Source organism: Rattus norvegicus, chromosome 1 (assembly GCF_021556685.1).
Source record: "Rattus norvegicus strain SHRSP/BbbUtx chromosome 1, alternate assembly SHRSP_T2T, whole genome shotgun sequence".
NCBI lineage: Eukaryota > Metazoa > Chordata > Mammalia > Rodentia > Muridae > Rattus > Rattus norvegicus.
The window spans coordinates 236,927,900-237,216,257 of record NC_141534.1 but is presented as its reverse complement, the minus strand read 5'-3'; the positions used below and the strand labels follow the sequence as shown (position 1 = coordinate 237,216,257).

The window sequence follows — 288,358 nt, the reverse complement described above, 5'->3', positions numbered from 1 at the left end:
TATATTATTAGAATAATTGCTATTAGAAGAGACAATAGGAACTTTAGGGGTGAAAGAGCCAAGATGGGAGAGAGGGCCACAGGGAAATAAATTCCTTTGAAGGTTAGATCTGGTCCCTGCACTGTGCTCTCTCATGTTTCCTGGCTGCCATGGGCAGCTTTGTTCTACCATGCTCTCATCAGAGCTGGGTGATGTCTCTGAAGCTGTGAGCTAAAATAAGTCTTTAACTCCCTAAATTGTTTATAATTAAAAAAAAAAAAAAACACTAACGCAAAACCCCAACACATCCCAGTCTTCCTAAACTAGTTTTCTGTGTTGTAAGAGGCAGTCTAACTACGTTGCTAAGGTTGGACTGGAACTCACTGTGTAACTCAGGTTGAACTTGAACACCTAATTCTCCTGCCTCATCCTCCCAAGTGCTGGGATTACAGGCACATGCCATCAAAGCCCCTCTAAGCAGTCTCTTCCTTTTCTTGGAGCCTATAGTCACTTCCACTAGATCAGCACTAGGTGGTGCCCAGGTCCAGATTTGCCAGGTCTATGCTGTCACTCCCTCCATACTAAAGTGCAGTCCACACCCAGGATTGTCCCTAATAATCTGTTAGTAAATTGTTTGTGAAGCAGAGGAAATGTCTGAGGAGGGTAGCATGTCTCCACAAACCTCTCCCATCCGAGATAATCCCAGATGGCTCATCTATGATCACTGACCTGTGCTGGTCAGACAATCCAGGGCTTTGTCTGGAGTCTCCATAAAAAGATCACCTTTATCTTCTACTTCGCACATGCGCTCGTGAAGATCCTAAGCTCTCTCACGTCCTGGGCCCACAGCTCACAAAGGCGAGCACAACACTAACAGTAGGTTAGGCTCAAGGTCCACATCTCTATGAGCTGTTTGTTGCTTAGGTGGATCTATGGTTTAAGGACACTGCAACCAGTCATCTTTGATGCTGGCTGGGAGAGAAGTGTGATGGCCTGTTGCCACACATCTTCCTGTGACATTAGAATTATTCCAGAGGTTACTTGGGATTAACTCTCCCAGGTCCAGTTCTAAATCCCAGGATGAAGTCAGTTTTAGGACTACTATCCTACTGGTAATCCTGAAACAGGTCTCCCACCACACCATGCTGTCTGAAGTTGGGGTAGTAATAATAATAAAGGCAGAACCTAGGCCACCTAGGCTGACGTTAATCTTGGCCATACCTGCATTTCTCAGCTGCAAAATCCTGCAACATTTCAGGAGGGCATCAAGTCTTACAGTGCAGTTAGCAGTGATGCAGACTCAAACATGGCTCTGTTTCATTGGAGGACAGGTGAGAGCACTGGCCTTACAGTGCAGTTAGAGTTCAGGGGATGGATAATAGAAGGCACCTCTGGACCACCAAATCTGGTGGGAAACTAGGTCATAGCTGATGAGTCTTTCAGCCTGTAGAGTCCGGAAGAGAGTGAACATTCCTCAAGGCCCTTACAGCAGTAAAATCTGGGTTATTCCCACATACATACATACATGTCTCTGCCTGATGCCAGAGATAGTCTAGAAGCTCTGTCTGCAAATGTGGCTTTTGGGTACTACTGCGTGCTTGATCTCAGTACAGTGAGCATGACATTGGACTCTGAGACAAAACTATGTGCCAGCTCACATGTCCTGCTCCCCGGTGGCTTAAGTCTTGCATCCTGGGGTTGAAGGAATGGTGGAAGCAGGTGTGTCTTTGCACCTGACCTAATGCACTTGCAGTAGCTCAGTCTCTAGGTTAGCTTTACGGTAAAGCTTTGGTCAACACTACTTTTCATTATAGTGGGCACTGGGTTTTCAAGTCTAGGGCCTGGACTGAATTCTCTCATCCTCTCATAATTGAGTGTGATTTCCCCCACCCACCCCTATCCCTGGACCGGGTATACCGCCTGAAGTTAGAATAGAGGTTTAACATCCTCCTTTCCACCCTCTTCAGCATCTTTTTCATTTTGTTATACTGAAGTCCAGCACACAGGGATCACTTGATTTCTTCAGTTCTGAGGCTGGTATTCTGGTGTATGAATGGTGGTACAAGTTGATTTTTTTTTACAGAGAAATGATCACCAGAGTGAGTTGAGCAACGGCTCTGGAATCCTTATTTCTAAATGATCCCAAAGAAATCCCACAGTGTAACCAGGTTTGATCAGAATAGGTGGCTGGCAGTGGTTTTTAAACCCAGTCTTATTTTTCTCCCACCAGTACTTCTCATAACCTCTTTAAATATGGTTTTTACTGAATAGTCTCACACCACATGAAGTTTTCAATACTGTACAGTATAACTGGCTGGTTTTGTGCATCACCTTGACACAAGCTGGAGTTATCACAGAGAAAGGAGCCTCCCTTGAGGAAATGCCTCCATGAGACCCAGCTGTAAGGCATTTTTCTCAATTAGTGATCAAGGGCGGGAGGGCCCATTGTGGGTGGTGCCATCCCTGGGCTGGTGGTCTTGGGTTCTATAAGAGAGCAAGCTGAGCAAGCCAGGGAAGCAAGCCAGTAAGTAACATCCCTCCATGGCCTCTGCATCAGCTCCTGCTTCCTGACCTGTGTGAGATCCAGTCCTGACTTCCTTTGGTGATGAACAGCAATGTGGAAGTGTAAGCTGAATAAACCCTTTCCTCCCCAACTTGCTTCTTGGTCATGATATTTGTGCAGGCATAGAAACCCATGTGCAGACATATGGTCATCTCTTGAGATCTGTGGGTTCCATATGTTTAATGTAATGAGAGATTGGAAATATTTTTAAATGTATTTGTATCAAATATATATATATACTCTTCTTGTCATTATTCCCTAAACAAGACACTATAAGAACCATTTTATCTACAATGGATTAGATATTATAAGCAATAGAAATGTATGTAGGTTCGTTGTAAATAGTATGCCACTTGATGTGAGGAACTTGGGTATCTTCATATCTTGGTATTATTCAAGAGTCCTACAGCCAATTTTCTACACATACCAGGGGACCACTCGTTTGTATTTTTAAGACCAGTATATAATCTATGTGTATCATATATATGTATGTGTGTATACACACACACACACACACACACACACACACACACACACACACACACTATTATCCTGACTTCATGGGGTACAACGTTGGCTATATTAAGGTTATATAACTGATAGAATAAGAGACAGATTTTTGAGAATTACTCATTGTGGAGTTAATCTTGATTTCCAGTCTGATTAACTGAGAAACAGGTAGGAGGTTAGTGTGCATCTGCTCTATAAAGCTGTTGCCAGAGAAGAATGAGTAAGGAGAAAAGGAGAAATCAGGTATCCTCTTTCTGTTTCTTGACCTCCATGGGGTGCAGTGCTCTGCTCTACCATGAACCAAAAATCAGTCTGTCTCACTATAAGTTCTTTTTTCAGTTGTTTTCCCATTATGATGAGAAACTTAACATGGAAATTTGGTAGTGGCGAAGTGGGGCCATTGCTATGACTACCTGGCAGTACAGATGTGGGAGGAATCTAGAAGTTTGAAAATATTGGCTGGAAGAAACTAAAAATAGTCCAGGATGTGCTTAATGCATGATTCTATTGAGAGCTCAGAAGACCAGGATGCTGAGAGCAACGTTGGCAATGAAAGCTGTGCTTCTGTGTTCTGGATGGGGTCAAGGACACAACTTGAGAATTAAACCACAGGCTATTTGTGTCATACTGTGGCAAACTGTTTGTCTACATTTTTTTTATGCCTTGAGACTTTCAAGCTGAGTTTAAAGAAAATGGATCAATTGATACAATGAAAAGAATTCAGTATGCACTCATTGATAAGTGGCTATTAGCCCAAATGCTTGAATTACCCTAGATACACAGAACACATGAAACTCAAGATGGATGATCAAAATGTGAAGGCTTCACTCCTTCTTTAAAAGGGGAACAAGAATACCCTTGGCAGGGAATAAGGAGGCAAAGATTAAAACAGAGGCAGAAGGAACACCCATTCAGAGCCTGCCCCACATGTGGCCCATACATATACAGCCACCCAATTAGACAAGATGGATGAAGCAAAGAAGTGCAGGCCGACAGGAACTGGATGTAGATCTCTCCTGAGAGACACAGCCAGAATACAGCAAATACATAGGCGAATGCCAGCAGCAAACCACTGAACTGAGAATGGGACCCCCGTTGAAGGAATCAGAGAAAGGACTGAAAGAGTTTGAAGGGGCTTGAGACCCCATATGAACAACAATGCCAAGCAACCAGAGCTTCCAGGGACTAAGCCACTACCCAAAGACTATACATGGACTGACCCTCGGCTCCAACCTCATAGGTAGCAATGAATAGCCTAGTAAGAGCAATGAATAGCCTAGTGGAAGGGGAAGCCCTTGGTCCTGCTAAGACTGAACCCCCAGTGAACATGATTGTTGTGGGGAGGGCGGTAATGGGGGGAGGATGGGGAGGGGAACACCCATATAGAAGGGGAGGGAGAGGGGTTAGAGGGATGCTGGCCCGGAAACCAGGAAAGGGAATAACATTCGAAATGCAAATAAGAAATACTCAAGTTAATAAAGAAAAAAAGAAAAAAACATTAGAAAAAATAAGAAAAGTGAGAAGAAAAAAAAAGAAAAGAATTCAGGGTCATCTGGTGTTCAGGCTGTAGCACCGTGGTTGCTAGACACCTTTAGACATGTGTCCAAAGGAAATTATGAACGAAGTGTATGGTAGAAAGGTTCTATTTTCTTTTTCACTTTACCCTAAGAAGAAGGGAGCTTAAAGCTAGGGCTGTGAAAGCATGACTGCTAAAGAGGTCAGGGACATAAAAAAAAAATGTTTTCATTAGGACAATAGGAAAATGTCCTGATGAAATCTTGGATCCTTTTCACAGTAGGCTCAAGGGTGTAAAGATTTTAACTTTGATTGGAAAAGAGAACTCTGGGGCACACTGCTGGTCCAAAGATTCCGTAGCTATATGGTTTTCTGAGTTTAGCCATACTCAGAAGCCACTGCAGCCATGGGTCTAAAAGAGACAGCCATGGCTCAAGCTGGTTGCAGACTTTGGTGTCATCTATGTAATACAGGCATGTAGAATGCAATAATTATAGGGTTATTATAAAAGCGTCTACCCAAGTGTTAAAGGAGAACACAGGAGACCTGACAATATATAGCAGGGTCAGAATCCCCATAAAGGGCTTCTGAGAAGGTTACATGTGAAACTTGAGGGAGAAACCTAAGCTTCGGTGTAGACCCTACGGTGTCATCGATATCAGGAATGTGGAACATCTGCCAAGGAAGGCTAGTATGCATGAAACTAGTAGAACCCATCCAAGGGAGAGACCACATAGCTGCTCACTTCCCACCACCATGTATCAGGATGCTAACCATGAACCGACAGTGCCAGGAACCAAGTACGCTGAGTCTCTGGCATTCTTCTCAAGAATGCTCTGCTTATTATATGGCCCCTATCTCCAGGAAAATTAAGCCAGTTACAGCCTCCAACCTTGGGACACCTAGCCAGTTGTCTGTTCTTATCACTTTTACAGCCTTTGTCTCCAGCCCTCTGTTCTTATCAGTTTATACCTGCAATTTATGGTTTAAGGCTATAGGGAGTGTGGTGGCAGTGATGAATTGTCCTGAGTAGCCTTCTCGCCTGCTTGTCTTTATAAGCCACTGTTTTGTTTTGTTTTTTAATTAAAGTCTGGGAACTTGATCAGAATATAGACTTGCTCTCCTTCTTTGTGCCTCCTGTCCCCCATTCTTTCACCCCCTCCCAGGTCTCCTCTGAACCCCCACAGGCTGGGGCACAACAGGTCTAAACATTTTCCCTGCTGGCTTTCAGTCTTACTTTGACATGTTTCTTCCTTTCTTTTTTGGAAATGGGAATGCCATTGTATAGTATAAGTAGTTAATTTTCTTTTTGGTTTTACAAGGACTCGTGGATAAGAATTTTCTTTGAGTCTTAGAGGACACTTTAAACTTGGACTTTTCAACAGTGTTGGAGCTCTTAAGACTATGGAGTCTTTTGGAGATGAACATAACTCACTTTGCATTAGGAGATGAACATGAGCCCTTTGAAGGCCAAGGGTAGAATGTCAAGATTGAAGAGGTATGTTTGTGGTCAGCTCTTAAAAAAACAGACTTGTGCTAGAAAGTTTTATCACCAGGGTTAAATGAAGAAGCACGCAAAAGATTAGTAAAGCAAACTTCTGGGTAAACCTATCAGGGGTAGAGGACCAACTAAGGGAAGAAAGAAAAACAATCCACCATAGGCCTTCTTTCTCTCTGTCTCCTGGGTACCATGGGTGAGCTGCTCTGCTCTCTCACCCACCAATCCCCCACTAAATGGGTTGAAACCTTTGAACTGTGAGCCAAAATAAGTCCTACCTTCCTTAAGTGGTTATAACAGATACTGTTTCATAGCAGAAAGAGTTGCTAAGTTGCCATAGCAACAAGAGGCTTCTTAGAGTGATGGAAGTACTAATGGGCACGGTTTGAGATGAGACAGTGCTAATACTCTGAAGTAAGACAATGACACTGTGGACTTAACAGGGGAAAAGTATACAGTATAGCCACTGACCCACTGGGTTATGCTGTTAACAGTTTGCAGAAATAGTTATTAGGAAAAAAATTTAGTTTACTAGGAAAAAAATTGCTTCCAAGTAAATAATGCATACTTCTTATGCAGTCCTTATTTCTACTTTCCATTATCAACAAATTACTAGTGTGTGTGTGTGTGTGTGTGTGTGTGTGTGTGTGTGTGTGTGTGCACTTTCCCTTCTATTTTTTTTTTTTTTTGCCTTATGGTGGGGTCCAATCACTCTGCTATTTCTCCCCTGCTTCTTAAAAAGCTTGGCTTGTGTTTTAACCTAGAGGAAGGCATTCATTCACCCATAATGTACATTGGCTTTTATCATGATATGGTCACATTTTTACTTTACAACTGGAAAGAATCAATAATCTGTAAAATATCTCAAATAGATACAAGCATGAAGTTTTTTAACTGAGTCAAGGGGCATAGATTTGAGCTGTAGGAGTTCTCATTATTTTCTTTCAAAACCTTAAGTGTCCCTTCTGCCCAGAGGCTAGCCCCCCTCTGCCACCCTGTACTCACTTGTCCCATCTTGGGTGAGCCACTTAGTTCATCCATTCCTTGCTTTGACCTCCATTTTCAAAATTGAGGAAAGCCACTGTACAGAAAAGGCTTCATGTTGAATAAATGTACAAAGCTAGTTTGGAAAAGCAAACAGTACTGCACAGATGAGGTAAAGGTGGCCCTGGGCCATCAGTGAGCCCTTATCAGTCACCCCTACTCCAGTTCTGCACTTTAACACACAGAGCCTCAAAAGGAAGGAGATAGTCATTGTGCTCTTATGAGATCACTTGCTGCTTTCTCGCCAACAAGCCTTATTGGGGTTCCTGTCCCTCAAAAGAAAAGAGATGGACTGTCCAAATGGGAGCCTAGAAAGAAGTGGTCAGGCCTCCTGGGAACTGTACTTAGTGAGGAAAGGTGTTGGGGTGCACTGTAAGATTCAAACTTAAGGACAAAAGCTGCCTTAGGCAAACACCAGGCAGAATTTAGGATAACACCCTGTTCCAGGAAATGAGCTAACTGCCCTTAGCAGGCAGGGGTCCTTCACCACCCCCTCTGTGTGCCAAAGATATTTCCCCACCAAGGGCCTCCAATGACTTCAAAGGATGATAGGTGGCCATCAATGAATTCAAAAGATAATAGGCCCACCAATGAGAAATAACGAACTCATGCTGTAACCTAAAGCCTATACCCTGAAACAGTATAAAGAGTGTGGGCCTTTGTTCTTCAGGGTCGCCTGTGTCCCGATTACAGGGCCACCCCAGTGTACTGGATCATTAAATCTCTTGCTTATTGCATCGATCTCCATCTCCGTGTTTTCGTGAATGGGACCTCCTGGACGTAGGGCTGATCAGGTCCTACAACAGAAGTGAGTATTTCTGAATCTCTCTTCTCATTCAGTGATAGGTGACATCTGATCACACAGCTGCCTCACGGTCTCAGTGTGGTCACAGCACACTGCTCTGCACATCTGTCCATTAACACCAGTTGATCAGCACTGGAATGTGGCACTTTTAAGAGCAGGGTCCGAGGGGCTCCATGATTTTCCCCACCCGAAAGTTCCAAGATCTCTGATTTAAATTACAAGCTGCCTGGCAGAAAGGGGAACTGAAGGAAAAGAGGTGCTGGAGACAAGAGAGTCAGGCTCTGGGCTCAGCAGAGCTGGTCTCAATGTCACCAGTTACCAACTACATCAGAAGCCTCCTTTGAAATGACCAGCTTTCACTCATCCTCCGCTTTGGCTCTGATGAATCCCGCTGACAGCCAGCAGGGAGCAAGGCTGGTCCTTTCCTCTTATCCTAGAGTCTATTTGCTCTCTGGCCTTCACAGTCCTCTTCTCTCAGAAGCCCCAGGGCAGCAGCTTTTAGGACTTTCATTTGCAATGCACTAAAAGCAAGTGTTGGAGCTGAACTGGCTGCCAGAATGGGTGGACCTGAGAGAGCTAGAGGCTTCCCTATCTGTTTAGCAAAGCCTACTGCACACATCCCATTACCAATAGTCAGTCTACTGCGGGATGGCAGAAAGTTGATCAGTGCCCACTGGGGTCCTGTAGTCACAGGCCTGTGAATGCCTCTGGCAACCCCAGAGAGAACAGCCAGAGCTAGGGAGGGGCTTGGCTGAGAGAGTGGCTTAGTTAAAAAGCCTCACACCTAAGCCTCAGGGTAAAAGAAATGCGATGTAGGAAACTCCCTTAGCACCTTCCCCCTGAAGCCTGACAGCTTTAAAAAAGAAAACAAACAGACAAATGAACAAAACAAAAAACACTTTCTGGTCTTGGCAATTAAAAGCCACATCCTTGTCACATTCCTGTGTATTGCTCTCCTAAAACTGCAAGTGATGCACTTCTGCAAATAGATGTGGCCAATCCCCCAATCTCAAGTCCATCTGCGCTGGAAGCTTTCAAATCTTCAGCTAATGAAGACATGACATAGACCAGCTGGTGAGAAGCAGAGTCTGGAAGTCACAGTCTCAGCTCGCTGATGGCCTGAGAGGAACATTTACTCCCAACTGGTAAGCACGTCTCCCTGCCCAGCCAGTTTGCAAGGCTTGGGGCCTCCTTCAAAGTTCAACAGCTCTTAAGTGGGCAGGAGAATACATTATGTGAAGCTGGTTGTGGCGCTGTTTCAGCGTTTTGTTTCATTTTATGTTCTTGAAAGAGTTCAACAAGTTACATAAAAATCTGAGAAAAATATGCTGACCTTGAAGTTTCACCCAGCCAGCCCAAAGACATCAGACAAAGGCAAGAGGCCCAATCGGTTCCACATTTCATCTTTCTGAGATCCCACTTGCATCTGGCATTGGTTTGAAAAGCACGGCTATTTCCTTTCCAGTCAACAGAACCACATGTGTATAATATAAATAAATATGGTATCAACCACACTTGAGATGGTTCTTTACCTACAACACTCTAGTAACCTTTTGAAGAGCTAACCACCTCCTGGCAAGGCTGTACATGCTAATGGCAGATGCAGATATGGTATTCGTGCCCTAGCCTGGGTCTATTTAAGTCACCATTGTCCCCTCCCTACTTTCACAAAGAGGAACCTGTGCCCATTCACTTCCTTCTACATCAGAACTCCCACATCTCCACTCATTGAGAATAAGGCCATCCACACATGGCTTGACTAGCCCCATAGTCTCCTTAACTACTGAATTTCATTCACTCCCTATCTCCAGTGAAAGATCCTAGGCCAGAAACTCAGAGCAGTCTGTCTTGAGTCCAGTCATGGGCTTATAATGCCTTTCCCATCCTGGGAGGCTCTAGGTTAAGTGTCACAACAAGCCCTTGTAATTGATGAAAGCATTACAGTGTGTGAGGGAACTGAGACACCATCCAGGTCAGCAGATCTGCACCATCAGCATCAGCTGGACACTTGACAGACAGCTAAACCCTTGGGCAGCATCCCAGACCTACTGAACCGGAATCCCTGGCAGTGGGGCCTTCCTAGATCCCCTAACATGGGAGATGCCCTTTCTAATTGGTCCAAAGGTAGATGGGAAGATCAGATGAGTTATCCATAGCCTTTCGGGTATACAATGGTGGAACTAGATGGGCTATTAGAACTTCTATTTGTCTAATGCCCATCTGTGTGTGTGTGTGTGTGTGTGTGTGTGTGTGTGTGTGTGTGCAGCATGCATGTGTGTGAGCGAGAGACAGAGAGAGACAGAGAGACGAAGAGAGAGAAACAGAGAGAGAGAGAGAGAGAGAGAGAGAGAGAGAGAGAGAGAGAGAGAATACCTAGCCTTTCCTTGCCACTCCCTTCTTCTAATTTTGTTCATAAGGTTTGCATGGCACTAACCTAATGTTCCAAAATGTAAGGGCTGCATCACGAGTCAGTCTGGCCAAATGGCATAATTTATCACAGCTCTAATGCCAACCTGGCCATGAACACTGCTAGGGAACAAACACATGACTAAGCCAGGCCAATAAAACTGGCTTATGAGAATTTTTTTGGAATCCTAAGAAAGAAACCTCTTTTTATGAGGTTGATAGCTATCAGGATGCTGTTGAAATGCTCTGTGTAGCATGAAGCCCACCCACAAAGAAGCTCTGCCCTGCTAGAGGTTGTGTTTTCACCTTGTTTGCCCTCCTGTGAGCTGGAGAACTTTGATTTGTCTTCTCAGCTCAACTGTCCTGAGTTCAAACATCTGTTTTATACCCAAGGAGACCGCCAACTCATTTTGTCATGGTATGCTTCCTGACCATGTGACACCCCTACCCCACGCCACCCCCGCCAATTCAGGCTTGAGATTTGCATAGAACTTATATAGTGGTTTGTTAGGCACTAAAAGCCAAAATGTAAGTTGGTATCAGAGTCATTAAGTCTCTCTTGAAGGATGTCATGGTTCCGATCTTGTATCTACGAGTTCAAGTTTCATGAGAGATGGAAACATAGGAAGAAATGGCCTTAGCTGAAGGGTTACTTCATCTGTGACCTGAATACTGGTGTATTGAAACCCTGCCCCCTTTCTCCCTCTCCCTCTCCCTCTCCCTCACCCTATCCCTCTCTCCTCCCCTCCCCCTCTCTCTCCCTCTCCCTCAACCTCTCCCCCTCTCCTCCCCTGATAGCATAAAGAAAATACTTTTGTTCTGCCACATGCTCCTGCCTTGTTTTTTTGCTTTGGCAGAGTCCCCAATGTGAGGATCCAAATAGCCATCCATGATCTGAAACCACTACAGCTGTGAACCTATAAAATGTTTCTTCCTTATAAGTTTGAATCTGTGGTATTTTGCCATAGCAACAGAAAACTAAAGCAAATGGTGATGATAACTAAGAAGGCCAAAGCATTAGTGCTGCTCTGGCCCCTCCTTCTAAAGAGAAACATGGCTGTCATTCTAGGATGCCCTGCAATCCCTTCAGAGAGGAAGCAATAGCTCAGAGGCTTAAGTAACAGCCCTTCAGTGTTCACCGTATGTAACGTATCAGAATACTTCTAAGTGTCCATTTCCTTTCTAATTAGTTAAGCAATCAGGGGAAAAAGTAGTTGAGGAAGCAGCCTCCAACCCTTGCTGTCCAATCGGAAGAGCACATTTCCTGAGCATGGTTTTTTCCAGGTACTGTGATAACCCTCAGTACCTCTCACCTCATGATCCTGGAGCTCATCCTATGAAGTGCTGACTATGTTCGCTATCGTTCTGTACAAGTCTGCTGTATGTCAGGCACTGTTTCCAATACTCACAGCCATGTATGAACACACTGACACATTTTGCCCTTCCTTGCTATGACTACAAACGACCAGAAAGGTACTATGTGACTCATAGTTCTCACCTAACCACTCTATACTACAGCTTGCAAGGTGTCATTAGAGTAGACAAGTCCCACTGGCTAAAGACAACTGGTCTACCTCCTTCTATTCGTCACCCACTTTCCAGATTGGAGCCTCTGCATTGAAAGCTGGGACTGAAATCAGTGCTGTCTAAAAGTTTCTTTTGCTTTTGACTCTGTTTTAAAAACACCGTAGTTGTTTTCACTCCCCACAAAGCAGTGAGATCTCTTAAACCTTCTACACCACACAGAGTCAGAAATGGAAGCCGGCTGCAGATATGAAATTAGGAAACCTGACACTCAGATTGTGTGAGCAACACGTGGTATGAATTTGGGGCTTGTGCTTACTCAGAGCAGACCACAGAAACCAAAGGGTGAGAGCCAAGATGGCCATGTTCTGGACTTCCAAAAGCCCCGCCCCCCTCATTGTTTACAGATACACCCACTTGTTTCAAGAAGGTAAGAAGAGGGGGCCTCTGGTGTTAGAAAACCTACTTTGGGTATGGTCTAATGTTGAGGGGGGTTTTCTCCTCCTTAAGAGAAGTGTCCAAGTGGCTGACAGTTAAAGTATACTTTATAAAGTACTCTTGCTTTAGTTATGGATTCAATTGTGTCCCCTAAGACCATCTTAGCTTGTAGTAAGGTTCTGTATTTCATTCAGTAAGATAAGAGCTTTTCTATGTGAACCAAACAGAACACAAGAATGGGAGGTGCTGGAGAGATGGCTCAGTGGGTAAGAGTACTTGGCTTTCCTTCCAGAGGACTCAGGTTTAGTGCCTAGCACCTATAGCCAGTGTTTCACTACTACCTGCTAGGACTCCAGCTCCAGGGGATCTGACATCCTCTGCCTTCTGGATGTGGTCCACATAAACAAACTCAGGTATATACAAATAAAGAAAAGCAAATAAAGAATGGAAAATGTGTGTTTTCCTCAATTTGGGTGGTGTAGGTGTGTCCAGTCCAAAGCCTGCAGGCCTCATGTAGCCCAATCTAAAAATCAGAAACTTAATTAAAACATGACGAGATTTTATATACATAATATATATTATATGTAATATAATAATATTAATGTATATGTAACTTGATTGTCTGCTTCTTGATCAAGAATGTTGCAGATATCAAAATCGTGTCGCAGTGTCAAAAAGTTGGGCACATCTAGAAGCCAAATTGACTACACCCTTCTAGTTTGACGGTGATCTCTACAAAGCCCACAATATATGGGTAGAATAATCACTAACGCTTCTACCCTTTGCTTCGAAAACCATTTCCAAGCTGTTTACAGCAGCGCCTTGCTCAGAATCCAGTTCCTCATTGAAACTCCAGCTCTGCCCAGATCACCCTTGTTGCCTATTGGTTTCGTTTTTAAAAATTCTAATTATTAAAAAAAAACATTTTTAAAGTGTATGTACTGTATCGTGTGTGTTCCTAGTGTTTACGAAGGCCAGATTTTCATTTTTCCAGGAACTAGAGCTACAGATGGCCGTGAACCATCACATGAGTGCTGGGAATCAAATCTGAGTCCTCTGCACAGGCGGAAAGTGGTTCTCGATTGCTTGTAACTCAGGCAATCTGACGCCCTCTGGCCTCAGTATGTGGCAGACATAAACACACATACACACATACATTAGAAATGAATACAGAATGGGAAGTGTAGGCCATGGCACTGCTGAGCCATCTCTCCAACCCTGTTATTATTTTATGTAGGAGACAGCAAAAGCAGTTTCTTACAAGTTACTCTTTAATTGACAAAATAGGTAAGTGTATTTTTTGGTATAGACTTACCATTATTATGTTTTTAAAACATCTTGGGTTGGCTAAATCAAATTAACATGATTTGTTTCCTCATGACATATGCGTCTTCATTTATAGTGAAGGTATTTGAAATCTACTCTTGCTAGTTTTCAATGTGTTTATTATTGCGTGTATATTTATATTTATATGTGTGTGGGGGTACGGACACACTCAGGTATGTATGGCGCATAGGTGGAAGTCAGGACACAGATTTCAGGAGTCAGTTCTCTCCTACAGTGGGTGACAAAACTCTAGACATGAGCTTCGCCTGGCAAGCACTTTTACTCTCTGAGCCATCTCGTCAGATCCAGAAATCTGTCATCTATACGGTCACCACGTTCTACAATAGATATGAATCCTTTAGTGTCACTGCAGTTTCATATCCTTTGTCCACCACCCTTCTGATCCCTTCCAGATATGCCCAGGCCCTGGTATTTACCATTTTAATCGGTTTCTGCAAGTTCAACTTTAATATTGTGTATATAACTGATACAGTGTGGTACTTATTTCTTCAATTCCCAAAATCTTTCTTATGACCTAAGATCCTTTAGGGTTTTCTAGTCAAATGATATTCTATTGTGTACACATACCATACTTTCTCTAGCTGTTTACCCATGCATAGTTACTTTGGTTAATTCTACATCCTGGCTCTTGTGAGTAAGGTATCAATAAACATAGGAACGCACATGCTCCTTTGATAGCTTGATTTCATTTCCTTTGAGTGTAGTTACAGTGTGTTTGCATACTGAGTCGTTACACCTGGTATTTGAACTGATTGGTTGTGTGGCATTTCAGTTGGAATTAGTCTATGATTAATTTCATTCTGGTTTTCATAGCGACTCTACTGCCTTATATTCCCCCCACCAGTGAACAAGGGTTTCCCCTTACTGTACACGCTCACCAATATTTCTCATTTATTTTCAAGGGTGTAGAATAGCTGCCCTAACAGGCATGAGGTGACAGTTCATTGTGGGTCTGATTTTCATTTAGATAGTAATATTAGCAAAGACGAGCTTTCTTTCATATATCTTTGGGTATTTGTGCGTCTTCTTTTGAGAAATAAATTTTCATTTCCTTTAATTGCTTGTAATTATTTTGAGTCTAGTTCCTCATATATTGTTTCTATATAGCCAGAGACATGGATATATACACCGGGCACTTAGTGGGATGATTGTTTCATTTGCTATACGTAAGCTGTTTAGTTGACATTTCCTCGAGGTTGTCTTTGAAACTGTGAACTGTGTCATGGGTACATGACAGACAGGAACCAACAAGAGAAGAGTGAGACTGGAAATTCAGCTATCATTAAGATTGATGTCATTTGCAGAGTTCAGTGCCGAAAATGTTGGTTTGAAGGCCCATGACACCGGTCATCACTAGCTTTTTTGGCTTTCGTGTGCTTCTATAAAATGCAAAGCTTAACTTGCCAGATGCCCCGTGAAGAAATGGTGGAAGGAAGATCACAACATTTTGAACACGCTGAGCTGCTGCCATTTACTTCAAAGTTTGTGAAGAGATAGTGTCATTCTCTACTCTGGCCTAACCTTGTGGGGTCTGGTTTGTATGCTTGCGAGTAATAGTGTCTTCCTGTAGAGATCAAGCTGAAATGAGAAGCCATGGAGGAACTGGAATCTGAGGTACAAGATGTCACTGTGAGACATGATTGATGCCCCCCAAAAGTCTATGATTACTACAATATGTTCTAAATCCTAATCTAGACCAGCTTTATGTCAACATTCTAATATAAACATACCCTAACTGTTCCTTCCCTTATTTCTCTAGTCATGGTTCTCAGGGCTTCAACTGCTTCCATTATCCCCCCTCCCCTTCCCATTTCCCCCTCCATACATCCAGATGAGCCTCTCATGCTCACCTCCACTAAATCCCAGTCTTTGCAGCCATCACTTTCTTTGTTCTAGTGTCTGAGGACAGCTTTTGCAGCCTGTGCCCTGCTTGGGTACAGTCTGTAGGAGCCTGATGATTTGTCGCCCTCCAGGGGCACCTTGTCAGCCTGTCTTGGTTAAGGGGAAATGAATCCACTGCCTGGGAGAAATGACAGGCTTTCTAATGTGACCTGGGGTTTCATTTGCTTATTTTTCTTAAATTTCTGTCCCTCTCCCTTTCCTTCCTCCCGCTTTCCTGTTCTATCCTTCTTCCTCAAGTTGGTAGTTTCTTTTCCTTTGATTTCTGTTACATATGTGTATGTGTATTCGCAAATATATTTTAAAGCAACCCACTGGGTCTGGTTTTTGTTGTTGTTTTTTCTATATGATTTCAGAGCGGACCATTCTTTATCAGACAATAAATAAGAGTGTTCATCCCTGAGAGAGGGACCCTCTCCTTTGCCCAGTAATCATTGGTTGCCTGTTGTTCTTGGTCTAGGGATGGACCCCATGAAACGTCCCCCTTTCCATGTTAATATGTTTACTGATATTATCATTGTTCCAATATTGTTTGTGAGCCATTTCCAAGACAGACAATCTCACAGCAGACTCCGTGGTTCTCTGACTCCCACAAACTTTCCACCTCCTCTTCTGCACTGTTCCTGAGTCATGGGTATAAGAACTGTGCCTTAGTTAGGGTTTCTATGACTGTGAAGGAGATACCATGATCATGGCAACTCTTACAAGGAAAGGATTTAATTGCGAATGGCTTATAATTCAGAGGTTTAGTCTATTATTGTCATGGCAGGGAGCATGGTAGCATGCAGGTAGACATGGTGCTGGAGAGGTAGCTGAGAGCTCTACATGCAAATTGGCAGGCAGCAAGAAGAGTGACATTGGGCTGAGTTTGAGCATCGGAAACCTCAAAGCCCACCCCACATCCTCGAATAAGGCCACACCTCCTAATAGAGCTACTCCTTATGGGTCATTTTTATTCAAACCACCACAAGCTGTGTTACAAATATAACCACTGGGGCTAAGTTGTACATAGCCTGCTTGTCTTTGTATTGTGTCCAATGAGAGAAGATCAGTTTCCATGGGCCTGAGACCTATATTTGCTTTAAAGAGAGGCTTCTTTGATGGGGAGTGGTGGCCATACTTATCTGTGCTGCTTTCTAAAAGGTCAGAAGGAGGAGAGGTGAAGCCATTGGTAGTTCTTGGTATAACTGACAACACGAGGCGTGGCATCTTGAGATATAAGTGAAACCTAATTCTGTTCTCCCATAATCCTTTGATATCAAGGAAGTACTTAGGCTTTTTTTTTTAACCTGAAAAATATGGTTGAAAATATATAATTTGAATACTTGGTATAGAATGAAATTGGATAATGATTTAGAAATTAGTGTCAAAATGGTGCAGAGGAGCTCATATTTCTAGTCCCCAAACCTTGGAGGTAAGCGTCTTTGGCGGAGATGGGAGGGTGGGATGGGAGGAGGGGGCCTGTTCTTGGTGAGGAGAGTGAAGACCAAGGCATTTCCACTCCGAGGAAGTCATTCCCTATCTTGAGAGTTGGAGCGGATCCAGATAGATTGGCACATCTGTGAATCTGAAGAACTTGGATGCCTGGATCTGGTGGTCTGTGTATGAAGCTGGGCATCTCCACGGTCCGCTGGTCCCCAGTACATGATGCTGGCTGGCGAGCTTGTTCTCTACATGGGTTTTAAAACTGTATGGTCCAGCCAGATAAAGATGAGAAACTTTAATCATTACCAAGTCATTGCCTTGGCAAAAAACATAGACTTTATCACTGCTCCTTCCCTGAAAATAAGGTCATGTTGCTTCCAAAGACAGTTTTCTGAAGGAAGTGGTTTATGAAGGGAAAACTCCCAAACTTGCTGGCGTTCTCACAGAGATGCTATCCACCGTCCACGTCAGTGCTGCTGCCTCCCACTCTTGCTATTTGCAGCGATGGAAGAGCATGAGAGGGCTCAGCTACAGCTGACCTGTGTAATGAAATCCCAAACAGAGCTCCAGAATGGTTAACCTTCCCTTGGCGAAGTTAAATCATCACTAGGACTTGAGGCATCTGCAGAAAGACAGGATGTCTGCTCTTAGGCGTCGGTGCCTTCCATTATAAAAATTGCAGACTGTTGGAACTAAAAGGAAACCTAGAGCTTTCGTCAGTCCAGCCCTTTCACATGACACACGGGAAAACTCAGGACCAGACAAGCGGGAAGTTCGGTGGTCACTAGAAAGTGAGAACATTAGAACTTGAACCCATAACCTGTGACTCCCATGCACAAAACTGTGTGTCTCATTAGTTTGATGTGCTAAGCTGTGTGGGATGAAGACAGAATGATGGCCTCATCCACACAGAGGGGCCAAGCTAGGGAAGGTGGGGAGGAAGTAGGGGAGGGGTTCATGGAGGCTCCTTTACAGTCTGGGACAGATGTTTTGACCAGTCGGGAAACCTCTCTGAGGGTGGGTTGTCCTGGGAGGAAAAGAAAATACTGTGGCTCTGGAACAACACTTGTGATAGGCTCGAAGTCACTTTAGAAACCACTAAAGTGCTGGGGATTTAGCTCAGTGGTAGAGCGCTTACCTAGGAAGTGCAAGGCCCTGGGTTCGGTCCCCAGCTCCGAAAAAAAGAACCAAAAAAAAAAAAAAAAGAAGAAAAGAAACCACTAAAGTATGTGCATATGCAGGTGGGTGACCATAGAACATGAAAGTGTGTGTGTGTGTGTGTGTGTGTGTGTGTGTGTGTGTGTGTGTGTGTGGTAGGGGATGAGCATTTGTCTCCTTCACTCCAGTGGTCTCAGTGCCAGACACACTCGTTCACTTCCACATTAATATACACTACAGTGTTAGAAGAATATGTGCTGGGTTTTGAGAGAAACATCCTGTTCCATTTCTTGTGTGCAGATGAGATGTGATCTGTCTGTTTCCTAACTATCAGGCTGGTTTCTCCCTTCTGCGCCGAAGTCTTCCCTACCACAATAGACTGATTCTCCTCTGGGGCTATAAACTAAGATAAGCCTCTTCCTCATCTCAGTTGTTTATGGTCCTGGCATTTTGTCACAGTATCAGAAGAATAACTAATGCAGGGCTAAGTTCTCTCTGGCATCTCAAGGAGGAAGGAAGTCCTGTGTGGAGAGGGACCATGAAGAGGATCATGGGGCAGGAGGGGACATGGCACAAGTGAGAAACTAAAGCAATGTGGATCAGACAGGACCTTAGTGACTAAGAGGCACGGTAGATCAGAAAAAGCAGTGGACATGGGCAGGGCATACATCACGGACCTGCTGCCTGCTTTAGATGTGTACAGGAAATACTTCACAGAGCTGCTGTATACTTTAAGGATTTTGGAGTGAGCCCTGGCAATCATGGCTAGCCACTGGAATGCTTTTAGTGGGAAGTACAATCACCAATCTTGCTTTCAAAATGCTCTTTCTCACTTCTGTCTGGGAGATGAATCAGGGTCGGGGTATCAGTAGGAGTAGGAGAAAACTACGGAGATGCTAGAGGCGTATAGATTAGGGTATTGGTAGCTGAGAAGGTAAAGTGATTTCAAGGGAAGAAACTTAGGAAGTAAACAGGAGTTAATGTAGGAACATGAAGAAGAGAAATGGCAGCCATCAAGAAAGACTCTCAGTGATCCCTGGCAAGGACAACCTGGAGCTGACAAGCAACAGATGCACACCGCATGTGGTGGTTGAAATTGGTGAATGTCCCTGGCCTAAGCTGCTGTAGTTCCCTTGTATATCAATTACTCCTCTTGTTGTCACCAAATGCCTTAGAAAAATACTATCAGGGGAGGGATTGTTTATTTTGGCTCCTGATTTCAGAGGTGTCAGTTCATACTCTATGGGAGGGAATAGCAGAGAAGAGCAAACTTTCACTGTGGCTAGGAAGCAGAGAAAGAATCCAAGGAGAAGCCTGGGCAAGATATCACTTCCAAGGACACAGCCCGTGATGGGATCCTATTGTACACCATCCCTGCCAGTACAGTCAGGATGCTATGAATCGATCAAGGGATTAAACGTCGGATGCAGCAGAGCCCCCGTGATCTCACCTTCTCTGGAGCCATCATCATAAACACACGCAAAGGAGTATGTTATTATCCTAGGCTTCTCTCCCTCAATCAGATTGACAATCAAGACTAACTGCCATCACATGATGCTTTGGATCTAGGACCAGACTTCCTCAATTTATTTACTGGCTCGTCCCAACTCCTTTAGGGAACTGCTTTCATTCTAGATAATTCTGTCAGACAGATCAAGTTGTAGTTTGTAGTCCAAGCCCTTAAACTTGTATTAAATTAGAAAACAAGGTTGCAGAGAGAATTGTGTTTTATTTCTTTTTCTGTCAATCGCCTTTAACTTCCACATGTATAGGATGAGCAAAACACTGTGGTTAATGGAATTCTTGGAAAGAGAAGAATATATAGTGAATTGTTCTGAGTTTTCCCTGGGAAAGTAGTATCCTAGCAAGGTAAAATGAGAGGCCACCAGGCAGTAGGGGTGTGGAGAAGGGACTGTAATAAGAGGAACATCCCAGTGGGGTGGTTGAGGAGTGTGGCCAGCATGACCTAGATGTCACCAATTTCTCCATCGCTTGAGATATTGTTTCCCTTTCCATTCCCAATGGCATGAATCGGGAACCTCATCTTAGCCTCCACTTCTTGTCTGAAGTCTTTCTGGAACTTTCCTATCACTTATCACACTTGTACAACGTATCCTGGTCACCGATCATCTCCAATCCTGTGCTCCCTTTCATGGCTGATGTTACAAGTTCACCTTTGCAAGCTTACCAGCTGCCTCCCTGTTTTGGTATGTGGGGACAGAGGCCACTGTCAAAGTCTGAGTAGCCCACAGCTCTATAACCATATACAGTGCTCATTTCCCGGGCCTGGCTACTGGCTCATTCTGAGAATAGTGAATAACGGTATTTAAGAAAATTTAGTGGTGGCTTAGAAATAGTATCGAAATCACAAGTATAAAGAAAAAAACCCTTGAAATTAGATACAGGATGTACTGTGTCCCAGATCTCACCACAGGATTCTCTGTTAAGCATCTCTCTGCCTAGAGCTGGGCAGACTGCCAAGTAGAGGCCATCCCACCTACTTTCAGCAGTGGATCCATCCTTAGAATACTTTCGTGCAGGGTCCAAACCTTTGAGCTCTGCCCAGAGAGGTGCCCCAAAGGAAAGAGATTTCCAGTTTCTCATCTAGTGTGCAAGGAACTTGTAAGGCACCACTGTGTTTTAACTACAAGTAAAAAGTTGAACAAGGGGTTGGGGATTTAGCTCAGTGGTAGAGCGCTTGCCTAACATGCGAAAGGCCCTGGGTTCAGTCCTCAGCTCTGAAAAAAAAAATTAAAAGTTGAACAAACAGATAACTAGCAACCCATCTTATTTCTGCCATAGATATGAGGTCATGGAAGGGGCTTTTTGATTGGAAAAGAAACGTCAAAAGGAACAAAAGCGAAGTATAAATTACCGATTTAGAAGCGGTGAGCAAAGGCCTTCATGGGAACCTGTACTGGGACAGGAGAATTCACAAGCGTCAAAGGCTTAGGGTAGACAAACTAAGTGTTAAAAACCCCAGGGGACCTAATCACAGGGAGTGCTGCACCAGTTTTATGAGCTTTTACCCTTAGGTGTCACTCACAGTGAGTGTCAGAGAATGCAGGAGAAAACCATTTTGAAATATCTTACAAGTCAATGATTCTTAGCAAGACCAGGATCCAAATACAAGGGAGTTTTCTAGAGTATAAACTAATGAGGATATTTTGGAACTTATTAGACCTGAGAGAGAAAGAAAAACGACCAGTTCCGGCCAATCACAGCTGCCTTGTCCCCTCTCCAAAGAGAAAGGATGCTGGGACACACTGCTGGAGTTCGCTGGAAGTGCAAGTTCAAAGAAAGGATCAGGCCTACTTGTAAACCATCGCTGCTATGAGACAGTTTCACTCCTACATCTTGCCACCGCACCACTAATGGCTGGCCTGTTGGCCATGGTCCACCATATCCAGTGCATCACATCTGTGTGTCAGGAAAAAAAATTACAGGGCATATTAATAAGCCAAAGAAAAGAAGCTGTAGTTTTATGAGAGAAAGCATCAGAAGCTTTAGTTCCAGGCTTGGAACTGAAAACAACTGTGTTTCATTTGGGAAGGATTCTAATGGGTAAAGGAGACTGGGGAGAGACAGACGGATGTGCAAATGGATGGAAGCTACAACCCAAAAGGAAATGCTAGACATAAAGAGCACTGATGGGGATGGAGAATGTCTTTGCTGGGCAGGGCGTGGCTGGGGATTTGCAGCATAAAGGATAGCTCAGTAGACTCTGGCAAAGCTGAGACATGGGAGAGAATGGCCGGAAAAGAGTCTCTAGAATATACAATAACTGGGAAACAATTACACAGAAACCTTCACAGTTGGGACTATCAGAAGGAAAGGAAAGAGGAAGGGCAGAAGCAATGGATGAACCCACGGGGACAGAGAATCCCTGTAAATTAATGCCAGACGCCAGACTCCCTCCCCAAGGGCATATTAGTTTGAAAAGGTACACATTAAAATTTTAAAACCTTGAAAGGAGCCCAAGGACAAAGAGGTCCTGCAGAGGAACAAAGTTAAAAACCATATCCAGCTTCTCAGTTATATGTTTTGTAAGCCAAAAGGGGGGTGGGTACCAATTTAGAATTCTGAACAAGTTGCTAGGGTTTGTATATGGTTCGCTATGGACTTCCATGGGTTGGTGTACTGGAGATGTGGTCCTCCATTGGGACAATGGTAAGAGATGATGGGGTGAATTGGAAAGTCTGTGGGTCACTGGAGACACTGCCTTATAATGGTCAAAACTGTTCTCAAGAAACACTTGAGTTCACTCTCATGAGAGGGTTGAAAAGAGCAAGCCCAGCCACCCCAGCCCCTCTGGCTGCCAATGGTCACTCTCTGCTAGGTACTCTCTTGGTTATGATAACACAGACCATGAGATCCTTACCAGAGCCAGGACAATACTACGGATATGCCCTTCAAAGCTCAAGAACTGTGAGCTAAATGAACCTTTTCTATTTGTAAAATAATCAGTCTTAGGCATCACATTATAAAACACCAAACAAAAAGCAAAATAAACAAAGCCAGAATAATAGACCTGTTAAACTAACCTTCAAAAAGAAGACTTCCTCAAATGAACAAAAATCCAGAATTTGTTACTATTTTACAAGAAACATGCAAAGCCTATCTTACTAGAAACACTGGTTTGGTTTTGCTTTGCTTTTCAAAGTTCTTTAACAGAAGAAAAATTAAATAGATCAGACACTCAGTTCTACATTAAAGAGAAGAATGCTGGGATTATAAGTATATGCCTCTATGCCTTCCCCCAACCCCCACCCCCAGTACTGAGAATCGAACCTAGGACCTTACACATGTAGGCAAGTATTCTACCACTGAGCTGTATCCTCAGCCTTCTTAATTTTTTTTTTATTGCTTCGACATACAACACTTTCTTCAAAATTACAACAGCAATGCATTCTATTGCTTGTATTTTTTTTTTTTTGGTTCTTTTTTTCGGAGCTGGGGACCGAACCCAGGGCCTTGCGCTTCCTAGGTAAGCGCTCTACCACTGAGCTAAATCCCCAGCCCCTATTGCTTGTATTTTTACTCATGCATATGTTCATGTGTGGATACTTTTGTGTGCACCTGCATAACTTAATGATGATGACACAGAAACAGAAGGTCAATTTAGAGTATTTGATTTGTATAAGCAACTTACCCATCGAGTGGTATAGTGTCCTTTGAATGGGACACTGAATTTGTTAATGATGTACACTGCAACCTCTAGGACAACAACCAAAATCTAAAAATTATATAATATACAAAATGAAGAAGAAATAATACAGTAAGCAATTAGGGGAGCAGTTTTTAAAATGCTCAGTTATAACTATCAAGAAGAAGAAAAAAGATGGGAAGATAGGAATCAGGGCAAATTCAGTTGATAGAAAACATTAACAATATGTAGGTATCTATTCAACTGTACCAGTAAAAGTCTTTAGTGGCACTGGTCTAGTTACAGTAATCAAAAGACATTCTTGCATGGAATCAATAGTTATATGTTGTCTAAACAAATCCACTTAAAGAGTAAGCTGCATACGAATCAGAAGCTAATGGGCAGAGATCAATTCGCCGTGCTAACTCTAAAAAGCAAAGCAGACCAGAGCAGGCTTTATCGGAGACAAAGATGGGCACCATGTCAAGATAGAACGGTTGATTTTTCAAGGAAATATAATCCATAATGTACACATGTAACAAGACAGTCAAATTATATGAAGCAAGAGTTCACCCACCCCTGCTGTTGGAAGCTTTGACATCCTATATCAGAAAAGGATGCACCAAGATGGCAGAAACTCAGCGAGGCCAGAGTGGTGGTCAACGGCACCATTCATCAGCTACCAAAACGTGTCTTTCAGCACAACAGAGAACACATTCTTTTCAACCTTAAAAGGAGCAGGCATTCTGACAGACCATATTCCCGGCCATCAAACACATTTTAACAGATTTGTGAGAACACTAACCATGCAGTGTTTTCTCTCAGACCCCAATGCAATTAAACCAGAAATCAATTAACAAAAGGAAGAAGATGTCATAATATTTGGATACTAAACATACTTCTAAATGACCTATAAATGAAAGACTATATCTCAAGCTAAATTTGAAAATTAGAAATGAAGAAGTAAAAACACAATTTATTAGAATTGGCCCAATTCACTCAAAACAGTGTATCATTTTGAACACATTTATTAGAAAGTGAGAGAGCTAGGATTAGTAGTCAACTTCTGCTGTGGGCAACCAGAAAAGACGAGCAAATGACATCCAATATAAATGTGGGAAAATAAATAAAAATTGGAAGAGGGATCAAAAATTAGAAAATTGGAAGTCAAGAGAGAAAAACAACAAAATTAATTGAAAAGATCAATGAAATCAGATTATATGTGGTGGTGATTGATCCTGATTATCAAATTGGTTCGATTAAGAGATAATTCAGGGGTATAGGAAAGCTTGCTTCTGGTTGTGTCTGTAAAGGAGTTTCTGAAAATTATTAACTAAGAGGAAAGACTTGTTCTCAAAATGGTCTATAGAGAAAGAAGGAGGAGGAGGGAAAAGAGAAGAAGAACATGAAAGAATTGTCTATCATCTATCCATCTATCTACTATCTATCATCTATTTATCTATCTATCTATCTATCTATCTATCTATCTATCTATCTATCTATCTATCTATCGTCTCTGCTCCCAGGCTACTATGATATGAACTGACTGCTTGATATATCATCTTTCTTATGATGCACCGAACCCTCTGGAACTTCGAGCCAAAATAGATACTTACTACATCAAAGAAAAACCAGAAGTAAAACAAAATGACTACAAATGATCCTTGAAAGGACCATTGAAGGATACCCTGATAAGCTAAAAGAAATCAACGAAGTCATTAAAAGATGCAATCAGCCAATATCCCCTACCCACCCACATAGGAAATTATGACTTGCATAGTTCTACTCCACTTGAGAAATTTAATAAAAAAAAAAGTAAGAACTTTCCAAACTAGAAAGAATTATGCCCACAATGTCTCACTGGTAAACTCTACTGCAGACTAAAGGTAAAAAATATTAATTCTATAAAATTTCTTTCAAAAGAAAAAAAGGAAGGAAAGGCAACGGTTCCTTATTTATTCCATGAGAGCTAGGGAGAAATACAGGTGGAACACCCCTGGTCCTAAAATCCCGAATGTTCTGAAAACAGAAACATTTTTGAGTACTAACATGTCCCTCAGGAAGTATGAGATTATAGGCTATTCTGGATTTGGGGGTTTGGGGTTAGGAATGTTTTGTTTAAATCCATGTAAGTATTCTACAAAGTGACATACTCTGACATCCGAAAAACTAATTGTTGCAAACATTTCTGATAAAGAATACTCAGTCTCTATGGCAAAAGAAGACTCTGAAATCTCCTAAGAACAGAGAAACATACAGGGCTCCAGAGAAACATACACACATGGTGACTGACAGGTTTATGCAAAAGTTTAACATTCAAAATTCAATGTAATCCCCTGTATCGTAGCAGAGTCGTACAATCATAAATAGATACAGAAGAAAATGAAAACATCTAACACCTACTCATGATGTTTTACAACTTGGTATAGCAGGAATAGAAGGGGAATATCTTCAACTCACAAAAGGGAATCTTCAAGAACGAGGAACAAACCCGTAGCAAACATCATCATGTTAATGGTTAAGACCCTCAGAGCTTCCTTACATGAGCAAGAACAAGGTTAGGTCGTTCCCTTTACCCAGGTCTTCCGACTGTCAGCAGGTCCTAAGCAAGACAGTGGAAGAAATAGAAGAATCTAGAGCAGAAAGAAAGGGAGGAAATTGGGTTCATAGTCGCTGTGATTGTCTATATAGAAAACCAGAAATGACGAAAAGATCCTGGCAAGTGATCATACCGAGTGAGCAGAATTTAAGATTAACAGCAAGAGCTGCCACTCACGGACATAATAAAAAATGCACAGCATTTGAGAGCACGAGAAAGTACTGTTTACATTGCCATTCTGCATTCTGGAAAGTGTAATATCTAGGAGCAGACCTAAGACAATATATACACAATCTATATGCAGAAAATTCAAAACCTAAAATACCAAGGAGCAAAAACAAATGGAGAGAAGCCCACGTTTGAGGATGAGAACTGAAATTCCTTCAGGGTCAGGTCTACACTTGCTCTAGGTAGTATATTCCCAAACAGCAGCAAGCAGATCCTTCTTCGGTGGCTGTAAATAAGAAACTATATCAATTTTATACAGCGAGGACAAAGACTCGGGGGAGCCAAGACAGAAGAACAGAAAGCATGCTGTCTAATGAAAAGGCTTAGTGTGTAGCTGAAGTAATGAAGGTGATGTGGTACTAGGGGAGAAAAGACAAATCGATTGCTGGAGCAGAGCAGAAAGGTCAGAAACACACCCCAGCGATCCTGTCTACTGCAAAGAAGCAACAGTAATGCAGCGCAATGCAGAACCATCCCACCCAAGACACTGGGGCAACTGCACAGCCACCCACAGTACTGCACATGACTTAGATGACAAACGAGCAGTACACATCACACACAAGTATATCACATACACCCTAACCACACCACACACACACACACACACACACACACACACACAGAGAGAGAAACATACACCACACACACACATAGAAACACATACCACACACACACACATAGAAACACATACCACACACACACACAGAGAAACACACACCACACACACACACACAGAGAAACACAACCACAGAGAGAGAGAGAGAGAGAGAAACACACACCCCACACACAGAGAAACACACACCACACACACACACAGAGAAACACACACCACACACACACACACACACACAGAAACACACACCCACACACACACAGAGAAACACCCACACACACACACACACAGAGAAAGAGAGAGAGAGAGAGAGAAAGAGAAACACAAACACACATCACACACAAGTGTGTAAGTACATACTACACATATGCAGCCATACAAGCATACGTCACATACATAGACATCCATGGCTCACCCTGCTGGGCTGAGTTTTCTGAGTGTCTCTATGGTGGTGTTTTCTCTACAGTTTAAAAATTGCCTTTCTTGAAATATGCAAGTACATTACAAAAAAAGAAAGAAGGAAAGAAAAAAGAAAGAAGGTAAAGAAAGGAAGGAAGGAAGGAAGGAAGGAAGGAAGGAAGGAAGGAAGGAAGGAAAGAGGGAAGGAAGAAAAAGAAAAGATAGTCCATGTCTTCCAGAAAACAATGTCTGATTTTCTAGGCCTTTTGTCTACTTTTAAGGAAAGCGTGACAGCACTCCCTTCAGCTTTGTTTAAATTCTGTCATGTGTCTTGCGTCTCAAGTCTCGCCTTTAGAAACATGTGGAGTATAAAAATGAATAAGAAATATAACTGCTTCCAACCAGAGAAATGCTTGAAAATCATTATAGGTAATTTGGTAAGGAAGGTATAATTAAATATTACTGATTTAATACTATTTTTGGCCCAGTTTAAGACATATTTAGTGATGTAGAAACTGAAGAGGAAAGTTTTTCTATAAAAAAAAAAACACTCTTTAAATGACCCTAATCACTTCAGAGTAACCATGTACGCATAGGAATACATATTGTAGTTAACGAGTATTATGATTTCTGTATTTGCTGTATACACCCAACCCTCTCAACTTGGGGCTTACTTACCACCACCCTGCCCATCCACACTAGCGAGTGAACATCCTTTTTGCTACAGCCAGTTTGAATAATACACAAGCTCCTTTGAGGTAATTCTCATTCCCCTTTGTAATTAAAGACGCAAGAAACACATTTAAGTATTACTGGGTTCAAACAGATGACAGAATAGTAAGAAAAAGTAATAAAGCAGAAACTGTAAAATAAGAGAAACGAGTAGAAAGAGGCCCTTGAAAAGGTCCATGGATGAGAAAGACAATTTTGGAAACACTTATGAGGTCTTAATCTTCTGATCCACATTCCTGTGGAACTTGTTTGAGGAAATAAATTCAGAATTGGGACCTAAGATAATACTTAGTTATGAGTGACAGGCACTGCCCCAAGAGATAATCCTTGTATCACCTTGTGACTGGCAGGGACTATGTGGTCCTGGAGACTCCACTGCAAGGATTGCTAACATTCAACACATCTGTCCGATGTAGACTTCATATGACAGAGATGACACTCAGGTGGGCTCCGTTAAGAAGATCTCCATATACGCATATACGTAAACGCTGAGGTCTCACAGGCAGGCCCACAAGGGCCTCTGCTGTACCCACTTATGTCCCCCAACCTCGCCTGGAGTGAGTCCCCCCTGGTAGCCAAGCAACCTCTTTCTAAAGAAACCTCACTGGAAATGATCTTAGATGCAGAGTTGGGATTCATGGCAGTTCTTTGCAGCCATCAATCTCTCTCTTGTCACCATTGTTTTTCCATTTATTCTTACTGGCCTCCACACTCTTGAACTCCTACTGTCTGAATTAGTGCCACTGTATTGCCTTACCAGAGGTTGACTCTACATTGTAAAAAAAATTTTTCCCATAAGAAGTTATACGAAGGAATCTGAAAGAGAACTTAAATCTAGTGGACACGGCAGTTTCCTTCTCTGCAAAAGTCCCCTTCTGTCAATTATTTATAGGCTAGTGACAGTAGTGTATTATGAATTAGGAGAGTGACACAGGCCATCCATCTTCTGTGTGTACAGATAATGTCAAGACACCACTGGGTAGAAATGACGAGATGTTCAACAAATAAAGTCTCTTCGTGTTACAATAAAAAATAGCAAGGGGAACCGAAGTCCATGAGAAAAAAGTTTATTTTCCTCTACTGAAAAATGGAACTGACCGAGCGAGCCAGGACCCGGATAATTTTTATACCCTGCAGCCAATACTGGATGGGGAAGCATATGAACCCAACAATTAAGCCAAGAGACAGATGTTACGTGTTACAGAATAATGACCCAATTCAAAACCGTGCAGACAGAAGTCTAGGACCTGCCAGTCAGAGTAGAAAGAACTGAAAGTCCATCTTCATTGACCTTGGGTTATTCTCTCTGTGTCTGAAAGTAACAGGATCTGAGAAAATTTGCCATGCAGTGACCTAGGAAGAAACATCCCATGCCTCCCCTTGCATAAGAGATACTTCACAAAAGAAATAGTGTCTTTACCAACGTCTGATTGTTCAGGGCTACCTTCTCCCGGCTTTAAGCTTCTAGACCTTGTTTATGCTCCCTGTCACTGTGTCCTAGGTCTGGCTTGGACTTTGGAACTAAGGGTGAAGCAATGCATTTGTTGAATGTATCAGAGATGACAAATGCAAGTCTTCTAATGTAGTGGAAAGTGAAGGAGGAGGAGGAGGAGGAGGAAGAGGAGGAGGAGAAGGATGAGGAGGAGGAGGAGGAGGATGAGGAGAAGGAAGAAGAGGAGGAGGAGGAGGAGGAGAAGGATGAGGAGGAGGATGAGGAGAAGGAAGAAGAGGAGGAGGAGGAGGAGAAGGAAGAAGAGGAGGAGGAGGAGGAGAAGGAAGAGGAGGAGGAGGAGGAGGAGGAGGAGGAGGAGGAGGAGGAGGAGGAGGAGGAGGAGGAGGACCTGGCAGCTAAAACAGTAGTCTTCTATAACATACTGTCATACCCTTCATTTACTTAGGTAAGACTCCCAAGCATGTGAGAAACGTGGAAAATTCCAGGAGCATAGTAGTCTGTGCTGGGTGATATGTGTGGCAAAAGCCTAGATGGGTAGTTTGTGAATAAACTGCCTCTGATTACCAGTAATGTTAGGTGTCTCGTTTCTTCTCTGGGTGCTAAGTGACCTTTTGGGATCCTACAAGCTTCATTATACCAAGGATATATAGGTCACTGAATCCACACCTCAGCCTTCGAAATGAGTCAGTCATGAATCAAAGCAATGATCAAGATGTGGAAACCCGAGTGCTTAAAAGTCTCGCTGAGCTCAGAACTAGTGAGCCGCCGGGCCTCAGGACCATGCAGCTGCAGCCGTTCTGTTAAATCATCGTCTGCAAGGAGCATCCTCAGACAGCGAAGAGCCAAGGAGCCTGCAAGGATTCTGGAGGCAGGGGCTCAGTGCCACTTCGTGCTACCGAGTCACAAGTCTGCAATCTCAGTTAAGGAGCTGGGGAAGGCGGCGCCCCGGCTGAGTTGGTACCCTGATGGCTTTCTAACAGCCCGGAGGTTGACGTGGGCGAGAAACAACCTTTTCAAACTTCAGGCGTGCTATTTTTCTTTCCTGGAAGCTGTTTGGGCTTCACTTCTGGGGGCCTGTGGTGACTTTGGAGGGAGAATGGAAGGGGCTGGGCCCATTGCTTGGTGTCTTTGAGTCTTGCAAGGCAAGAACTCTTAGCGCACAGTGTGAGCCTGGCAAGAATAACTGTTCTCTGGCATCACAATAGAAAATTCCGTCTGTGGGCAGAGCTTCGACTGTGCAGTGTGCTTCCGTGGCCCTATTAAAAAACGGGGAAATTTTAGAGCAATTTTAGGCTTGCTGTTAAATTGAAAGGAAGGCTCGGAGGCACTCACCTCCTCCTACTCCCTCTACACCTGAATTCCCGCCCTTGTCAACACTTCCCCAGAGGGTAAATCTGTTCCAAATTATTAGCCTACATTCCATTATTTCATTATTGCCCCAAACCCACCATTTGAATTCAGACTCATTCTTGATGTACAGCTTATGGTTCTAACCAATACACAACAGCCTGCATCTGCCATTACAGCAACATGCAGACTGGCTCGGCTGCCCTGAACGTGCTCCCCTGCTCCTCCCTCCTGTTCCCACCATACTGATGTCTTCCGTTGAAGGTCCCGTGTGTGACAGGTTACGGCAGTGACAGGCTAGCTTCTTTTCCTTAGTTATACACTCTTGTTTTCCTCCATGTCTGTTCAATTGTTCCCTTTTGGACACTGAGTAATATTCCATTGTCCGAACCATAGTTTTTCTATTTACCTGCAAAGGGACATCTTGGTTGGCTCCTTCCAAGTTTTGGAAGTGATAATAAAGCTGCTGTGAATATCCACATGTAGGTTTCTGTGTGCACATTTTTACTTTCCCTCCCTCCCTCCCTCCCTCCCTCCCTCCCTCCCTCCCTTCCTTCCTTCCTTCTCGCCTGCCTGCCTGCTTACCTTCCTTCCTTTTTTCCCTTTTAACTTTCTCAGAGTCCAGGCTAGCCTCAAACAATGTGCCATCTATCTACCTACCTATCTATTTATCTTATTTATTTATCTTATTTATTTATTTATTTATTTATTTATTTATTTATTTATTTATTTTTAGTCAACTTGACACAGACAAGTGTCTTCTGGAAAGAGGGAAACCTCCTTTGAGAAAATACCTCCATCAGGTCGGCCTGCAGACAGGACTATCGGGCATTTTCCTGATGGGTGTGAAAGGGCCCATCTCATTGCCTCGTGTCAGTGTCAACCCCGGGCATCTAGTCCTAGGTCACATAAGAACAGTAGCTGAGCATACTGTGAAGCGCAAGCCAGTAAGCAGCATTCTTCCATGGTTTCTGCTTCAGTCTCTGCCTCTAGCTTCCTGCCCTGGCTTCCTCTGTGATGGAATATGATATGGGAAGGTAAGCCAGATCAAACTGCTCCTCCCAAAGTCAGTTTCGGTCAGTCTTCTTGTTACAGAATGGAAAGCAAACCGAGATGCTCTGGACCACTAAGCAAGCATCCCCACGCCTGGCTTACCTGTTTGCAGCTCCTTCGATAAGTAGCCAGCAGTGCGCCTGCTGGACCGTGTTGCGCTTATCTGCATACTTTCAAAGCAGCCACACATCAGAGAAGCCGAGGAGGAGGCTTCCTGCTACCAACCGTCCTCCCCAGCTGCTGGTGGCAGTGCTCAGGACTGGGCCAAAGGCAACAACAGTTCTCTTTGAACTCACATTTCTCCAGTCAGAGCAGGTAGAGAGTATTTTTCTTATGTGCCATCTTTGATGTATCCCTGCTGGGTCCTCGATCCATTTTTAAACTCGGTTGTTTCTTACCCTCGCTGTTTAAGAGGGTTCCGTGTGGTGTAGGTAGCACTACCTCGTCAGACACAGCTGCGCATAAACTTTCTGTCAGTGACATCTTCTCCTTCACTTGGCTGTGTCTTTTACAGAACAGATATTTTCTATTTTAACGGAAGCTACTCTAATATTGTTCATATCACTGTTCCAAGAATTGTGCCTTGGTTGTATCTACAAAATCACTACTAGACCCAAGGTTACCTAGATAGATATTATCTTTGGGGACAGGTTTGTATTGTATACATCAGTCTATAAGCTACTTCACTTACATTTTGCAAAGGGTAGATCATCTTATTTTTTTAGGTTTTTCCATGCTGTGTATGTGTGTAATATGTGGTATGTATGGTTGTGTGTGTGTGTGTGTGTGTGTGTGTGTGTGGTTTATGTCTGTGTTTGTGTGTCTGTGTGTTTGTGTGTATGTGGTGCATTTGTGTGTGCTGTGTGTCTATGTATAGTTCCTTTGTGCTTATGCAGGTGGGTATGCTGTGTGTATGTATTATATCTACATGTGATGTGTATGTGTGTGTAGTTGCATGTATATGGGATGTCCTGTGTGGTGTGCCTGTGGTCTGTGTATTATTTATTGTGTGTGTTTCTATACATCATATTTATGTATGTGAGGTATGTGTGTATGTGATCTGGTACGTGTTGTGTGCATATTGTCAGAGGTGCATTGGTATACTGTTTGGGTGAAGTTCAGCTGTTTGTGATTGGACGAACTCAGGCTGTTTTTCACACACATACAAAGCCACACTGTTGTTAGGGTTTGGTTTGTTTATTTATAGGGTCAGGTTGCAGTTTGTTATACGAAAGTTCAAATATAGAGGTAGACTCAGGCTGGCAGCCTCCTGCCTACTGAAACAAGCACGACTCTCTATCTTGCTGCTTCTCCTGAAGCTTAGTAGTGGAAACAAGTATAAGAAACTGGTATGTATACACTGTTCTTTGCACACGTGTGCACACAGTCATGGAAGATCATTCAGAAACTGTTAACATCAGAAGCTGTTTACAGCCAGTATCTAAATCCAACGATGATGTCATCCCTAGGCGATAAGGACCCTCCTGCATCTGTTGCCATGGCAACTGCCACATACTCCCTGGGAATGTGTTACCAGGGTTACCTGCATTACCTGCAACACCTGCATCACCACCTGGTTTACTTACATCACAGCAAGGATAAAAGACATGGACCCCGACCCAAAGCTAGCTCGCGCTCTCTCTCTCTCTCTCTCTCTCTCTCTCTCTCTCTCTCTCTCTCTCTCTTGCTGCTTCCCTTCTGTCAATAAAGACCTCCCAAAATGAGCACTGTGCTGTCTTGGCATGATCTGTCTAGGAATACACTGGTTTTGACTAATGTTGGTGCCAAAACCCAGGACTCACACACAGCCACTGGCTTTCACGTGATGACCCGGCAAGTCTAGACCTGGCTGTTTGTTTATTTGTTATTAATTTTGTTCTCAGGATGCTGGTAGGAACATTTTAATAATAACTTCCACACTCAAAGAGTTGGTCTTCGCCATTTTGTCCCTATCTACTGGGACATCTCCAGGTCTAATTCACAGCACCTAGCAAACAATATTTCCACATGGCCACTTAACTGGCACTTTATTTTTTATTTTTATTTTTTTAAAGATTTATTTATTATATACAAGTACACTGTAGCTGTCTTCAGACACAGCAGAAGAGGGCATCAGATCTCATTACAGATGGTTGTGAGCCACCATGTGGTTGCTGGGACCCGAACTCAGGACCTCTGGAAAGAGCAGTCAATGCTCTTAACCGCTGAGCCATCTCTCCAGCCCCTTAACTGGCACTTTAAAACAGCTCTCTTCTCTTCTCCTCTTGCTCCTTGCTCCTTTACCCTCTTCCTCTCTTTCCCCATTCCCTTCCTCCCTCTCTCTCCATGTGCTCATGGTAGGCCTCTACTCCTCTACTCCTTTCCTTTCTTTTCCTTCCTTTCCCCCCTCCCACCTCCCTCTGCTTTTCTCTGTTTCTACTACTTCCTCAACTCCCATCCCCATGCCCTAAATAAACTCTGTTCTTATACTATACCATCGTATGGCTGACACCTCAGGGGGAGAGGATTCCTTCCTTCTCTGTCTTTTTATAAAACAAAACAGAAACAGTTTAGTGAAAGTGGTAAATTAATGGATGGGCAGGGTAGCTCATGCGTTTCACCCCAGCATTAAGGAGGTCGTTTGAGACCAGCTTGGTCTACATGGCCAGTTCTAGGCCAGCTAGGGCTCCATAGTGAGATAGTGAGTCCCTGCCTCAATAGGAAAAAACGAAAAACAAAACAAAGTGATGCTGTAAGGTTTACCACTGACATGGGCAGGTTGGGATGAGGCTGTACTAAGAGAAAGCAAACGCAGAGTACCATCCACATGACAGCAACTTCCTGCCCATGCCCTCAGTACCTCAGTTCATGGCAACTCAGCCCAGAGCTCCGTGGTTCCAAATGCACCATGCCACTCACTCTCCTGAGTAAAATTAACTCCTTGCTCATCTTCAGCCAGTGAGCTACTGTAAGAACAGAACGGTGGCTGTGAGTCCATCTTCAGCCTTGGTGATTTTTTTAAATTTTATTTTATTTTTATTTTATTTATTATTTATTATTTATTTTATTTATTGTTTTGTTATTACTCATTTTATTTGCTCATTTTATTTTTCAGTTGCTTATTTTTCATCTTCGCGATAGTGTCTTACTATGTAAGCTGGACTAACCTTGAACTCAGAGATCTGCCTGCCTTTGCCTCCCAAGAGCTAGGATTACAGTTGGCAGCCACCACATCAGGCTAGACAAATATTTTATTACTGAGCTATATCATTAGACCGCTTAGGCTTTGTTTTGAGGCTAGGTCTTGCTAAATTGCCAAAGCAGTTCACCTAAATTGAGCTTCAAGGTACCCAAGCCTTTCAGCATCCTAGTTCCCCTTCCCTCATGTCCCCAGCCTTTTGCTTTGTGGTGGGTTAAATAAGAAAGGATCCCATAAGCTTATACATTTCAATGCTTAGTCATTGGTGAGTGGCAGTACTTCAGAAGGATTAGGAGGTGTGGCTTTGCTGGAGCTGGAGGAAATGTGTCACTGGGTGTGGGGCTTTGAGGTTTCGAAAGCCCAAGCCAGACTCTCTTCTTGCTGCCTGTAGAATCTTGGCTATTTCTCCAGTTACCATGTCTACCCATGTGCTTCCCACCATGACAATAATGGAGCAAATCTGTGAAACTATAAGGAAGCCCCAGTTAAATGCTTTCGTTTTGTAACAGTTGCCGTGTTCATGTTGTCTCTTTGCAGCCATAGTACACTGACTAAGACAGGCCTGATACTCTTAGCTGGAGTTGCTCAGAATTCTAAAGCTATTGTGAAACAATAACCCAGTATATGAAGCTACACGAAGGAGTGAGCTCGGGCCCAGGGTGAACCTTGGGCCCTAGGCTTCCTTTGGTCTTTGGTTTCTTTACACCTCATGAAACAGAAAGACTGTATTTTACTATAGTGTCCCACTGTTTGGGACTCTTTGGTTTGTTCAAATTTCAGTGAAACAACTGACTTTTAAACATATCAGAATAATTTGGGGTTTCTTAAATTCATAGGCTTCTGTCTTTGCCCATGAGTGTCACTGAGCACTCCCTGCTCCGGCTGCCATTAGACCACTGGTAAGTGGTGTAGTGTACGGGTGTTCCTGTGGGTGGGTATCTCCGACTGTCTCCTGGCCTACTCCATTCCATTTGTTTGTGCATGGTTGACATACAGATATCCTTGTTGGTTTGAGTAGGTATAAAAACAAGGAAGTATGAAAATCACGGTCATGCTCATTACCAAAGGCTTTCCCTGAAATATATTAGATCTTAGGATCTAATGCATTTAACAGAATCTATCAGCCTGTCCTCCTTCCCCCAGCCCTTACCTATTAAGGACTAATGAAATGCCGTTTATTTAATGACACATACATCGGCTATTTCCACTGCCTTTGGGAACTTACTCATGCAATCATCTGTCTCTAATTATCTGACTCCAAAGAATATTTCAAAGTCTTTCCAGGACCTTCTGAAGTTATTATTTCACTTTTGAATAAGATTTGCTCTTCCCCCTCTAGACACGTAATCTCTAATCATTTCCCTCGGAATAAAGTTGACACTTCATTTGTCTCCTAAGCAATAAGACACGACCACCTCTGCACATAATGAAGGACTCCAAAGCCCGAATTTATTGTGAAGCACACAGCAAAACTAATTGCATGAACCACAGAAGTCTAATCGGTATAAAAATTAGAATATAGACACTCATTTGAATCATAATACCAGAAAGGACTTGAGAGATCATTTGTTATCAGCTCAGCTTGCAGATGAGAAAAGTCGGGTCTAGAAAAACTAAGAAACCTCTGAAGGTCACAGCCTAGCCCCTGGCAAAAACTGCCTCCCCAATTCTGCTGCGAAGGGACTTCATGTTGTGAAGCTTTGGTCCAAAGCTGGGTTACTTTCTCAAACACTTCTCACTTTACACAAGGATTGATAAGACCCTCCATTTCATGTACTAAAAATAATTTTTAATTTCTTGTAGAATATCATATTTTTCAATTTTGTTGTATCACCAGATCGGATGCCCTCTGGGTATACTAGAAAGGACTTGTGCTTTCTCTGAACTCTCACATAGCCTCTTTACCTACAATGTGGACAGACCTGTCTTCCTATCTTACTTTTCACTCACATAAGTCCATATCTTCTCTTAGGTCAAGAAACTCCTTCCCGAGGGACTTCTGTGAGATCTGTGTCAACGTGAACATGGGATCTCCCTCCATCTTCTCCCTCTTCCTAAACAATTTAAAAAGTGTTCATATCAAGTTCTGACTGTCTCTAGAATAGCATTGTGGGGAAACAACTGTCTACGAGGTTTAACCAAGAACATGATAGTTACGGATGATCTCCAGGAATGTGTGGCTGGATAACGGCATGGAATGAACCTCATGTGTTTGGATTTCGGTAAATTCCAGCCAAGTGCAATAAGGCTTGAGTTACAGCCCAAGCTAGTAGGTTATTTTAAATAATTAAGGAGTTCAAATTTACTTCTCTCCCTAAATGGCAGGTTTAAGGGAGGTTTAATTAAAATTTACATTTTTCATTATTGTTACTCCTAAAATTAGAAATAAAACTTAAGATTCCAAGGCAGTAACCTGGGATGGAAAGCAAAGATTATATAGTATTATTTATTACTATTCTAGCTGTCTCGTATCTTCATTCACTCATTTGGTCAGGAGATAATATAGTGGGCTATGATGGCTTTGATGGAGAAGTTCAGGACCACTGTGGGAGCACATGCAGAAATATTTACCCTACATCACAAGGTCAGCAGACCAAGCCCGTGGGAGAGAGTGGCTTCTCAGCTGAAGGCAGAGGGACGAGGGAAAACCAGGCTGCAGTAGTAGTAACAATGGGGATAATATACCAGACAATAGAAGTTCATATGCAGAGCCCCAGAGCAAGAGAGAATTTGATGTAACTACCAGGAGGACTGCTGGAGAACCAGGGCATCGAATGGCAGATGAATTTCAAAGAGGAATAATAATACGGTTAAATGTCTGGCTCTCTTAGTCTTTCGAGAAACAGCAAACTTGGTTTTGGTTAGATATTGCCAGGCAGAGACATAGTCCCAGTTTTCCAGCAGATGCTTCGAGTCTGGAGTTTTAGGAGAAATACCCATTTCTAAATGTTTTTTGACAATGCATAACGCAATGGAAAAGTTATGCTGGCCGAATACAACTAAAGAGTGCTAGTTTGTCGTCTCTGGTCAGGAACAGTCATTCTCAAGGTGTGGCCCAGAAGTCAACAAAAGGTCATTGCTGACTTCTCAGAGTTGGAAACTCTCAGGCCTGGCTCCATGCCTTAAATGGCTAACTCTCTGTGGAAGTTGGGGGATCTGATTTCACAAGCCCTTCAGTTGGTTCTGACGCAGCTTCTTGGAAGGCAGTTCTCATTGATTACTTGGAACGGTAACATGCTCACGCCATTTTGCCAGTGGCACTTGGAAAGGGTATTTTCACGGTCCAACCACACTAAGATGTCAACAACGGCTCCGCCCATCTCGTGTCTTCCTCTTCCCTCAACCTTAAACCATGTTTTGTATTCTCCACTTAACATCCGAATTCCCTTTTTCAACCCCAAAGAAACCCTCTCAAGCCCTTCTTACACCCACAGCACATGGCTGTCACCCCATCCAGGCCATCTGTTGTCATCAGCAGTGATAAACATGGGCGAGAAGCAACCAGAATATCCATATGGAACGGATTTGGGAACTTCAATGACACAATGGAATAGTCACCAACTACAAAGAATGGCACAGCTCTTCATTGGCTGATGGCATTTCTCTCCAGAACACGCGTGCTACTGTGTACAATAGACTTGAAGGAAAAGTATTTTATGGACTCGGTAGCACCATCAATAGAACTCAGTTAGGATTTGATTACTAAGGGGAAAAAAATCTTGCGGGTTGAAACTACGGCATCATAGATTGAAGGAAATTAATGTCATTTAAAGATGTAAGAAAATCCTACAGGTTTAGCGTGTATTAAGTGCATCTGTCTCGCTTCCAACCCGGACCAGCAGGAAAGGAGCGACACCATGACGTTCTTCTCAAAGCAGTTTATTCAGGAACCCGTTTGTCTGCAAACAGCAACAATGTATCTCCCTTGCCCCGGAGCGCACTCCCTTATAACCTCTCTCAACCGCATCAACCGTCGGCGTAACCTCCGTTCATAGGTCCACGTCACATGGCCTGATCGATCGTCATGGTGCGCCTGCGCAGCTCTCACAATGGGGCGTGGCTTACTTTCAGGTGCTAATTGTAAGACTCGGCAGCAGTCCCGGGCGCCATCTTGGGATTGCCGCTGCACCCGCTCCCCACACATCTGCACTGATATATATATGCATGGAATATCTTGTTATTGTCATTTTCTAGAACCTCTGGGGACTGAACTGTTCTAACCCAGTGGGGCTCTCTCACTTTGGACCACAAAACGTCAGACACCACTCTTCCTCCCAAGTGTACATTGCTTGCTTTGTGGTTTGGAAATGAAACAACTTTGCAGTAAAACCAGGCTGTGGTTCTCGTCCACTGTCGAACCCAAACCACTACTTGGCTTAGCCCTTGCCCAGCCTTGTAAAGCAAGCAAAGAGCATAGCGCCAACTAGATGACAAGAAACACTGCCGATATCTTAATCTGGCTGGGTACCCCATCAGATCATCTATTGAGAAAGCCTCTTGATGCATCGTGATGGGGAGACTAGCGGAGTGTAATACAGGAGGGCTCCATAACGTCAGAAGATACAACTTTGAACGTAGGGCTTAGTATAGGAACTCATCAATGTGTTTTAAAAGAGACACACAAACTGCAAAGCCACTTCAGAAACATAGCAAGCAGTGAAGGCTGGTACTGACTCTAAGGAAACTCTCCGGGTCTACGGTGTTTATTAAGGATCTCAGCTCCCGTTCCTGGTTGCTGCCGCTGCAGAGAGCCCGTGGGCAGCACCCCACGAGCGAACCTGAGCCCCGGGACCACAGGTAAGACCAAATTTTCTGCTGCAAGAAAGCTGCCTGGTGAGCTTGGGACACACGGAAGCAGAATTTCTCTAGGACCGGGCACTTCCTGTGTTTACCGGAAGTCCCACACCCGCGGATCCTGGCCTGCAGCAGCTCTCTGCTCCCAGACCCGGTGAGAGAGAGACCCAACCGCCTGGTCAGGTGGGCACTCCTGAGGCTGCAGAGCAGAAGAGACCAACAACACTGCTCACCCCTGCCCACATCCCTGGCCCAAGAGGAAACTGTATAAGGCCTCTGGGCTCCCGTGGGGGAGGGCCCAGGAGCGGCAGGACACCTGCCTGAGACACCGCCGGAACCTGAAGGAAACAGACCGGATAAACAGTTCTCTGCACCCAAATCCCGTGGGAGGGAGAGCTAAACCTTCAGAGAGGCAGACAAGCCTGGGAAACCAGAAGAGACTGCTCCCTGCACACACATCTCGGACGCCAGAGGAAAAAGCCAAAGACCATCTGGAACCCTGGTGCACTGAAGCTCCCGGAAGGGGCGGCACAGGTCTTCCTGGTTGCTGCCGCTGCAGAGAGCCCGTGGGCAGCACCCCACGAGCGAACTTGAGCCTCAGGACCACAGGTAAGACCAAATTTTCTGCTGCAAGAAAGCTGCCTGGTGAACTCAAGACACAGGCCCACAGGAACAGCTGAAGACCTGTAGAGAGGAAAAACTACACGCCCGAAAGCAGAACACTCTGTCCCCATAACTGACTGAAAGAGAGGAAAACAGGTCTACAGCACTCCTGACACACAGGCTTATAGGACAGTCTAGCCACTGTCAGAAATAGCAGAACAAAGTAACACTAGAGATAATCTGATGGCGAGAGGCAAGCGCAGGAACCCAAGCAACAGAAACCAAGACTACATGGCATCATCGGAGCCCAATTCTCCCACCAAAGCAAACACGGAATATCCAAACACACCAGAAAAGCAAGATCTAGTTTCAAAATCATATTTGATCATGATGCTGGAGGACTTCAAGAAAGACATGAACAACTCCCTTAGAGAACAAGTAGAAGCCTACAGAGAGGAATCGCAAAAATGCCTGAAAGAATCGCAAAAATCCCTGAAAGAATTCCAGGAAAACATAAATAAAAAAGTAGAAGCCCATAGAGAGGAGACACAAAAATCCCTGAAAGAATTCCAGGAAAACACAATCAAACAGTTGAAGGAATTAAAAATGGAAATAGAAGCAATCAAGAAAGAACATATGGAAACAACCCTGGATATAGAAAACCAAAAGAAGAGACAAGGAGCTGTAGATACAAGCTTCACCAACAGAATACAAGAGATGGAAGAGAGAATCTCAGGAGCAGAAGATTCCATAGAAATCATTGACTCAACTGTCAAAGATAATGTAAAGCGGAAAAAGCTACTGGTCCAAAACATACAGGAAATCCAGGACTCAATGAGAAGATCAAACCTAAGGATAATAGGTATAGAAGAGAGTGAAGACTCCCAGCTCAAAGGACCAGTAAATATCTTCAACAAAATCATAGAAGAAAACTTCCCTAACCTAAAAAAAGAGATACCCATAGGCATACAAGAAGCCTACAGAACTCCAAATCGATTGGACCAGAAGAGAAACACCTCCCGTCACATAATTGTCAAAACACCAAACGCACAAAATAAAGAAAGAATATTAAAAGCAGTAAGGGAAAAAGGTCAAGTAACATATAAAGGGAGACCTATCAGAATCACACCAGACTTCTCGCCAGAAACTATGAAGGCCAGAAGATCCTGGACTGATGTCATACAGACCCTAAGAGAACACAAATGCCAGCCCAGGTTACTGTATCCAGCAAAACTCTCAATTAACATTGATGGAGAAACCAAGATATTCCATGACAAAACCAAATTTACACAATATCTTTCTACAAATCCAGCACTACAAAGGATAATAAATGGTAAAGCCCAACATAAGGAGGCAAGCTATACCCTAGAAGAAGCAAGAAACTAATCGTCTTGGCAACAAAACAAAGAGAATGAAAGCACACAAACATAACCTCACATCCAAATATGAATATAAAGGGAAACAATAATCACTATTCCTTAATATCTCTCAATATCAATGGCCTCAACTCCCCAATAAAAAGACATAGATTAACAAACTGGATATGCAACGAGGACCCTGCATTCTGCTGCCTACAGGAAACACACCTCAGAGACAAAGACAGACACTACCTCAGAGTGAAAGGCTGGAAAACAACTTTCCAAGCAAATGGTCAGAAGAAGCAAGCTGGAGTAGCCATTCTAATATCAAATAAAATCAATTTCCAACTAAAAGTCATCAAAAAAGATAAGGAAGGACACTTCATATTCATCAAAGGAAAAATCCACCAAGATGAACTCTCAATCCTAAATATCTATGCCCCAAATACAAGGGCACCTACATACGTAAAAGAAACCTTACTAAAGCTCAAAACACACATTGCACCTCACACAATGATAGTGGGAGATTTCAACACCCCACTCTCATCAATGGACAGATCATGGAAACAGAAATTAAACAGTGATGTCGACAGACTAAGAGAAGTCATGAGCCAAATGGACTTAACGGATATTTATAGAACATTCTATCCTAAAGCAAAAGGATATACCTTCTTCTCAGCTCCTCATGGTACTTTCTCCAAAATTGACCATATAATTGGTCAAAAAACGGGCCTCAATAGGTACAGAAAGATAGAAATAATCCCATGCGTACTATCGGACCACCACGGCCTAAAACTGGTCTCAATAACAATAAGGGAAGAATGCCCACATATACGTGGAAATTGAACAATGCTCTACTCAATGATAACCTGGTCAAGGAAGAAATAAAGAAAGAAATTAAAAACTTTTTAGAATTTAATGAAAATGAAGATACAACATACTCAAACTTATGGGACACAATGAAGGCTGTGCTAAGAGGAAAACTCATAGCGCTGAGTGCCTGCAGAAAGAAACAGGAAAGAGCATATGTCAGCAGCTTGACAGCACACCTAAAAGCTCTAGAACAAAAAGAAGCAAATACACCCAGGAGGAGTAGAAGGCAGGAAATAATCAAACTCAGAGCTGAAATCAACCAAGTAGAAACAAAAAGGACCATAGAAAGAATCAACAGAACCAAAAGTTGGTTCTTTGAGAAAATCAACAAGATAGATAAACCCTTAGCCAGACTAACGAGAGGACACAGAGAGTGCGTCCAAATTAACAAAATCAGAAATGAAAAGGGAGACATAACTACAGATTCAGAGGAAATTCAAAAAATCATCAGATCTTAGTATAAAAACCTATATTCAACAAAATTTGAAAATCTTCAGGAAATGGACAATTTCCTAGACAGATACCAGGTATCGAAGTTAAATCAGGAACAGATAAACCAGTTAAACAACCCCATAACTCCTACGGAAATAGAAGCAGTCATTAAAGGTCTCCCAACCAAAAAGAGCCCAGGTCCAGACGGGTTTAGTGCAGAATTCTATCAAACTTTCATAGAAGACCTCATACCAATATTATCCAAACTATTCCACAAAATTGAAACAGATGGAGCCCTACCGAATTCCTTCTACGAAGCCACAATTACTCTTATACCTAAACCACACAAAGACACAACAAAGAAAGAGAACTTCAGACCAATTTCCCTTATGAATATCGACGCAAAAATACTCAATAAAATTCTGGCAAACCGAATTCAAGAGCACATCAAAACAATCATCCACCATGATCAAGTAGGCTTCATCCCAGGCATGCAGGGATGGTTTAATATACGGAAAACCATCAACGTGATCCATTATATAAACAAACTGAAAGAACAGAACCACATGATCATTTCATTAGATGCTGAGAAAGCATTTGACAAAATTCAACACCCCTTCATGATAAAAGTCCTGGAAAGAATAGGAATTCAAGGCCCATACCTAAACATAGTAAAAGCCATATACAGCAAACCAGTTGCTAACATTAAACTAAATGGAGAGAAACTTGAAGCAATCCCACTAAAATCAGGGACTAGACAAGGCTGCCCACTCTCTCCCTACTTATTCAATATAGTTCTTGAAGTTCTAGCCAGAGCAATCAGACAACAAAAGGAGATCAAGGGGATACAGATCGGAAAAGAAGAGGTCAAAATATCACTATTTGCAGATGACATGATAGTATATTTAAGTGATCCCAAAAGTTCCACCAGAGAACTACTAAAGCTGATAAACAACTTCAGCAAAGTGGCTGGGTATAAAATTAACTCAAATAAATCAGTTGCCTTCCTCTATACAAAAGAGAAACAAGCCAAGAAAGAAATTAGGGAAACGACACCCTTCATAATAGACCCAAATAATATAAAGTACCTCGGTGTGACTTTAACCAAGCAAGTAAAAGATCTGTACAATAAGAACTTCAAGACACTGAGGAAAGAAATTGAAGAAGACCTCAGAAGATGGAAAGATCTCCCATGCTCATGGATTGGCAGGATTAATATAGTAAAAATGGCCATTTTACCAAAAGCAATCTACAGATTCAATGCAATCCCCATCAAAATACCAATCCAATTCTTCAAAGAGTTAGACAGAACAATTTGCAAATTCATCTGGAATAACAAAAAAACCAGGATAGCTAAAGCTATCCTCAACAATAAAAGGACTTCAGGGGGAATCACTATCCCTGAACTCAAGCAGTATTACAGAGCAATAGTGATAAAAACTGCATGGTATTGGTACAGAGACAGACAGATAGACCAATGGAATAGAATTGAAGACCCAGAAATGAACCCACACACCTATGGTCACTTGATTTTTGACAAAGGAGCCAAAACCATCCAATGGAAAAAAGATAGCATTTTCAGCAAATGGTGCTGGTTCAACTGGAGGTCAACATGTAGAAGAATGCAGATCGATCCATGCTTATCACCCTGTACAAAGCTTAAGTCCAAGTGGATCAAGGACCTCCACATCAAAGCAGACACACTCAAACTAATAGAAGGAAAACTAGGGAAGCATCTGGAACACATGGGCACTGGAAAAAAATTTCCTGAACAAAACACCAATGGCTTACACTCTAAGATCAAGAATCGACAAATGGGATCTCATAAAACTGCAAAGCTTCTGTAAGGCAAAGGACACTGTGGTTAGGACAAAACGGCAACCAACAGATTGGGAAAAGATCTTTACCAATCCTACAACAGATAGAGGCCTTATATCCAAAATATACAAAGAACTCAAGAAGTTAGACCGCAGGGAAACAAATAACCCTATTAAAAAATGGGGTTCAGAGCTAAACAAAGAATTCACAGCTGAGGAATGCCGAATGGCTGAGAAACACCTAAAGAAATGTTCAACATCTTTAGTCATAAGGGAAATGCAAATCAAAACAACCCTGAGATTTCACCTCACACCAGTGAGAATGGCTAAGATCAAAAACTCAGGTGACAGCAGATGCTGGCGAGGATGTGGAGAAAGAGGAACACTCCTCCATTGTTGGTGGGATTGCAGACTGGTAAAACCATTCTGGAAATCAGTCTGGAGGTTCCTCAGAAAATTGGACATTGAACTGCCTGAGGATCCAGCCATACCTCTCTTGGGCATATACCCAAAAGATGCCTCAACATATAAAAGAGACACGTGCTCCACTATGTTCATCGCAGCCTTATTTATAATAGCCAGAAACTGGAAAGAACCCAGATGCCCTTCAACAGAGGAATGGATACAGAAAATGTGGTACATCTACACAATGGAATATTACTCAGCTATCAAAAACAACGAGTTTATGAAATTCGTAGGCAAATGGTTGGAACTGGAAAATATCATCCTGAGTGAGCTAACCCAATCACAGAAAGACATACATGGTATGCACTCATTGATAAGTGGCTATTAGCCCAAATGCTTGAATTAGCCTAGATGCCTAGAACAAATGAAACTCAAGACGGATGATCAAAATGTGAATGCTTCACTCCTTCTTTAAATGAGGAAAAAGAATACCCTTGGCAGGGAAGGGAGAGGCAAAGATTAAAACAGAGACTGAAGGAACACCCATTCAGAGCCTGCCCTACATGTGGCCCATACATATACAGCCACCCAATTAGACAAGATGGATGAAGCAAAGAAGTGCAGACCGACAGGAGCCGGATGTAGATCGCTCCTGAGAGACACAGCCAGAATACAGCAAATACAGAGGCGAATGCCAGCAGCAAACCACTGAACTGAGAATAGGTCCCCTATTGAAGGAATCAGAGAAAGAACTGGAAGAGCTTGAAGGGGCTCGAGACCCCAAAAGTACAACAATGTCAAGCAACCAGAGCTTCCAGGGACTAAGCCACTACCTAAAGACTATACATGGACTGACCCTGGACTCTGACCTCATAGGTAGCAATGAATATCCTAGTAAGAGCACCAGTGGAAGGGGAAGCCCTTGGTCCTGCTAAGACTGAACCCCCAGTGAACTAGACTGGTGGGGGGAGGGCGGCAATGGGGGGAGGGTTGGGAGGGGAACACCCATAAGGAAGGGGAGGGGGGAGGGGGATGTTTGCCCGGAAACCGGGAAAGGGAATAACACTCGAAATGTATATAAGAAATACTCAAGTTAATAAAAAAAATAATAATAACAACAACAACAACAAAAAAAAAGGATCTCAGCTCCCATACATGTTTCCAGAAAAATCTGAAAAGCTACCTGGGCTGATTCAAGTGCCACTGCCAGGAAGTGTGGGGTAACAGGACACCCTGAGCACACTGAGCCTTCGAGGACTGTGCAGTCCCTTCATAACACTATTTTCAAATATCATGTCTTATGACAGTGCGGAGAGAATTTTCTAGAAGCAATATTTATGTATATAGCAAGTGCATGCTTGGATTTGTGTAGTACTGGGTAGTCTTGGAGTTCTGTTTCTCCAATTTAACTACCTTAAAAATTCATTTATAAATCCAGGAACCTCTAGAAGTTCTTCATGTACATTATTGTCATAGACTCCTTCTCTAGACTTTTCCCTGGGGTCACACTCATTGCAAACACTACATTTGCAGCCCACTAAAAGGACAAATAGCGGTATTTCTATCAAACCACAGGAAACAACAAACTTTGAACCTCACCACAAATGCACTAGTGTCTCATCCTAGGGTCACTCCCCTACCCCCCAAGAGCTGCTACTGTGAGCAAGTTCCTTGAGAAGACCAAGGAAAGAGAGAGGAAGCCTGAGCTGAGTTCTGCCACTCTCAGGGAATCAAGCAATTACATGGTAAATCCCTAGTATTTCCTGCCCATGCCTTCCTGGGACACATAAAGTAGCTTTAGCCACATGACAAAGTTCATGGGGGAACAAGTGCAAACAGACTTTCTAAAGAAGCTTTGTCTATGCACAGCTCATCAATATGCTACCACAGGCTGTGTGGTTCACTTTACCATCTTTATAATTAATATCGTCATCTATTTTAACTTTGAGGAAATCTATTTTGTCCTCTTACTCTTGTATGGCCCCTTATTTTTGTTGCCTGCTGGAAAAATAGTTTTCTAACTCAATAGCACACTCTTCTATGCTTCCTCTTAGAGATGTAATATTTTATCCATTAAATCTAATGTCCAGGGGCTGGAGGGATGGCTTAGTGGTTAAGAGCACTGACTGCTCTTCCAGAGGTCCTGAGTTTAATTCCCAGCAACCACATGGTGGCTCACAACCATCTGTAGTGGGATCCGATGCCCTTTCCTGGTGTATCTAAAGAGAGCAGCAGAGTCCTCACATACATAAAAATAATCCTTCAAATAATAAAGTAAATTAAAGTCTAGTTATGGCATGAGAATTTCCTTTTGGAGATGAGGTTATCAGTTGGAATACATTTTCCCCAAACTCTCATCCATTTTTCTCATCAACTGTATATTTGCCATATAACATAGCAATCTAATTCTTCAGATTCTTCTGGATCAAAAACGTGGCCATACAAAAGCCTGCATAGCAGTGTTCAGAGACGCCTTATCTATTAAACCATCAACTGGGGAGCAGATGCACAGGTCGGGGAATACTCCCTATGAAATACTACTTGGTAATAATAAGGCCTAGAAATAGTGTAACACAAAGGAGTCTCAAAAACAGGAAAAGGAAAAAACACCCATAGCAGACTCCACCATGTGATTCTCTTCATATGTGAAGCCCAGAAAGGCAAAATTAGGGTGATAAGAAGTGGGTGAGTAGTTGCCTGAGGATGATGGTCAGAAAGTAAAGGCTGCTGGCAAGTGACTCCAAGAGCTTTTGTCAGTGAGGAAAAAGCTCTGAACAGCTTCTGCTGTTTTGCTTTATAAGACAGAACCTCACGGAGCCCAACTGGGTCTCAAGTTGGGTAGCAGAGACAGGCCTTGAACACCTGATCTTCACGCCTCCCTTGACATTACAGCTCCATGTTACCTTGTCAAGCCTTAATGCCCAGATTATTGGAGCATTCACACTGTGGTATGTAGCCCCAAAGATTTCCTGTTAAAACGGGCACATGTGGTGTATGTGTGTGTGTGTGTGTGTGTGTGTGTGTGTGTGTGTGTGTGTGTTTATAAATGAGTAAGCCTGGGAGAAAGGTGTATGAACAACAGTGAATAGAAAGGAAATGAATTTGAATTTAAATCACAATTTCCCTTTTCTTCACTAGGCACTAACTCTCTTTATCTGGAGGGGTTTTCTCCGATATTAAATTGGTGCCTGCAGGGAAGTCACCCTCTCCTTTTAACTTTAAGTCTTCCTGTTTAAAACGAATTTCTTGTAGATGGCCTTGTTTCTTGGCCCACTCTGTCTCTACCATTTCATTTGGTATATTTAGCATATTGCCCTTCAAAGTGAGGGATGGCATAATTGAATTACTAATTAATTAATAATCTTATTTTATAGCCTTGTCTTTTTTTTTTTAACTGTCTTCCATACTTCCTGCCTTCTAGCGTTAATGGTTTTTGTAGTTTTGTTTTTTCCCTTGGCAAACTAATTACATTTTTGTTTCAGCATCTGGGCTATGGACTCCAAGGCCTTACGCATGTTAAACAAGCACTCTGCCACTCAAATACATCTTGTTCCTTATACTTCCCAAAGCTTCTTTAGGAATTACCCTAGAGATGGCAATACCCAGTTCCAGTTGAAGGCAGGTCTACTTAGTGACGGTGCCCTACCACAAGGACCTCATGACGAGGTCTTCCCAGTTCGCCCCTTCCAGACTGTAATGTTTGTCCACGTGCTATGACCGTCAGATACACAAGTCATTTTAGTAGCTTAATTAAGAATAAGAAAAGTCAAGTATGTCATCCCGTGTTCTTCGAATCCCTTTAGAGTGACACATAATAATCAAGCATATGTTGAGGGGTAAAATGTGGTGTTTTGATATACTTCTGCATGCGTACTAAGCCAGGGTAGCACAGACACACCTCATTTTTTTCTTCAATAATTTTAATCCTCTTCACATCCCAATCACACCCTCCTTCCTCCATGCCTCATTTTTTCAAGAACATTTAGTCTATTTTGCCCATCAACTCTTTACTGTTAACTACTGATAGATACCCTGATTGTATAACAAAATTGATCCTTAGCCCTATCTCTCCTTTCCCCTTCTTCTTTAACCTCTGTTTAGCCTTCTTTAACCTCTACTTAAATCCCAACCATGTAAGATGATCTTTATCCACTCACCTTGAACATAGTTAGATTTAAGTATTGATGTTCATAAGCAGTGCAGATGTCTCTTCTGCATACTAATATCATTGCCTTTAGCTACATAAATACATTGGATAATTATTTGAACTTTTGGAAGGGCCATGTACCATATTTGTTTTCCTGTACTAACTTGGGTCCTGGGCAATACTGGGTAAGTGACCCTTTGCTTGTAACTGGTGAGAGGCAGTAGCTCACAGTGTGTTTCTCTGATCACATAAGTGATGTCGGATACTTCTTGGGCCTCTTGGCTGTTTCCAGATCTTCTTCCGAGAGATTATCTGTCCAGATCTCTAGCCTGTTTTCAAATAAGGTGGAGGTTGGGCGTGTCTGAGTCTGTCATATATTTTGGGTATCAGTTCTTCGCAGATACAAGTTTTACACACACAGCTCTGTCCTCTAGGCTCCCTCTGTGATATTTATTTTGCTCTGCAGACACCTCGCACTTTGCAATTGTCAACTTGTCTCCTTTGCTTAACGTATCTGTTTTACAAGGATCAAATTTTTTTTTTCTGGTTCAACGTCACTTCTCTCCATCGTACTTCGGTAAGCAGTTCATAGTTCCAGCTGACCTCCGCTGTGTGTGAGAGAGGGGGCTGTTCCATTTCTTTGCATGTAGACACCACCATTTATTCCATTTTTAAATCATAAACTTTAAGTTGGCTTACAAAGTAATTGGTTTCCCTACAGGGTTTCCATCCACACCTCCTTTGGTTTGATTCTCCCGTCCCCTCGCCTGTCCCTGCTGCCTCCTCGTCCCTGCCACATTCTCCAGCTCCCAGTACTCCCTCTTCTGCTTGGTTCTCTTGTTGAATCTGCTCTCCCTCAGAGTCTCTCCTTTCTTTAGTTTTCTGACTTTCCCCCTCTCTTCCCCTACCTGACTACACATCTTGAACAGAGGCTGAGGTCTGTGGATGAGAGAGAACACTACAGCCTGGGCTGACTCACTTAATGTTTTCCAGACTCATGCATTTCCCTGTAAAGTTTTTTTTTCCTGTATAGATGAATAAAATCCCATTGTATATATGACCCACATTTTGATCATACATTCTTCAGTTGATGGATATCTAGGCTGACTTCATTTCTTGCCACTGTGAAAAGACCAGTTGAAAACATAAATGTCTATGTCATAAGAAGTAGCATTCTTTGGGCAGTGCCAACAGTTTTCATTAAAGAGATTTTACCCCACTGCATGCTTTTGGAATCTTTGTTGTGTATCTACTCACAGAAATATGAAATTTTTGTCTTTTTTTAAAAGACTTTCAGTTTGATAGGTCATGTTATGGCAGTACCATACTGTTTTGCTTATTATAGCTCTTTAGTAGATTTTGAAGCCAGGAAGTTCTGCCTCCAGTTTCTTGTTTGTTTGTTTTGGCTATTCTTTTGTGGCCTCATATGAATCTTAAAATTTATTTTTCCATGTTCTATAAAAATGTCATTGGTATTTGGTGGTGACCGGGTCCAGAATATCTTTGGGAATCTTTATTTATACAGATCAGTCTTTTATTTTCTTTCTCCCTGAAGGATCTTTAACATTTCTTGCAAGATAGGCCCACTCATGATTTAAAAAAAAAAAAAAAGAACCCTCAATTTTTATGTGAAACTACAGAAAATCAAAGATAAAGAAGAAAAAAAAACCTCCAAGACACTAGAAATATAGTTAAGAGTCAGTATACTTTATTTTCTCCATTTCTCTCGTTTTGACACAGAATCTCACTATGTAGCCCAGGCTGGCCTTGAGCGCCAACTCCTTCTGTTTAGGCTTCCAAACCTGTCTTTGTTTTTGAGTAACAGTTTTTTCTGGGTTTAGAATAGCATGTTGCTAGGGGCTTTGTGTATATAAAATAGTCTCATAACATAGCCTCCGCTGGTGGTAGCAATCCTTCTGCCTTTACCTCCCTAACGCTGAACCTCAAACACTATGTGACTATGTATTCAAACAAGCAAAAACCCATACCTTATCTTGATGCACCACTAGCAAATTTCAAAGAAACAGATTGGTTCTTTCCTCTGAGGTATCTAGATATGTAGCAAGATTGAGTGTTCATATGAAATTCTTGTTGCAGGGGAAAAAGGGTTATATCTGCAAACTGGAGTCTGTCAGTACCTTTCTGCTAAGCAAACCAAAGATATTTCCCCTAAGTATTGACCATATTAGCCCGAATGAGGCTGAACTCAAGCACAAATGAAGACTGCTGCCTGTCACGGAGATGGCAGGAGAGCTGGGTGAGAGAGGGAAACCACTGGCTTTTCATTCATTCTTACTTTCTTTTCATGTGATTGAGTGGGCTGGGCATGCACACGGGAAGCAGCCGTAGAAACCATTTCTAGGGAGCCACACACTGCTCTCCAGAAATGAATTGCAGACATGTGCCTGCCCTCTGATAGGTTTAGATTTTCGGTTTTCACATGTTAGGGAAGGCATGTTAGGTTCCAGGGCTTACTAGGACTCTCTGCTTGACTGGATCTTGGAGGACCCTGAGTCTCCTGCGCCCAAGTGATGCTGATTTTGTGGGTCTAGGGAACAACATCTCGGGAAACGTTGATTTGAAACTGTCAGTGAGGGCTGAGATTTTATGACAGCAGTTCTCAACCTACGGGTCCTGACCCTTCTGAGGGTCACGTGTTAGATATCCCGCATATCAGATATTTCCATTGAAATTCATAACAGTGGCAAAGTTACAGCTGTGAAATAATTTTATGGTTGGGGTCACCACAACGTGAGCGGGTCTATTAAAGGGTCACAGCATTAGGAAGGTTGAGAACCACTGCTCTACAAACCACTTCGTAATCCTGTGAATCTTCCTGGTATTCTTTAATGACATTTCCAAGTCATTTTTTTCCCTAAATAAAACCTTTAATAACAAAGCTGTATGTGAAGTACAATATTGGACTTATAGACATCTCACTCTACGCTTTGCAGAGGACGCCGAAACTCAAGAATGTCTGCGGCAAAGCCAGGCACAACCCATACATTTGATATGTGTGTGTGTGTGTGTATACATATATATATATACATATATACACACACATATATATTATATATTATATATATTTAATAACAAGAAAGAAGTATCTTTAAAACAGAGATCTTAGTAACCTTCCTGGCATGCCTGCTACAATTTACACACTGCCTAGTGACTTTCCGGATACAACAGTGGTCCCCTAGAAGGAGCTGGCAAATGTCATCTGCTTTCATAAGCATAATCTATAATATTCACACAGCAATATACTATGTGACAGTGTTTCCCCCAAAGCATTGTGCTGTTGAAGGATACGTGGCCATATCTGGCACACTGTGATGTATACCAGACTATCTCATCCTAAAAGGCAGATCTATGGAAAGAACCTCATTTGGGACCACGAAGCTCATGCTCTGAGCTCAGGTCTTACTTACCTCAGGTTGAGATAGCCAAGGTGTATGCCAAGCCAGGAGCACTGAAAGCCACTCTCTAGGGGACTTGCTTAAAGGGCAAGCTGTGGCAAGGCCCCCAGGATCTGTTGCTGGAAGGGTACTGTTACTGTTTCCATGGGGGAAGTGCTTAGCGATGTCTTCTACGCAATGTGCACTTGGAGAACTTGACAGAAGATATATGGTAATCCTCCTTTCCCACAGGGACCCTTCCGAAGACCCCCTGGAACCATCAACAGTACTGTTCTTGCTATAAAAGATCCACTTTATAAATGCATATAAAGTCCAATGTATAAAGCAGGCAGAGAAAGGCTTAACTATCAGGAAATGGTACAGTTTGGACATTATTTTGATGTAGTTTGGATCTTGAATATCCCCCCACAGGCTCATGTCTTAAAGGCTTACATTTGTCCAAGAGGTCCTTCTGGGCAGAAGCCATGGCTTGAGCAGGTGGCACCTAGCATGAGGTCTTGTGGTCACTGGTGGCATAATTCTAAAGGGAACTATGGGGTCCTGATTCCTCTTTCTTGGTCTCAGGCATTTCATTGTCCTGTAGAGCCTTAGCCAGAACAAGAGGGTGAACTGATTGTGGACTGGAAGCTCCAAAAGTGTGAACTGACGAAGCCTTTCCTCTTTGTGAGTTCATTGTCTCAAGCATTTGTTACACACACATACACACACACACACACACAAATACCGTATTATACTGACCCTTTTAGTGATCTCGAGATGACACAGTACCTACAAAAGAGGCTAAAGTGGTGAACAATGTGGACTTATGGTAACCTTGGTCTTGCTAATTGAAGAAGCACAGCAGTAGTGTGAGTTGATGACTAGCAGGTGGGAAGCACACACAGCAGGGAGACAATGGACAACGGGATGCTTCCTGTTCCAGGCAGGACCAATGTGCCCGTTTGGGGAGAACAATACAGCAGGAGTAGGAGCAGTGCACAACCAGACAGAGGAGGCTTGACCCATAAAAGCAGGGGTTTGGGTAGCTTTTGCAAGGTCTCCAAAGCCAAGGAGAGCCCAGAAAACACAGAAAGGAAAGCAGAGGGGGAGGCGCTGTTTCCTTTGAACTGATACTAAGTGGTCCCAGAAAGGAAACTTAATATGGCTTCTTCTCTGAAGTGTCCATTCCTACTGCGGTAAGTAAATCCCATCAGCAAATCAAGAAAAGAAATACAATATTCCGGACTGCTCAGGGTAACCGGAAAGTCAGAGCAGAGTTGACAGGAAGATGAAGCTTCCTAGGACTGTGATCTGATACAGCACTGGACAGCTCACCTAGCACAATCTCACAGACTTTCAACTTCTCCTCGGGAAAATGCTAACCCTCCTTAGTGGCGTAGGAAACTTCCATTTGGCTTTGCTGGCAGATCCTTGGGAAAGGATGCCCCAGTCTCTGGGCTGGCTTTCTGAGGACTTTAAAAAGGCAGCAGGACATAAGATACAAAACCCAAATGCAAAGCTAGGGCAACTGGTAGATATGAGTGACTGGTCTACTATTAATCCCTTCTGCTGTGACAGTGGCACTGTGGCTGCCCGCTCTTGGATTTGTGATGTGGGTGCCGATATGACTTACACCCCTCGTGGCTTATTCAAACAGGATGCGCTGCACAAAATGTCGTTAGATCACGTGGGTAGTGACTGAGTCAGTCTCCACACTGCCTACCTGTATAGATCCTTCTGACTAACGAATGAATTTTAAGCCAGGAGACCAAGCTTGACTGGAAGCAACCCCTTCTTTTAGTCAGAAAAGCAAATGGTCTCTTGCCTTTAATATTACACCTAGCTCATTTCTGGAGATGCTCCCCGCCCCCCCGGTGTGATCTGTATAACATGATTGTTCTCCTCTATCTGCAGAGAGCTCCCACATCACGTCCAAAGGTTTAGTGCCCTAGACCTCATAAAAGAAGAGGCGACAGAGTCAACGTAAACCATCGGTTTATTAAGGAAAGTACCAACACCACATCCTTGGAAATTACTGGAATTTTATTTGCCTCAGGCTCTTATGACTTGCAACCAAAGACATTGTGCAAAGAAAGCAAAGATTAAGTACACTTTAGGGAGAAGGAGACCATACACATCGGTAACACAGGAGATCGGGTGGACAAAAGAAGCCATCCGGGACACTCTAGACACTGTAATATTCAATAGCGTTGTCAATAAAACGAGAACCAAAAAAAAAAAAAAGTTTCAGCAATGTTTACAGTAGACATAAATCTTATACAAGTCAAAAAGCTTTTTTTTGTTGTTGTTGTTGTTCTTCAGATCATAGAGCATAAAATGGAAAAATGTATATGTAGGTGATATCTAACTACTGTACAATTGTCACTAGTAAAGTCGCTTATATGTACCACAGTGTAAAAAAAAAAACAAAAAACAAACAAACAAACAAAAAACCCCAAAAACCCAACAATACTGAAACAAATGAAAATCTTGAAAATCGCCTGATGAAAAATAAAATAACCAGTGGCTTTGAACGGTTCCCCCTGGCCATCGGCGCTGCAGAAGATGAAAATCTTCCCATCAGAACAGATGGCAGAACCGAGCCCACCAAACTGCGACCAGACTCGACCCACCTGTAGAAATATACTATCCACCCACATCTTTCCCATCAAAAGCTTTTTGTTTTTAATCTTTGAATCTTTGAGGCCCATTTGGTCACAATATGTTACAAATATCCGTGTGTGTGTGTGTGTGTGTGTGTGTGTGTGTGTGTGTGTGTGTGTGTGTACACGCGCGCGTCTCTTTTTTTTTTTTTTTACACCATGATATCATATGTTTGTCTGGCACTACCCTAAAGCTAGTTCTAGATGACAGTGAGGACGGAGAAATAACCCAGTGTGCCCAAATGGCAAGTGAACTCACTGGGGAGGAAGGAGAGGGGGAAGAAAGCATTCGGTTTGGCTGCCTGCCGCAGCCGCTGCCGCAGGAAGCTCATGTCCAGGCTGTTCACTCGTCGTCAGTCCCACTTGCTTCTGACTGTTCCTAAAAGAAAGAGGCAGACAGACTGAATGCACCACACCCCATGTCTTTCTGTGGAAAGACAGACACTGCAGAGGCATGGGTACCCTCTATGTCCCAGTGTGGAGTGCTGCGCTGGCAAGCCCAAGGCGGTGCCTGTCGGCTGCACTTGCTGTGTGCCCCTGAGATTTCTGAAGTCTGCTGCTAACCATCTCTACCTTTATCTGAGCTTAAAAACCTGTCCCACTGCAGGAAAAAGGCCATGCATTGAATATCTGCTCATTGGCAAGTCATCTCAAGAAAACAAGGTGTTTTAAATGTAACCGAAATATAGTAAGCCCGGTTCTAGAACTTTCCAAACACGCTGGAATAGCAAAGTGTTAAGGGGAACTCAAATTCACTTATGTACTAAAATGGAAAATTGTCTTTCCAGAATGAAAGCTATGTGGGGGTTGTTGTGCTGGGGAAACTGAGCTGCTGTGGGAAGTCAGTTAAGGATGGGACTGGCCAAGTGTCTGTCTGTCTGTCCTCCCAACAGTACTGGGCTGGGGAAGCTCCCAGGGTCTGAACTCAGCCCCTGCTCTTCACTCCCTCGGGACCTGCAGAGTACCCTGGACCCGAGTGATATCCATGTGACGATGCTAATATAAACGTTAAGCGTTCCTCAGATCTGAAGGTGCTGGCTTGATAAAATACTCCTTAAAATTTCCCTGATAAGAATAAAGCCTCTAGGTATTTAATCTCAGGCACCACAGCTAAAAACTCTGCCATCTCAATACTTTCCTTTTCCCCTCTAACCATTATTTTATCTGAACTGCTATGTACTCACAGCAAGCTGGGTACGAGAGATATAAAATATTAACCAGCCATGAAGAAAACTGTATTTGCACGTACATGCCCTAGAAGATTGAAAAGGGGAATTGAAACGGAGGGCTTTTCATTTCCACAGCCACACGCACGGTTTTAGATTCTTTGTTCTAAGTTTCTCTCTGTTCCTGTCTTCGACATGACCGCCTCACCAGGCTTCCTCCTCCATGGCCTAAGCAAGGATTGTGTACCCCATGAGGGGCTGTGGGCTGGAGCGTGCAGCCGCCCCTGTCCAGGCCTGTACACTCACGTTCTCATCCTGCTCCTCATCGCTGTCAAAATCGCTCACAACAGGTTTGGCTTTGCCTCGGTTTGGCCTTTTCTTGCCCTTCCCTGTATCCCGGCCTTTCTCTTCCTTTTTATTCAGTTTGATTTTCACCTTCACAGATTTTGCTAAAACGGAAACAAAAGAGTCCCCAGGGAGGACTCAAAGTCAGTCAAATTATTATTATCCCACATACAGATAACAAGTCTAACCTCCCCCAGTGCTGGAGAGCCTCGATGGCAGGCCAGTTCACTGTGCTGGTCTAGTTAGCTCCCCTCCAAGTGCAAGCAGGTCTCTGGGAGGGGAGTGACAGTCACAGGACCCCAGAGTGGGGGTGGATCCTTTTCCTGGTTCCTGGTGGCTGAGCAGGGGGATTATCAGATAAAAAATTTATATTAACTATTACCAATTCTTATAAAGGGCAAAAAGGAAGGATGACTTCACTGTGTACACTATTTGATTTAAAAATTCAAGTAGTGGGATGTGGGAGGGACGGGTGCGGGGAGGGCAGCATTTGGGATGTAATTAAACTAATAAAGTGAAAAAATAAAAATTCAAGTCGTTTAAGTAGCATTTTTAATATATAGAGACAAACTGGCAAGCAGAGAGACGACACGTGTCTTATATGCCATCTCATGCCTCTCTGCTGATTATTTCCAGGAAAAAAAAGCACAGTTTATACCTATACATGTTCTATATTCTATCCTACCAAGAATTCAAATATGTATAGACACGCAAACATGCAGAGACACCTGCAGCTTTATTTAGTTGCTACATACATGTGCAGGCATGCCCACTGTCCATGGCTTTCTTTTTACTTACACATGGGAGACAGTCGCATGTATCAGTTCACAGGTGTAGTGTAGCTTTTTTTCAACCCCTGAAGAGTTCCCATGCACAATCTACTCTATAATTGATTTAACCAGTGATGGGCGCTACAACAGAGAAAGCCACTGTAAAGCCATGCTAGCAGACTTTGGTGGGGGACCAAAGCAACCACATGGGACAGTCTAACGATATCTGTCAAGTGCATTGTCAGGAAGACTGTAGCCAGTTCTGCTCTCACTCAGAAGAGGGCAAAGTGCTGTGCCTCCTAAGGAACTTCTGGAAGAGGCAGCCCACTGTTTTGACTCCAAGTATCTAAGGATAAGTCATGAGAAGGTGGGTCTACAACATAAGCTGATTTCCCCACTATTTGTAGATCTCAAGACTGGCTGTATCTATTTCAATGGAGGTGGGGGGATTTGATCACTCCAGAGAGAATACATGAGCTGAGACTTTCAACCTCTTGGGGAAATGTAAGGAAATGGCCTCACTGAAACAGCAAAATTAAGACATTTTGATGCATCTGTTGATGTTTTTGGATCTGTTAAATGTGGAATTATATACTCCAAAATATCAGAAAACTGGAACACACTTCTCCAAATCCTATAGATTATGAGACTATACCTTATTCCACCTTCCAAGTCACCTACACTAAGCAAATAATTAACAATAAAAAAAAAAAAAACGATGTTTGTGAAATCACGTCTCTGTGCAGAGCAAAATTAGTGGGCGTAGTAAGATCAGTTTGACAATTATTTTTGAAAATCAATGCCTGTCTACGTGAGGCCTGGGCCCAGCAGCGCCTTGTGGGAACTTGTTGACTATGTAGGGGGTGGGGCCTCACGGATCCAGAAACACTGGGATGGAGCCCAGCAGTCTACAGTCTTCAAGCGCTGCAGATGTCATTACAGTGCTATGGAGTGACCGGTGGTGTGCATGCAAGTGTCATCCTGACATCCAAAGGCAGCGCCGTCCTGGGCTCCACGACTGGTACATTTCATTTTAACAGCTGAGAGAACTGGGCGAAAGCAGGGCAGGTGTATGGCCTTTAGTGTGTGTGGAAACAGGCCTGCAAGTGGGAAGGGCAAGGAGCAGGAGACTCACCCTCTGCCTCTGACTCCTCTTCATCCTCTTCCTCCTCCTCCTCATTGCTTTCCTCCTCACTCTCTTCTTCTTTGGCAATTTTCTGCCGAGCACTCTTAAACACTGACTGGAGGACAATGGAGTCTTCGTAGATCTAGATGGCCAAAGTGTCAGCTGTTAAAACCCAGAGGCTGAGTCTGACAGACCCACACCTGCTGTGTGCACTAGTCAACACACACACACACACACACACACACACACACACACACACGCTTTAGTTTAAGAGATGCCACTATTGGTTTTCTTTCCCCATGTGTATAGTATGTGTTCATATGTGTGTGGCCATGTATATAGATGGCAGGAGTGTTCCTCGATCACTCTTTATATTAGCTGTCCAGGCAGGATCTCTTATAGAATTATCATCAGCTGGACCCCTAAACCCATCCTAGATCCTGGGCATCTGAACTGGTCCTCAAACTTGTGTGGCAAGTGCTTTAAAGGCTGAGCCAACTCGCCAGGCTACCATTCACTTTTTATGAAAACCCAGAGGCAAAACAATGACTCCAGACACAGGCACAAAGATACTCAATGGAAAACCAAAGACACTGAAATGAAGTTCAAGAATGTGTTGAGGCTGGGTGTAGTGGCACAGCCTTTTAGTCCTAGAACTCAGGAGGGAGAGGCAGGCAGATCTCTGTGAGTTTGAGACCAGCCTGATTGATCTACAGAGTGAATCCAGGATAGCCATGGCTCTGTTACACAGTAAAACCCTGTCTTAAAAACTATATATATATATATATATATATATATATATATATATATATATATATGCACACACACACCTCACACACCTTTTTTTTTTTTTTTTTTGAGACATCGTTTCTGTGAGTAACAGCCCTTGCTATCATAGAACTCACTCCGTAGACCAAGCTGGCCCCAAACTCAAGAGAGCTACCTGCCTCTGCCTCCTGAGTGCTGGGATTAAAAGTGAGCGCCACCATATCCCAGCCAAAATTCAGTATTTTAAAACACACCTATTTAAGCTGTTCTCTTAAATACCATGGCAACACAGTGGCAAAGGAACTTTTCCATAGCTGTTCCCCGTCGCTGACCTTCAGTGCAGCCAACAGCCACTTAACACATGCACAGCTTGTGCACCTACCCTGCGCAGCCCCATGCTGCAGGGAGAGGAACAGGAAGTCTAACCACAGTCCTTTCACTCACGGAATTAAAATGGAACCGCTGTATCCATTACATATCTCACTTCTGGATATGTAATCAAAATAATTAGAAGCAGAGGGTTGAGGAAATAAATATCCTCCACACACCCATGTTCCTAAGATGCACCTCAGCCAAGAGCCAAGGAACCCAAAGGTCTATAGACAGATGAGTGACTGAGGAAAATATGGCCTAGGATTCAGCCTTTGGGAGGAAGGGCCTCCCCCATCGCCTGCTATAACACAGAAGAACCCTAGGAAGCCCGTGGCCAAGAGACAGACACTAAGTGGTCCCATTTTTGTAGGCAAACTCACAGAAAGTCCAAGGGTGGCTCTAGGAACTGGGGTCGGGGAAAGAATGTGACAGGCCTACGAGTCATCGTTTGCTGTAGACCTATTAAATACCCACAGGAGCTGCCTTAGCACTACTGAACTGCGCCCTTCAAAAAGAGGCAAGAGAGTAAAGCTTATGTTGTCTTTTGGCCACAATTCAAAAGCAGAGTACAAATGAATGGCCGTTGCTCTCTGGAATTGACTCCCTTTGCTGTAAAGGAGTCCCACACCAGGTAGGCGCTGGTGGCACACACCTTTAATCCCATTATTCGGGAGGCAGATCTCTGTGAATTCAAGGTTGGAGTGGTCTACAGAGCAAGTTCTAGGACATCCAGGACTATACACAGAGGGACACGGTCTCAAAAAATAAATAAATAAAAGAATGAGTTGGCCAACACATTCAGGGAAGTGGTAGGGTAGCCTATGGCAGACTATGAGGACACTGGGACAAAATGTGCCAGAGATATGAGTTAACAAGTTAAGGTGAGGACGAGCCAGCCAGGGGTAAGCCAAGAGTGAAAGGGAGAAAGGCAGGAGGCCCAGGTGGGGATATGGAGGCGTCACTGTCAATCCTGGCTGTGGAAGTGGACTCTGCCGGGCTACGTGCCACGTAGCGTCTCTGTGTAACCTGCCCTGCCCTGTTTCTTCTCTTTTGCTGGATCTGGCAGCTGCAGGCCAGAAAGACAGGTAGGAAAACAGAAATCAATTCCCACCGTAGGTAAGTGGTACTGAGCTGGTATTAAAGAGGAAGTGTCTGCCTCCTGACATTCATAAGTTCACGGTTATTTACAATGACTTCCTGACTATGGAGGAGGGAACCAAGAATTTTTAAAAACCCCCTTCCATCCCATTTTCAATCACTGAACTTTGACCTCCTGGTGGAAGGTAACTGCCATCACGGAGTCTCTGTCAATGCAGAGAAGCTACCTAGTCTCTAGTATCACCTTCAGAGGCTTGCTTGAGTTCCTCCTCTAATGGAGAGACAAGCCTCGGAGGAAGCACAGGCTTCCCAGCTGTGGCACCAATCTCTCCCTCTATTCCCACAGGCTGCAGAGAACACGACCTTTTTACTTCTCACTGTTCTGCTGGGGAGGAAGCAACTATACAAAAAAAAAAAAGTAGAGATGAAATACTTCACTTCCAAGAGCCTAAGCACGGTTAAGGTTAGACACTTCTCAGACAGCTTGACACATACCTGGGATCCTTCCAAGTTGAATGTCTGTGCATTGTGACAGAGAAGCATGACATCTTTCTCCAGGTCTCCCAGGCTTCGGTACTTATGATTACGGATTCTTTCCTGATGACAGAAGAGGGATATGTGACTGTCCTTCCTTGTCTAAGGAAGCCCACACTTCCCTTTGTCTTCATAACCTTCAGCCTTATCAGGTGGGTGGGACTGCACAGTCCAAGGGCGGGGCATCACTGACCAGGACCCCCCCTCCCACCAGTGACCTTTAGGACGGGGAGGAAGGTGCACAGAACAGGAAATGAATGGCATTGGAGGGACAGAAGGTTCTCTACAACATGCAGTGTGTGTGATCTGAGCTTGCAATGATCAAATAACATGCATGGAAGGGATCGGTGCCGTCCCGGGTCCCCGCCTTTCCTGGGCAAGCCTTGTGTAGGTCAGTGGTTAGCAACCAGGAGGCCGCTACCCCAGCCCCACTTAGAAATCACTCCAGAGCATCCATGCATCCTCCTTTGTGTACTTGAAGAATAACAGTGAACGGGTATCTACCTTTATCTTTTTGAAATCCACTGGCTTCCTAATTAATTCATAGTATTCTGGTAACTCTTTTCTGGAAGGTAACTGAATGAAGACTTCACTGAGCTGTCGCCCTGAACTGCAGGATGGGGAAGACAAACAGAAACAAAGCAGATGAGGCACTCCTCAGCGAGGGGGTCATTTCAGAGACTGTCGACAAAGCAAAGGAGGTCCCACGCACACAGGCATGGGGGCTATGGGAGTGGAGGAAAAGCCCACCACCGCTCTGGAGGCCAATGCCCCGTGTGCCGGCTTCAATCACATGAGAGCACAATTATGTCCCCTGCGTCTGTCTCTCTCTCTCTCTCTCTCTCTCTCTCTCTCTCTCTCTCTCTCTCTCTCTCACACACACACACACACACACACACACACGTGGCACATACCCTGTGGATTCCCCTGTCAGGAGCTAATCTCTTTTCATTGTGACAGAAATATTTAAAATAACTTATTGAAGCCCCAGGTCCCATTTGAAATGAAAAAACAGAGTTGGTTAAAAGAAATCACACAGACACCACTCCCATGTTGCTTTTGTCTTCAAAATTCACTGTGTATTTGGAAAATATGTTAAAATATACAGAGCAATGCTAACGTGATGCTGCTGTGTGCTCACACAATCCCTCCCGTGTTCCTACATGCCACAGAGCCCCTCCCATCATCCCTTGCCCGAGAAGCCCCTTCCCATCCATCCCCCAAATGCACTTAAATGTGTGTAGAGCAATTTGGGCAAAAGGGAACAATTGCTAATAATGTGCATGTTTCTCAGATCCGAGCTGTGCCCTCCCCCAATGCATGGTGGGTTTATTGAAAGCAGGTTTAGTAGAGAGATGTTTTAGCCTTTTGTCATTTGGGAGAGCCGACTGCAGAGCAACAAGCTTTCCACATCAACTTAATGCTGGAAGCAGGCACGGTTAAAGGTACAAAGGATAATTGAGGTTCACGATCCCAATACCTGAGCTGGCCTTGCTAAAGCAATAACAGCTTGTGATTTATGGTCTAGTCGCTTTCCACAGAATGGTTACTGCCCTTATGATGGCATCTCCAGTTCCTTTGTGCAGCCAGAAACATCAAAAGATAATCATAAGTCCCCCCCCCCCCCGGCATGTAAATTTTGGAAGGTGGCTGCACCAGCGTTAGGGAATGCTCAGAGGCAGCAGCAAGGCGTGAGTGACAATGTGCCGTTTTAATCCACAGTCCCAGTTGTATAATTAAAAAATAATCATAATGACAGTTATCATAAAAGAGGCATGCGCACTAACTCAAGTGGTTGCCTAGCAACCAGTGGGGGAAAAGCTGAAGTGCAAAGGGGCTCGCATAAATTAACCGACAATCCCCAGTCAAAGGATGGGCAAGCTTTCCCCCTATGGTGGGTCACTGTTTTGTTTTATTTTTAATGCTTAGATGAGCCTCATGAATACTAAAATCAGGAACAGACACAAGAGGTTTAAAAAGCAAGGCTACCAAATGCTAGGAAATTAGACTCTGGGATTACTGTGGCGAGAACCAAGGTGTTCTCTTACCCCTCCAACCCCTGCAGACTTGATATGTTTGTACGTCCATAATTTGCGTCACACAGTGTACGGCATGTTTCCTTGTTTACAATCAGTTCCAGCACAGGGCCACAACTGCTGATGTGCACCTCTACCACTTTGAAATTTATACACTTGTATTTTACCCTTTTTGAAAAAAAGAACATCTTAATGGCACCAAAATGAAGTCTCTGTGTGTTAATTTTTCTATTTCTGTAAGTGTTTTCTTTGAGTGTTTTCGTAAGCTGGCATCAGTCCTCATGCCAAGCCTTTCCTGTAGCCACGGCTTCAACACCTGACCCTCAGTGACATCTTCAGTGTCATTTCCTGTAGTCCCAACAGATGGTGTCATTTTTCTATTGACAGATTACAAGCACAACTTTGCTCTGGACACCTGTGGTGGACGGACTCTCAATTTCACCTATGCTCCTGGAGAAGTAAGAGTTAGACACTATGGACTAGACCTATGAATACACCAGAACTTCAAGAGAGTGCAGAGCCACGAGGGTCACCCATGCCTGCCTCCTCTCTCCAGGCAAACCTGCAGGCCCTAGGTCCCCTGAAGAGACAAGTCCGGAGTCACCTATGCTCACAAGCAAAGAGTTCAGTGTTCTGAGACTCAGGGTCAGTATATAAAATGCAAACAAATATATCTTATTCTATTTAAAAAAACTGGTCTAAACACTCCTTCCTGTTTTCTCTACCCCCTGCAGCCCTCTGCCCCCTTATAAAAAGAGAAGGATGCCTAAGGGTGACCTAGAAACCTCGAAGTTGTCTTCCAGCCCCTTCCACTTTTCCATCCATACCTTGGGCTAGCCACCAAGCGTTCTAGGGTGTGGCCTTACACCCTAGTTGTTCTACCGTTACTTTGTCAGCTCCACAGAATCTCTTTTCCTTTGAAGCATCCTCACATGTATGACTGAATATTTCTTATATCTGGGGCTGGAGGTAGCGAGCTAGGGTCCGTCTACTCTATAATCCCCAGATGGCCAAACCCATTACATCCTCTCTCCTCAGGATGTGGAAGGCTAGGATTACAGGTATGAACTAGTCCTGGTTGAAATCCACCCCACTTCAAACACTATACGATCCTCCCATAATCCAGACCCATTCCCTATAAAAATGGAGGGCAGTCTCCTTAATATTAACTGCATTTAACTTAATGTGTCTCACTCCTCAGAATTTTTTCTCTTCTTCCCACAAGGACTTGATGGAGTGAGGGAGAGCGAGCTTGGCTCACCGGTACAGCTAGCTGTGCAACGCTTGTGGGTCTCGCATCCTCACTGATCTTTACTTCCCTGAGAGAGGCACGGTTGAGCACTCCTCCTGGTGTCCCTCTGGGTCCCTCCTGTTGATTCAAATCTAGGCTAAGGCCTGGCTGTTTCTGCTAGGTCACCACTGTTGCTGACCTGACTCGACTGAACTGGACTGCTGGTGTATCTGTGAAGTGTTTGCGAGTGGACTGAGCTGCTGCTGCCTGCTAACCTGTGAACTGAACTGCCCATTTCCAGACAACACAGATGGGAGTTACTCCAAGGAACCTCTCTAAACAGGTCCACTTCCCCCATATCCTTTCTTTCCCACTACCTCTGGTGGGTGGTAGGCTACAAGGGAGGGTAAAGCAGTTAAGAACCATCGTTAAAAATATAGATTGAAAAAAGTTAAAGTTACATTTAAGGACCTATAGAATTCACCAGGGTAGCTGAACACTTGCTAAAGGACTGCAATAGTTAATTAACCTCACCTCCACCAAGAAAAAAGTATAAATTTAAAGAAACAGATTAAAAAATAAAAGGAAGTCATTTGAATGATAGATAATTATAGAATTGTTTGGAGAAGGTGGTCTGGCTCTGTTGGAGGCTTTATCCTATCCTACGTATTTTTTTCACTATGTTTTTTAATACATTGTAAGACCTAAGTATAAGTTATTGGAGTGCACTACTTCCTGTGGCAAAAGCAGCACCCCTCCCCGCATCCCTGAGTCCACAGCTTTTATACCTGTTTTTATATCATACATACTATGATGTGCGACTACGAAGATGCAGGGCTTACAGGAGCAGGTGGCAAGCCCTTTTCTGTCCACCAAGGTGAAGGGACACAGGGATATGAGGGCTGTGTTACGTGCATGAGGAGAAGCACTATGCTCCACCCAGCAATGGAAACTTGCAAACCCTGCCTATAAAGATGTCCACGCACACATCACTGAGATTTAGTTTGTTATCACTCATCTGGAAACCAGTTTCTCCCTGTAACCTCTACAGTCTACGAGGCGAGGTTCCCCCATCTATCATACCGACTCGAGATGGAGGCTGTGTACAGTGCATCAATACCAGCTTCATCTCGGTTAGGTACCACAGGAAGCACGCTGTGGACTAACGCTTAGAAATGCCATCCTTTAAAGTAGCCAAGGCTGACCTTGAACTTTGTATCCTCTGAAACACAAGGATCTGTGTACCTACATGATTCATGCACCTACATGGTTCCTGCAGTTCTGGGGGGGTCAAACCGTGGGATATGAGCTTGCAAGGCAAATGCTCTAACAGCTGTGTTTTCTTTATCACCCAATGAAGTTGATCAGTTGACTATAATAGTTGTGGAAAAGATATGGTAAAAAAAAAAAAAAACAAGGAAAGTAAAACTATGGCTTACTTTATAGGAAAATGAAGTTAGGAGTTAGAACACTCACTTAGGATTGAAGGGATAGAATAGGAAAGTTACCACAGTCCGGAAGGTATCCTATACAGGAAGAAAACTTCCTATTTGGGAAGAAAACTTAGAAACTAGAATGGCATCTGAGCGGGTAAGGCAATGCCACTTTCTCCCCAGATCAGGTTCCTGAAGAAGCTTCATACACCCTACTGATAAATTTCTTCATGGTCACACCCAGTTATCTAAGAAACCCTGGGATTCGGAGTCAGGTATGAAACAGAAGCCACGGTCACTAACTAGAGAGATCTGTTGTCTGGGCGTTGCAATCCCCAGCAGTGGCTGATACGTGACTCTGACTCCGTAGGCTCCCGTGGCTTGGAGTAAGGTTAATTTTGTTTATGGTGGTTGGGTGGGTAGCCTTTAGAACGACTCTGCATTTCAAGAAAGAACACAGATATCTACGCCATGCCCCTCAGTTATCAGGAAACAGATGGCTACCATGATAGAGAAGCCGAGCCCTCACTCAGGACCGCCACCTGACCTCACGCACAGTTCAGGGACAGTGGCATCTGAACCACTGCTCTAATCATTCTTGTCTCTTCTGGGTAAAAACAAAGATAAAGACGAAACGGGTGCCTGAGAGATGGGGCAGCACTAGAGGGCTATACCACCAGGCCTGATGACCTAAACTTCACAGCCAGAACCCACAGGGTAGAAGGAAAGAACCAATTCCCACAAGTTGCCCTCTGAACTCTACGTGCATGCCAGAGCATGTATAGACACGTGAACACACAAGATATATAAAATGTAAAACAAACAAAAAAAAGACATATCAAGATGGTCATCGGAGGATAACTTGCGATAATTTAAATCAAAGAGCCACGATGTTTACCATCACAGAAAGACCGGTGATGGGATGCGAGGGACTCTAAAGCTGGACCCGGGAGGAGGAGGCTGTTATGGAATTAAAAAAGAAAACAAACCACCCGGGATATAAGCTGCTAAGTGTGGCCCATCTCAAAAGATTTGAAATAAGCAAAGGAAAGGGATCAGAAGGAGCTACGGGAGCGCTGGAGAGATGGCTCAGTGGTTTAGAACACTGCACTTCCAGAGGTCCTGGGTTCAATTTCCAGCGACACACAGTGGCTCGCAACCATCTGCAGTGGGATCCGATACCCTCTTCTGGTGCGTCTGAGGACAGTTACAGTGTACTCACATACATAAAATAAGTAAATCTTCAAAGCAAAACAAAACAGAGGAACTCTGGGACAACTTTACATTCACAGGATCACGCTCTGCACCAAGATTTATAATCCAGTGCAACGCTGAACCGGGTCACCCACAAAGTGGGTCTCAGCGCTTTGACTGGGCTACCTTGTTTGAGGACGTGCTGTAGGTCAAGAATCACATTTTGCTTTCTCTTTTAAAAACTGACATGTGTCACATGGCTAGCTCTGATTCCTATCGAAGGAACAGCATTTGTCACTACCCCCTCCTTTAAGTTTGACCAGTAGCAAGAGCACAAAAGGAACATGCAGAATAACTACGGGAAAAAATTCCCTAAGACACTGCAGCCTTAAGAAGCAAGTGCACGTTTTAGACAGTTCTTTAGAATAGCCTGATAGCACCTCCCACTGTCAGAGACACTTGGGACAAAAGGATATTTGCTTCCAAGAATTTTCTTTCTTCATTTTATACTGTCTATGGCCATCAGCTCCCAATCCTCCTGCATCAGCCTCCCAGTCAGCCAATTACAGGCTGGGAACCAGCACATCTGGCTCTTTTATTTTCTTGAGACATTTTTCCTAGACTTACTTCCTATCACTTGACTTTTAGAAACGTCGACAGAGGCCATCTAGTTCCTTACACTTCTTTTTATTCCTTATGTGACATTTCATAATAGCAAGAAAAGGTATGAATTCTCACCTACCTCTGCCAGGCACGACAGCTAAATGGCCTGCCCCTCCCCGGCCTGCCACCTCCTGGGCTTTCATCACATCCTCCTGGAAACCAGAGATGCTGTCCTTTCACAGTATACGGATGGACTGACCCTCCCCCACCACAGTATTCTGTCCTTTGATCCTAGACAGTGTCTTGTCTTCTATATGGTAAAAGTGCTTCAAGGCTCTTGGCTGATTTGTGACACAAACCTTCTAGAAGGAAATGAAGCTTAGTGCTTCTCTGCCTGAGAGTCTGAGGCCCAGAGATGCTGATTTGCTTAATGGTGGGTCGTGGTATGTTCCTGAGGGCCCTTTCCTGCAGTAGCCAGTTTGGTAAGCTCTGGAGTGAGACAGATTCCTCTCACGAACACAAAGGATTTATGCATGTACAAATCTATGTAATATCTACCATTTTTCAATACCAATCCATTTTTGACCAAAACATTCATGGACCTGAGGGGTCATTCATGTAGACTTGGAGCCTGACAGGAAGAGAAGGGCTATAGGGCCAGAGTAATACTGGAAGCTAGGGGAGGCTGTCTGTTATAGTTGCCTTTCTATTGCTGTGACAGAACACCATGGCCAAAGCAACTTGAGAGGGGAACAGTTTACTTCATCTTACCATTTTACACCTCTCGGGCCTCACTGAAGGAAGCCAGGGCAGGAACCTGGAGGCAGGAACTGAAGCAGAGGCCATGGAAAAATGCTACTTACTGGCTTGCTCAGCTTGCTTTCTTGAACTATCCATAGCTGGATAGACCCACCCACATAAGTCATCCACCCTGCAAGCCTGCCTACAAGCCAGTTTTATGGAGTCATTTTCTCAATCAAGGTTTCCTCTTCTCAGGCGACAGTAGCTTGTCTCGGGTTACAGATAGCAAAACAAAAGCCAAGCAGATGGGCTTTCCTTGCCCACCCATCCTGTATGTGGGTATGGCTGGGAGAGTAGTATCACACCAGTCAAGTCACCTGGAGTCCCAGCAGCCTGGCCCAGCAGTGCTCACATCACAGGTATCTGTAATGAGGGTGAAGAAAGACACCACAGCCCACATTAACCTACACACGTTCTAAGTGCAACATCGAGCTCTAACTTGGCATTGCTCAAAGAGTGTGCCACAGCACACCAATTTATGGGGCTATAAACAGCGTTTTCTGGAAAGGTGGTTGACCAAACACATGCATTTGGGGAACACTGGGTTAAGAAAAATTATAGGCTGTTGACTTCACAGCCATTACCCTCCACCCCCACCCCCAGCCCCCAGCTCTCTCTCTGGACTGGGTATGTCTAAGAGAGTTAGAAGATGAGTGTGGGAAGTCCTTCTACAGGAACCTTTTCTCAGACAAAACACCAGGCTAGGACCTCACCAGCCTGCTAGTCCATGAGACCAACTTGGCAGCACTTGTGAGGTCCAAAGTATCAGACAGAGAATGAAGAACTTCTCAGATATCTAGCAGTTGAATTCTGTCTAAATGTCTCCACAAAGTCACAATACTCCTCCTTGGTAAATCTTCTGGAATCCATGAAGCCTTTAAATGCAAAGGGGCCTGGGCATGAGAGCCATTCTAGCAACCTTCCCCCTCCATTTACAGAAATACAGAATGCCTAATGCCAGAGGTGCTAAAAATAGGCTTTGTCTAAAACAATTCCTTGGCTGGTACTGAAAGAGCAGTCAATACTAATGATATGATCATGACATCAGGGCTGTTAACAGCCACAGAGAGAGTTTAAGTGTCCTGGTGTGGAGTCTGCAGGGCTGGGCTACTCCATACACATGTGCACAGAAATGTATACACGTGCTACCCCACGCATACCTCACCGCCCTTTCACCCGAGTTCCTATCAATGGCACTGAGCCTTCACTCACCAAGCAGAAAACAGCCAAGAGCTCTGAGAATCCCACCTCAGATTCGTCTGCCCAAATCTATGAGACATTCTGAGTGTGCATTCTGCCGCCTTCCTCCTCACTGCCGCTGCCTTATCAGAAGGATGTTTCCCCCTTCATCTCCAGCACCCCTCATTCTATATCTCCACACCTCTTTACTCCCAACATGAACCTGTGACACGGCCTATAAATCCTCTCTTGGCTCTCCTTTCCTCGCAGCACAGCAAGGTGAGGGGAGCAGCCATTCAGCCACCCCTAGCAGACACCACACACTGGGCACTGCACCCTCTCAGCAGGAACTCGGGTGTATGGTCAACACTGGAAAGCAATGGGAGGGACAGTCGACTGCCAGGACATGGAGATCGGAGTTCTTAAAGGGCACGCTTCGGTTCCTTACTTTGCAGCTCCCAGCTTTCTGGGTCTGTCCTCTGCTTCACCTGGGGATGGCTCCCCTTTCTTTAGAGAGGGCAGCCTAGAAATACAAGGTCTCCAGAGGCCTCTATTTAACTCCACTTCCTTACGTAGAGCTCATGGTCACTCTACTGAGGACTCTAACCGGTCATGCTCACCCCGCCACAACCTCTCTGTCACCCGCAAGCCTGGGATTTCCTGCTCTTCCTCCCTACACCATGACTGCTCATGCTACTCACATCAGGTATCTGTACTATTTAGCTCCTTCCAACAGTGTGTAAGGCAATCTATTTTACGTTTTCTGTTTTTCCCCCTCTCTCTCTTTCCATTTTCAATACTTACACAGAGACAGGCACAGAAAATCCCTGGGCTTTTGAACGGCAAGGAAGGATTTTTTGAATTTGCTCTGAAGGAAGGGTTAATTTATCAAAATGCAGCTCTGGAATTGTCACCCAGCTCAGGCTTCTGGGGAAAAGGCAACAAGGGGGACTCTAATACAGATGACACCAGCTCCAAAGAGCCCCCAAGGAAGTAAGCACCAAGCCTCTACTAACCTCTGGAAATGACCGTTTAAATTGTATTTAGTGAAAATGGATTTATCTAGGTCCTAACTGCATCTAGTTATATTCTCTACCCTCAGAAAGCCTGGGCATGACATAGGGGGTTGACAGTAGCCTTTAAAGTCATTAATCCACTTTTTCATGGTCATGTGGCCGCTTTGAAGGAGGAGAGGGGGAAGAGCAAAGAGAACAGGAACTCAGACCCACGCCTGCTTTGGGGGCTGGGTGACTTTTAGACCCTGGGGCTTCTTTTCTAGGTCCACACAAGTCACTGTGTTATGTAAACAGCCTAATCTAACAGAGTCAGAGAGTTTCAAGACCACCTAAATCCTTTCTCCTGAGGAAAGAAACAAACAGAGCATAATTGGCAGTGTTCGGCAGGCTCTGTGTGGTATGTGCTTTCCAGGATTGGACAAGGACACGGGGACACCGTCTTGGAGGTCGGAGTTCTTAAAGATCACACTCAGGTTCCTCCACTTTGGAGCTCACAGCTTTCTGGGTCTGTCCTCTGCTTCACCCCGGGGTGGCTCCCCTTTCTTTGGACAGGGCAGCCCAGATGTACAAAGAACACATGGTTTCTAGAAGCAGTCTATTTACCCACACTTCCTCCCATAGCCTGCTCACGCCCGTGTGGTTACTGAGAACCAACAATCTTGCCTGGGTTTTATTTCTACAGACATGTATTTAAGGCCTCATGTTTAAAAAAACAAAAAAAAAAAAAAAGAAGGCCACACAAGTTGAGATCTGTTCATTTTAAAATAGGGGAACAACCTATATTCTTTTCCTTCTGGCCTTGGATTAGATCCTGCACTGATTGGGTTAGGGTTAGGGTTAGGGTTAGGGTTAAGGTACAGACAATATTACTGGATCATCGGATAAAACTGGAGGCAAAGCACCACAGTGATAATTTCAACATCTGAGCTTGATCAAAAGGGAGGAAAGGACCACACTCCATACACAGGTAACTTTTGTCTTGACGCCATATCCATCCATCTCCAATCAAGCAACGCCATCCAAGTCTAGCATCTCTAGGGGAAGAGCGAGTCTGAAGAGCGCTCCTGATACCCACCCAGCCGAGGCAGAAGCACATGAAAGTCAGACGGACAGTTGGTGGAGGAAGCTCAGGACTCACCATGATGGGAGGCTCAGAGGTCACACCCTGAAATCCAGTCCAGCACACATGGGAGCAAATGCAGGAAGTGCCTGCCCTCCTCCCCAGCCCATGCCAACCGCAATCAAGTCCAGGAAGCACAGCGGTACGCACATGCCCTACCCTCATGTCACACACATCGGGTCTCCTGGAGTTTTCGACATTAAGCTCTAACGCCTAGGTAGCACAGAGTCACAAGGTCCGTAGGACACATACCAGGATGACAATCAGAAGGGACAGAGGTGGCAGGGACCTACCTCTGAGGTGCTGAGGACTGGGCAGGCTTCGGCTCCTGCCACCTTTGAAAGACATGCATGTAAAGGCGGGCTCTTCCGGGGGAGCACACTGCACAAACAACCTCAAACGCGTGGCAGGGTAATTTAAGAGGATGTGTACCTGCAACCCCATTCCCAGTAGAGGTGACTCGGGGCAGGGGAGTGGTGACTAGGTAAGTTTGTTCCCAAAGACCGAGTCTATGCATCAGCTTGCTTTGTGTACCAAAGGATACCTGTGTTTAGAGACATGGGAATACAAGGCAGATCCTGACCTGTTTCCTTCTATTTCCAACTGAGAATTACAGGGCACCTTCTCCACGTTACACCTGCAGCAGAGTAGAAAGAACACTGGAGTCAGAAGACCTGTGTCCTCCTCCCAGCCCAGCTCCTCCCTCTCGGGCTGGGTGGCCAGGAGATCACACAAGGTATCATTCTACAGTGATACACATTTCTCCAAAATGGCGGCGGTGGTGGGCTTGGGGCATGGCTTCTTAACACCTCTGGGCCCTTCCTGTGGTCTCCCTGCTCTCCTGTCCCATTTCCCTCCAGAAATGTCCCATTTGTGGTTCTAGAAGCAGTGAAGAATGAAAAGCCATGCTAGATCTTCGGAAGGATGGCGATGTGACTTGAGTCCATGCTGGCCGCTCGTTTGTACAGTAGGGATGATACTTACCCAGACAGCTCCTAACTATGAGCTAGAGAAGGGAGGTTTTGCTCTCAGCACCTGCCACATGCAGGGTTTCTGTGTGGCAGCAGCTCTGGTTTCTGGTCACCAGCTGAGCTCTCCTTCCCTGACCTCTCCTTTTCAGCAGAGCACTGAATAAGTGCTCTTGACTGGGAATGAATTTGAGCCACCATCTGAGGGTTACAATGACAGTTCTGGACATTGACACCTAGGTGACCTTTTATGTGGTAGCCAGGGAAGGGCAATAAGGTTGGCAGCACTCTGGGAAGCTCTCCCTCCCATCCAGATTATGCCCTGGACCAAACCAGCAGTCTCCCTTGGCAAACTCAGATTAGCCGACCTCTGGGCCTCTGCATTGCCCCTGCCTGCTTGGCCCAGAGTAGGAGGCAACTGGACAGGATCAGCGTATACCACACAGCGGAGATATGAATGTGAATGCAAAACTCTAAATATACAGCGTTAACCAGAATGTCTGAAATCCATGTGAGAACTCGGAGGGCCATGCTAAGAAAACAAAACTCTAAAGTTGCTAGGTTCAGAGCACGGAAACCTACTCTTCCTAAACCAGGGGTCTGGAATCTTTTAAGAAACAGGAAGACAGGATCAGATATGTACTTCAGAACGAAGGCAAGGCAGGAAGGGACGAGAGACTAGACTCCCACACAACTGGCAGCTACTCTAGACCACGGTTCCAGAGTCTCATGGAGGCAGTGGGTGAGAACTTGCCGTGGAGACCCCTGTGTGGGGAGGGGCTTTAGAAGTGAGGTGTGGACTGGAAGACTTTGTGGCTGATGGTGTTGATACAGAAGCCAAAACCAACCGTGGTCCCCTCAGAAGAAGAAGAACCCCGGAAGGACCAACAACACCCTGAGCGTTTTATAAAATACACTGTAACTAGTTCAGAGAGAGTCAGTCACAGTTCTATGATCTGACAGCAGCAAAGGCTACAATCTAACAGAGGAGCCAGGTACTAAACAAAGGAGATTCTAAAAGATCTCCTTTGTTAACAGATAAATTCCAGTCGTTCTGACAGAGGTTAGGAATCTGACTGGCTTGGGGAAACGACACAAAAGCACAGACCACAGTGGATGTTAAGTTATGCCAAAGACTTGGGTTTGCATATGTACTTTACAGATCTGTTTCAAAAGGCAGTAGGCATGATGGTGTGAGCAATCCCCTGGATGGAAGCCTTGAAAGCTGTTAAGAGCAGGCTCTGACCTAGGAGGACAGCTCAGTGAATTTTGAGGAAGAGCAACCGGACAGAAAATCTTAAAAGGAAACAATGTCTCTGAGCAAGAGTCCAGCCCTTCTGGGAACGGGCCAGTTAAAAGTGGGTCTTCAAAAATTAGGGGTTGGGGATTTAGCTCAGTGGTAGAGCGCTTGCCTAGGAAGCGCAAGGCCCTGGGTTCAGTCCCCAGCTCCGGAAAAAAGAACCAAAAAAAAAAAAAAAAAAAAAAATTGTGGCTTGGCCCAACATGAAATAAGGAATGCTACAAATTACTTTCTAGTTTATGTAGGGATTAAACAAGGATGATTGCGATTGGGTTTAGAAGTTGCCATTTCCTTGAAAAGGGGCAATAATGTAGTGGTTCTCTCTTCCCTCCACGCCCCCAGAAAAGTGTCACTATGATGAGTTTTCTTCAAAAATCAAAAACTAACATCATGGATGCATCCTGGCATAGTAAAGCTCTCAGGACCCGCCTTCTCCACCTCCCCCTAGTCTGTGTCAGCAGCACATGCTAACATGTCTTCCCTGCATGGTGCAGAGCAGAGGAGGCTGGAGAGAGAGAGCTGGAGTGAGGACCCTGTGGCTAGATGTAGCACTGAATCCCCTGAACTGGAAACCGCACAGAGAGTTTTTGCAGGATGAGTAAATGATTTCCCCAACACCCAAAGCACTAAATTCAGATCAAGTGCAGGTCTGAACCATCCGTCAAGGTATCGCTAAGGACTCACTAAAATTATAAAGTTGGGAGCGATATAGTGCAGGGAGGTAGGAGTTACATAGCCACCATTCCTGCCACGCCTCCTGCACTGTATGGTAGCCCCCTAGCCACCAATCAGACTACCCAAGCAGAACTTCCCTCCTTCCCAACTGCTTCATGTCATCGTAGGTCCAACTGAGACAGGATCTCGTCACGTTGCCCAGCCTGGCCTTAACCTGGATATCCTTGTGCCTTAATTTCCTACTGCAGGTTAACATTTGTGTATGTCATATGCCAAAGCTTTCCAAATTCTTTAGGAAGGAGAACACAGCCTTGAAAAGTGAGGTATAATAAACACAGCAGAAGCTCCTCGCTGGAGAGTTCACTTTTTTTTTTTTTTTTTTTTTTAAGGAACATATCAAGGTGCTTCAAATGAGTTCAAGTGACCAGCGGTAAACTAATTACATCCTGAAAGAGTGTAGATTGCTTCTGCCAACACTGCGTAGGAAATCAGACAGTAGAAACGGAGGCAGAGGCTAGAGAGCAGCAAATATCCCTGTTTTGAAATGAGAAATGAAACCCAATATTGTTAGGCTTTGTGTTGACCCTTGTTGAGAACTTAAGACTAAATTACCCAGAGGCTGGGGGGCTACTTAGCAAAGATAAATAACATCATTAAGGACTGGCAGGGGGTGTCCCTGAAAAAGCCACGGCAGGCAGGCAGGCCAACCTCATTTCATCAGGGTTTCTAGGTTGATAGATGGGAAAGGGCTACAGACATGGTGTCGTTGGTTTTAGTCTTTCTTGATAACCTTGAGAAGGGACAGATGAACATAGGTGACATGAGGGCCTGGCCCCGTGAGTTCAACAACACGGAACCAACCTCAAGGACTACTGGCCCACGGGTTCATGTCAACCTGCGCCGATGCTCAGGATGTGTCACAGAGCCCCTTCCTGGTTCCTTTACAAACATTTCAGCACTAGTTTCTGACACATCTTGGGCTTTGAAAAACCCCAGGAAGATGAGCAAATACTTGTTTAAAGAGTAAGACACAAGTAAGATCAATGAGAATGGACACTGTGAGGTGGGGCTGCACGGAGCTAGGGGACCTTCAGTAGATGATGCTTGAACACTAATGCTTACTTAGCTCCAGTCTGAACTTAGCAGTTTTTGTGAAAAGATACATATGGTGTATGCCATGTGTCCGACATCAGCCAGCTCTGTGTCAAGGATTCCTGAGAAAGCAAAGTGACCCTTGAGCCACATACACAAAGCTCTGGTGTCCAGAATAAACAACTCTACCACCACATAGCCTCGGAGCACATCAGGAATTTTTGGAGGCATGGTTCAAATGGGCAGTACAAGAGTGGAACGTGCCTATGGAGAGTCTAAGTGTCACTCAGAGAACAAAGGCCTGAAGAAGATTGCCCTGGGCTCGAGATGCCAGTTTATAACTATGTTCAAAGGGCATCTCTTGAAAGGAGACTGGATTCATTCTCTGACTAGTTTATAGAGTAGCTAAAAGTCAGTGGGAAGGATTCAACCATAGTGAAGACGGTCATGCAGTGTCAAGAAGTTCCAGAACCCCTGCCCTGATGTGAGGTCCACATCTGTAGGCTGGAGGCCTTTCTGTCACCAGGGCTGCTACTGCAACCTGAATCATAGGACACTAGACCAGGCAGAGCCAAAGCCCAGAACCTCTGCCTTTAAGACTGTATCTAGGCACCTTTTCCTAAGACCTGGAAGAGCTCATCTGGGTCAGTCTCTACCTGTTCTCTATGGCATCTCGTGGTGATTTTAAAGAGTACAGGTGCAACAGAGTAGCAATCCTTTACAAAGAAAGAGTGCCTCGGGTTAAATCCTATAGAAGGTGAGCGGGTAGTTGGAAGTCTTCCAAACAAGTAGAAGACAAAGCACTTTCACGAAGTCAAAACAAAGTGCGGCTTGAGATAAAGTTTTCTATTTGGGACAAATAACATGGTAGGAACTAGTAGTAGCCGTGTACTAACTACCTAACAGCCCTCAGGTTCTTCATTCACACAGGCATTGGCTCTTTGGGGTCACATCTTAAAACCGTCATGCTTTAAAATATAAAGCAATAAATAGACACAAATTATCCTAAGTCTTTATGGAAAGACCAAGCCACATCTGTCCCCGAATCTTGCAAGGACTTTTCAATGACTGCTCCTGAGAGCTAATTAATTCTTATGTAACTGTTAAATACAGGTGGAGGTCTCCCTTAATAAACTGCACGGCTACGCAGCCATCGGAACCCTACTAGCACGGGATGGGCGCGTTAGATGGAGTTCTGTACAGGTGCCACCTCTTCTTGCAGCAGGCTGCGCTACTGTATTAGTAACTGCCTCTAATGCAAGAGAAACCAACCCAGCAAGATGTGCATTTTTCCAGTAGCATTTTTTTTTCCAAAGTGAACCAAAAATACCGCACTGTATCTAATTAAGGCCCTCCTAATTTTGGGCGCCTCCTACTTGAGAACCAAGTTGGGTAAGAGAAACACAAAATAGAAACAGAGTCCCATTGCTTCTTCTCGAGGATCACTAACATGAAATATACACGAGACATGCAGCGGTAGGAGATTTAGCATGTGATCTCCAGAAAGTACCCAAAAACGCAGGAACATAATGCGTCTTAGGAGGGTGCTTTTGAAGGAGAACCCAATACGCAAACAAATGAGTAAAGCCAGGAAGAGGAAGAACCACTCAATACCTGTGTGCTGTAATATTTAAAAATCCCTTGCCTGCAGTACCACTAAAGACATGCTCACTAGCCAGTTCCGGTGAAACTGCACTTTCTGTTTCTGGAACTAAAACCATGGAAACCAGTATCTGGCAAGGACACTTTCTTCTTTGTGCTCAGAGGTCCCTTCACCTGCTTGATTAACTGTAAACAGTCTCCAAGTTTGATTATTAATCATTAAACTATTTAAAGAATCCGGGGTTATACTTACTGCCTGGGACAACAATTCCACAGGCTGGGGCAGGAATTATTTCACGGTGTGTGCAGGGAACCTGGGGGTCAGTCAGGTAAGTGGACACCAGATTCAAATGTAAGCAGCTGAGGCTCGGCAAGGAAGGCCTTTGTACAGTGAGCCCCTGGGCTCTGCTTCCCCTGGATAAAGGAGTCCCGTTCGCAGGGCTCTGTTTTTGGGAATGGGCTCTGAAGAGGTCTGTTGTAGTTATGTACACCAGGTTGACACAAATGCAGCCAGCAGGCAAAGTAAACAAGCTGCCGGAAGCCTATCAACAACCAGCAACTCATACTCCACATTGCTGGTAGGGATGGCAACAGCTGAGACCACCTGTGAGGTGTCAGGTAAAGAGCTCCCCTGGGGGAGCGTCTGGCAGAATGCTGCCAGCTTTTTAAGTTTTTCCAAAGGGGGAGTGGAGAAATAGAAACATTACAACCCCCCCCCAACACTATAAAGGCAAATAAAGCAATCTATTGGCAACATGAGACCCACTAGGTGTTGACCCTTCGCTGATTAAGGAAACTGAAATGCAAGCCACTCTTCAAAGGACCTGCTTTTAAATTCCCACAGGCTCGCCTCAGCCCCACTCAGTTTTCCAACAGACCCAGATGGACTCAGCAAGCCAAGCCGTCATCAAAGGCCTGCACCTGGTCAGAGAGACAGACGTTATGCTCTCCTGACACAAAGGCAAAAAATAAAAAAGTCGGAGGCAGCGCAGAGTGACACTGTCTACTTAGTTGCAATTTCCTCCCGCCAGAGGCTGATAGGCGGTGTAATGATTCAGCTTCCCCCTGTGGGCAAGCAACTGGTGGAACGGGGTAAGTAGAAACTGCAGTTACACACACACACACACACACACACACACACACACACACACACACATCTCATGCTTACTCCAGACCAAGAGTGGACTTGGGGTCCAGTTTCCCCTCTGTGGATTGTCAGTGAGAGCAGATCCACACTCAGGAGGAGGGGGATGCTCTTGGTGGCCACTTTACAGTATTTAAAAGGATGTATCTTTTCTTTTCTCTCTCTTTCTCTCCTTCTCTCCCTCTCCCTTCTTTCCTTCCTTTTTTTTTTTTCCCCAAAAAGAAAATAACAAAGTTACTAAGTACCAGGAGTTACAAGTCCTGATGAGTCAAGAGACAGGAGTAATCCTGACCCCTCAATGAACCTTTCTCCTCCTGTCCCCATCTCTGCTTTGGAAACTATCACATGGGTTAGAAAGGCTTAAGAGCAGAATTCCTGGTGGAAAGTTTCTATTCTTCCTGCCACTTAATCTTTCGAACAATTTCTTCCTCCCTGTCATGGAATATGTCAAGCTATGAGGAGACACCCTGACAGGAGGTTGAAATGTAGCTGCCCACTTTCAGTTCAGGGGGTGTCTGGGACAACAGGAGTGAAAACTCATGGCCTCTAACAGCTGATTTCTAGGATCACGCCATTCAGAGAGCAGAAATATCCGCTTTCCACGGAAACAAGAGATGGCTTCGGAAGGAAAACAACATTGCAACAAATCCACATATCATTACAGCAAATGGAAACCAAGGCAAGAAACTCAAAATCAACTAACTCCACTGCGACCAGACTAGTTCACTAGTGTAGGGTTGACTGACGAACGCAAGTGTCTTGGCCTCAGTTTCCAAATAATTATTTGTCTGTTTAAAGTGGTCTTGCTTGTGTTCAGCACCGCCTTCCTATTGGTCACACCCCGAAAGTCCATGAGAAAGGGGTGAATTTGCCAAAATAATCACTCTGAGTACATAGAGCAGTAATCACAGCTGACAGAAATGCTCAACACTCCAAGTATTAGAAGGAGGGAAGCCCAATAATTTTGTTGACGTCTGGTTTTGAACCTCAAATAATAATAATAATAATAATAATAATAATAACAACAACAATAATAATATTGTTATTATTATTGTTATTATTATTATTATTATTATTATTATTATTATTATTATTATTATTATTTCATTCCCTCATCCCAATGCCTTTCTTCGCAGAGCTCCTGAAGAATCCTTTTCTGGACTAGGATTCTTTAAAAAGTTGTCTAATCTCATTTCCCACCATCTTAAGCAACACACCGAGAACCATCATACAAAATACCAATCGCGGCCGTTTCACAAGGTACAAGGCAGCTTGCACCTTCCAAGACAAGGGTATAAAATGCAAAGGAGAAAGGACCCCCATAACCCACAGCCTCTCAAGTCCTACCACTCAGGACTTGGTGGGAAGGAGGAGCCAGGCGCTCACCTGTCCTTGTAGTTTATCACAGTATCAATGATGGCGTTCATCTGCTTCGTCAGTTTGGGGGGATTTGGTGACAACTTCTCAGCTGGGGGGCGGCCTCTTCTTTTCTTTGCTTTTTCCACATCTTCCTTCACGGGATCTTTATCCACGTTTCTTCGTCTTTTCCTCTTCTTCAGCCGTACCTCCTCTTCCATTTCTTCCAAATTTCCGTCTTCGATGGCCTGTAAGCGGGAAACAAAGGAGAGATAAAAAAAATACAAGTAAGGGAAATAACCGAGGCAAACATAGGCAGACCTTTACAATAAGGGGCAGAGCTACATATATCTTGAATAATTAGGATCAAATGGAACTAACAAAGTAAAACTAAAAGTTAACAGTCATCAACGAAGGAGAATGAAAAAGGCGCCACCATATTGGCTAAAATTCACCTTTAACCTCTGTCTATTCTGTAAGGCCAAAAGCACCGATAACTGGTGACGGACGTTAAAGCATCGACACATTCAAGTGCTTGAAAATGACTGAATGCACATAAAATGTATCTCAACGTAAGCAAAGCACTCTTAAAGATGTCATTACTGTAAGGACGATAAGGATAAACAAAATCCAGGGGCGTGTGAAGAAAACAGAAAAATCCCCTAAGAAGACATCTATGCAGTCCCACATGCTCTGACCTTTACAGTTTTCCATCAGTTTACTCATGATTCACAACATAAATCAACAATTCCATCCAGGCTTTCCGTTCTAACATAGAAATTAGTAAACAAGGGAGCAGAGGGGAGTAAGAAACCACAGTCCCTGGTAGACGTAATGAAATCACCCGATAAAGAACACACACACACACACACACACACACACACACACACACACTCACAAACAGCAAAACACTTTTTTTCCAATTACCTGCGAACGCTTGCTTTAAACCAGAGCCAGCCGCACTAATGCAGAAAGATAATAAAGTAGCTATAAAAACAGACAGGTATGAAAGAGACCTGTTCCGAAAAGACTGAGAGATCCATGTGACAGGGACCCACAAGTTCAAACTTTTCTTTTTTCCTGGTTAAGTCTCCGAACTTATAAGGAAAAATTAAGAGAGGAACAAAAGAGGGGGGAAAAAAGAAAAAAAAAAAGGAAAAAAACAAAACAGACAAAAGAAAATCTGACCACGGAAAAGAAATTTTCTTTGAGAAGAAAAAAAAAATCTAAAAATTACATTTTTTTTTTTTGAGATTGCTTTCTCACACAGATGACTGGTGTTGCTGTTTGTTCCTTGGGCTCTCGATATTGCCTCCAGTATGTGAATGCTAATCAATCCTCTCCTAGCTGAAAGAGCTCTAATCATAAGGCAATTACCTTCATTTCTCCACAGCACCAAACATGGCTAATATTTATGATCATGTGAATATAACAATCAATACAAGGAGTGATTACAGCTCAGACATAATTTCTTTCACTTATGCACAATGCCTCCTGAAAGAGAAAGGTTGTTTTTTTTTTTTTTTTTTTTTTTTTTTTTTTTGTGAAGAAAACCTGGTACAGAAAACAAAACAACCTGGCATGTTTTAAAAAAAAAAAATGCCAGTGGGATTTAAGAAAAAAAACTGTTTCCAATGCACTCTCCAATGTGCTAATCCATAGAAGCAACACGCACACAGACAGAATCCTGAGGGACAGCCTGAGCCCAGGCCTTAATAATCAACAGACAATTCCCATCACCACGATCCTACAGTGTTCGGATAACCACTATGAAAGAGGCGAGACCTGATGAGTTATGAAGGAAAAGGAGAAAGGAAGAAGAAGAAGAAGAAAAAAAAGCTCCCCATTATTTCATTAATATTCATTTGCCTAAAAGCAGGACACCCGCTATACAGCTAAACACAGTGCGGCTAAGCAGAGATAAGAGAAAGAAAATTGTCCCGCATATCTGGGGAGGCTGAACATGCTAATCATAAATACAGCATGCAAGCCTGTCGACAGTTAATGGTCCTGCTCTCCTCCAGCACCCAGTTGCACACAGAACGACGGAGAACAGCGGCTTGTGATGTGTTACACACCTACACATGCCTGGGATGTAGTTCTACTGAATCTTCAAGACGGCAACGAAAAAGGATATTTACCTTACCACTATCAGCAGACCGGCTATCGGAAATCACAGTTAGTGGGGATAAAATTAACAAGCCGGCAAAGCAGCGAGCTGCTAGTCTCTTCATCAGCTGATCAGGAAAAAAAAGAGAGCTGGGAAAGGCTATGTTTTCATATACAAGTAATTTTATTTTACTGAAAATTTAATACTGGAAGGATTGTGGATACTCAAATCTGCTGTTTCATTCTACCTACGACCAGGCCCCAAGCCTTCCTCCTCCAGCCTGTTTTAATATTGACAACTACTTATCATATTGTTTCTCTCCCCCCCCCCCAACCCCCCTTATTATTCCAGGCAGCAGAATTAGAGATTTTAGCTCAGGTGGTTTCTCATTCTTGCTTGCATTTTAACAATTAAGCCAATAAGGAAAACACATGAATATTCAAATGTATTTTAAAAGATTAAAGCAAGACATGCTTTTGATTGTATTTTATGCTTCATCTTAGTCGGTTTTTTTTTTTCTCTGAAAAGATATACTGCATGGGTTTGGAGCAGTCTAAAACGATTTTTAACACAGAAGAAAAACAGCCCCCGTCCCGCCCCCAGCACACACACACACTAGAGGCATGTAAGTAAAAGCAACGTGCATGTTCTCAGGTTCCTGTATTTTAATACAGTGTTATTTTTCTCTGTAAAGAAAACCCCGAATAACTGTGACACTTCACTTTCGGTTTTCATACTGCAAAATCTTTTTCATTGTTTTTTTTTTTTTTTTTTTTCCTTTTCAGTGGGATCCGTGAGGAGGGGGAAGTTGTGAAAAGAGTATTTCTGCTCTGACCCCCACCCCCTTAATTCTGGAAAAGGGGGGCGGGAAACAAACATAAGCCTGTGATATTGGGACTTTTAAATCTCTACGCCTGGGAGTACCTAAGAAGGAAAAACAAATTAAATTGCAAACGGAACTAGTCAAACCGATTTTTATTACAACTGTTAATACTGCAGATTCCTATTAAATCTAGGTCCTGGAGTTACAGGAAAACACACAGAGTACTGACCGTTATCCCCCCCCTTAAGTTAAGGTTTTTATGCAGGAATGCAGAGAGCTACAAAAATCTTCCCTCCTCCCCAAAGACCCGAAACACATCTATATGCAGGGATTCATGTCCTGTGGTTTCTAAGGGGCTTTTTCTAATGGAAATCAATTCCCTCCATATTTCCCAATGCTTTTCGCACTTCAAGAGTTAGACTTAAGATTTCTCTTGCTTGTAAGGGAAATTATGGGGACTTCTCTGATTTAAAATATTATTTGTTAAGATAGCTCAGCGGATAACTTAGCTGGGGTGGGGGGGGGCGGTACAAAAAGAAGAAGAAAAGAAACCAAACAAAAACAAAAACAAAAACAAAAAAAACTTGCTACACAATGCTAAAAGTACTACCCCCAGAAAGAATTCCCTTCCAAACCTTTTACCAGCACAATAATGAAATAAATCACAGAAGCAAACCCCCAGTTTCCGACTGGTGACGTGTTGCGCAAGAGAACGAGCCCTAATTCAACATACAGACGGCTCCCATGCTGAACTGCCTCTAGATTTAATGAAGTGAATAGGAAGGAAGTCGGGGGAAAAAAAGTGTACAAATAAGAAATTAACACTTTCCTTCCCTACCTAAATGGTGAAGCACAACTACAGGGAAGTTTGGTGAGGTACCTCTTTCCTTAAAGGCACACTGCACTCTTTTGGCTCCGGACGTCACGAAAGAACCCATATGGTGCTAAAACGCCCCAGCCAAGTTAAAAGAGTTAAGCATACTTCAGCCTGCGTGTGTGTGTGTGTGTGTGTGTGTGTGTGTGTGTGTGTGTGTGTGTGTGTGCATTTTTTTTTTCTTTCTTGAATGAAGCTAGAAATTACTCCTTCCTCCACTGGATGGCAACCTTCTTCCCCCCACCCTCTTCCTTTCTCGCTCTCCTTTCTTTCAATTTTGCTTAAAAGAAAAATACGTTTTCACGAAACAGGATGTGCACGCACAAGGGAGGGAGGGACAGGCTTGCTCTCCAATGATTCTTAAGAAAGCAGCGGCGCTGACAAGGATGGACAGGAGGCGGCCATGCAGGGAGCAGCTCCCGAGCAGACACCGGAGGCTTGCAAAGCACATGGCAGCCCCGGTAATCAGCCACACGTGCTGGCTTCCACCGTGCCCCTCTGTCGTCCCGACACACGACAACTACATCTTTCACTGAATGAGGGAAGGTCTGGAAAGCAGGCATTATGCTCCTTCTCAGCCGGGGGGGGGGGGGGGGGACGGGGGCGGGGGGGGGTGGAGTTACACGTGACATCCCCCATCACAGCCGAGCCGCTTCAGGATTGTGAATAGGTAAACAGGGGCGGGAGAACAAAAAGCCACTCTGCCCATTGTTCCCACCCTTGCTTCTCTGAATGCGCCAGGCAGTGTGGTAGGGCCTTCTGGCCGTGGCCTGAACCATTTCTAGAAACATGTAAAGCAGGGGGTTCTGGAGGTCACTAGACTATATAGATGGTAAATGGAAACAAACAAATAAAGCTTATTCTGATAGTACATCTGGTATTTGTTGTATGTCTTCCCTGACATTTCTTTTTTCCCTCTGGGTGGTGATGGGGAAGGCTCCTCCCTTAGGAACTCTAATTAGGAGAGAGAGAGAGAGAGAGAGAGAGAGAGAGAGAGAGAGAGAGAGAGAGAGAGAGAGAGAGAGAGAGAGAGACACACAGACACAGACACAGACACATACATACTGTGTGTGTGTGTGTGTGTGTGTGTGTAGTGTGTTCGTGTAAACAAGGATTAAGTTAAAGAATGTAAAAATAAAAAATAAAAAAAGCCTACAAAAACACCTGGTGCTTTCTGGGGACACTCAAATCTCCAAAGGGTAAAGTCATAAAAGCCTAGGTCTCCTGCTGAGACCCTAAACACTAAGAACACAGACATGATCCCCAAACCTGAAGGGTAACACTAACAATCAAATCACAGCAGTTTGTGGTTCCACTGTGAGGTGTGTTCTTATAACAGCAGTCTCAAAGAGCAACAACAAAACAACAATAAAACTTTCGCTGGACCCTTCAGTCCCAGAGTGGAAAGGGCAGGTGACAGAACTCCAGACCAGGGCTTGGGGCAATGGCTATGGTACCAATTATTACAGTCTCTAAAAGCAAAGTGTTAAGAAAGGTGTACATAAACGCAGTACCCTCCAGGGAAATCCTCCAGGCACAGGGGTACCAAAACACTACAAGCTGCTGTTCACTGGACAGGAGCTCAGTAGTCAAATAGGTTGCAGATCAAGGCGCTCTGGTGTGACAGCTGCACTTCAGTTTACTGATATGTGCACCTTAAATGATGAGAACCAGACATTCTGTATCTATCCTTACTAAAAGAAGTGTCTTTAAAAAGCCAGATCCCGAATCCTCTACATACCGAGGAGAAGAATCCCAACACCTTCAGGTCCATGCATGTTGCCACAGCTCCAGCACCAGGACATTTTTGGCAACTTGCCTTTCAGTATGCCAACAGGTGGCATGTTCAGTCTTGTCCTTTCCCAATGACTATAAGCTCGCTCAAGAATCCTGCAAACCCTCCCCCACAATCCACAGCTATTAAGGAAATGCCCATAGTGTAAGAAATTACCCACATAGAGAGCATACCTGTTCTCAAATGGTCTATTTGCTAACAAATGCCTCACATACTTAATGGAACAGCAGAATAATGATACGTTCACTCAATAGACAGATCCCCATTTACATCAGTTGGAGATGGGGTCTGGAACATGTAGCCCGAGCTGGCCTTGAACTAGCAATCCTCCTGCCTCAGGCTCCAGAGTGCTGTGATTGCAGGCATAAAACCATCCATTATTTCTCTTCATTTTGTTTTGTTATTTTGTCTTTGTTTTTTTGAGACAGGGTTTCTCAGTATAACCAGCCCTGGCTGTTCTGAATTTGTTCGGGATCTGGCCTCAAACTCACAGAGATCTGCCTTCCTCTGCCTCCCAAGCACTGGGATTAAAGGCGTGTGTGCCACCACGCCCAGCTTCATTCACTTATTTCAAGTATTTGCTGTCAGGAAACTTGAAAGTCAAGTGCATGTGCAGTTCTCCCTGAACTAAGCATACAGTGCTGGTCTAGACCTAGATGGGAAGGGAGCAACCTTGGCTTAATGCATGACTGGCAAAGTAAGTTTTTCAGTTTTTGTTCAATAGCCTGGGGTCACTATTAAAGCAAAATGAATCAAGGCGCTTCCTAGGCTCTGGTGGCCTTGGGAGACATTTAAAGAGCCTGGGTGGGGGGTTGGGGATTTAGCTCAGTGGTAGAGTGTTTGCCTAGCAAGCGCAAGGCCCTGGGTTCGGTCCCCAGCTCCGGGAAAAAAAAAAGAGCCTGGGTGGGAGTTGAGGGGCAGAGGGCAGGGGACAAACAGAACTGAAGTATATTAAGTACATCGTTTCAATGTGGAATTTAAAACAGGAAAACTAATATAGGGAGAGGCAAAGTTATTTCAAGCCTCTAAGAACTATTCACAGGCCAGGTATGGTGGCACACACTTCTATTCTCAGAATCTAGGAGGCTGATCCCAAATTCAAGGCCACCCTGAGCTACACACCCCAAACCCTGCTTCAAATTCCCACCCTCCACCCCACCTTTGAAGCTTGTCTTGGGGTTTCCTGCGCACACATCACGACCAAGAAGCAAGTTGGGAGAAAAGGGTTTATTCAGCTTACACTTCTACATTGCTGTTCATCACCAAAGGAAGTCAGGACTGGAACTCAAGCAGGTGGGGAAGCAGGAGCTGATGCAGAGGCCATGGAGGGATGTTACTTACTGCCTTGCTTCCCCCTGGCTTGCTCAGCTTGCTTTCTCACATACAGAACCCAAAGACTACCAGTCCAGGGATGGCACCACCCACAATGGGCTAGGCCTTTCCCGCCCTTGATCACTAGTTGAGAAAAATGCCTTACAGCTGGATCTCATGGAGACATTTCCTCAAAGAGACTCCTTTGTGATAACTCCAGTTTGTGTCAAGTTGACACACAAAACCAGCCAGTACAAGGTTCAACAATCTACTTAGAGAATAACATTTCGTAGATAGGAGCTTTCAAACATCTAGCCCAGAGGACCCCACCAAGCGCACACACACACCATTACCACCACCACCACCAACAACAACCTTTGTACTTACAGCTGCTCACATGCTCACATGTGCACAACTAAAGGGAGAATCCATTACTCTGAGAGAGCCTTAGAGAAGCAGTGGGCAATAATAAGAAATAAAATTCAACTATCAACTCAGACATTGCCAAGACCTCTAGTTATTTTTCCTTTGGGCAAATCCCTGTGGGAGGGCCTAGGACATCTGTACTTGGAGGAAATACCAAGATGGAGTAATATATTTTTTGGTACAAAGTCATTGTCAACACCGTCAGGAAAAGTACAAGATTAAGACCCTGAGCACACGTGGAGATCACCTCAAGAAAGGTACACCAAGCCACCTTCATGAGTGCAAGGCTTGAGCCAAACCATCTCTTCCAGGCTTCTCTGGGTTGGGCTGGACCATGAGTTACGGAGCCCTGATCCAGGCTCACATGTCATGACTCTCTAGTGTATGTATTCACCCACTGAGGATGAAGGCACTAAAACATGGAGTCCGTGCTAAGAACGGAGCACTTGCTCTACTTGCAGTGGATGTGAACAATGCCCATGAGTAGCCACGGGGAGGGAGGAGGGAGAGTTGCCAGTTCAAATCTCCTAACACAGCCACTTTAAGTTTTGGAATAACTTCTTGTTTCTATACTGTATGTTCATCTTTCGTGCCCAACCCTCTCTTCTGTTGATCTATACTGGTAAAATATCACACAGGTTTATGGCTGGGAGACAAGGAGGAGGCAAAATAATTTCATGCCTAGCCATGTGCTGATACACAGCTAGATACTCACAAATAGATCAGCAGCAGTGTTTGAAAGGAAAGAGTCACAGCTGAAAGGCTAACACCACCACCTGAGCTTTATGCACAATAATTCATATGTGCTACAACCATGGTGTATGGTCTAAAAGTCACCCACTGGGGTCCTAATCCCCAACACCTCAGACTGGGGCTGCACTAGGAGATGGCACCTTTAGAGGGGTAATAAAGTCAAAAATCAGAAAATGAAGTCATGTAAATGGGCTCTGATTTAATAAGACTGTTGTACCCAAGCACACACAAGGACAGCCCTGGGAAAGCAGATAAGCATCTCTAAGACAGAGAGGGGCTCAGGAGAAGCCAAAGATGCTGTACCTTAGTATGACCTGGTCAGTCCCCAGAGCTGTGAAAACTCCCTGTGGTGGCTTCAACTATAGTGTATGGTATGTTGTCATTAATAACTAATGCAGTGTGGCATCTGAAATGTGTGGCTGGGAAGTAGTGCTCAATGGTACCCTAGTGATGGAAATATACCTACGGGGCACCTTATGTGTGTGCGCATCCTTTTGAATACCCGATGAAAGCTTTGTCCTTCAGGCTATCCTTTAATGGAAGGGAAACTGGTCCATACTCTACACCAGTTGCCTGGGCAGCCATGTCCTAAGTCAGGCAACTTCTCCTTGTCCTGGTCTCACCTAAAGATCTCTGGTTTTCAAGGTGTCCTAAGAGTTTCTAAAGAACATAAGTAAGAGAGACTGGATATTCAGCTGCCATGGGAGGAGAAGCTGAATGGGATTACACCTAGGCCAGAGAAATGGACACATAGAAAACATAAATAAGTAGAGAAAAACAGGGTTCAAAGTACATAGAGAATTAGGGGGAGGAGCTGGTCCCAGGGAGACTGAATTCCTCACATAAAAGACATGCATTATAGTTAACTATGTTACTATATGTTCATATACATGCAAATGTGTGTATATATACATACATACATACATACATACATACATACATACCTATTTATATATTACTGGAGGAACAGGGCAAGAAAGACTATGAGATCACACACTTTTTACTCAGGATATGGAGTAATATTGCCTTAATAAAGCAATACATTTTGGGTCTTGGTGAACTGAGAGCCGTACATACATTGCAGACAATACCTGCTCCCTAGTAAACTTTCAAGTCAGTGTGTAATTCTGAAGCACAAAGAAATAAGAGGCAGCGTTAAATATGGCTAGGTCTTGCAAAGAACCCCATGACCCCGAAGGAGCCTGCTGGTACTCTAACCCTGGGCAGGGCTGCCGGGCAGGTTTGCTAGGAATCTGTACCTGAAGTCAAGGTGGGAAGAAGGAGGTACCAGACACTCAAGGACAAAGTCAACTACGTCACAGAAGACAGACAAACCTGGGGACAGGCTTGGCAGGGACACATGTATAGAACAGTTGCCTCGTCTCTGAGCTTCAGTGATTCTGACATCAAGAGCCTTAGCACTGACTCTGAGGATGCTGTCCCAGCAGAGTCTTCCTGCCAGAGTCTCTCTGACTTGGTTCACAGACACTTTCTGTGCTCCCAAAAGCGCTGGCACAAAACAGCGGGATTCTTTTGGGTGTTATATAAATTAATGAAATATGACTGAGGAAGGAAATAAGGTTTGGAGCGTGGCTGGCAAGAGAGCTAGGCAGGTAAAACTGTTTGCCTCCAGGTCTGGTGACCTACGTTCTACTCGGGATCCCACATGAAGGCAGGAGGAGAGAGCCGACTCCACAAAGTTGTTCTCCAGCCCCCTGCACACATACCAGGGCACACAGGCACCCTTCCCCATATATCATAAAACATGTAACGCTAACGAGTAAAAAGATTCTTACTTCTAAACAGGTGAACATCAAAGATTCCAAAAGAGGTATATCTCTTTCAAAACAATACCGCCACTGGATCGGGAGAGGTGTGGCTGCTTGAATTTGAGAGGAGTCTGTACTCAGCATGCTTTTTTTAAAAAAAAAGACTTATTTATATATAAGTCCACTGCAGCTGTCTTCAGACACACCAGAAGAAGGCATCAGATCCCATTACAGATGGTTGTGAGCCACCATGTGGTTGTTGGGATTTGAACTTAGGACCTCTAGAGGAACAGTCAGCACTCTTAACCGCTGAGCCATCTCTCCAGCCTCCCAGTATGCTGTTGTACGGTCAGTTTCTCACTTGCTTTGAGAACACCCAAGCCGGGAATCCTAAGTAACACACAGTGGCTGTTACTTCTACAGGGAAGACTGCAGAGTGTGCTGGTCAGGGGACCGGAGTGGGACCGCAACCTCCGTCAGAACATGGCAACTGGATGCACCTGAGTCCCCCGCCAAAGCCTTTACCACATCAGTCGGTCTGTGATGTCCTGTGGGGCCTCACTTGTCTCTCTTCTCACCTCCCTAGTGGCTTGCTCCGGCCAGTGTACACTGGTTCTTGCTGAACAGCTATGAGATGCCTTTGTGCTTTTGAGAACAAGGGGTCACCTTACCCTGCCTGCTCTTGTTGCTGTTTAGTTCCTTTTCCTTTTTAAATATGTTACTGTAAAAGACGTAATACCCAGATGCTACAGCACCGACCCCCAAGGCTAAGGGTTAAATTTAGGGCTTAATACACACTAAGTGGCTACCACTGAGCGATATCCCACTCTGTCTTGTCCCCTCTAAACAGGTATGGGGCACATTCTATTTGATGGGCCCTCGGTCTTTTTCACCCTCTTCTTCTGTCCTGCTTCTGGTCCTCTCCTCTGGTTAGCTTATCCAGCTCGAGCCCATGTGCCTCCAACCCAGAGCCTTGAGCTTACCCAATCTCAGAAGTCATAAGCTGGAACCCTACCCCCCAACCCCACGCCAATATATAAGGTGTGACAACTGGGGGCCTGATAGTTCATGAAGGCAGAGACTCTGGCTAGACTGGTGTCCTTACAAACAGGCTCTACTGTGCTCCCTGGTCCTGTGCACCACAAGAGACCACCACAAGGAGCCGCCTGTGAACAGGAGGCAGAACCACCCAGTAGTGTCTGCTGGGACCTTAAGAGGATTCTTTTAGCCTCCAGAGCTATGAAAAATAGACTGCTCTCATTTATAACATGCACGGCTTGAGGCATTTGGGACAGGGGTCTGCAGTAAGACATCAGCAGTGTGAATGTTCTTCAAGCAACAGAAACCCAAAGCCAGTGTGTTCCCACTGCAGCCTGTATTCCCTCCTACCTTTGAGAGCCCTACTCTGACCTAAGGTGCCGGGTCTAAACTCCCGTAACTCCCGTAACTGTACACAGGTATGCAGTGTGTTTGCTGTAGCTCTTCCAAACGCTAAGTCAGAAACACAAGGTTTTCCGTCTCCTCACCACATGGCTGGTTGCTGACCACATTCCCTCCCTTCACTGTTACACTTTCAGCCCAGTTACTGACCAGTTGACTTTCAGAAACCACAGTATACTTGGAAGGCCACAGGGTTTTTTTTTTTTTTTTTTTTTTTTTTTTTTGGTTTTTTTTTTTGTTATTGTTGTTGTTGTTTTGTTTTCCCCAAGAGTTGCTCAAAGGCTCGTGTTTCCCACATCTGTCTCCTCTAATCCTTTCTTACTTTGCTTTCCCCGACACTGTTCCTTCCCCTCTCTGCTTCCTGCACTGCCGGTCTTTCTGACCCACCCAAGGGAGCATCATGCCCTCTGTTATCCAGAGGTCGTCTCTGAAATGACCCATGGACCTTTGCTCTGGAAAATGGCTGCCATTTTGAGCAGGTGAGCCACTCTCAACTCCCTACTTTTAATACGTTTACCTTGACATTGCAAACAGTTCTGTCTCCACCTAAGACGGTGGGAGCATCCATTCATTCTCCCGTCTAAAACATGCTCTTCCTGCAGACCAGGAGAAAAACCCACATTCTTCCGTGGAGCAGAGCTTCCAGGGCTGATCCCACCCCATCTTGCCCTCTCTACTTGTCCTCATAAAAACCCTGCTTCCAACACACGGGACCACAGCCAAGGAGTCACATCTTTCCAAGCCTTCATAGGCTTCTGTGAGCCTAGAATTCGACTCCGATTCCTTCTTTGCTGTCCAAATCATACACACCTCTTAAGGGTTAAAATACCATTGTCCTATGCAACCTGGCCCCTCCTCCCACAATGTTTTCAGACATCAGCGAGCTCATTATGTTGGTTTAATTTTGTTGGTAGATAGTTTATTTTGGTTTGAAATCCTGGCTGAATCTCTTATCAGGAAAAACTTTTTTTTAAAAAAAGATTTATTTGTGTATTGTATGTGTATGAGTGCCCCATTTGCATGAAAGAAGAGGGGGGGGATCGGACAGAAGAGGGCATCAAATCCCATTACAGATGGCTTGTGAGCCACCATGTGGTTATTGGGAATTGGACTCGGGACCTCTGGAAAGAGCAGCCAGTGCTCTTAACCGCTGAGCCATCTCTCCAGCTGCAAGGAAAAACTTTTTGGAGAGTCATTTTAACCCAATTAGCTTCCACCAGCACTCGGATCAACAACTTGCTCACCGTCTCGCTGACTTAAAGTATTTACTCTGCTTGCTGTCTCACTGAAGTAAAATAAGTCTTTATTTACTCCTCTGCTTCCTCTACAACAAGGACTTCCCAAGGAACCCAACTTTAACACCAGGCTTCAGTGATTAATTCAGAGGCCATGCACTGTGGGATGAACTAAAACAAGTCAGATAAATAAGGTGAGCCAGATAGAGAGGGCTGGGTGGTTTTTGTTTACCTTACTGCGATATCCCATTGCAACCTACCCCATTTTACTCCAGTTATTTTAACAGGTACTCATACACCCTTCTGACTTGTTTTAGCTTTAAGAATGGAACAACACTAAAAAATAAATAAATAAATAAAAATAAAAAATAAAAAAATCTGTGCCTACAGGTGACATTGCCCTCTCTGAGCTGAGAAGTAATGAAGCCCTCAGCTCAAAGGCAGAGTAGTGTCTGTGTCATGACTGAGCAAGGTACAGTGGAAGGCAGGCAAGGAAGGGCTCAGCTTCCCCAGAAACAAAACAAACTAGGGTGGAGACACTGACCTACAGGCATAAAAAGCCCAGTGCCCTAGCAGTAAAAAAAAAAAATCTACAAAGAAGCTTCTCAGTAGTAGTGACCAAACTAACAGTCTGGAGAGGTCTCAGGTTCACCTCAGGAGGCTATCTTGATCTCCAGGACGATCCCTCCAAGGTTTTCACAACCTCCTGTGTCTCGTCTGCTTCCAGCTCTGTCTCCCAAGACAGAACACATAGGCCATGTGACCATCAACAGAGGTAGGAATCACTTATCTTTTACAAACTCAGACATTCGTTATCGAAATAGAAAAGGCAGCAGATTCAACACTGAAACAGTCAACTCAACAGACAACACCGGTCATGAACAAAAGGCTCCCAGTTCTAGGCCTGTGGGGTGAGTCCTCATCTGTAAAATGGGAGAAATCGTATCGATTCCAAGCCTTTTGGTGATTAAATGGTGGCATGTATTTACAGCATCTAGCCTGGCATTGTCTGACACAGAGAAGGGCGGGAAGGAGAAGATCCCAGAGAATGGGCCTGATTCATGCCCAAACCGGTCCTGTGGGATAGGGGTAGCTCACCAATGGATCACTTAAAAAAATGCTACTAGATACGGTGACATATACACCTCTAATCTCAGCACGCTGGTGGCAGAGGCGAGTGGATCTCTGTGAGTTCGAGGCCACCCTGCTGTATATGGGGAGCTCCCAGATAGTCACGACTACATAGAGAGACTCTGTTGCAACAAGCAAGCAAGCAAATAAACAAAACAATAACAACAAAAGCTAAAAATGCTACGGGGGTGAATTTTTGTTAAGAAGTTAGTCTTGGGGAAAAGAGATTATGTTTTGCACCCTTTCCTAACAACTAAAAACAGACAAGCCAAAACAACACCCCCAACTGTATAACGTAAGAAAGGCAAATGGTACTCTGAAAGGAGGACAGACACCCTGTGAGACACCAAAGCTCTGTTCAGGGGCATGAAGGCATGCTTCAGTGCCCCTAAATACAGACGGCAGTCTGCTAGACCTCGGGTCTGGAAAGCAGGCTTCTCTAGGTAAATGCCACCAACAAGCTGAGGCTTGATGGGCATCTCAGGTGGGGCTGGCTAGAGCTACGGCCAAGTGTGGAGCTTTACAAGAGGTTGATAATAACCTGGAATGCAAAATGCCGCCCAAATGGCCTTTTTATAGGATTTTTTTTTCCCTTGGCTCTTTCTCCAACATACACAAAGGTCAAGGGTCAGCTAGATTCTAGGTCACTCCGTTCTCTTTCTTCTACTCTTCTGTACTTTCCTTTTTGTTTTGTTTTCAAGTCTCTTACAGAAAGCAGCATAGTATTCATACGTAACCTAGGCAAAACCTCTCAGAGCCTAGAATCATCACTACCTGTGGATTTTCTTATATTCCCTAATATGATACAAATGCTATTCAACATTATTTAGGACTAATGACACACATCTAGTTTAGTATATGTTCAATACAGACATGTTTTAAAAAACATTTTGATTTTTGATTGGTTGATTCTGTGGATGTGAGATCTGTGAATAACATGGCCGTCTGTAACATGTCACTAAGGTACTGTTTGTTTTTTTTTTGTTGTTGTTGTTTGTTTGTTTTTTTAAAGTGAACGCAAGTGGATTTGATCTTGGTAATCTGGGGGACACCTTGATGTTTTTGATGAACATGATATATCTATTTAAAAATCTGGTATTCTCTACTAGGCAACAGTGAGCAGGAAATTGTAAAAAGGACCGGGGGGCTGTTTCTTGACAATCCCTAATCTTGGTCTGTGCAAAATTGACGAAGTCTCAACTCCCTATAAGGAGCAGGTCTGTGCCAGCAGCTGCTACCTTCATTATTCTATCATGTTGGCACCTCACCTGCCATGATCCATCATAACACAGGACTGGTCTCATCTTTGTGAATGCCATGCATATCATAACCAGGGTGTCCCTGAAGCCTGCTCAAGGGATCAGTTACAAAGTCCACAGTCACAACAGAGCACCCTTGTCAACTCTATATGATCAAGAAGAAGAACAAAGAAACATCTCTGGGTACTAAGTCCCCAAGAACTGAGTGTCATAGAATTGGATGGGGCCCAGGACAAGCCTGAATCACCCTCTGTGGTCACCAAAGGCAATGCTGACGAATCACAAGGCAGGATGGAGGGGCTCTGTCTACCCTTAACCCCATTTTATGACTCCAGTGTGCAGACAGGGAAACTGAGTCACCAGGAAGTGAAGAGATGTGTCTGTCACGTGGCGATCTAGCTGCCTGACCCACATTCTCTTAATATGCCATCAGGAGCAGCGGTAGAATAGAGGAAGTGTCGAAATCCGTCCCCACGAGGCTCAATTTAAAAAAAAAAAGTCTGTGAAAAGATTCAAGATTCATCTGCAAGATAATCTTAAAAAAACAAAAACCAGTGTCATATGTTAGGAATGTGATTTCTGTGATGGGCTCTGAGCACGATGACCTTCAATATTATGTTTCAGCAGGAAGGTCAGGACAAGAATCAAGCTTTGCCTAAAGCAAAATGTCATGGTCTGGGTCCACAGATTTCCTTGATTCTGACCATTCTTTTGTTAATGAGAAGGAGGGAGGAAGCCATATATACAGTAAGCGTCATGGTGTCACACTTAAAAATCTGCACGTTCATTGATGACACTTTCACTGAAGGAAAAGAGGAACAGCTGGTCCATTTAGCACTTCGTGTTTCCCACTTTAAGGTAGTTGAGATTAACCCAGCTTTTGCTGGGGAGGACATAGGAGTTCAGGCTGGAGGGCAGCTGGTGGAGAACCTGGCAGGAATTCTGAGCCATAGCTGGGTGGTAGCAGCAGTTGTACTTTCCATGCATTGTAAAACAGTCCTCACCCATGCTTCTGGAAGGACTTGGAACAGTCCTCACCCATGCTTCTGGAAGGACGCTGGAGCAGACCTCACCCATGCTTCTGGAAGGACCTGGAGCAGTCCTCACCCATGCTTCTGGAAGGACGCTGGAGCAGTCCTCACCCATGCTTCTGGAAGGACGCTGGAGCAGTCCTCACCCATCCTTCTGGAAAGACCTGGAATAGTTCTCACCCATGCTTCTGGAAGGATCTAGAACAGTCCTCACCCATGCTTCTGGAAGGACCTGGAGCCTTCACATTTGCGATGAGAAAAGAGCAAGGGCACTTGTGTGTCAAAGGATTCTTTTAGGGAGCAAATCTTTATGAAGGCATGGGTCACTAGAATATCGCTGGAAAAATGCCAGCAATGGCTACCCTGATGTGCATTAGTAAAAAGAAAACACATCATTCTACCGGCTTTGTCGAAAGGATAAGGGGGGCTGCAGTCAAACCTCCCACCCTAGCTCCACCTGCAACCACATTCACTTATTCACACACCTAGTAAGTCTTTCCTACGATGGTGGTGCTACTCTAGTCCCTGAGGTACACTAGTCGAGACCCTGGCTGTCCCCGGAGCTCAGGACTGATGGGAGAGACCAGTAAGGTATCCTTTTGGCAGTGGCAGCGCCACTGAAAACAGTGTACCTCAAATAACAGTAACAAGCACCATTTAACAAGGGTCTCTAAGGAGCTCATCTGGACAAGGAGAAGTAGAGACCTGGGACAGAGGATATGAAGAACCAGGACAGTCCTGTGGGTCAGCCAAGAGCAAGGGAGCAGAAGGCCATGGCCTTTAAGATCAGGTAGAAGTTTGGGTTCTACTCTCCAATGGCAGAGTGTGTATGTAGGGGAGGCTGGGGGGGAAGGTGTAGGCAGGGCGGTCAGAGCATCCTTTTCTTCTAAAAGGTTCCTTCTGTATCCTCTGGGCAACCTGAACAAAGAGAGTCACCCTCTACAGTGCCAGGAAATCTGAACATGTCACATGCCCAATCCTTATTACTCGGCACTCGAGCTCCTGTTTGTCAGTGAACGTGTAGGCTGTATTTTTCCTTCTCTCAAGGCCAAACAGGGGCTGACAGGTAACACACATGCCCAGCTGTTGCTGTCTGTCGGGAAGGATGGAGTCTCCCAACAGCAGTAGGAAGACAAACGCAGCCTGTGGAGGCAGCAGCCCTTCCCTCCCCTAGCAGTCGGAAGGCAGAGACACTTATGTATCATCCCCGGCGGGTTGATGCCAACATGGTGGCATTATGCAGAATCCATGTTGCTCAACACCTGCTCCTTTCCCGAACAGTTAGAGACCTTACAAAGGTTGGAGTGTGTCACAGTGTCTTCTCATCTCTGCTAATTCTCACGTCTCGTGTGCTTGGAGATCCACTCTTTACCAGTCCTCGCAAGTAGCTGACTGCAATATCATCGCTGAGAGCGCCTCTCGAGCCTGCCTCTTAATTGCCATTAATAAATGTGGCCAGCTGTGGCTGTGCGGAGTAACAACTTAACACTCTTCCCATATGCAAACACGTCTACAAAACGTAATCAGTCTTCAATACACAATCACTGCATCAGCGCTTAGACAGTTCCTGCTCATGTCCTCGTAGATGACAAAGCAGGAGGGGATCATGATTGAAAAGTCACAATAAACAGGAAGGCAAATGCACCTTCCTGGGACTTGGGAGGTTCCCTCTAGACAGTGGATGGAAAAGGCTCCTCCAATCAAAGCTGCAGATGACCCACATTTTCCTTTGGGCTTCGATAGCAAAGTACCAGGGATAGGGATGGGGTAGCCTAGGGGAGACTGGGTAGAGTGGGGGTGAGGGGGGACCACACTAATGTGATGGTATGTCAACTTGACAGATCTAAGGGATTTTCACATGGCTGGGAATACACCATTCAAAAATATGTTTGTGAGTGTTTCTGAAACAAGACAAGTTTTTAATCAGCGAAACCAGCCATGTGACTATCTGTCCAATCCACTGAGGGCTGGGGTAGAAAAAGAGAGACGAGGGAAGAGGGATTCTCCTTTTCCAGCCATTCAGTTCATGAATATTGGATACTGGGTACCAGACTTCTGATTCTCAGGCCTCTGGGGTTCAGGACTTATGACAATGTGTTCCTACCCTCATGCATGGGGTATTAGATTTGGACTAAAGCCACATCCCTAGCTTCCCTGTGTCCTAGCAGATAGCTGGCACCTCTTGGAAGTCAAACTCCCAGAATCACAAACCAGTGCCTATAATCAGAGGCTTTCTCTGTATTGGCCCTGCTTTCTTTTGGAGACCCCAAACAAGAGCTTACAAACAGTACATATGTACTTGCAGGGTTCTGTGTGCTAGAAGTCCGAAAACTATCTGGAATACAGGCAGGTTCTGGTCCTTCTGCCCTTTCCTGCCTGCATGAAGCCAGCTTCCACATGCCCTCCTCACACTGGAGCAAAGCCTTTCAAAGACCACTTAGGTAGCAGCAGGCCCAGGCTCGCACTCCATGGCTGCCAGCTCTCACATTCTTTCTGTAGGCATGGTCTAACCTGAAAACCGAAGTAAAGGTCATCATTGGCTGGGTGAGGGTAAGTTGGCAAGCAGTTCAATGAGAACTAGCCAGAGCCAGTTAACTGCTGGGTGAACTCAGGTTGGCTGGCATGAGTGGAGACGCTTGTGGCCAGATGCTGGGACATCATCAGTAAGTAAGCACACCCTCCTGTTTAAGCTCCTCACTCTAACCTTTCTCCTGTTACCCCAAAACATCTCCTCAAGACACACAACAGAACTTTTTTTCTTCTTCTATTACCCATTTGGATTTTCTTAGAAACTTTTGAGTCTTTTTTTTTAAATCGGGTATTTTATTTATTTACATTTCAAATGTTATCCCCTTTCCCCTCTGGAAACCCCCATCCCATCCTCCCTCCCCCTGCTTCTATAAGGGTGCTCCCCATCCACCCACCCACTCCCTTCTTTCTTAAAAGTCTATTCTCATATTTTAGGATCCTGGTTCTTGTGTAAGGCACATTCAAACACAGAATGCCTCCTCATGGAACATTTTATAAAATTAAGTTAAATTAAATTACAACAAAACAAAACAAAGAAAGCTCCCAGAAGTTCAAATGGTAGCGGGGGGGGGGGGGGGGGGGGCATGAGGTGGAGTTGAACCCCTGCTGATCCCAAGGCTTACTTTCTCGGAGCTTGGAGAGCAAGTGGCCTTACATTGTGCCTTTCTCCAGAAAAAATGGAGTTGCCCTGCCTTGATTGATTCTCCCCAAACAGTGCTTGCCCCAATCCTTACCGACTATTTACTGGGTTGTTTGTGTTTGTGTTTTGTTTTGTTTTGTGAGACAGTCTTTCTATGTTGCCTTGACTGGCTTGGAACTTGCTATATGGACCAGGCTGGCACCAAACTCTGCCATCTGCCTGTCTATAAGAAGGACGACTTCAGTCATCTCACCTCATTGATTTTAAATGAATAAATATATAAATAAACTCACAGGATTAAACACCAAATCTCGATTAAAAAAAATAAGCAAAAACACATTTCCAAACTTTTCCTTTCTCCACAGAAACAAATGAATTTTTTTTTCCTTCTCTAGAGAATATGAACTTTCTGGATCTCTTTGTATCTGTGAGGTCAGGGCAATTTTCCACAGTTCTTTTTGATGACTGGGTTTGATTTGGGAACTAAATCCTGATTTCTAACAATGAAATTCAAGACCAGAAATTCTAGGCATTAAGGTTTAAAAAACAAAGAAAGAGAGAAAGAAAGAAAGAAAGAAAGAAAGAAAGAAAGAAAGAGAGAAGGAAAGAAGAAAAATCAATCATTTGCCCCGTCTGTCTGCCTCTGAACCTCTGCTGTTTATTTTTGCCAGCCCTCTGAGGGCTACTCCTGTTCAATGTACCCTGTTGAATTCTAACAAAGGGAAACACACTGGGGCTGAGTGGCTGTTAAAGCTATCTGGCCAGTGCACATAAAATAAAAGCTGTTGGAAGTTATTAAAATTCCTTTACTACTGTCAAATATTTCCCCCGAATAATTCACAACTCTTAGCACCATTAATTAGTTCAGTCAGTCCACCCCGAGATGGAATGTGGTGAGACCTACATCTATTTTCTAGGGCCTTAGCTCTCCCTTGTGTATAAAAACGGAAATGCAGCTTGCTAGAAAATTCTGCCCCAGTAAATCAGATGACCTAACTTTAAAACCCAAATGCCGTTAATAAAATAAAAGGTCAATTGTTTTTAAGTCGTCGTGTTAGTTTAAAAAAAAAATTAAGGAGATGATTTAAGGTAACAAACAAAACCTAAAATATAAAAAAAAAGCATTATGTGTGTTATGCTTTAGATGAAGACTCCAAGAAACCCTACCAGCATAAAATAAATTATTTTTAGAGAAAACTGCATTTCCCAGAATCACAGATGTTCTCAGCCAAAATAGAGCTAAGAGATTCCAGCCTGTCTCTGATCTGGGCTGGATCAGACTTTGTCCAACCCAAACAGAGATGTTACCATGTTTCAAACCCTTCCAAAGGGTCCACAGCCTACCTCTTCATACACGTGAGATCTTATTACTTCTGAAGTATTTCGGCAGAATTCCAAATATGGTATTTGAAATCACAACCCCTTGGCTTTTTCCTGGGTATGCATTTTCTTCTGGAACTTTATGATCAAAATCTTCAGGGAACCGCCTGCCTTCTATATCCCAGAGTTTGGCACCTGGGCTGCTTGTACCGAGTAGCCAAGAACAGGGATCCATCCCGTCCGTATGAGCGTGCTGGCATCAGGGCACCTTCAAAATGCCAAAGTGAATTCCACAGGGAGGTTTACATCTGATTTACCGACTATTCCCCTGTTGTATCTAGCTGAAGAGTCCTTCACTTCCTTTAATTTATATCAGGCTTTGTGGAAAAGAACACTCCCAATGTCCACCCCATGGAGGGCAGATGTGATCATGGGGACCCCATTCAGGCACAAAGATCCCGAGAAATGCATACTTTTATCTGGTAGCAGATTTATGGAGGAAAAGGAAAAAAAAATCTGGGTGTTCTGTCTTTCCTCCTGAGAGGCTGATTTTGAAACGTCATGGCCTCTGACAATACCTGTGTTGTCGACTGGCCTCCTCTCCATCTCACCATAAACTGATTAGGGTTCAACTACACAGGAAAAAAAAAGAAAAGAAAAGAAAAGAAAAGCATTTCCCTTTAACGCCAGGCGCCTCTGTCCTCACCTTTACCCACACGGTGTTTAAAGACCACACAGAGGACAGGTGATGCCCCATGGAGGCTCACGGTACTAAACGAGTTAAGTGGGACTTTTCACAACCGTGTTTTCACGCACCAGATCCGCTGCGTGACAAAGCCTTGCTCTCCAAAATCCGTCGTCTCCACCCATCTGTAATTACACATTATACAGAGCATACACAATCTACATCGTGTTCTAATTATCTCCAAGTGCTGGGGGGCGAAATCTCTCCACTCAGCAATTAAACAAATTCCAGGTTGTCGCTGAGCATTCTCCGAAAAGGAAGCATTCTGAAGTTGGCAGAGACCAAAGGAGCCCAGCAAAGCCCTCCAGAAACCACCATTCGGCTCACCCTCTACCTGGGCAGTAAAGTCCCTGTCCTCAAGGCAGTGCCAGCATTGCAATGCTAGAGTCGTCTCAGGTAGAACACACACGGCAGAAGTCAGATGACAGGCCCTGGTCTATCCCTGGTCTCATTATGGCTCTGCCAGTGTTAGTAGATGGAAGGCCTGCTCTCAAACATGAGATACAGGATTTTTTTTTTTAAAGAAGTTAGCAAGACACCAATCACATCATGAGCACAAACGGACTCATACAAGTTTAAAGTTTAACATGACACTGTTAACACCTTGGGTATATCCTGAAGAAGCTACCAAATACTCACTGTAGAAGAAGCCTTTTAAGTCATGGTAATATGTTTTCCCACACCTTCAGATGGGCTATATACCCTGCGTGAGGACGAGAACCATTGTCTCATTCAAAACGAGGATAGGGTCAGTTCACAGAGACAAAGAATGCCTCCGCTTCCCAAACCAGTAAGAGCAGTTATGAGCCCATCAGGGGACAGAAACGTTAACCAGGCTTCTCCAGCAGGCAGAAGCTGTTAGCATTACGGGAGGCAAGCGCTTTCAAGGGTTATGACATAGCACAGTGTAAGCCGCTGGTCTTTTAAAAGACATTAACTTCAAAGAGGGAACTTTGTTTCTTACTTCGGCCAAGACTGTCTGATATAGCCTGAATGTGAAATGGGGGCTGTGTTTGAACCCTTGGTCCCCAAGCTGGTAGGGAATTTGGAAACCTTGAAACACAGGGACTAGTTGGCTGATGTGGGCTGCCAGAGCCTCGAGTTTCAAAGGCTATCCCCACCTCTGTTCTGCTGAAGCTCTCTGCTTCCCCTTTGCCACATGATGGACCAGCTGCAAGCCCGAGATGTTACAGCTGGGTTCAATCCAGTAGTCTTCTTCTCCACCAGGATGGATTATGAGCCTAAATAACCCTTTCCTCACCCTTAAGTTGCTCCTGTCAGGTATTTTGTTACATTATCAACAACAAAAAAGTTACTAATATAGGTTCAAACCATCAAGTTAATTATTTCGGGTGACCTGGGGAGAACTACGCTCACAGTAACACTAAGTCTTCTATTTTCACGCATCGTCTTTTATTTTAAACATGTGGTAATGGCTCTGAACTGAGCATGCTCCAGAAAGTGCTCACCACTTATCTTATACTTAAACATTGTAAATGGCATGGCATGGCATGCTTGGGTGATGTCTACCTATATGCAGAGCTTGGCCCCCTCGTCCCCCAAAGCCATCGCTTTCTCTTTGTTCAGAAGATACTAATTTGCAAATTAACTCCTGTGGTCTCCTCACTGGGTTAGTACTGAGCCCCTCACCCCTCCTCTGTCTCTTGGTTAGTTTATACTCATCGAGAAGCAAACCATCACAGATTTTCTCCAGTTCCAAAGGCCTGCCCCAATCCAGAGATGGCCGGGGAGATGGGGGTCTACTGAGAATGGCACTGGAGAAGCATGGAACATTCTTCCCAGGAAGTCACTCTATGAAAGGAAGGCAAGGTGGAGACGCTCCTTCCATGTAAGGAAAGCTAGGTCAGGCCTACGATAGGGCTTTCGGCTGGATAATAACTCTTGCTTGTCTACTCCTAGGTTCTTAGCACGGAGTGTCTACACCCTTGGCATTTTCCAAGTGGTAGGAATATCTTTGACATACTTAGTGACGCGACTTCTAGTGAACTCTGGCTAGAGTTGGTCACAGAAGACCAACAATGTAGTGAGAGTTCCTTAAAAACCCAGTTTATAGAGTGTGTTTTGGTTTTAATCCCAGGTGTGGACTAGGAGGCTGCTTCAGTTTGCCCACAGCCACTAATTGTCTCCTGCTCTAGGAGGGGCGTGATTTTTGCCAGCTGCAGATAATTTAGTTCTGGGGTCTCTGGAGAGGAAATAAATGTCAGAGCCCCGAGAATGGTAGTGGTGGAGGTGGAGGTGGAGGTGGGGGTGGGGGTGGGGGGGCTGGGGCTGGGGCTGGGGCTGGGGCTGGGGCTGGGGGTGCCAGGGAAAGAAGGTTGCTGCTTCCCTTGCTGCTCCTGGCTGCTGTTGCTGCAGTTTGACAAGAAGACGTTGGAGATATCCTGATGCTGATGACTGGACTGGTCCCAGGAAATATGATGTCCCTAATCAGCAGGAAGTAGTCTAAAGAGGTCTATGCGCCTTCTCCCTCTAACCTTCTTTCTTTCCTACCTGGTGTTGGGGGCTTGGAAGAGATCCGGGCGGAATAAGGGTTTGAAGGGAGGTGGAGGTATAAGGACTTATTAAAATAACTCAAAACAAATACAGCATCAACACAACAGTGTGACTAGAGTGTTAGAAGCTTGTCCTGTACGTTAGCTGTCTTCTCAGTGATGAGGAAAACACCAGAAATAAATAGCTTAAGGAAGAAAGGCTTATTCCGACTCATAGTGTCAAGCATTTCGGATCATGGACAGCTGGCTGTTCCTTCTGGGCCTGTTCTCTGGTGAAAGGGTATGTGGCACAGGACAGTTGCTTGCCTCATGGTAACCAGGAAGCAGAGGGTGAGACAGAAAGATGGTGAGCACAAGATACCCTTTATACTCTCAACTGACAGTCTTTCTCTGGTAATGCCTTAGGTACCACCAGCTCCCAATAATGTCACTCTATGGACCCACCCATGGGTTAATACACGGTTGAAGTAAAAGCCAGAATGATACAATGGCCTCTCAATGGACTACATTTACCAGCTAGGGACCATGTCTTCAAAGGCTTTTGGAGAAACATACTCAAACCACAATATCCAGACTGATTCCTAGAGAGGCCAAAGTGCTTGGAGACTGAGGGCCATCAACTGGTCAATGGTTTCATCGATCATATCCGGTTAATGAGTACCTCTAATGAATACCCTGGTCACTAAAGGTCAGTGCACTTCCTGTTTGGAGTTCCTACTGATGTGGTAGGAGATTCAGATGCCCGAATCTACAAGGAAAGGTGAGGGTTAGCGCGCCTCTTGTTCGACTCACATACATGATCAGGAAACTAGAGCTGCAGGGGTATTTTCCTGAGTTCTGTGAGCCACTCTAGTAAAGGATGAATCCAAAGAGCTCATGGAAACATCTAAGCCAGTCAGGAAAAGGCATGGGGCCCCTTGACCCTCCTCAAATGTGGCTGGCCTCTGAAGTTACAGGCAATGTTGTTAGGATTGTCTCCCTGATCTTGTCAGGTCTTGGGCAGCACTGAACTGCTATTGAGGCTGAAGTGAACTATTGTCCCTTCTGGGTCAAAACTTTAGGTAGGGACTGGAGAGATGGCTCAATGGCTAAGAGAGCTTGCTGTATAATCCTGAGGACTGGAGTTCACATCCTAGACCAGTGTAACCAGGGTGCATCCCTATCGTGTCATTTTCATCCCAAGGGATCTGATCTCCTTTTCTAGGCTCCACATATACATGGGGATACCCATCCACACGCATGTGTGCACAGACTTTCACACAGGCATGGACACACATAAATAGATAAAATAAGCCTTCGGACAACGACAAACCCCTCAAGGTGTGGGAGGTGGGAGGCATGCTCAGAGCAATGTTCACCAGGAAGCTAATGAGGCTTGGCCTTCAGGCCCCACATAGCTTCTTCTGGATTAGCCTCTCACTATGTCTTCCCTATGGTCACAAACTTCTAGAAAAATCTGTAAGCATCAGACATTCCACTCCATGCAGGTTGTCTTTTAAAAGGCTCCTGGATCTGTCCAACCATCAGATTCTAGAAATTGTAGACATCACAACCCCTTGGTGGTAAGGAAGGGGCTGGTTTGGATGTATCTATCCCACATATTCCAAAGCAGTGTTCAGGAAGCAACCAAGACACAGAAAAGCTGAGTCCTTTAGACTAGAAAAAACAAACAAAAAAAGCAAAAACAAAACAAAACAAAAAACCATAGACTTAATGAAATATAAGAACACAGAACTGTTTCTGGCTGGAGCTGGTGGCCAGGATCCCTGATGTCAAAAGTACCAGTCATCAAAGTCTTCAAGATCACAAAAAGGGACCAGGCGTATGTGCATATGGGCGTATGTTCTGCGCCCATCAACCTTGTGCCAACTCTCATAGTGACTCATGGGGTGGGAAGAACTCAGTTGTATGCCCTCAAGGTCATGCTTCAACAATAGCTTCTATCTTTATCCAGACACAATCTTGGGAAAACAATATAATATCCCCAGAATGTCCCCATTGGGTAAGGGGGCATTCAACAACAACAACAACAACAAAAAACAACAACAACAAAAAAACGAAAAACAAAAAACCAAACTTACTCCAAGACTGGGGAACTGCCTGCTACCAAAAACATTAAGTTTCAATGGAAATGGATTTTCAATCAACTTAAAGTACTTTATTAAATAACAACAACAACAACACAAGGTGTGTTTGAAATAAATTATGATTCTCCTCATTTAAAACATTATGAATCAAGGGGGAAAATGCTTTTAAAAAATCCCTTGCAGCTAAAGAGACTCTCTCCAGGATTCTATGAGAAATTTTTAGCGTATTCCAATTCTAGAATAAAACCTGTTTGTGGGGAAGCTGTATTTGTCGGGAAAGCAGCAACATCACCATCGACACTTGTCCTGACTATGCTGAGATGCTAGGTGAGAAGGCTAGGTGGTCATCCACACTTTTCTTGCTCTCCTGGCCTCTCAGCCACATGGTTCTCTGTCTTCTAGGGAGCTGAGGTGGCCACACAGAGGAGGCCTGCACAGCAGGACATAAGGAAAAGCTTGTGGAACAGATGAGGCACAACCAGATGGGCTCCTGCACCCCTGCCCCGTGCCATTTCCCCTCTTAGAGCGCATGTGGACAGAGACGGACCAATCTGTCAAATGCTCACCCAGCCTGGCTACATGACAAATGCCATGAAGAACAAGATGTGCTCACCCAGGACCCATCACCGTGGGCTTTTCATGCCTGAGGAACAACCCCGACTTACGGTTTTGGTTCACAGACGGGTGTAGTTAGGGACTTCTGCTATAGCAGGGGTTAGAGCCATCTGTGCATTCTACGGTACGGTCTGTTTTGCTGTGGCACCCAGTGGCGCATAATAGCTGCACGTGGAAGACTGAAATTCTAATAAGGTACAGCTCCAGATCCAGCTTACCAACTAGCCAGGAAGTCAGACAAAGCCTGAGAATGCTGGGAACCCAGAATGGTGCTGTGAGAGAGGGGCAGACAAGGAAACGCAAGACAACACCGGGATGTGCAATCGGTGTTTATCTTCCAAGACAACCAATGAACTGACTGAGCCTTGAAGGATGAGGAAAAGTTCAAAAGAGGAGGGTTGGGAAGTCCATGCCAGACTAAACCTGTGTATATTTTACCCACGAGGCTGTGTTGTGAAGACAGGAAATGCATTGTTCTGTTCTCTCCAGGGCATAGATTCAAGGTCAGGGAGGAACTATAGGGAAAGAGAATTCTGGTCAGCGGGAGGAAGAACCAATCTTCAAGGCTGATACTGAACTTCAGGGCTCAGAAGACAAAAGGATAGTGTACTGCCTTCGAGGGCCAGCCAGCCTCTTGGCATGGACTCTATAGAGTGTGGGCTGGGCACGGGATGGCCACAGCCCCATTCAGCCGCTTTCCAACTCTGCCTTCCAACTCTGGGACTCTATGCATCATCCAAGCCTTAGCCAAGCAGGCTTTATACAGTGCTGCCAGGAGGAAGAATAATTTCAGCCTCAATGGAGCGTATCTTACCCTGTCGTACTTGCCAGTCTCCCTCTCAAGGCCACATTGGCTGTGACTACGAGAGACGCCAATCACTAGCAGAACTGGGCATCTCCTCTACACACCCAGCCTAAGAGCCCCTTCGATTTCACTTTACTGCAGCAAATACTTAATTGCCGTATATTCAGATTGCTTCTGGGTCAACAACAACACAGGATTGTAACTCTCAAGAGTTGAGATCCGGGTGTCAGTTGTCTTCCGGAAGGAACAGCAAGTAGACATCCAGACCATGAAATACAGTGTTTGAAAAGAATGCCAACAAGGTACATCCCACTAAAGCTGTGCTGAGAACGGCTTCTGCCCTCCTGGATGACTTGACACACTGCTAGGGCACCTTAAGGGATAAAATCAAAACACATGAGTTTCCTCCATAGAGGAGTTAGTTCTGTAAAACTAACTGGTTTTCTGTTCTGAATGAGCCTGCTGCATTCACTTAGAAAGTTCTCCAAGCGCTGCTGGGAAGCCAGTAACTTCCACTTTCCTAGGATTAAGGTTTGTTTCTGCAGTCACTCACTAAGTCTCTGTACATGTTGGGTACTGTGAAGGATAAAATGAGTTACGGTAAGCTAGCCTAACACGGAGGCCTCCGAGATTAATGTTGTCATCCTTCCTAGGAGTAATTTTCTACGATTATAAAGCACAAGATAAGTTCGACTACAACCTTGACCAATAAACAGGGTTAATATGCCTATCGCATCTAGAGATTACTCATATCAAAAAATCGATTTTGAAGTTGTGGGCCTACGTTATGTTTATTTCCTCTCTGGTAATAACACTTCAGGTGATTAATATATTGCTTTAATAAAGAGAAAGGAAATCCAATTTTTCCAAGCTCTGAAATGAATATTCAACGAAATCTCCTTACACTCTAGGATGAGTCTTAATTACCCAACCAAACTACAATCATAACAGTCAAACAGAGGGAATTCGCAGAGGTGCATTCTGAGGCCATTGGAACCCTTGCCTGGGTCTGACAGGGAAACAATCACACACAAGTTACATTTCATATGCAATTGTTCAACCATAAACATGAGTGATGCCTTCTTGGATTTTCTTTGCAGAATCCCACAGACACCCTCTTTTCGAAATTCAGGTCACATCCCTGTCATTACATAGCGCCCTGAGAGAAGCATCCCTCCAGCGGTACGGAGGCCATCTGCCTCAGATATCCAGCCACAAAACCCTCCCCAGTTCCCCTCTCCCCACCTACCCTCTTACGACCCAGGCCTTGAAATCCTTGGCTCACAAGGCTTGGGAATTTTATTCCCTTTGAGAAAATGGACGGTGCCCAACACTAGCTTCTGTTTAGTTTGGTTTTTACCCAACTGCACATACTATTTCCAGCACTTGCTTTGCTGGCCCTGTCTGGGAAGCATGTCCCCGGCTGTTCTGCCCATTAGGTACCAAGTCTGTTCAAAAGAATAGAAAGGACGGCTGAACCCCACTGGCCCTGATATTCCCACACATGACTGGTAGGAGCATGCTGATATTTCTGGGGTCCCAGAGGAATATCGTGCGATTTCAGTCCCGGTCAAAATGAGAAATTACCACTTTCTGAAGAGGGAATAAAAAAAATATCCCCACAAACTTTAAAATAACATTTTCTTTTCTCCCTACCACCATTGACTTTAGTCTGGGTATCATCGCTATTTAAAACAGATCAATCGCGCCGAGCCGACGTTGACATGCAAACACACCAGTAGCCACTGACTCTGTATTTCTATCCGGCTGTGCGCCCCAAACAGTCACACGCACTTTTTTGGGCTTCAATTTCTTCATCAAAACCAAATAGTACAAAGGACCATCCAAATCTAAATGCGCTCTAACCATGAAATCACAGAGCCAGAAATCACACAGAAAACAACGTTGCCTCTGAACTCTCTGGGCAGGCCACGCAGAATTAAATCCATGATTAAAGACCGTGAAATAAGGGTGAACAATTAAAACAATCTCTAAGGACCCCTCGTGCATTCTGAGAAAGTGAGGCATGGCCAGACAATTGACCATAAAACATTCATGTGTCTCACAGCCCTAATAATCTTCACTTCTTACAGCCAATTCTCCTCTCCCCTAAAAACCGCCTGGAAACACAGAATGACTGCTGCACAAGGAAGACTCCCTCAATGTTCAGGAGCCCAGGCTACGCCATCAGCAACTCTGCCACCAGGGCAGAGAATTCCAGCCAAGTCACTGAAAACACTCCAGCCACCAGGTAAGTTTGAAAAGCCACACCTACCCTGAGCCACTGCTTCTCGGTGAGGGCATCGCTGTAGTCCACATCCCGGCGCTGGCGAGAGCCCCTCCCAAATATCTTCTCCTCCTCCTCTTCGCAGGTGAGCCTTTCCACTTCAGCATCATCCTTAATTATCCAGGAGGGCAGCTCATCTTCCTCCATCAAGCGAGGCTTGCGCTTCGGGTTTCTGGCGTCCTCTCTCCGCCGGTCCATGTCCATGCGCTGGAAAACAGGGACGATAGTGTCACTGAGGGAAGAGGATTCTGTATGGCAGAACTTACAGTCTCCAGAAGTTGTCTTCTACTGCTGAAGTATCCACGTCAGCCCCTCATCCTAGTCGGCTTGTTCTAGGTCATCCTTAAGCACAGGTGTACATGGACGACTCTTCCTTTATACCCATCATTTGAATTTACATAAAAAAAACTTCCCTCTTTCAGGACTCTTCTTCCTCGCCTAGGAGTGTGTACGAGATTCAAACAAAGGATGCATTTAAAAAATGTGAGCCCTGGGCCAGTAAGGGAGTGAAGGGGCTTGCTGCTAAGCCTGCTAACCGGAGTTTAGTCTCTGGGATCTAGAGGATGGAAGGAAAGAACCAATTCCAGCAAGTTGTCCCCTGACCTCCACACATGTACTGTGGTATGCACATACCATATGCAAAATAAATGAATGGGAAAATATTTAAGCATGAGCCCCACGTGTGTAATCCACTGCTACCCCCAAACAAGTGGATTCTTGGAGCACATACAAAAAGTCTTTATGAAGAGGATTTGAGATTTTAAAGGAACAGAGAGAAACATTTCAGAGGTACTCAGGTACAATTAGGTATTAGCCACAATTACATATCGAGGAGACACGGATGGTTACCCTGGTCAGGTTGCCAACGTATTGGCTTCTCAGGACTGAGTTGGGGTTAGGGAAGGACCATACTCCTTGATTCTTTACTTCCTAAAAGTTCAGCTCTTAGGAAATTATTATAACACAACAGCCTACAGTCAGTATCTTCTCAACTCGTCAAGACACACGTGAAATGCCTTCCCTTTGTGGCCCTCAGGAGCCTGTGCCTTTCTGAGTTTTGCTTTTGTTCTAGAAATCCTATCTGGTTCTCAGTAAATGATGAGCCGCGGGCACATGGCTTTAAGTGTAGCCAAATAATCTGAAACGTGTACAAGAAAACCCAAAATGCACTGTTTACGCTCTCTCTACACTAGTTACATATATCCAGACCATCCCAACGAGGAAATAAGTCATTAATAATTCATTATTTACCTTTTCCCTCTTCCTCTGGTTCTATACCATACTGAAACACAGATTGAATAAAGTGATTTTTTTTTCTTAAAAGCTAAAACTGATAAAAATGTAAGGGAATAATTGCTTCTTGAACCCAAATGTGACTTAAAAGTTAAGCGTCCAGGCTCCTTAAACTATGTTTCAACATTTCTGGAAATTGTTCTGTCTATAAGACAGGGTAAGCTTGGAGCATGGTAGCATCCCATTGGCAGATAAATGTGACCGCCCTGCTCTCCCATGTGCTATTCTTAGCTTGCGATGCTTGGCTTAATCCAGCCGTCTAATGCTTGGCTCCGAAACACGTTCTACCCATGGAAGCTTGACAATGAGAGAAAGGATGCTTCTTTAAGGCAGGACCTAGACAGAGGTTGCATGAGGCAACTTCCTAAGAGCTATCAGATGACTAGTAAGAACACAACCGCCCGAAGACCTACTCTGTGACAAGATGTTGCCACTTCAAGCTCGAGGTAGATCAAATTCCCGATTCCTAGACCAGAGCTTGTAAATTGACCACAGTAGGTTGTTTTATAACTGGAGAGTAGGACAACCATAGAATAAATCTTTAATTTTAATAAAAATAACTGATGTATGTGATTTTTTTAAAAAGAAGGGTAGATTCAATTAAGTATGATAAGGTGCAAGTTCTAATGATTGTATCTCTCTCTAGAGACCCTACTCCCCCAATACCTCTGTAGAACATCTTAAGCCAGCACTGCATAAAAACACTAACTTTTCTATTTAATTACTACCTGGATGTATTCATCCTTGGGCCTTATTACAAACCTTAACATTTATAACTATTTCTAGCCTTCGTAGCAAATACGGCCTCTAGAAGTCCACTATTTATATATTGGTCCAAGATCAATATCTGAAGCATGTTGCTATCATATAAACTTTTTGGTAAAACTCACAGGTTATCAGCATAGAAGGTCCATTAACTACTTGGTGTCTTGGTTTTAGAAGGGGCAAGCAAGGCCACTGTTTGAAAGAAAGATTATCATTTTAAAGAAACTATTTGTTTATAGAATCTATACATTGAAATAATAAGTCTCTATTAATGTGAGGCACTGACCTAACTCTTAATAAAGGATGAAGACTTTAGGTATGTATGACCCAGGGGCTTAGCCAGCTCACATTCCTTTCCTGTTTGTCACTAGCTAAACTCTTTATCAGAGTAGCTGGCTTTGATTCAAATTCTATTTCCTGCCCCCTGGTGGAAGTGCTAATGAACAGCCTTAGTGGCCAAAGGTATACAAATTAAACCCAATAAAAACCAGTATAGCTCCCCGCTCCCTAATAGATGCTAACACTTAAGAGATAGGCCTGAGAGCTCACAAAGTCCAGGCGCTTACACACAACAAGTGCGTTCATTCCTCAGGCAGTCTGGTCTGTCAGGAGCCTGTTTTGGGGTCACATACTCATTCCCTTGTTAATGGAAGACTGGGCCTTGGACAGAATTTCAGGCTTTGTCTGAGATTTGCAATTTCTACAAAAGCTCGGCCTCAAAGAAGAACAGAGCAGCACTAAATGGCTGGGCCTAAGCTAATTTGCGAGTATGGGAGGCCATAGCAGTGTTGAGTGAGCTCTGGGAAAGCCTTTCTGCCTCAGGGTAACCCAGTCACCTACACCTTAGTAAGCTCCACCAAGATACACACTGGCTTCTGATGTGTATCCCCAATTTATTTAAAAGCTTAACCTATAAATGTGGGGAGTGACAGCAGAACCCCACATTAATGCCCTGTCTCCCTAAAATGGCTTCTTCACCTGTGTAGGGAAGAAATCCATTTCCTAAAGCTGGGAGTCACCGCTATGGCTGCCTGTTCTTCTGCCTGAGAAAGAGGCAATGATGGTCTTTTATTGTGAATCGTCATGCGTGGGCATAATCTGTGTCCTCTAGACAAAAGCCACACAAGCTAATAAATCCCCTGCATCCCATCAAAATGACCTAAGCGTCCACACAGCCTCGGCTCTATTCTCTCAACCCCCTCAGCTAAAAAGGCAGAGATTGCAAATCCATTGGGTCGTATTTGGCTTAGCTGTGTTTTCTTTGGCCTGCAATGTTACAGAATAATATTAATAAAGGTCCTGAATTTAGTTGCAAACCTTAATGCTGAGATTGAGCCCAAAAGGGGAGTTTCCTGGAGTCTCTTCAAAACTTGTAATTTCTGGTTAAAGGGGTCTCATAGCTCTGCCTTATAGCCCGGCACCAGTAATCATATCTTTACTGCATGTCTCTTCTCCAGGTGATTTGCTCATGTAGGGTGCCTTATCCAGGATTCCAGGGCTTCCTGACTGATGCCTGTGAGCAGGGTTCTTCAGTGTGCCTGCCTATACCACAGCCATGGTGCACACGTATTCCTTCCCTCCACAGTCAGGCTAAATGCCTGAGATGAAAATCAAAATGACTGAATGCTCTGGAGGAAGCCTAATACGTTGCCTTACACTTTACTCATCTGGATCTGTCCTGCCATCTGGACAAAGCCCGAAACCGCAAACATCACCACTCATTCGGTAATCTATTACATAAGCACCGTGTGCCCTGGACTGCTCTGGTCATTTAAGATGAGAGTGTGAAAGCCCGAAGAAGGCAGTACCCGCCATTCTCCAGCTGCTGGGCAGTCTCCCTCACAGACTGGGCCTGTTCCAGAACTACCATGGCACGCGGTACACCTCGCATGTAAATCAAATTGAGGTTTCAGAAAACTTATAAATGCTACCTATCCTGGAACTTCAAGGTTAAAGCCATGGGTAATGAATTCTAAAGCACCAAGCTCGTCTAACATGAAGCAGGTTTTGCTCTTCTAACCAAGGCTGTATCTTCCTGTGCCTACATAATTTCCCTACAACGACTTCACAGGCCGTTCTTGTTCACCTGCTCCTATTCAGGAAGAGGCTGGCTAAGCCACAGTTGCAAGCTGAAAGCAACGAGAATGGGCAGCTGTCCAGTCTGACCTTGGCCTGGGATGAGGAGTGGGTCGCTCGCTGGTGAACTATGGACCACATAGCCTGCGCTGAGGGTGAAGCTGCAACTCAGCTCTGGCCAACTGCTTCCTCACAGAGCTGTGGGCCAAACACCGCCCCATTTCCACTTTCCAAAGGAAGCCAGGAATCGGGATTCTTTTCATGCTGGCAACAAATTCTAAATTTCAAGAACTGCTATGTGGGCCAAACACAATATGTCTGCAGGCTATATCCAGCCAGTTTGCAGACTCTGAACCAAAAGCAAAGCACAGACTTCAGGACCTAGGTTCTGCCCAGAATACAGGCTGCAGGCTGTCTGGGTAACAAAAAGGGGAGGTGGGGAAGGGTGGGGGAGAGACAGTGGTTTCCCATGATTCCTGTAACATTACCATAAAAAGATCAAACTCTTCTTCCCGGCGAGCAATCATCTGGTTCAGGGTCTCGTCGTCTGGTACCTCATCTTCTTCCTGGGTTCAGAAACAGAATTATTGAAGAGGCTTTAAGAACAGAGGCTGGATAGCCTGTGGGGGAACATTCTGTCCTACTTCTCAGGACAGAAAGGGAACCCGGCTTAGTACCTGCCATTGGTATTCTGAGAAGTTGAGGAGCTTTTCAAACCGTCTTTCCAGCAGGAAATCTGTCTAGGGTGGGAAATCTGCTCTCTAAGAAACACTAGCTCTCCTGGGTGTGGACCTTTTCTGTTACTTTTAAAGCAAGCTACTTAATGTCTCCCCGCCCCCATGACCTCATCTGTAACATAGGCGTGACATCTACTTCACCGGGAGGATGCCAGCTATAGGAACAACTATTTGATGTTAATTCTAGTAAATCTACTCACGGTGCTGCAAATACTGCAGTCATGTTGAATGTTTATTTTCAAAGATCTACCCAAAACAGTGAGACTTTTGTCACTATGCACCAGGACAAGGCGATATACACACACACATACATACATACATACATACATACATACATACATACATACAGAATCTTTAAGATAAGTTGAATCTACATGTATTTTGGTAGGCATTACTATTGATGATGGTTAAAGCTATGGTTAGGACACAATTACAAACTACCAATATAAAAATACCTCAAAATTCCACCTACTTAAAACAATTTGAATAAAATACAGAAAGTGATTACATAAATACTAATAGTTCTTACCTTGTATATCCTGTTAAACAAAGGCACATTATCTGCTAATTTCTCAGAGAACTAGTAAATAGTTCAAAGGTTTTAGGAATGAACAGTATGCTGTGGTTTCTACAAAAATGAATAAGTAAACAAACAAACAAACAAACAAACACACACCAGCAGCGTAACTAGAGGACGTCAGCTCCCAAGATGCCTTGGGACTTAATCACTCTTAGAAATAAATGCAATCCAATAAAGGATAGGATTCAAGATAATCATTACTACTGAAAACCCTTCCGATTTAATTCCCCTCCAAGTTGATCAGAGCCAATCTTTCTAAATATTACATTTCATCTGACAAGGAAGCAGGCTGGCTGGAGGATGGGATCAGAACTGAACCGAACAAGATCTTGTTCCTAGCTAAAGCACTCCCAACAGCCAACCTTAACTGTTTTAACTCTTACAGCAGCACTCTGGCCTCACACAATGGGGCCATAGCTGTCCTCAGACAAGATGCAGATTCTTCTAGAAATTGGCAGGACAGCTGCTCACAGAGACCCAAGTACCCAGGGCACAAAGCAGCCGGGAAGTTTACAAGAAATCTTGCTGTGTTCTTTGTCCCCCCATCCTTCATGCCAGCTGTGATCATGGCACCCTGCACTGCCCTGGACTGTTGGCACAGATGCCCTCCACTGATGTCTGCAAGGTCCCCGGTTGACTTCTCATTAGGGCATAGACTACCAGAGTCTGGTAATAGTTGTCTGACACAGTTGTTGTCCCAGCAGGCTGCTAACAATGAGAAACAGTTGGCACAGAACTCCCCTGCAACCTTATGTGGTGATCTGTGGGTCTGAGAGAGATCAGCGTCTCCCTGTGGTTTAAGAAAGCTAGAAAACCCCCAGCTTCATTGCATATCATCTCACCTGGTCAAGAAATATTTTTACAAGGCCTTTAAAAAAAATAAGTAAGAATGCAGTGGCGACTCCTGGCTGAGTACCAGCTCTTCCCACATCACTGTGTCAAAGCACCTGCCACTTAGATTTTAAATAGACTAAAATGTATCACATTAGTATCTGAAATGCATTTAATATATTGACCATAGTACTTGTTCGATATGTATTTATTATGAGAATGTATACATGTGGTGTGTGGATGTCAAAAGACAACTTGTGAGAATCAGTTATCTCCTTCCAACATTGGGTCCCGGTGACCAAACTCAGTTTGGCAGGCTTGTTGGAAAGCACCTGCCGAGCCATCTCAGTGGCCCACAGTGTTGGGGGAAATGGTCACACGTATAAAGTAAAGCAAAAGGTACCTGATAGTCTAATTCCTAAGTCTGCATCAAATTTTCAATTTTAAAAACCAGAAATGGTGAACTGCTCCAGATTTTAAAAGGTTTTAGATGTGTGTGCGGATGTCTAGGTGCATATGACCAGCTTTGCTTCTCACCATTTCCTGACACTCAATAGGTGTCGTGTGTGTGTGTGTGTGTGTGTGTGTGTGTGTGTGTGTGTGTGTGTGTGTGTGGTGTATGTATCTCCCTAGGAAGGGGAAATAAAATAATTACAGATGGATGGATGGGGCAGGAACTGGAGTAGAGGATCAAATGGATAGGGAGAGAGGAAAAGATTGAGGGAGGGAAGACAGAGAGAGAAGGTTAAAACTAAAGGCCATTTGGGGGGTAGTATGGAAACCTAATTCAGTAGAAGCTTCCTAAAATGTACACATCTAGGAAGGTGATCGAAATGGAATCACCAAATAATGGGGAAGAAGGGGCCCCATGTGACATCTCTCATCACCAATGCAGACACCAGTTCTGGGAATGGGTTACATGCACCCAAGTAGTCAGTCCCATGGAAACCTCTAACGCCTCAACTATTTTGAAGGCTGCTGGCTGCTCTCCACAAACGGATGGCAAAGCCTTAGTGCTGAAGACAGCACCTACACAACTCACTGAACATGGAGAAGTTGAGCTGGGGGGGGTGCCTACCTAGAGCCTTTGGCCTTACTGACTGGTGTTCGGAGCCCTGGAAGGTATCCTGAATGCCACACCAAAGGAGAAAGGCAGGCACCAATTCGGATATAAACATGCATACAAGATGGGCTCTGCAGTAGTGACACAAGCTTGTGAGACAAACCAACCAATATCGGATTGGATTTAAGGCCTACTCCATAAGATAGAACCCATCCCTAACACTGCTTGTGTAGCCATGAATTTGAGACTAGACGAGCCAAGAACCTAGGGGAAAACCAAACACTATTGTTCTGCTAAAAGAATATGGCAACAGAAGCAACAAAGTGACTCTAAGAACATCCTGCTATACTTAGATCAGTGTCTTGCTCAGACATTATCAGAGAAGCTTCCTCCTGCACAGACAGGAATAAATAGAGATCCACAACTGGACAATATGCTGAGAGCGAGTGCCCTTGGAACACTCAATCCTAAATGGGATGTCTTCATCAATTCCCTCCCCTCGAGGCTCAGGGAACCCTGTGGAAGAGGAAGCAGAAAGACTGTAGGAGCCAGAAGTAATGGAGTTCACTAAAAGAACAAGGCCTTCCAAACACAGCAGCGCCCGCACACATGTGAACTCAGAAAATATAGCAGAACAAACAGGGCCTGGGTCGGATGTTATTCCTGTTCTGAGAATGGATGTGCACATAGGCGCATATCCCTAACCCAGAAGCTATCTCCAGTGATAACCACTCACAAACGAGAGGACACCGAGAAAGAAAGAAGATGGATTTGAGTGGGCGGAGAGGTGGGGAGGATCTAGAAGTTAGAAGAGGGAGAAACCATGATTAGAATATATTACATGAAAAAAATCTATTTTCAATTAAAAAGACTTTTAAAAAGGATATATATTTTAATTTATAGAGGATTTAAAAAACACAAGGCAAAACTAATATTTATGCAATGAGAATAATATTTTGTGCAAATATGTAAAATAAATTAATGCTCTAACTTTTAAGCACAGGTATGCAAAAGCAAATACGTCTATCCTTGGACAGTTTTATGGTAAGAACTGGTGTTGGTATTGTCCTCTCTGGATGTTATAGACATGTTTTTAAATGTACTTCAGGTTCATTTTAGGCTGGTGTGTGTGTGTGTGTGTGTGTGTGTGTGTGTGTGTGTGTGTGTATGTGTGTTTACACACAAGGAAGACAGTACTCTATACAGAAATATGCATGCCCAGTTCTCAAATGAATATTTAAAATAAAATGACTGGAACTGGTCATCTGAAAGAATGACTCAATAAAAGAAAGATAAAACACTTTTGCACAACTTTGGCAATTTTTGTAAGTAGAGATGTTAGGACTTGGGTGGGTGATTTTTCTCTGCCTCTGAACAGTTTTTAAAGAGATCCTTTTTATGATAGTTAAGGTGACATTTTCCAAACTCACGAGCTAAAGAGGCTGTGAAGGACAGCCCTATAATTGCTCAAGTATTCCCATCCTTAATCCAAAAGCAACAGAGAATGGGGTTCTGGAGTGTGAGAGGGAGAAAAAAAAGACCACCTAGCCAGAGTTCTATGAAGTATAATTCCTGCAGTTCCACATCTTTCATATAGGAGGCAGCACTCACAATACAATAACATATATTTGGTGGCACTCAACCCTCAGAGGACAGAGACTGTGCACAGACTACACTTGAAGGTCCTCTGGCAACAGCTCCGAAGACACGAATACCTTCCCGAGTTTGTGTGTGCTTGGGATATAAGACAGCAGCTAATTTAGTCATTTTAATCAACACTCAGAGGATTCTTTGAGGAGCAAAGGAGAGGTGTTACTTCTTAATCCTTTGGAGACAAAAGGTCACTGCTAGATTCATTTTGGCTTGTGATACCTCATTCTCCTCTTCGTGCTCCAGGATGGCCTGTAGAAATGCCCTCCGCTCATGGCTGGATGACTTCTGGTCAAACATGCCCGCCTGAATAACCTTCTGGTCCACATTCAGCTTGTACTTGGCAGCCGCGAGAATCTTTTCCTCAACACTGTTGACGGTGCAAAGCCTCAGCACCCGGACCTCATTTTGTTGGCCAATGCGGTGAGCTCGGTCTTGGGCCTGCAGATCCTGTTTTGGAGAACAATATGTTGTGAGGACTATCCCAGCTAAGAGGCTACGTAAGAGATGGGGAATGTCCCATAACCGGCCTTTACAAAGGCTGGATTTTGCTTACATATGAACAAAAAATATGAGCTTTTATTGTCTTTGGAAAAATTCAAGGCTATCTCCTATTGAGGAAGTATGAGCTTAAATTAGCCATGCCAACTGAAATGCCTCAACATTCAAAATCTAGCTCTTAAAATATTTTTTACCTACCCGTAGGTTTGCCCTTCATCAAAACAAAAACCAATACATCTGATGTCAGAATTAAGACTTAGAGATTACCTACAAAAACATGTTCAAGTAGGAAGCCACACAGTCTCTTCACTGTAATATGTTAATAACACTATTACATCATGGAAATGTATTTTCATGCTTTGTACTTATACATACATAACACATACATTTCATTATATACACTATATATACATACATGCACACAAATATGCATGTATTTACATGCATGTATATACAGCTATACGATTCCTAGATCTAACCTATCATAGATTCACTATTTTGTTTTACAAGCACATCCCTGTATACCTGGAAATGCAAACGATTGCTAGCAGCAATTAGAGAATTGGGGGAGGGGAGAGGGCAAACACGTGGCCTGGTATGACAGAATGTAAGAGCCATACTAGCTGTGGCTCTGCCTCAGATTTCACTTTTGGAAGTTTATCCTGAAGAAACCACCATGGGTTTGCATAAATATTAATAAATAAAAGGGCTTTTCCTTTTTTTAAAAAAAAGCATTACCCATTCTTTTGTTTGTTTGTTTGTTTGCAAAAGAGTGAGCACACATTGGACAGTACGAGACTTGCACAGTAGACTGCAGTACTCACCAGCACAGACACACAAGATAACAGAAGATTTAATGACACACAGCCGTAAGTGGGAAGTAGACGTTATGAACGAACATTTACATCCCTTTAAGTGAATCTTTTATAAATGTATGAGGTCATCACCTAACGATAGCTACTCAAACAAACATGTCTTGGTGTGGCCCTTTTCTCACATGGTCCAGGCGAGGGAGCAGGTCTGACACTGATGCACTGTTTACACACATGTCATGAGAGCAGCACGCTGTAAGGACAAAGGTCTAAGCCCTGCTTCTGGCACTCCTAGTGTGGCACTTGTAACGCAGCTGACACTCAGCTTCAAGCTTGCTCTTCCACCCAGCCCAGGTTCCTGTCACCCATGCACAGTGACACCCAGAGGCACAGTGGTCAAAAGTGTGCACAGGAGATCTGCTTCTGCTGCAGGGACCTTTGAAATGGAATGATTAGTTAAGTTAGAAGTTGGCCCTTGGAAGCTGTGAATGGATTCATGTCAGTATCATGTGCTGACCCTTGAGCACAATGCAGATTAGTTCATCAAATTATTACTGAAGAGGACAAATGTAAAATAGATAACTACAATGCCTCCTTGGGGAGGGCTTGAACCAATCATCTCTTCCAACACAGCTTCACCAGGATACCTAAGCAGCAGGCAAAGACAGGCAGGCTCTGTGTCATCAACCTTTCCACCAGAAGTGAGGTAAGCAATCATTTCAGTAACAAGTCTCACCCTGAAGATTTGGGCTCCCTGAGCCAGAGGCAGAAAGGACTAGTCCCTTTACCAACCACCAGCTTCATATTTATACTCCTATTAGGAAAACTCATCTCCTCTTTCTGGGAGTAGCAGACCAAACTTGCCAGAAGGTACAGTCTTCTAACCTACAACCTAAAAGACGTGGATAAAACCACACCACTAAACCAGGTGGCAGCAGATGACACAGTCAGGACTGGGAGTCCAAGAGTCCTTGGGAACTTGTTGCTACAGCTTTGGTGGGGAAGTAAAAGTGTGGCTTTGTGTCTAGATCACCTGTCTATTTTTAAAGTAGCCAAAGTTAGCATTCCTTGGATGGGAAGATTTAAAGACCGTGTGTCTCCCTAGGCCAAAAGCATAAATAACAAAGAATGAATAAATATTTCTGAGGTTTTTCTATATGTTTTTGTTTTACTTTGGGTTTTGTTGTTTGTTTATGGCAGTACTGAAGAGTAACTCCCAACCTCTCGTAACATTTTAGGCAAACTTTCAACTACTGAACTACATTCTTAGGGTAGCATTTACTTTTTGAGACAATGTATCTCTAAGTTGCCCAGGCTGGTCCATAACTCCCAAGGGGATGAACTTGAAATCTCCCTGCTGTGCTATTTATGTGTAGGGTCTCAGTCAGCAGCCTCACACATCATCATCCACATTTATGTGTGCTGATATGTGGTGGTTTGAATGAAAATGGCCCCCGCAGGCCAACAGGGAATGGCACTATTAGGAAGTGTGGCCTTGTTGGAAGAAATGCATCACTGAGGTTTCAGAAGCTCAAGCCAGGCCCAGTGTCAAGCTCTCTTCCTGCTGCCTTCAGACCCAGATACAGAACTCTTAGCCTCCTCTGTGGCACCATGTCTGCCAACGTGAGGCCACGCTTCCCTCCATGATGATAAAGGACTAAGCCTCTGAGCTATAAGCCAGCTCCAGGGAAATGCTTTCCTTTACAAGTGCTGCCATGGTCATGGCGTCTCTTCATAGCAATAGAACACTGAACTAAGACATGATGCCTGAACTCAAGAGCCTAGCTGAGAAGAGAACCTCTTGGGAGACTTTATGGTTGACTGATTTGTTACTCGGTTATGGAACTTCTAGTCAAGTTTGAAGAGCCCGATAAATGCAGGGTTTTGTTGGTAATTCTGAATTCATGCATTCTCCCTTTGCTTCTAGGCAGCTCAGACACTGAAAGCAAAGAGGTGGGAAGAAAACTGTAGATGTGTCACCCTGATAGGAATCCGGCCTGCTGCAGAATGCAATCAGGGACATTGAAATAAATACATGAAAACTGTTTCTGAATATAAAGCAAGCAAACTCTGCCGGAGGCTCCTACCCTTAGGTCTGCTCTAATCTTACTGGTGGCAGAAAATGACTGAGATCCAGGCTCAACACGCAGGCATCCGGGCTCAGTGCATTAGATACCTGGGGGTGCAGCTGGCCCCAGGGAATAGGAAGCAGGCCCGTGCTTCTTTCTAATATACCCCTGTACTCCACTTCCTGCCAGCAGCACTTTTGGAAGTCCCTCCCACTCAACCTTCCCTGTCTCCATGGGATAAGCATGCTCCTGCTATGGATGGCCACTCACCTAGTAGCTGCATGAGATGGACACTGAGTTTGTCTTTCCCACTGGAATCCATGAGTGATTACAATGTGAATGAAACCGGGCTGTTATCACCCTACCCAATGTCTCATAGGCACATGTTCCACTGCCCAGGGTCAGTCAGGAAACCCATAGCATAAAAGATCCAGTCAACACTTATTGGGGAACCTCCAAAAAGCTCCTTTAAAAGAATATCTCTAATACATAATATGTAATATATAGTATATAGTATATAGTATATAATATATAATATGATAACAGTAACAGGTACTCGACGGGATTGTATGTGTGTGATTTTAAGAGATATAGAAAACTGAAGGCAACATTAACTATCCCATACTAAGTGTCCTTGAGGACATTATTTAACTTGCACAGGACTCGGTCTCTAAAAGGCAAAAATGTAAATAGTGACCTTTATGACCTTGCAGAGCAGCTGTGAAAACTGAGTGAAGCAATTCAGGCCAGGAGTCTGGTGCGGAGGGAGCGTTCGGTGATTGCTTGCCGCCATGTTCTTGAGTTTGTTGTTATTACTGGACCTGGAGGCCAAACCCAGGGCCTCATGAAAGCTATGCTCACAGTGCACTCCCAGTCCCTGAAGCATTTTTGATGATTTATCCTTCACCAGATGTAATTCGCTCAACAGCAATCCCAAGAGATTAAGACTGAAGAAGCGAGTTTTGCAGCACACTCTTGGGCTCCTCATGGGCTTGGGCCTACCACAGAAATAGCTGCGCTCGGAGGGAGATAAGAAAATGGTCGTAGTAACTGGCTGGGCTATTTCTCCTTTGGAGAAACTGCCCAGTCATTTAGAGGTGTGCTCTGTCCTATAAGTGTGAGTGATGGAACTGATAATCTTTCCCCTCCTCTCCGGAGGGAAGCCTTGGTGCCCACGTAAGACACACGTACCTGATGAGGATTCCAGTCGCTGTCAAAGATGACCACAGTGTCTGCGGCCTGAAGATTTAAGCCCAGGCCCCCAGCTCGTGTGCTCAGCAAGAAAATGAAATACTGGGACCCAGGTTCATTGAATTTCTTCAGCAAAGCAGCACGATCTTCAGACTTGGTGGTGCCTGAGGGGATAAGAGAAAAATAAATTTGCCAATTAACTCCTGCCTGAAAAAGGAGGAGAAGCAGGCAAACATGCTGTTTCCTTTAGAAAGTACACCCACACTCCTCAGTACCGGTGAGGAAATGGTTGGGGTGGGTTTGGGTAGATTTGGAAGGAGTTTGCAATTAGAAAAAAAAAAAAAAAAAAGAAAGGAAGGAAAGGAGTGTTTATAGGTTCCTGACCAGATACCTTTGCGATTTCACAAACTCTGGAAGAGTCTTACTTTAAGAAGTAACAGACACATTTCCTGAACTTCTTTCTGGGATTAAAAATAACAGTGTTGAAAAACCACCCACAAACACTGACATCCTTACAAAGTGTTTATATCGGTTTAAAGCAACTTTGCTGAGAGGCATTAGAGCAAGGTCTTATGTACCCCCAAGAGGGCAGAAAGGAGCTCCTCTCTGCTGCCTCAGATTTGGTTGCTGCAAGACAACATAGTAAAATGAGCAACCAGAAAGAAGTGTTTCCACCCTGAAGACCTGAAGCCACAATACGGAAGAGTGACCCTCTGTGCTTCTAAGGATAACTTGCTGCTCTTTTGAATTAAAAGATGCTCAACGAACACCAGTCCACAGGGCAGGCTGTTAGATATCAGGGTCGTGATAACGAGTTCTGAAGAAACAGTAGAGTCTCAACAGAGATCATGGATCCCAGGGTGTGACACTCCCTACGGCCACACCTATGTTCTGCTCTAGCCATCTGGAACATATTTGCCCGCCCTCTCTATAACCCGTACTTTGGAAGGGGACATCGCAAGGCTCCACCAGTGTTCTATCTGAATGTATTTCACTAGGGAAGTGGATGCTAAATTCTGAATGGGATGCTAGGAAAGACCTAAGCTGTTACATGAAACTCCCTGCCTGACTGCTATACAAATGTTATTCCTACACAGTGTTCCGTTTTTTCTTTTTCTTTTGGATGAAAATATACCACAATGTATTTCAGAGGATCAAAACATTTAACTGACTCCAGCTAGAGGAATCAAGTTACTCACTAGGGTCAAGTTCCCAAACATGGGGGGAATCTGTTTTTCACATTTAGCAAAAATAATGAGTATCCTCAGGAGGGAAGAGAATCAAGCCCCCAAATAGAGCAAGTGGGGACTAGGAGAGAGGATCTGGGCTCTCCTGTAACAAAGCAATACTCTTCGGATTCCTTTTCCTTTCTAAATTAGATCCACCCCCTCTTTGGTTTGGTGAGCTGCTCAAACCCTTCTAGGGGGAACTGCAGAAATACAGACTTGGGGGAAGGGTGGCTTACTGGTTGGGTTCTGAAACGTGCAGATCTTATTTTTATTATTTTCAGAAATGGCTTGCTGAGATTAGAGCAGACCATTTGTCCGTGATGCTAATAGAAGACACACTTTGTTCTGCAGGAGAACTTCTCTACGCAGCCTTTGTGGTCTCCATTTTCTACACACACACACACACACACACACACACACACACACACACACACAGAATGTTTGCCTTTTGTCTCGCAGTTTTGTAAAGTCTATGAGTGAGTCTCATCCGAGTTTGCAACTCATCACAGAATAGCATCATGGCAGAAGTGTATGGCAGAGGGAAGCTGCCTACCTTGAGACTAGGACAAAACACAGAAGGGAAGGGAAGGGAAGGGAAGGGAAGGGAAGGGAAGGGAAGGGAAGGGAAGGGAAGGGAAGGGAAGGGAAGGGAAGGGGCACATCACCTCCTTGAAGGGCATGTCCCCAGTGATATAGAGGTTTTCTACTAGGCCCCGGTTCAACCACCTCCCAGTACAAACACTCTGGGGACCGACCACAAATTTAAAAAGAGGATGAATGCTAGAGGAAATTGAAGATCTAAACTATAGATCTTATCCCACCCTTTAGTTAGTGGAGGTGGGGATTGAACCAGGACCTTGCCCATGGTAAGTTAAGTGCTCTATCCTTGAGCTACAGCCAAGTCCTAAAGAACTCCCAACCCCTCTAGTTGATCTCCTACACAGGGTTCAGTTTGAGAACAGTCTACCAATTCTACACGTGCTCCAGGCACACTTCGTGTCTTTAAGTGTTCTTGTCTGTAAGTGATGCCCTTTTCGGTGCTAAATTACAAGGATTCATCCCTCACAGGTTTATCCTCTGACTTAGGTTGAAAGGAAAGGAAGACAAACCAACAGACGTCCTCCTAAGCTGGGAAGAGGAGGAGTAATAGCATGAGTTCATTAATGGCTGGGACAGGGACTGGCCTCCTAGGTCTTCCGAGGTCATAACCTTCAAAGGTTTTAACCACTGAAAAACTATCTAGTAAGAGATGAACAGGAGCAACCTGGAAATGTGCCAACCTAGGACGAAATAACCTCAAGGGCGAAACAGACCACTGCAAACTAACAGCGTCGACATGATGTAGTCTGAGGAGCCCTCAGGGCTCTCCTCCAGGGACCCTAGGCAAGCAGATCAACTGTGAAGCTTCTGGGTGTTTATCGTTTTTGTTTTTGTTTGTTTGTTTTAAGAAAGCTGGATCAGACTTATTATAAAGACAAAATGGAAGCGTTCCATTGCTTTCCACAAAGCTACAGTGCTTCCTATGAGAACATTCAGAACCTCCCGGCCTCTCTTTCCTGTTGGTAGACACCAGCATTGGCTCTCTGGTGCTTACCAGCAACTTCTCAGTTTGGCTCCGGGAGAGTTCATCCAAAGGCGAGTGCCCAGGTGCCCAGGATTTAATGCGATCCGCACCGGCGTCGATTTCCTGGCACGTCAGACTCTGAGGCAGGACGTAACCCACTACAGGAGCACAATTAACAGCAAGGGGCAACAGCGCTGAAAGTGACAGAACTTGCCAGAAGGAACACACGGAACACATTGCCAGACTGTCGTGGCTGATAAGACAGCTTTGGCTGTCTTGGGAAATTTCATCTTCTGGATGAAACTCCACCATTTGCTCTCTCGAAAAAAAAATTTTTTTTCCCCATGACAACAAGACAATGAGCTAGTAGCTAAATTTTTCTATAAATCACAATCTTTGTAAATCTTTGTAAATCTTGTGTATGCACATGTGTGTATGAATTTTATATATGTATGTAGATATATTACTATTATTAATTATTATTATTTACACATACACACAGCTTTTAGCAAGAGATTTTTCTTCCTGAAGCTACAGTTGAGATATTGAATTTGGTAATGAAAATCTAAAGCCGTTTTGTGACCTGGATGATAGGGTGGTGCGGGGGTGCAGCTGGAAGGGTGTATACTAACATGGCCATGTGTATAACACTCTTTACTTCCGAAATGAGTGGCTGCTGCTTACAGACAGTAGAGAAAAGCCAGTCTGGGTATCCCAGTCCCCATGGAGCCCTTTTAGACACCGTTGTCTCTCCTGAAAGCAGAACGGTGACCTGCCCAGTTGTCTTGCCTCCCTAGCTCCTAGCTGTGTGCCTGAGTTCGCAATCCTGGTTAGAACACAGCTGAGGGACGAGCTAACCACATTTCGAAGACAGTGTTGTTTCCCCTGGCTGTGCTCAAACCAAGTATTTCTCAGGCTAGATGATCCAAGTTAGAACCTGGTTTCACAGCTCAGCTCTGTGTTGGGTTCTTCTAAATGGAAACTGCACTGACGGGGACAAAGGACATTTACTGAGACAGTTAACGATGCCCATGAAGTGTGTCTCCTTTCCCTCTTCTCCTGCATGTATCAGGCACCCCCTTAACATTAGTGGTTATTCTTCTACATAAACAGTAAGAACAGCAACCAAATAGTTAAAAAGACTTCTGGATTTGCAGAACAAACACAAGAGAGACTGGAGATCACTTATTGGCGCTTTCTTTTAAAGATACTTCTGTCGTTGTTAAATGTAAGTGCACAATTTGCCTGAGTTTGTGTATGCCACATGTGTGCAGTGCCCATGGAGCCCAGAATGGGGCACTGGAATCCTTGGTGCTAGAGTTACAGGTGGTTGTAAGTTGCCACACGAATGCTGGGAACTCAACTCAGTGAGCGCTCTTAGTTGCTGAGCCGTCTTTCTAGCCCTTCATCTGCTTCACGGCTTCAAATATTCCCAGGGTCCAGAAAGAAACAAAGCAAAACACATTGACGGGAAGTGTCGTCAGTGCTGAGGCAGACACCTCAGGGTGACTCACAGCCTACAATCCAGAGGGAAATCAAAGAAATTAAACCCTGAGCAATTGCTCTACCTGAGCAATGGCAGGAGGTCCCGGAGTGGGGGAAAGGGCACCTCTCCAAGAAAACAAAAACCACTCAGATTTGATAAGAGAGAGACTGGATGGTTAAGGCTGTCGAGGAACATGTACTCACACTGACTCAACCACTCATCAGCTGGCAACTTGGGAGAGAAAGAGTAAAGGGGCTCAAAACCATCGAGTGTGATGTCCCAACTAACTTTACGAGTAAAAGAGCTGACGTTAACCTAATAAGACCCCAAGAGGTAGGCCATACAGAAAACGAATCTAAAAACTTAAGAAAGAAAACATTTACCAAGTAGGTTTGGTTTACTTCTAATTAGCCATGTATGGGGGAAGGGGAAGACGGGACACATGGGACCGGAAGTAGCCCCAAACCTTCCAAGGAATATAAATTTTAACTTCCCACACATTTAACAATACTATTGCACCGCACCAGATGCAAAGGGTTATTAGAAAGGCTGGGCTCTCTGCACTCAGGGTCTCATGCTTGCTGGACAAAGCCTGCTCTTGACCCTGCACAACACTTCTTGACCACACTGCCAGACTTTCAAAACTGCTATCTCTTTAAACTCTGAAATACTATGGCCAGTATCTAATTTATCCATGTAATTTAGGGAATATCCCTAAATGTATATTTCCTTCTACTCACATTTCTTTATTAATGTGATATTCAAATTTCATTCTTTTATTCCCCCTTCTTCTTCTTCTTTTGGAGACAGGGTTTCACTATGTGGGCCTGGCTGGTCTGGAACAGGCAGGCCTTGAACTCACAGAGATCCACCAGCCTATTCTCTCCTGAGAGCTGGTTTGCAAGGTGTGCACTGCCGTGGCCAGTCAAAGTTCATTCTTAAATTTAGTCAACCTCGGGCTGGAGAGATGGCTCAGTGGTTAAGAGCACTGACTGCTCTTCCAGAGGTCCTGAGTTCAATTCCCAGCAACCACATGGTGGCTCACAACCATCTGTAATGAGATCTGGTGCCCTCTTCTGGCCTGCAGCCACATATGCAGGGAGAATGCTGTACATAAAATAAATAAATAAATCTTTAAAAAAAAAATTTAGTCAACCTCTTTAAACAGTTTTTGTGCTGCTGGTTTCTGTCAACTTGACACAGCTGGAGGCATTTGGGAAGAAGGGACCTCAATTGAGAAAGTGTCCCTACCAGACTTGCCTGTGGGTTAGCCTGTGAGCTGTCTTCTTGATTGATGGGTGAAGGGGGAGGGCCCAGCTCACTGTGGGCGGAGCAAACACTGAGATGGGTAAGAGAGCAAACTAAGCAAGCCTGAGAGAAGTGTTCCTCTGTGTGGGATCCTAGGAGTTGTGAGACGAAATAAACCCCGTCCTCTCCAGGTTTCTTTTGGTTGTGGTGATTTATCACAGCAATGGGAGGAAACCCAGTTTGCGACTCTGTGGTGATATGTATGTGGGACAAACAACCGCGCAAATCATGTCAACCATCAGAAGGGTACACAGGACATAAGCTTGCTACACAGCAGACCCACGCTCAGCCTGCAGGCCCACTTCTCAGTGTTCCTCCTCCTTTTTGGCTGAGAGTGGGGCTCAGGGACCCATGTCCCCTTCATTTGCAGTAGTGTGGCCTGAGGCCAGTGTCTCCAGCACTTACCATCAAGGCGCAGGTAAAGGAAGTTCCGAAAAGCAAAGTAATCCTCCATGATGGTCATGAGTGACGTCATCTGGCAGAAAAGCAGCACGCGGTGGTTAGTCGCTCTCAATTTGGGCAGAATACGATCAAGTAGCTCAAACTTTCCTGAGGCCCGATACAGCTCGGCCCTGAACCCGAAAATGCAAAACAAGAAGGCAGTATTACTGCTGTCTTCTTGAAAGATTGAGAAGTGCTTATCGCTTTTCAGATAGAGCCCTGTACAGAGCAAACATTCAACAAGGAACTGTGGAAGAATGAGGAAAGGGACAGAGATCAGCCCTAAACCATGCGAGCATGAACTGAGGGAAAAAAGCCATCCACACAAAACCCATAAAGGGTATGGTGTTCATGCTGTGTGGAAGGGAACCCTTCCACACCTTACGATTCTTTACAGTGTGCCATCAAGTTAACTTAGGACACTCATGATTCACTCAAATATTTATTGAGCACCTACTGAGTACAACACAACATGGGCAGGCATAAGGATAAAATGTATAGACACACATTGTGGTTGGGACTCTAAGGAAATCAGCAGGTGACAGCAAGACACCCAAAGTGCACCAACACTGCAGATCCTTTCAGAAATGAAGTCTTACTGAAGCATAGCCACACCCGTGCATTTCTGTCAGTCTGCACCAGCCAAGTCCACCAGGTACCACAGACTTGGTGCTCCACAAAGGTGAACACAGGTCCTGTGTGGCTCTTTACCAGTAAAGCTTGCCAATCACTGACTCTGTGTGTGTGTGTGTGTGTGTGTGTGTGTGTGTGTGTGTGTGTAAGTGAGTGTGTGTGTGTATGTGTGAGTGAGTGTGTGTGTGAGTGTGTGTGTGTGAGTGAGTGTGTGTGTATATGTGTGAGTGAGTGTGTGTGAGTGTGTATATGTGTGTGTGAGTGTGTATGTGTGTATGTGTGTATGTGTGTGTGAGTGTGAGCGAGTGTGTGTGTGTGTGTGAGTGTGAGCGAGTGTGTGTGTGTGTGTGAGTGTTTGTGTGAGTGTTTGTGTGAGTGTTTGTGTGAGTGAGTGAGTGAGTGAGTGAGTGTGTGTGGTCAGTGACTTCCCTAGAGAGAAATCATGTTAGTTAAAACCTGAAACAATGAGGGGAAAGACAACTAGGTGAGAAAATGAGGGCCTGTACATGGTGAGGAGATTGCAAGGAAAGGGGAAAAAAGCATCTGCATAGGCCCCGCAGAGTGCAGCCCAGCACACCTCACAAATGCCTCACAAACTAGGAACAGGAAATGGTGAGTGTAAGGGAAGCACAAGAGAGGCCAGAGGGAACCCTAGGGGCAGACTGGAGAGGTGGGAAGGGAGCAGGTATTAGGGAGTCCTCTGTGGCCTGTTCTGGCTTTCAATGCAATGGGCGGACACTGCTGTGCTGTAAACAGGACTGTGACCTTGAGTAACCTGTTCCACAGGGTTGCCATGGGCACCCTGTGAGCAGACAGGGGAGGGATAAGGTCCTGGCTTAAGGCAGGAGCATAAGGCAAAAACATGATGGAGAAGAGAGTCAATAGTGTGGTAAGGAGGAAGGATGGAGTAGTGCCTTCCTCCATGGTAAACCTTTTGATTTCAAACCAACAGGACCGTGGTGTGTCATACTGAAATTTACTCTTAGGGTTGAAAGCGTTTGAAACAATCACGCACATATATGCACGCGGTCAACAGCAGTGAAAACTTATCACCAGGGAGCAGAATGCGTGCCGTGGTGCATTTTGTTCCTCACAGGTCCATTTTCACGATTGTCTTCCTGTTGTCCATCCCTTACTCAGAAACTTGACCTTCAAAAGCTCACCCTGTACCCCTCACCACGCTGGAGGAAGCAGGAGTGGCCTCAAGGACCAGAGGACAATTGAAGAAAGGACTAAAAGAGGCAGCTGGCCCTAATTCTGTTCCTGTGGTCCCTGCCTGCCCCTGGGATCCAACAAGGACACATTTATCCTAATGTTTCATTTCTCCTGCTGTGACACAACACGTTCTGTGTAGGTTAAGCCTCACTGTTTTTCTGCAGCAAGGTGTGGCTATCTCTGTTCATGCTAACAACAACAGCAATAACAAAAAGTCTTAGATCATATTACAAAAACTGACTGAAAAACTGACCATTCACTTATGACGGACAAGACATTTTCTTCTGTGCATCAGAATGCTAAATAAACATCCATAGGAAATTAGTAAGAGAAACACTTCAAGCCCAAGCTACACTTTAGGTTAGCAGTCAACTTGCTCAGCACTGAAACATTTTTAGACTAGGAAACCACTGGTAAGTCTTTTAAATGAGATCTATGGCCTTTTGAACAGACGTTTGCTCAGGGCACGCAGAAATTTATGCCACTTAAAGGACAAGGGAAGGCTGCTCTCATTTCCTTTAGCAACTTCTGTCTCTCTGCAGAGGAGCAAGCAGGGCTAAGGAGGCTGGCAGTGTGTGCTTGTAGGATAGAAAATGCTACAGGAAAGAGGTCAGGAAAGTTCAGTAACAATGCATCTTGAAAGAGAAAAAATAAAAGGGGGATTTACCCATTGATGACCCCATTCGAATAGCCCAGGTGTTCAGCAAAGGATTCCTTAAAAACAAGAGAAGAAAGTGATTTTAATATATAATCATTAACTTCATGGCTTCTATAGTATTATCAGGGCATTGTCAAAGCAAACTAAATAGTCCCCAAAGAGCTAAACAACCATTGTAGAGCAAATCGGAAACTGGTGTCTCCAGGGTCCCACTGGAAAGACGTTCCTGGTGTTTCTTTGCTTTGGACTTCCTGATGTCAGGTTACCTCACTGACCCAACAGGACCTGAGCATGCACTGGCCAGGAGCTGAAGTAGGAACTGTTTCTGGGGATCCACACACAAACTCAGAGTCCAAGCTAAAGTCGGGGTTTAATTCAAATGGGTCACAACTGTCATTCGAGCATAAACGTAACACAGCCTTAGTCACCAGTAGAAAGAAGAGCAATTATATACCATTCATGGACCCCAGTCAGGCCTCCCTGTTCTCTTTACAAATAAAGCCTTCAGTTCAGTACTAGAACTTCAAGGCCCAACTTCCGCAGTTAGAACACAGAACTCAATTACTTCACTCCTTCGTTACTGACAAAGACGAACACATACTTGGCTGTTTTCCTGCTTTCCCTCTGCCCTCTTTATAGCAGAGGGATCTACTTGAGGGGCACAGGGCAAATCACACCTCTCCTTCAGCAGCCACTGCATCCAATCACTACAGCTTTTCCTGCAGGAGAAAAGACCCTACTACACCCCCTTCACACTTCAAGGTAGTTCCAGTCCCTCAGAGCACTGGCCTGTGGTTAAAATGACTCAGCCGAACAATGGACGGAACTCTGCTCCTCTTGCTAGCACCGCGCTGATGCTCTCACAGGTGGCACCCCTTACTAGATTTTTCAGCTCCCATTTCTGGCTCCAAATCAGGAAGGGAAAACTAAAGTCACGGGACATATCTATACACTAGTAAGAGTAGGCAGCCAACATCATTTAAAACACCCGGCTTTGGGGCATGGGGATACATTCCTCTATTACCAGATATTTGGAAGGCTGAGGTAGAAAAAAATCAATCAATCAATCAATCAATGAGATAAATCAATGTATGTAGGCTACATAGAGAGGCCCCTGCTCAAAATAAAACAGAGCTTTTATTTCTCAGGTTTGAGGGTCCCCAGGGAAAAGCCCAGTTTCAAAAGCAAAATTGTGGAATTATTTGGTATCAATACATGGCTGTTATGAAAAACAAAACAAAACAGAGCACCAGCAAACAAACGTAGCATCTTGGATCCGTAACAGCCAAAGATTCACTGACCACCACAGGCTCTGGTTTCTAGGAGATTCCTCAGAACTGTCACATAAACCTGCACCAGTATAATCTGTCTACAGACATCAACCCAAAGTGTAAACCAGCAGGCGCCGGACAGCATCTGCCCAGAAACCCACCACCTCACTCTTCCTCCTGAAGGTCCAGAAACTGGGGGGGGGGGGGTCGGGGGAGAGCTCCCTTCCTCCCCAAACAGCCCAAGCATGAAGGTAGACTGAGATGCGATTTCATCATGGCTAACCCCACAGTCTGTTACAGGTAAGAGTAATATCTCACAGTGGTTTTCCGGAATAGGTGACCAGTCAACCTGCCAAGCACTTCTTATGGTGCCCCACTCCCTATCCCAGCAATAGCAAAAAGCACCTACCATCTAATTAATGTGATTTTTTAAGGGCTACTTCTTCTGTTCTGATTTTAGTGTTGATCCAGGATGCTAGAGAAGGTCCTCAGTTTAGAGCACTGGCTGCTCTTCCAGAGAACTCAGGTTTTATTCCTAGTGCCCACTGAACACCTTATACCCATCTGTATCTCCAGGTCTGGTGTACCCAACGTGAAGCACAGACAGACACACAGGAAGAAACCCACACACAGAGGTTTAATTTTTTAAAAAATGTGAAGGTCAATCTACCTGTCAACCTTATCATCTATTTCTCTCTCAGTACAAAGGGAGGAGATAGCTTAGAGACTCGCCCTACCCAGTCACAGTGACAAAGCAGCCTGTGACAGGATCTCACAGATGCTCAATGGAGTCTCCTACATCTGTATATCTACATAGCTTACTGTAAGGACTTGTTAGAGTTCTCTTACAGTTAAGTTTTCACTTAGATCTCTAAACGCATGCCCTCCTTATCCTGGGGTCCTCTCTCAACTGTGCTGTGCAATGTTCAATGGACACGGGCTCCTGTGTCCAGACACCCAACCATGCACACGGATGCTGTCATGTCTAGAGACACTAGCCCTTATGCCCGTACTCTCATCGCATCCCCAGATGCTCTCTCTCCTCACATCCATCCCAGAGGTGGGGTTACTATTGCTATGAAGAAACAATGTGGCTGATACCAACTTGGGGAACAGAGAAAGTCGGCTTGCATGTTCTGAATCACAGTCCACTGAGAGAACCTGAGGCAGGAATTCAGGCAGGGAGGGAAACTGGCAGTAAGAACTGCTGCAGAGGCTGTGGATGGGTGCTACTCACCAGCTTGCTCCTCGTGGCTTTATCAACCTGTTTCCTTACTGTATCCAGGACCGCTAGCCCAGGAATGTCCCCATATACAGTAGGCTGGACCCTCTCCTAGCAACCATTAATTAAGGAAATGCTCTACAGGCTTGCCTATAACCAGATATCCAAGAGTCACTTTCTCAGTTGGGTTCCCTCCTCTCAGATGGCTACAGTTTGTGACAGACTGACATAAAAGTAGCCAGCACAGCCTTAACGTACTCACCTAGCAATCAGATGTTCCTGTGTCTGTGGATACTTTCTCAGAATGTCCGGCTATTCTTCCTTCTATCATACCCTCCCTTAGGTCAATATTTTCTTCCTGCATGTTTTCCCTGTGTGTGACTGCTATCCCAAGATCTGAGGATGCTATTCCTAGAATAATGGATGTGCTTTTACACCCATAAATACTGTTCTCTGTCCACAGATGTTCTCCCTGTATCTAAAGATGATCTCCTACGCACAAGAATGCTACCCCCTGTGATCAAAGGTGCTCTCCTAACGCATTTGGATGTTCTCTCCTTGCCCATAGATATTCTGTGTCTATGGGTGGTCCCCTATGTTCTTGGATGATCTCCCTATGTCTGTGGATACTGCCCCTCTACCCACAGAAGCTCTCCTTATGTCCTTGGATATTGTCTCGGTATCCAAAAATGCTTTCTCTCATATCCACAGACCCTACCATCTCTGTGAGGACCTTCTTCTCTATTTTGGACTTTTTCCCGTGTGTGTGTGTGTGTGTGTGTGTGTGTGTGTGTGTGTGTGTGCGTGTGTGTATTTTCTTTCCTAAGGACTTGAGGGCCATAGAAGTGTCAGGCCTCACTAGCTCAGCCTGCTGAGATGGGCCTCTAATATAGGAAGGGATGCTAAGAAAGTATTAACTGATCAGACATGCAATGGCTACCAAAGTAAACCGGGGTGGGGTCAGGGTACTTAAAGGTAATAAGAGTTCAACTCATTTGGTGCTGTAATTCAGCTTTAGTTTTCTGGAAGGTTCTGTCGATTGTTTAAACAGAGAAGAGCCTTGCACTGTCTTTCTTCTTTGCCATTTCTCCTGCTATTTTGTAGTAGGCAGTGGCCCATGTGGTCCTGCAGACGGGAAGGCATTCCTGGGCCTCTGCTCAAGCCAGCTGCCCCACAAGAGTGAGCCTGGTCAAGGCAGGGATCTTATTCTCATGGAACAAACAGGAGAGAAAACGCCCTGTGGTCTGAAAACAGGATTCTAGAGACCTAAGTGTCAGAACAAAGTAAATCTGCATCATCATGAGGGAAACCAGGCAGGAAAAAAAAATATCAATCTATGTCAGAGGCTAATGCCAGCATCTCTGACAAGGACAGTGTTTCAAGAACATCTTTCTCTTTCATTTCTATAAGCACATTATTTAAGTATTTCTCCCAGCCCTTCTGAGGAAGCTGGTTGCACATGTCATTATCTTCAATTTCAGAGCTCCCACAGTAACAAGGTAATTCACAGCATTTACCCAAATCCACATAATGAGCCCATGCTTCCAACATTTCCTCGCTACTCTCAACTCTTAGTTATACAATTCCAGATGCTCAGGCAGTCAGTGCCAAAGCAAATCCACACCCAGGAAACAGGTCTGTTAACTCTGCCTGAAAAGCCAGGACCATACCAGCTGGACATCTCCACAAAGGCTTTACACACAGTAGGGGTTTGCCTTGCTAACTAGCACACTAAGGATGGAAGGACGCACTACAGACTCACCTCAATGTGCTGAAACATATATGGGTGGTTGCATATCTTTCGCAGCTGCATGATAGTGTTCATAAGCGTCTTGGCACCTCCTTTCCCCTGAGAGTGCAAGGAAGAACTAATTACTCATGGAGCAAGTATTTCTAATTTTTTAAAACTAGGCTTCAAGGGTATAGCTTCCTGGTGGAGTTTATGCACAGCTTATGAAAGGCCTGGGCACAAGTCAAGTACTGAAGGAAGAGAAGAGAGGAGAGGGGAGGGGAGGGGAGGAGAGGAGAGGAGAGGGGAGAGAGGAGAGGAAGGGAGAGAAGAGAGGGGAGAGGGGAGAGGAGAGAGGAGGGGAGGGGAGGGGAGAAAAAGGAAAGAAAGGAAAAGAAGAAAAGAGAGAGACAGAGACAGAGAGACAGACTGAAAGAAAGAACACAGGGTCCTATGTCTTTTTAGCACCTTCACCCCCACCCCTCCGAGGCCCAGAGTTCCAGTTGCTATTTAGCCTTTTCTGAGTCAGATATAACATCATCCTTGTGATTAACTTAGCCTACAAGGAAGCAATTCTTACAAAATTACATCAAGCTGATAGCTTGGTATCGCATCTGTCTTTAGGATTCTAGCAGATAATATATAAAAGGTGCTACAGAGAGAAACTGGGCTTTAAAACATCCTAAAGCACCACACAGTGCTGCCCTCTCCTCGCAGAGCTACCAAGAGCACTGTTAAGGTTTTGGTAACAGAAACATTATCGGGGGCATAGACCCCCAATGTAGTTAAGAGAGTAACTCCTGTAGTCACCTCAAAGGTGGTGTTTTGCAGGAGCAAGGGCCCACGCACAGGAAGGCTTCCTGGAAATGCTCAAGCCACAGCCGTGAGACAAGGACAAGTCACACTGCAGTGCCTGGGTCTCCTGGCTTTCTAAGCGTACCTTCTTATCCTTCTCAGACCCGTCCGTGAGGAGGATGCCCTTGGCCTGCATATGACGGTACAGGATCTTCTGCAGAGCGGACATATCACACTTGATCACATACTCAACCTGGGGACAGAGAGCAGAATACAGGTAAGTACGCAACAGGAGGGCTGTCCAAAGACGGCATAGGAGACGGGGCTACTGTGGCCAGTCCTGGAAGCACAGATGGGGTAGCTGTTTCCCCTTCCTGGATTCATGAGATGGGATAGGGCCATATTGCAGACCAGAGTCCTCCAGGTCAAAAAAGCACCATGATGAGGGTGAGACCCTTAAAAGCCTGCATGTAGAAGATGTAAACTCGTGATTTCCTATCATTTCTTGATCTAATATTTGAGAAAGTGGCTTGCCAATTGTGCTATCCAAAAATGTTCATTACAGTGTATGTTAGGTGTAATATTTCTCCTGCTTCTTGGTCCTGTATACATTCATATGAACTGAACAGTAACAGGAAAGCTGGTGACTGCCCTTGCTCCTCTGACTTTCTTTGTAAAACATCTCTAAATGGCTACATGCGGCTACCCCAGCACTTATCTTACAGTAAGATTTATAACAAACCCAGGTTGACTGCGATTAATCGCTACTCTCAAGAAACGATAGGACACCCCACTGTGAAGACATGAGATTAAAAAGAATTAACTCACAGCAGGACACAACTTCCACAACCTCATGGCAGGACAGGCCCCACCTCCTGTGTGTCCAGTTAAGAAAAGACAAAGTCCATCTTATAACACTTAATGGGGATTCACACACCCCCAGCTTATAACGCACTTTCGAGCCTTCAGCCTGCTGGGAGTGCAGAAATCAGACTTATTTTACATTGCCATTTTTCCTTAGTCCCAAGGATACAAATGTGCAAAATTCAAAGTAAATGCCAGACTGCCACCTGGATATCTAAGAATGTGATTAAAGGAAATCAGCCAATTGCCCGGGATGTGATCATCTGCTTAAAAAGCGATGAGGCTGTTTTCAGCATCGAGGGCCAGAGGGAGGAGGTCACGGATGAAGAGAAGGTGAATATTCATTTGGCTGCAACTTTTAAAAGGAGCCGGAGGCCTTACTGTCTCTTCACACTAGGCAATTACAGGAAGGCTGGGTTTTTTTTGCATGGATGTTACCTATATAGGATTGGTTAGTAGCCTTCCAGGACTGAGAGGAAAACCAATCTTTAAATATAACGGATCAGTACATGCTTAACACAGTCTCTTTGCTTTGCCCATCTGACCGTGTCTCCTCTTTATTCTCCTTATGTAGTGGGATTTTCCTGAGGTAGACCTGACCCAGATTATATACATTTGATATATATAGTATGACATTTCCCCCTAAACATTCACTGGCAAAGAATTACCACTATCCTAGTTTTTCAAGAGCTCTCAACTCGCAATGAGAAATTTGACTTTGGGAAGAAAAATGTTAAATTTAAACTTTAGCCGGTTTAATAACAGTGGCATCAAGGGTCAATATTTAGGCTCTACAAATTGCTTGGTGTGCCTTTTCTCATTTGAGCCTCACAAACCCTGCATAACATGGTCACATTTAGTTTCCTTACTTCATAGTCAAAGAATCTGAGCGTCCAGGAGGTTAATCTCCTTCCAGACTCAGCCTAAGGATGACCAAGGAGACTGGTTCACAGGCTCAGCCTGACATTCACCTTTGCCTCTTGTCACCTCCCTACTGGCCCGTTCATACTTCCCAGTGTATAGAAGACAAGACTGCTACTTTTTAAAGGCGTGTCAGGAGACTGAAGATCCAGGGACAAAGACAGAGCCTGCACTTTCTGTCCGTCAGTCAGCCATTTCTAAAGGCTTGAGGTGAAGTTGAGGAAGAAAGAGGCTACCTGATGATACACGCAAACAGGATGCCAAGCATTGGAAATGAGGTGAGACCCTCTAGAGCTACTACCCTTCCTGATGCTGTGATTGCTTAACAGTTCCTCGTGTGTGGTGTCCGCCAGTCACAAAATCATTTCACTGCTACTTCATAACTGTAAGTTTGCTACTGTTACGAATCATAATGCCGATTTTGAATACTGAAAGATGAATTTAGATCACGGGTTCGAGGATTCCAATCAACAGGCCTTGGCTTAGTTGATTCTGAGCCCAGGTCGAGGTAGAACGTCAAGGTGGGAGAATTGAATGGAAGAGGGAGCTGTTTCCTTATGGGGTCCGGAAAGCATGGAAGGGAAGGGGTAGGATCCATATAATCTGACGTGTGATCCCCAAAGGGATCGAGACCCACAGGTTGAGAACCACTGCTCTCAAGGGTTACAGAGCTGCTCTGGAGTGAAGACAAACAAGGCCTCCCCCTTTACTTCAATAAGGAGTTGGTGAGATCCAGCGACCAAATCTGTTGCTACAAGCTCCACAAGTGCATTTTACCTTCGCTCCTGAGGAGTCTCTAACAATGGCAGGGATTTGTTCGCCCCTGTACTTTTCTCCGAGCTTAGGTCGTCTGTAATATTAGGGATCCTTTCTAAAGTCTAGTGTGCCCCCAAGATCTCCTAGGATCAGTGAGATGATACAGTGGAGAAAGATGCTTGCCTCCAAGCCTGAGGACTTGAGGACAATCCCTGAGAGCCAATAGTAGGAGAGAACCAACTTCCTGACCTCCGCATGCACCATGACATGTGTGGACACAGTTCCAACATAGCACATGCACATGAGTATGCACATGTGTGAACCAAGTAAATAACTGCAATTTTTTAATTCCCCTAAGAGCCCTAATAACAGAGAACAACTTTCTTCCCTATGTCCCTCAAAGAAAATGGCCCTGGACCTTGTCTTATGACACGGATCTTCTTTCCAACGCATGCCTATAGATTTTTCCCAAGCATCACTATATACATATAGTAATAGTAACATCTCTAGAAATGAGTTGAGGCCCATAGCATAGTGGGACAACCTCAGAGATAGATGCTTTACGGCCTTATATAATGATGCCAGTGTGGTGACGCCTTTTTATCCATTCCATCCTGAGGACTCCACGTGTAGCCAATGAAGACCCCCGGGAGGCACACAGAAGAAACAGCATGGCTTTCCTCTCATTGTCCTGTGCTCACACTGTCCCACATTCCCACCTCTGCTCGCTGGCAGATTCTCTTCAATCCTTAGCCTAGTTAAGAATCAGATCAAGATTGGGGATACAACTCAGTTAGAGCAGATGCCGAGCATGTGAGCAGCCCTGACTTCAATCCCCAACACTTTGAACCAAGACATCAGATCATATGAAACCTACCTTTGCAGACACAAGGATTCTGCAGTTACAACATGCAGAATGTGAACACACAGGCAAGTGAGAATGGCTGGACACTGAGAGGCTCTAGTGGGAGGACTCAACCCAAGCTTCCCCTCTGACCCCCGGGCATAGAGTGATCTTGTAACAGCCACGCATACTCCCTAGTATCAGGGTCATCTTGCAGGTTATAGATCTATAGAGCTTAATCTTTTTATTTTAAGAGAAATATAAATATACATAGTTGCCCTAGCCTCACTCTGCACTCAAGGGGGTTATAATTGAGCACCTTCTGTATACCCTGCTGCTATACCCATGTATGAACACTGGAGGCCCCTTCCTTAGAGCATTTTGTTGGTTGGGTGAGGTTGCCTCCCACCGCCACACCAGTACTCGGTGTGAACAGATCTCATGTCAAAGGTCAAGTCTGTCTACCACTCACGTCATATCTTCCATTCTGTGGTAGTATGTTTAACCTGCTCTGAGTGTGAGGAAATACACAGAGGAACCAACTGAGCGTTACACTCAGGGAAATACGACACAGTAAAGAATCCTAATAGCTGCGCCATTCTCAACTGGGTTGGCGCTAAGCTCACCCTTCCCAAATGCAATGGCACCCTAGTAAGGCGGGTATGTGAGAGTTCCTCCAAACACAGAGGTGGTACACAAAGTGAAATTGGTGACTTCTGCTAAGAGATGTTTCCTGCTAAGAGGCAGTCTTGACAGCCACCGGGACTGTGTTTATTCAAGTTCTAAGGACAAATGAGGCACTGACTTCATGCATCTGATACTGATACCCAAGAATCCTGTGTCAGCGAATGTTCTAATCAATCCCCGCAAGCAGGTGAATATATCGGTTACATGGTCTGAGGATTCCTGCCCGCCACTTGATTCAGTAGAGCCTGAGCTTTCTTCAGAGCTCCTGCCTGTGGATTTTTCTTCATTCCAAATTTTCATTACGGAAGGATAGATCGTTGAAACAATGTGGGCCAGTGTGTAGCAGTCCCACATAGTGAACAGAGATTTTTCAGCGAACAATTCCACTTACAAAGGTCTTGGGTCCTGGAACCCGTGGTATGAGAGAGGAATGATCGTAATAATTAATTCTATTAAGCATTCTCAGCTTTATATAACAAGTTGTCCATCTAAGCAAAGCTCTTTCCTGTGCTCTACTGAAATTATGTATTTAAAAAATCAGGATTGATATTAGATGCTCCAAGCTCTTGTTAAGTGCAGACACTGTGAGAACGCACATGCATGCGTGGCATACATGTAGCAGGAGCAGGCACAGGCTACACATGCATGGAGATGTCACTGTACACACAGCCAACCACATTATTGGTTCTTAAGATTATGAATTCACAACTTCAATGGGAGCTCAATCAAAAAACTAAAGTTTCATGTAGTTGAAGTTGCCTTATATAATCCCTTTTCTATGAACTAGCATTCTTTCCTGGATGTAAGAAATGGGCTTTGAGCAAACGATGGGGGCACAGTATATCTCCTGCTCACTAGGCATTCCATTAGCCTACTGAGAGCTGGCTTTCCTGGGCAGCAGAGGTGCCTGTAGGAGAGGCCAAGAGTATGCAAAGATGCTCACCAATATTCAGTATCAAGCCAATGGAATTAAAGATGCAACTTCATACCTACTAAAATAACTGGAACCTGGAAACAAACAGTATTGACACTAAAAACAAGCCGGGCAACACAGAGCGTGGATGAGCATGAGGAAGAATGGGAATACTCATATCTTGTTGCCACTAGGACTACACAGCGTATGGAAAGGTGCAGAGAACACTGAGATCACATGATTTTATAAGACCCTTATAATTCACTCATTAACCAAAAAACTCAGTGATTATACTGCTGGCTGTTCACTCAAGTAAAATAAAAACACGTCACACAAAAGCTTGCATCCAGATGCCCACAGCAGCTCTACTCAGACTGTCAGGGTCTGGAGAGATGGCTCAGCAGGCAGGACCATTTGTAGCTCTCATAGAGGCTACACGTTAGCTCCCAGGACCCACATTGCTTACAAACATAGAACTCCAGCTCCAGAAAGTCTAGAACACTCTTCTCGCATAGGTGCGTGCACACACACGCACACACACACACACACACACACACACACACACACACCTAAAACACACAAGCAACCCAGTGTCCTTCAACAAAACCGAACTCACTGTTTAACCTTGGGTAACTTTCTGGATGGCTTACAAACACATTACGCGGACTGAAGAGAACCCAGATGCGAACAGTAACTCATTCCAATTTCAGTCAGCTGGCATTCCCTGGGGTGGCAGACAGCTCAGAGGTCACAAGAGGCTTAGCAAGGGGTGTGAAGGCAGAGAACATGCCAGCATTGTACTCCGAGTACAGAGGAGTACAGGCCTAGCTGTGCAGAAGAGAACAGGTCAGGTGAGGGAACAGAGTGTGGTTTGGTTCTGAACACAGTGAAGTAGACATTTGTTAGGCCCACAGAACTGTAAACTCAAGGGAGCATGGTTCTGTACAGCAATCTTACCAGATGTAAACAGAAGTTAAGATTAAAATGCACTTTCCTGATTCTTCAGGAAAATATTTGAAAATAAAATACTACAGATGGATTTAGCTTTTTTTTTTTTTCTGTCAACAGCTATGAATCTTTTACGGTGTCTTTTACTCAGGCCACGTCAGATGTACATAGCTTGTACTTATACGCAGCAGGTAGTAGAAAAAGACCCTTCGCCCCCAAGGATGGCACTTAAATTTCCAACTTTGCCCACATTAAAAAACTATGAATGAGGTAATGAAAATAGAGAATAGGTATTGATCGGCATAGATACTGATTGGGACAAGTCATCAAAAGCCAAACATACGCCCTAGATAGGGAAGAAAGAAGGCCGTGGAAAACACAGTAAAGATAAGAGAACAGTGAGAGGAGGTTTTAAGTGGACCAGAGAGTAGAGCTTCAGTCAACAACAGAAGCGGTGGAATAAATTCACAAGGAGAAAACAAAACAAAAAGCAAAATGAAACAAAGAAAGCAGCACCAGGACAGCACAGATTAAAGCAGTGCATCCACATGCCTAGCACTTAGACCTCACAGCAGTCCTGGTCATATTTTCCAGGTCACCGATAAGACCACTAAGGTTACCCTGGGCTAAATGACGTTCCGACATTCACATCAGAAGTAACAGAGGATGTAGGGGGGCCCTGTGCCCACTGATGGGCAGAGTGAACCGTTTCCACCCTGCCAAGTTGCCTCTAGGACAAGGTAGAGGAGTTGCCTTTAAATATGGGATACCTAGAAAGGCATCCACACGATAGGTACACACAGAGCATCGCCATTACCCATAGAGGTCAAGACCATAGGAGGCAGAAGTGAGTAAAAGCATTTGATCCCCATGTTGCAATCACTAGCAAAATAAAATATGCACCTACACTTTTACCAGGATAGGCATGGTGTAGGAATTTTATTTTTATTTTTTGTGACTATTCATAAATAAGGAATTGAGGTATAAAGTTCTCTCATAGCAAAGTGATCATGTCCGTTAGCCAGCTCCCACTGTACCACAGATGGGACACACCAATCTGTCCAGTAATTGTTACTAAAAAACCCTCCAATTCAAACAACAGCCCGGCTCGGATCCAACCCATCATATACAAATACAAACATATCAAAAAAAACAAAAAACAAAAAACAAAACAGTATTGAATACTCAGCAAAGCCACCTTTTAGAGAATGGAACTTCATATGTCCATGTTTCCAAGAGAAGACCAGTGTTCAGTAATCAAAATTCAAGTCCAATACTAACCTGGGCTCAAAGGAATTTTACAGAATTAAAAGCTATTCCCTAAGATGAAACTACTTGCCTAGAAGCTCCCAGGTAAGCCTACAGGAACTCAGTTACACCAGACAAACCTACATCCTAGCCTGTAGTTTACAGCAACTCTCTTTCTATCACAAATACTAAACATTGAATGAACCTTCTGGAAACCTGGCATATACTACTGTTCCCTTCAATGATGACAGGAGTAACAAATGTCAATCCTTATCTGCTTTAGCCCAGGACTGCCGATCTGTGTACCAAACGCTATAGGTCATAAACTCAGTAACTTAAAAATGTATATATAAAGTTAAAATGCAATTAGGTTCCAAGAGTTTGATTAATTAAACCTGCCCCAGAGTTAAGAGAAACCATACTGAAAATGTTGTGATGCTCCCCACCCCCACCCCAGCTCTATCAAACACAAAGGGTTTGAGGATATTGTCAAGATGCCTGTCACGATTTCACTTTCAACTGAGCTCTACGCCTGCTATTTCAGACACGCAGCCTCACAGACAGGTACTGAAAACCCACACCCAGGAGGGGAAAGCCCCACAACTCTTATTCGCAACTCACCTTTTCTGGAAGCTGAGACTCAACCTCTTTCTTCAGCCTCCTCAGTAAAAAGGGTCTCAACACCTTGTGTAGACGCCTGATGATCAAAATGGTTTCTTCTTCGTTCAGGTCCACCTGCAAAACCCACTTAGGTGAATTCCTGAAGGAAGTCTTGCAGAGTAAAACACTCATGGGTTTCACTACAGACTGAAATCACACATGCTATCAAGCCAGATTGAGGACAGCCATCTATACCTCCAAATTCTCTTCCTACCTGCCTGCCCCATGGGAATAAAACGACCTCCAAATAGGAGTCTTTGCCTTAGAGCTTAATTCTGTGGGAAATGGCCCTGGAACAAAGTTTCATGTTAATAGTAGAGCAGTCCCAGACTTCACAGAATATGGACAGCAATAAGGACTGACTTAAGACAATGCAGGATGAGAGAAGGGGGCGACAGTTTATGCGTGCTCCTATGTTAGTTTAAGTCCTTGACTTTTCTTGTGCCCCGTGCAGAAACATACAGAAGGATAGGTGCTTGAATGTGGAAATGAGAACATGAGTGAGTCCTCTTTATGCTACTCTACTACAGCCCTGTCTGTGATGGTCTGAATGAAAATGGCCCCACAGGTTCATAGGGAATGGCAGAATCAGGAGGCGTGGCCTCATTGGAGGGGCGTGGCCTTGCTGGAGGAAGTGTGTCACTGGGCGTGGTTTCAGAAGCTTGAGTCAGGACGAGCATCCCTTTCCTTTCTGCTTCAGGCAGATCTGGATGTGGAACTCTCAGTTCCGCCTTCCATTATGTCTGCCTGCATGGTGCTGTGCTTACCGCCATGATGATAAAGGACCGAATCTCTGAACCTGTAAGCCAGGCCAGTGAAATGTTTTTCTTCCTAAGAGTGACTGTGGTCGTGGCAGCTCATCGCAGCCATGAGAGCTTGACAGCTCCTTTCCTTTTCTTTGCCCAAATCCTGTTCAGCTTTAGTCATATTTTATGAAAACACTGTACATTTTTGTTCACCTTCCTTTGTTAGCCTCTAGGGGGGCAGACTTAAGTGACGTTGCTCTCTCCAAGTCAGTTAATGAACAGAAAATGTACCTATTAGGCACCTCAAGATTAAAGGGCTAAGAGTTCAAACATAAGTTCTCTAGAGCATTTGAGTAGCTTTTTCATTCCTAGAGTCAAGGAGCTGGGAATCACAATGGTATGTGCCTGTCTGGGATTTTGGCTTTTTTTTTTTTTTTAACTTGCAATAGCCCAAGGCTGCCTTTTATGAGCTCAAACAAAAGATAAAGGGAGGAGGAAGAGGAGGAGGAGGAGGAGGAGGAGGAGGAGGAGGAGGAGGCATGTAAGAGTAGCTACTCCAGGATTTAAAAGGTATTTATGTACAGATAAAATGGAGCCTTACATTAAAACATGAAAAAAATGTGTGGAAAATTAATATTTCCATTCAAACTCTACGTGGAATTGCATAAAAGAAGACTCCTGAGTTTAAAACAAAGAAATATTTTTGGTTCCTACTGGATTTATTGATTTTGGTCTGGTTAAAGTGATTCAGCCAACATCTCCAGTCTCACCCTCCCTGCGGCATGCTGTGGTTGAACACTCTACCAGTCAGGAAAAAGCTGGCAAAAGGAAGAGGCCGGGTTGCCACATATGAATCTAGATTCAGAAGGTAAAACGTAATCCCCAGTGAGATCCCATCCCACGCACTGAGCTAACAACATTGTAAACCACCCTGTGGGGTTTCTGTGACCCTGGGCTTTCACTTCTTCATCACACAGGGGCAAATTCTCACCCTACTCCTGCCACCCCCCACCCCCCCCCATCCTCCCCACCCCACGCTTGGCCAGTACCCTTTCGCCGGTCATGGCAAACGGAGCATTAAACCACTGCTCAAATGTGCTGCAACTCTTGAAGATTGTAGGGAGGAGGAAGTTGAGGAGGGCCCAGAGTTCGGGGAGCTTATTCTGCAGCGGGGTCCCAGTCAGAAGGATCCTTCTGGGGGCCACGTAGTGTGTGTTCAGGACCTGGGTCAGCTTGCAGTGATGGTTCTTCATTCGGTGGCCTTCGTCCACTATCATGTATTTCCACCTAATCTGCAGGACAAAAGGACGCACCAATGTGTGGCTGGGAAACAGACATACAGAGGTTTCCAAGTGGCTACAGGCTTGAGTGGAGAAAACAAAGAATCCAGTTTGGCACAAGATGCAGAACGACACTCTTCAACAGAAAAGAATCCCAGCTAATGGAGTATTGCCCATGCCTGGCAGGGTATTAAAGCAACAATGTTTCTCCCAGGACAAGTGATTTCAATCCACCTTCTAGAAACAGTATCTGTGGTTTCCAATGGTGTTACACCATGTGAGAAGGGTTATTTGACCCCCACAGGTTGAGAAATGCAGGCCTACACAAAAGAGACATTGGTTTAAAAAAAAAAGTGCTGTTCCAATGTTTCTGGCTCTGGGGTGAAACAGAGGAAGCCGGCAGGCAAGGGGGTGGCCTAATTCTCACCTCCTCATTAGAAGTATCAGTGAAGCCAGGGGAAAGAAAGAAAATCATCAGCCAAGCTATGTTATCCAAATAAAAGAAACTTCCAGCATTCTTGGGGCCCCTTTCTCTACCAGCGTCAACTGTGTAGAATGACCAAGGTCCTGCAGTCACCTTGCCAGCAGCAGTAAAAAGAGACCCACAGATAAAAAATGCATCTAGGTAGACGTTCTAAGTCTACTTTCTTCCTCAGTTAGGCTTGGGGAAGCAGCAAGGAACCAGAGACCTTTGATTCCGCCACCGAGTAAGTACTAATTAGGTCTTCTGCTTGGAAAAATTACTACCCCTTTCTGGAGCTCCGCTTCTCCAGTAACAAATAAAAGCACGGCATCTCGTTACCGGGCATCTCCGATGACTTTTGAAATACATATGCACAAGACACAGATGAATTTTTTTAGGGATCTCAGAGGTACACGCACATTCCCACAGTAATATTGGAGACACGTCATTTTTGACACTGCCAAATTCATCTCGGAGCATGAGGAACTGGAAGGCAGTATTGCTGCCACTGTCATCTCAATTATTAAACCTCCCCTGGGCATGCGTTTCCTTTATGTTATTTCCTATGATACCACGAAGGGAGCGCACAGCTCCCAGAGCAAAGGTTTAATGCAGAGATGGAACCCCCAGCCACAGGGATTCTGTTCAGTTCTGACCGTAACTTACTTTTAGATTAGACTGATTTCCAAACACCACGGGGTAAAAGAAATTACTATGGGGGGGGGGGGGTAGGGGTAAAAATTAAGTTTTCATGATTTGTTCCCGGAAGATGGTACTTCTGACTTCCTGCATGAATACATTAGGAGACAACATGATATAAATGGGAAGGCACTCTTCTCATTTGTGGCTAAAGGACAACTTCAGACATTCAAATGAGTCGCCAGGTAGGTCACAGAGACGACTCTTTCTTGCCTCCAAGTAAGTAGCCGCAGGAGGGGCCCCGAGTAATTTAAACAATAATTGCCCATTATTTTTACCAGGGAAACCTGAAAACAGATAAAGTACCGGAGCTTCAGCTTGGAGAAAGGTGTGGGTGGAGGAGGCGGAGGACACCAGCTGGAGGGGGACCTGCTTGCCTTCAGAGAGGGGAGGGGCATAAGAGGAGCGAAGCCCTGCTGACAGTAACCCAGGGCAACAAAAACAATTATTTTCTTTCCAAGCACATTCAGAACTGCTGGAGAGAAAAGTGGAATCCAGGTGAATTTTCTTAATCGATGTGAGAGTGGGGCTGGAGAGATGGCTACTTTCCCGAGGATCTGGGTTCTACTCCAAGCACTTATAACCCTCTGTGACTCCAGGCCCAGAGGATCTGATGCCCGCTTTGGCCTCCACAGACACCACACACATGTATGTCTGCAAGCAAAACACTCATACTCATCAAACAAACAAACAAAAATTAGACAAACCAAAAAGATGGGGACTCACTGCAAACGAACAGGAAAAGGCCCAGGATAAATCAACCAATCAATTTCTCTCTCTCTCTCTCTCTCTCTCTCTCTCTCTCTCTCTCTCTCTCTCTCTCTCTCTCTCCCCTCTCCTCTCCTCTCCTCTCCTCTCCCCTCACCCCCATCTCCTCTCCCTCTCCCTCTCACACAAACACACACAAAATACCATACAAAAATATTAAATCCCATGACCAAGATTTCAAGAGGGAAAAAAAAAGCTAGCCATCCAATGACCAAATTATACTATTGAGTATAATTTGCAGGATACTTTACACTCCAGTGAGATGATCCACCATTAGAGATAAAAAAAAAATTTTTAAAAAAGCCCATACCTTTGCAAGAATGTGCTTGTCTTTTATAATGTACTCGTAGGTAGTCAGGAGGACATTGAATTTGCCACTCCGTAACTGGGGAACAAGGGAGCGTCGCATGGCAGGGGTACCCTGAATGGGAAGAAAAATACATCGATCAGCCACCGGAAGCACGCAGGTGCTATTTCTCACTGTCCGGGGCTTAATGGAACCTAGACAGGTGATGTGCACGTCACCGTATTATCATGCACTGATCTGTTATCTCTGAAGTGGAAGCCAAACCACACAGATCTTGACCCTTTCCAGATCCTCGCGGGAAGGTTTCCCACTTACAACCGAGGAAGGAGAAAGAGAGAGAAGGAAATTGCAGTGAGCCTGCAGTAGTGGGGAACCCGCTGCTTGGCTGAAAGGCTCTCTTTCTGTGGGAGCGTGCAGCAGGCAGCCCCAGCGCCCCGGTAATTGCCTGCAAAGGCAGGAGGAGCATTCTGCACAGTAGCAGCCCACAGCAAGCCGGTCGGCAGCCACACAGAAAGTGTGATATTTGTCATTTGTATTACTCTCATCAGAAACCTCGCAATATGATAATTAACAATTTTCTTCTGCATTTCACTATCTGAAAGTAATTATGGTTTATTACAGTAATCTTCTTGGGATGATTAACTCTCACTGTTTAGTACATGATGTACATGACAAAACTTTACAACCAGATACAGTTCTACAGTTCACAGATGTGCATATGGAGTGAAGAAAATACAGCTCTCTCTCTCTTTTTCTTTTGCTTTTCCAGGTTTATATATAAAAACAGTCCTCCAAACCTTGTAGGAAATTTTCACCACAGAAGGAGCCCATTTGTCAAATTCATATGTCCAGTTAGACAGAGTCCTACAAAACAAGAAAAAAATACAGTAAAAACCCATACGCATACACACACACACACACACACACACACACACACACACACACATATATGTGTCAGTTACTAGAAACCTGTTACATATTTCTAGCCCTTGCCTTAAGAGGGGCTAGAGAATATAAAATATCGCAGACACATATTTATTTTTAAGATATGAGGCTAAGAGGTAAGTTAGCAATAAGCTGGCACAAAGCATGACAATTTTACACTTCGTTTTAAAAGAAATCTCATAAGAAACAATCCAAAAGTGTATAAATCCATGGAGCAAAACACCAGAATCCTCCTACGGTTCCGAAACCCAACCACGGCTGGATGATTTGGGGGATCTTTACGAGTCTGTAAAGCTACTTAAATCAGGGATGAGAAATTACGAAGCCACCGGAAAACAGTAAGCAGACAGTAAATAGAACCGTCAAAGGAAGCAGGGAAGAAATACTGAACGTTTTTCTTAATCCTCCAAAGAGCAACCATAGGCCGCCCCTGTGTGTGTAGATGGAACACGGAGGGCATGTAAACACTACGGAGGCAGATTAACTCAGCCTTGGTCAGAAGAGAAGGAACTGAAGGAAATACAAAATGAACGCCTTGTTCTTCCTGCAGGTCTGGGTTCGTCTCAGGACTGCAAGCAACAGCAAGATCTCGGGGACTAAGGGTGGCCGCGACACACACACACACACACACACACACACACACACACACACACACACACACACACACACACACACACCCGAAGCCCTGGACTAAGGGAAGGCGGATGGTAATATCTACTGCTTTACTTGGAGTGCCGGCTACACACCAGGGGAGCTGTCCAGTGGGATGAACTGTGAGGAGCTGGGGCTGTGCTGGAACCAGCAAAGGCTGGTCCTTCCAGAGCAGCAAGCCACTGAAACACCAAGTGAGCATACAACGTTTACTCAGGTGCAGAACTTGTAGCCATGATTTTTAATTTCTATGCTGCTTTAAAAAATACAATAAGGAAGGTGTACAAAACTAGAATCTTTTGGAGGCGTGTGTGTGTGTGTGTGTGTGTGTGTGTGTATGTGTCTGTGTGTGTGTCTGTGTGTGTCTGTGTGTGCATGTGTCTGTGTGTGTGTCTGTGTGTATGTGTGTGTGTTTGTGTGTGTATGTGTGTATATGTCTGTGTGTGTCTGTGTGTGTGTGTATGTCTGTGTGTCTGTGTGTGCATGTGTCTGTGTGTGTATGTGTATGTGTGTGTGTTTGTGTGTGTGTGTATATGTGTGTGTATGTGTCTGTGTGTGTATGTGTCTGTGTGTGTGTGTGACACATACACATTAGGAAAATATTTCTAGAAAAATTTTAAAATTCCCTCGCCTTTCCCTTTAATAAGCTACTTAAAGAGAAATGAGGAACTGGACTCACTCTGAAGCAGTGGTTCTCAACCTGTGGAGGGCAACATATTAGACATCCTACATATCCCATACCTACATCATGATTCATAGCAGTAGCAACATTACAGTTATGAAGTAGCAACAGAATCATTTTATGTTTGGGGTCACCATATATGAGGAACTGTACTAAAGGGTCACAGCACTAAGAAGGTTGAGAACCACTGCTCTAGAGGGTGCTGAGCTATCCTGGCTACAATGTTAACATGTTCCTGGCTGGTAAGAATCGCTACAAACTTTACTAGCTACTTGAAAGACTAGAATGGGGTGGGTGGGGTGGAAAATTAAATCCAACATTCATTCAGATTCTGTGCTCCTGGTATTCCAATCCCACACCGCTATCCTGTCAGAAGAGAGAAATAAGGCCAAGCCGCTGACAGGGCAATCTCCAGCACATGGAGTGATGGCTGTGGAACAAATGGCTGTACTTACGAGAGGGGGACGATGATGAGGTAGGGGCCATTGAGCCTTTTGTGCTCCATCAGATACGTGATGAGTGCAATGGTCTGGATGGTCTTGCCTAGCCCCATTTCATCAGCTAAGATTCCATTCAGATTGTTATTATACAGGGAAACCATCCATTCCAGGCCCTGGAGCTGAAATGAAGAGTAATTGTTTCAATTACCCAAGATCTGCACAGGTAATTAATACTAATACAACTCAAGTGAGCCGGTGACTTCCTTAACTTCTCAGTGCTACATGCCGAGTCTCCCGCAGTAGCTGCGCCAAGTGTGTGGCTGTAATCGTCCTGCTGCTTGGCAGGTGCTAAGTACTAATCAGATTTAGGGAAGATGAGCTAAGGCAGGCTGGTGGGATTTGAAGCAGCTTTGCGGCTCATCGGGACTTACCATTTCACAGTAGATGACATCCTAGAATTATTGTAAATGAAGAAAACCCACACCAAAACCTATCCCAACCACTCCAAGAACAAAAAGCCAATTTGAGGATTTAAAACAACCCAGAAGGCTGAGCTGGCCTACAGATCATGAGAAACTGCTTTCTGGATTGTGACCAGTCTGCCCCAGGGTGCCATCCCTGCAGTGAGGAAGCTTGTGACTAGGGAGCCAGGACCATTCTGCTGGGCTCCAGAAGGACATTTATTCTCTTCCTGGCAAAGAAAGTCCCCAGGCAGGCAGCACGCAGAAACTCTGCACTGTGGGCACTTTCGGAAGGCAGCTCCCTGGAAACTGGCTGCCTGGAAGGTATACAACATATTTTCAGATCACTGGGAAGTAGTACACTCCAGTCCCAGTTATCAATTCCAATTAAGCACAAAAGAAAGGTGAGGTGACTCCACAGACTAACTGCACTACCATGATGCAACACTGGGTCTGAAGACAGCATCTATTATATGTAACGTACATACATGTATATACCTTAAGATACACATAGTGTTACAATCAAGTTAACTGGGTAATTCAGTTATGTTTGGAACATGTTGAGATCTTGTGCTTAAAATATTCATTAAACAACTCTTCTTTGTAAAGGATCACACAAGGAACTATTGCAGATGGACACCAAGGTAGATAATACACCCCCTTCAGAAGCTGGGGAGAGAGGAAGTGGTAAGCACATACTCATGTACCCCAAAATAGCCCAGTACTGTGAATGCGGGTAACTGTGTACTGGCCACAGTTTTCCTTAGGGAAACACTGTGATCACCTGAAGGCTTTCACAAGGCAAACCAGGGGGAGGAGGGTATGGGGGGAGGGATTTGTGCAACACCCCCACATCTTAAGGGTTTTTGCAGAACAGCAACACAAAGAGATAAAGAGAGAACCAGAAAAGCTCTGAGAGAGAAAGGGTAAACGGGGAGTGGAAGGGGACAGAAGGGTCAGCTTGGAGAAAAGAATCAACCAAAACAAAGTGTGAGGCCAGGTGATGACCAAAGCCCAAACCAGCACTTGAGAGTTGGAGGCAGGAGAATCAGGAGTTCACAAGGTTATCCTTGACTATTCAGTAAGTCTGTCCTGCCTGCTTTATGAGAACCTGTCTTACGAACAAAACAGAAAGCAGTGTGTGTATAAGATGCCATACTGCACCCACGACTCTGTAGGCTCCATGTAAAAACCACGTTTAAAGAAGAGAGAGGAAAGGGGGACACAGACAGACAGACAGACAGATCCCAAAAAAAGCAGAACCAGAGGAAGGGGAGGAGCCTGGAAACACACAAAATGTGGGCTTTTCTGCACTGGGGAACTGGAGAACAAGAGACTTGAACCAAACCATGAGTCTCCAGGAAGAAGCTGGAAAGCTGTTGCCAGTGCCACCAGGCTTAAACTTGTCAAGAAGCCACCAAAAGTTTACTGTGACCACCTATGAACTTTTGCGAGAAACAGAACCCACAAAGCAGATAGGGATGGTCAGACTGCAGAAAGAGGGCCTTTCCCTTTAGTGTTGACAGCTCAGGACAGGGTGCACCTCCTACAGAGACGTATTCGGATGGAGCCCATTGAGGAGAGAGGCAGGCTCAGGAATTCTCATTTGGAAGGAGAAGGAGCTAGATTTGAAAATGGAGCAATGAAGAGTTCTTACAAAGGTGCAGGCAGAATGGCAAGAGGAAACCAGTGTGGCCTTTAAAGTTCTTTATGAGGGCCACCAGTGGGGACTTGCTGCCAAGGCTGATTTCAATCCCTGTGACATACAAGGCAAGAAGAGACAACCAACTGCTGCCGTGGCTTGCCCTCTGAGCTGAGCATGATGTCACATACACAGATACACACAGACACATACACACAGACACAGACACATACATGTACACACAGACACACAGACATATGCACACAGACACAGACACACACACATGCACACACAGACACACAGACATACACAGACACACACACATGTACACATAGACACACAGACATACACACACAGACATATACACACAGACACAGACACACATAGACACACACAGAGACATACACACACATACACACAGACACAGACACATACATGCATACACAGACGCACAGACCTATGCACACAGACACACACAGACACACAGACATATACACACAGACACACACATGCACACACAGACACACAGACATATACACACAGACACACATAGACATACACACAGTCACACACACAGACACACACAGACATACACACACAGACACAGACACACACATATGCACAGACATACACACAGACACAGACACACACACATGCACACACAGATGCATAGACATACACACACAGTCACATGCACACACACATGCACAGACATACACACAGACACAGACACACACACACACACACACACACACACAAACACAGACATGCACACACAGACACACATACACACACAGACACAGACACACACACACAGACATACACACACAGACACACACACTCAGACACACACGGACACACATACACAATGTGTAAAGTAGTAAAAGTTTCTTTGTTTTTTAATTTATAAATAAATCAGAAAAAGATGGGTGGTTGTGGCACACACCTTTAATCCCAGTATTAGGGAGGCAGAGGTAGCCAGATCTCTCTGAGTTCAAAGCCAGCCTGATCTACAGAGAGAGTTCTAGGTCATCCGAGGCTACACAGAGAAACCCTGTCTTTTAAAAAACAAATGGACCACCACCACCACCACCACCACCACCACCACCACCACCACCACCACCACCACCACCAACAACAACAACAACAATAATAACTCACAAATGGATCTCCCATGTTAGATATAGCAGAAAAACACATTGAGTTGACAATTAGGCCAAATGAGATAAAAAATAATATTCTGATCTCATGAAGGTCATGACCCTGAGGGCAGTGATCGTCAAAGTACATTCTAGGAGCTCCAGGGAAACCTAAGACTTTCCCAAGACACACCACGAGTTTATCCAAACGGTTTTAATAATGCTTCCCAGGCACTGCTAGTCATACTTCCCACGTTGCTATCAGTACAGACAAGGTTCAAGCCATGGTGAGCGGCAGTGGCTGACCCCAGGAGCTTTGCGATGATTGGTCACGAGCAGGCACTTCTGTAAATGCAGTCTACATAGCACTGTTGTCTAGGCTATTAGTAACAATCATATAACGTGACCCAGGCATTAGTAGAGAGAGATGTTTGAGAATGGTGGGGTCCAGCTGTGTTTAAAAGTTACTTTTTATACGAGGCTGATGTGCCTAATGGAGTCTTCAATAAGTACAATAAGTACGGAGGCACTGTGGACGGACAGGGAGGAGTCACTGCCAAGGTGATCACACAGGCGCCCTGCGACGGACCAGAGTTAGCCTTGTATGAGCAGCGAGGACTACCATTTGCCCTTACCAGTTTAGTACTAGTGAATGGAATCACTTACACTTACATGATCACAGAGCCTACTCTTTTATTTTAGTTTTTAATTTAGCTTTTAATTTTAATTATTATTTTAATTGCATTTTTTAATTTGGTTTCAGGAGTAATTCATGCAGCAAATGCTCCAAGGAGCACCCTCCAGGTAACTTGGCAGAAGAGTTAAGAACCAGAAGACAGGAGACGCCCTCGGATTAAACGCGTCAAAGGAGGGAAGTACCTGTTACGTTTACAGCCTCGTTCTTAGCCAAGGCACAGTGCCAACAGCTTTATCGTCCCTTTAACAAAAGGTATAAGTGGGTTGGGGATTTAGCTCAGTGGTAGAGCGCTTGCCTAGCAAACGCAAGGCCCTGGGTTCGGTCCCCGGCTCCGGGAAAAAAAAAAAAAAAAAAAAAAAAAAAGAACAAAAGGTATAAGTGCAAGAGATGGCCCCTGAACCCCCAGTGTGTGCCTACTGCCACAGCTATGGCTGAGGTAATCCTCGCTTGCTTCCGATCCCCAGCCTGATGGAATAGAGCACGTTTATCACTTTTTGCAGAGAGCCGAGGTAAAACTGGTCCGAAGGTTAAGCCAGCATTTCTTACAAAATCCATTCGAGGATGACCACATGTAGTGAGCACAGCTACTCTTGAAGGAAGCCACCTGCACCCTGCACCCCTACGGGGAGGGCACTTAACCTGAAATGTATCCCCCAACTTTGACATCACCTAAGTTGACTAAGGCTCCTCAAGTGGGGCGTACACGCTTGGGGATGATGCGTATGCAAGGCCAAGGCTTGCCACGGGGACACAAACACACCACTTACCTGGTAGTGCTTCAGGGTGCCATTAATGAGGAGGGCAGACTGCTTCTCCACCCTCTCGGAGATGGCGTGAGCCACCGTGTAGTAGGACTGGGACCCTCTGGCACTGTACTGCATGCTGTACTCGTCGTCCACATCCTGTTTCGCAGTCCTGAAGAAGACAAAGTGGGAAGTCCACAGACATATTTGGGTCTGTGTGCTACTTCATCCATAAGGACCCGAGTCTAAAAACTGCTGCCATAGGAATTGCCTGCCCCTGCAGTTAAAGTTCTCTGTAAACTTCGCAGAAACTGACCAGGGTAAGCATTATTCCGTCAGCGCCCTCTATGCATGTGAGAAAGCTGAACCTCAGACAGGCTCCTCTGAAGGTCACAGACGGTGCCCTGACCTTCAAAACCCAACAGGGGTCTGACCAGCGCAACTACATTAGCACTTTGCTAAGGAAGCCATCCTGGGTCCTGTGGATGTAAGATGAAGCCCATCCATTGGACACTACTAAAGCTTGGGGGACGAGTAAGAGCGGATTGAAGAGGATGTTAGAGAGGAAGAGGATGATAAAGGGTCTCTTCCTTCCACCATGCCTTATGGGGCCTTTTACCCAAGGCATATAGAAGAGCCATTGCAGTCTTAAAAATCTTCACTGGAAAACCAGGGCTGAGCTGGGAAACGAAGGCTCCAAAAGTGGGTCATACAGCCTGGGAAGGGAAAAACATATTACGACCTCTCTCTCTTCCTTTTGGAAAGCCTCATTTGGTGAGTTTTCTCTTGTGTCTGCTATTTCAGAACAACACCTGTGTGATAGTCATGCAAGCAATGTGGTGTGCCACCCGCTGGTGGAAAATTAGCTGAAATGGGTCAAGAATGGCCTTTGGCACCCAGACAGGAGAAGCTTTAGCTAAAAAGTTTGGACCTGGGCAGAATGGACAGCCAATAATGTTATGTGAGGCAGGAGAGCACAAGAATGGGATTCACACTTGGGCTCCTGGGTATACTGATGGCTTTGCCTCCAGGAGGCAGGTGCAGACATGTGCATGTGCGCACACACACACACACACACACACACACACACACACACACACAAAGTATAAGTTTGATTAATCTAATCTAGAATACAGGCACAAATGGCAGGTGTGAAGTCTAGAAAGAGTCTGAGCTAGAGACGGAATTCTGCAGTGAAAGGAAGAAGGGAGGGAGGGAGGGAAATGACCAATTCAAAACCCTTGGCCAGAGGGGAGCCAAACTCAGAAAGAAGCTGAGGGAACATTCTCAATTGGGGTGTGAATATGAAGTCTGCTCCTGTCTTTTAAACAGCATTTGCAAACAGGAAATCCCCACTACATGAACCTCAAACACTGAGCTTGTCTTGAAAACTCTGAGGCCCACGTACTCAATGATCTGCTTGGCGTCCTTTTCGGAAACTTCTTCGCTGTTTGGATCCAGCAGTATCTTCTCCTCTGTTTCCTGCCTACTGGACTCTTCTTCTTCATCCTGGACGAAGAACAGAAATACGGCCAGGCATGTATTTTAACGAGCGAGTTCTATGATTAGCACTTTTTATAAAGAGATTAAATAGAATTTTGCTTCGCAAATGAAGCAAGTAAATCCAATTAAGGGAGGAAGCACATTTAACTTCTGCTTAAACCAAGGGATCCAGCATTTCACCATTGAATGAGAGAGAGGGGGGGGAGGGAAGGAAGGGAGGTTCCAGGGGTCCCCAAGACCCACGCTCCTGAGAATAAGTGTGTGAAAGACACATAATTATTTGGTCACTCAAAGCAGATACACAGATCATATCTGCTCTTTTAGAATCCTATACTCCTCTCTCCAAAAGCAGATGTTAGAGACTTAGCATCCTTCTGGGCACTCTTTCTGGTGATGACTCTGTGCTCCCCGTGTACAGCAGAGGGTTGGAACACACTTTTTCTGAGGCTGCTGATTCCCATCACACATTTCGGAGTGTTCAGAAGAAAGGTATCATTACCTTGGCACAGGATGGGATTACCTCCCTACGTCTAGAAAGGTAAATACTCCTTATGCCCATGACTAACCTGGCATTCGAAACTGTCTAAAGGTGAATGTCTCCTAACTACTGACTGAAGAAAGGACACATGCGACACAGTATCAACGGTGACGCCATCAGATTGTTCAGAAGTACGTCCTAGAAATGGGGATCTGTAGGTCCCTCACTGGCTGGTGGCCTGGGGCTCCTGTCACTTGGTCGGAGTGCGTCTCTTACTAGCTGTCAGGAGCTGTCTGCACCTGTCAACATCTGGATGGCATGGGCTACCTAAACCGCCCACTCTATCTTATCCTTACACTCCCAGGAGCTTCCTCAGAGAGAGAAGCCTTGTAACCGATCGTTTATGGACCTGTTCACTTGAGCAAGCAAGTGTGTAAGAGAAAGAGGACCTGGGAGATATTATCCTGCCACAAAGTATTTGCTTTTTAATGGTTATGTTTTTCTAAATGAAATTTTTATTGTTTTCTAAAAGCAGTAAATGTTCATGGTCTATTAATTTAGAAAGCAAAGATCCGAAATCCAGAAGGAAATGACCATCACCTTAGAATCCCCATCAGTCATTAGAAACGGCGGTGTCATCGGCAGCTTGGCATCCATCTAGGGCCTGCTGCACTCGAGCCCCCCATTCTGATTCAACCCAGACTGAATGACTGTACCAGCCAGACTCAAGCAAAGAATGTAAACATCACCTAATCTTTTTATTCGTACTAATCAATCATTTCGTAATTAACCTAGCAAATACCTTTATTACATCTTAATCCCTAGTGAAAGCACCCAAGATTCTCGTTTTATGTTCTAAACGCTTTACTTATTCCTTCTGAGAGAAAGTCAAATATCCTTTCCTTTTAGTAACCACCATATCCGAGAATTCAGAATTGGGAGCCATGTTTGAAGAGAAGTCCAGGCGATCATTAAAAGCTTTAGGCTTGCCCATGTTGCCTTTTCTAGTCCCGGATGCATAACTTCTAACGAACTCCCAGGCTTAGAAGGCTACACAAGTTCTTGGGCAGTTAGCTCTCACTACAGACCACTTGGGAATAGAAGTGTGTCCTTTCCAAAGCAAGCCACCTTCAAAGTTCTCACCCAAAGATCTCCCCTACTCTAATGATAGCTTCTCTTTTCTTGGTTCCAAATGACCTTAGGATTTGTCAACATTTCTCACCAGACAGGAACCCTCAAGAGATGACAGTGAGGTCGCTAGGCACCAACCTTCAGAGCCTACCCAAATGCTTAGTCCCAGACAACACCTGAGAAAAACCTAAGAGCAGTGGGCAGGAGGCGCTGGAGACTGAGCCCACGTTCGCAGGGAGACGCTTCTGCTCCCGTTAACTTTGAACCCCACAGGGTGACAGACATCCACGTACCTCTTCCTCATAGTCTGATTCACTCTCTTCACTGTCCGATCTGGGTGCCACTTCGTAACTAGGGAGAAGGAGAGGAGAGGGGGGGCTGACCTTAGGGCACACGTGACTTAATGGCACCATCCTACTTGCCCATGACAAACGCACACAGGAAGCTTCCCCATCCCTGAAAAGGCTACGCTGGTTCTGTTTGGGAATTTTATAAGGAACGCCATGCCCACTCCTAGCTCCCAGCAACTGTTTCAACACCATACCCAGGATTCATCTCCAGCCAGGCGTCCAGCTGACTTGCTTTGGGTGCTTCTGGTCCAAAGAGGACCTTGCCAGTTTCCGTGTGCGTCACTTTGACAGGCAGGTCACTCATCTGGCTGCTTTCGTCTATTGGCTAGAAAGAGCGTAAAGAAATCAGGTCAGCCTTGGATGGTAGGAGGCTCTCTCAGTTCTACACTGGGTGTTTTTCAGGCTTTTTGGTTGCCCAGCATCTGAACTGTTTTCCACATTTCATCTTGTCAGGATCTAATGTGTCTTTATGAGTAGGGGAGAGATCGCCTCCCACTAAAGAATCCGAAGTAGATATGATGGCACATGCCCGGGACACTGGCAGCCTGAGTGCTGAGGGAGAGAGGTCACAAGTTAAAGGCTAGCCTGGGCTACGCACTGAGACCCTGTCTCAAAAACTGGAGCTGTGGTTCAATAGCACAGCGTTTGTCTAACACGTGCAAGTCCTGAATCTGATCCTCAACCAAACCCTGAATACACTGGCCTCCCACACCTAAAGGTGCAGGTACAAGGCCTTGGTCTCTCTAATTGGCTGTGCTACCAAGACTCTGAGTTAGAAGACAGAGAAGGTCAAGAAAGCTGGGGTGCAGGTAAGCTGACAGATGGCCAAATCACATTGGCAGCAATGCAAGAAGTGGAGTGACACTGGGCTATGCCAAGCTCCGGCCTTCCCCAAATAGCAGCCATGGCTTTACTGGACCAGCTGTAGAGGATGATATAGAATTAGCTTAGAGCCCTAGGGCAGTTTCTCCTGGTACCCTTTATCCTGTTAAGCACTGAACACTCCTAACCCAAAATTGTAAAATTTGAAACTTTCTGACCATGGACATAATGGAACAAACCATTCAATGAAAAGGACCATGGATAGCTAGTCCAAACACAAGCATAATAAAATACTGCATAAAATCACCCTCAGAATTTGCATTAAAGCCAAATGTGAAAAAAAAACATGAAGATGTATATGAAAAATAAATATAGAATATTATATGTGTGCACGTGTGTGTGTATGTGTGTATGCGTGTATATATATGTGTGTTTGTGTGTGTGTATGGAGAGATATATAATCATATGTATATGTATATATCATATATGTGTATGTATATGTATGTATACATACATATGTTTGTGTATATATATGTATATTCACACATATGTATGTATACACACACACACACACACACATTCCACTCCAAAGTCCAAGTCCAAACCCATACTGAAACACTTCCAGCTGCAAGTATTTAGGACAAGGACACTTACCCTGTAATAAATTCCATTCTTACTTCAGGCAAACAGACCTGATTCGGGTCATTTAGAACTAATAGTTCCCCAATCCTTCACCTAACACTCCCCAGGGAACAATCCTTGAAAGCTGTGGTTTTGGATAGAACAACAAAACACAGCCCTATGCCACCTACTACAAAACAATGTGTTTTATTTGAGGCTAACCCACCAGAATCGAGTCTACTTCAACCACGGGAGCTGTGTGTATGATAACAAACAAAAAGAACAAAAATCCTGCCTGTCCAAAGCCTGAAGAATTGACCAGGACAAACATGAAATTTATTTTTAGACTCTACCAAAAAGAAAAAAAAAAAAAAGAAAAAGAAAATTTCTCAGAAAATTAAGAGTACGTGAAACTGCAGAGGTTGTAGATAAGGTGCCCCAGAGAACAGTGCCTTGGTCGGGCTGGAAATGAAGCAAGCCTGTGCAAATGGATACTAGTAATTAAATGTAGGGTGACCGACTTCCAGGAGCAGGGCCCTGGGTAAGGCATTTGGAAACGCTTCATTTGTGTGCACTGTCTGCTCTCTACTTCCTGAAGAGCAGGAAAATGGATTGTTTAGGCAATTCGTTATTTCAAAGAACTTGCCCTAAATTACTCTTAATTAGTTTTGTGGTCAAATAAACACGTGCACCACTATTGGTGCAATTAGGATTGCCATATAATTTATTCCAATTAAGCCAAAAAAAATGATAAAACAGTGGGCTGATGTTACTATCTATATCTTGGAAAAAATAACACCCCTAAACTCCCAAACTCCAGTAGTTCTTTCCTCCTGCTCGCACAACAAAGCACCATGAAAATCAGAGCCAACATTAGTGACTCCTCACAAAGAACTCTAACAGAAAAGGCTTGCCCTGGCCTGTCAGTTTTCCTCACTCTTATGTGTGCTAAAGCAATCGTTCTGAGCAGCAACACTTTGCATGGCAACATGATTCCTCCTCATTAATGTAAAAGGTCATCTGCACACTCCGGAGAGAAAAGGGAAATCCAGCACTTGCTACCATTTCCGTGGGAAAAAAAAATCATATCTTGTTATCGTGGGCTATTATCATACAGCCTGTTTTATTGCTAATGTCGCACCTCGGAGAAAATTGGAAATCACTGTGGGTGGAATTAGAACTCTGGCAAAAGCAAAGAATGAGCCCAGAAGAGAAATAAGAACGTTATTTCAAAACAAACTGAGCGAGATGCCCACTTTGCAAACTTCAGCAAACGGAACTCACGTTTATTAACATTAAAGATTAAAAAGACGTGTATGTCATAGGTCCAAGAGCTAATTTCCACACAAGATAAGAGATGAGAGGACTAGAAGGTATTCAGTTACCCTGAGGGCCACCTTCTAAGAAAAGGCTGGGGTATGGAGCGTCATTGCTGCTTCTAAGTGTTCCAACACAGCACTCTACCTGGTAACAACCCATCTATAATTTCTCACAAATCAACATTCATCCTGATCTTTTCTCCCCTTCTGATGGCTTAGAGAGGCTGGCCAACATCTATTTTCATAAGGCTTCTGCATCTGGGCACGGGTACTCACTTGGAACCCATGTGCCTAGTGATTCTAGAAGGAAACATGCAATGCCCCCATCACCCGCTAAGGTCATTTAAAACAAACCCTCTGGCCTTGCACCTCTACATTGCATGGCTGGGCAGATCCTTCAGTTTTTTCAGGGGAAAAAGAATCCAATAGATCAATAATTGCCTCCTCAGAACTCAGGATAATATCAGAAGTCCTAGGATATATGATTAGGAACAATGCCTGTGTGGCCCTATGCACACTCTATATTAGAAGCCTACAGAAATACCCCGGGAAAATACAGAATATGTGAACTGTCTGGTTTATGTATTTTTCTGATTTCAAATTAGTAATTAAGGGAAAAAATAGGCTGTATTTTATGCTTCTGTGTTATTTACTTGGGAAATGTAATCACAGAATCACTTTAGCCTCTTATGCCTTCTACAGAAGTTGTAATATATGTTTATCTGTAAACAGAATGGTATACAAGGAATTCTAGCGGCTGATCGATAATCTTAAGACAGTGTTATTCTAAGTTTCTACTATGGTTTGAAGGGAGCTGTATTTAATCTCTTAATTCCATCACTCTGTGTGTGTGTGTGTGTGTGTGTGTGTGTGTGTGTGTGTGTGTGTGTGTACATGTACTCACTCATGTATGTGAATGCAGGCCAGGCATGTGTGTGGAGGACAGAAGACACTTTTGAGTTGTCAAACCTTGCCTCTCACCTTGTTTGGGGAAAGGTCTCATGTTGTTTATAGGTAAGGGTTTCAGGCTACCTGGTCCTCAAGCTTCTAGGGGTCGCCCTGCCTTTGCCTCCCGTCTCACTGTACAAACACCGGGGTTACAGATAGCTACCATAGGCAGCGTCATACCCGGTTCTGCGGAACCTAACTTGACCTCACACTTACACAGTGCAAGTTCTCCCCACTGTACCATATCCCCAACCAGTGGTTTTGTTGTTTGCTTGTTTTTTACTTTAAAACAGATTATCTAAGGGGCTGCAGAGCTAGCTGGACAGTTCAGAGCACTCGATGCTCTTGCAAAAGACCCGAGTTAAGTGGTATTTTCAGCCATCCACCCACATTCAAGGGTTCACAATGGCCTGTAAACCCAGCTCCAGAGAACAGTCACTGCCGTCCAGTCTCTGTGGGCACACACATAAACATGCAAGGGGCTATACACACAGAGACACACATACATACCCATGAATAGAACTTTTTTTTTAAATAAAAGACAAGTGGCTCAGAGAAAGTAAAGTTAGTGTCCACAAAGAACAGTGCCACAGGGAATGACAGAAACTGCTCTTACCTCTCCATCTGGTCCCAGGGCAGGCTCCCCTCCCTCTGCATTCTCTTCGGCCTTCTGCAAAACAACAGAGTCAAGTGTTATGTACACATCAAAACTGCAGGACAGGAATTAATTCATGGTGACTCCCATACGTAATTTTCATTGCCATGCTCTGTCCTGACAAACAGCGCAAGTGCTAATGCCCTTCATCTTTGTTTCTCTTGGCTGAGACAAAACATGCACGGTATTAGCAACTTGTAGTGAGCGAGTCACTCAAAGCTAGATGTGACTCAGGGCCCCCACACTGGAGACCTGTGTGGACTGCATCGTTAGAGAACCACAGAGCTTCAGACATGGGCACCATCAAGACAGAAGGCAGACTCAGAAATACTTTCTCGTGTTTGCACTGAAGACAAATCCTGACATAATTAGTTTGACTTTCCTATTCCCTAAGCTAGTTTTCATCAGCAATGAGGAGCAGCATTCTAAAAACGTCCATCAACCAAAAGCTCGGAACCGCTCCTCAGTCATAAAAACACAAAACCAAACAAAATTCCGTGAGTTCCCTGGGTGCTTTCCATCCTACCTAATTGGCTTTCATAATATATAGTATTTCCACGGCGTGTATGTGGGGGAATTGATGTGTATCTACTGCGCTCTCATGAAAAATTCCATCACCTACCATTGTTTAAATATTGCAATGCCTTTGCCCATTAGCCTCTCTGGGCCTCAAAGACAAGGAAATGAGAAACTGGGATGATACCACACTAAACAGACCTGAGTCCGTCTATAATACAGACAAAGTAGTCAAAATGTCTTTCATTTATTTACAACCCCTGTCTAACAGGTAACATATTTTATAGATACGGTATCTCTATTTTAAAATCATTACTAAAGGCCTTACTACTTCCATGAAATAAAACCTGGGAGAGAAAAGCTACAGTCACTTACCACACCAAGACATTTAGGAAAACAAGCTTTCTACCCTAGGACTCATTAGTTAATTGAAAATTATAAACAACAATATGGAGTCGATATTCATTCTTAAGACATTCATTCTATTAATACTTTTATCTTCTATGAAACTAATGATTCTCTTTACAAAGCAAGACAATACTGAAATTGTTGAATGTTAAAAATCTAGCTGAAGAAGTCCCATAAATGTGTGATTTTTTAAAAGTTTCTTTCAGTGTAATTTATAACTTTCTAACCAAATACACTCTCTGTGACCCATTCACATGTGTGTGCGCGCACACACACATACACATGCACACACACACACACACAGAGGAAGTGAGGGAAGGAGGGAGGGAGACAGACAGACAGGCAGACAGAGAGACAGATACAGAGACATGGATGCAGACAGACAGCAGCTGAGGTTGGGGAGCGATAAAGTCTAAACAACAGAGTTTTTACCAACGATTAGGAGAATAAAGGCTCCTACACTTAGACTTGCCCAAGCCTTATTTTCTGTAGCAGCTCAGGAGACTGATACAGGAAATCACACTCATGGGCTTCCCACCAAGCACGGGGAGACATTCCAACAGTGACAGAAACCTTGTGTTCAGGAAAGAAGCCGGCCTGCTATCAGCTACTGAAGGTTCCATTTTTGGAATTCTTGAGCACTGTATACTCCAGAGATGGTTTTAATTAATGAGAGAAAGTCAATTAATCCCACCATTCTTCCCATACAAACCAGAAATGAGCTACAGATTTGGCCAACAAAGAAAACCAAATGAGACAATGAAAAAGCCAATTTGAAATAGCGAGCAAGTAGAATTGGATCGCCATTTCGATGAACAGTGCGTTAAAAAGCTTGACGCGCCATAAATGAGCAGAATCTAAACTGTTCCACAAGCATACTATGAATACGCTGTGAGTTAGCCAGAGTATTATCTAAAACCTGCCTCAGGATCAGACCCTTTGATTACTCGAAGTCCCCTAAACTATCTTTTTTAAAAGTATCACTAGATGTCAAGGCACAAAGTACTATTGTAAATCCATCTACCCCTTGGTTCTGGGACTAGACAAGTTGCGTGGGAATCATATCTCTTGACTGCACATGAGACCTCAGCTGTCTAACCCAGAGCAAACCAGCTTCCTTTTACCATAGTTTCCACTGCAGAACTGGATCGCTGTTTCGACTTGCTCAGTCCTGAGTTCACACGATACCTGACAAAAACTCTTCCACAGCTCAGGATCACGAATGGTGGTAGGTCAAGCCTACTGTTATGCGTGTAACTAAGATAGGCAAAGGCACTCTCTGAAAACTGCCTCCTAAGGCTACACAGCCAGGAGCTTCTCTGTGTTCAAGGAGGGTTCGTGCTGACAGGGTGCCCAGCACTTAGGAATCACAATATTAGCAGACAAACAAAGCATCACTGTGAATCACTGAGTAATTCATATTATTGTCATTGTTATTGGTCATTATTTTTATTACTATTATTGCTGTCACCATTGCAATTAGGAGGCAAAATATTTTTCAAGTCATAAAATGGTTAAGAACACACACACGTACGGTTCATCATTGAACTAGGGTCCTCGGTCCCCTCAATCATACCCACCCACTCCTTGGCCCAATTCTGCCACATGATTATAAGACACGAAAGCCAGGTGGCAGTCTAGTCTATAGAGAGAGCCACCAGCCCTTCTCATCCTGTCCTGGGCTCCTGGTGTCTATGGACATTCAGAAATCCATGTTCTCCTACCAAACTCAACTCAACACAGAAAAGAAAAACAAAACGTCCCTTCCCACTTTTCACTAGATGTCCAAGAGATGTCACTTTCGCATCTCTGGGCCCCAGGTGAGACAGCTTGGTGATATGTGGCACAGGTGACCGTATACGCCGCCTGAAAAACGTTCTCACACAGTGATCTGTGTCATGAGCCACCAACACATGCTCTAATGCCACTGGCCAGTGCCTGCATTTAACCCCATTGATTGAAACAAAAGATCAAGCTAAAACACTGTAGTCCATTCATTTTAATCAAGGCCAAAGTAACCCTGTACTGGCTTCTTCCTATCTAACAAAACACTGCAAACGAATTACACTTCTGTGGGGATAAAAGCAAAATAAACCTGCCCACGGCAGGGGATGCGTGTGATACCAATTACTCCTAACTAAAGATTACTCGTTACAAGAAAAGTACTACAACTCAAACGGATTTGGGGGGGGGGGTCACAATTTCAAAGGCCCATGTCAACTGACATTCTCCACTTCCGAATGTTCGCAGACAAAGGGGATGACGTAGTTTCCACTCAGAAAGCTTGTAAAATGAACAGGGGAGCAGCCAGAGGAAGGACTTCAGGAAACAGAAAGATGTCAGCTAAAATGAAGAAGGCAGACTTTCGGTGGGGCAGCCTGTTTACATCACAACATGGAGGCTGCCTTGTTCTGTGAGGAAACAGCTTTATGCCGAGTATTTTACAGCCTGTGTTATAAAAGGATCCATTCCCCCCCCCCCCAAGCAGGTATTTGCCACAGTGCGCTGGAGCAACGTCCAAACATGTGGGTACCTTAAGGGCTCACTCTGCTTTTCTGGAAATGAAGCTTTCAGGAACCACTTGGCTTATTTTTACTGTCATTTAAGTGGGCCTCTGAGCATGGAGACAGGTGCTCAGGCCGTAAAAAACAAATGCCCAGGAATACCAAATCAGCAGGCATTTGAACATTGCCTGGGTCCTGTCCTACGGAGAAAGCCAATTTGAACTCAGGCAACTGGTCAAGCCTGTTAAACAGGACTTGGATTCAAACTGGTTTCACCCATTTTCCACAATGAACTGATCAAATGGATGTAATCTCTGAGGCAGAGGGCTCCCAGCTCTCCGGACAGCCCTCACACCCGTGGACAGCCCTCACACCCGTGGCCTGGGCAAAACCGAGTAAGCAGTATTCTTTCACCTGGGGAGCCTTGGAAGGAAAAGCTGTAATAAACTATTGAATCCTTAGGAAAACAGAAGAGATCGAATACTCGGAAGAAGCTGTGAGCAACTTGAATTTACGACAAATGTCTAATGACATTATTATTTATCATACCAGCTGGCTTTGGGGGTTGTGTTTAATATCTAAAAAAGGTTAAAAACCATGTTCCCAATCACTGTATGGAATAATGCACCAGGTCAGGGATGCTCTCCCTTCCATGTATAAGAGCCTTGAGCCGTACTTCTAAAAGTAGGTAGGGGAAAAGAAAAGTGAGTGAAAAGACTTTAAAAATAGACTATATTGAGGCCATTCAGACTCAGAAAGGTGAAAACGTCCATGTCTTCTCTCACACTGCAATCCTTGCTTCTAACACGAATGAAGGTCGTGTAAATCCAGGAGTGGGAGTTGGGCTAGGCCGTGAAACTACACAGATGGAGAGAGAAGAACAAAAGGCCCTAAGGACGGACGCAGAGTGCAAAGAAACTCACAGCACATAAAAACAGAGAGGAAGCTCTCTAAGGAGTGGGAGGGGGCAAGGGTGACGGGAGAAAAGCAGGGCCCAGGAAGAAACAAGACCAAATCTTGCATGAGAAACACCATAATAGGTCTAATGTTCTGTACCTCAGTAAACAATAAAGTGAGATAAGCCAAGCCCGTGGTGAAAGCACCACCTGGCAGTGCTGTGCATGAGCTAATCGAGTGGCCATTAATCTCACGGGTTTTCAAGACCTATCAAAAGCCTACAACCAATCATGCATCTCCACTCGTATACATCCCAAGAGGTTGAAGGGATAGCTTTACATTTAATTTTTGCTCACTGTCAAACAGTTCTAGAGGCTGAACCAAGACGACTGAGCTAAGCTCCCTGTGCCTCTGGCAAGAGCTTCTAGCCACAGCCTACACAAACGCTGCGCCTAAAGCGCTAGGAGAAATGACCCCCAGAAAGCTCTCCAAAGTAGACACCATGCGAATGAGAAAATGCCCTCTGTAAGAGCTGCTGGTAAGCCTCTTGGTCAGCAGGGTCTACCAAAATAATAAATCCTCACTTCCTTTCTACATGTCCTAACAGCCAAAGAACCTATTGCTACCCTAAAAGATTTCCTCTTACATACAACCGATCCTCAGTTAGGGGAAAACAATGAGCTGGCCTGCTGGTTCCTGCTGGTAATCCTGGCACTTAGGAGTTAAAGATCAACATCATGCCGGTCATTGCAAGGCCAGCCTGGACTGCATGTGACCTTGCGGTTTAAAAAATAGAAGAAAAACAGAAAAAAGAAATGATCAATGTATTCAACATCACAAAAATATGCAATCAAGATTAAAAAGTGGTCTTTATTTTTTTCATTTGTCATATTAAAAAAAAGCGTGCGCGTGAGCGTGCGTGTACATGCGTGTGTGTCCATGAGCCACAGCACACGTGTGGAGGTTAGTGGACGACCTTCAGGAGTGAGTTCTTTCCTTCCACCATGTGGATGCTGAATTTCAAACCCAGGTTAGTCCTCCGGCTTGGGACCTTAACCTGCAGAGCCTTTTCCCCAGTCATTTTCAAAACCAAACAATCCGATGGGGAAACTACCATTCTTTCAACACCATTCTATCCATTTATCACAAAACACCTTGATGTAGCAGCCAATATTTACTGAGTAATACTAAATGCCAGCAAGTGCTTTAGATCAAGTTTCACATCAGACAGACCTGGAGGACAAAAAGTCTTTCTACCCCTTTGTCCTGCTTGGCTTTTATTGACTACTTGACATAACTTAGCTGGGGAGAGGGAGTCCCAGTTGGGAGACGTCCAGATCACAGTGAGGCTCCTATCTGCGAGAGACTTTCTTGATTGACATGAGAAGGGCCAGCCCACCCCAGGAGCTGCCATCCCTAAGCAGGTGAGACTGGCTGAGTGTGAGCAGGTGAGCTTGAGGGCATCGCTCCTCAGGCTGTGCCTCGAATTTCTTTCTTAAGAGTTTCTGCCCTAATTTCCTTCAAGGGTGGGGTGTCGCCTGAATGTGTAAGTGGAAATAACCCTTCCCTCTCTGAAGCTATGTTTGGTCCTAGTGTTTATCACAGCAACGGGAATCAAACCAGAACTGACCCTCCTGGTGGATAACAGAACACTTGACATAACATCTTTTACTGACACACCCTACAAGAGACTAATAGCAAATTAGCATGCAAATATTTTCTTATGCAGCCCTGAATTTTAAAGGCTCCTCCCTATCATGATGAGGAGGTTTGTCCCATGTGCAAACCTGTTTGTATACGCTCGTTGGTTTCATGTGGCTCCCTCCCCCAGCCCCCACTTTGTAGCCACCTGTGGACATCTGAGAACACCTTGGTAGAGCAGACAGCACCCTCAAGGTCATAGTCAATGCTCAAAGCAGCATTCACCCCGAAACACAGGGCTTGCTTTCCCACAACACACTAGCTCAATATTTAAAACTTATCTCCCTCTGACCTACCTGTAAGTGCAGACATAGAATTGACTTTTATTTTTTCTTTTCCATTTCAAGGCCAATAAAGAAAGACCAGGCTGAGAGTGAGAAGATTCTACGTGATTTATAAACATACACTGCATAGAAATGCACCAAATGGAGAAAGAGAACTGAATTAACGAGGTCAAGACAGGTTACAGGAACCAACCCTGCTACCCATGAACAACCCTGAACAGCAAATTCTCCAAGAACAAGCAAAGGCCCCGTGATGCTGGGTGAATAAAATAGAAAGAATAAGAGAAAAACCCAACTCGATACTAGTTTAACGCTGGAAACGGAGAGTGATCCTTATCCAATCAACCTCAAGGCCAGTGACGCTTCCCTTTCTTTGCCTACATCTTTACTGCAACCAGAAGCAGCTCGGGGCTATTATTTCACTGAGTAATGAAGGTTTTCTCAAAATAAGGAATGCATTTGATGCCTTAATTTTCAAGATTATAAACAGGAACACCATATTATCTGAGGCTGTGGGAAAACACGGTGCGGGCGGGGTGCATAGTCTACAGCCTACAATGGGGAGACCCTGGGGGCGGGGCACAGTGTGCAGCTAACAACCACAACCGGGAGACCCTGGAGGGCACAGTCTGTAGCTTACAGTGGGGAGACCCTGGGGGGTACTGTCTGCAGCTTAGAGTGGGGAGATGCTGGCTGGGGGGGGGGCACTGTCTGCAGCACAAAGCACTGATGTTCCCTCCACCTCAGTCAGTCGTTCACACTGATGGAGGCGGGGAACTACAGGTAGCGCTGAGGGTCAAGTAACCAGTTTTTAAATGTATTGCCTTCCTTTGAATGTTTCAATAAAGAAACATCTGGAACTGGCTACTTTTATGCTGAGTGGTCTTAAAGCCCAGAGAAAGAAAGAAAGAAACACAGCTCAGGAAGGATGAGAAAGATCGTGTTTTTCCTCATCCTTCCCCTTCCCTCTTTCCTTTCCCACGAATGCGTCCCACGTTCCCTGGAGTGATATTCTAGGAAGGAAACAGAGCCCCGCCTTCCAGCTTAGTCTCGCTAAAGGCAAGGGGTGTTGGGTGCTGACTGTCCTAAGGGCATACAAGTAGGTGGCTGGGCATAAGCGTTCTTCACACTCAAGTGGGACAGTCATCAGGAGGAGGTGCTCAGAGCTCTCCGTGGACCGCTACTGCTCTGCTATCCGATATTTCTCTGAGAGGTAACCGGGCCTCACCTCCTGTTTGACTTCCAGTTTCCCTTATCATTCCACACAGCTAAAGCCACTACTTTAAGGTAACGTGCTTAATTAATGTCTGCATCACTTCTTTCCTCGCTAGCGAACTTCCGAGGCTCCTGTCTAAGCGCTGGCGAACGGTCACATGCAATAGAAAGGAGGACTATTTACAAGGAGCACAGCCACCCATCTGCAGGTCTGGACTGAATAAGCAGAACCCTGAGAAGAATGGCAACACAGAGCCCCGACGTGCACCAAGCAAAGTGAAGATGCAGGCGTCATTGTCAACAGGGCCATCATTTCTTTCTTGGCCCGTGCTGATGTGACTGTCTGATTCCACGGCAGGAATCTATCAATTATAAAGCAGAAGCTCAAATCTGTGCCATTAGCTTTTAATCACAAGGAGATAGAAGGAAGTCTAATGCTGGAAACACCAAGAGTGACAACCTTTGCTGAGCACAGCCCCAGACCAGGGAAAACAGCAACTGTCCTCCCTCGGGTGGATGGGGTCTGCTTAGCGTTGTACCTGTTTGCCTTGGTGCCCTTTTACCAGCTCTGAAAGTTACCTTTCAAAACCGTGAGTGGGGAGGTAGAGTTCTGCGAGGTCTGTAACACTACACTTGACAAGAAAATGAGATCCTCCTCAGCTATAAAATGTCTAAATCCAAAAGCAGAGTCATCCCTCCCCCAACGTCACAATGAGATGAGCTATCGCATAGGGAGAAAATCAGGTACAAGGCACCTTCTCCATCACTTATTCCTCCCCCTTAATTATAAAACAGGCACGAGAATTCGCAAGCCATGAAATTCATTATTATTTTTTTTTTGCTTTGAAAAAACATTCCGTTCAATTATTCAGTGTGGAGAGTAAATGATTAAACGCTCCCAACCCTCCGTTTTCACAGTTCTAATGAACGTTTTCTGTTGACGTTTGTACCTGGCCTAATCAGACGCTGCTTATGAACACAAAATGCAGCTGCCTGTGCCTCAGTATCCACCAGGCAATGGTTCCAGGAGACCAAAGTCTCTGGAGACCAAAATCTGAAAGAGGTGCAGGTTTCTCGGACAAATGTCACAGCGTTCCCGAGTCACCTCCCTGTGTCTTCCTGCACACTTTAGTTACTGCATGGTTACACACGACATCCATGCCACCTAGAATGCTGTCTGGAATGTGGTGGCAGCAAAGTGTCTGCATATTTTCCACATAGAGAATATGCCTTTCATTTAGGATGCTGAGCCCTCTGTCTGTGGACACTCCCAAGTCCAAGAAAATCCAAAGTTTCTGGTCCACATTCAGCAACATACTGAATGGAGACAGGCTATCCCCAGGGCGGATATGCTACATTTTGTTGTTCCCCTTCTGACGATGAGCAGGCTGCATGTGACACAAGACTGCTTTCCTCTATAACTGCTAAAGCTCGTACCACTGTGCTTACCTCACTGTGACATCGGGACAGGAGAAATGAATAGAAAATTCCATTGTTTCTATCCATCCAAACAGACTGGGATGTATGTCCAGAGTATCCCAAAGATCTCCCGTCTGCCTTCCCCTAGCTCGCTCCTGTCTGTTCACTGCCTTTTTTGGTTTAATTTTCACCCTACTTTCTGAACTCAGTAGTCCCCGTCCTGGCATTTAACCTCTAGAGACGCTTACTTGTGTCTGTATTCTTTTTTCTCCTCGTGACTAGGTATACTTGGTTTGAAATATTCCACTGCACTAAACAGTAAAAATGTAGACTATGCACTACCTCATTGCACTAATCTCTTCATACCCTTGTCTCTAACACACCATCTACTTTTAGACCACACTAGTCTAGGTGACTACTGACACCTCCCATAAGTCAAAACTGGTTTTTATCGGAGAGCCGTACTCATCTAAAACCAGTCTTTGGAGCTCACCTTCCTCCTCCTCCTCCTCTTCTTCTTCTCTTTGGCTGCTTGGGCCTGCTTGTGCTCCCAAACCAGGTTGGTCAGATTGGCGACATACTCATCAGTCTGCTGCAATAGGTAGGCCAGGCGTCTGTCTTTCTTTTGGTCGATGAGCTTCCTGTAGCCCTCTTCATCTTCAGCCTGATCAGGAAGGAGAGAGGGGTAACAGCCTGAAGCCCTGACGCTCACGGGTGCACTTCACATGCCCCTCTCTGTCCGCCACCTGAACCTGGTAGTGCCTGGGGCCAACAGATTGAGAGCCAGGCCTCGCAAGCTACCACCTGTCTTCTGCAAGTTGGCAAAATACAGATGTGCAACACCGCGGGCCTACGACTGGAAATGTATAGCAAAGTTATTGCACGAAGACCCACTGTGTGTGTTTAATGTGACTAACCCCCACGAGTATGTGATTTGACTAAGCCCCACTCTGCGTGTGATAGGACTAAGCATTTTGGGTCCGCTCTTCCATTTTCTGTGCTTCTGGAACTGTTCAGAATTAATGCAAAAATCGATGCCCTGGGTCACAAGCCTCCGTGACTGGAGATACGTTAGTGAGCTCCTGAAATCTGGTACTCTGGGGTAATAAAGCAAGCCCATTACTTCCACCTCAACCTCCCGTTAAGCAACATCATGAGATCAAATGGAAGAAAGCTCTTGATGTCCTCTGAGCCATTAAGAGAGCAACATCTTTTGAACACGCCCCCCCCCCATGAAAGAACATCCCAAAATATTTTTCTCGGATGCCTGGATAAAAGGAGAACACCGGATAGTCTCTAGGAGGTAGCATTATCCCAGAAGAGCTCGGAGACTCAGCTGTGGGGTGTCACCCCAGCACGTGCGGGACCCACAGCAGCTTCATCACTCAGCCTAGCTGCTGTCTGTGCCGTGAATGAGCTCGGACTCAAATGCTATTATAACTCTAATTGCTTTTGGCTATGGTTGATCTCACTTGAAGAAAGAGTGATAAAAAACTTCAGTTTCTCTATTATCTGTATATTCCATCGTTTAATTGCAAAAATTAATGATTTGCAAATGCCTAATCATTAGTGTCAAACCAATCTGTTGCTGGAGTTCTAATACGGTTTTCCTTCAGTTGAATCAGACAAATTTGCCTGTTGATGGCTCCGTTTCCTGCACCAGAATCTCCCTCACTAGGCAAGGACTTGACAGTATTCTCCGAAACAGAAATGGAGAAAAAGAGGGAAACTAGTGAGTTCTGGAATACCTCAAATAGTGCTTACTGTCTGGAACCCCCAAATTAATGAAACAAAACATCTACTAGGATCATGACAAGAAAGAAAGTATCTTTAAGATTTCTAGAACTGTATTTATGAGTGAGGTTTATTCTTATACACTCAGGAATTCTGTCTCACAGAGATCTTTGGGTCACTTATCACCTTTACAGATGTGTTGTTTTTCTAAATTTCATGATGTGCTTTGTCCAATTCCAGAAACAAATGGTCAATAAAATCCAACACTCAGGCCAATGATACTAACCCACTTGTTCTGCACCTGTATATCCACTAAAAACTAACTGTGCAAAGCTATTGTGCCAAACAAGCCTTGGGACAACAGACCTGGCACCCAAAAACCTTTCAAATCAACTTAAAAGTCAGTTTTTAAGTTCAAGAACAACTTAGTAAATTTAAGTAATTAGTAAAATTATGAACATCAGGTTGGGGGAAGGGAAAGAATAAATATGAATCTTTGATTCCAAGGCATGACCTTGCGATCTATCCATTCAAAAAAAAAAAAAATCCTAGCCACTCATCTCAAAATGTAAGGGCTGCATTTGCCATTCTTCCAGATGTGATTGTCAAACTCCTGCAAGTCACAGCACTTACCTGTCCTTGAGAGGCTACGTAAGTTGATGATGATGGTAGCCTAGGATACAAAACTAGTATGTTTATGTGCAACCCTGGATCATTAGATACACTGTACAGAAAAGACAAAAAGTTATCCTCCCTCCAGAGGTTCAGATACCTGTGAATATGTGAGAGAGAGAGAGAGTGTGTGTGTGTGTGTGTGTGTGTGTGATATGATATATACATATATATGTGTGTATATATATATATCCACACAACCGATGATAAAGCAGCATACACTGACATCATTCAATATCATATATACATAAGTGTGAATACATATATATGTGTATACATACATATGTATATACATATGTGTGTGTTTGTCACAAGCAGCCTCCTTCTTGTCTTGATGCCTTGTGTCCCATTCTCAATGCAGAAAGATGCAAGCAGGGTACCTTCCCTGTCTCCCATGGGGGGTGGGAGCAGCTTACCATCAGCCTTCGCATTCTCTCCTTCTCGATCCGCTCCGTCTCCTTCTTCTGCTCCCTTTCGGTGTTAGCATGCCAAGTCGCCACTGCTTTGGACAGCTTCTGGATCTTCCCAGCCACAGACCGGTGGTATTCCTTAAAATCTTTTGCATGTTGCAAAATACTGTTCAGGTATTCCTAAAGGATACACGAGAGGGAGAAAGGGCTGCTTTTCACACTCCCCAGGGACGTTTCCACCCAACTGAACTGAGTGTTCCCTGACGTCATACAAAGACCACCATCTACTGATGATGGAGGCCCTGCCTAGAGCCTTTGCAGTGCAGTTTACGGGCTGCCGGCCTAGTGTGACTGACAACTGTAAGCCTAGAAAATAGTGGCTGCCGTCACTCCTGGGTGTGGATGGATAAAATTGGGAAAAGCAGAGACTGACTGGGCTTTGAGCTGGGGGAAAAAGACTTCCTTCTTCTGTATATTGTAAGCCTAGGGAAGAGACACTGCCTTCACCACCAGGGTGTGGTCATCTGAACAGGAAGGCCCAAAGACAAAGAATGACCTATAAAAACATCCATGAAAAAAATTTACAATACATTCTTCTGTCACCCTGAAATAAACATGAGAGTCCTGGGCATTCCCAGTGAAAGCCACATTTCTTCTGCTCTGCCTTAAATCTAGAACTGTGGTGCAAAATAAGTGTACACCAGGCTGAAATCTCCATATGTAATCTGAATTCACAAGGAGGGAAAATACATACCCTACTCACACTAAAATGCGTATTTCGCTTTTCAAAAGGAAACTAAGGCACTGAATTAATCACAATAAAACAATCATGAGACAAAGTCAAATCCTACATCAAATATTTTTAGTGTCCTAGAAGGGAATGCTTTTGAATATCTGCCCCTGTGAATCCTCCAACTGGGTCCTTCCAGGAGAACAGAACACTAGATAAATAACTTCCTGGAAAGATGGCTCAGAATGTAAGTGCATTTGTTCATCTTATAGAATGCCCAGGTTCGAGTCCCAGCACTAACGCTGTTGATTGAAAACATCTGTAATTCCAGTTCCAGGGGTATCCAGGCTTATTCTGGCCTCTGGGGACATCAGGCACATATGTGGCATAAAACCATATATGCAAACAAAACCCCAAAATCACTTTCTTACCTCGCTTCCTTTTCTAAATTATCTCTCCCCAGAATTTTGCTCTAGGAAACTCACTCATGGCCAACTGAGTTATCAGCTTTCCACAGAACTCTGAGTAGCACATGTGTCATGGGCTAAAAATGACCCTAGTTTAGTGGTTCCCAACCTTCCTAATGGTGTGACCCTTTAATACAGTTCCTCATGTTGTGGTGACCCAACTATAAAATTATTTGCATTGCTTCTTTGTAACTGTAATTTTGCTAACACCGATCCAGTTCATAAGCTGATGCCCCTCATATAATGTGATCAGGAAGTAGATGGAAGCCCTTAGAAAGAGAACCCAGAGAGCTTTCTTCTTTCTGTCTCCTGCCTTGTGAGAACACAAGAAGTTGGCCACCTGCAGCCTGGAAGAAGACATCACCCCAAGGGGACCGTGTTGCTCTGCAGACTTGGCTTTCCAGCCTCCAGCTCTCTGGAGAAACAAACCATTACTGTTGATGAACTACCCAGTCTGGTATTTTGTTAGAGCAGCCTCTGCTGACCACAACTGATGGGTTTCAAGGAAGCTGGGTCCTCAACCTTATCTTTCTACAGCCCCTGGGCCGGTCACTATTATAAGGTGACACTAACTAGAGTCATTTGGTGGGAAGGGAACCTCAGTTCAGAAATTGCCTCCCTCTGGCCAGTGAACGTGTTTGTGGGGCACTTTCTGATGGATGGGGGAGGGTCCAACTCATTGTGGGTAGTGTCACCTTGGGCAGGTGGTCCTGGTTTGTGTACGAGAACAATTGAGCAAGTTATCGAGAGAGACAGCCAGTCTGTCAACAGTGTTCTTCTGTGGTCTCTGCTTCAGTTCCGGCCATGAGTTTCTGCCAGGGCTCCCCACAAAGATGGACGATCACTTGCAAGTCAAATAAACCCTTTCCTCCCCAAGTTGTTTTCTCAGGGTTTTATCACAGTCACTAAAAGCAGAGCAGGGTAGTTTCCTATTTCTAAATGATACGTCTGTATTATATAAACTCCGAGCCACCTTTCTGTTCTATGACCCACTCCAACCCCACCTCCCCTGCACCAACCTTGCAAACATCCTAACCATGACCACTGAACCCTCGGGCCACCTCTGACCAGGAAGAACATGCAAAGGCCTAAAGACCTGGTGCTTCTGGCGGCGTTTCCTCTCCTGCTCTATCTTCTGCTGCTTCTCCAGTTTCTCCGTCATGCGTGCCTCTCGCAGGGTTTGGCGCTTACTCCGCTTGTACGCCTTGGAGTTGAGGGCTGTCTCCAGGGTGGTGTCCCTTCGCATGCAGGCCACCACCTCCTGTCTCAGCTATCAGGAGGAGAGTGGTGGTTAGAGAATCCCCTGAATGCAAGCCAGGCCCCGAGCCCTGAGCTCCTAGAGTTTCAGCTCAATGGAACAGAAAGAGGATTTGAGGCAAGCTTCTCAATCCAATTGCAGTTAGTCTATTACTAAAAGCAAGAACTGGAAACTGTAGCGATCTTACACGGTAATTTTAAGGACAGTATAAATTTTCATTCCACATAATTCATATGGAAAAACAATTATACTATTGTAAAAAAAAACTATGAGGATGCTATGCTAGGTTTGAAATAAAGTTATTCACTCTGTTTAATTATTGTTAAGGCATTGCTTAGTCAATAAATCTTTAATTATTTTTAACCGTCATATATCATTCTCTTGCTGATCTACAAGAAGAACAAGGGAGTTGCTGTCCATTCATGTTCCAAGTACAACAGTAACTCTGACAATGTAAATTCATAGTTTCAAATAAATATGAAAAATACCCGTCTGGGATTTCTTGCTCTCCAAAAATGATATTCTTTAGTATTGAAATTTTGTATTGTGCCATGGACTTGTTTTAGATTAGAATCATATAATGATGTAAGCATATTACATACTCTATGATAGTAGGCAGTGGGAACTTGGAGGGATCCATGTTACAATGACGTTCAACTGAACCTGAAATTAGTGTCAGTCACGTCCATCCTGGAAACTTAGTAGATAACAGATTTTCCAGGAAACTTTGTAGATAGTAGAGAGTATCGAACAAAATCCAAGGACCAGCAGGACATGAGGAGAGAGACTCATGTCTCAAACTTGCGAACACATGCCACTAATATTCATTCCTAAACCTGTGTCCAAAATTTTATTCATCCTCTATTTAAGATGCAATGAGACCTGCGGACTTTTTCTTTTCCTCCTTTGTTTTAAATGAAACCTGTTATCTGCTCTCTCAAAACTCTAGCCAGGTACCCCACCCCCACCCCCAGACACCAGATGCCCTTCAATCAGGTGACACAGGAAGTCAAATGTGAACTCCAGTTCATAGATGGTTGCAAAAGAGGCTTTGTGATTTCGGTCGTCAGATCCCCAAACAGACCGAATTCAATACTTCCAGACTGTGTTTACTCATTAAATGTGCATTCTGCAAGTCACATACTTAAGGCAACCCATGTGACAGAAGATGGGCTCCTTGTCCCCCTGGGCTCAGACAGGCAATCTGTGGAAGAGGGATTAGCCCACTTTGACAAAACTCAGCCAAGGGAAAATTTGCTCTACTCCATTCCATTCCGTGTCTACTAATTTAGACATCAGAAACTAGATCATTATGCCAGATCTCAATAGTGAGTTCTAGGAGATAGTAACTCCTTCTTAGTCAACCTGTGGCTCTGACGTGACCAAGTGCCCCCACATTAAGTTCTGTTGAATAATTAAGATATAAGACTGGGGTTTTTTGTTTGTTTGTTTGGGCTAGCGATTAGGACTGAGATAGACTAACATATTTTTTCGTCTCTGGAGTCATGGCTAACTTTGTACACTTGGGTTTACTAGGAACACAATCTACCACCTCTGTGGTGGTTTTCCTTGAAGTCGTTAAGACAAAGACACAGATCTCCACAATCTGTCGTCATGGTTTTCGTCCACGATACCAGAGTTTGATAACTGATTTTGTACAGTACAGTACAGGAGACAAAAATGTCCTGACATAAAGAAGGGGAAAAGCTGTGCCCTCTCACTAAGTTCTTGGCTTTATAACAGTATCCAGCAGACTTGAGGAAGCTCACAGGTCACACCTTAGAACAATCACATTGACTTCCTACACCATGGCCTCACTGGGGAAAAGGTATTACCTGACGTTGAAAGTTGAGCAAGCGAAGTGCTTTCAGCTCTACGGTTGCTTTGGTTCGTAAATCTGGTGGCAAGGAGCCAGGCAGACTTTCCAGTTCTTGTATCCTATGAGCTATGCGAGCCTGAAGTCTAGAAGGAAACAAGAAAGAGGGGGGATGGGGTGGGTGGAGATCTACATTATGATTTAGTCCTCTATGATCAATAATGCTTAAGGTTTGGCCTCCTGATAAAATACATTCCACACACTGGGAGTCAATTTCTGACACTCAACTAGGTTTTTTTTTTTTTTTTAAAGAAAAAATGTTTGCAGTTTATTTATTGGAGAAGGGGATATGCATTCCAAGTGCCTAGTACATATACGACAAAAACGGACAGCTTATAAATGTCAGTTTTCACTTGCATTTCCAGATTCAAGACAATGAATGCCTTTACCTGCCCAGCTACCTCAATGGAGCTCCAATGGGGTTCTCAAAAGCTAATCAAGAAAGGGACCCCTTGAATTCCTAGAGATAGATGCTTCGTACTACCCAACACACCTTGAACTTCTCTCTAGCTTCTCTCTAAGACGTGGAAAGGAACTTAGCAGTGGGGGCGGGGAGTGGGGGGGGGGGGGGTCAGAAGTCCCTGCCTGCTCTCCACACAGAGAGAACACAGAGGCAGTCTGGCTAGCCGCCCAACTCCCAGCCTGCCACTGTACAAAGCGAGGCCACAGTTCTTCCTTCTGTGCTGAGACGAGAGTGATCCAGTAGCTAAAGTGGGGTGGCAAACACAGTTTTAGGAGCTGAGGCCACAGAAGTCAGCCAGCTGAGACATTCCGAGAGTCCTGCCAACCACAACCACTTCCTCTGTGCAGTGCTTGTTTGAGGGAAGAGGACAAGCTGGGCATCTGCAAAAACTCAGGGGCAGCAGTGAATAGCATTTCCCAAAAAAGGGATGCTAGGGGTTCTCATTTTAGACACCATCAAAAATATAATTGCAAGTACTTCCTCCTAATGAAGGCAGACTACAGAATGCAAGACATCTCTCTCCAGCCTCTGGCTTGGGCACATACAAACTGGTTTCAAGCCTTACTTTTAAAAATACCCACCACTGAAATCTAGTTTTAGAATAAGCCCCACCCCCCCAGGTTTGGGATAAAACTGAGAATAAGACTGAAAAGAAAGAGACCTTAATAAAAGTAGTAATGAGTTAACCCAGTAAATACTCCTGGCACTAAGTGCATTTAATGAGCAATGTTTAATTCCCAACACACACACACACACACACACACACACACACACACACACACACGCAGAAGCACACACTTGAGTATGCATGCGCATGTAAATAAATGCTGCAGTGACCCCACATGACTAACGAGAAAACTGAAGAAACATGCTGACATCACAGGGCTGGACACGGAGGAACCGAAAACCAAAGCCTACACTATACAGATGGTTACTGTCCAAATGGCTTTTCCCATCTATCTATGTAGCCCCAAGTGTCCAAAAAGGGCAAAAGAAGCCACATCCAAACACTGAATATATGAAGAGAAAACAAAACACTTAAAGGGCAGAAAAGGTAAAACTCAAGGTTTTAACCCTTAAAACCACTTTGCTTTATAGTCTTACTATCAAGACCACAGTGAAGATGGTGTCGCCCACAATTGCACTGGGCAACCTCCTAGGTTCTGTATCCTAGAACTAAAACTACCCCTATGTACTCTGGTTTGATAGGGCACAGTGGACCAGGCATTACACTCAAGGAATGGGGCTTCTGCCTCCATCTTCCAAAGGCTGTAGGCTTGAGAACAGAATGTGAATACAGGACACTTGGGGTGACTATGTTGAGTTAGACCCTCACTGAACTGGGTGGGAAGTTGGAGGAAAGGGAGGGACATGAGGCCAGGAGTGGGGGCTTAGAGTAAGAGAGTGTGGGTGTTGGGGTTGGGGATTTAGCTCAGTGGTAGAGCGCTTGCCTAGGAAGCGCAAGGCCCTGGTTCGGTCCCCAGCTCCAAAAAAAAAAGAACCAGAGAGAGAGAGAGAGAGAGAGAGAGAGAGAGAGAGAGAGAGAGAGAGAGAGAGAGAGAGAGTGTGGGTGCCTGGGGTGCTGTAGCACATAGGAGCTAAGGGTGCATATCTCGCTGTCATGGCTGCTTCAAAGGAGAAGTGATTTATTAGTGCATCTCAAGAGTTCCCAACATATATTCACCCACACCCCTGCCCTCTCTCTCCTGAAGTAAAAAGTGCAAACTCAAGAGAAGTGAGGGAGATTTTACAGAAAAATGCTATGCGCTCACTGTGGCGCACGGAGAGGGTGGTAAAGTTATAAGGGTGGGGCGGGGTGGGGGAGGGGTGACAGTCAACTCCTATCTCTGTTGTTGTGCTTAATAGAAATCTTCATTTTAAATAATGCTCCTCTCCTGGACAATTTCATCTTCCCATCAATGGGATTCAGCAGGACGTCTGATAAAGAGAGTCAGGATTCTAAACTTCCCAAGACAACAGCAAGATGCAATCCTGCCCGACTGCAGGAGGCTCATTTAGTGTTCCTCACGAGCACAGAAAATTGAAGCAGAATTAGGTCACTCGGGTTTTTCATACAGACTGAAGAGTAAATCAAGAGGGGTTACTGTTCTGCCAAGGCAAAGAGTTCCATTAAAGGCAAGAGATATTTGTTCAGGTCCAGGGGAGAAGTTTATGATTCCCGTAGGAGAGTTATTTGAACAGAAAATGACACTGGTGCATTTTGTCCCTTCAAGGAGCTGAGTGACACTTTACAGAGCAAGGGTGAGAAAAAGGGTACTCTCTTTCTGTGTGACTTTGGTGACTCTCTTGGCATAGCGGTTACTGGTGATTCCTGAAAAGTAGTTCCCAGGGTTGTGATAGAGATGAGGGCAAGACAAGGAAAAACACACACACACACACACACACTCACACACACACACATGCGAACATATAACATGCATACATGCACATGTGCACACTCATACACACATGCTCATTCGAGTGCGCACACACACATGTGCATGCATGTGTGCGCACACACACACGTGCATACTCATATACACACATACACATGCACACACAGGCACATGGACATACACACACATACATATGTGAACACATACACATGCACACATGCACACCCATGCACACATGTGCGCACATGCATTCAAGTGCGCACATACATGTGCACACACACATGCGCACACAGGTACATGGACATACACACACACACACACACACACACACACAATCTCCTAACCCATTTCCATACTCAATTCTGTTTTGAGACCAGAGACCTGATGTAATTCAAAACTGCCTTTCTCGAATAATCCCTTCTAAGTGTGACACACATCCTCCGTGCAAACAATTGCTTACATGGACCTAGCTTACACGTCAGTGTGTAAGCTACTAAAGTATTCTTTAATTGAATATGGAAAGAAATGAAGTTGGCTATAGTAAGAGTCAAGAACTGGTGCCCAAAGATTGGGGGGCGGTGGGGATAGGGGGCTAGTGCAGCAGGTAAAACTGTCTGACACCAAAGAAAGAAGAATACATTTCCATTAAAAATGATAAGAGTCAAAAGGAAATGACCCAAAATAAAGGGGTAAGTAACGCTTTCAAGCCCAGGGCTGTAGAGATCTGAAACCAGGCAGAATGTACACAGGCAGAGGCTCACTTAAGCTGCAACCAAAAAAAAAAAAAAAAAAAAAAAAAAAAAAAGATTCTGAGTTTATGGCAAACCAGGAATTGCGGCCAACTGGCTTAAAGAAATGTAACTTCCTAATAATTTCCTTCCAATTTTTGCAGACAAGGACTGTAGCCAATGAAATGAACATCTGTTGTGGAGTTTCTGTTACATGATATTTTGCTTTGTCAGAGCCCATAAAATCCCAAAAGAGAGCTGTTAGGACCTCACTCAAATCCTTAGCCAGGTGAGAGGGTGCAGAGGCCAGGCAGAGTCTAGGGATCAGGTAGAAGTCTAGGGAGCTTAGCCCATCAAAGGGAGCAGGAGAGAAAGATCCTCATAACTGCTTTTTATGAGTATGTAAGAGACTTAATGTAACCCCCTCCAATGATAAACTTAATCTCTGCGGTTGAACAATGTGTCTTTATCCAGGCAGAAGTCAGCTATTGTTCCACGACTAAACAAGATAAGGCACGCCTCTGAAACGCTGCCAGCACAAGTCCATTCTTCTCCAGATGGCCATGGGGAGATGTAGGCCAAAGGTCCCACCAGGTTTTTGGCAACCCCCGAACCATACAACTTCAGCTTTACCACAGTGGACACATTTATCAAATAATAACATTATGAAAAAAATTTCTTTAGCTACATTCTGATTTCGAGTTGTTTGTTTTTTTGGGATATATCTCACTATGTACCCCAGACTAGCCTTGATTTCATGATTCTCATACCACAGACTTCCATACGCTGAGATTATAGGCGCACATCACCCTGTACAACAGTTTAAAGGACAGTGGTAGATGTCATTTTTATTAAAATAGGAGGGGCTGGAGAGATGGCTCAGTGGTCAAGAGCACTGGCTGCTTTTCCAGAGGACCCGGGTTCAATTCACAGACCCCACACAACAGCTCACAACTGTCTTTAGCTCCAGTTCCAGGGGATCTGACAACCTGACCCAGGCAAGCATTCAGGCAAAACACTAACACACATAAAATAAAAATAAATAAATTAAAAGAAAAAGAGAGCTGGAGAGATGGCTCAGAGGTTAAGAGCATTGACTGCTCTTCCAGAGGTCCTGAGTTCAATTCCCAGCAACCACATGGTGGCTCACAACCATCTGTAATGGGATCCTGTGCCCTCTTCTGGTGTGTCTGAAGACTGGGGACAGTGTACTCACATACATAAAATAAATAATTCTTTAAAAAATAAAATAAAATAGTAGAATGGCATTAGTGAAATGACTCTGTGAGGGTAAATGTTACCAAATTTACAACTCTGGGCTTAATCTCCAGAAACCACATAACAGAAGGAAAACAAAAAACAAAACAACAACAAAAACCCCCGACTCCCACAGGTTTGTTGTCTGACCTCCATACTTGTGAAGTAGCTCAGATGTGCCAGAAATAAATAAATAAATAAATAAATAAATAAATAAGTGAAGAAATGCAATAAAAATTTAATTAGGAAGATCATGTAGGTCACAAACGTTTTACACACTGAAATAGGCTACACGGCACTATTTAATACTTTGGAAGACAATCCTCCAAACTCATTCTTTTCTTTTTTTTTTTTTTTCTTTTATTCTGAGCTGGGGACTGAACCCAGGGCCTTGAGCTTGCTAGGCAAGCGCTCTACCACTGAGCTAAATCCCCAACCCCAAACTCATGCTTCTTAAAATGGCATTAAAATGAGATTATAGGAGAGCCCTGTCATTAAAATCCTGGCACCAATGAGGACAAAACAAGTTTGGAGTCCACAGAGCAGTTTATGTGCACAAATGTGCACACGCGTGCACACATACAAGAGGTTGGTAAGGAGAAAAGGCCAGTGTTACATAAAATATCTAGGTACAGAGAATGTCCTATGAGGGTAAACTGCGTGAGCTAACAAAGCTTCTGGCTTCTTCGCCCCTCCTGGGCAGGGCTAAAGCAGGGTAGATTTTATAGCATATCCATATAATTCTGCTCTTTCTTATAACTGACCCTTGGCCCAATCACTACTTATGACTTCTTTTATTCAACAACATAAAGAAGCTATTGCATCTGATGAGCTCTTCTGCCCTGGGTATCCTCATGTCTGACTTTATGATACACACGTTTTTGTCCAAAAGTCTGTGTCACCAACGATGAGTAACTGGCCCTGATGCTCAGGGCGCATGACAAGCTGAGAGTGACAGAAGAAATGATCCCAATGATAACTAGCAACAGAAACGAGAAAGTAAAGTCATGTTTCCACTCCAAAAAGGTGACCCACATCTACTATCTGGTTACTGGGATGTCCCCAAAACAACTCTGCAACCCGTTATATTGTATTTAGTTCATAACAAGCTACAAGCCTTTTAATAAAAATTAGGATAACACTTTTAAAGAGAACCCAAACACTGCTTCCTGGCTAACACTCTCTGCAATTTTTTTCCTATCTACTTTCCATTTAATTCAAGAATACTGGGAGAAGGATTGATACCAATATTACTGAAACCTTACAGAACACATCACCTTTCCCTACTCAATCAGAAAAGACTCTAACATTCTTAACATAGAAGTCACAGAAAAGTAATGTAACCTTCCCAGGACAATAGAGCTGTTCCTGACAGAGCACACTCCCTGACAGAGCACAGAACTCACCTTAACTTTGTTTCATCTTAGTTCTAACTGCACTCAGTGTTTCATGGTTGTTAACCATTGACTTGAAGGATCTGCTAAGTAACAAAGTAACATCTGTGGGCCAAATCTTGTCCCTAGTTGCTTCTCTAAATAAAGTTTTACTGGAACAAAGCCAAGACACCACCATCTATTGGTGTTTTCCCACAGAAAGGACAGAGCTGACTATCCCTGCCTAAGACATATGGCCCTGTAAAACATTAGATGTTTTCCATCTGGTCCTTTACAGGAAAAGTGTGCCAGTGCCTAATTTAGATACAACTGTGTCAAATCAGGTGACTAGCGCCTGGATTAGGAGTTTAACTAAGGATCCCATCTGAAGACAGATACCTAAGGCTTATCCCTAAAGCTGGGCCAAGCTCTAGACTAAAAGATGAGTGAATTAAAATACAGGACACATTGTACCGAGCTACTCAGTACCATGAGTGGGGCCAGATTGCAGAAGGAAAGACCCAGACAACATACTCAACCCGACTAAGTCATCAGCTGTTCCGAACACAATCAGACAATCTCATAATCCTAGGACGAGGTGACACGCCCTGGGATTCAGGAACTCTGGGTGTTTGATCTTTGTATTCCAAGCACCCGGCAAGTAGACAGAGCAGGCAGATAAAGGTTTCTGACCCAATGAGAAAAAGTCACAGTCTGTCCTACTCAGCAACACATTAAGGACCGACCGGATAGCATGTGAACTTCCTCTACAACTGCCCCGAAACCACAGTCACAACCTAAGTCCTCTCCCGCCTCTCTTCATCCCTCCCAGTGACCCTATGAGGATATTGCCCCATGAGCCTTGACAGTCCCTGGCCCTGGGAATAGCCTGGAGTTACCTGTACTCCCGTTCCTGCAGGATCTCCACGGGGTCCAGGCCTTGCGGTTTCTGGATGGGGCTGATGCGGCTCTGCTTCTGTTGCAGCTGCAGGACGGGAGATGGCTGCCCTGGGGCAGGCTGCTGCACCGAGGGCCCAGGCACTGCTGTGGCCGTGGGCTGGGTGGCCGCTGGAGGTGCAGGTGAAGGTCGGCCGCTGGGTGCGGGTGCCGACAGCTTCTGCTGGGTGTTCTGAGCAGTCATCAGCAGCTCCTGCCCAGGGCCTGTGAGACAAGAGGGGCATAGGCAGGACAGGACAGAAGGAAGGACCCCTGATGACCATGCTGATTTCTCCTCCACCCATCGACCACCACCTAGGGTCTCAGGCTGCCAGGGTCTTAAACTCAAGAGATGACTAATGGAGGGTACAAAGGAAGGAGAAAAAAAAATGAAACTCTGAGACAAAGTAGCCTAGCAAGTACCTCACAGGGAAATGGCACATACTAATGCATATTGTCAAAAATACCAAAAATATGACTCCTAGTTGTAATAAATCAAGGAAATGACAAGCTAGCTTTTAATGCCACAGTTTGCAGGGTTTTTTTTTTTTTTTTTTTTTTTTTTGAGGGAGGGTTGTTTTTTGTTTTTGTTTTTGTTTTTTGTTTTTTTTTAGAATCACAGGTGGATTCAAACTTCACAAAAAGAAAGATTTCTACAATAATCAGATGCAATGGGTGTGGCCCCAAGGTCTCGCTTTGCAAACTGCTGATAGGTTCCTGCAAAACAGGCCTCTGTCCCAACAGCTGATGCTGGCTCTGAGATCCAGTGCCTAGCACTAAAAGAGCTAACTGGTCTGCTGAGAGCTAAAAGAGGTTCGTACTTCCCTTAGCAGTTCTGAAAGTTTATTTCAGGCTTAGTTACAGTGAATCACAGGAAGCAAATCTTACTTAAATCACACAGTAGTAAAGTTTTTCTAAAACCATTCAACATTAGGGGTAAAATGTGCTCGTTTCCCTTAATAAAAATTAGCAAATATTAGGATTCAAGAAAGCCTTTTTTTTCTTATGGCATTCAATCTTTAGCCTATCTCTGAAGCTTAGCACGGTGGCATAGACCTACAATTCCAGCACTTCAGAATAGAGGAAAGAGTTGAATTCAAGAGTTGGTGGCCAACCTGGGCTATAGGAGACCCTGTCCCTAAGCAACAAAACAAATCTTTAAGTATAGCTGAATTCAGTTTCAGCCATTTTTCCACAACAAGTGTTGGGGATTTGAATTATCTGCTAGACACAAATCTAGAATAAGAAGGGCTTCAACTCTCCTCCAGGTGAGTTCTCAGTTTCCTTAAAGTTGAGTAAGATTACTGAAGGTACCAGATATATTAGAAAACTTTTTCTTTTTATAAAAAGACAAAGACTCTCAGTCAGCAGATGCTCAAACCACAAGCAGAATTCATCCAAGTGTTTCTTCTATCCTCCCTTAGGGGGGAAAAAAAAACTAATAAAGCCATTAAGCACAAAAATCATAGTCCAAAACTTCAGAGAGGTGCGATAATTAACTATACAAAGGCAAGCATTATGGAAAGTGGAACAGGTTCCTTCAACTTTTGACGAGTGCCATTTAGAGGACTTCAATGACAATCCAGAGAAAGACATCAGCAAACACCGTGACATAGGGAAATGCGAAAAATTAGTACAAAAAGCTTTTAGTACAAAAAGCTTCCGTGTGTGTCTGTTGGGGGCAGGGGGTGGGGAGCTCCAGAATGTGTGTGTGTGTTTGTGTGTACGTGCACGCGCGCTTGTACTGGTAAACCTTTCTCCCAATAGTTGGCACACGCTGTTCTTTCTCTTCCAAAAATTAGGTAAAATTTCCCAAATAACAGACCTAGATAAGATTTTTTCTTGTGCCCCCCACCCCCAGGGTTTCTGTGTATGCCCTCGGCTGTCCTGGAACCAGGTTCTGTATGGCCTACTGAGTGCTGGGATTAAAGGCGTGTGCCACCACTGCTCGTACAGTTTGTTCTTAGGCCTTGGTATTCTTGAGGGTTGATTAAAAAACGTTCTGGGGTAAAATATATGACTCTTTATTTTTTTATTTTTTTATCTTTATTAACTTGAGTATTTCTTATTTACATTTTGATTGTTATTCCCTTTCCCAGTTTCCAGGCCAACATCCCCCAAACCTCTCCCCCTCCCCTTACAACTCTTTATTTTTATGTCCAGGGTGTATCATCATATAAAGTTGTTTTCTCAACTAAACTCTTTCAATGAATGTTTTGTTTTCTGAATGGGGGAATCTTGTACAAAATACATAAATCTTCATTACCTGTCTTATTTAGAACTTTTTTTCATGCATATTTAAGAAAGCAATTAACGCCCAGGTTGTTAAGCACGGGCATGACTATGTAGGATAGGTTTTAGAATACCTTTCCCGAGAGGGCTTAAATTAAGGAATTTGTTTTCCTTGCACTGTCTTATGTATGACTAGTCAAATGACAGAAGATAGAGATTTCTAGCATTTATGTTTTTTTAATTTTTAATTACATTTATTCATTGCACATATGGACATCAGAAGACCACTTGCAGGAGTCGGTTCCCTCCTTCCACCATGTGGGTGCTAGGAATCAAACTCAATCTTCAGACTTGATGGCAAGAGCTCTTACCCACTGAGCAGGTAGAATTAAATATGTTAGAAGCTGTGGGCTTAGCATTCAAAATGGTGAGCTCACTAGTTTCAGATTCTCAAAGTACAAATACTTTTTTGGAGAAGAAAATCTATTAGTTATTGGTAAAATAGCATCACGACGATTACCATAAATTTCACTGTCAAAAGTATTTTCCCTCTTTTCTAAGTTCAAAAGATAAAAACAGCCCATGAGTCCAGCACCAGTACACACTCACTGGTTGCAGTCATTATCACTAACCCCAACCACCTTCATAGCCAGACTACCTAGAAGTACAAAGGCAGGATTTAATGAAAATAAGGTATTGTCAGATGGTCATTTTTTTTTTTTTTGTCTGTGTATTTCCAAGATAAGGCTGATCTGCCTTATTAGCCTTATCCTATTACATTGTAATCTGGTGGACTCATCCTGAATATTGAGAAACAGAAACCCAACCATAGGCTTACATATTCCAACTAACCTCACAGCACTAGAAGGAGCTAAAGAATGCTTGTTCTTGCAGAGGACCCAGGTTCAATTCCCACTACCCACACGGTATCTCACAACCATTTGTAACTCCAGTTCCAGGGGATCTGATATCTCTTCTGACCTCCTCAGGAACCAGGCACATACAGGACAAACATACACACATGCAGGCCAAACATTCATACACATCAAACAAAATAACTCTAAGAAAAAAAAATAACAGTTATACCCTCGCCCCCCCCCCCAAAAAAAAGAAAGAAAAAATACTTCCTTAGTTCTGTTTACCCCGTGTGAAGCTGACCAAGTTACCAAGTCCTATATCAGTTCATCATTTGCAGAGTGGGGATGATGATAACACCTCTCACACAGAGTGGCTGTAAGGCTTCAGGTAAGATTATCTGACTATGTGATCAACTCTTTCGTCTTTATTGATCAAGGACAGGGAGAAAAGTCTAATGTAATCACTGCATGCCACACAACAGAAAGCCCCACGACAAAAGAAAGCACTTCCAGAATTTGGGTACCGTATTAGCTGGCATCTTGGGGAGCTATTTTCTAGGCCAAACTTCAAAAACGTGTCTGCAGTTTTACACAACCCAACACAGATGCTCCTTGGGTCAGCAGACTTGCTGTGTGTACCCTGCCAGCTGTGATCAGGGCTACTTAGGAGCAAATTCTATTTCCTGGCTAAACCCAGATTTATTTACTGTGTGGGTCTGTTTTCTCCTCTCTCTGACTGACTGTATAAATACATTGATTTACAGACCGGAAAATTCAATGTAGCTTCCTGTACTTAGGCTCAGGATGTGAGCCTCATCTGCGCAACTCGGTGCCTGTCCTGCAGGAGGTTTACAGAGAGCACTGGACTCAGGCCACAAACACCACCCCACTGTGCACCAAACGCCTGCGGTTAGCTACCTAAGGCCTTTCCCCTCACCTTCAAACTGAGCACAGGTTGGATTTTTAGCTTGTCTCTCCATTATTTAGGCTTATGGCTAGTGTTCAAAACGCAATCGGCTTCAGCCCTTGTCTGAGGAACCGAAGTAGAATCTGTACTGCCTGTCTCTCCAGAAAGTGGCCCAATCCCATCGCATCCGATATGAAGGAATAGAGCAACAGGCTCACTAAGCACCTGCGTCTTAGCCACACCTGCACAGCATTTCTGAGCACTTAGCTCCAGCTCAACACAGGGTGATTATGCAAATCACCACTCTACTCTGTATTAAAGAGAAATGTAAGTGATTTCTACAGGTTGGAAAAAAAATAAGTGAAGTAAAGAATATTTAAACCGAGCATATCAGAAAGTTTCAGATGCACCCCCCTCACACACACACAAGCATTTAAGATGAGTAGAAAACAAAACACAAAAACCCACTTTCTTTTTCTACCACTATAAGGTTGTTCTCTCACCTTCCCCAAACCACAACTTTTTTCAGTTCTCATTTTTATTCCGCTTTAATCCCTAAAAGGATAAGAGAGAGAATCAAAGCGAAAAGAGAAATGTGTCTTCATTTGGAGCGTTGCCACATGAGCAAGGACGAGACTCTACTTGAGAAGTGGCCAACATGTCGGCTGCTGCCCCGCCCCAGCCTCCTCCAGTACACATGCGCAGTGTGCAGAAGGGCATCCGGCTATGGAACAATGTCACTTCCGGTGAGTTCTAGCTCTGGAGTAGGTCTGGGAAAGGAAGACCAACCCAGTGCTGTAATGTGTTCTCTTTGTTCATTAAGTATACTAGGAAAAGGGACACAAGAATAGAAGAGGCCTAACTACCTTAGGAGAAGTGCGTGTCTTTTTTTTTTTTTTTTTTCTGGAAGATTGGCAGGGTGTTTATGAACAAATACGCTTTTTTTTTTTTAAAGGGAGGGGGATAATTTAATATTGGCTTTAAAAAAATCCTTCCACTATTTAGGTTTATTTTAGATGTCTATAAATAAATGTCGTTTTCCAATAAGGTTGTCTGTCCTTCTATGTCAGATTTCTGCCCACGTTTTACAGGATCAACACTCTCCTGGCAGCAGCAAGGACACGTTGCTCTATTAGAAAGAGATATTTTCTGTCCTCTTTCACCTGTGACCTCCTTGTCCACTTGGCCAGAAAACAATTATCTGCCCAAATATGTCCATTTCTTCCTAAGCATGACAGCTGGGACATCCAAAAGACATGAGCAATGGGGTACTAAAATGAAGTCTTCTGTTGACAGGGATGTGACAAGACAGGAATAGGCAAAGAAGTGGATGATTGAGAAGGGTACCTCCCTTGTGTGGAAATGGCCCAGAAAAATTAAGGCACAGTTAGGTTCAGTTAACATGAAATATCAGTCACATGGATGTACTCAGATAACATAAACTTCACCTTTTAAATTTCACTACTTTGATGGAGAGGTTTCTCAGATGAGGAACTCGTCATCCTTTCTTCATGCTGTGGGATGTTTCCCTGCTCAGTCGAGGTCAGTTAAAAGCTGCTAATGCCTTTGGAGGCCTATGACAGGGCAGGTGAAACTCCAAGACACACTCCATGCACCATGAATTACGCTCAATTGGCAAAAATCCCATACTGTTACCTCTTGGGAACATCACTTTGTTCCCCCTGCTCTGCCTAGGTGCCAGCTATCTGGATGTAACCAGCTGGGCTCTGCACAAAACCCGGTTGTTAAAACCACTCATGCACTAAGATGTGGGAAGCAAAGACCACCAGTTCTGTTAACTGTGTCCAGAGTTAAGCCTGAAAAGAACTTGTGCCAGGAAGCTCTGCTCTCCCCTTTGTGCACAGGAGTGAAGAGCTGAGGCACCTCTACTTTGCAGATCCTTTCCCTGGGTCAAGAAGGAGCCCTTTGGGGGAAATAATCAAGAATATGAGCTTTTGAGTCACAACTGCTAGGGTCTGGATTTGAATGCAGCAGAGGGGGAATGCGCCAAGAACATGGCAGGGTACCGGTGAGCGAGCAGTGTCTAAGCTACATGTAAAAGTTTTCCTTCTTTGTAGCCAAATTCTCTAGAGCTTTAGTTTTAGAGCTTTACGATTTTACTGAGGGTTCAACTTGTCATTTCCCTGCATGAAATTTGGGGTGTCTTTTCCAATGATACTGTTTGGTTTCCTCCATCTATCAAAAGGCTCCCTCATAGCCACGACACAGAAATCTGGGTATGAAATAATTTTTTTCTTTAAAAACTCAACTGCTAAAATAATGATGTTGGTGCATGCCTAGCTTATCCAGAGAGAAGCAGAATGCTACAGGGGCAAGGCTTGCCAGGGCTTCAAAGAAAGAACTGGTCTTAAAAATCACACACGCATGCACGCATGTACCTACGCACGCACACAGAAAAAAGAAAAAAAAAACACATTCTATGTTCTAAATGTCTGTATCTCCCCAGATCCCTATGCTGGAATCTAATTCTCTAAGTAGGTGGTATTAGGAGGTAGAGAAAATTAAGCCATGAGGAAACGCTCTCATGAGGAAGACCAGTGACCATGTAAGAGACCACAGAGTTTCCTCACCCCTTATATTGTGAGAGGATAGAGTACAGGTGCTTTCTACAACCCAGAAAGCAAAGACTCCCCACATAATAAATTTGCCGACATACTAATAATGGTGGAAGTCCCAGCCTCAGAACTATGAGACACAAATTTCTGCTGGTTTTGTTTTGGGCTTCAGTATTATGACAGGGTTTCATACATCCCAGGCTGGGATTCAAACTCATGACATAACTGAAAATGACAGTGATCTTTTGACCCTCCTACATCTACCTCCACAGCTGGCTTAAGACACTCATTAAAAATTATTAACTTTTTGAGTGTATGTGTGAAATATATAAGTAAGTATGTGTTGTGGGGAAGGTGAGGTGAGAAGGAAAATGTGGGTGCCCTGTGTCCTACTCTGTCTCTGCCTCATCCCCTTGAGATCTCTAACCGAGCATGGAGTCCAACCGGCAGCCAGCAAGCACCAACAATCTTGCTGTCTCCCTACCAATCCCTCCACTACAGCACCCAGATTACAGGTGCCCACGACCACGCCTGATTTTTACACATGTTCTAGGGACTTGAATTCAGGTCGTGCTGCTTGCATAGCAAGCATTCTTACCCACAGAGCCATCGCCCCAGCACCTGGACTCATTTTGAATATCAAACCTACAACCTACAAGAGTTCATCTTCCTGGTGTCTCTATTTTTTGAAACTAAATCTATCAGAAAAGAAACACTGACTTGAAAATTAAAGTATTTAAATCAGATATACTAATCAGAATCTTTTCCCCTTACCTGAGTTCCTAAACCTAGGGCAAATATCTCAGATCCATTGTTCTGATGGTTACTAGCTTGTCAGTTTACCCAAAGGAGTGGAAGCCACTCATAGGAGATGGTACTTGTATATGGAGAACATTACAATCTCCACTCTCTAAATCCCTGATCGCTAAAGCATAGCCTCTATTTATCTAGTTCTATTTTAGAACTTAATTGAATGAATGAATGAATGAATGAATGATTAGGGAAAGGGGTCATGTGTGCCACAACCTGCATGTACAGCAAGTCAGGAGACAGCTCTCTGTAGCCGTTTCTCTCCTTCTACCTTTATGTAGGTTCTAGGGATAGAACTCAGGGTCCATCAAGGCTTCTGGAATAAGCACCATCAACCAGAACTACCTTGAGAAACACACTAGAAACGCAAGCTTCAAAGAGGAACACTTTAAAGTCCCTACCAAAATGAAAGAACCATGCCGCCAGAAGGCCAGGCAAAGGACAGCATCGACCCCATCTCTTATGTACTCATAGCTTCTGATTCTTATCCCAAGGAGTCTAAGAAACGGGGCATGTGGACCTGTTACCCTGCTATGAATAAATGCTACCAATGTCTCTGTCATACGAAGCCTTTTATGACAATGATAATGACGATGTAGACAGTGATAATGACGATGTAATGATAGTTAGGCTTCCATATCTGTAAGTCCCAACTCTGTGAATTCAACTAGCCACAGATAAAAACTACTCAGGGGCAAAAAAAAAAAAAAAGAAAATGCATCCATACTGAGTGGGCATAGACTTCTTTTTCTTGTTATTATTCTTTAAACAATACAGTGTATCTACCATTCCGAGAGCATTCACGTCATAGCCTGTATTTCTCTTAGATAATCTACAGATGAGAAAGTACACAGAGAGGAGATACATAGTTTAAATGCAAATGCCTCCCCACATTTCATATAAGGGACTTGAACATAACAGATCTCTGTATCCGCTGGGGTCCTAGAAGCAATCTGCTTCCGACACCAAGGGATGACTGTAATTTGAAGAATAATCACACCTGGGAGATCTACTTTATATTCTCAGGCCAGAAACGACGCTGTGTCCTCTGAGAAATTGGGAAGCAACTTCCTTCTGAATGGTGAGAATGAGATCCGTGACCCCACCTCCTTGTGGCTCTGTCAGAAAACTCCAGTCCTCTTTGAAGCTCAGTCATGGTAACTGCATGGGGTCTATTGTGGGCTTTACATCCCTGACCTGGAGATTCTGGCTGCTTTGTAAGATTTCCCACATTTCCGGCTTTCTCATTTGATAATTTCTTTTTTTTTTTTTTACAACAGGTCTCAACAGATGCATAAATGTTATTCCAACAAAAAGGATAAGAAATAAATAAATCAACAAATATCGAAAGCCTCGGTTGGGGGCCAATTTGAGCAGGGAGTTCTATAGCCGGATGCAGAAGACACAGGGTTTCTAACCTGAAGTACACGGATAGGCTTTCAAGCAACCTTGTACCTCTTAAAAGAGAATACAGGATCTTAGGAGAACGTGCTTAGTGTTTACGTGCTTTCTCCCAAGGTTCCCAGCCTGCAGGAGGGTATCCAATTAAGAAACACTGCTCTAGGACTCTATAGCAGAAACCAAGAATGTTAGCTGATCTCAATGGCTTCTACCAACCTACTGCTTCTGTGTGTAAGAGGCTGCTTATCCAAGCTGGACCGGAATGATATTCATTTAGTTGCGTATTAACCTACCAGATGGTCTATTGTAGCTAACAAGAGCTGGCGGCTGCTGCTGCTGCTGTTGCTGCTGCTGTGGCTGTGCCTGTGTCTGCTGCTGAGGCTGCTGGGGCTGCTGGGGCTGCTGTTGTTGCTGCTGCTGTTGTTGTTGCTGCTGCTGCTGCTGTTGCTGTTGCATACCAGGCAAGGTCCTTTTTCCCTGGACTGCAAGCTGCAGAGTTTCAGGGAGGGGCTGGCCCCTGGCCAACATTTTGTAAGCTAAAATCTGAGCTCGAAGCTGATGCAGCTGTACGGGACTGAAAGGCGAGGGACCTCTGTTAGGCTGGTTCATGGCCTGCAGATCTCCTGGGATGAGTGTCCCTGGCTGGCTCGGCGGCATCTGGGGTGGGGTTGGGCCTCCTCCAGATATAGGGCTGGAGACATGCTCTGGGGCTCCCAAAGGAGATGGATGTGGTGACATATAACCTAAAATAAAAACATAATATCACAGGCTATAGCAGATGACTGAGGGAGGGAAGGGAGGGAAGGAGGGAGAAAGGGAGGGAAGGGAAAGGGAGAGGGAGGGGGAGAGGAAGAAGGAAGGGGAGAGGGAAGAGAAGGGGGAGGGGAGGAGGAGAGGGAGAGAGGGAGAGGGAGAGGGAGGGGGAGAGGGAGGTAGTCTTAGGTACTCTAATAATTTCCTGGTATAACAACACTACATGAGAGAATAGAAACTTAAGGTATTAATAAGTTAACAATCACATATAATTTAGAAGTTTAATCCATAATATAGTTTTCCTACAACTTAAAACTATCTATGTAGGTACATTAGAAAGGACAGGTAAAGATAACTTTAAGACAGTTTACTTAACACCCGCAAGATTAGCACTTCAAAAAAGAGCTATTTCGTTTCCTCATAATAGGTCTTTGACATCCTGTATTCCACACTCACAGAACATCTGGATTTCGCTAGCCCCGTTTCAAACGATCAATAGCCACTTGTACCCTGGAAGGCAAACCGTGAGTGGTTGTTGGACCACCTGCACGAACGATGATGGCGGGCAGTATTCTCCATTAGAAGTGGCTCCAAGCCGTTCAACAAAACATGAAGAGGTCTAACGTGGCTCTGTACAGAACAGGCAGTGTCTTAGGAAGAAATCAAGTGTTATTTGGCTGATTATCATGCAAGCTGTGACTAGCTGGCAATTACCGAGGGGCTAGCGCTGCAGTCACTGTGGAATGGTTGAACACCGCATCTCAACTGAGTTTGCCCAGAAACAGGCTAAACCAAGGGCTGGGCACAGGTAATTTATATGGGAGGTGCTGGGACATTGAGAGGCGTACGGAGAGGTGATATATGGGAGGGAAGATAGCCAATAAAAAAAAGCATTATCAAGCCAGCTGTTGCAGCAGGCCTCGAAGATTAATCCACTGCAGAAGCTTTGGTATACAAGATAAATAAACGAGCTAGGCTTACTCCAGGGAGGGGCTTAAGAAGCTGGGGAATTTCAACTCCTACAGTATTGGTCACTGGTGAAGTCACTAGTCTCAGTGGGGGTCATAGGACACTATTCCACTCACTGTAAGGTAGGAATCACCAGTCAGTGAACTAAGATAATGCCAGCCAACCAGGCACATGTAGGAACACGAATGGCGGAAGGACCAAAGCACATCAGGAAGAGCATAGACCGCCAATATCAATCCTCTGTACAGCCCTTTGAAGAAAAATACCATTGCTTCAGATTCTAAGGTAAGGCTGTAGAGGCTCAGAGTGAGTCACCCAACGTCACACAAGTACATTTTTGTAGCACAGCTTGTTTTGTTTGTTTGGCTGATTTGTTTTATTGAGATACAATTTCTCTGTGTTGCCCTGGCTATTCTGAAACTCACTCCATGGACCAGGTTGGCCTTAAAATCAGAGATCTGTCTGTCTCTGCCTCCTAAGTACTGGGTTAAAGATGTGCATCACCACCACTGGGCCTGTGGCTCAGGTTTTAAAATTGAGTCTGTCTGGACCTAATGCACACACTCAATTTTTGTTGTGCTGAAATACGTCAGGTATTTAAATTTTCAAAAATATTCAGGTCTAACAGGATAACACACACACACACACACACACACACACACACACACACAAACGCAAATGGAAGGCACCGACTTGGGCTTTAACATACAAAATTGAGGGAACAGAGAGTATTTCTCTGAAGGAAGAAAAGACAAAACACAGGAATTTCAAGGGCATCACTTCAGAAGGTTGGGCATGCTAAGTAACACCCACAACAACATACAACTGGGTGTTGTCAGAGGAAGGTCCAAGATGGAGAAAGGAACCAAGTGGCTACTGCCATCCAACAGCTGCCTTAAGTTCACACACTTTTAATAAAGGGGAAGGAGTCCCAAGGCAGAACAGGACAAACACAGATGAAAAGTCCTGATCCTTTGATGAGCATGTGCATTTGATGGTGACTGTAAAGGTCACCACAGGCCAGGCTGTTAGATGCGAGCTGTGTGTTTGAACCCATGTCACATCTATATAAAAGAGTTCCAGGGCCACAAAGATCCAGACATGTGTGGCCATCTGGACCACCTCCATCTGAAGCCAGGAGAAAATAATTGATAGTTACTCTTATCTGTGGTTTGGCTATTTCGAGAGGGGAAACAACTTAGCACAATGCCCTGAAAAGAACTGGTGGTCTTCTATTGACTATTAAAAGAATCGATACATGGGGAGCTCCTAGTCAAGAGGGGAACTGCTAGGTCTCAATACCCACATCCCTTCTTCATGCCAGGGCATGCGACATCAGGGTTGGGCTCTAGTTAGTTGCCTATGTAAGCGAGTCAAGGAAATCTCCTTGAAGTCAGCCTGTTAGACTGCTAACATAAACATTCCAACAGGTTACTATCTGGAACAATAAGTAGGGTATCAATAAGATTCTTAACTTCTGCCACTGATATTTTCCTGTTCATGAAGCTGATGTTCACCCTTTAAGTGTAAGCTGATCAAAATGGCTGTTCACTAAACACCTTTCTTCCCACCTCTGAAACTAGTATAAGAGGGCAAACATACATGTTCATAGTAGGAAGATGTGACACAAGGAGCCGAGATGAGCCAGTAGTCTACTGCTGCCCACCCAGTCTTTTCCGTTTTCTAAGCTGTCAAGTCTAAGGTCATCCATACACAAGTCACAGAATTCCTGATACAGGGTCTAAAATATTGGACAAACCCATATAAACTCAACTGTATTGTGTAGCTTATTGAATCCACTTTTTAAAAAAGACTTATTTATTTTAAGTGAGTGCACTGTCACGTCTTCAGACACACCAGAAGGGGGCACCAGATTCCACTACGGATGGTCATGAGTCACCGTGTAGTTGCTGGGAATTGAACTCAGAACCTCTGGAAGAGCAGTCAAGTGCTCTTAACGGCTAAGTCATCTCTCCAGCCATTTGAACCTATCTTTTAAGTCACGAGTAAAGCTTTGCTATGAGGCTGAGCTAAGAGCAAGGATACAGCACAAAGATGTGACGACTGAGTTGAACAGATGAAGTCAAAACACTGAAGGCAAAACAAAAGAACCTGCCACGGAGAGCTGCAAAAATATTCCAAAGACCGAGATGCTGGATGCAGGTTTGGGCCTCAGCTTTGCACACCTGGGAAGCAAGTGGCAGATCTTTGAAGACGTGGTATCTACTGGAAAGAGTTAAGTAATTACAGATGTGCTACTGAAGGGGATATTAGGACCAATTCCTTCTTGCCTATCTGTGTTTGCTTCTGAGGTGCTAATGGGTAAGTAGACCTCCTCTACCCTGCTGCTCTTTCTATAATGTACCTTGCCATCTCAGACCTAAGATCACAGAGCCAAGGTAGACAGAAACATCTCTTATCGAGCCAATATAAATGTTCCCTCCTTCCAACTGGACTATCTGGGATATTTTGCAACAATAAAGGAAAACAAACCCACATACCTGGCCACTGAGAAATCAACACAGGGAAGCACTGGTAATGTAACAAGAAGGAAACTGGCAGAACAAAATTCATATGGCAGGATCAATCAATAGACTAAGAAATTCTGCCTCAGATTTGATAGAAAGAAGCCGGGGGTGGGAAGAAATTGTTTCCCAGAATTTACAGAAGATGTTAATAGAATCATTCTGTCACCGTGACATCAAAAATGTGACAGTGGCTTAGCTACAATGAAAGGGATTTCTTTTTTCGACATGAGTAGCATCCCATAAAACTTGAGGGAAAACAGAATCTAAATGATGCATCAGCATAACATATTTTGGTAATTATCCTTCGTTGAGAAAACAGAGAGAAGAAATTGCCTCTGAGTAAATATCCATTTTGTGTGAAGATAACACTCCAGATATCACTCTTCTCCAGGTCTTCTTTGATTTACTCATCCAGAAGTGCCACAAAAATAGCGGTTTTCCTTCACTGGCCTTCAAGAGTCATTATCTCCCTGGTTTCACCTTGCCTTGGAGGGAAGTAATAAGTTCTCTGCAATTAATAACCTCAAATTTTTGAGTACTAATTTTATGTACACTTTCTACACTCAACAACATAGGCATGCATATAGATATATATACACACTATATGTATGTGTGTTTATATATGTATATATATATGTTTACATATATATGTGTGTGTATATATATAAACATTCTTAATCCACTGTGTTAAAAATAAACAATGTTATCATTAGGGCTATGAGGTACACAAGTATTTACTGAGGGAAATGGTTTTGCCTTCCAAGCAACACCCTAAAGTACCCTAAACTGTGTTCTGAATTAAAGCTGGCAGCCGTCTGATCAATACTGAGCCTCCCTATACCTGTGCATTTAGAAAGAAGTTTCCACAATGGGATTTTCAAGGTACACACTATTACCAAGCTAAAATTCTTTTCAAATCATTATACAAAATAGAAATGCATTACAGCACCACTGTTGTATTCTTAAAACATTCACTCCCCAGTCTACAGAATCCGCTGACTGAAGCTCCTCCCATTTGCGTGTAATTAACACTGAGGTAACTTCTATAAAAACAGAACTTTTTAAAAGCATGGGTTGTTGTGTATACAATTTGTTTCTGTGTCTAATGGGATACAGTGTGCAGAGTGTATAGAGCATTCTGCCAAGCAGGGTGATCCAGAGGTAAACAAAATCTTACGGGGAGAAGGGGAATCAAGCTATCAGAGAATTCTGAGGAGAAACAAATGTGAACCTGTTCTCAATTATAAAATTCAGGTGTCTTTATTAGTTCCTTCAGGGCATTCACACAGTGCCAGTCACTTCTAGATGTCTGGCAGTGCCAGGAGCAGAAAAAGTTGAAGCATCTGGCTTTAGGAGTTACTGCATGCAATTCTCCCATACCTTCCAGGTACTGAAGCGGAGGTCTCATTATCGCTATGAGTACACACGGCCCCTCAGAATTTAAATGACAAACCTAGAGGTGCTGCTACAATTCATTCTAGTCAAACTTCTCCTTCCTATCCTGCAAAAGGCCTCAATCCTCCAATGCTCCTCTACAAGGTCAAGATTTCACCAGTCATCTGGGATAATTATGCTTGCCCGCCACCAAGACCCTGGGATGTTCGAGATCACATGACAGTGGAAGGGCACCCTAATGTCAGCCTCTGCAATCTGTTTATTTATAGTTCAGAAAGAAGACAGCTATGAGCATGTTTCTTCAAGTCTTCCAGTCTTTTCTATGGTGGATGCCATCATAAATGGAGGAAAACCTGAAACACACCTGATTACAGGAAAGTATGTTCGACATATAAACCACAGGTATCCTGGAAGAAGACCCACATAACAGTGTCAATTGGCACTAGATTGATGCAAAAATGGCCAAGGGGTGATTCTTCATTCAGGCTACGGGCATTTTTAATGACTCCGAAAGAGCTTACTATTCCTTCAGTAACATAGGAAGGACACATGACATAGATGACACAGAGGAGAAAAGAAATTCACACATGGATTAGCTATGGTCAGGGATTGAATTGTCTTGCTACCCACAAAGAAACACATATTCCTCTTTATCTGTGAACGCTACCTCATTTGGAAACAGGGCCATGTAGACGTCACCAAGTTAAGATGAAGCCATACAAGATTAGGGTCCATCTTGATCAAGTATCAAAGAGAAAGAGATACAGAGACAGCCAATGAAAATGCCTTGTGGTGACAAAGGGGCATGGGGAGGCACTAGAGTATATAAGTCTAGGAAATGCCAAGTTTTACTGGCGACCAGCAGAGGTGGGGAGGAGTCTCTTCTGAAGCCTTAAGTGACAGTGGTCTCTCCTGATACCTTGTTCATGAACTTTTAACCACTAGATCTACAAAAGGATAAATTTGTTTTGGCCCACTAGGTTCCCAATTTTTTGCTATGGCAAGCCTAGGAGACCTATAGTCACTGACTAGCAATGGCAAGAGGTTTTGCTGCAAGAAAATGTCACCTCCTTTGACCCAGGGTGTTAAGTGTCAACTCAGGTGATGCAGGTGTTTGGTTCATCTTACTTTTACAGCTGTGCTATTGGTGGTGGCGTGATCTGGATTCCTTTTTACCTTTATCAAATACTGGTTACACATACTCAGAGAAATACGGAAATTCCCCCTTATGAGTTGGGAGTGACGACATTTACCTTACAAGATGAAAATAAGGATTCTCAATAAATGACACAAAGAAGCTCTTAGATGCATCAAGTTGATAAAACTATTAGGATTTAGGAAATAAAATCCCCCAGATGAATAATAATAATTCTTGGGTGAAAGGGGTGGTAGGTTTCTATAGAGAAAGCAAGCTAACTGGGTTTAATCATCTTTAGACACACAGGTTAAGGCGGTTACTAAATTACTACCAGGAAAAACTGAAAACTCTTTGGTATGATATGAAGACAAAATCCAATGTACAGAGGACACAAACCTTGGCTGTGCTGATCCATTGGGCTCTGTGGAGGGCCCATTCCTGGGTGTGGTGGGCGCATACTGGTACCCTTCATGGATCCACAGTGGACATCTTCTACAATCCCCTTGTCATGTATCCCATCCATGGGCTGAAACACGTAAAGCGCATGCATTAGATACCTCTTTAAGGTACATTGTTTCTAACAAGACTGTTAGAAGCCACCCCCAAAGTCTTTAAAGATATGACACAACCATTCACTGTCCATTCTGCAGTCCTATATTTTTGTACTTCATAAATAAATAAAAACAATATTATATCAACAGGATCAGCAAAACCATCTCTAAGTCAGAAGATAAGTTTTTTTAAAAGGGTTGAATTTCATTCTTTGGCCAATGTCATCAACTCCCAATTAAGGAAAAAGTACTATTCACCGGGTAGAAAAGGTTACTCTCTCATACCTCTGTAAATAGCTCTGAAACCTGTTACATACTGAACTTATTCTGGAGTCCAAGTGAAGGCTATGTGAAATGGTGGTGGTGACCTATTTTTCCTCGCTGGAGGGATGAACTAAGGAAAGTTACAAAGTTGAACCAGAAGGTTCCATGGCAGTTGGAAAGAGAAGAACATAAGGAACAGAGAAGCGAAGGGGGTGAGTTTCTGAAAAGGAGGGAGCAAACAGCAGAGAGAGATGCTGCTGCCAAGGGAGGGAACCCAGAAGAGGCTAAAGGCACAGGCCAGAAATGAATACCAAGCACAAGGATGAGATGCTGGACCCGGGTCCCGGAGCATGACAGACATACAATAAATAGCTATTGAACTGATGTTAATCCAATCCAGAATCGGGCCATGGAGCATGTGTTTGGAAAGGGAAAAGTCTATTCTTCCCCCAAAGTGTAATAGCAATTTTCAAAACAGCCTGAAAGGAACATTTCCAAGAGTTTATAAAAACCAAATGACTTCAAGCAAGAAAAGTATGAGTGTTTGCAGTTTTGGAGAAAAGAAAGTTAATTTCTGCAGAGTCAAAAGCACGCGCTTGAAAAGAGGGAAATTTTACCATAAAGAGGATGTTCAGAAGAAAAATGGGAAGAATCTGGTATAAAGGGTGTCACTGAGTCTGTTACGTAGTAATAATAGAGAGGAAATCAGCGCCATGCAGCAGATGGATTTAGGCCGCTTGTTTACTTATTTTCAGTGATGTTGAAAAGCCGAGGCTCAGAGGGAGGTGGAGGAGGAAGACAAGGAACACAGAGGCCTGAAAAAGGAGGAAGAAAGTGGAGGCATCTGGCCAGCAGGTGTGAGCTCCAGGGGTTCACCCAGGTCCTCAGGCAGAGAGCTATTGGAGGGGCTGCAAGGGAGGGAAAGAAAGCAGGGCGCAAAAATCTTCAAGGCTGAGAAAGAAAAACTGCAAAGCTCACAGGTAAGACAAACACAGAACACAAAAGAATTACCCAAACTCAAAACAGAAAGAGTGTAGAGGATGTGGGAGAGGTAAAGGTCATAGGAAAGAAGAGATGGGTCAGAAGAAATGCCAATCAATAAACCCGTCCAACAGAAAAGCAGGACACGGCCAACCCTCACCCACATACTTAATGTTTAAATGCTTCAATCACAAAGGTTGACTAAACCTATCCTCGGCTTTTTTCCTCAGGTCATCTGGAGGTTTGGTAACACACAGAATCTACAAGGGCAGGACAGATCTAGACTACACCTCCAAGTTAACATGAGATGATATAACATGAGGCTTGACTTGATATTCAGTGACATCAGGATGTCAAGTTGTCACCACATAATATGCCATGGAAAGTAAGAACTTTAGTTCTGTAGATATTTGATGAGATAGGCAGACACAGTGGCACAGAGAAGGAAAGAAGATGGCAGGGAGTTCAAGGCCCTCCTGGGTTACATAGTGATGTCCAGGCCAGCATGAGTTACATGAGACTATCTCAAACAAACAAGCAGAAGGGGAGGAGGATACAAAGTTGGGGACAACTGCAGATACATTATTGAATAAAAAGGGGATGCTTTGGAATAATAAATAGAAAAGGTATGGTTCTGTGAAGAGAAAACCCCTGCCCCTGTCTGTGCATGCCTGTGTTGGTGCTGTCCTTAGAGAATATGGGAAAAATGGCACGTGGAATGCTTGTACAACTGTTTCCTTGGGTAACTGTCTCATTTGTCTTGGTCCCGTTCCACTTTTCACAATAAGCACACACTACATTCCCGATTATAAACCTTCACTTTGGCTTCCTCATGCCTACCTTGAAAATGACAGAGTCCTAGTAAATGAGGAAAGACCCACCCCTTTCTAAGGGTGATGCTTTTCTTTTAATCAAGTGTCTTCTATCACTTGTCTACTGTGACGGCTAACTTAATACTTTGCCTTGACTAAGACACAGGCATCCAAATTACTTGGGTAAGCATTATATCAGGGTTTGTCTCCTGGGGATTTTCCAGATGGGATTAGCATTTGAAAGTAAGCTGAAGAAAGCAGAGGGCCCTGGCCTAAGCAAGCAGCAGGCATCGCCCACAAGGTCAGAACCTGGGGACAACAGAAGGTCAAGGTCAGAAGGAAGCCTATCTTCTGACCTAGGCTGGGAGTTTGTTTCCTGACTTTGACTAGGGCTTCCAGGGTTGACTTTCCTGACTCCCAGGCCTCCAGACTTGGATGGGAACTAAACCCCGTCTCTATCCTGCTGACTATAAACTATGTGACTTGTCAGCCTTCAGGATCACATGAGCCAATTAACTCCTCAGGATACACCTTGAATCTCATTGGTTCTCTTTCTCCAGAGAACCCGGTTGCACCTGCTGCTATGCGTACATATATTGCTGCCCTGTGGTGTCATCTACAGGGACTTAAAGACCCTCTGGTCTCATGAGACAGAACCTTCAAGTAACACATGGTGGCCCTGTTGGTTTGCTTTGGTTACTGCTACCCCTCAAAGCAAACAGTCTAAGAGGAGTGTTCTTTGTCAGAAAAGCTATCCTTAGCATCTCCTAAAGGGCTCTGCGGAACAATACCTGTGTGCCGATCATCCTCCTGGTAAGGCTCAAGGTCTCCTAAACAAAGAGGCTTGACACTATTCTGGGGAGGGACAGTGGATCCCCAAGATTCCCCACTGCAGCTCATGCAACACGTTGGACACAGAGCAGGGCTGTTGAGAGTCTGAGGCCAAGCCTGAGCTATCTACGCATCTCAATAAAGCAATAAAGAGATTTCCCCATAAACCATTACATAATAAAGTCCTTTGAAAATATACTCTCTAAAGATGTGTGCATGTGTGTGTTTGTGTGTGTGTGTGTGTGTGTGTGTGTGTGTGTGTGTGCGCACGCTCGCCATGCTCGCCCCTATGGGCATGGCCCAAGGAGTCCAGAAAAGAAGATCACATCTCTGAAGCAGCAGTTACAGGCAAGTGGGAACCGCCCAATGGTTGTACTGCATCTTAGCTGCTAATCTATCTCTCCAGGACCCGAAATATCTTCAGAAAACATCTTTTTACCTTCACGCCCACAGATCTAATTTCATCAAATAAACCTCAACATTTTCAATATATTTATTTGTGAGTGATTTAAATTACATGAGCGATGAGGGAGGGAAGTCTACCTTACTGAGGTACACATTCACCAAGACAAAATACCTTTAACCCACTAATCCCCAAACCTGTCCGAATTGCATGTCAGACTGTGTTTGAAAAAGACAACACCTTTACTATTGAGCCATCTGTACCAACGGAAAACACAGCAGTGGGAGTATGGTTTACACCAGGTCAGGGATGGTTTTTGTTTTGGGCTTGGTTGTGGTTTGGTTTCTTGAGACAGAATCTCCCTTCTACGATCCAGGTTGGTCTCCAATGCATGATCTTTTTGCTTCAATCTCTCACATACTAGGATTACATTACAGGGATGTTTTTAATAACACACAGTTCAACATATCTCTAGCCAGATCCTCATGTTAACAATAGGAGAAAGCTCAGAGTCATCGGAAAGCCCAAGAGGACAGGTCAAGTGGGAGAGAGGCACAAAACCTTACCTTATGCAGCTGGTGCAAGCCTTCCTGTGGGAAGTCTGCCGAGCCCATTGTCGACATAGGATGTGAGACACTGGGAGGTCCAGGACTGGGCCCCATCATACTGTGCACAGAACCTGGGGACGGTCCTGGTCCTGGACTAGGCCCCAGAATTGGTCCAGGAGAAGGTCCAGGCCCCGGGGAGGGCCCAGGATGGGGCATTGCAGCTGGGTCTGTGGGTGTGGCCATCTACGTCTCCTGACTCTGCCAGTCAGCAGACTGACACTAAGTTGGGGAGGGGGGGAAAGAAGAGAAAGAAAGGAATGTTTTAAACATGATGTGAAGGTCCAAATAAAACAGTTAAAATCTGATGGTGCCATTTCTGTAACTAACATCAAACAGAGCAGCCCCGCCTCCTCCAGATGTTTGAATGAATGTGATATATAACCCTGGGCCCAGGCTTTATGAAGACCACTTGTTTTAAAAAACACAGACTTGAAGTGATTCCCCCGCATGATAAATCATCCTGAATAGAGAGAGACTCACTGGAGCAACTGGAATATAACATAAGCAGAACCTAAACAAGTATGAAATTTATTACTAAACACAACAGGTACTCTCCATTACAGGCTGACTCGGACACCTCTGAAGTCATTAAGCCCCCCACTCCCCCAAACCACTAAAACAGAAAATCATCTGCAATTAAGTATACAACCAAGACTTACTTTCATAAGCTAAGAGGCAATAAACCTCACGAGGATTTCTAGACAGGGCTAAAGGGGAAAAGATACAAGTCCATCAATTGATAATAATAATAATAATAATAAAGAAGTCTCAATTATGGAAAAGGAAGAAAAAGAAGACACATGGTGGCACACATCTTTAATCCTAGCACTTGGGAGGCAGAAGCAGAAGGATCTCTGAGTTCTAAGCCAGCCTGGTCTACAGAGCAGGGTCTAGGACAACAGGACTACACAGAGAAACCCTGTCTCAAAAACAAATTCAAAACAGAGAGGGGGGGGGAGGAGGAGGAAGAAGAGGAGGAAGAGGAAGAGGAGGAGGAGGAGGAAGAGGAGGAGGAAGAAAGCTACAGGGATCATACAAACATGGGCTCAAATATATTCAGACACAATTACTAGATAAGTTCTTGTCTTGATACTTCTTATAGTCAGATAATACAATACATGTAATACAACAAAATCCCAAACTACCACACAGCTGCCTGCCTTACCCACCACAGCTATTGGACTTCATGTAATCAAGATGAACAAAGCTGCGGTCCTCCTCCCCGGAGGAGTATTGAAACCAAAACCACTTGGACAGTTGAGTCACATGATTCGTGCTAGGCCTCTGGTCAAGGATGCCAGGGTGAAGTGTGTGTGTCTGCGAATGGACATTCTGTTTCTCCAGACTTAACAGAACACTCCTCCATCACCCAGCCTCCAAGCTTCCTGGCATTTCCCCAGTAGAAATTGACTAGCAGCGTCAGTGCACCTCTAATAATAAGTCAAAATGAGTAAATAAGAAGTTTTCCAAATTCCGGCAGAGATCAACCATCCTAGCAGCATAGCTGAGTGCCAGTGTGATGATAATGGTTCCCCATTTAGGAGTTGTTCTGTAGGTGCACGTGTACATTTTTGTTGTCAACCTCACATGACAAAGATGGCTCCCTCTAAGTGACTCACCTACCCTATAACGGCAGAGATGCAATAGACCAGCCAGCCTAGTCACCCATGGCTCCTTCACCATGAAGTGGGAGGCGAGGGGAAAGTACAAAAGGCCACATCAGCTCCATTCCTGTTTTCTGACTGAACCTCTAGAGAGCAAGGCCCATGGAGGCAGAGAGCCTTGCTCCTCACTCCTGTGGCCCCAGCACCTTCTATCTGCAAAGTACTATGGGCTCAGGAAATGCCTGGCGATAGCCAGGCGTGGCCATTCACACCTGCAACACCAGGACTTGGGATACTGAGGAAGCATCCCTTGAGAATTCTAGGCAAGCCTGGGCTACCGAGTGAGACCATGCCACGAAACAATCACAAACAAACAAACAAACAAAAAAAAAAAAAACTCAACGAATGAAAGAAAAGCAGGCAAGATTTCAAGGGCAAGTAGATTCAATAAACTCTGTGAATAGAAACTAAAGAGTAGCCAGTGTTTGAGGGGTATAAATAAAGAAATCTTTAAAAGGGTATGCAGAAACATAGGCGACTCATGAACAAATTAAAATGGGAACTCAAGACAAGTGTTTCCTCAAACACAGAAGGGCCTGGGTGAATTATAACCTTAAATACCCTATGAACCAAATGTATTCATTTATTTTACGACTAACAAAGCACAGGGAAATAACCGTTGTGTTTACCTTCCGCCTACCTCCCACATAAACACAAACATCTTCCGTCAGCATTTTAAACTTCGGAAGCCGACGTCAATTCACTGGGCACTACAAGTTATAATGTTCTGCCACGTATATCAACAAACTGATACACCCCTTTATTTTCTAGTGAATTAAAGGAAATTACTTAGTTCCTGTTACGGTTTGTTGGGCAATTGGCTCCGATAGGTATTTTGGTAATATAGCACAAGATCGAAGATTCAAACACTCAAATCAGCCTGCTACCTCTACCTCTTGTGTTTTCCATGTTTAATACAAATAAATCCCTTTCTGTGTTCTGTATGTATCATCACCTTTGTCTGGGATCTCCGAGATGTAAAACACATACAACTCCAGACAACCCCCCGCCCCCGCCTTTCTTTTAAGGAAACTGAAGTTTCTCATGAGGAAAAAATATATTTGGAGGGAAATGGGAAGTTACAGAACACATTAAGTGGAATCTTAACATAGGAACATGATTCATGGGAAACGCCATAATAAGAGAACCCACAGACTGATGGATCTAATGAATATACAGGTCTACGAGAAGCCATATAATTTAGCTCTGGGTCATGTCAACAGGGAATGGTAAAGGTTTAGACTCTCCAAACACGACCGGAGGTGATGATGGCTGAGCTCCAACTCAACTATGAATCCAGACATCTGAGTGCCACCTCCAGTCTTGGGGCCCAGGAAAAGAACCTTCCCCATGGCTTCCCTTAGCTCCCTCTAGTTTTAGGATGGGACTATCTTAAAGATCCTCTCCATCTATCTATCTATGACTTGGTGTCTACCACCATCCAGAGAATCTCAAAGCTCCCATTCCCATCCTCTGCTTGCTGGAGCTCCTGAATAGGCTTCTAGGCCAAAACCAGGATGGTCCGTCACTCAAGTACACACAGGGAGAAGAGTGGATGCAGGAATCAGTTCTGCTCTTATTCTTTCTCTACATTTCTGGCGGCAACTTCATTCTCCAGTTCAAATGCACCCCAGTACGATCCTATATTGTTATTATAAAGACCCGTAGGGCTACAAATCCTAGATGCAAATCTCAAGGCAGGGAGCTTGGTATCACTGAGTCAGCAAGGAGCAGTTCCAGTCTAGGTCTGCTGACTCAGCTCTGTCCTTGTGTCCATTCAAATCCTTGCCCCTTTCATCCTTCCTCAAAGCACCAGATGGGAGAGATAAGGGAATGGTCCCATGAACATGGTGGGAGAGGAGCAGGGCTAATACCAGAGGATGTACAAGGGATAAAACTGACACTCGATTTTCAGTTTGCACTGGGGACAGAGATTTACATTGTCTCAGAAGGGAACAACCTAGTCCAGAATGCTGTACGTAAGACACCAAAGGAAATCTGCCCGGGGGAAGAGCCCAGTTGCCGCCCATGCACAAGCAATACAGCCCCCTTCCCTCCCTGCCATGTTACTCTCTGCCTCAGACTAGGACTCCCAGAGAGCCAGGCCACTGTGTTCTTGGCAAGAACTCCTCAGCAGTACGCCCTGTCTACTTCACCCAGACATTCTTGCCTTTACAACTGAGGAGTGTGCGCTTTTAAAAATAAAAGCCCTTGGTGGTTGCACTTCCCTCAACCCCAAATCCCACAGTCAGCCTAAGTCTCCATCTCCCTCTCCCTCCATGCTCTCCCTCCATGCTCTCCCTCCATGCTCTCCCTCCATGCTCTCCCTCCATGCTCTCCCTCCATGCTCTCCCTCCATGCTCTCCCTCCATGCTCTCCCTCCATGCTCTCCCTCCACATTCACCCTGGAAAGGCTGAGCACCTCCATCTGCATATTAAAAGGAGCTCAACTCCACTGAATTTTAAGGGTCACCACTCCAACTATGACAACCTAGGCAAGACTTAAGTCTCTGGCCTAATCACAATCCAGGAAATTCCAAGGACCTGCACGTGGCTAATAGGACCTAAACATACCTGAGAAGCATCATCATCATTGTAGTCCTAGGGAGACACTGTATCGGGCTCCCATTGCAAAGGTGAAGACGGGAAGAAACAGCTTGGCTTGTCCAAAGTCACATGGATCACAGGATAAAATCTCCTCATAGAACCTTTTCTCCTTTGACTTTCAGCCCACCAACCAAGCAGGGTGTCTATCAGGGCAAGCCAACCACCACCAGAAGAAGGCTACCAGATCCCTCTCTGTACCTTCCTGCTGAGTTTAGGGAGCTGGATGAAGAAAGGCCCAAGTGAGGGAGTTGCTGAGTGAATGTGTATTGTTCACACCAGCATGGTCACTTCAAGCACCCCAGAGTCTTGTGCAGAAGACTGGCAGAGCCTTAGTGTGTCGGGGGGTGGGGGGGAAGGGCTAGTACAAATATTGGCAGTGCACAGAAAATGTTCATCATCAATTTCTCTCCCCCACCCGCCCCAGATGCTTCGAGTTTCAAGACTGTTCCCTTCCAGAGACTGCTCCGACTGAGATGAACTAAACCTGCCTTCTTGATCCAGCTGTCTACCATAAACTGTGCCTCCTGGTTTATCTGTATGTCACAGGCCCACCTCACTGTCCAGCTGTAAGCCATAACCCCGCCTCTCTATATAATAAACATGCTGACTGTCCAGGGTGCTGTGGTTTCTCCTGAAGAATGTTGGGTCCCCTGTAGATCCCAGGTTACTGCCCTTGCTCTCTGTGCGTGTCTCTTATCTCCTTTGTTCCCTTGCTGCCCTAGTTGGGTCCAAATCCCTGGGAGGCACAAAAGGATGGCACCACCAGAGCCCTGATGCCCACTAGCATCAGGTCCATCTCCTCTTCACTGCCTTGGAGATGAAAGGAAGGGCAAGGATTCCTAAGGATACAACCAGGAGACCATCTGGCCAATCCCTCGGCCTTGACCACACTGATTTAGGGATAACATGCCTCAGCTTGAGCCCGGCAGCTCTGTAATGTGTTCCACTACTGGGCCAGACAGGGATAGAAAGTGGGAGAGACAAAGAACAAAGATGGAAACATGGCAGAGGTGTTTTGCAATGGCTCGTCTTGGGCTAGGACAGTGTGTTTAGTTATCAAGGGATGAAATAAAGAGGAGCCAAACCCCAAAGAGATTCCGAAATGAAGACATCAGTGCCTGAAAGGGTCATGATGCTTAGTTCAACACCAAAGGATCAATTTTCCGTATTTATTCTCAGCTCTACAGAGTGTTCTAGGCAGAGGGGAGTTACAGGAGATCAATAAGGAGACCCACACATACACGCATGTACACGCAAGCCCTGGAATCCAGAACACCTAATAGGAAACTTGTACCTAGATGGCAACAAAAAGAAAAGGTGGAAGATCTTCCGAAACTAGTATGGGTCTAGGTAAATGCCCCCAAGGCAATATCAGGGTGGGGATGACACTCAACGAGGAGTAAAGGCATCAGGGAAGCCATATTGGAGATGCTAGTATTGTGGTCCGACTTTGAAGCTTAAAAATAAAACCAAGCAGAGATGGGGATTGCTCAGTAACTTGGACAATACCTCCAAAGCTGCCCTCGCGCAGAGTTCCTAAGGAAGCTTGGAGAAAGCCCAAGTCTCCAGCCAATCTTTCCCACAGCTCACTTTACAGGAAGGCTCTGAGGGCCAGGCTAAAGGTGGACCATCATAAATAAGAACTTAGTCCAAGGCCTAAGAATAACTCAGCCTTTCCCAAGCATTCTGGCTGTTACAGGAGAGCGATAAGACTTGGCAGCTAAGTCAAGATAAGGGTCCTTTGTGTCTGTCCGCTGACTCAGAAGCCTCTGGTCAGGAGGACTGTGTCTCTTCATTCCACACACCCTTCTCTGTAAGGGAACTGAACTCCTTCACAAGAGGAAGCAACCTCCCTATAACTGGACAGAGCCCCATTAGTGTAGGCTGGTGGGCCTTACATAGGACGGCAGTGAGCATAAAGACAATATAAGTTGACCAGGAGCCTCCTGTTCTGCCTTCTGGTTAAACACCATGAAGGACCACACCGCTGCTTAGCCCAAGAAGTGCAACTTTATAAACTTCATAACATGATCTGTGATGGCGATTTCATGATATTGAAATGTAAGCGATCCCACCCAAACCCTAGAAAGGCATTGACAGCGCATTCTCAGGGTTATTCACGCTGGCCTGCCGTTCATCTCAAAGTCATATATGTTTTCAGAAGTGCTTGGATGAAAACTTCTCTGCTCACTGGGCTCCTGTGAACTCTCCTTCATCTTTCAATCAGGGAAACAAATTTAGGACATGCCTGAGCTGCTGCCCTGACTTTAAATAAACTGCCTTGGGACTGTCCTTGCCCAGAGTCAGACCTGGCAAAAGCTGGGAGGAAGCTTTTGCAGGGGGAAGATAACAAACTGTGCAGACTTGCTAATTACCCTCCCACCCCAACCCCCATGGGCTCCAAGCACTGGCTCCAAGCACTGCCCGTGCAGGATCCTCCCTTCACCTTATCACTCCCACAGAAACCTGAGTTACCACCCTAGAGGAGTCCATCTGTGATGGCAGTCTACTTCAAGCCAGTGAGGACCAACAATGTTCCCACGCACAATGCTTATCAGAAAACCCAAAATGTGTAAGAGAACTCTTCAATACAGAAACAACACACCTCTCTAATCTAGGGCTCAGGGACTAGGGACTCTCAAAGGTGAACTCACTCCTACAATTCCCTTAAGTATACACCATTGGGCCATGAGCCATTAAAGAAACCAACAAATCAAGCCATCACAAGGTAGTTTGCAAAGTAGGCATCATCCTGAAGTGTAGCCACTCATACAAGGTGTAGGTACGCCCCCTTCCCAGTCATGGAAGGCTCTTTTCCAAAGCAATCTCATCTTAGGATGCTGACAACAATCAATGGTTTCTACTAAGAAAATTTCATCTATGCACTAACAATTTTTTTAAAAAGTATAAAATTCATGCTTTAAAATTGGGTTGACAGGCTCACTTTTTCTCAGGAGTAAAACTCAACATTTAAGCTTCCATGAGGAGTGAACCATGTATGTATGATGGACAGTCTTACAGCACTGGGGACTGATCCAAGGACATGAACCTAGCAAGCACACATTAGGTGATCCTTCTACCACCAAACTACACCTCTAGCCCAGCTTATCTTTAATATGCCCAATGTTCCCTGACCAACATAGTCCCAATCAGAACTCAACAGTGACTCCCCTCAAATCCACGACAGTAACCATCTACAAGTCTGTCATCAACAGGTCCACTGAACCTCTTTGGAGTTTCCAGTTCCTTGCCTACCACTGGAGGCACACTGGAAAGCAAGCAAGCGAGCTTAGATTTGAGATAAACCAAATAAAATATAAGGTGTACACAACATCCTGGGAGCTTATTGTATACAAATGCTTGTCGCTGCCAGAATCCTAAGATCTTCAAGTGACACTTCGAACTTGAATATACAAGTTACCAGATTAATCCAAAACATAACTTTGTTCTTGAATCAGTATGCTTGGCTCACAATTTCTGAGAGGAGCTGGAGAGATCACCCAGTGGTTAAGAGCACATGCTGCTCTACCTGATGATAGAGTCCTAGTACCTATTAGGAGGCTAGGACTATTCACCACTTCTGTGGGCACCAGGCACAAACACAGTACACAGGCATGCATGCAGAGAAAACATATATACATAAAATAATAAAACTAAAGTTATAGAAAATCAGACAGACAGACATAACTCTGAGATCCAAGCCTTCCGAAATGCCAGATAAAAGACTCATGCTCTAGCCTGTAAGTCTGACTTTCTACAATCTCAACTTTACCTTATAAAAGCTCTCCTTCGCTGGGACCTCTTGGTTCAGGTAACCAGGTCAAGATAGGTAGAGTGGTCTTCCCAAGGCTTGTTCAAGCTTAGTCCCTGTGAGCTCAGACCTATGTGATTGGCGATGACCTACACTCACCACCCCCATCTCTGCTCTGTTCTTCCGCCCTCTCATAAAATGTTATCTGTCCCATGAAGTTGAGAGCTGGTCCTGCTCTGTCACAGGGCTCAGCAGGCTACTTGCTTCCTGTTTAGATGCTCGTGTACACTCTGGAAAACACTACTTCTTACTGACCACTGATTTTTTTTTTTAATAGAATTTTGGACTTTGCTTAATGTCATTTCAGAACAGGACAGCAAACCACAGAATAGCTGCAAAGATTTGCCAAGCTATTATGTGTCCAGTTGTTAAAAAGCCTGGGGGCAGGAGAGGCTTTCCTCCCGGACCTTCAATTTCCAGAGGGATGGCCAGTCTCCCAGTGGGATGGCAGAGACTGCAGTATACCACATAAATACACAAACATCTCAAACAAGAAAAGTACCACTGGCATGTAAACCCTCAGAGAATCCACCCCCTGCCTCCAGGTAAGCAACATGTGACAGTTCTTCTCAGCCATTTTTTTTTAAATGTAATTTTAACCCCCAAATGCCAAATCCAGTATTTTGCTTTGTTCTGTAAAGAGGAAAAGAGTGTAATTACACTTTAATGGCTTTTGAGCTAGGTTTTATTTCAACCTCAACTTCTGGGGATTCCATTCATCAATTACAAACCCCAGACCATACTTGGATTAAGTAACTTGTTTTCAAAGTTTCTAAGGACAGTAGTGTAAATCTAGATCATGTACTGGTAGGGAACTGAGGCTTGCCCACCTAAAAATGCTGTACTCTTAGATGCTATAAATCACATAGAATTATAGCCTGATTATACCTGTCACAGTGCCCCACAGGCCCCAAGCAACCAGTAAAATATCTCCATTCATACGAAGTTCCCCAAAAGTCCAGAAATAAATCATGGGTTAAGGATGCCATTCGGTTGGTGGAGTATTTGCCTGGCATGCACAACGCCCTGGGTTCTATCCTTAGCTCTAGGTGTAGTGATACACAGCTGTAATTCCAGTAGAGATACAGCGGCAGGAAGATTGTCAATTCTGGGCCTGTCTGGCATACATACAGCTTTGTCTCCAAAAAGCAAACAAATAAAAAAATCAAAATCTACATCCTTATCCAATGCATCATGCTAGATGATCACACGAGAGAATTAATGAGGTGGTTCTAGTCAGTGTTTAAAAACCTCATCATAGTAGCTACTGGCTCCCTTAGACAGTTTGCTGAAGTATAATTATTTAAATTATATTTAAAAAAATTTAGTACTTGAAAGTGCAGGTATATCCTAAACACTTTCAAGGAAAGGTGCTAAAAATAATACAGAAAATAATAAAGATATAATAAACAGTAACAAAGGCATAAAGTCTTTCAAAACCTGTTTGCAAAATCCTATTTAAGTTGGTAATAAATATCTTAGGCAAATAAATATACTCTTTCACAAACTCTGGCAAGGCATAGTATTAGACGGCTGTGTGCTCTGATTAATACAAAGTCACAACTTTCTGTATAGAAAACAAACAAACACCTTACAACCTCCCAAACACTCTACCAAATATATTACCAACATCTGTATTTTCTATACCCAATTACTTACATAATGGCTCATAACTTTATTAACTAGTTAGCTATTAAAAGTTACACACACGCACAATTTTCTGAACAGTGATAGGGGACGACATAAAAAATAATCTTCAATCTAGCTTTTCATATGAGGGGCATTTTCTCATTTGTTCATCAGAAATTACCACAGAGGGCAACTGTGAACCACAGTTCTCTGAGGACCCACACCTTCCTTCCACAGCATCTTAAGAAGATACAGTGTGAATCCTAACTTCTGGTGGCACAGACTGGCTGGCACTCCTTCACAATGCTCAGGGAGTGGGGAATGCTCAGCATGGTGTCTGAGATAAGTCAGTGCTCCTCATGACAGCATGTCAAAGTGTCATAAATAGTGATTTATTATTTCTCTAGAGCAGCAAAAAGCTGCTGACCTAGAAGGGTTGACAAAGGCCCTGTTTACAAAGGAAGACTTCTAAGGGAGAAAAAAAACTGGAACCCCTGGAGGACAGCACCACGTCCATAATTTATGAAACTTCTCTGTTTACGGGCCTCCAAAACACAATGAGCCTTTAAAACGAAACGTCAAAATATTGCAGTATTATACAGTATTATAGATGACCCCTAGAAGAGAAAGATGTGCTCTCACCCCCACCTGCAGAAAGGTTTATTTTCAACTTACAAAGAATCAGATCTTTAAACAATTACCTGCAAAGGGGTTACTTTCTAAGTATAATGTGTCAGGCATACTTTGAAAAAAAAAAAAAAGAATTCAGGCACTAACCATATAAGAGACACACTTTTACTGCAGTCAGTTCTAAGCCTCAGGTGTTGGCCAGAGCACTTTTCAAGAAACTTGATGAGAAATGCAAAAAAATAAAACAAAAACAAAACAAAAAACCCCACACTTTACAAAAGAACAAAAGCAAAGATCTAAGACTCCTTTGAACAGCAGGCTCTGTGGTGTTTTCTGTGAGACACCAGAGTGCAGCCAGAGCCAGTGCTGGGCTGTGAGTGATAAGGCCTGAGAGAAAGGCTGCATGAAGTGGCCTCTCCTTTCCTCCCTGTCCAAGACTCTGACATCCCCCAAATCCTAACTCATTTAGAAACATTCTCTACCAATATGGCCCCCTTTTAAAAGGCCCAAACAAAACCTAGATAGCCCTCTACCTTGACCTCTACCCTTTGGATTATTTTCTCCTCAGCCTACCTTAACAACAGGTGTCTCTAAATCTCCCAGATTTTCAGTAGTAAACATTTGAGGTGAAAGGGAGCATTTTGTAGTCTGTTGTTTGTGAGGTTACATTCTTAAGGTTTTTCTTTTTTCTTAAAATTTGTCTTGGTCTATACTGACTGTACAAAATAATGTGTTTCCTTATGGCATTTTCACACAAGTTTACAGCATACTTTAACCCAATTACCTTCTTGTCGTAAGTTCCTAGTCCCCCACCCCCACTTAGAGTTCCCTTCCTCAACAATCCAAGGGCTGTATTTTAAAAGCAAGTCCACAAGCCTGGAGGAATAAAAGGGCAATTAGATTCTGAAAAGAAAAAAAAAAAGTGTCTCTATTTGCATAATAATGCCACCTAAGGAACAACCCAGCCAGGCCTCCTAGCCCTTCCACCCCATATACTTAGACCTGAAGCCTGACAAGTCTGGGGTAGGTAGCAGCTTCAGGTAAAGCCTCACAAATCGGAGGAAAATATTGCTGAAAACACTAGAATGTGCATTTGTAAGTATATGCACACATAGCATAGAACATGGCTTTGATATTAGAAGAGTTCTCACTGTTTTCTGAGTCGTGGGAGACTGGAGAGGAATTTTGTGCTGTCCAAAACCAAGAAACTCTCAAACCATCTTAAGGAGTTCCCACAAGCAAGGCATGCAAGCCAGGTGAAAAGAAGTCTGAAAATTAACTGAAACTTTAAACATTACCACACGGCGCAGAGAACAAACGCGAGTACTTAACGTCTTCCTTATGCTCCATTGTTATACGTACAAAGGAATCCGTGTCAAGGTGATGACTAAAAAGGACTCAATCATGACACCTCTACAAAACTGTGCCAACTCTGGTCACTCTGCTTTTTTAAAAGCACCAACCACCACTGCACTGGGGAGGAGGGGAAAAGGGATACAGCCTGGCAAAACTCCCCAAAAGTTATATAAACAAAGGAGGGAGAAGCCCAGTGTGGGCTTCGCACCCATGTGCCACTAAAATTACATAACACTCGGTGCAGACACTGAATGAGGAATGATTCTGCACTGCGCCCTCGCTCTCTCCCTCCTACACCTTCCTCCTTCGCTTTAAACACCTCAACGCCCAACAAGAGAGTGGACCGCTTGGGGTGTTTATTTTCTTCGTGGAGTAAATCCTGCGAGAGTTGGAAGCACGTTTAGGCCCGAAGTTTGAACGTGCAACAGCCGCGGGGCTCAGCGACTCACTCTCTCCGGACCTGGAGCGGAAAGAACTGACAACGCCAGCCACCCGCAAGGCCTCCATCTCCCCCGCGCGGTGCCTCCCGCTGGAAAGTTTTCCCTGCAATCCATTGCCTGCCTGACTTTGCACGGAAGGCGAGCCAAAGATGGGAGGGGGTCGGCAGAGAAAGACCTAGAAAGCTCAGCGGGCGGTGGCGGCAGCGGGAGGAGCCGGCTCCTTACCTGGGCGACGCTGAACAGCCAGAGCTCGGACTGGCGGCGCCCGAGGCTGCGAAGGAGCGGTGTGCACAGCAAGGCTTAGGCCGGCGCCCGCGGCCCGGCCCCCGCCACCTCCTCTTCCTCCCTCGCGCGCGTCATGTCACGGCGATCAAACACGTCTGTGCGCTTCGCCGCGGTGACTTCCTGATTCTCCGCCGCTCGCGCGCGCCACGCACTCGCCCTCGCTGCCTCACGCACCGCCACCGCCTCCCGCCGCCAGACCCAGTCGGGTCTGCGTCCAGCTCCCGAGAGTGCTCGGGGTACAGACGCAGCCCGCGCAGCTCGCCACGCACTGGTCCCTAGCGCACTGCACACTCACGCCAGCCCGCCGCCCCCTCCAGCCCCTCCATCCGACTTGCAGCCCTGCCAAACTTTTTTTTTTCCGGGTTGATTGGTGTCCAACTTCCCTCCGCCCCCATCCCCCAGGCAGCCCTACCAGCCCGGCGCTCACCACCATCCGCGGCGAATGGCAACCGATATAAAAATAATAATGTAATCCAGGCGGCGGGGGTGAACGCAGACACCCGCACCCGGCGATCTCCTGCAGGTACCGGAAACCCGTGAGAGCGCCCGGGCCGGAGAGCGGGTGTCCCCTAGAGTCCTCACCGCTGCGCCCCGCCCGGCGCGGTGTCTCTGCGTCCAGGCTGCGGGGCCTGGTGCGGGGCACCGGGGGCACTGTGCTGGTGTGCGCTTGGTGGCTGGAGGGCGCCCAGGGGCTGGCGCGCTGGACCGGTGATTTGGGGAAGTACATCGCGACACCTATGCAGATGGCGTGGCCCTGTTTTGCAACGCCAGCGGGAGGGGAGGCAGCCCAGCGATGAGGGAGGAGGAGGCAAGGGAAGGGGTGAACTATGTTGGGATGGGAATAAAGCAAACTCGAAAGCAGGGAACAAGAAGGAAGGGGTGAGTGTCATCGCTAGGAGGAGGCTCCCACCGGCTCTCCCCGCCTCCCTCCTTCACCCCCGTTTCCTCTCCATTGCAGCCCTTCCCCTTCCCGAGCGAACACCACGGCCACTGCCCGAGTGCGTGCGGGTCCTGTTGTGACAGTCAGGCAGAGAGGATTATCCGGATCATGGCCTCCCCAGACCTCAGCCGCTGCGGCTCTCCCGGGTCCCTGTGCGCCCCTGACACCCAGACTATCCCAGGCGCCCTGCGGCTGCAGCTTCCTCTGTGCTGGCCAAGGAAAGACACCAAGCAAAAGAAAACAAACCAAGAGAGGGGAGGGGAGGCTAACGGAGCCCAGTGGCCACCTCGGACCTCTTTCCTTGGGGCTTCCTTCCACCCTCAGTAATGAGATCCGGGCTGGACACCGCGAACTTCAACACCCCAGCCCGCACTGCCTCTAGGTACCAGACAAGAAGGTCCGCGGTGCCAAGGCCATAGCCCCCAGGGCAACCCCTATACCCAAAGGTCTGTCACCAGTCAACATTCCGTTCCCTGCCCTAGGGGACCCGGGGAGTGGAGGTGACACCTCCGAGCCCGCAGGCACCAACCCGCTTAGTGCGCCAGTCCAGACTACTCCTACTGCCAAGATCTGCACTCGTCCCTGCAGCCGGAGCCCTTTAAACAAGTCCCCGGGAGGCGAATAGCAGCCGCGTTGGTTGGCGCCCTGCCGCCAGCCCGGGCTCCTCACCCTCCTTTCCTGTTCCTTTCCAACTCTAATGGGGAGGATGGCTCCGGGTGAACTGTCGCGTTTCCAGTCCCCCTCCCCGCCCCAAGTTCCCAAGCCCCTCACCTCCTTCCACCAGTCCTCCCCACCTCTGCTTTTTAGGGGTTGGAGGAATGCAACCTGGCCGAGAGTGTGTTGCAACCCTGAGTTGGCAGTGCATCGCTGTCAACCAGCCCAGGGTCAAGGCTGTAGCATGTTGGGATTTCTTCTCCTTGTCCTCCTGAAGTAGTAATTATTACTGTTATTATTAGAACCACGGGGTTCGGTTGAAACTTTGTTTCTTCTATCGCCACCCCGGAGCTGTGGTTAGAGCATTCCACCTGAGGCCCGCGGGGAAGAGGCGGGCTTTTTTTGTTGTTGTTGTAGCGGTTGGCCCGCCTGTTTGTTTTGGTCTTCGAGCATGCACAATAAATAATGATTAGGATAAGGATGGATAATCCGGGGCGAAGGCGGCGCGGTGCCGGAGGGGTTCGGCAGCGGCGGTGGCTGCTGACGAAAAGGCCGGAGCCGGGGAGAGAAGAGAAAGGAGTTGTAAGTTATATTTACCTTGCTCGCGAGCAGTGTGCTGGCTGAATCTTCCCTCTCTGAGTCACCCAGAGTACAGAAACAGAGGGAGCGAGGACTAGATTATGAATATGACTTCATTGATGACAGCCGTCCCCTCCTCTTCCTAAACTCGGGCTCCGCCCCGCGTCCCACCCTCGCCGCCTCCACGGGCGCCGGAAGACGCGCCGCAGTTGGCCCTGCGAGCCGCTCCTCCCTGCCCGGCCCGGCTCGGGTTGGCGGGACGCTCCTGTCACTCGCCCTGCTCAGCGACTCCGGGAGCGCGCGGGGGGGGGGAGGGGGGAGGAGGGGAGCAGGGGGCGGTGTGCAAGAATGTGGAACTAGACAGCTCTACTGTATGCGTGGATCTGTGTGTGTCTGCGAGGCGCCGGCTTTCCGCCGTGTTTGTGCCTGGAGCAGAGAAACTGCGCAGGACAAGCAACCAGTCCCCAGCCTTGCTGGACTCGGGCGCCGCAAGTCCCCTCGGCTAGCATAGCCTTCCGAGCGTCTCCTGGGAGGCTGGGGGAACCCCCGAAGCGAAGGGGAGGGCAGCAGTAGTAATAGAGCGTAGTAGTTCGGGGGAATGTGGAGACCGTGCTGGAATTTAAGTGTGCCTGCGCCTGCCAGCTCGAGCCTGCAGAGAGAAAGGGAGGGGACGGCGGGGGCAGGACTCCGGGTGGCACCAAAGCTGTTTGTGGCAGTGTTGGCCGTGGAAAAAGAAATGGGCATTATCATACCAGCTGAAACTTTTTCGACCCCCGCCCCCTTCCCTCTTCCCTCAAGGCTGTCATAAATTTGCGTTCTTCCCACCCTTTCCCAACCCCCAGAGAAAAGGAAGGCGGCACAAAGAACGAGCTTGCCAAATCTGTCTCATCCCTAAAGGACTGCAAGCTTCCAAATGCCAGAGAGGAGAAACAGCTGAGAGGCCGGCCGCCTAGTAAATAAATAAACCCAAATAAACCCGCCTAACCCCTCTGTTTACTTCGGAAAGGCACGAAGCACTCTCACCTCCCCTCACCTGTCATCTTCGAGTAAATTATACATAAAAATATGGGAGGAGGGAACGACCCTATGAGGGTAGGGCGGGAGAGTCAGGGGGCAGCTGAACCATGGGATCTGCTTTTGATTTAAAAAGGGAAATAAATCTCATTCTCTGCAGACCGAAGTCTCCTCTCTCTTCCACCCCACATTTAAGACCAATTAAGGCTACAAACTGCAATTTGCCTGCACGTAGTGGTTTTGAGAGCTAGTGTTTCAGTTTTCCTTGAAATACAGTACGCCTGCCGGACCCTAGGTCACTATTTGGTGAGGCAGTTTTATTTTTAGTTTTATGAAGTGTGAAAGAATGTTAGGAGATTTTAAATCAGAGGCCTATTATATTAGACTCAGATTAATGTAGGTGCTTGACTCTTAAAATTAAAACTGCTCCTATGTGGTCGTGTTATGAAAAGTATGATTTATTCCTTATTTTGCAATGTAATGGCTTAAATTAGTCATTCAAAGTGCACTGTGACTATTTGGTTGAGGATCCCTCCCACCCTAGGGTAAAAAAAAATCCTATTTTAAGAGGGTTTATACTTTTACAGAATTGACTGTGTGAGCAACTGGGTCTGAAGTGCCATTCTGAGGATGCTCAAGCTTAGAACTGGGTATGTTGATGACAAGGAGCAATGGGAACAGATGACAGATTCCTATGTGCTCATTAAGAAGTGTTTACATCACTGGTCCAGGCCTGGGAGGAAAGCATTACAATGCTCCATTTTCATGAAGCAGGACAAGCAGGGAGAGCATTCACACAGCCTGTAGTTTAATAGTTTTCCAAGGTGCTGTTACTTGCTTGTTAAATTTGGCTTCCATGTTTTCGGTGTGTCCCATGGCAAACTTCTAAACCAAACAAAACAACAAAGGGGACTAGAATATAGTGTGCCTCCCTGAAGGTTGTAAGAACTGTTTCTCTGCCAGAGGATAGGCCAGTATAACAGTAACTGGGAATATATTCTGAGAAACGTTAAACCCAATTAATAGTATAGTAAATGTATAATCTAAATACTAGCTTCTAACTGCCTAATAGGTTTCAGCTTTACAGAAATATAGCCAGAAACCTAATTGTGTATAATAAAAGGCTTTAACCTAATGACATACTTATAAAGATAAGTATTCATTAACAAGGAGTAGGTTTTGAATTTGTTTCCTTCACATGTCAACTTCACAGCCCAGGTCTAACAATTTCATAATATCATACTGCGTGTGCGTGTGTGTGTGTGTGTGTGTGTGTGTGTGTGTGTGTGTGTCCACGTCTGCACACACTTGTGTATCTCTGCATCTTTCTCTGTATGTCTATTTCTCTCTATTTCTCTGTCTCTCTCTCGGTGTCTCTGTCTCTTTCTGTCTCTCTTTCTCTGGCTGACTCTGTGACTGTCTTTGTGTGTTTATATTTCTCCCTGTCCATTTACCTCTATATATGTGTCTGTCTTGCTATGTCTCTCTCTCTTTCCCTACCTCCCTTCTACGCTCCTCTCTCTCTCTCTCTCTCTCTCTCTCTCTCTCTCTCTCTCTCTCTCTTTCTCTCTCTCTCTCTCTCTCTCTCTCTCTCTCTGGCTTGCTCCCTTGCTGACTCAAAGGGCCCTGGCATTTATAGCCACTACCCCTGTCTCCTAACCACTGGGACTACAGGTATGCCACACCATGACCAGCATGGCTTTACCTTTATTCCCTTGTGAATAAAATTTCACCTCCACTTGCCATAGCAATTCTTAGAAAGAGAAACCTTCATCTTTATGACACTGAAGCCACTGGCCATTCCTTCTGGCATTTCGTCAGAAAGAAAGGAAGGAGAAAACCCTTCCCTTTGTTAAACGGGTGTGTGCTCTCCAGCTTACATGAAAATTTGATGCAGTACTTGGAGGGGTTGCTACCCATACATGTACGTGCACAACCACGAGCATGAAAGAACACAATCTGTGGTTGGAAGTACAGATTAAATATAGATACTTGGCTCCCTTTCACCTCACATTGACCTAAGGATGCCTCACCTTCTCCCTACAGGTCCCTCCTCTGAAGAATTGTCTTGTTTGTAGCTTGCACTGCAGCAAGTAAGAATTTCATCAAAGGATTCTGAAACTCATGAGAAATAAAAGGCTGCAGCATTTGCTCCACAAGAAAAACGGAGGGCAGTGTATCCAGCTTCATCTCTGTGGTGAAGCAAAACGTGACAATTGATGATGCTGAGGAAGAAAATGAGAGGCTCTTTTGTTTTGTACAAAAAAATCACAGGAAAGCAACCTGGTTAGAGGCTAAAAGGACTCGGGGAAGCTGCACAGGATGCTGTAGTCCCAGGAAGCTCTGCTTTAGGGACTTCGATGAGTCATAATGTGTTCTCTGAAGTCGCTTTTTCTCTTTCTAGCATGGTAGCAAGAGGTGGAAGTTGCTTTTTCATGTCTGCTCGGCCACATTTGCTTGTTATGTAAGTCTTCTTTGGCAGATGAGAGTGCTTCTATAAAGTAGAGAGTGGGCTTAAAAACCAGTGTCTGGTTGCAACACCCTTGTGGAAAAAAAATCACACGCACAGAATTTGGAAGCTTATAGTCCCTACAAAGCATTGATGTGAACTGGTACATTATTTCGCTTCAGGCCAGGGCAGGTAAGGCCATTAGGGAATGGGTATTTCATGTGTAGTAAGAGACACTGGAATTTGATAAATTGAATCCGCTGGCATTTAATTTACTGAAGGGTTTAGAATTAGCAAGAAAACTGATTATAGAACTGAACACTAGTCTTTCCTTCTTCTCCCCTAATAAACAATTTTAAAGCCATCTTGTCTCTCCATATCTCTAAAATGCCACTATAATTTTTTTTATGATCATATAACTCTCTAACGTTTATATCTATCCCCAACTCATCTTAGGATAAACTTTCAAACTTCTTAGCATAACGTTCAAGGCCCTGAAGGGACAGATGTCTAGCAGCATTGTTGAGTTTCCCCAAACGCTATGGGTGATCTGGTCTACCTACAGGTTCCTATGGCTCTCTATTGGTCGTATTTCCCTCTCTGACATGCAGGCTGGTCTTAACTTCAGATCCTCTAAGACTCACCTGTGACCCAACATCTTTCTAGTGGTCCTTCTGCCCTTGTAGACAGAAAAGCTGCAGGTCCTACTCTGCTCCCATAGCAACAGTCACCGATGTACACCTCCATTAGAGCACTTATTACTTTGATGCCATTATTTGATATCCTCCACTAGTGCCCGGAGGGTATAGAGTAAGTTCAATTCATCGAGGAAACCCCAGCAATTAGCTAGTTGCTTAGCACGGTGTATTAAAAAAAAAAAAACAAAGCAAAACAACAACATCATCCAACCTCCATCACTGCATTGAAAGAAAGGATGAGCAATAAGTAATAAACTTACCCATCATTGAGAATTCAGCAGGTCTTCACCACTAGTAATTGCTATGAACGAAGTCATGCAATGTTCACAATCTTTGATATTTTTCAAGCAGGAAAGACTTTAAAGCCCTTGTCTGTTTGTTTTTTTAAGCCTGTTTTATATGGAAGCTGGAAAGATACGAAGCTGCATTTTGTGTGTGTGTGTGTGTGTGTGTGTGTGTGTGTGTGTGTGTGTGTGTGTGTAAAGAGCACTGACAAGTTCTGTCTGTGTTTGAACCAGCCGAAGGAACGGCGGTGCAGAAGCGCAGTTGGATAGGCTAATGCAATAATGCAATCAGCTGGTTTCGACAGCATGTTTTGTTCATTTCTCCTTTAAACCATAGGCCAGAAGTGGGTCCGATGTCTTCACGTATGTCCTTTCTTCCCTTTAGTCAGTTGAGAGACGCGGCACTCTCCTCACTTTCACATCCATACTATCAGAGGGCTAAGCCATGTTCTTCAACTGTATTCTCCAAATTGGAGAAAGCAAGGCAACTGATTGTAATAGGGGAATACTACAAACTTTGTTTCTGCTTCATGATCTTAAAATATTTCTGCTGCTACAAACCCCTCCAAAGTAAAAGAGTATTATGTTTAATATACTCGCAGACTGCAGTCTTTACATGTCTCTGAGGTAAACTAGTCTTTGGCCATGCAGAAGAGCTGAAGAACCTTGAGAGCAGGATTGTCACAGGCAGGCATGGTGCTGGCACCCTTCAGTCCCCTCATTGGCATTGACAGCTCTTCAAGCATTCATAGTGTCTCGGGTTTACAAGGTCTACCTTAAACGAATTCACAGATGATATTCCTGTCTCTAATTTTAGCCAATCAGCCCTCTTCTCTACGAAGCAACTGACTTAAAAAGCTTTCTGAAAAGAAATCAGAAACGGAGGTGGCAATAAGGCAAGCACAGGTGAAAACCAGGCTCTAAATTGCTACTTTCGCCCCGAAGAATTCATTGCCAGCCATGGCGAGAAGTAAAACAATGAGGACCTAATTAGATCTCACAAGAAATAGGTCAAAAATATCTACAATTACCCAAGACTGCTTGAGATATAGATTGATATTAACTATCACTCGTGATGAATTCTGACTTAACACATTCAGTTCATATTGAGGCATTCATTATTGATAATATGATGTAATCATAATTAGCAAGGTAATTAAGGATTTTCTTCTCATCTTCATCTCACTCCTTCATCTTTTCTGCTTTGTGTTCCATAATACACTTGATATATTATTAATACCGAACTGGAGTTTAATAATGAAACGTACATGTTGTACTTTATCTTACTTTCTCTTTAGGTCCAAGGGAAACGGGATCAAACAACTCAGAGCTGACTAAGTGATGCAGTCAGAATTTTTAACTCACCTCGGAAGCTCTCCAGACTCAAGCAATGTGTGTTCTCATGGGCAAGCGACTGTTTGTCCTCAGTACAGGTTCTGGATCCATGCTGGAACACTGGTGGGGGTAGAATACGAATCTTCTCTCGAACACTTACTGTTCCAAATTATGTGACCATGCTAGCATGGATTTTTGTAGGATGATGTCATACAGGTGAAGGCAGGGACAAGATAGAACGAGGCCTGTCATTGGACGAGAAGGAAGGATGGGCAGGAGAAAAGTTTTAGAGAGAGGAAGAGAAGAACATGGAGGCTGATGTTAAGGTTCCTCTCTGCACGTTTACAGGTCGTTATGAATATTCTTAAGGGATGGATGTGTACAGGGCTTTGTATGTCTAGGTGGGCAATTATATCTTATCAATTGGATCAGAGGTTGTTGTGTTGTGTATTCTTTCATGTGGTGATTTAATTGAATTCAAGAGAGTTTGTGGTGACTGGAGACAGTGGGCTGCCATGGAATTGGGATGTGTGTGTCTGGCATGGTGGCAGCCTGCCTTGGGAACTACATGGGTAGAGAGATTGTTGCCAGGCTCAGAGAGAAGCCGTCGGCAGTGTGATATGGGATGGAGCAGAGCGGGTGAGAGGCTTTGCTGACTGAGATGAAGATATCTAACAGATATCTTGGAGAACTATGGTGCCAGACCTAGTGAGGGGTAAAAGACAGCACTTTTATAATTTTATAGCAACAGATTTTAATTTTAATAATACTTCAGTAACTCTCTGAGAGTTTTTTTTACAATGTATTTTGATAGTATTCAGTCTCTTCCCCAACTCCTCCATACCCACTCCCTCTATCCTCCTCTCCCTGCTTTGAGATTCATTCCTTTCTTTTTGCTTTCCCTCCAGAACTTCACAATAAGAGCCTACTGCTGAAGATACCACATACTCAAATCATACAAAATGGAATAATCGCCCTGAAGGTATAACAAAGACTGGTTTGACCAGCTATACCCACTGTGCTTCCCAACTTCTCTTGGTAGTGGGGCCTGCCTTAGAGTGTGTTTAATCTACCAGGGATCACAGCATTCAAAACACCTGACTCTCTCATAACAGCTATCAAATGCCAGTGACTCCTCAACTGGAGGTGATAATTTGGTGCCCACCTCAGCTCATCCTCTCTATATGGGGATTTGTCTGGCTTAAGCTTACCAAGGGTCTTGTGTAAGCTGCCACAATTGCTGTAAGTCCAGCTGTCCCACTGTGTCTGAAAACTACTGTTTCCTTGATGTGATCAACCACCTAAAATTTTTACAATCTTTTGCTCCTTCCAGAATCTTTGACAGGGGAGATATTAAAGAGATGTTTCATTTAGGCTAAGCATGCCATAGTCTCTTAGTCTGCATGTTGACCAATTGAAGGTCTCCAAGAAGTTTCTCTGATGAGGGTTGGGAGACAAACTGATCTGTGGGTATAGAAATAGGTCTATTGTGTCCATTTAGCATAATATTAGTATTCAATTCTCCCCTAGGACCTATAACTTATCTGGCCACAGGTTCTACTCATGGAAGGGACCTTATTCCTATCAGAACCTGGTTACTTACTCTCATGTGTGCTATGATTGCTCCAACAGTGGGTATAGCTGGTCAAACCAGTCTTTGTTTTACCTTCAGGGTGATTATTCCATTTTGTATGATTTGAGTATGTGGTATCTTCAACAGTAGGCTCTTATTGTCAAGTTCTGGAGGGTAACCAAGCATAATGGAAATAGCCTGTATTGCTTGTGGGTGCATGGGACGCCATTGGCCAACAACTCAAAAGAGGATAACCCATTCCAAATAGTGGGTGTTTCGGGGTTTTTTGCTTTTGCTTTTTTACCCCCTAGCATATGGTTTCTAGTTGGGGTATTCTTCTCCCACTGTAGGTTAATTCAATTAAAACTCTGTGTGTGTGTGTGTGTGTGTGTGTGTGTGTGTGTGTGTGTGTGTATGAACATGTGCATGCACACATGCATAGGAACTTAATATCCATTTTCTTCAATGAATGCATAGGCTTCATTATACTTTCAAGGAGCTCTTCCCTCAAGAAGGTGGTAAGAATTTCTAAGAAGCCTAAGCAGTCTAAATGACCCATGATAATTTTATGATAAGAAATAAATCCTACACCCGCGGATCCCAGCCCGCAGCAGCTCTCTGCTCCCAAACCCCGTGGGAGAGAGACCTCACCGCCTGATCAGGTGGGCACTCCTGAGGCTGCAGAGCGGAGGAGACCACCAACACTGCCCACCCATGCCCACATCCCTGGCCCAAGAGGCAACTGTATAAGGCCTCTGGGTTCCCGTAGGGGAGGGCCCAGGAGCGGCAGGACCCCTGCACCTGAGACACCGCCGGAACCTGAAGGAAACAGACTGGATAAACAGTTCTCTGCACCCAAATCCCGTGGGAGGGAGAGCTGAATCTTCAGAGAGGCCGACACGCCTGGGAAACCAGAAGAGACTGCACTCTGTGCACATCCAGACGCCAGAGGAAAACACCAAACGCCATCTGGAACCCTGGTGCACGGAGGCTCCCGGAAAGAGCGGTGCAGATCTTCCCGGTTGCTGCCATCGCGGAGAGGACTTAGGCAGTACCCCACGAGCAAACTTGAGCCTTGGAACCACAGGTAGGCCCAACTTTTCCCCTGCAAGAAAGCTGCCTGGTGAACTCAAGACACAGGCCCACAGGAACAGCTGAAGACCTGTAGAGAGGAAAAACTACATGCCCGAAAGCAGAACACTCTGTCCCCATAACTGGCTGAAAGAGAACAGGAAAACAGGTCTGCAGCACTCCTGACACACAGGCTTATAGGACAGTCTAGCCACGGTCAGAAATAGCAGAACAAAGTAACACTAGAGATAATCTGATGACGAGAGGCAAGCACAGGAACCCAAGCAACAGAAACCAAGACTACATGGCATCATCGGAGCCCAATTCTCCCACCAAAGCAAACACGGAATATCCAAACACACCAGAAAAGCAAGATCTAGTATCAAAATCATATTTGATCATGATGCTGGAGGACTTCAAGAAAGACATAAAGAACTCCCTTAGAGAACAAGTAGAAGCCTACAGAGAGGAATCGCAAAAATCCCTGAAAGAATTCCAGGAAAACACAATCAAACAGTTGAAGGAATTAAAAATGGAAATAGAAGCAATCAAGAAAGAACACATGGAAACAACCCTGGACATAGAAAATCAAAAGAAAAGACAAGGAGCTGTAGATACAAGGTTCACCAACAGAATGCAAGAGATGGAAGAGAGAATCTCGGGAGCAGAAGGTTCCATAGAAATCATTGACTCAACTGTCAAAGATAATGTAAAGCAGAAAAAGCTACTGGTCCAAAACATACAGGAAATCCAGGACTCAATGAGAAGATCAAACCTAAGGATAATAGGTATAGAAGAGAGTGAAGACTCCCAGCTCAAAGGACCAGTAAATATCTTCAACAAAATCATAGAAGAAAACTTCCCTAACCTAAAAAAAGAGATACCCATAGGCATACAAGAAGCCTACAGAACTCCAAATAGATTGGACCAGAAAAGAAACACCTCCCGTCACATAATAGTCAAAACACCAAACGCACAAAATAAAGAAAGAATATTAAAAGCAGTAAGGGAAAAAGGTCAAGTAACATATAAAGGCAGACCTATCAGAATCACACCGGACTTTTCGCCAGAAACTATGAAGGCCAGAAGATCCTGGACAGATGTCATACAGACCCTAAGAGAACACAAATGCCAGCCCAGGTTACTGTATCCTGCAAAACTCTCAATTAACATAGATGGAGAAACCAAGATATTCCATGACAAAACCAAATTTACACAATATCTTTCTACAAATCCAGCACTATAAAGGATAATAAAGGGTAAAGCCCAACATAAGGAGGCAAGCTATACCCTAGAAGAAGCAAGAAACTAATCATCTTGGCAACAAAACAAAGAGAAGAAAAGCACACAAACATAACCTCACATCCAAATATGAATATAACAGGAAGCAATAATCACTATTCCTTAATATCTCTCAACATCAATGGCCTCAACTCCCCAATAAAAAGACATAGATTAACAAACTGGATACGCAATGAGGACCCTGCATTCTGCTGCCTACAGGAAACACACCTCAGAGACAAAGACAGACACTACCTCAGAGTGAAAGGCTGGAAAACAACTTTCCAAGCAAATGGTCTGAAGAAGCAAGCTGGAGTAGCCATTCTAATATCAAATAAAATCAATTTTCAATTAAAAGTCATCAAAAAAGATAAGGAAGGACACTTCATATTCATCAAAGGAAAAATCCACCAAGATGAACTCTCAATCCTCATCTTCGGTTGGTTTATATACAAGTGTGCAATTTCTAGGCATGAAAGTAAAATGATGCTATCTGGTGCTGGATAGAGGAGCCTTATTTTTTATTATGGCAGCTTGCTATTTTTGTAACATGGTGATTTGGTTGAACACAATAAAGTACAGTAGTAACTGATCTCCCCTTCTTCCTGGATGAGTGAGGAGATGATTAAATGTTGATGTCAGCATCCGTGAGCATATTCAGATGAGCTTCTGCTTCTGTTGAAAAGGATGCTGTGTTTGATTGTGGTCCGAAGCTTTGAAGCACTACTTGGCATCTCCTTCCTTGGAGGTCTCACTGTTTAAACATAACAGATTTGATAGCTTGTTGGTAAGGTGAGGTCCAGCTTGTCTCCACTAGGTCATCTTCATATGAATCCGGTGGTTATACGGTTTTGTTCTAGGGATATTTCATTTTTTTAATAACGGTTTCAGCTGACATTCATGGAGAGAATGAATCCTTAGAACTGTGCCACTAGTGAAAGGAAATCCTGTCTAGAGTATGTTTCTTTACAAAGCTGTGTCACACCATCCTTTGGGCCCTCTGCTGGAAAAGTAGAATCAAGTCTCAAATAATGCCTTTTAAATTGTATCCTCTAGTATTATAGATGTAGGACAGTACTGTATCATACCTCTGTGGATGTAAAATAGCTTGTACCTGCTTTATGATACGTAGTAGTGACCGTGCTTTATCAGAGCTGTTTTTAATGATGTTGCTCAGAATGTTTTCTTTCCAGATGATGATTGAGAAGCTAATTTAAAAAAAAAATGGTGCCAGGTACCACAAGGGTAACAGAACTGTGTTGTTTTCTCGGGTTTTGTTTTTTTATTTTTATTTTTTTTAATGGAGTGTGCTGGATGTCTCTACAGTTTTGTTCAGATGACTGCAGAACCTGGAAAAGCTGTTGCTGCTGTTGATGCATAACACACTGCTATTATTGGTCTTTTTATATAAATATAAATATATATACAGATATATAATTTGAACTTTTTGAAACTTTAGCTGTGCTGTCAACTTTGGGAAAAAGTATCCCCGTTTACTGTGTTGAGTTGGCACTGAACAGAAATTAACAGCCATATTGATCTAGAAATGTTGAACTTAAGTTTTTTCCATTTGTACAGGGGTAACACACTGTATTAAATATGTAAGGTCTTATCTACGTGGGTTTGATTACAAAAACTAATAAAGTATTCTCTAAATTAAAAAAAAAAGAGTAACTCAACTCTTTTCCTGGTCTATAAAGTGAATTTCTAATTTTCCTTGAATGTGCCTATGTATCACCAAATATGGGCAAAAGATGGACATGTGTTGATGTCTGATCATGGAGATTCCACTTTGTTAAAGTATCTGCACCAGAAATTGGAAACAATTTTAAAAGACTTAAAAAAAATGTATGTTTTGACCAGGAAATTGTTAACTCTTAAACATAAAATAAATGTAAGAATTTAATCTAAAAAAAAAAAAAAAAAAGAAAGAAATCCTCCACATGACTTTTACAAAACTGTGCATTTTATGTATCCAATTAAAAAATAAGCCAGCAATATGTAAACACAATAATAATTACTAAAATTCCCTTAGACAACTGCATAAAATCTGTGAGATAAGCAATCTGAGGGGTTTTTTTTTTTTGTGGGCGAGGGGGAGTCGGCGAGTAGAATTTATTCACAGGTAGGACAAAAATACTGCTTTGTCCAATATGGCTTCTGGGGCAGACTTGACTGGGGCAGTGAGGGAATGAAGAAAAGACAGACACACTGAAAAGCTGGGGCTGGCTGGGCTGGGTTCTCTGGTGGAGAAACCACAGCATTTCAGAAGCTCAGTGTGCTTGTTATGTACAACTGAACAGAGACACGGGGCTATTGCATACAGCTCGACAGACAGATAAACAAAGAGCCAGTGTTTATGGTCTACAGCTGGAGTAAGGAGGCAGGTTTAGCTACTCTCCTGGGAATGGACTCTGTAGGGGAGCAGTCTTCAGACTGTAAACAGCCACAGGGAAGAAGATATGGTGCCTTTTCTTCTTTCCACCCACTATCAACATTATCAACAGGGGACTCTGGGACCAGAGGGAGTCTTTGTCATCTCTCTGAGCCTTACCCTGGGAAAAAGTCTTTACCGTTATCCCCACAGCTCTTCTGAGGTCATCGTGGTCATACCCCTGGCAGCAACACACACTAACTCGGGGCTTTCTCCACTCCTCACAAAAACACATGGCATAACAATATGGCTTCATATTAGCTTTCAGTACTGTTTCTTAACTGAAGAGTGATGAGTAGAAAACTAGAAGAGATGTCTGGAGTAGGTTTCAAAGCATCTGGATTTTGCACTGGGTAGGAAACTTTTATCTTCCTTTCAGAAAAACTCGACTGAACAGACACTGAGTTCAGAAGCTGTTGGACATAAAGAAAATGATCACATTTTGTGTGGATATGTGCATATCCATTTACCGATCCCACCAGAAACTTTGCCATGTGTGTTGAAATCTTATGATAAAGGTTATCTGGGACCGTTGGGTAAAAAGACTTTCCATAACTGTATGGAGAGGTTGGACTCTCTGGTAAGATAAAAGAACATCTGCCCAGGACTTAAAGTTTCAAGATATGTCTGAATATAAAGTCACTCTTTATATTCTGTCAGTATTTTACTAATGTGTCCTCTGCCAAGCACATTTTTTCATTTGAAACTTGAATATCTTGTTGTGGCAGTTTATTTGAGCTTATGGATTCAGAGGGGAGAGAGTCCGTAATGGTGGCGGTGGGGGCGGGGAGGGCATAGCAGCAGGTGGCTACAGGAAACAAGGATTGCATCTTTAATTAAAAGCACAGAACAGAGAGAACAGAGTGAGAGATGAGCTGAAGTGGATATATAAACCTTCAAGGCTCTCCCCTAGTGACATACCTCATCTAGCAAGACCCCACTTCCTCAAGGTTCTGTAATCTCCCCCAAATGGTGCCTCCCACTAGAGACCAAGCATTCAAAAACCAGAGCCTGGGGGAGAGGTGTTCTCCTTCTAACCATGTATAATTTAATGATCCAGGTAAATGAATATTTATGCTTCCAAACAACTTAGTATTGTGAATATCCAGGATATCACAGAGCTTGTATTAGGATCTTACTGTAAGCAGTAACACTATAACTTCTTACAGTAGTCACTGGTTTAAGAAGTACATGCCAATCTTAGGACTTCTACTTTCATAACTGAAACAAGCACACTATACTAGAGTGTGAGGGTGAATGGGTTGCCCATAGCTATCCACCAAGATAACATGGTCTCCTCAGCCCCTATCAGTACATTTTCTACTCACCCACATTGTTTCCCTAAGAGAAAGAGAGAGGCAGTGAGGAGAAAAAGAAAAAAGAAAGAAGAATTAATAATTTAATAATTGTTCTATTCTCAACTTCAATGAGTTAGGGTTGTTTGCTTGCTTTTTGATTCCACATGTGAGTGAGAGCAAGTGGTTCCCAGTGCCTTCTCCCTTCTCCCTGCCCACCTTTAGTCCTGTCACTGGCTTGTAAATAACTCTCACTAGCTTGATAAGGACTGACTGCAACTGATCCAGGAGCCTGGGAAGCACAGACCAAGATGGTCAGTCTCCATTAGCTTTACAGAACTGAATTGAGAAATGAGATTTACCTCTGAGAGCCCTGGTAACTAAAGAGCAGTTTCCTGAAACAGTGCTTTCCTAAATGCAATCCCCTGTGGTGTTCTCTCTCTCTCTCTCTCTCTCTCTCTCTCTCTCTCTCTCTCTCTCTCTCTCTCTCTCTCTCTCTCTCTCCCTCCCTCCCTCCCTCCTTCCCTCCCTTCCTTCCCTCTCTTCCTTCTTTCCTTCCTCCTCTTCTTTCTTTCTCCCCTCCCTCCCTTCCTTCTTTTTCCCTCCCTTCGCTCCTTCATTCCTTTAACTTCATCCTCAATATATCTCACAATTCAGAATGAGTGTAAAAATACTTTTTGGATCAAATAGGTATACACAAAGACTTTTTTTTTAACCTTCAGCTAATTATGTTGCTTTTAGGACATGTGTCTTAACTACTTTCTTACTGCTATGATAAAGTACTTCAACAAAGGCAGCTTTGCTTGGGGTTCTAGAGAGAAACCATCCTTCATAGCAGGAGACACATAGGCAGGAGACAACAGGCAGGGAAAACATAGTGGCAAAACAGGAAGCTGGTTCATGACATTACATCCACATTAAGGAAGGAGAGAGTGATGAATGTGCCCAGTTTACTTTCTCTTTTACACAGTATAGGATCCTAGCCTAGGGAATGGTGCCACCCATGGTGAACTAGGTCTTTCCACATGGACTAACTTAATCAAGATCATCCCCCACAGGCATGTCCAGAGGTTCATTTCCTAGGTGGTTCTAGATATTTCTAAGTTGGAAATTGATATTTACTATCAAAACAGCTTATTAAAATGTAGATCTTATGATCAGTAGCTTATCTACTGTATTATATGACTCCCTTGGGTATTTCATTATAGCAATAAATAATAGAAGGATATAGGTTATTCCTTTTTGTTCACTGTTTGTTTTTCTTTTGAGAAAGGATATCATCCTGTAATCCAGGCTGGCCTCAACTTACCATGTAGCCCACACTGGCTTTTGCTCGGAGTTCCTGCTTCAGTCTGATAATGGGATCATAGGCAAGAGCCACCATGCCTGACTACACGTTTTCCTTTGTATATTTTTCTGGTTTTGTAAGGCAGAATCTCACTATGTGTCTCTGGATGACCTAGAGCTCTCTATACACATCAAGCTGAACTCGCATTGATCCTCCTGCGTGCTAGGACTAAAGTGTGTGTGTGTGTGTGTGTGTGTGTGTGTGTGTGTGAAGGTTAGTGGACAACTTGTGGAAGTTGGTTCTCTCCTTTTACTATGTGGGTTTCAGTGACAAAACTCAGGCCTGAGAGAGTGAACTCTCCAGCTTAAGTACTAGCTCTTCATCAGGTGTGCCCTGAGTGGCCATTTTTTTTCCTTCTCTGGATATTGTTCTGTTCTAGATGTGGAATTTTTAATTTTAATGAAATCTAGCTCACCAATTACTTCCTTCATGGACTGTGCCTTTCATGGTGCCTCTAAAAGGTCATGTTGTCTTATAGGAGTTTTATGGTTTTGTGTTTGCATTTAGGTCTGTAATACATTTTGAGTAATTTTTTTGTGAAGAAAGTAAATGCTTTTATATTTAGAGCCCTCACTGTCTCTCCCTCCCTCCCTCTCTCATATCATTCTGTCCTTTCTTCCTTCTTTCATGTTAGTATCCAATTAGGCTAGCATGATTTAATGAAAACACTGTGTGTATGTGTGTGCCCTTGTGTGAAAGTCAGGTCAGAGGTCAGAGGTCAGTCTTAGGTGTTCTTCTGGAGTTGTTGATCTTGTTTCTTTTTGAGGGAGTCTTTCACTGAGACCTGGAGGTTGTGGATTGATTTCTTGGTTACTACAGCCCTAGAAATCCTCTTGTCAATGCCTCTCCAGGGCTGAGGGTACATGCCATCTGTGACGGGTTCTACCTTTTTACATGAGTGTTAGGCATCAACCTCAGCTTGCAAAGCAAACACTTTATTAGCTAAGCCATTCCCCTGCCTAGCTCCAAAATACTTAAAAAAAAAATTCAATATGCTTCCTTTGCTCTTTTTATCAAAGACCAGTTGATTATATTTATGTAAGTACATTCTGGCCTTTCTTCTGTTTTTGCTGTTGTTGTTGTCTGTTATTTTATATCTCTACTTTTTGGTTTCTATATACCACACTGTTTTCATTACTGTAGTTTTGCAGTGAGTCTTCAAGGTCTTTCTTTTTTCTATTTTCTTTTTTTCTTTCTTTTTTTTTGGCTATTTTGTGCCTTTTCCCTCTCCATGTAAACTTTAATATATCTCTCTCATCACCTATAAAATAATTTAATTGGATCCTAATTGGAATTACATTAAATTTATAGATCAATTCAAAAAGAAAGATTTTTCCTATCTGAGAACAGTTTCTTTGTTTAGTTCTTAATTTCTTTCCAAGTTTTATAACTTCCCTTATAAATCTTATATTTATTTAATTAGATTCACACATAATTGTCCCATATTTCTGTAGTGATAACATACATGATACCATGATTTTAATTTCAAATTCCAGGGCTCACAACACAGTCTGTAAAAGCTTTACTCCTCTTTAAAAGTTCGTCTTTGACAGTGTGGGTAATAGTTCCAGAGCTGTGCTTTCATTTTACCATGCCTAAAGTCTACCATTTTATCTAAAGTCAATATCTTCTTCACACACCTCCTTTCTGTCATTAATTTTTAGCATTTGGACAATATTTTTATACTGACAATCCAAGACCACGTTACAGAAAAAAATCTGACCAATGGGAAAGTAATTCCAGCAGCCCCACCTTTTACCATGATTATTAATTTGTTTCCTTTCCAACCTTTCTTACTGCATGTGTCATGCCCCAGTGTGATCATGATTTCCAATGCTAATTGGGCCTTGCTTGTGGTCCTGAGGATTCCGTGAGGATTTTTCCATGTGGGAAGCCTCCACAGTAGATTATTGTATTACTGTTCTGTTTCCAATACCTGCATCCAGTTCAGTGGGAGTCTGACTTCAGTCAGATTCTGGCTTACACATCTGCCATGTTCCTTCAGGAGCATCAAGCGAATCTTTAGTGTGCTGAAGGTGAAGTCCAGGCTTCTTTGAGCACTAGATGGTATTTTTCAGGCAGAAGTCATTCTTTCCCACCTCCTCTCTTAGCTTTGAAAGATTTTAAATGCAGGACATACTATTGATAGCTCCCTGAACAAAAGGAATCAAGATGTAATTTCCTCAATATCTTCCTTCGCAACAGTCTACAAGCCTCTAATGGCAACTTCTTCTCTTACACCTTCTTAGTTCAGGGCTTTCCATTGCCCCCCCAGCCACCCTAACCATCGTGGTTACTCTGCTCTTATATTTGTGTCTGTACACATTTACGTGTAATTTATTTTACATTTACATATTTAGTTATCTTGTTATGGCATGAGGTTATACTAATCCATATTTCACGTTGAAATTATGAAGATGGAATTGAGTTGGTATGTGGTAGAAATTTGATATCCTAGATTTTTGTTTAAAAACATGCAGACATCACTGGTACTAACAATAACGAGTATTATTATACCATTCCCATCAGGGTGACGTGGTGGCTACTTTGGGTCAACTTGAAATAAATCAAGGTCATGTGAGGAAAACCTCAAGTGAAGAAACGTCCCTATCAGATTGGCTTATCTGAAAGTCTGAGGCATTTTCTTGATTGTTAATTGATGTGGAAGGTCACAAATCACTGTAGATGGTACTGGGTGGTCCTGGGTTGTATAACATAAAAAGGCAAACTGAGTAAATCCCAGGAAGCAAGTAGGCAAGCAACATTCCTCCATGGCTTCTCTTTCATTTTCTACTTCAGGTTTGTTCTTACCTTGAATTCCTGCCCAGACTTCCCTCAGCAATTGACTTACACTCTTTAGTATAAGCCAAATCAGTCCTTCTCTTCCCCAAGTTGTTTTTGTTTATCATAGTGGTGGAAAAGCAAACTAGGACAACTGCATTCTATGAAAGGGAGAGAGAAAGAGAGAGAGAGAGAGAGGGAGAGAGAGAGAGAGAGAGAGGAAAAAAGAGAGAGAAAGGGAAAAAGAAGGAAGGATAGAAAGAAAGGAAAAAGAAAAAGGAAGGAAGGAAGAAAGGGAAGGAAGAAAGGGAAGGAAGGAAGGAAGGAGGGAGGGAAGGAAGGGAGGAAGGGAGGGAGGGAGGAAGGGAGGAAGGAAGGAAGCAAATCTATGCTGGTGAAGATGTGGAGAAATTAGAAATCCTAGTATGTGTCACTTTACCTCAAGAGAAATTCTATCAAAAGCCCTTGTGCCCTGTTGATGGGAATGTAAAATGCCACTGCTATTGTGGGAAATATTATGACAGTTCTTTAAACATTAGAAATAAAAAACTTGAGAGATGGTTTAGTAAGTAATGGCTCTTTTTTCCAAGCCTAACGACCTGAGTTCAATGTTTGTTCGATCCCTGAAACCCAAATTGAAGAAAAGGAGAGCTAAATTCTGTGAATTATTCTTTTACCTTCATGCAATGCACACATGGGCACACTTGCGTGTACACACACACACACACACACACACACACACACACACACACACACGAGCACAGGTGTGTGTATTCTTACAAATCAATAAAAGCAAAAGCTAAAATTACCAAAGAGTTAAAACTAAATTTACCATACGATCCTCCAATCCACTTCTGGATATATACCCAAAGTACTTAAAATGAGGCTAGGGCAGAGCTCTGTATACACGTGTCCTTTGCAGCATTACCACAATAGCCAAAAGGTAGAGAAGTCTTGTTGTCTGTATACTGGTGGATCAATGAGTAAATAAGATGTGGTATGTGTAGGCAATACAAATAGAATTCAGCCATCAAAGGTTAAGACATTCTGTCACATGCTACGACATGCAAAAAACAAACAAACAAACAAAACCCAAAACATGAAGGAATCATGCTAACAGCAACAAGCTATTCACATAGACACTGTGTGGTTCTCTTTATACTTTCTAGGACAGTCAGATTCACCTAGTCAGAAGGTCACCAGGTTCCTGGCTAAGGGGTGGGTGGCAAAACATGGGGGGACCTTTCTATTTTCCCCAAATGTAGAGAATTTGAGCAAAGGCTTTCTTGTGATGGCAGGCCTGACTTCTCACTGCCTCCTGCATTTCGTCAACAGTAAAGTTCATAATCTGACCTTTCCCTGACATCCGAGGATGACGGCAGAGTGTGGTATCCAGGAGAGAAGTAACAAATTATGTCATAGGAACAGGGGGACAGGGACAACTCCGGCAGTGGCTGAGAAGAGATGAAAAAAAAAATCACAAAATCAAAAGGAGAGAAGCACGGAAGGACCTGGGGAGGTGTAGGAGGAAGGGTGCACAAACTGGGGAGCAAGAGAGGGTGGGTAGATTCTGCAGAAAAATGACTGAGACTGGGGTTCCCAGCTGATAAATGGAGCTGTCAGGTAGCCAAGCTTAGACTTAAAGATCAAAAACTGCCATGTTTTCTGCAGGTAGCAAATATTTATTGCATAACTATTAGTTCCGATGCAACAGCCAGTAAAGGAGATGAGGAAGAAGATATTTTATTGGTAGAGTCATGGAAATGCCCACAGGAATCAAAAGGCAGAAAGTCACATTGCTCACAGTAATATATTTGAGGATCCTTTTTTAATAAAAATTCTTATTTATTCTGTGTCGGGAAAAATATCAGGGAGTAAAATTATTTTGAAATAAGGCTAGGTGGAATACAATTCATATTCCCTCTCAAAATGGGCAATAAGTTATCATACCCAAAGAAACTTCCATGCCAGCTGAGTTAGCATTTAAGCCTTTCTTAAAATGATTATTCAGGAAAAAAATTATTCATTTGGGATTATCCATATTTTTTTCTTCATAAACCCTTTTCTTTCCTGATATGTGGCTTTAAGCCAGTGTTCTGATTCTTAGAATGCTCCAAAAAGATGAATTAAGGAAAAGAAAAGGAAACCAAGTAAGTCAATGGGGCCGCTTGGCAGTCGTGAACGTGAAGCATGTGATTAAGAAGAGGCTGGCATCCACTGAATTCAAGGCAACTCCTTTTTTTGCAATGGACTATTTTGATCCTCCATTTCCATAGAAGAGGGCAAACTAGGAATGGTAAGCCCAAAATAGCTAATATTCCTCACCCAAGCTCATGGTATGCCAGAGCAAGTTCTAAGTGCTTAGCATGCATGAATTCATTTCATCTTCATAGCAACCCTGTCAGCAAGGCACCCGTGGAAGCCACCTGCTAGATTCCCAGGGATTTTTGTGAGCCCGATGTAGTCTGAAATCAGTTAGAATATTTCCATCACAGAAATCAACAGATGCTACAAGCCGCTGTGGTGGTACACACCTTTAGTTCAGGCACTAGGAAGGCAGAGGTAGGAAGATCTCTGTGAGTTTGAAGTCAGGCCGTTTTGCCTAGTGAGTTCCAGGTCAGCCAAGGCTCTCGAAAAACAAACAGAAACACATATGCCGCGAGCTGGAGATTTTGAGAGGAAGAGCTGTTTGTTGGTTATGTTCTAAGATGCCAAGGACAGTCATCCTTTTTCCAGAGCAGGAGAAAACAAAGCATAGAAAAGTTGAAGACCTTGGCTGTGATTGAGCAAGAAGTCATTTGTAGAAATACAGCCATATTCCAGGGCAATACCGATTGGAAGCCAAGCCTTCCGGTCGTCATGCTTTTCTGAAACACTACAGAGCACTGACAAAGCCTGGGGTCATATTTTAGAACCTTTTACTGTTTGCAGCTGAGACCAAAAATGTCATGTGGCAGATTGTACAGCTCTAGAATGCTTCACAGTTACCTCTCCTGTAATACAGTGAAATACAGTGTGAGAAAATGTAAGACGAGTCTCGCTTCTTGTCTTCTCTTCCACTGTTCTTTTTTCTTCCCATTCTTTCCCTCCCTTCTCCCTTGCTTTTCCTCTCCCTCCTTCCCTTTCTCCTTTTCTTTTTTCCCCTTGTTTCTGTTGATTATGTCTGTCCCATTCAAGATATATATATATATATATATATATATATATATATATATATGGATGTGGATTTTTGACTGAATTTACATAGATATGCAATGACTTTCCTATCTGATGGTCCCATATTGCTTCCTGCTTGTCACAGAAGGCAGCACAGCTGTGCTAAAAGTGAGCCTCATCATTATCATTAATAAGTATGTATTGAGCATGCCCTTCATGTTGAGCTTTGAGGACGCACTGAGGGACAAGATATGGTCCTGAGGTTAAGTAGGTGGTTGTCAGTGGAAATCATTAAAAAGGTACCAGAGGGCCTTTGAAAAGTTAAAAGTTCTTGATGACAAGTCTGATGAGCTGAATTCAATCCTTAGAACCTGTATAGTAGAAGAGAATTTTATGAAAAAAAATGTCTTTTGAAGATAAAAGGATATGGGAGGTTGGGGAGATGGCTTAGTAGGCAAAGTGCTTGCTTTGCAAGATTGAGGACCTGAGTTTGGATTTCCAATACCCACATAAAATCCAGGCTTAATCTCAGTGCTACAGAAGTCAAAACATGTGGATCCCTCGAGCTTATTGGTCAGCTTGTCTAGGTAGTTGGTGAGCTCCAAGGGAGACATCAGGTCTCAAAAAGTATGGTGGGGGCTGGGGATTTAGCTCAGTGGTAGAGCGCTTACCTAGGAAGCGCAAGGCCCTGGGTTCGGTCCCCAGCTCCGGAAAAAAAAAGAACCAAAAAAAAAAAAAGTATGGTGGAAAGGGATTGAGGAAGATCCTTTTTTGCCTTCTGCATCCACACTCATATGCATACTATACAAGTATATGTACCTACACTGACATATACAACACCTACGAGAGCATCCCATCCCCACTAAAGAAATCATACATAACAGGGAGATGGGAACCATTTGGAGAGATGTTGATAGGAAAGAATGTATTTATCCTAAGTGTGCAAACTTAGATAGGAGTGATTCTAGGAGTGATGATGATTTGTTTTAAGGGTCAATGTGACACAATCTACAATTCTGGGAAGGAAGTCTCAATGAGGGATATCTAAATATTGTTGGCCTGTGGGCACATCTTTGAAGGATTTTCTTAATCTAGTTAGTAGAAGTAGGGTGATTCACCTTGAGTATAGATCGCTCCATGGGTGAAATTCTAGAATGAATAAAAGAGGAAAGGGGCCTGAGCTCCAGAATTTATGTGTTCCTTCCTTCCTGATTATAGACCTACTGTGACTGACTCTCTCAAATATTTTCTGGCTTAGGTTCTATACCATGATCTGTAACATGGAATTATGAGTTAAAACAAATCCTTTATCCCCCAAGCTGTTATTGTTGGGATATTTCATCACAACAGGAAATAAAGTCAAGATCGCTGTCACCATCTGATAGGTGGGTTCCTCCATCTGTGTGGTGAATGGCTGTGTTCCTGGGGTCTGAAAAACTGATCTTTCCTTTACAGTACCCGTCCTGATATTGGGTCTATAGACTTGCAAAGACATTGGCTTGCTTGTTTCCTGCGTCTCTTCTTTCTTTTTCTTTGTCTAGAGATGGTACTCTCTGAAACGTCCTTACTTCTTCCCAATAACCCTTCAACTTTGAAATGTCATCTCTCAATGGAGATACATTTATTCTGTTCACATCAAATTCATTTTTTAGAAGGTTTCTCTTTCATTCAACAAACATCATTAAGAACTGACTCAATGCAAGGTGCTCATTTGCTCTTCTGGGTACTTCATTCTAGGTCCCCAAATCTTTACTGAATAAAGGACAACTTACCATATTGGAGTTGAATTAGAAACTAAGTTTTTCTTCTCCTTTCCCTTTACTACCTATGTGTTTGTTTGTTTGCTTGTTTGTTTTGGGGGGTTGATCTGTAGATACTCTACAATTGTTCGTAGAGTTTATTACTATTTTCCTTCTACACAGACACCATTGTATTTGATATTTCAGGTGTGGCTTGAGATTTCTCAAACTGTTTTTGCAAGTTTTACTCACAGAGTGATTAGCCTTCATATATTTGTCAGCTATCCTTTAATTTAACTGTTTAATTAGAAGTCCTTTAAGTTGGTTTGAAGTACATATTTCGAGGTTTCTGCCCTAAATCTCTGGGTTCCATCTTGACGTTCCTGAACCTTGAATAGTGGGAACTCGCCCTGACACGAAAATAATGTCTTACATAAAATCCACTGAGGTAACTGGGTCAATACTATAGTTTTCCTTGAAATCCTAAGAGTTCTTTGCATCTACTAGGCTCCAAAAAAATACTTAAGCTATCAAAATGTCAGAAGGAAACAAAGAAAGTCAGAAATAAGCTGAACCTCATCAAAGTTAAAAATTTTTATGCTTCAAAGAACTTTATTAAGAAAATGAAAACCAGTCCAAAGCATGTGAGAAAATATCTGCAAACCAGTCTCCTGACAGTGGCCCAGCACGCAGAAGGTACAAAGGCCTCATACAACTAGATACTAAGAAGACAGATAACCCAATTAAACATGGGCAAAGGGTCTAAACAGACATCTCTGTACAGAGGTATATAAATGACGGATAATTACACGGAGATATTTAACATCACTAATAAATACAGAAATGCAAAGTCAACCCACAATAATACATTCTTTACTCCTCCCTAGGATGACTAAAATAACGTTTTTTTTTTTTAAAATAGAAAGTTACAAGTGTTGGTGACAATGTTGAGAAACATCAGAATCCATAGGTTGCCTGTGGGAACACAGATAGTACACCACTGAGGAAAACACTGCGATGCTATTTTCTTACTCAGCTAAGAGGAGTGTCATTCAGAATTCTATTTCTGGGTATATTCCAAAACAAACTGGGAAAATGATCAAACGAAATTTTGTAGAGAACACTCAATAGTCATCGTAGCCCACAGTGGGAGCACCTTACATATCCAAACCCAGATGGACGGGTAAGTCACATGTAGCATGTATCCATTCAATGATAAAGCATTCTGCCCTGAGGAAGGAGGACAAGTTCATGCTATCACATATACGAACCTCACAAATGGTACATAACTCCGAGAAACAAGACACAAAGGCCATGCATCTTAAGTTTCCATTTATATATAACAGCTAGTACAAGGAAATCCATAAATACAGAGAGAAAATTCATTGTCGCCGGAGGCTGGTAAGAGGGAAGAGTAGGAGTGACTACTTAATGGGGACAGGTTTCTTTGGAAGGTGATGAAAATTGTCTTAGATTAGGTAGCTACTAACGGTCGTACAACATTCTTGATGTACCAAATGCCACCGAGTCATTAAGTGGTAAATTTCATGTTATATGACTCTTACTTGAGTTTTACCTGAAAATCTCATGGAATATTATTCAGTATGTGTCAGACACAGTGGGTGTGAAATTGATTAAGATATTACTTCTCCCTCTGGGCTTTGAGGTTCTCAAGAAACTGGCAAATTACATAAGGCAGAGTCCCAGGATGTTCTCAAACATACACTCAGCTGTTAGAGGTACATCCTATCTCCAGTGCTTGTGTGATAAGGACACCACAGCCTTCCAAAGGAGACAGCTAGGAAGATCGATTGAGCAAGCAGCTAATACCGCATGTTCAGGGTGCTCCTTTGTGGGACAGGCTCAGGGCATGGTCAGGAACTCAATAATGGACAAGCACAGAGGATCCCCATTACTCCTGGAATTTCCTTCTGGTATGAAGACAGGCATTAATCAACTTCTCACAGGCTGAGGTGAATGTTAGGAAGAAAAACATTCTATTCTGTGAAAGTGTAAAAATAACTAGTCTGTGAAGCTGGACTAGAAGATTCCTCCTTGCTGGTTAGCTCTCGTGGTGTCAGCAGGTCCTACAAGGCTGCCAGGGAGAACTGTCATCTATGGTCTTACCTTTCATGACATAAACAGATTCTGTTGGAAAATCTGCCTCAGAACCCCTTTATTCAGAAAGCCTCAGTTGAGTGCGTGAATTCATTTTTTTCATTTGAACATATTAATTGGATAAGACAATTGAGTTCTGTTGTGACACTTTCTATTTTTTAAAAAACTGTTATGTATGTGTGTATATTGATGATGTACATACATATGTCTATGGGCACATAAATGCCATGACACTCATGTGGAGGTCTGAGGGCAACCTCTGATGTCTGTCCTGACTTCCACCTTGGTTGAGTCAGTGTTTCTTGTTTGTTACTGTGTGTGCCGACAAATTTGCCCCTGAACTGCAGGGGATTTTCTTTTCTTATTATCTCATTTTAGGAGCACTAGGATCACAGATGTCTATGCTACTCTCTGGCTTTTACATGAGATCTGGGGCTACAAACTCAGGTCTTCATAAGTAAGCAGCAAGCCCTTCCAGTCACCGGATCATCCTCCCCATCCTCAACGTGACGTGTTTGTGCACGCACACGACATTTCAACCGCCTTCACCACTGTTACTGTCTCTAATTGTAAGGGCCTCATTTTCAAGCAGCGAGGATTGCTTCATCCTGAGTAATCCAGAGATTAGTATACATATTACCACTGTCTGAAGCTTATGAAGAACAACTAAACTCTGAGGAAGGAATCTGAGGAAAAGTTCATTTGATGTGTGAACAATAAATAGCGTCTAAATGTGTGTGTGAAATGTATAGCTATCTTTTGCAGCTTTGTCTGCTAATTCTGATTTCTTAAAAAAATGGGAGAAATGTCATATATATATATATCTCACATATATGAATTTGTACACTTTAAAAATTATGTATTACCCTCTTTTAATGGAATGTTCTGGCAGAGTTAATAGATTTTCAGTTCCATCTATGGTGGGCCACTTTGGAACTAGCTGGCCGTCCTGTTTTGATGTAGTAGATGGAAATGACAGCAATGATGGGCAGATGTAGTAAAAGAGGCCTGAGCGAGAAGCAAAGCCGGCTGGCTCAGGCAGCATGGCCTCTCCTGGAGCTTAAATTCTCCCTCGGTTCTTCTCGTCCTCTAATCTTTCAGACCGGGCTCTGTGTTGGAAGGAATACTACCTTCTTCAACTACAACTTGGTCTTCTTTCTTCTAGCTAGTTATAATGGGGAATGGGACACCTCTGGGAACATTGGGCATGTGGGACTGTGAGAATGAGGTATCCAGTCCTTTGGATGAACTTGTCCATAATCTTAGTCCACAGTTTTGCTTTAGAGCAGAAGAACCCTCCTCTGTGGTTACTTTCTAAGTTCCTTTCCCTCAGTCCCCAGGTCTCAGGTCCCATGACTGTCCATTGTTACCCCACTGGGGATATCTTACCACATGCTGTTGTTTCCCTGAACTCTTGTCTTTACCTGTGAAGAAGGCCCTCTATTAACATGCCCTAGATCCCTTTCAAGCTCGTGTTTGCTCTTAGAACCTTGAGAGATGAAACTGTCACCAAACAGAAATGGAGACCTCTGCTCTGTCAAGGTGATCTTCCAAAATCCCAAGGAAATGAACAACAATTTCTACTGACCTCTTCCTTTGGCCTTCATAATGAACAAAGAAGGGGGATGTGTGTGTTTAAAATGTAATCAATGTTTAATTATTGATGGGACAATGTTACCTTCATTAGTGCCTGCTTTCCTCTGGTAAGCGCTCCTCCCTAAATAATTATAAACAAACTCATGAAGCTACTTTATAAATTAACTTTTGAACATGTTAAGCTTGATGCCTGTCAGTGATACTTTCTACTTTATAAATTAACTTTTGAACATGTTAAGCTTGATGCCTGTCAGTGATACTTTCTAAGTGTTCCATGATTTTCTCCTTTATTCCCTGAGTTCCCAGCAACCGTGTTCATACACAATCCTTAAAGGCAATGGACTGATTTTAAGCTTCTTTGCAATGTCAACTATTAAGATTCTAAGTTTTATGGGCTAACAATGTTCATTTGTGATTTGACCAGATTCCCTTGGAGTGGTCTAAAAAAGCACGGACTCACATGTTCAACTCTTTCTGGGACTAACGCCATAGCGAAGCCTCTGGAAAGACTGCTCTTAGAATGATAGAGATAGATACAGAGGCTAGTAATCAAGGGAAATCCTGCCATCTTTGCTGAAGTACCTTGTCCTGGCTGTCACAGACTCTTCTGCTATTTGAGGTCAGCAGGAAGTGGGCCCTTTTGGTCTTGGAGCTGAAATCAGAAAGCATTCTTCTAGTTACTCGTGTAGGAAGCAGGAGCACAATAGACGCAGAACCAGGTACCATGACATTCTTGGCTCATAGGACTGGCATTTGTACATTGCATTCAAAAGCAAAAGAACTTGGATGCTTTAAGATTGAGTTAATAGTGAGGCTTTAAACAATATTGAGCTTAATGTGATCTTTCAAATGTTTTGTCTGCCTGGATTTCTTCTGTTAGAAGCAGTTGTTATCCTCCCTGTTTAATTATTTTATACTTATTATTATTACTATTATTATTATTATAATTATTTTGTGTGCATGTGTATGGTGGATATGTGGAAGTCAGTTGATAATCGAGGGAGCTGGTGCTCGCCTCCTGTCGTGTGCATTGCCCTGTGCATGGTCAGGAGTGAACTCTTATCATCGGGCTTGGCATTGAAATATGCCTTGCATCATCACTTGGGCCGGTATTCCAATGTCTTTCTTGTCAACTATGGTCAATTTCAGTGAACCCAAAATATTCATTGGACTTCCATGTTTCCATCTTCCTGACCCCTCCCCCATCCCCCCGTCCAACTCCCACTCTCTTCTTTCCTCCATAACTGGACAAAGTTCCCATGTAACTGAGGACTATCTCAAACTTCTGATCATTCTGCCTCCCCCTCCAGAGTATTGGAGCTATAGGCAAGTACCAATATGCCTAATTTATGGGCAAATCAAAACCAGTGCCTTACACATGCTAGACAAGCACTCTACCAAATAAACTCCATTCCTGCTTTCCCACCCCACCTTCCTGATAGGGAATGAAAAATAGAGCCTTGGAACACGAGCAGAGACTCCCTGGGTTTAAAAACTGCTTTTCCGGTTAATGAGGACCATACAGTTTTATTTCTAATTATGGTAGTCCCTCTGATAATGTCATGTTTCTGGAAGAGATGGAAAAGTTTGCATCCTTAAGTGCCAAGCTAGCAAAACAGTTGCAGCATATATTACACCCTGAGTAATTATAATATTCTATCACATTCGTTAAGAGCAGGGGAGAGGCTTTGGCATGAACTGTCTTCAGATTCTCAGAGAGGAGCACAGGAGAGCATTTTACCCAATGTTTGAGAGACAGGATGGGGCCGAGAGAGTCTGTGTATTAAAAAGCATCCTCAGGAGCGCCTGGGAGATGCTCTGCTGTCTTGAGGGATTATTCATACCTCTCCTTTCTTACTGAAAAAGGTGACCTTTCCTTGCTTCTTTGGTAAACATAAAGAATCAAAGACTCGCTGGTTTAGAAGGCCCTGCTTGGGTCATCTGTCTCTATTGCTGCGGACTTTTCTAAACACATTCCCTAGGATCCTTCTTCTGCACCTTTTCGAATCCTCTCAGGAAGGCCCTAGACTTTTACTTTGTATCTTTGTATTTGGCTCCTGGAGTTGGTTTAAATTTTACTATTTAACCTTACCCTTTGGAACAGGAGAAGTGAGGCAATCCTCTTCCTCCCTTGGAAAATGGGATGAGCAGTAACTTACGTTATCATCAGTGGGGATTAAAAACCGAGATAACAATGTGCCCTCTCTACATCTGCAGGCACTGACCCTGCTAATTCAGCTGAGCCTTACTTCTAGGAAGACTCCAGAATCCGGCCCCTGGCTGGCCTGCAATAGCTACAAAGGACCTTTGACTTTTGAACTCAGGATCAGCATCTTGCAAATGAGGTGTGAGAAACAACCCTCTATGTGGAGCAGGACTGAGCTTGGTGCCAAAGGACCTTTAATGCAGTGAGGCCGCAAGGGGCCTGCTTTGGAAAGAAAAAAGTCGAAGGATATTACAGGATTGCTAACAAAGTTTAACATGTTCACATGAGCAATTGGGAAAGAATAGAGAAAATTTGAAATATGAAGCTGGTTTTATGTGGTCAACCTTTGACCTTTTGGGCGAGAGGCTGCAGGAACATCCAGCACCAGGGACATGTGATTGAGCAAGAGAAGACCAGTTGCTTACTCGCTATCAGGGATAACATCAGGCTGTGATCTCTATAGACGCTCCTTGAGAAAGACCAAGTTGAGCAAGACCTCATGTCCAATCTTGAACAATGAGAAAAGGAGGAAGAGGAAGAGAGACAGGGAGGTCGGGGACGGAGAATGAATTCAAATAGGTCACATCAAAAAGAGGTGTGGGAGTTGGGGCCATGGCTCTGAGGGTGAGGTGCTTGCTGTAGAAACACAATGACCTGTGTTTAGAGCCTAGCACACAAGTGAATGGTGGGTCATGGCATACCTATGTAACTCCTAGGTGGGTCCTTGGGGCTCACTGACTAGACAGTCACTGTAGGCCAATCAGCAAGCTCTGAGTTCAATGAGTGAGACACCCAGTCTTAAAAAAAAAAAGGAAGAAAGAAAAAAGAAAAAAGACATAGAGTGGAAGAAGACACTGGACATCAACCTGGCTTTCACACATGCCTGCATACATGGGCATACATGAGCATACATGGGCATACATGTACACTACACAGACATACATGCAATTATAAAAAGAGTGTCATTTTCTTCTAAGGGCATCTACACAGGGGGTTGGTATGATGAAGAGAACACTGGGTTTGTTTGTTTGTTTGTTTATTGTTGTTTGTTTGAGATAAGCTATTTTTGTAGAGCTCAGATTGGCCTCAACTTTATAACTTTCCTGACTCTGCTCCTCTAGTTCTAAGATGGCAGGTGAGTACTATACACATGTGGTTAGAATACTGACTTTCGACTCTGAGTCTGATAGTCTGTTGGCCATTCGTGTATCTCTGAAATGCAGTTGTTGTTCTTTTGTGTGCTGTTGTTTGTAGACGACCAAGAGTATAGAAAGAAGCCTTGGAGATAGGTAGGTAGGTAGATAGATAGATAGATAGATAGATAGATAGATAGATAGATAGATATAGATATATAGATATAGATATATTTTTTTTGAGACAGAGCCTCTGACTAAACCTGAAGTTGTCTGATTCAGCTAGACTCACTGGTCATCGTCCCAGTGATCCCCCTGCCTCTACTTCCCCAGCAATGAGATTACAGACGAATGTTGTCACACTTTTACATGGGTGCTGGGATATGAACTTAGACATTCTCATTTTCTGACTGGGTCATCTCCCCAAACCCCTCAGGTTTTCCTTTTTGAATCAGTAAAGTAGGGAAGCACCATTTTGTCGACGTCACAGGAGTATTTGAAGCACGGTTCCTCATGCTTCTCTGTGTGTATGGTGCAACTACTTGAGAGATCTTGTAAAATGCCGAGTCAGTAAAGGAGGTGGAGCCTGAGAGTCCATTCCTAGCAAGGCCTGGGATACCAACTGCTGGGCCGGAGAGCTGTGATGATTAGAAAGAACCTTGGAATGCTAGGGTAGAAGGTGATGCCATTGGCTACAGCAGTACTCATATGTTCTACTTAGTTTATTTCTTTCTAAGTTACACTTCCTGTCCCCATACTTTTCAATGCTTCAAATGGTACCAGTATCCACCGTCATTTTTTTTTTTTAACTCTAGTAAACAGGGTCAATAAAGGTGATATCTTATGAACTATAGACACTAGAAGGAAGAAGGATGGCCAAGAAAAGAGGAAGCAGAAGAGGAAGATCAGAAATAAGCTGCGCTTCTTGGACAAAACTGGGTGTTTGTGTCTTCTCTCAGAGACTGGAGATGTGAAAGAACGTTGAAGTCAATCGTAAGTCAGGTGGATGACTGAGTGGAGAGCAGGAATGAGAGAAGGCAGCTACTTAAGTGTATTTGTATCGATGAGGATGAAGTTGAGCATGCTACTCAGAATAGCTTTGGGTGGATAGAGTTCCAGAAATGATTTGCGATGGCCATATCTACTCAAAGCCCCCCAGGAGCAAGAGAAAAGCATGGAAATATTACTTTTGCAACAAGTACTTTTAAGATAGAACCCAAGACCACAGAGCTGACCTGTGAGCCAAGAATGTTTAATGGGCGCTCGCTGTGCTGACAACATCAAAGCAAGCCTAATTCCTTCCCCCTGGGGCTTTGTGGCCCATGGCTGTTCTAGCTGCTTATCACCTAGGTAGCCTTTGAAGTTCTAAGAATTCATGGAGGATTCAGAGTGCCTGTCTACTAAGATCTGGACTAACAACAATGACCACAAAGACAATCTCCAAGAATTCTTTACTCAAAGGCCACCTCACGATATCAACCATTCTCAGATTCCCCTGCCATAAATGGACCTTGCCCTCACCTCCATAATCAATCCTGCTCATTAGTGACTTTAGATCCGTCACTCCATCAGACACGGCGCCCATTTTGTGATCTTGTACATTCAGACACAATCTCATGGAGCAGGGCTCTTTACCATCTTCTCTTCTGCCACATCCCAACAGATGGATTTACATCTGTACGTAGAAGGTGCTCGGTAAGCTGTTTTTGAGGGAGTAAACACAGTGAAGGTTCACAGCAGATAAACGCTCGGCAACGACACTTCATTAGATATAAAAGGCTATGACAGTCACTAGGGAGGCTGGGGCAGAAGGACCGCTGTAGAATTGAGCGTAGCCTGGGCTAGACAGTGAGAGGTTTGCCTCGAAATAAATAAAACAATGGCCCTCGCCCTGAAAACTGGAGAGAGACTATGAGAAAGAAGCCCTCGGTGCCCCCCACTTGCAGAGTCTATTCCTGGATCTGGGTAGGCTACCTGTAATTTCTCATTTAGTACCTTCTCTCTTGGATAAATGGCTTTCTTACTAAAAATGGTGCCTAATATAACACACTGCCTGGGGTCTACAGAGGGGTAAACATGATCAGGAGACATTTTATTGTTTTTCTGTAGCTGTCCAAATACAGGTGCTTACAAAACCATGCAGAGGGAATGACCTACTTCACAACATCTCAGAGAACGCAAAGTGCTGACTAGGCTGACCAGCAGATGACATATGCATTTCCTTATCTTTGCCCTCGGGGACCACAGGAACAAAAGAGCAGAAGATAACTTATCTCTTGCAGGAGAAACTTCTCAAGGATCCCAATGTACCTCTAACATTCCACAGGGCATCTCTCTAGGCCAATAGTTTCTCAACCTGCCGCTCTCAGCCCCTTTGGCAAACCTCTATCTCCAAAAATACTTATATTACAGTTCATAAAGTTAGCAAGATCACAGGTGTGAAGGAGTGATGAAGTAATTTTAGGGTAGGGGTTCACTATAACATGAGGGACTATATTTAAAGGGTCCCTACCTTAGGAAGGTTGAGGACCACTGCCCTAGGCACTTAAGAGTGGTAGGAAATATACAAGCCTAAGCCAAAGTTTGCAGATGGTTCCCAATTGCACCCCTGTTGAGACCCAAGCATTCTTCCTACCTTGGGATGCCTCTGGAGGTAAGGGTCAGTTTAAGTCCCTGGTCACTGGGAAGCTATTGAGATGTCCTTGGTTCACCTCTTAACCCTTTAAGGGTGTCACTGGTGGCATCTAACAGGGTGGAGGTCATTATGATCTCACCTTGGAAATGGTTTGGTGAGAGCTGAGCTCGAGCCCGTAACTTCTATTTTCATTCTTCATGCAGTTTGGAGATTTAGCCCAATTTCCAGACCATCCCCTCTCCAGGCTTGGAAATGGCTTTCTTTCACACTTTGCTGCAGGAGGTAAGTGGGTTTCTATGTGAAAGTGATGGTGCCAAAGACATTTATGAACATTAAAAAAATGTCTGAGCATGGCTTAGAGCCACTCAGCCTATTTCTCATTGAGCGCCGTGCCTTGTGGAACACATGTGAGTTCAGAGCTCTCTTTGAAATCAGTGGCAGTTATGAGCTTGGAGCAACTCTGTAGGGCACTGAGCAATATAATAAATGAACCCCTTTGAAGACCAACCATTGTAGCTGGCCTCTTTCTAGGCTGCGTGACTCTGATTTCTCAGGGGTGTTCTGTGGGATGGGAGTGGCTCACCAACACAATGCCCTCTGGGTTTCAACTTTGGTCTTGAAAGTTGGGAAGGGCTTAGGAAAATAAGTCTTTCCACTTTCTTGAAAAGAATTGGCCTAAAGCCTTTCTAATCCTTTTGATAGCCACAACTGGGATAAGCCATCCGATGTCTACATACCTCCAGTTAAAACCAAACCAAACAAAGGCTGCTTTTCCTCCACCTAGGCTTTGACAGGCTTCTGTAGCAGCAGGAAAGGCAACAATTACAAGAAGGAACCCTAAACCAAGGCGTAGCTATCATCGGCCAGGAGATAAGGCAGGCTTATTTGCATATATAGATTTTTTTCAGATCATTAATTCAATTAAAAGCAGAGAATATAAACAGATAGATTTTATGTTTCTCTGTGACATTTCAGGTCAAGCCGATGTTCTGAAAACATCTGAGATTTCTTAAGAATGATATCTTTGAAAAATGTTGTTTTCCTTTTACATTTATGAGCGGGTATGGGCCCATGTGTGCACCGTGCACATGTGCAAGCACGCATATATATGCTACATTACATGTGTGGAAATAGAGTACAATTATAGGAGTCTATTCTTTCCTTCCCACCATGAAACTTCTAGGGACAGAATTTAGGTCCACAGGCTTAATTAGCTACGTGTGATTTTACTTGTTGAGGCAACATCTCATCCCCTAAAGAATGGTATTCTTAAAACAGCATTAAAATTTTTAGACGTTTATTTTTGGCTAAACATCTTCCAAATGGGTGGTATCAATATTTCAAATAACTAAATTCAAGGAGGCAAATATGCCCAGATTAGTTACCTCTCAACCTAGTTTAGAAGGCAGAATTTTCTGGCCCAATTTCTCAAGTCTAAGTTTGAATGATTGCTGCCTCCCGCATAGAATGCAGAGCCAGCTAGGCTCTCTTCTGCTTCTCACAGCCTACATGCTAGCCCTACTTAGCAGAGAGGCACTGGGGTGCCAGGGTAGAGCTGAGGTGTAAACCGAGGCCAAGCGAGCCTCCCCGAACCCAGTGCAGAGTACACTCCATTGCAAAAATTTAGCCTTTTCTCCCTTTGATAGTTTACCCCACCCTGAATGTTATTTTTCTTCAATGAAAAGTAGGTAAGCAAATATTGACTCAAAATGAAGCCCCCAAAGGAGCCAATCAAGAATAATTAATTGTAAGAAAAGAATCAGGTGAAATAGGTTTCTAGGAAATTTGCATTTTACAACGTAAGTGGGAAATCACAAACTTCCAAGTTCTTTCTACTGTCTTTGAAACTTTTCCTAAAACAGGAACAAAAAGAATGGAGCAGTCTTCAAAATGATTGACAAGATAAGACATTCCGTAGTTTATTTACATCCTGCCTCATGGCAAAATGATGTTAGGTGGATATTGGATATAAAAATAAGTGGTGTGGACAAAGAACAAATGGAAAAACATCATATTCGATAAAGACCAAAAGAAGAACTAGTACATTAAAAAGTGTATCACATTTAGAATGAGTAGAAAACACAAAATCCTAACCAAAAATATCAGCCGTAAGATAATGTCACCAAGCTCATGTGTATTGAGAGTTGGTGATTGACCAGATAAAGTACTGAACATTCTTGCATTGACTACTTTGCTGAATCCTCTACAAAGCAGGCACTGTTATTTTTCCTATGGTATAGATGAAAAAAATGGAAATCCAGAGAAGTTAACAGGCTCAATGTTAAGCTGCCAATTAGATGGATGCATGAATGCATTCTGGCTTAGAGAGTGTATTTTACCATCTCTACCCCTGCACCAAGTCAGCACGTAGACTCACCAGTTTCACTCATGAGCAATCAATTGTTTCCCGGCGTGTAGGTCCAAGAAAGATGCTCTTGGGGCCCTCATGAGAGGAACACAAATGGTACAGAGTTGAGCGTGTCTTCCCGAACACCCTTCTGAGAGGCTAAAGGAACTAAGACACCCAGAGCTGTTTGTTGCTTATTGGGTTCCCCAGTGTATGCCAAGGCCTGATGCCAACACGCAATTTAGTAAAAAGCAAACAACTGTGAAAAAGACCAAAAATAGAACGGCTTAGGTATTTAGTTTGGATGGTTTACCTTGAACTTGAGATGTATTGTAAACTATCTGAAGAGATGGATGGACTTTGTGTCCTTCAGCAATCCTCTCTGGACCCTCCTCAGCTGTAAACACTCTGAGAGCACTGCTCTGCCTGGGGGAGAAAGAAAAATCACAACCACACCGTGGAGTGGAGACCATAAATCTGGATTGAAACTAATCTCAGCTGTGCCTTTAATGCTACTCGCCAGCCCTATTACATGTGCTGCTCCCATGTCCCTCAGCCACCATTCCAAGCCTTCCTCGTTCTTCAAAGTGCTCAATCTTCTGTCTTCAGGATGACCTTGATTTGAATTGAGGGACCAGCAGCAATCAGGAGTGGCTTCTTTCCTTTCGCCATTCATTTGCCCCAAACCCACCTGTACCTGTATCTATTCTCCTCTTACATTCATCTTTAGTAACTCCACCCACGAAGCTAAGGACATTTTTTTTCCCCACCTGATGGATATCCTCAGGGACTTTGCTTCAAGAATGTCCTTTCAATTTAAATATTGTTTTGGCTATTTTCAATCCTCAAGGCATTCCTTTGGTAAAGAACAAGCGCATGAAGATGCTATCCTGACTAAGACGCTGTCCTGACTTTAGTCTTCTCCTTTTCATATGCCAGCTACTGTTTGAGAAAATGTTACCCGAGTTTACATCTGTGACTCCACATCATCCATTCCTACTTTTGACCCGTTCCACCATGGTTCTACCCATTCCATTGCACAGACTGCCTTGCCCTCTGCACCTCCCAACCCAAGTCCCTGTGTGTTGCCGGTCATCTGTTCTCGGGTTGTTGGCTTCTATGCTACCCAGCCCTTCATCCTCTCCCACTCTACCTCATACAGGGTGTGCCTTGATGGTTTCTATTCAGCTACTCTCCCCTGAAGTTTTTTTTTTTCTTTCTTCTTTTTCATCCAGTTTATTTGCTTTTGGGAGATGTGGTCCTTGCTGATGCTTCATATCTGAATTCCTATCTTGAGTCTTTTCCATCTCTAAGCTTTTTCTAAATGATTCTACCCAAATGTCCTCTAGGCCATGCAAACTCAGGGAATCCACACCTTCCATGCTCTTCATCTATGCTTTGGTCCTCCGGAACCTGATCTTTCCCCTATTGGTATTAGTGAAAGTTTTGGGGCTTCACCCCTTTTCCCAAGCTGTAGACTGAAGGGGGTTTGACTCCTCTCTCAGATCCGAACAACGCACTCTGTTTATTATTCTCTTTGCATAGCAAAATGACCATCAATAAGTCTATAAACTCCCTTAATTCTTGTAGTATAGTTGTTGATCTTTACCAGGTCTCTAGGAATTCCTCCCTCTAATCTCCCTTCCCCTTTGCTCTCAGAATTCAAATACTAAAACTTGACCATGCTCCTTCCTTACTAGTAGAGGTATGACTTTTCTTCTCTGAGTATAACATGACATGTTCTGTCTATCACCATCTTGGAGTAGGTACTACTTTGGCCAGGTAGCCATGGGAACTCCTTGTGCAGTACAGTTCAGAGATAGCTGGTGTATGGTAAGAGTGAAGGGTCTATTGATAGTTCCTAGTAGATGGCTGAAGGGCTGTTCACAGAGCCTTTACTTGTAGTCGTTCTCCAGCTGCAAGTGACCCTGGTACGTGCTAGAGTACATAGGAAGTAGAAGGCTCACTGCAGTGGGAACTCCATGCTGGAGCTTCCATGAGGTTCCCATGATGAGTGGGCCTTTATGGTGACTTCATGATGATGATGGGCCTTCCCATCAGCCGCACTCCTGAAAGTCTGTAAGTGCTTGTGTTGGTTCTCAAGCCAGTAGCCTCACTGGTTCTCTAAGTAGGATTTGGTGGAAATGTCACTCTGCCTGTCTTTTGTGCCCTACCTGGGTGGCTACATGTTCCTTTACATCTCCCTAGGAAATAACAAGAGCATCTCATGACTGATAGCGTATAGATTAAAATCTGTCTGCCCAGCAAACACATATTCATTAATGTTTCTACTTCCTCTGGGAGTCTCTCCAGGACATATTAGACGTGTTATTCTAATCTTTCACTCAGCTTTGTGTATCATTCAATTTAGTAAAGCTCATTGTCTTGCCTGTGTGCAAAGCTGATCCTTCACTCGTTTAAATGCCTTGACAGAAAGCCTTTGCTTTTCTTACCTTTATACCTTTAGTGTGCAGCGTACTAGTAGCTACTCAATAAACACTGAGTGAATGAAGACGTACATATATTTTTAGGTTATATAATCATGATAAGTAGGAAAACATTTGCCCAGGGAATCACAAAACATTATCCTGCCAAAATTAAAATCAGGGATGTCTTCTTGATTATATACATAACCCTGGAGATGCGCTTAGGGATATATCCTGAATTCGTGCTGCAGTCAGAATATGTTTTCCAAGTCACTACTGGGACCCGCATTTGTTTATGAAGACTTTTATACCATGGTGATGATTATGCTTAATGTCCTTGACCTGGAGAGTACAGGGTGTTTTCTTCTTCTTCTTCTTCTTCTTCTTCTTCTTCTTCTTCTTCTTCTTCTTCTTCTTCTTCTTCTTCTTCTTCTTCTTCTTCTTCTTCTTCTTCTTCTTCTTCTTCTCTTCTTCCTCTTCTTCCTCTTCTTCCTCTTCCTCTTCCTCTTCCTCTTCCTCTTCCTCTTCCTCTTCCTCTTCCTCTTCCTCTTCCTCTTCTTCTTCTTCTTCTTCTTCTTCTTCTTCTTCTTCTTCTTCTTCTTCTTCTTCTTCTTCTTCTTCTTCTTCTTCAGTGAATTAGCTGAAGTGGATGCTGGGAAAGAGATGCGGTAAGAGCCCTGCATCTGTTCTGCCGAGACACTTCCCTTTGTGGAGATGGCTTTCAGGATTTCTTCCAACAGCTTCCTTAGCTCCCATCAGATAAATTTCAAACACTAATCTGAGCCCCACCAGATGCCGAGGTCAAAGATTCAAGGCTCCTCTCTGGGAAGACATAGCTTTCACTCTGTCTCCACGGGCAGCGATGGGGAAGACCTGCGGAGTTTGGTTTTCAGTGTAATGTTCTTTCACTCTTCGAGCCCGATGAACTTTCTCTTTAATTTCTATCATCCCAACAAGAGACCGATATTCAATTACTTCTTATGGACTCTCTCTCCCTCCCAAGGGAGGTATCTATCAGACTTAAGAGATTATATACTGAGCTATGAAAAGTGCTAAGATTTACCAGGAAGGAGGGATTAAAAAAATAATTTACAGTTGCCCATTGCTTCAGGAGCACCTTGGGGTCAGGGGGCTGCTATGGACACCCCTATTCAAACCAGGCACCTGGGGCAAAAGTCTTCCATTCATAACTGGGGCTCTGCCTTCCGTCTGACTCCAGGGTTCCTATCAGAGGGAAAACGAAACTCTAATACAATCTGCTTATTTGGACTCTTCCTCTAGTCTCTTTGTGCTTCCAATCCCCATAGCGTTTGGTGCTTCAGTCAATACACAACTAGCAGTTTGTATACTGAAGTTCATTGTTGTATCCTAGAAGTTTATTGGCTGACGTCTTCATCTTTGCCGCTGTCTTAAATTGATTTAATGGTGAATGGAGCTGGGTCTAGAGCATGCTTCATTCATTGGGATTTTGACCTGACCTGGGGTTTTATTCAATTTTCAATTTTAATCATCAATCTGTATTTTAATGATTACATTCATTTAACTTCCCTTTTGAACCCTCTAAAGAACACCAAGTTACCAATTCTGAATCAAGATAAACATTCCAAAATGGGCCAGTGAGATGGTTCAGTGGTGGAAAAGCATGTGGAGAAAAAGCCCGATGCCTGGGGTTGGATCCCCTTAGAAGCCACCTAAAGGTAGAGGGCTCCATAATGTTAGCCTTTGAGCTCTATATGCTTACCCAGGTACAAGTGTGTGCTCGTATAGCACACTCATTCGCTCATATACTCACACACGCATGCACACATGTACACAGATATGCACACTGGTAATATATGAATAAAAAATGTAAGTGAGAACTATAGGATAGAAAAAGTCAACTTGCAAGAAAAGATGGAAAGAGATGGCTGCCAATGTCTCTTCGGGTGAGAAATATGCACCATGGCAAGTGGTTCTCGTTGGTCAAGACTAACGCTGCCTAAAACCTTCTGCATGCTCACCCTCTAATACCAGGAAGAGTCAGAGCACGCCAGGCAAAGCTAATGATGGCACTCCTTCTTATCTGCTTGGCAAGTTTGTCACAGGGACGAAATGTGCCAGCCATAGAGTTCTTTCTGCGGGCTGGAGAGAGGGCTCCATTTGGGCTCGAGGATGAAAACCTGAGCTAGGATCTCAAGACCATGACCCCAGGCATGTTGTAACCTCTAGTGCCAGGGGAATATGAGGAAGGATTACTGGGGCCTACGGGCTGCCAGCCTAGTTTCAGGTTCAGTGAGAGACCTTGCCTCAAGGGAATCATGAGTGATCCTGTAGGACACCTGATGTCTTCCTCTGTCCTCCACTAGTGCAGGAACACAGCCACCTGCTTAGTTGTACACCATGTACCACCTCCTGCTAAACACACACACACACACTCGCACACACACAGCCTCCACCATTCATAATATTGCCAGAACGCCTATTTCTTAGAAAGTTGGATTTGGGGGTCATTCATTCTTATTGTGGTTCTATGGGCCCTCATCTAATAGGTTTAAGGAAACATCAGGTCTTGATAGACACTGAATAAGTTGTCCCCATAAAAATCCAAAATATATGCCACCTGCAGAGATTTCATTTGCTTCAAAGGCCAGGGATCTTTTCCTGATTTTCAGCATGCAAAAGCCTTTCTGTTTTTGTAACAATAAGTGGCACTGACATCTCTCAAGACTGAAAGCGCTATTGTCTCATTTGAAGCACCACCTTATTATTAGGTGAGGATGCCGTTGTCAGGAATGAATAATTAGGTAACTCTTTGTGGGCACATTTTATTCAGGTCCCGAGGGGAACACACGATTGTAACATCTCCTTGGATTATTCCACAAACATATGGCGAGCAAAGTACCTGAGCCAGATGCACGAGCATATTCCGGTATGTCTGTTTTAACTTAAAACTGTGAAATACATCAGATGGCGAGGCTATTTTGGTCTTGGACATCCATCATGGAAATGGTATGGAAGCATCTTTCCTTTGTCGTCTGGTTTACCTGAACTGGAAAAAAAAATATCAAGAACAAAATAGTTGGGAAATCACCACTCCCAGCACAGGGTTCCAGGCAGAGTTCAAGACATAATGAAGCATACGGTGTGGATTTACACGGGCCTCTGTGGTCTCTGCATCGGTTATTCATGTCTAGTCCCTCTGTTCACTGCTGGCAGGCCTGGAATCTCAATTTAGCCATGATTATTTCCAATTCTCTTTCCTTATCTTGTGTGTTCCCTCCCCTGGAGATGTGTACGTGTAATTTAATATGGAATTTTTTAATAATGAGAAAGTATTCTGTATTGATTCAGTAGGGAGATTCTGTTGTTGCTTTTTTTTTCCTTCTGGAAAGCCTATTTTATTATTACAACGTCGGTGGTTTAGTTTACTAAAGAGTCTTCATCTAACAGTGACTTCTTGAAATCACAGTGATCAAACAAAAATACCCCTCATTTGCTAGTGGGAATGTGTCTTTCAGCAGGAGTGACACGATTTTCAACCCAAGTTTCCCGTGTTCCAGAATTAAAAGATATTGATGCCATGGAGGCCTCTCAAGTATACAATACTGCTCTTGGTCTAAGAAAGTGGGAAAAAACCACACACACATTTGACGACTGTATTTCCCCTTTTGTATGTATGTTCAAATTCCCGTCAGCATTAATGAGCGCTCTATCCCTGAGCTGAAGAGAATGTGGACTAAGCTGTAATGGAATCTATCACTCAGTTGGGTTTAAGAGGCAGGAGACTGTGTCATCCTCTTACAGTAAAAGCGGGAGTTGGAAAGACAGACTGTGAGAGTGTGCAGACAGTATGGTTTGGTGGGCAGCTACAGGGGAATGGTACTTATTTTTATGGCCAGTGAGGCATAGAGGGAAGATTTGGCTGTTGAATTACTATGGATGGTAAATGTTGAAGCTGACAAGGAGGTCCACAGAGCCTCAGAGACTCTGGTTTTTGTGTTGCATCAAAATAAGGAATTAAAATATTTATAAGCTGATTCCACCTCTCCATTCTTCCCTGCTTTAAAGCGGCAATTTCTTGAATGACAACAGGTCTAGATGTGTAGTTCAGACGTTGTTCCCAGCCAACTGTGTGGTGCACCTGTGTTTTCCTGGTCACCCTGCTGTCAATGTGGTATCTTTAAGCCTCTCCTCCAAAATAAGTAAGAGGTGAAGGTGGAGGATGGGGGAGGAGGGCTGGTTTGCTGTACCCCACCTCCCTCCCTCCGTTCTGCTTTAATTTCTTCTCATTTGGAAAGCCTTAGAACCTAGATTTGATTTCAGGTGAAGGTGCCACGCAGTGATGATTCGAACTCCAGGAAGCAACTGCAGTGGTCTGGTCTGCCCTCACACTCCACACATCTCACAGGGATGCTGCTGCCTTTCTAAGACACACATCTGATATTGCAGAACTGCTGAGGTCGGGACACTCTGAGCACAGGGTTTCAGGAAGCAACTACACAAACCTATACCACACAGAGGCCCCCTTTGTGAAGCCACTAAGCCATCAACTCTTCCCTGGGCCTGCAAAGGCCACCAGTGTATTCACGACCCTGGACCTCAGCCGGCCTAGCACTCTGATGAGTCTGAGAAATGGACTTCTAGCCTCCGGAGAGATCACAGGAAGTGAGACAAAATGACTATCAACTAAGGCGAAAGCATCACAGAAGCACAGAAGCATGGACTCCATGCCCTCACCTCCGCTGCCCCTCTGAAGATTTAAACTTCTGATAGTAAAAGCAATAATGCTGTGACCTAAGAGGCCAGAGGTTCTGTTGCCAGGAGTCATTTAAAGAATCATTCACCAGCAGCGCTAGTAACACCAGCCCGGAGGCGGCGGGTGGCTGCAGCAGCAGTGGCGGTGGCAACCACGGGAACTGGAGTTCAGTCATTTTGGCACAGGATTCTGGAAAGGGGTGGGCAGGAGGGAGGGAGTCTATTGGCCTAAAAAGCTGAAACATCTGCTGGAGTTATTAACAGCTTTTTGGCTGAGTTCAGCAGCAGGGCACCTTGTGGTTGATAGATTCTCCTCTCAGCAATTCAAAACAATGCAGTTAAAGCAAATTTCTCATTTTCAGAGCACAGCTTAATGAGGCATACAGTATTTTAAAAATAGTCCCACTTAAAATGGTCAATAGCAGTGAGTGCGGTCGGTGGTTACCGTCAGTCTCCCCCCACCCCCGGCCCCCCTCCCTGTTCCATTGTTAACTTTGTCATGGTGATTATATAACACGGGATTTTTGGAAGACCCAGGTAACGTATAGTTAATGCGTGTTGTAGGAATTTGCAGTGTTTGTGAAGTTTATATAGATTATTCTAGGGCATAAATATTGGCAAACTTGATCAAAACCACTTAGAGACTTCATGTTCTCCCTTCCCCAAAGTGCACATTAAGCCACTTTAGGCTCAGAGGTCCAAATCCAGGAAAGGTTGCAAAGGGTCCACATTTTGCACACGAAATGAAGGCAAACATTCAGAGCTGGAAAAGGCACCAAGAAGGAACTCAGGGGCAAGGGTTCTAGCCCTCCTCCAAATATCAACTGGCTATACAAGTCCTTCGGGGGAGTCACTTAATCTTGGTTGCATCTTTTTCTTTTTCCTGTGGAAAAATAATGAGGCCAATTAAGGAGTATCTCCAAATGTTGCCAGCCAGCTCTACCATCCTGGGACCAGCAGGATTCAATTCCAACTTTAATCTTTCTTATGAAAATCCATGAATTCCAACCAAGCTGAGCCCGTGCTCAACAGTCCATGACAGTATGTGCGGTATTCGGGTGAGGGCATCAGATAGTCACTGTTGAGTGAGACAGCTCTGCGCCCCCGCCCCCACTGCCACTGAAGGCACCATATGCTGTAACATACCATCGGCAAAGTCTAGCCAGCCCCAGCTGGATTTATTAGCCTGTTGGGTTATCTGGCAGATGACAGTGGCCAGCCCAAGGAATGGTCAGGCACAGCTCTGTGCCTTACTGATCCCATATGTTATCTTGGACAGAAGGCAGTGGGTGGCAAGGGAGAGAGAGGGTAGACTCAACATCTGTGATGGAACTCCAACCAGTCCCGGTCCTCTTGTATAACTTGCCCCATGTGGAAAGAGAGGAGGGAGAAATTTGCCAAGTCACCGTGTCCCCCAGGCAAGTGGACAATCTGTTCTTTCACTGCAGAGGAACCAAAATGAGGAGCCCCCGCCATCCCATTTTGATCCAGGAATCTTTAAGAACAGATCTAGTAGTCTTATTGGCCCCCAAATTATTCTGATTTTAAGATAGATTCATGCTGTGGTAACAGAAGGTCCCCAGAACACGGGGTGCTTCCTGCTTCGCTAACAAAGTAGATTCTATCATTAAGGTTGAGGGCCTGTGGTTCAAGGGCAAATGCTTCTGTCTGGTTGTTAATACAACTCTCTGGTTCTATTCAAAACTGCTAGGTGTACTGTACAAAAACAGGGGGCAAAGCAAACTCAAGCCCTGTGTGCCCACCCCCATAGGTCAAAAGGTGTGTTGGAAGTGGTCATTGCTTTGTGAACCACCATAAAGGGAAAGCTACCCGCTGTGTAGACCCCTGTGCCTTTAAGTTTCTTGTTGCTGCTTACACTTGAGTGGTACTGATGTCAAAAGAAACTTCACACCTGGCGAAGAGGCTGGGAGATACTTCTGAGGGCAGTGGCGGGACTTTGCTGCCATTGAAAAGACCGTTGTCCCGACTTGTCCTGCAGGAACATCAGTAGAAGAAATGATGTTGTCACAGTCTCACCTATCACTTAGAAGTGACACCCCAAGATTCTGTGTAGCCAGATCCAAGCAATTTGCAGAGAATTGTGGTTTTGGTGGTTATCAGCTGCCGGTCTGGCCTACCCTTCACAGGGCAACATAGGCGGACCCGTGGTTTTGCTGCACAAGGCACCTCTCTCTGTGGTTCTGTATCCTAGATCAAGAATACCAGGGTCACCACAGGATAGTGGGTGTGGGGTGGTGGTGGTGAGACTGAGACTGGAAGTCTCAGTTACACAGAGAATAGTCACCATGAACCCCAATGGAAAGTCATACCTGAACTCTTCCATAGAGATAGAGGCGAGATGAGAAAGGGTTACCCAACTTCCACCAAGAACTCTGAGACTTAAGTTCGGAGGGTTTGAGGAGAAATAGACTGCCCAACCCTCATATTTATTAGAGCTTAGCTTGGGCTTGGAAGTTTGTCTGAAGGCCTGTATGGTATGATGCAGGTTGAGCATCTTGTACTGAAGCTTGGCAACTCTCTGTAGCAGCCAGCCTGGAGGACACTGCACAGCCACAGACATAGGCAGTCACTTTAGGTTTTCAGAGGTTCCTAAAGCAAACACTGAAATGAAGTTGATGAGAAAAAATATCAATTTAATGTAACAGACACCCCAACAAATCTGTCAGAAGACAAGTATTGAGTATAGCTCATGATTCCTTAGATGTGTATGTATACATACGTGGTGTGTGTGTGTGTGTGTGTGTGTGTGTGTGTGTGTGTGTGTGTGTGTGTTTCAAACAACACCAAATCACCCTTCAAGTCAGGGCATGAATGAGACCTAGTAGCAAATATTCTTTTTTTTTTTTTTGTATTAGTGAATGAAAAGTGGCAGTCCTCTATTTAAACTTTGCCACAGTCACCACCTACCCTAATAAAATGTAATTCTAATGCTCAAAGAGCACATGCAGTAATTAGTAAAACCAAGCAACAAAAACTCATGGACTCCCCTTGGTTCTAATAAGCAAATAATTAACTTTGAATACGGACAATCAGTCTCTGCATTGTGATATGCTTTCCTTTTCCAAAGGAAAAAGGGAAGGAATAGTAAACATTACTACCTGCTATTTTAATATAGGTCATTATACCTTTTTATAAGTAACACGTACATTTTGGAGTTTAGTAATATTTGAATCATAGCTTGGCATCTGATGATAAGGACAGCTAGTCGTCTGCAACTTGAAATATTATCTCAATTTGTTACTTAGAGGGAGTCTGTTTCTTAGTCCTGCTACCTCCAAGAAAGATATAAGATAATGGAGTTAATACCAGCTTGCTACTCTACAGCAAAGCAAGTATACTTTTGTCACCTTCCAAGGGACAACAGAGGTCATCTAGTCTCATCTTACTGTTAAATGAACAGACAGATTGAGAAAAGCTAAGCCACTTATCCATCACTACACAGTGAGGTTTCTTTCCAACAGATTTAGTTTAGTTTTAATGGAAACAACACTCTTACAAGACGTTATCAGAGGGTGGGCAAGATGGCTCAGTGGGTAAAGGTGATGGCCTTGCCAGCCCAGCAACCTGAGTTCTATTCCTGGAACCCACGTAAAGGTATGAAGTTTTTCCATGATTCTACACATGTGTGTTCACACACACACACACACACACACACACACACACACACACACACACACACTCTGAGAGAGAGAGAGAGAGAGAGAGAGAGAGAGAGAGAGAGAGAGAGAGAATAAAGAAACTGATATTCAGAAAAGGAAAGTGCATTGCCAAACATCACCTCACTGCTATGTGGTGGAGAGAAGCTTTAGGACTAACCTGAGCGTTTCATTTACCCACATGGACAACAAATGCAGATGGACAGCTGTTCAAAAGGATACAAAGAGTGGCCGTTATAAATATTGCCTGCTGTGGAGTTCCTACCGTGTGCCACCAGGAAGAGCTGATGATAGGTGAAATCAGGTTATATTTAAGGACCATGCTTCATTGGAAGAGTGGGACAAAGCAAATCTTGAAGATTGATGGGCAGCCGTGATGGGGAAGGGCATTTTCCTTTGAGGGAGTAAATTCTAGCAGGATGTGCAGAGTGAAGAAGAGTGAGCCAGTCTATTGGCTAAAAGGAAAGATTCCTTTGTTTAAGTCTTTAACCACAGACAGACAAGAAGCTTGAACATGAACTCTTAAGAAGCAGATTCTAGAGTAAAGGGTTCACTGGATGGTGTGGGCAAGAAGAGCAGGCTGTGTCAGGTTACCTGGACAGAAGGCTGAGATCCAATGACAGGAGACTTGAGAATGAGTCAACTTTAACTGTGACATTGTGGGCATGATGTAGTCCCGGTGGTGCTGGTGACTCAATACAGGCAGATGTAAGGACCTCCCAGGGTAAAAAAAATAAATGCTCCCTTAAGACTTGGTGGATAGATGCAGATAGGTGGGGGTACCTAGAAAAGGAAACTATGATCAGATTCATTTCTTCACAGTGCAACAGTTTATCACACTATAGTGATGTGCTGTCCCCTGAAGAGGCAGTGGAGACCAGATAGCCTCCCTCTGTGCTGCTAGAGTGAACATGGGCACCGGGGCCTCCGTTGACAGGATGCACACTTATGAGGAAGAAGTGTCCTTGTCCAGAAGACAGTGACTTGGAGGGGACATCAGAGTGGCCCAGGTTAAAACATAGATTAGGCAGGTTGTAGTGAAGAACAGTGTCTTGGAGATTGATGCTGGGAAATTAGAACTTCTGCTTATGGGAGATGTAAACTAGGTATCAAACTGTTTCCCCACCATCCCCATCTTTGTGGCCTCCCGGCTCCCTTTCTCATCCAGTTACACCATCACCTGAATCCTTATTTCTTTTTTCTCAAACCTGCATTTCTTTTAGTTGTGTCTTCTGGTCACTAAACGTTGCTTATCAAGGAAACAAAATATTTAAATATTTTTAATGTTTTCTGTTTGAGAAGATATCTAACTGTGTGTGACCGCCTCAGGAGAGCCATGAAACATTTCCTTTCTATGAAACTCTGAGGGGTTGTACTGCTCAAGTTTAACAGCTTACGGACTGTAGAAAGATCGTATGAAACACGAGCTTCTGATTCTGTGTCTCTTCTAATTTGGATCGTGTAGGATATGCTAAATCAATCTCAGCTCCACTTTTCTCCTGGGTGCTGCTGCCGCTGCTTAGGACCTATCTTTGAGTGCTTTGTGTCATTATATCATTAAGTCCCCAAGGCCCTGTGCCACTGCTGATTTTTAAACATAGGCACGGCATATTAAAGCAAAGATAATGAAGTTGTGGGAATGTAAACTCAATGAGAGGATGGACACAGTATACAGCAACAACAGGCAAACATCCCATGGTACATGGCATCCCCATTGGGTGTTCTGAGCAAGTATCACACCAAAAAATCAGAATCACGGTGGGCAAATAAAGACAGAAACGAAGTGAAGATTGGGCAATTGTATCGGTAGCACATTATTCTGATTGTCTTACTTTCACAATGTATTTGGCATCCTTTATTACAAAGCCCTTTTATTACTTTGATATTTGAAAATAGGCATAACATATCTTGGCTGTTTCCTTTTGATTATGTGTAAGTCTTGGGTACACTTCACATCTTAATGAAAAATGTATGGAAGTAGACTGGACTTTATTCCTGAAGTTTGATGAGTGTTTGAGGAAGGGCTGAGGTCTCACCAGTACCAAAGTCTTCATGTTGCTCTGTCTGTGCCCATGAGAGTACCCATCCCTCTCAGTAAAAGTTTGCAGTTTACTGGAAGTAATTCTTCTATCCCAGCTTTGTCTACATATACACATATACATAGTCTCTTAGCATATATATATATTACATAGATGTACTATATCTAGTGTATATTTAGGTGTGTATATATTTAATATTTTTCAATGCTTCCTACTTCTGTATATATAGCATTAGCTTGGCTCTGGGGAAAATACTCATTTATTAAGAACTGTCTATTATATCCCCAATGCATCATAATTACTGCTCTGTCTCATTTATATTTTCTAATCAGTTTTAATCCTTGGGCATACATGTGTGAGTGGCATATGTACTCATTTGGGTGGACATGTACACATGTGTATGAAGGTTTACATGCATGTGTACATATATGCACTAGCATATATGGAGGCCACAGGTCAACAATGAGCATCTTATTAGTCACTCTATACCTTTAAAATTTTTAAGTACTTTTTTACCATCTATCTGTCTGTCTGTCTGTCTGCCTGTCTGCCTGCCTGTCTGTCTATCTGTTTGTGTGTGTATACATGTACCGGTACCCTAAAAGGAGAGCAGAGTACACCTTTTTTTTTCTTTTTTCTTTTTTCTTTTCTTTTTCTTTTTTTTTTGTTCTTTTTTTCGGAGCTGGGGACCAAACCCAGGGCCTTGCGCTTCCTTTTATAGTGAGCTCTTTTCTTCTGCCATGTGATTTCCAAGAGTTGAATTCAGGTCGTCAGTCTTGGTAATAGGAATCTTTACCCAATGAGAAATTTTGTAGAACTCTATATCTTAATTTTTGAGACTTTTTTTCCTCCATGAGACAAGAAAGAAAATCACTGAGAGGCTGGCTAGCCAGTAGCTTCAGGGCCCCTCCTGTCATGGATTTCAAGGACTCGGATTAGAGGTATGCACTGCCATGCCCAAGTTCTTACATGGACACTAATCTCTCATGCCGGGAAGCAAGCACTTTATTGACTGGGTTGACCACATCAAAGATTGGTAGGGGGAAAATGGGCGCATAGCCCAGGTAAGAGCAGGTGATTTCTCACAGATATAGTACAGGGGCACAGAAGTACCCATTAGAGATGGAGAGGGCATTAAAGAATGAAGTTAAAGAACGAAGAGCAGCACACCGTGCTCAGCTTTGTGAAACCACTGATCACATGGAATATGGGGGTGGGGCAGATATCTGAGGAGCTTGCCCCAGAGAGATGGGGGTTGGGCAGGAGAAATGTCACAAGGACAAAAGTGGTTAGGTTTGGGGGATGAACTGACATCAATGATTATAAGAGATGCCCAGACAAGGTGAGATGGAGTAGCTTAGAGGAGCCATTTTTTTCCCTAGTGTGGGACATGAACCAAAAGAGTCAAAGGAAAGTGATTTCTAGAGAAAAATAAGAAATTCAGTTTTGGATACTGGTTGACCATTGGAATAACTGAAACTGTATAAGAAGGATTCACAACAGGAGTCTAAAAGTTGGGAGAGAAATCTTGTGTGTGGGTGTGTATGTTTGTGGTGGTTTGAATATGCTTGGTCAATGGGAAATACTACTATTGGGAGGTGTTGGAAGAAGTGTGTCACTGTGGGGGTGGGATTTGAGACTCTCCTCCTACATCGCTGGAAGACAGTCTTCTGTTTGCCTTTGGAACAAGAACTCTCAGCTCCTCCAGTGCCATGCCTGCCTGGATGCTGCCATGTTCCTGCCAAGATGATTATGGACTGAACCTCTGAACTTGTAAGTCAGGCCCAATTAAATGTTGTCCTTTATAAGAGTGGCCTTGGTCATGGTGTCTCTTCACAGAAATGGAAACCTTAACTAAGTGTGTGTGTGTGTGTGTGTGTGTGTGTGTGTGTGTGTTGGGGGAGGGCTTCAGAACTCTTGAAAGTTGAAGTAAAGACTGATAATAAGCTATAGAATTTGGAACTTAGGACAGCATTGGTTCACACCTGTCATCCCAGTAACCAGGAGGCTGAGGCAGGAGGCCTAATGTGGTTGGAGGTAAATCTGAGATGCTTAGTCAATTCTAAGACAACTTGGGCTACGACATGGGAAACCTATCACAAAAGGGAAAATGAAGCCATTTCTGATCATTACTTGAGACCAGACAACAATATTTTTTTTTTGACAGAAGTCAAGAAGTTGGCTTTCTTGCCTTCTAGAAGCTGAAGCTATAAAGGAAGAAGTGATTTATATAGATATTTGATGTTGATGCCAGGAATTGTGCTTAATCCTGAAGGATAAGATCAAGGAAACAAGACGCCACATTAAGCTGAGATTTATGACTGTCTACTACCTTTCATTGGATCATAGGATCTGCCTGTACGCCTTCATATTAGATGTTCTACCTTCTAAATGTTTACGTTACCTGCCACCCTTCCAAAACAGTTGTCCAATTTACATAACACTTTTCTCCTTAATGATCTTATTCTACAGAAAAATCAGTGAACCAATCAACCAAAACAACCCAGGATTTCAGTGAAGTTAGTCATGTGGAATCTAAAGGGCCCATAGGTCATGCTGATTCCAGTTCTCCAAATTTTCTCTTGGTATCTCTACCATAATTCTGACAGCAAATTAGTATTCCAGAAAAAAGCCAATTCCTTTGCTGGATGTACCACCCTTAAAAACACGCCAGTGATAGAGCCATAGAAGCTTTCTATTCAAAGTCATTTCAACAGAGTTGAAACTATACATTATCATCCATTATGAAAGTCTGAAGCAGGCAACATTTGCAAAGTCAGTGTCTTTATCTGTTCTATAAAGGGGTGTGTGTGTGTGTGTGTGTGTGTGTGTGTGTCTATAGGTGTGTATTTGCGTGTATATGTGTGTATGTGTGTACAGCTGTGTATTTGAGTGTGTATGTGCATGTAGGTATATGTCTGTGTACAGGTGTGTATTTGCATGTGTATATGCATGAAGGTGTGTATGTATGTGCATATAAGTATGTATGTATAGTTGCATGTGTATATGTGTGTATGTGTGTATATGCATGTGTGTATGTTTTTGTACATGTGTATATGTCTGTATATGTGTATGTATGCGTGAATGGGTGTATATGTATGTGTGTGTATGTGTGTATGTCTGTGTATGTGTAAGTATGTGTGTATGTCTGTGTATGTGTAAGTATGTGTGTATGTCTGTGTATGTGTATGTATGTGTGTATGTGTGTGTGCATATGTGTGTGTGTGTGTGTGTGTGTGTGTGTGTGTAAGTGTAATGACATACACACGGAGGACAAAGAACAGCTTGTGGGAGTTTGCATTTTTTTTCACCATATAGATTCTGGGGATTGAACTCAGGTAATCAGGGTTGATACTAAAGTACAATTACCCATGACCCATCTCTAACATCAGTGTTTAACATTATACCAAGGACTCAGGAGTTCCACCCAGCTATCCTCAGTGGATGAGCTCAGCTCTCCTCATTGCAGGAGTGGGTCACCACTATTCTAGTCATTACACACATTCAGCAGAGGCACAGAAGGAAACAGGCCATAGATTGTATCCTTCCTTTTCTTGCTCTCTCTCTCTCTCTCTCTCTCTCTCTCTCTCTCTCTCTCTCTCTTTTCCTTCCTTGCTTCCTTTTTTTAATCAGTGAAAAGACTTTTCTCAGAAGCCCTCAGGAGATTTCCTTCTTATGTACAGTATTAAACTGTGGTAATGAACATATATGAACTCTGCGACTGTGCTTGTCCAAGTTTGTATTCTGACTCTATCTACTCCCTTGACCAAATATTTCAGTCTTTCTAGGTCCCAGTGCCCTTTGCTATGAAGTTGGGAAGCCACTACCCACTTTGTAGGATTAACATCAGTTTCTCCAAGCCCTTGGCGGACATGTTTGACATATGCAGCAAATGTTCAGTAATTTTCAGTTCTCACTATGAATTTAGCGCTACATGAATAGATGCCAGTCCTTAATTAGTCACTAGCAAACAGAACAGTATTACTATGATTGATTTTGAATAATCAATATTTATCATGGAAGTGATGTGTAGAGAGGATTGGAAAGATGGCTCAGTGGTTAAAGGTATTTGTTCCTGCAGTAGACCTGGGTTTGGTGCCCAGTACCCACCAGTGACTCTCACTCATCCTTAACTCCAGTTTCCAAGGATCCAATGGCCTCCTTTGAACTCCATGAACAACAGACATATACATAGTGCACATACATACATGCAGGCAAAACCCACATGCACATAAGCACATTTAAAAGAAATGATGTGTATATTGATGCAGGAATAGTACTTGGGTGCTGTTAGTGAGGAATGAAAAAGACAGCTTTGGAAGGTGACTGATAGCTTTAACTATGTCCGAGCTGCTTTTGCTGTTAGTGGGTTTATTATCAGTTTTCAGAATGATGCTGGGCGAAGAAATGACGCATAGAATTGCTACACTATTGATACACTGATAACATATGTATGTTGAGACAATCCATTCTTGAATCCTATTAAGCAAACCCTGAAAGCACATTTAAAACACCTAGCCATCAATCCCAGTGTCCTCTCAGACATCACCTCACAGCATCTTCTCTTTCTGCATCAATTTGAAAAGCTTTTCCTGCCTACCATTTCTCTATGAGTTCTTCCCACAGGTGATGTATGAAGGAGAGGTGCCATTACCATGCTCAAGAGGATGAAATTGAGGCTTTTAGAAATCTCATTAGAAGCTCGGATAAGGAAGGAAGAGGTTGCACAATCAAGCTCAAAAGCAACCCACCCATTTGCTGGGAAGATGTTGCTTATATTATATTGCCTTTCCTATAAAATAATAACGACTGTCAGCAACAACTCCCTGTGTGCCTACAGCCACGGTCAGATATAGTGTACTAAGTGTATACCAGTATCATCTCTGTGACACTTTCAGCCTAGGCCATTCATGGAGAAGCAAATATATCATGCCCTTACATGTCCACATTCTAGAGACTTTTGGCATGATGAGCATTCCTCAAGCATCCAGGGTTAACTCTAATATTTGATTATTTACTCATTGATAGATAAGGTCTCACTATTTATTTAGCACAGGCTCATCTCCCATTCACATCCTCTTCCCTCGGCCTATTGGCTGAAGTATTACAGATGAGTACCAGTTGTGCCCGATGTCTAACTCCCTAATTCCACACTGCAGGAAACTTTGTGGCAATGCCTTTGGGAGAAAAAATCTCCATGAGAACCTGGAGAAGTTGCCAGGGACTCACATTTTTTTCCTTATCCTCTGTTTTGTTTACATCGAGCAGGATCGCTGGTGGCCTTTTCAAAACTTGAACTAGCATTTCATGGGAAGTCTTTGGCACGTTCCACAGGGCTGCTGTAACCGCCACTGTTTACATTAAGGCCCACTCTGTGTTTCTGCAAAGGGCTTAGCAGGGCCCTGGCATGGTGGACATCTGCTTTAAATGTTTCGACACCCCCCCCACCCCCAACTCCTCCAAGACCGGTGACATCCCCACCTCCCTAAGCATTTTGGAACTCACATGTTTAGACTTTGCCTTTCTCTCTATAGTTGGGGCTCTGCTGTGATTCTCAAGGTCTGCTTCAAGTGAGTGAGGAATGAGACCCCCGGGCTCTTTATTGCCTTCTAAAGACAACAAACAAAACTCCCAAATATAAATATTAAAACCCAGGCTGTAAGCTAAGTCATTGGTTAAAGTGCTGGCCTCAGTAAGCAGGAGGACAGAGTTTGATCACCAGAACCCAAATACAGATGCCAGGCATGTGTGTACCTAGTGACAGGAAGTTGGAGATGGGAATAGCCCTGGGGCTCTCTATCTCTAATCAGTGCCTAGCTGATAGGTCCGGGCTAGTGAGAGACCCTGTTTCAAAGGTGAAAGACAGTATTGCTCTGGATGACACCTGGAGTTGTCCCTGGCCTCCAATGGCCACATGTGCACCCTCACATTGGCACACTACTCCCAGCCTACATCACTACCACAAGCACTAAAACAAAAGTCACTTCAAACATGTCATGGAGTAAATAATGCTACCAAGGGCTGGTAAGTTCCTAGGGAGAGTCACACTGCGACTCCTTGTTTTTTGTTTTTTTGTTTTTACAATTCTGGGCAGAATAAATGGAACACTGCTCCACCTTTATCTAAGACAATGTATCTCTAAGCCTGAGGTCCCAGCATCTCACTTTCTCCCCACCCCTAGCAGGTAGCCTACTGCCAATTTTTAGTATCAAATATCAAGTTCCCCCTGTGTTTCTCTGATTTACTTATTTATCATGTATATGTGTGTGTACCTGAATGAAGTGAATTTATGTGTAACGCACATGCGCACACACATGCGTGCGCGCGAAGGAGTCAGAAGAGCGTGAGATCCCTTGGAACTAGAGTTCCAGGTGGTAGTGAACTACCCCGTTACAGTCAGAGGAGCAGTACATAGTTCTAGGCACTGAACCCTCTTCCAGCTCTGTTTGTTCGCTTGTTTGTTTAGTTCAGTTTGGTTTGCTTTTGAGACAGTCTGAAAGCTAAGTAGTCCCAGCAGCCTAGGAAGTCAAGAAAGTCCTTGCTCCAACCTCCTGAGTACTAGGATTAAGGGCATGTACTATCATGCCCTGACTGTTCCCATTTCTTCACATTTGAAAGTCAACTTATCTGTAGTCAGGCGAACCATAGTTAAGCATAAGCATAAATAAAATATATTATTGAGAGTTTACTATGTGTAGCTTGGTGATAGAACTTGCTTAGTGTGCAGGAGACCCCGCCCGGCTTCTAGCTTGTTGCGTGCCTCTTTCCTAGTGAGATATGAGTAAATGCCATTCACCTCAGATAGGGCACTGATGACAGTCCAAAGGAACAATTCTACCAAACTTTTGCTTATTGCATCAGTGACTTTGCAGGTGTACTTATATCACCAAAAAGTTCCCCCAGCAGCAATGGCTCATGAAAGCTCTATCTTTAGAGCTCCCTGCACAGCTCACAGGCAGCTTGCTGGTCTCCTCTTCCCAGACCTACTGCTAATGTACATGACTAATAGAACCATGGGGAAGGGGTCTTGTGAGTCTTCTAAGTTTCTGGTACTTCCTAAACCTTGGACATTTTTGTTCACTATCTGGACCTTTTGTCTGTTCACTTCCTAAGTGTCATCAGCTTTAAGAGCCACCTTCCTTCCTCTGAAAAATGTTTACTGGTCTTGAATTTCCCTTCTATTCTTTTTCTCAGGTGAAATTGTGACCTTGACTAAGGATAGGCAATGGTCTGAGAACCAAATCTAAACTAAACCATTTATTTATTTATTTATTTATTTATTTATTTATTTATTTCATGGCTTTTTAAAAATGTGTGTGTTTGTATGTGTGTATGTGTATGTGTGTTTGTGTGTGTGTGTGTGTGTGTGTGTGTGTGTGTGAGTGAGAGAGAGAGAGAGAGAGAGAGAGAGAGAGAGAGAATGGTGTAATTGCGTAGACATGGGCTTGCAAACATGAAAATGTTCTGTATTTCTTACAGAAAAGTTTGCTGAGTCCCGTGTTTAGCAGCAATCTTGAAAATACTTCACCTGGGGCCACACACGTCACATTCTAAACACTTACCTTATCCCCTAATATATTGAACAGTCAATTCTTGTTGTGCTCGTTGTACAGATGTGGATGCTTGCAAGTGACCACCTCAAGACCACAGTAGTAGTGACAAGGTTGGGACTGGTACGATTTGATGTCTGTGTACCCTATAGATGGCATCCTTGGGGGCGGGACATAGCTAACCTTCAGTTAGCTCTCTGCACACTGTCTCTCAGATGGCTTGGGAGGACTGCTTCTGTTGTCCATTTACTCCCGCAGTATTGAATTTTTAAATTGGTTATCTCCTTTCCGTCCTCCTAACCAATCAGGAGGCAGGAGATGAATAACTGTAGATTGGTCCTAATGTCCTTCTCATCAGGGGTAGACTTAGAAGGCATGGGAATGCTCCGAGAGGCCAAGGGCCAGACACTGATGTGCAGGTGCTCTCTGACCTCTTTGGCTTCGATCCATCCCTGGTTGGTCCCACTTTGAATTTAGTGCTCTTTTCTCTGTATCAATTAGGCTGCTACATGATTAGATTACCAAATAATAATCATGATTTCAGTAGATAAAGACAAAAGAGGAGGGGAAAGTCATGTTGCTTGGCATATTAATAGTTCTGTCCCTCTGTGGGTACATACTGCTCCACATATGAAGCGGGTAGAGTATTTCGTTTCTCCTCACTCTAATCTAATTGATGTGAGGCGTGTCTGAAGGACAAGTGCCCTCTGGGACTTCTGATAAACTACCTGTTTACTATCACTCACACTGGGCTCGCCCTGAGACATTCTGTCTCAGAACAAACCTGCCATGCTACTGAGTACAAAAGCCGAGAGAGACTGTGAACAGCACCTTTATCAACAGTCGCTGCTAATTTTCAAGGCTACAGTCAGCCTCTGCGTACAGCTGCCTCAGGGCCTCATGTTAGCTGGCAAGTCCAGGAGCGTGGGAGAGCATCCACACAGCCATGAAGCTGTGGCACTTACTATATTGTTGTTTCAAGCCTCAACATTTGGACATGAGTTGGTGCATCTCTAGAGGATAACCGTATTAAAGATGAGGAATTAAAGGTCAATATTGGAATAGGCGAGAAGAATGAAGGTACTTTATGAACTTTACCCTACCAATCAAGGAATTCATTACCCAGTCACAACTAGAAAACAGATCCACCCCTCCTCCACACACACACACACCAACACCACACCCATGGGTTGAATAAGTGAGGTGTAAGGTATCATTTATTTCTTTTACTCCTTTTTGGGAGGGCATAGATTGAAGAGGGGGATGTGAAATACGACAAAGACTACTGAGAGGACTTTTTTTTTTCAACTAATGCCTCAAAATTATGTTGAGAGTCGTAAAAATTTTCCTCCTTGTAGCTGCTTCAGGCTTAAGAATTCTTACTCTTAGAGAAATCTGAAAGGGAACAGAATAGAAACTTGAAACTATTTTTCAAGGTAGAACCAGGAATGAAGATGCCCAAGCTTGTGTAGGAGGGAAGGAAGGGAAGGAGAAAGGGGGTGTGACACGGATTACAGGGGACAGTAGCTCCCATCTGAGGGTGTCTTCTTATGGCCTGCAGGCTGCCAGTGCGAGGCAAGAGGAAATATTCGTCTCTGTCTGCTGTTCCTTAAACACACTCTAACCCGCTAGTGCAGAAAGAGTGTGTGTTTCACCGGGAGCCATTTTGTGCATTTGGGTCTTTTTAGTGCCTAGATTTCAATGGGCTAGTTTCCCTCACAGAAAGAAGGGTGTTAGCCATAGTCTGTAATGAAGATATCTGAGCTGTCTCTCTTAGGCCTAAGTGAGCACAAATGCCACCATTATATGCTTGAGTTTTACAGGTGTGTGTGTGTGTGTGTGTGTGTGTGTGCGCACGTGTGCGCATGTGTTTCTGTTTAGTAACAGGCTCAGTTTTGTGGGACACCAGTAGCATTGCAAGTTTAAATCCTCAATGTCATTCATCAGCTCTCAATACCAGCCCAAGCTTGGAGCTTTATTTTCTTCCAACTCCTTGCATTCTCCCCACTCTGATCTTCTTGGCACCCAGTTCTACCTGGATCTTGACAAGAAAGGAAGCTAAGGTGTATGAACTTCACCAGTGGTCCCCTTGCCTATCCTATCCATATCATCCTCATTAGCAGTGTCTGGCCCTGGTGAAAGACTGGGTGAAAGGTTAAAAACCAAAGCAGGGTCTTCCTCTCCTGGCTGTTTCCCTGCTGGGTCACATGGGGACAGGCAGTAGACTTGGCTGGAAGGCCCAGCTCCTGTTGTGGTGACTCTCTGCACTTCTCTCAGTTTTGGTTTCAGTAGCAGCTCCCTCCCCTCATCTCTTGGGTTTGGGACTGGTAACAGCTGTGCTTTTATTACCCAGGTTGCCGCACTAACCCTTGTGGCTTCTCCGCAACTCTGTAAATAGTGCCTTTATTAAATTCTCCTGGAAGGATCCTAATTTGAGCATGCCAGGTCTTTCCTGCTGGGAGCCTAACCAGAACACTATTCTATATGAATGGCCATTCACATTTCAATGTAAATGCAGTTCAAAGTTTTCCTTTTCCTTGACTATTTGCAATTTCAGCTCCAATCGCCACGATAAAATGATTTGCATCTCCTTGAATTCTGTACATAAAACAATTGGGTGGGAGTCTCATCGAGGAAATGTCAAGATTAGAATCTGCTTCTTGTGATCTGCACCTAGAGGGCTGTCTGTGCACTAATTCTAATGTTGACTTTATATAACAACACGAATTACCTTTATGAAGGCATTAGTTTGGCAATTAACAGTTAGGTGAGGCGAGGCAGTGTCCTGACCACAGTCCGTGGGACTATGACAAAAGATGAGTACATGGATACACAGGAGGCAGGATATTGGGGGAGGGAGGGAACACACTAGGGACTAATACTTCTCACTCTGCGATAGCTAAACTCAACTAACCGTGACAGTACACACTGCTTCTAGAAGTGGAAAGACAGGTTGGGAATGTCATTTCTGCCTTCTCTGGAGTGATGCCTGCAGAACCACAGGTTTCTCAAAAGATAGAAAGGAAAGAGAGAGAGAGAGAGAGAGAGAGAGAGAGAGAGAGAGAGAGAGAGAGGAAGGAAGGAAGGAGGGAAGAGGGAGAAGGGAGGGAGGGAGGGTGGGAGAGAGGGAGGGAGGGAGAAAGAGAAGGATGATGTTGGCAGTGTTAGATGATTCCTGAGTTAAAAACTCATGGGTAAGTTGGAGAGCAAAATGGAGCTTGCTGCGTGCCTGTTAGTAAGGTGGCCAACACTCAGCTCTTAGGCTGTCATTCAGGTCTGCTCTGCCTCAAGCTTCCCCACTCAGCCATTTCCAGTCCACTTTCCTTCCCTTCATTCATTTCTGTGCAGCTTGAGATTTAGGTGACTCATTTCACTCCTGGAACTCCAAATACTTGTGCAATTTCTCACCTCAGGGCCTTTGCTCAACTTTTCTGCTGGCAAAAAGTCCCTTGCTCTAAGTGCCCAGACTTCCCGGTGGATCGTCAGATCCTAGAAAAAGAGGTGCTAGATTTCTTCCTTTTGGGTAACCTTCCTGCGCACACAGTCCAGGAGGTTGCACATTGTAAACATCCAACAGGCCCCCCTCCCCCCCCCCACGAAATTGTAAAGTAAATTAGAGTGGCAGATCCAAATGGCAGGATTTCAGACACTGTTTCTACTTTTCCTTGCTTGAGTAAAGCAGGCGAGGTTGAGGCTCAGAAATAAGAGAGGTAGACCACAAGGATTCCATGTTATCCTAATCCTTAACTCTTCCTTCTCGAAGCAGCATTTACATATCTGCTCATCGAGTCTTCTGTGAAGCCCCAGAGCCTAGTCATTTGATGCTCCAGACAGATTCCTCCAGCAAGGAGTTAAAGCTGGATGTGGCCCAGTGCCTAGAGAAGTCCTATGGGAGGCCGGAGAAAAAGCGATGGCTGAAGCGTTATGGAAAATGTGACATCCGGCTTTCAGTTATCCCCCAAAGATGGAGCCCTGGTCTAACATTTACCCTGCACGTTTTAATAGCATCTGGGGAGTTGTTACAAGCTTCTGGTGTCACTATTTTAATTAAGAGTAAGAGTTCTGCACAGAGCAGCCATGCCGAGGTTTTCTCAGCAGTGGTCATGGTGGAGAGTTGGAACATGGGAGAAATGTGCGCTCTTAGTTACTTACCATGAGGCCCCGTGCCCATGCATGACTTAAAGCAGGTTTTGAAGGAAAACCTCATCCAGCAAGGAACATGCAGTTGACAACGATGGAATGGAACGTCAGCCCTTTCCTCTGTGCCTGTGCCATTGAAATTCAGGATTACAGATTAAAACTATTTGAGTTGCCTCTTTTTTTTTGTTTTTTGTTTTGTTTTGTTTTTTTACTACATCAAAAAGTATGCAGAAAGTGAATGCTTAGGCTAAACTACAAACTTAGAACGAGTGTCATGACAGCATCTGTCACGTTCGGAACCCTCCTTCTTAAGCTTCGTCCCTGGACACCTTGCTTCCACGATTTCTGTGATTTTACAATCAGGGACGTAGTATACTGCATGCGCCCCCCTGCCCCCACATTCATGGCTGCACAGCATGGCACCACTCAGCCAAGCTAGGGTGCACTCTGGAAGCTTACTTTCTTCATCTCCTCCATTACCTTTCATGATAAACAAAGAAACTTTCGTTCCAAAACCCTAATTTATTGGCAGACAGAGATGCTGAATGAGCAGATTTCATAACACAGCTACCTTCTTTTAGCCTTGGAGGGGATCCAAGGATATTTCTTTAAGTACAGTGCAATCTTACAATAATAAAATACTTTATTCGAAACATTCCCCAGTAACTGCTTACATTAGGATGTTACAAAGTTAGCCATTTCTACTCTGCCCAGGGTACATTGTATCAGAGGCAAACACTCAACCTTTACCGGTTTCCTCCTTTGGGGACTGAGAAGTCGCTATGCCTGGATTAATGTGTGATAGATCTTATGCTCTGTAAAAATGGCACGCTGCCCTTTGTAGATACCTATGCCTTAAGAAGCGTGTGTCCATGAGTGTGTCCATGAGTTCACGAGTATGGATTGAACACTGCAGCATGCTAAGCACAACAGAGCAGTGAAACCCAAACCCCTCAATCCTAAATACTGACCCAAAGTCATTTACCTATGACTTTGCATGGTCTAACGGTTCCATGTGCAGGAAATCCCTCCAGAGATGCAGACACTAGAGTGTTAATGTCTTTGATTACTTTCATATGCTACACTTGGAATTGTTAAAACACAGCTGTCACACATCAGAAGGTACTAGGACCAATCTGTTGGACAATACAGAAAAATGGCAGTAGACGAACTTCAGAAAAACCCAGGCTGGAAACTAGGAGAGGGTTTATATTGGGAGGGAAAAAAAAAAAAGAGCCAAAGCACGAGAGATTTTAAAAGTGCCAAATGCATCAGGAAATATCCCTCTAAAGTCACTGGCCTTTTGTGGTCTGAAATGTCCTTTTAACATTAAAGTCACTCTGCTGTATTCCTAATGGGGGAAAAAATAGAAACCCTTCAGGATTGATTAATACAGCTTTTTCTCCCCTTGAGATAATTTTGTTTGTTAAGAGCAAACCTGACAGGTTGGGAAGACTAATTACGATCCGAGAGCAACCCAGGTCCTCAGAGCAGATCTCAAGAAGAGAGTCAGTTTATGTGCTAGCACTCAAGCGCTCTGTCACCTCAGGGAGCCCAGGTACCTATGCTATTCTTAAAACTCTCCAATGGAGATGATTCAGCATGTGTCTTAGAAACTCACTCAATGTCAAACTGACCATCTAGAAGCGAGTGGAAAACACCGGCCAGGCTCCCCTCGGGCATGACAGAGTTACTGAAATACACAAGAAACTTGAATTCCGTCTAAAACAGTTTCTAGTTACAGGACATTTCTTAAGCAGGCACAATTTTGGAGATCAGAGTTTCCATACAAGTTACAGATGTTTTCAATGTTGCTCGTATAAGGAAATGATTATCGATAGGTTGCCAGTTCCCATTTGTGATGTGTTTTTTTGGCCTCAGAGCCCTGGTTGGAAAAGGGCAGTTCAGGATAGTCGAGACATCTGAAACTTCAGCAGAATGAATGTCAAAGTGTTGACCTGCAAAGGAAGCCATGGCACATGCGTCCTAGAGAAATGGGTTTTCCATGGCACGTCATCACATGTAAACAAATACACTCTGAGGCCGAAGATGTCTCAGGTCCCATTTACCAGGCAATGGAAGAAGAACGAAGATGTAGAGATTTTTTTTTTAATGTTAACCTATGGCAAATAATTCTCCCAATTGCAGCAAAACTGGAAATCACTTTCCAATTGATGTAGCATCTCTCAAGGGACATTGTAGTGAGCCATATGGTAATTGGCAGGGACCACAGCCATGAGTGAGACGAATAAAGACCCTGGTTTCTTTGGTGTTTGCATATTGTTGGATGCCCCTACATTGTGGGAACATAGCTGAAAGAATTCCAACAGGGCAGTTGGAGTTACCGATGAGTGTCATTAGAACCTCGCAACTGCATAAGGTGAAGGTGACACAATGGGCTAAAAATCAGAGTCAGCAGAAGGCTTTTTGAGGAAGGAGCATTTAAGTTGAGATCTGAATGGCAAGAAGGAAGGAGCCAGTCAGCTTTGTAAGGCTTTGGTGGGAGAACAGCCCTGATCAACAGAAAAGTGAGCATAAAGGCTCTTAAATGAGAGCAACTTGGTTCAGGTATATTCAGACACCAAGCAAGGCCAGTCAGGCCTGAGCATAATGGGAGTGGCATGCTGGGCTTTTATTGAAGCAGTCTGCATGACTTTAGATTGCGGGCTGTGAGCTCAAAAAAAAAAATTAAGCACTTTTAAGATATTACAAACCATGTCTGATTATAGATGTGATTTTAGCTTTTACCTATTGTCCCAAATGTCAGAGAAAACATCTGTTTCCTCAGAAGTAACGTGATCTCATCACTCCTTTTTTTGCTGGTGTTTGCCAAGGTGCACAAATGCTGGATCTCAATCCTCTTCGGAGCACCCCTCCCTCACTCATTCTCGGGAGGCCCCCAAGGGTAGCTCTCACATATGCTCACAACGTTTTACTATGTATGTGGCTGTATGATCGTTCTTCAAGTCCAAGCTGTCTGATGAGAACCGTCGCATTTGCTGATCCCACCGAGTCCCCATCACTGGGGACTGTAACCACCTTTAGAAGGGTATAGAAAGCCTGTTTCCCTTAGAGGGAGTCCCCGAGGTGTTTAATTTGCAAGGGACTTCTGCAAAATGGAGGAAAACAAATCTATGGTGCTCTCCTGCAGAAGGACTCAATTGCCAGGCTGTTTTTCACAATTCCAGTACCGTGGTAGTCCTGGAAGGTCCCAGTGAGAACGCTACCCAGCCTTTGCTTCATATCTGTGCGTTAGGACCCGAGGGTGGATGCACAGGACTCTATCCAGGAAGAGACATCCTGAAGAGCGCACCCTGCTCTCAGGCCCGTCCTTGGCTCCCAGCACCTGCAGGATTTGATAGCCATTTCCTCTTCTGCTGAACAGGATTTAGTCTTGTGAATCATTCAAACATAAACTTGTCAGGACCTTACTTCCTAGTTCCCTCCATGCTCAGATGTGGCTGTTGTCCACACTGGACACAGCTTTCTCTTCATCTGCTACCCTATGTACCAATGTCTACTCAGACTGTGTCAACTCTGTCCAAGCCCATACCTCCTCTAGGTTCACCTGCCACTATCACCACTGCAGACATGTGGAGTCCAGGTATGAATGAGGCTACCTTTTGTTTATGTTCCAGAGCCACTTATAGCAGTGGGCCTTTTAGTCTTCCCCATGAGATGACCTTTAATAGCTCTGGGATCTTTAGGCCTGTGATGATCATTTGAGGCATGGACATGACACTCCATGGCTATGTAAGACTTCTATAAGCCTTTGCCCTTTTATAACTGTATAGAGTTGTCTGGAGTTGCAAACAATGTTATACAGATGAGGTCTTATCAGATAGAAAGGCTAATGCCTCTGGCTACTGTTTCAGCCTCATATTTTATATATTGAGGTTCAAACCATGCCTCTATCTCATATTTCTATGAGTGCACCTTCCCTGTTTTATCCCGGATTGGTAGCTGGGTATATTTAACAAACTTTTTTGGGCCTTTTGTGCGACTCACAGATGTATTGAAGGACTGGGGCTTTGTTCTTTGCTAGTAGTTATCAGCTTGAAAGAGATGTCTCCTTGTGACCTGACCATGGCTGAGCAATGAAATTGTGTGCTCCCTGACATATTTTGGTAAACTTTTTTTTTTCTCCTCATTGCTTTCTAGGAGCTGGCCAAGGATCTCCATTGCCTTTGCCCCACCCCCACCCCACCCTGCAGTCTCTGTAGCTCACAGGGAGAAGACAGGGCATGCCCACATCTGTTTCTGACTCATGTCTTACAATGAAGCTAATCGCTAAAGGAGCCAGGGTGATGTGAAATGCATTCTAGATGATATTCATAATTTTATAACACAAGACATTTTAGTGTGTGTGGGGGGAATACCTCAATCCAGAAAGTGGACAAAATGGTATTTTAAGGTCTTTCAGAGGCTCCAGTAGCTGTAAAATAGCTGTCTTCTTCCTTGGGGAGGAATGACCAGCATAGCTTGTGGGTATTAGTCTGTGCGTCTGGGATATTAGTTGATCAGGAGTTAGGCCATGGAGGTGACTCTGTTCTCTTTGGCTTTATTCTAGCAATAGGAATCCTTCAGCAAGTAGGGGAAAGAAGCCTTTTTTTAAAATAAGCATTTCACTTGATGAAAAATTCTGGGGCAGGTCTTACAATTCATCAGAGCTTCTCAGAGCCCTTAGATAGTAGGACTTGTTAGTTCAAAAATGCCAGGTGCATTAGCAGGGATCATCAGTGGTTTTCCTCTTCTGACACACATTCTCATGCTTGGGTTTGAAACCCTGGGAGAGGTCTACTTCTGCCTCCCCTATCATGTTTTGATATATCTGTTGACTGCCTTACTGGTGAGACTGGGCCTCTGAGAGTCCCAGCTGCCGTTTTGACAGGCTACCACCCTCACAACCCGGGTGTCATGTGTGCCCAAGTGTCTATGAGATGCCCCAGCTGTTCAGAATCCCACTATGCAATGGAGGACATGCTTTTCTTCACTTAGGTCTTTTATGATGCTGTATGGTTCCAAAGCAATGGTACACGGGCTTTATACACTTTAAATGGCTCTTCTGAGCAGTGATACTCACTTTTGCTTAAAGACACAAATTCTCCACAGGACTGAGGCATTGGGTGGGTAATTAGGTTGGGCACTAAAAGTGACAGGTGCTTTAAGGCATCAATAATCACCCTCCATGGCTCTGTTCCCGATCCAGCTGGTGTTTGATTCTTTTTCCCTCTAGGATAACATCTTCCTCAGAAGGTTGCTTAGCACTACGCAGATTGACCGGTGGCAGGTCTATCTTGCCAGCTTGTTGAGAACACAAAGCTGCCTCCTTCCATAGCCTATTCATATACTTTCCAAGAGAGATTACATCATACTTTTCTCTTCATGCCATCACCCTGACCAGTTGCTGTGTGAGAGAATTTGATTCATTCAACCACCATTTTGGCAACGTCTTAAGTGATAAAATACATTAATGAGAAATTCAGTCGGTAATTTGCTGCCATACCCTAATAGTGCAGTGATGTTTCAAAAGGTTGTAATTAGGATTAATTTGTTTGGTGGTTAATGAGGTCATCATGAATCAAAAATGTAGAGTAAAAAGTTAGTATACTTGCTCATTTGTATTCAAGAATATGTGTTGCTGATGAGACAGTCAAACACCAGGATTCAAGTGGAATTTATAATAGTTTCTAAAAGCTTGTACTTGGTCATTAAGCGAATGTTCTGGAATTCTTAGTTTGGCATTTCAGAGGCCCTCCCCCTTTTCTCCCCAAATCACATTCTGAGGTGTCCTAGAGGGTCATCAGAAACCCTTTTAGCTGAAGAGGAGAGAAGGAATGTTCCAATGTTTGCCCTGTTGAGTAGAGTCAATGCATAGAATTACAGGTAACTAGTGTGGTGATATTGCATTGCTTCCATAAAACAGTTGAATATTTGAGCAAATTGACAGTGTCACTTTCAATCTGTATACCATTGACAGAGAGGTGCATTGCTAAGTGTTTATTTAACCACCGAGGTACACCCGTAGACCCTAGAAGGGCATGGGCTATATCCTCTGCAGGAGTAACACTGGAAAACATGTACCTACCATTTATGTATTACATTAGGATGACCTGTTCTATAGCACAATTTTATATCTTTAGTGTTATTCTTTGAAATCTTACTGGTTGAACTTGATTTTTTTTTTTTTTTTTAGAAAGCAAATTTTGTTTTGCAAGGTGGATTTCCTGAGAACTCAAAAAGATTTCTTAGTAGTTGATATATTAATATGCAAACCTTTTTTACTATAATAAAAGGGCTTAGAGGTAGACATTATAAATTCCCCACGTGATATAAAAACACAAAGGACGCAGACAATTTTCAAAGGAAAGTCAAAGAACAAGCTTCAGCATGGAAAAGTGCCCCCCCCCCCCCCCCCCCCGCCCCCGCAGCTGTTCTAGAAGCAACTGGTCCCCTAGTCCCCTAGTTGTGGTTTGCCCTGAAGTTATCTGTATTTTGATGCTAATTCCACTGCCCTGAGGACTGCTGCCTAGTCAATGACTCAGAACTCAGGTGACTTCACCAGAACCACCTCCCCATTGAATTTGTAAAGTACAGGTGAGGGGCAGGTACAGGATAAAAGGAGGCCTGTCATTGGAGGAGAAGGAAGGATGGGCGGGAGAGAAGTTTGAAGGAAGAGGAGGGGACTAGGGGAGAGAGGAGGAGACAGAGAGAGGGGAGAAGCCTTGGCAGGTGATGTTAAGATTCTGCTCTGTGTATTTACAGGTTGTTATTAATGTTCTCAAGGGATGGATAGTACTGGGCATTGTGTGTTTAATTGTGGAATTTCCAGCAGATAGGATGGACTAGCAGGAGGAACTCTGAACAAACAGATGTATAAGTGTTCTTGGCTTTGGCCGTCATGGCCTCTTCTTTTAGGAATTTCAAGTGTATTGGGGATGGGAGCTGATGTCCAGGGATGGCCAGAGGCAGCAGCTGAGCTGTCTGGGCTAAAAGGAGAACCCACAAGCAAGCAGAGAGTCAGGACATATGAAGAACAAGAAGTGGACAGGCTGCAAGAGTAGAAAATGGCTAGCTGGCCATCGGCTGCCCTACATCCTCCTCAGCTGACCTGCATCCTCCTCAACTGTCAAGCTTTGGGCTGTGTGGAATCCTTCCAGTAACCTCAGATGAAAGGTGTGAGTGGGAACACAGGCACACAGTGTGAACTGCATCGCAGGG

General features: G+C 44.0%; 1 protein-coding gene and 1 long non-coding RNA gene across 39 annotated transcripts; one reads left to right on the top strand and one right to left on the bottom strand.

Annotated features, from left to right (window-relative positions):
- Window positions 1-54,661: 54,661 nt before the first annotated feature.
- Window positions 54,662-222,152, bottom strand: Smarca2 (SWI/SNF related BAF chromatin remodeling complex subunit ATPase 2). Of its 38 annotated transcripts, none has more exon segments than NM_001429134.1 (35): window positions 54,662-55,725; window positions 56,819-56,961; window positions 58,763-58,895; window positions 61,487-61,588; window positions 62,030-62,135; window positions 72,722-72,775; window positions 80,306-80,523; window positions 109,762-109,980; window positions 114,396-114,473; window positions 118,991-119,218; window positions 123,342-123,505; window positions 129,334-129,500; window positions 131,885-131,931; window positions 136,131-136,217; window positions 137,038-137,145; window positions 144,695-144,808; window positions 146,529-146,771; window positions 149,000-149,110; window positions 149,794-149,860; window positions 151,730-151,893; window positions 156,421-156,568; window positions 157,805-157,905; window positions 159,802-159,859; window positions 160,053-160,183; window positions 164,185-164,238; window positions 173,661-173,831; window positions 175,990-176,163; window positions 178,277-178,450; window positions 180,274-180,400; window positions 187,431-187,692; window positions 196,544-196,993; window positions 203,430-203,559; window positions 207,442-207,702; window positions 208,143-208,190; window positions 222,097-222,152. In NM_001429134.1, coding segments are annotated over 33 exon segments (4,794 nt in total). In that variant the 5' UTR covers window positions 207,667-207,702; window positions 208,143-208,190; window positions 222,097-222,152; the 3' UTR covers window positions 54,662-55,689.
- A 274-nt stretch (window positions 222,153-222,426) lies between these two features.
- Window positions 222,427-225,905, top strand: LOC134483985 (uncharacterized). The gene is made up of 2 exons (XR_015653135.1): window positions 222,427-223,742; window positions 225,139-225,905. It is a non-coding gene; the product is annotated as an uncharacterized LOC134483985 (long non-coding RNA).
- Window positions 225,906-288,358: the final 62,453 nt, after the last annotated feature.

What these genes read in the sequence shown, in the direction of transcription:
- Smarca2 (XM_087575004.1), bottom strand. Translation starts at nt 207,666, where the DNA reads ATGGCCACACCCACAGACCCAGCTGCAATGCCCCATCCTGGGCCCTCC. An exon ending in CCTTTACCTGCGCCTTGATG is followed by an intron (nt 123,506 to 129,333) that starts GTAAGTGCTGGA and finishes TTATCCCCTCAG; the next exon opens with GCACCACCAAGTCTGAAGAT. An exon ending in GCGACTGGAATCCTCATCAG is followed by an intron (nt 119,219 to 123,341) that starts GTACGTGTGTCT and finishes TCTCCAAAACAG; the next exon opens with GATCTGCAGGCCCAAGACCG.